Source organism: Scyliorhinus torazame, chromosome 14, assembly GCF_047496885.1.
Source record: "Scyliorhinus torazame isolate Kashiwa2021f chromosome 14, sScyTor2.1, whole genome shotgun sequence".
NCBI lineage: Eukaryota > Metazoa > Chordata > Chondrichthyes > Carcharhiniformes > Scyliorhinidae > Scyliorhinus > Scyliorhinus torazame.
The window spans coordinates 8,517,155-8,805,512 of record NC_092720.1 but is presented as its reverse complement, the minus strand read 5'-3'; the positions used below and the strand labels follow the sequence as shown (position 1 = coordinate 8,805,512).

At 49.3% G+C, this 288,358-nt stretch overlaps 3 protein-coding genes across 4 annotated transcripts; 2 read left to right on the top strand and 1 right to left on the bottom strand.

Annotated features, from left to right (window-relative positions):
* Positions 1-74,779: 74,779 nt before the first annotated feature.
* On the top strand, positions 74,780-189,520 carry slc7a14a (solute carrier family 7 member 14a). The gene is made up of 8 exons (XM_072473657.1): positions 74,780-74,984; positions 113,467-113,960; positions 145,112-145,348; positions 146,817-147,034; positions 163,427-163,573; positions 168,803-169,011; positions 174,043-174,920; positions 186,905-189,520. Exons 2-8 carry the CDS (start codon positions 113,657-113,659, stop codon positions 187,234-187,236), a joined length of 2,325 nt encoding a protein of 774 aa, XP_072329758.1. The 5' UTR covers positions 74,780-74,984; positions 113,467-113,656; the 3' UTR covers positions 187,237-189,520.
* Positions 189,521-208,875: 19,355 nt separating this feature from the next.
* LOC140389508 (claudin-11-like) lies at positions 208,876-254,284 on the bottom strand. The gene is made up of 3 exons (XM_072473655.1): positions 253,809-254,284; positions 215,978-216,142; positions 208,876-213,800 (listed from the first exon to the last, which is right to left on the bottom strand). The coding sequence occupies exons 1-3, from the start codon at positions 254,032-254,034 to the stop codon at positions 213,556-213,558; spliced, it is 636 nt and encodes a 211-aa protein (XP_072329756.1). The 5' UTR covers positions 254,035-254,284; the 3' UTR covers positions 208,876-213,555.
* Positions 254,285-259,773: 5,489 nt separating this feature from the next.
* Positions 259,774-287,891, top strand: LOC140389249 (EEF1A lysine methyltransferase 3-like). Of its 2 annotated transcripts, none has more exons than XM_072473428.1 (4): positions 259,774-259,869; positions 260,037-260,274; positions 283,638-283,749; positions 287,386-287,891. In XM_072473428.1, the coding sequence occupies exons 2-4, from the start codon at positions 260,107-260,109 to the stop codon at positions 287,796-287,798; spliced, it is 693 nt and encodes a 230-aa protein (XP_072329529.1). In that variant the 5' UTR covers positions 259,774-259,869; positions 260,037-260,106; the 3' UTR covers positions 287,799-287,891. The 2 variants fall into 2 exon arrangements, with proteins under 2 accessions (XP_072329529.1, XP_072329528.1); XM_072473427.1 differs by having other exon boundaries at positions 259,774-259,941.
* The last annotated feature ends 467 nt before the right edge of the window (positions 287,892-288,358 follow it).

Genomic DNA, 288,358 nt, shown 5'->3' with positions numbered 1-288,358 from the left:
TCGGGGGGGCTCGGAGGTGTACCGCCCTCGATAGAAGGCCTCAAACACTCGATTGACTTTTTTTGGTTCAGCTATCAGTCTGCCTCTGCTGTCCTTTACCTGTGCTATCTCCCTCATGGCTGCCTGCTGTCTCAGCTGGTGAGTGGGTAGGCGGCCAGACTTCTCTCCGTGTTCGGAAAAGGTCCCCCGTGTCTGGAGGAGTTGGTGCTTAAAGTCCATTTGTAGCTTTTTCCTCTCCACCAGAAATTCCACAGTCATGGCCTTGGAGTACTTTCTGTCGATCTGCAGGATGGGGTCGATCAGTTGCTGCCTGGTTGCCCTCTCTTCCCTGTTTCTACGAGTCTTGCAGGCTATAATTTCTCCCCTGATCAGTCTTCAGTGCCTCCCAGAAGGTGGAGGGTGGGAGATATTTTCTCCAATAGTTTCCCTGTTACTGACGTGAGACTCACTGGTCTCTAGTTCCTTGGCTTATCTCTGCAACCTTTCTTAAGTAGTTGAACCACGTTAGCTGGTCTCCAGTCCTCTGGCACCTCCCGCCTATCAAGAGAGGAATTAAAAATTTGGGTGAATGCCCTGCAATCTCCTCCCTCGCCTCCCGCAGCATCCTTAGACACAATTCATCCGGACCTGGAGATTTGTCCACTTTTAAGTCCACCAACCCCTCCAATACCTTGTCACTCCCTATGTCAATTTGCTCAAGAACCCCAGAGTCTCTCTACCTGAGTTCCATACCTATATCCCCATTCTCTTGGGCGAACAGATGTAATAATAATCTTTATTAGTGTCTCAAATAGGCTTACATTAACATTGCAATGAAGTTACTGCGAAAATCGTGAAGTATCCATTCAACACCCGACCAATGTCCTCTGTCTCCACCCACAGATTACCCTCTTGCTACCTAATGGGCCCTACTCTTTCCCTGCTTATCCTCTTTCCATTGATATACTCATCAAATATCTTGGGATATTCCCTACCCTTATCTGCCAGATCTTTCTCATATCCCCTCTTTGCTCTCCGAATTGCTTTCGTAAGCTCCATCCTGCACCTTCTGTACTCCATTAATGCCTCCGCTGATTTACTCCCCTTGTACTTGCTAAAAGCCTCTTTTTTCCTTCACATCGAATCCTGAATGTCTCTGGTTATCCATGGTTCTCTGGGCTTGTTACTCCTTCCTATCACCCAACAGGGAACATGTTGGGCCTATATCCTCACCATTTCCTTTTTGAACGCCCCCCACTGCCCTTCTGTAGATTTCCGCACAAGTAACCCTTCTCAGTCTACCTCGGTCAGATCCTGCCTTATTTTACGAAAATCTGCTCTCCCCCAATCCAGAAAAATCCTTTTTTTGCAACTTGTCTATTTCATTGTCCATAACAAGCTTAAATTGAACCATGTTGTGGTCGCTATCACTGAAATGCCCCTCCCTCCGTCCCCAGAATTAGGGCCAGCACTGTGCTGTCCCTTGTTGGACTCTACATATTAAACTAAAACGTTCTCCTGTATACATTTTAAGAACTCCACTCCATCTAAACCCTTAACACTATGACTATCCCAATTAATGTTGGGAAAGTGGAAATCACCTAATATAATTACCCTATTATTGTTTTTACATACCTCTGCAAATTGCGTATATATTTGCTGCCCAATTTCCAGCTAACTATCTGGGTGTCTACAATATACATCCAGCAATGTGGCTGTTACTTTTTTATTCCTAAGCTCTACCTCACGTTGATGATCACAGCAGCGCCAATCTGATTTCCTGGCTACACAATCCCCTATTATTTCCTCGGGTGGATGTAGCTGTCACAAGGGGGCATAGCTATAAGATTCAGGGTGGGAGATATAGGAGGGATGTCCGAGGTAGGTTCTTTACTCAGAGAGTGGTTGGGATGTGGAGTGGACTGCCTGCTGTGATAGTGGAGTCGGACACTTTAGGAACTTTCATGCGGTTATTGGATAGGCACATGGAGCACACCAGAATGACAATGCTCGGCACAACATCGAGGGCCGAAGGGCCTGTTCTGCGCTGTACTGTTCTATGTTCTATGACTATTGTTGTTCCTCTCTTCCTCCCCTCCTGTACAGACTGGCTGCTTGTGGTGCTAGCAGCTTGGCTCTGTCTGCACTCCCTGGAGCAACCAACCATCAACCTCCAAAATGGAACACCGATTTGTGAGCGGGACCCCAGGGACTCCTGAACAACCTGCCTGTTTCTCTTGGACTGTCTGGTGGTCACCCATTTGTTTCTCTCCTCAAGTCAAACAAAGCAAATACATGAGCAAGAGCAGCATAGGGCGTCGTGAATAGTGTCCTTACAGGGAACAGATCAGTCCGAGGGGGAGTCGTTGAGGAGTCTTGTAGCTGTGGGGAAGAAGCTGTTTCTATGTCTGGATGTGCGATTCTTCAGACTTCTGTACCTTCTGCCTGATGGGAGGGTCTGGAAGAAGGCAATGCCTGGGTGGGAGGGGTCTCTAATAATGAATGTGGGGATGGCAAGCTTTGGGCTGAGTTCACCACACTCTGCAGTTTCCTGCGACCTTGGACCGAGCAGTTGCCATACCAAGCTGTGATGCAGCCGGATAGGATGCTCTCTATGGCACATCTGTAGAAGTTTGTGAGAGTCGATGCAGACATGGAGAATTTCTTTAGCTTCCGTAGGAAGTAGAGACGTTGTTGGGCTTTCTTGACTTTCCATCAACGTGAGTGGACCAGGACAGACTGTTGGTGATGGTGACCCCCAGGAACTTGAAGCTATCGACCATCTCCACTTCGGAGCCATTGATGCAGACGGGAGTGTGTGTCGAGCTGCGCTTCCTGAAGTCGATGATCAGTTCCTTGGTCTTTCCAATATTTAGAGAGGTTGTTTTCGGTACACCATGCAACCAAGTGATGTATCTCCCTCCTGTAGTCTGATTCGTCGTTGTTTGAGATGCGGCCCACCACAGTCGTATCATCCGCAAACTGAAAGATTGATTGGAGTTGCAATGTTGCCACACAGTCATGTGTGTATAGGGAGTACAGTAGAGCACTGAGCACACATCCTTGCGGGGCCCCGGTGTTGAGGACTATTGTGGAGGATCCAGCTGCACAGGGAGGGGTCAAGTCCAAGATTGCAGAGTTTGGTTATTAGTCTTGTCGGGATAATGGTGCTGAAGGCGGAGCTATAGTCTATGAACAGCAGTCTAACGTAGGTGTCCTTGTTGTCGAGGTGTTCGAGTGTTGATTGTAGAGCCAGGGAGATAGTGTCTGCTGTGGACCGGTTGCAGTGATAGGCAAACTGCAGTGGATCGAGACCGTCTGGGAGGCTGGCGTTGATCCATCTCATGACTAGCCGCTCAAAGCATTTCATGATAACAGACGTCAGGGTCGGTAGACGTTGAGGCAGGCTACCTTGTTCTTCTTTGGTACTGGTATTATGGTGGTCTTCTTGAAGGAGGTGGGGACCTCAGAGCGGAGGAGTGAGGTGGTGAAGATATCTGCGAGTACACTCGCCAGCTGGTCTGTGCAGACTCTGGGTGCTCGCCCAGGGACTCCGTCGTGGCCTGTCGCTATCCCTGGATTCACTTTCAAGAAGGCAGCTCTTACCTCTGAGGCTGTAATTGTTAGACGTTTTGGTTGCTGTGATGTGAAGAGTCTAAAGTTCTGTTCCTTTATCACAAACACACATTTATTTCCTTCCAACAGCCTTTGCACAAATCTCTCACTATACATCACCTGACAGAGGCCACCTGAAGCCCCTTTACATATCAGTGTCAATTAATGGATACTTAACATAAATGAGACAACTAATTGCAATGTCTCTTAACCCATTACTTAACAGTAATAGTGGGTATGGATGTGTCCAGGGTGTTGGGGCGGGTGGCACTGATGCATTGGCTGACTGCTCAAAGCGGGCATAGAGTTTGTTCAGTTCATCGGGTAGGGATGCTCCAGCCCCAGATATTCCGCCTGGCCTTGCTTTATAGCCTGTGATCTTGTGTAGGCCCTGCCATAGTCGTCATGGCTTAGTGTCGTTGGCCTGGGACTCTAGTCTGGGACCGTTCTAGACTCCCCAAGCAGGGGATACATTTAATGCACAAAAATGGCACAGAATGAGTTAATAATATCCCCAATTTTGTATCAGTTTTAATACAATAAAAGGACCTCAGTAATCCAGATGCCTGGACCAATGCTCCAGATATATGAGAGTAAGAAGTCTTACAACACCAGGTTAAAGTCCAACAGGTTTGTTTCGATGTCACTAGCTTTCGGAGCGCTGCTCCTTCCTCAGGTGAATGAGCTCCTTCCTCAGATATATGAGTTCAAATCCCACACTGGAAGCTGGAGTATTTACATTCAATTAATTAATTAAATTAGTAATGGTGACCATAAAGTTAACCAATTGTCATAAAGACCCATCTAATGTTCTTTAAGGAGGGAAGTCTGCCAACCTTACCCGGTCTGTCCTGTTGTGCAAACGCAGTGGAATGTGGTTGACTGTTAACTGCTCTGTGAAAAGACCGAAGCAAGCCATTGATTTCTATTCAAGAAAGCAGCTCACCAACACCTTCTCGAGAAAGGAAATAAAAGACTCAAATTTCATAGGACACGTACTTCCCCAAAGGGGTTTACAGGCAACGAAATACCCCTGAAGTGTAGACACTGTTGTAATGTAGGAAATGGAGCAGCTAATTTATACACAGCAAGCTCCCACAAAAAGCAAAGTTATTAAAGATTAAGTTAATTTTTGTGATGTTGATTGAGGAATAAATATTGGCCAAGTCACTGGGGAGAAATTCTCTCTTCTTTGAACTCATGTCATGCTCGATATATCCACCTGCGTGGGGCCTCAATTGAACATCACATCCACAAGACACCGGCCGGCAATCTCCGACCCTGCGCGAATCCCGCCCCGCCTCCCGACTTCCCTATTTTCCGGCGTCGTTTTTCGGGCGCCGGCGGGATTGCCGCCACACCGGTCGGGGGCCGTTGACAGCGGGGCCCGATGGGCCGACAAGTTTTGCCCAGTCCCGCCGGCGTGGATTACTCACCTCACACATGGCGGGTAAGTGTGCGGCGGCCATCCTGGAGGGGGGGTGGGGGGGGAGGGCGGGGGAATCCAACCCCCGGGGGGAGGCCCACGGTGGCCTGGCCCGCGATTGGGGCCTACTGATCTGCGGGCGGGCTGGTTCCGTGGGGGCACTTCTTCCTTTGGCGCGGGCCCCTGTAGGGCTCCACCATTTTGCCCGGCGGCTGGCGTGGAGAAGGAGACCCCCGCACATGCGCAGAGATACGCCGGCCATTCCACGCATGCGCGGACTCACGCGGGCCGTTCGACGCCGGCTGGAGCCGCGGGAACTACTCCGGCAGCAATCTAGCCCCCTAGAAAGGGGAGAATTCCTCACTTTCGGGGGCCGTTGACGCCGGAGTAATTGCCGCCGGTTTTCCCGCCGGCCTGGGGACATAGCCCCATTTTTAGAGCATCCCGCCCACCTCCTCTGAACATGCAGCAGTCCCACACTACTGAACATGCAGCAGTCCCACACTACTGAACATGCAGCAGTCCCACACTACTGCAGTGGGTGCGGTGGTCTGGATTTTTGTGATCAAGCCTCGGGAAGGAATTTCAACTCACGACCTTTGGACTCGGAGAAGAAACTGTTGTCCAATGAACAACAGTTGACAAGTCAAGGGGAATTTTCCATCCATCTCTGAAAGATCGATCCAATTGGTTCCAGTCCCCCACTCAATCCCCATAACCCAGAAAACTATTTCCTTTCAGGTTTAAAACCTTTTGAAAGTTCCTATTGAATCTGCTTCCACCGCCCTTTCAGACAGCACCTTCCAGATCAAAACAACTCCGGCAAAAAAAATCCTCATTTTCTCTCTGGTTCTTTGGCTAATTATCTTTAAATCTGTGTCGTTGTGGCCACTGACCCTCCTGCCACTGGAAACAGTTCCTCCTTATTTACTCTACCAAAATACTTCATGATTTTGAGCACCTTTATTAAATCTCCCCAAAACCTTCAGCTCTCTGCTGAGAATAATCCCAACTTCTCGAGTCTCTCCACGTTAATTGAAGGCCTCTCACCCCTGCTAACATTCTAATATGTATCTGAGACTTGCAGTTTTCTAAAGCGTGGCAACAGTATTGTGGACACAATACTCCAGCTGGAACCTAGCCAACGCTCCGTAGCTGGCGACTGACCTACAATGTCAGCTTCACGATGAGGCAGTAAGTGGAAAATCTTTCCCGACAAGCCTTTGTTTATGTCCTGGACGGAATGTCACAGGCCAGGTTTTTTGACCCTTTCCTGGGATATCGGGGTCGCGGGCGAGGCCAACATATTTTGCCCATCCCTGATTGTTCCTGAACCGAAAAGGTCAGCCATTTTAGAGAGCGGTTCAGCGACAACCACGTCGCTGTGGGTCTGGAGTCGTGTGTTAGGACAGACCCGGGGTAAGGACGGCAGAGTCCCAGGTGGGTTTTTCATGGTCACCGTTACTGAGAACTCAACCTCCCCAAGATTTTTGTAATTGATTGAATTTAAATTTCAGCAGCTGCCTGGATCTCTGGATCATTCATCCATTTCCCATTACACCACTATTCCCCCATTAGTCAACAGCCAATGCAAACAGTCCACTCGACATTCTCAGCATCAGACTTTCTAAATGGATCCTCATTCACATGTACCTAGTTTTGATTTTTGTAATTGATGTTGGACGAATTAAGTGCTTAGCAGTTAAATGCCGTGTAATATTTTTATAACAAAACTAATAGCCTTATGTTCCTAAAAATTTTCAACAAGAAGCTTAATCTCCTTTTATTTGTAGCATTTTCCAGAACGCAAACAAAGTGTTTAATGAGTTCCATTTTTCTATTTAGAAATGTAGGTCTATTTCCTGAACCTTTATTTGAACTTGATGCTTTAATCTCTCATCATTCATTAACAACAACACCTCAGGCCTTGTTTGCAAATCCTTGTTTCCGTCGTACAACACTTTTGTGTAACACTAAATGGAGGATAGAATTTACTTAATCCACCACCTTAAACATTCACCCCCTCCACCACCGACGCTCAGTGTCAGCCGCGTGCACCATCTACAAGCTGCACTGCACCGAGGCTCCTTCGGCAGCACCTTCCAAACCCTGGACTTCCACCACCTAGAGAAGAGCAGGGGGAGAAGCCCCATGGGAACACCACCGCCCACACGTTCCCCTCGACGTCACACGCCATCTTGACTTGGAAATGTATTGACAGTTCCTCCGTCATCACTGGCTTCAATTTCTACCGAATGATACTGTGGGTGTGGGCCATTTGTCCCTTCAAGATGCTCTGCCGTTCAACAAGGCAATGATTTTGGTCTCAACTCTCCCTTCCTGCCTGTCCCCATAACCCTTGACCCCCTTGCCTATCAAAAATCCATTTAACTCAGCCTTGAATAAGATCAATGACCCAGCCTTGGCCACTCCCCGGGGAAGAGAAGAGACCCGCTAAGAGGAAGAAATTATCCTTATCTGTCTCATAAACAGAATACCTCTTATTCTTAAACAGTGTTGTTTTTATTCATTCACGGGATGTGGGCGTCGCAGGCTGAGTCAGCAATTATAGCCCATCCCCAGTTGCCCCGTGAACTGGGTGTTTGGCTCGGCCATTTCAGAGGGCAGTTCAGAGTCAATCATATTGCTGTGGGTCTGGAGTTACATGGAGGCCAGACCGGGTAAGGATGGCAGATTTCCTTTCGTAGAGGACATTAGTGAACCAGATGGGTTTTTACAACAATCGACAATGGTTTCACGGTCATTATCAGACTTTTCAGTCCAGATTGTTTTTTTACTACTTCAAATTTCACCATCGACCTTGGCGGTATTCGAACCCATGTCCCCAGAGCTTTATCCTGGGGCTCTGGATTATTAGTCCAGTCACAATACCACTACTCCCTTCAACCTTATTATTTTTTACCTCTTCCCACCTCTGCGTTTGTCTGTCTTGTGTGTGTGGGTACGGGGTGGGGAAATTAAAGGGAATAGTAGGTTAGCTTGTATTCACTGCATATTTCATCATTATTCTTGTTATAAATAAACAATAATTGTGTCTCAGCTTACAAACCTGGTGACTGTAATTATTGGGCAGCCAAGGGCCAAAGACTTTGGGTATTTTTATAAGAATTATTGGTTAATTCACTTGTGTTGTGACTCTGGGGCCGGTGGGGCTGGAATTGACTGTTCACATGCCCAGGGTGGTACCACAATGGGTTGGGGGGTGGGGAGTGGGGGAGTGTTGTCCAGGGCGCACGGCTCCACTGAGAATCATCTGTAATGAGGAGACATGTCGGGGCTGTGGAAAGATACAATTAATCCCTATCCAACAAATCTGGCGATGTTCTTATTTTGGAGTTCTCCCATTGGAAGCAAGCCCATGGGGATGAATGCCTATTTATGATCCTATTCAGTATTTTGTGTTATTTTGTTCAGAACAAACACGACGGAAATGGTTTCCAACATTACCATGGCAACAATCTACTCCCACAAGGCCAGTCAGGACATGTTGGCGTTCCTTGGGCTTTGAGCCTAGTATTCAGTCATTCCAGATGATTCTTGCCAAAGTTCTGAGTGTATTTCACCAGAAAACAACCACATGCCCACCCCAGCCACCAAAATGTTGTACAATGAATGAAGGGAAACCTAAGGCAGAGCTCCAGGTTTGAATGCTACCCCAGGACTTGATCTCCAGGGAATGTGTGTTCATAACGTGGCCAAATGAGTTGAGTGTCAACCTGCAAATCCTTCCAAAGACGCCAATGGCTGGCGGTAAGAGCGGGAGAGACTCCTGGTCAGCCACACTTGATGTGGACTCGCACCCCTCAAGCTGTAAGCCTCTGGTGACAGACTCTCCCTGCTCCGGGAATTACTAGCTATGGAAGCAGATGAACGTCTGCCTTTAGGTGTGAGAATTGGAATGGAATAAGGGGCGAGATTCTCCGACCCCCCGCCGAGTCGGAGAATCGCCGGGGGCTGGCGTGAATCCCGCCCCCGCCGGTTGCCGAAGTTTCCGGCACCGGATATTCGGCGGGGGCGGGAATCACGGCGCGCCGGTTGGCGCCCCCCCCCCGCGATTCTCCGGCCCGGATGGGCCGAAGTCCCGCCGATAAAATGCCTGTCCTGCCGGCGTAGATTAAACCACCTACCTTACCCGCGGGACAAGGCGGCGCGGGCGGGCTCCGGGGTCCTGGGGGGGGGCGCGGGGCGATCTGGCCCCGGAGGGTGCCCCCATGGTGGCCTGGCCCGCGATCGAGTGCCGTGGGGGCACTCTTTCCCTTCCGCCGTCGCCACGGTCTCCACCATGGCGGAGGCGGAAGAGACTCCCTCCACTGCGCATGCGCGGGAATGCCGTCAGCGGCCGCTAACGCTCCCGCGCATGCGCCGCCCGGAGATGTCATTTCCGCGCCAGCTGGCGGGGCACCAAAGGCCTTTTCCGCCAGCTGGCGGGGCGGAAATTCGTCCGGCGCGGGCCTAGCCCCTTAAGGTTGGGTCTCAGCCCGCCAAGTTGCGGAGCATTCCGCACCTTTGGGGCGGCGCGATGCCCGACTGATTTGCGCCGTTTTGGGCGCCAGTTGGCGGACATCGCGCCGATACCGGAGAATTTCGCCCAAGGTCACAGTGACAGCAATGACTCACTCAGTAGCTCTTACACCTCTCAGGCAGAGGTCTGTGTGTTTGATTCCGACTCCTGAGCCTTGGCCATGCAATCCAGGCAGAGTGCACAAGGTGAATGCTGCACTTTCGGAAGTGTCACCTTCAGTTCATAACTAAGGCCTCATCTTCCCTTGAAGTGGAAGTCGAAGGTACTTACTCGGAAGAAGTGCTAAAGAGTTCTTCCCGGCGTTCTGGCCAGTATTACTTCCTCAACCAACATCACGGAAAACATGATCATCTCGTCATTATCCGGCTGTTATTTCTGGGATCTTGCTGTGTGTAAATTGGCTGCCGTATTTCCTCCATTGCAACGTTGGTTTCATTTCAAATTGGTTGTAAAGCATATCTGACACCCCGTGGCCATGAAGGTGCTATAGAAATGCAGGTTTTACTTGATGATTGATATTTTAAAACCTCAGAACTGAAGGAAAAGTTTTAAACTGGCATTTCTATAAAGTTCATTCCATTTAGTTTTGTTCGGGAAAATTCGGCAGGTTGTGAACCCACTGCGAAGAGATGGCTTGTTTGCTGTGACTTTAATTAAATCCACACTGACTCTTTACTGATGAGATATTGGGACTTTGAATTCACAGCAGTGCCGAACAGACGAGGAGAGGACGAGGTTTCAAAACTACAAACTCTGAGCTGACAGAGCGATGGTTAAAAGCATTGGGCGCGATTCTCGGTTTCTGAGGCTAAGGGCTGGATTCTCCGAGTTTGAGGCTATGTCCAGAGCATGTGTCTAGTCTTCCGACCAAAAAATCAACGCTGCCCCCGCACAGATGCTCCGCCCGGTGGGGGGGCTAGCAACCGCACCACGTAAAGCCCCGGCCTTTACCTGCAGATACAGACGGCGAATTGCCAGGTCCCTGGCTGCGCACGTGCACAGCGGCGGCCAGAGGCGGTCGCCCGCGGACCTGGCCTGCCAGATAGTGTCCCCCTGTAACCGCCCTCGCCACCCCTGGACCACCCCCCACCAGTCCTCCCACTGAAGCCCCCCTGGCCAGCGGAACGGCTCTCCCGTTCCCCCTGACTGTGGAGGCGCTGTACACAGTCCGCAGCCGCCACACGAGGTCTCTGGAAACTGTGAGCACACATGACCGACGCCGTCGGGAAGTCGGCCTATCGGGGGCGCAGCAACGGGGGAGGGCCTCAGGTGACGTCCTGAGCCCGTCCCAACGGTGTGCGGCTTCCTCTGCGAGTACGCCGTTTTCGAGGGGGCAGAGCGTCTGTAGAACGGCGCTGCCCCCCGATGTTGGCATCAAAACGGATTCTCTGGCCAATCGCCAAACCCGATTCCAGCGTTGGCAATCGGGCAATGCAGCCCTAAGTGTCGACGCCAACGCAGGATTCGGGGACTTTGACAACAGCAAAACGGGCGCCGCACCTGGACCGATTCCACGACCATTGAGGGTCTCGCACCGGGGCCGCGTGGAACACAATCGATTCCAATGAGAAACGGGGCCGGATTCGCCGGGTCCGTGATTGACACTCGGGAGGCTGACAAGCTGCAGCCGCCACACACACATTACACTCCCCACACACACTCATCCCAGCCACACACACACATTACACTCCCCACACACACTCACCCCAGCCGCACACGCACATTACACTCCCCACACACACTCATCCCAGCCGCACACACACATTACACTCCCCACGCACACTCACCCCAGCCGCACACACACATTACACTCCCCACACACACTCCTCCCAGCCGCACACCCACATTACACTCCCGACGCACACTCATCCCGGCCGCACACCCACATTACACTCCCCACGCACACTCATCCCAGCCGCACACACACATTACACTCCCCACACACACTCATCCCAGCCGCACACACACATTACACTCCCCACACACACTCATCCCAGCCGCACACACACATTACACTCCCCACACACACTCATCCCAGCCGCACACACACATTACACTCCCCACACACACTCATCCCAGCCGCACACACACACTACACTCCCCACGCACACTCCTCCCAGCCGCACACACACATTACACTCCCCACACACACTCATCCCAGCCACACACACACATTACACTCCCCACACACACTCATCCCAGCCGCACACACACATTACACTCCCCACACACACTCATCCCAGCCGCACACACACATTACACTCCCCACACACACTCATCCCAGCCGCGCACCCACATTACACTCCCCACGCACACTCATCCCAGCCGCACACACACATTACACTCCCCACACACACTCATCCCAGCCGCACGCACACATTACACTCCCCACACACACTCATCCCAGCCGCACACACACATTACACTCCCCACACACACTCATCCCAGCCGCACGCACACATTACACTCCCCACACACACTCATCCCAGCCGCGCACCCACATTACACTCCCCACGCACACTCATCCCAGCCGCGCACCCACATTACACTCCCCACGCACACTCCTCCCAGCCGCACACACACATTACACTCCCCACGCAGACTCATCCCAGCCGCACACCCACATTACACTCCCCACACACACTCATCCCAGCCGCACACACACATTACACTCCCCACACACACTCATCCCAGCCGCACACACACATTACACTCCCCACACACACTCATCCCAGCCGCACACACACATTACACTCCCCACACACACTCATCCCAGCCGCACGCACACATTACACTCCCCACACACACTCATCCCAGCCGCACACACACATTACACTCCCCACACACACTCATCCCAGCCGCACGCACACATTACACTCCCCACACACACTCATCCCAGCCGCACACCCACATTACACTCCCCACACACACTCATCCCAGCCGCACACACACATTACACTCCCCACACACACTCATCCCAGTCGCACGCACACATTACACTCCCCACACACACTCATCCCAGCCGCACACACACATTACACTCCCCACACACACTCATCCCAGCCGCACACACACATTACACTCCCCACACACACTCATCCCAGCCACACACACATTACACTCCTCACACACACTCATCCCAGCCGCACGCACACATTACACTCCCCACACACACTCATCCCAGCCGCACACACACATTACACTCCCCACACACACTCACCCCAGCCGCACACACATTACACTCCCCACACACACTCATCCCAGCCGCACACACACATTACACTCCCCACACACACTCATCCCAGCCGCACACACACATTACACTCCCCACACACACTCACCCCAGCCGCACACACATTACACTCCCCACACACACTCATCCCAGCCGCACACACACATTACACTCCCCACGCACACTCATCCCAGCCGCGCACCCACATTACACTCCCCACGCACACTCATCCCAGCCACACACCCACATTACACTCCCCACACACACTCATCCCAGCCACACACCCACATTACACTCCCCACACACACTCATCCCAGCCGCACACACACATTACACTCCCCACACACACTCATCCCAGCCGCACACACACATTACACTCCCCACACACACTCATCCCAGCCGCACACCCACATTACACTCCCCACGCACACTCATCCCAGCCGCGCATCCACATTACACTCCCCACACACACTCATCCCAGCCGCACACACACATTACACTCCCCACACACACTCATCCCAGCCGCACACACACATTACACTCCCCACACACACTCATCCCAGCCACATACCAACATTACACTCCCCACACACACTCATCCCAGCCACACACCCACATTACACTCCCCACACACACTCACCCCAGCCACACACACACATTACACTCCCCACACACACTCATCCCAGCCGCACACACACATTACACTCCCCACACACACTCATCCCAGCCGCACACACACATTACACTCCCCACACACACTCATCCCAGCCGCACACACACATTACACTCCCCACGCACACTCATCCCAGCCGCACACACACATTACACTCCCCACACACACTCATCCCAGCCGCACACACACATTACACTCCCCACGCACACTCATCCCAGCCGCACACACACATTACACTCCCCACACACACTCATCCCAGCCGCACACACACATTACCCTCCCCACACACACTCATCCCAGCCGCACACACACATTACACTCCCCACACACACTCATCCCAGCCACACCCACATTACACTCCCCACACACACTCATCCCAGCCGCACACACACATTATACTCCCCACACACACTCATCCCAGCCACACACACACATTACACTCCCCACACACACTCATTCCAGCCGCACACACACATTACACTCCCCACACACACTCATCCCAGCCGCACACACATTACACTCCCCACACACACTCATCCCAGCCGCACACACACATTACACTCCCCACACACACTCATCCCAGCCGCAGACACATTACACACCCCACACACGCTCATCCCAGCCGCACACACACATTACACTCCCCGCACACACTCATCCCAGCCGCACACACACATTACACTCCCCACGCACACTCATCCCAGCCGCACACCCACATTACACTCCCCACACACACTCATCCCAGCCGCACACACACATTACACTCCCCACACACACTCATCCCAGCCGCACACACACATTACACTCCCCACACACACTCATCCCAGCCGCACACACACATTACACTCCCCACGCACACTCATCCCAGCCGCACACCCACATTACACTCCCCACACACACTCATCCCAGCCGCACACACACATTACACTCCCCACACACACTCATCCCAGCCGCACACACACATTACACTCCCCACACACACTCATCCCAGCCGCACACACACATTACACTCCCCACACACACTCATCGCAGCCACACACACACATTACATTCCCCACACACACTCATCCCAGCCGCACACACACATTACACTCCCCACGCACACTCATCCCAGCCGCACACACACATTACACTCCCCACGCACACTCATCCCAGCCGCACACACATTACACTCCCCACGCACACTCATCCCAGCCGCACACACACATTACACTCCCCACGCACACTCATCCCAGCCGCACACACACATTAAACTCCCCACGCACACTCATCCCAGCCGCACACACACATTAAACTCCCCACGCACACTCATCCCAGCCGCACACACACATTAAACTCCCCACACACACTCATCCCAGCCGCACACACACATTACATTCCCCACACACACTCATCCCAGCCGCACACACACATTACACTCCCCACACACACTCATCCCAACCGCACACACACATTACACTCCCCACACAAACTCAACCCAGCCGCACACACACATTACACTCCCCACACACACTCATCCCAGCCGCGCACCCACATTACACTCCCCACACACACTCATCCCAGCCACACAGACACATTACACTCCCCACACACACTCATCCCAGCCACACACACACATTACACTCCCCACGCATACTCATCCCAGCCGCACACCAACATTACACTCCCCGCACACACTCATCCCAGCCGCACACACACATTACACTCCCCACACACACTCATCACAGCCACACACCATTACACTCCCCACGCATACTCATCCCAGCCGCACACCCACATTACACTCCCCGCACACACTCATCCCAGCCGCACACCCACATTACACTCCCCACACACACTCATCCCAGCCACACACCCACATTACACTCCCCACACACACTCATCCCAGCCACACACACACATTACACTTCCCACGCACACTCATCCCAGCCGCACACACACATTACACTCCCCACGCATACTCATCCCAGCCACACACCGACATTACACTCCCCACGCACACTCATCCCAGCCGCACACCCACATTACTCTCCCCGCACACACTCATCCCAGCCGCACACACACATTACACTCCCCACGCACACTCATCCCAGCCGCACACCCACATTACACTCCCCATGCACACTCATCCCAGCCGCACACACATTACACTCCCCACACACACTCATCCCAGCCGCACACACACATTACACTCACCGGACACACTCATCCCAGCCACACACACACATTACACTTCCCACACACACTCATCCCAGCCGCACACACACATTACACTCCCCACACACACTCATCCCAGCCACAAACACACATTACACTCCCCACACACACTCATCCCAGCCGCACACACCCACATTACACTCCCCACGCACACTCATCCCAGCCGCACACACATTACACTCCCCACACACACTCATCCCAGCCGCACACACACATTACACTCCCCACACACACTCATCCCAGCCGCACACACACATTACACTCCCCGCACACACTCATCCCAGCCGCACACACACATTACTCTCCCCACACACACTCATCCCAGCCGCACACACACATTACACTCCCCACACACACTCATCCCAGCCACACACACACATTACACACCCCACACACACTCATCCCAGCCGCACACACACATTACACTCCCCACACACACTCATTCCAGCCACACACACACATTACACTCCCCACACACACTCATTCCAGCCGCACACACATTACACTCCCCACACACACGCATCCCAGCCGCACACACACATTACACTCCCCACACACACTCATCCCAGCCGCACACACACATTACCCTCCCCACACACACTCATCCCAGCCGCACACACACATTACACTCCCCACGCACACTCATCCCAGCCGCACACACACATTACACTCCCCACACACACTCATCCCAGCCGCACACACACATTACACTCCCCACACACACTCACCCCAGCCGCACACACACATTACACTCCCCACGCACACTCATCCCAGCCGCACACACACATTACCCTCCCCACACACACTCATCCCAGCCGCGCACACACATTACACTCCCCACGCACACTCATCCCAGCCGCACACACACATTACACTCCCCACACACACTCATCCCAGCCGCACACACACATTACCCTCCCCACACACACTCATCCCAGCCGCACACACACATTACACTCCCCACACACACTCATCGCAGCCACACCCACATTACACTCCCCACACACACTCATCCCAGCCGCACACACACATTACACTCCCCACACACACTCATCCCAGCCACACACACACATTACACTCCCCACACACACTCATCCCAGCCGCACACACACATTACACTCCCCACACACACTCATCCCAGCCGCACACACACATTACACTCCCCACACACACTCATCCCAGCCGCACACACACATTACACTCCCCACACACACTCATCCCAGCCACACCCACATTACACTCCCCACACACACTCATCTCAGTCGCACACACACATTACACTCCCCACACACACTCATCCCAGCCGCACACACACATTACACTCCCCACACACACTCATCCCAGCCGCACACACACATTACACTCCCCACACACACTCACCCCAGCCGCACACACACATTACACTCCCCACGCACACTCATCCCAGCCGCACACACACATTACCCTCCCCACACACACTCATCCCAGCCGCGCACACACATTACACTCCCCACGCACACTCATCCCAGCCGCACACACACATTACACTCCCCACACACACTCATCCCAGCCGCACACACACATTACCCTCCCCACACACACTCATCCCAGCCGCACACACACATTACACTCCCCACACACACTCATCGCAGCCACACCCACATTACACTCCCCACACACACTCATCCCAGCCGCACACACACATTACACTCCCCACACACACTCATCCCAGCCACACACACACATTACACTCCCCACACACACTCATCCCAGCCGCACACACACATTACACTCCCCACACACACTCATCCCAGCCGCACACACACATTACACTCCCCACACACACTCATCCCAGCCACACACACACATTACACTCCCCACACACACTCATCCCAGCCACACCCACATTACACTCCCCACACACACTCATCTCAGTCGCACACACACATTACACTCCCCACACACACTCATCCCAGCCGCACACACACATTACACTCCCCACACACACTCATCCCAGCCACACACACACATTACACTCCCCACACACACTCATCCCAGCCGCACACACACATTACACTCCCCGCACACACTCATCCCAGCCGCACACACATTACACTCCCCACACACACTCATCCCAGCCGCACACACACATTACACTCCCCACACACACTCATCCCAGCCGCACACACATTACACACCCCACACACACTCATCCCAGCCGCACACACACATTACACTCCCCGCACACACTCATCCCAGCCGCACACACACATTACACTCCCCACGCACACTCATCCCAGCCGCACACCCACATTACACTCCCCACACACACTCATCCCAGCCGCACACACACATTACACTCCCCACACACACTCATCCCAGCCGCACACACACATTACACTCCCCACACACACTCATCCCAGCCGCACACACACATTACACTCCCCACGCACACTCATCCCAGCCGCACATCCACATTACACACCCCACACACACTCATCCCAGCCGCACACACACATTACACTCCCCACACACACTCATCCCAGCCGCACACACACATTACACTCCCCACACACACTCATCCCAGCCGCACACACACATTACACTCCCCACACACACTCATCCCAGCCGCACACACACATTACATTCCCCACACACACTCATCCCAGCCGCACACACACATTACACTCCCCACGCACACTCATCCCAGCCGCACACACACATTACACTCCCCACGCACACTCATCCCAGCCGCACACACACATTACACTCCCCACGCACACTCATCCCAGCCGCACACCCACATTACACTCCCCACGCACACTCATCCCAGCCGCACACACATTAAACTCCCCACGCACACTCATCCCAGCCGCACACACACATTAAACTCCCCACACACACACATCCCAGCCGCACACACATTACATTCCCCACACACACTCATCCCAGCCGCACACACACATTGCACTCCCCACACACACTCATCCCAACCGCACACACACATTACACTCCCCACACACACTCATCCCAGCCGCACACACACATTACACTCCCCACACACACTCATCCCAGCCGCGCACCCACATTACACTCCCCACACACACTCATCCCAGCCACACAGACACATTACACTCCCCACACACACTCATCCCAGCCACACACACACATTACACTCCCCACGCATACTCATCCCAGCCGCACACCCACATTACACTCCCCGCACACACTCATCCCAGCCGCACACACACATTACACTCCCCACACACACTCATCACAGCCACACACCATTACACTCCCCACGCATACTCATCCCAGCCGCACACCCACATTACACTCCCCGCACACACTCATCCCAGCTGCACACCCACATTACACTCCCCACACACACTCATCCCAGCCACACACCCACATTACACTCCCCACACACACTCATCCCAGCCACACACACACATTACACTTCCCACGCACACTCATCCCAGCCGCACACACACATTACACTCCCCACGCATACTCATCCCAGCCGCACACCGACATTACACTCCCCACGCACACTCATCCCAGCCGCACACCCAGATTACACTCCCCGCACACACTCATCCCAGCCGCACACACACATTACACTCCCCACGCACACTCATCCCAGCCGCACACCCACATTACACTCCCCATGCACACTCATCCCAGCCGCACACACATTACACTCCCCACACACACTCATCCCAGCCGCACACACACATTACACTCCCCGCACACACTCATCCCAGCCACACACACACATTACACTTCCCACACACACTCAGCCCAGCCGCACACACACATTACACTCCCCACACACACTCATCCCAGCCACACACACACATTACACTCCCCACACACACTCATCCCAGCCGCACACACCCACATTACACTCCCCACGCACACTCATCCCAGCCGCACACACATTACACTCCCCACACACACTCATCCCAGCCGCACACACACATTACACTCCCCACACACACTCATCCCAGCCGCACACACACATTACACTCCCCGCACACACTCATCCCAGCCGCACACACACATTACACTCCCCACACACACTCATCCCAGCCGCACACACACATTACACTCCCCACACACACTCATCCCAGCCACACACACACATTACACACCCCACACACACTCATCCCAGCCGCACACACACATTACACTCCCCACACACACTCATTCCAGCCACACACACACATTACACTCCCCACACACACTCATTCCAGCCGCACACACATTACACTCCCCACACACACGCATCCCAGCCGCACACACACATTACACTCCCCACACACACCCATCCCAGCCGCACACACACATTACACTCCCCACACACACTCATCCCAGCCGCACACACACATTACACTCCCCACACACACTCATCCCAGCCACACACACATTACACTCCCCACGCACACTCATCCCAGCCGCACACCCACATTACACTCCCCACGCACACTCATCCCAGCCGCACACACACATTACACTCCCCACACACACTCATCCCAGCCGCACACACACATTACACTCCCCACGCACACTCATCCCAGCCGCACACCCACATTACACTCCCCACGCACACTCATCCCAGCCGCACACACACATTACACTCCCCACACACACTCATCCCAGCCACACACACATTACACTCCCCACGCACACTCATCCCAGCCGCACACCCACATTACACTCCCCACACACACTCATCCCAGCCGCGCACCCACATTACACTCCCCACACACACTCATCCCAGCCGCACACACACATTACACTCCCCACGCACACTCATCCCAGCCGCACACCCACATTACACTCCCCACGCACACTCATCCCAGCCGCACACACACATTACACTCCCCACCCACACTCATCCCAGCCGCGCACCCACATTACACTCCCCACACACACTCATCCCAGCCGCATACACACATTACACTCCCCACACACACTCATCCCAGCCGCGCCCCCACATTACACTCCCCACACACACTCATCCCAGCCGCACACACACATTACACTCCCCACGCACACTCATCCCAGCCGCGCACACACATTACACTCCCCACAGACACTCATCCCAGCCGCACACACACATTACACTCCCCACACACACTCAGCCCAGCCGCACACACACATTACACTCCCCGCACACACTCATCCCAGCCGCGCACCCACATTACACTCCCCGCACACACTCACCCCAGCCGCACACACACATTACACTCCCCACACACACTCATCCCAGCCACACACACACATTACACTCCCCACACAAACTCACCCCAGCCACACACACACATTACACTCCCCACACACACTCATTCCAGCCGCACACACACATTACACTCCCCACACACACTCATCCCAGCTGCACACACACATTACACTCCCCACACACACTCATCCCAGCCGCACACACACATTACACTCCCCACACACACTCATCCCAACCGCACACCCCATTACACTCCCCACACACACTCATCCCAGCCACACACACACATTACACTCCCCACACACACTCACCCCAGCTGCACACACACATTACACTCCCCACACACACTCATCCCAACCGCACACACACATTACACTCCCCACACACACTCATCCCAGCCGCACACACACATTACACTCCCCACACACACTCATCCCAGCCGCACACACACATTTCACTCCCCACACACACTCATCCCAGCCGCACACACACATTACACTCCCCACACACACTCATCCCAGCTGCACACACATTACACTCCCCACACACACTCATCCCAGCCGCACACACACATTACAGTCCCCACACACACTCATCCCAGCCGCACACACATTACACTCCCCACACACACTCATCCCAGCCGCACACACACATTTCACTCCCCGCGCACACTCATCCCAGCCGCACACACACATTACACTCCCCACGCACACTCATCCCAGCCACACACACACATTACACTCCCCACACACACTCATCCCAGCCACACACACACATTACACTCCCCACACACACTCACCCCAGCTGCACACACACATTACACTCCCCACACACACTCATCCCAGCCGCACACACACATTACACTCCCCACACACACTCATCCCAGCCGCGCACACACACATTACATTCCCCACACACACTCATCCCAGCCGCACACACACATTACACTCCCCACACACACTCATCCCAGCCGCACACACACATTACACTCCCCACACACACTCATCCCAGCCGCACACACACATTGCACTCCCCACACACACTCATCCCAGCCACACACACACATTACACTCCCCACACACACTCATCCCAGCTGCACACACATTACACTCCCCACACACACTCATCCCAGCCGCGCACACACACATTACACTCCCCACACACACTCATCCCAGCCGCACACACACATTACACTCCCCACACACACTCATCCCAGCCGCGCACACACACATTACACTCCCCACACACACTCATCCCAGCCGCACACACACATTACACTCCCCACGCACACTCATCCCAGCCGCACACACACATTACACTCCCCACACACACTCATCCCAGCCGCACACACACATTACACTCCCCACACACACTCATCCCAGCCGCACACACACATTACACTCCCCACACACACTCATCCCAGCCGCACACACACATTACACTCCCCACACACACTCATCCCAGCCGCACACACACATTACACTCCCCACACACACTCATCCCAGCCGCACACACACATTACACTCCCCACACACACTCATCCCAGCCGCACACACACATTACACTCCCCACACACACTCATCCCAGCCGCACACACACATTACACTCCCCACACACACTCATCCCAGCCGCACACACACATTACACTCCCCACACACACTCATCCCAGCCGCACACACACATTACACTCCCCCCACACAATCATCCCAGACCCACACACACATTACACTCCCCACACACACTCATCCCAGCCGCACGCACACATTACACTCCCCACACACACTCATCCCAGCCGCACACACACATTACACTCCCCCCACACACTCATCCCAGCCAACAAGGTGGCACTTGTTGTGCTGCAGCTGATGGGTCATCTGGGGCCAGAGGGCACCCAGGGGGGTTCCCTGGGGGGGGCACCTTTATGACCCGTGGCATTAAGTTCACAGTGGGCTGTTAGCGATGCACAGCTGCCTTGCCGGCTGCGGCAATGGTGCTCCGTGCCCATCCACCCCGACCCCCCAGCCCACCTCCTGGCCCCCCCCCCCCACTACTCCCCCGTCCCTGGCAGAAGCCCCCGGCCAGCGGCACAACTGTCAGCAAACTATGGTGATGTTGGACATTTAAAAAAGTACAAGTGAACCTCGTCGGCAGGAATTGGCCCATCAGTGAGGAGAATTGCTGTGGCTCCGGAGAATACCGAGTCGGGCCCGCTAATGATGTGCAAACGGAGTTTACTCTACGTGCGTTCCGGAACGCATTGGCACGGCTGTTGAGGTGATGCAGAATTGCGATTTGGCATTAAATTGGCACCCGCTGCGATTTCGGCATCCAAACCGATTCTCTGCCCAATCGCGTTTTGCGATTTCGGCATCAGCCAACGGTGAATCCCGCCCATCAGACACAGAAAACCTTCTCCCAACTAACTCAGTCCTTCTATTCCCAGATACTGTCTGTTTTGCCCCCCACGAGACCCACGGGAGTTACCCGATTAATGTCCCTGTGAGCCTCGGGGTGTATGAGCTCCCCCGCCGAGGGGGGGGGGGGGGGGGGGGGGGGGAGTCCTATCAGGAAGCTTGTTAATTCCACAGGATAGAATCCGGCCCAGGTCGGAGCCGGGGTTCCGGAACAGTCCCGGCTGGGACTTGGAATGTTGCTTGTTTTTACTATTTCCTAAACCAGGGGTTGGAAATAAACCTCGTTTGTCTCTCCTTTCCGGTCTCCCCCTCAACTACCATACTGTCCTAACATGGAAGCTTCCAATTCCGGAATAAGGCAATAGCTCTCACAATTCCACTCAAACTTTCTCTGAAATGGAAAGTTTCTCTCATTCACCCATCACCGCCTGTACTCGCTAAGCCACACTATCTCCTGCTCCAGCAATATCTCCATTTTTAAACTCTCAAATCCCTCCAATGCTTTGCTCCTCCCTATCTCTGTAATCTCCACCAGACCCACAACCCTCTGAGATCTCTGCACTCCTCCAATTCTGGCATCTTGCTCATACTCAAGTTCCAACATTGTGGCCATTCCTTCAGCTGCCCTAAGCTCTGGGTCTCCCTCCCTCAACTGCTCCACCCCTCTCCCTTCCTTAAGGCACTCCTTACAACCTATGCCTGTGGCCAGAACCTGTCCTAGTATTGCCTCATGTGGTTCACTATCTTTTTTTGTCTGATAGTCACTATTGTGAGGCACCTGGGGACACATGCTATACAAAGCGTCATATAATGCAAGTTGTTATTGCAATTACAACACTACCAAGCTTCTGTCAATCAGGGATTCCACATGTTCCTCTATCTGACCCAGTCTTAGTTTATCCCGGTTTTTGCATATGTACAGCAGCCCCTATTTGGTGTCCCTTCCACAAGACAAAAGAAGGACTATCGCCCCTTTCATAACCTCAGCATTTCCCAACGCACTTTATAGCCAATGAAGTACTAGTGTAGGAAATACAGCAGCCAATTGGCGCACAGCAAGCTCCCACAAGCAGCAATTGGATAATGAACCAGTTAATCTGTTTTTATTGATCTGGTGCCCAGGGGACAATTGCCCTCTTTTCCTCCTTTGTACTGTTATGATGGCATCGTTTACATCCCCCCGGAGAGTGCAGCTGGAGTTCCGGGGAGGGATTTTCATTCCCTTCCCACCGGTGGAATTTTCCAGTCCTACTATGTCAATGTGGATCATTTCCCATACCCCGCGAGCCTCCTCTCGACGCGAGCAGACATTGACGACGAGATCTAACTTCGACTCCAATGTGCCATTGCAGTCTTCGGATGCCTGAAGAAAGAGCGTTTGAAACACCGAGACCTCAAACCCAGCATCAAGCTCATGGTCTACAGAGCAGCCGTGGTCCCCGGCCTCCTTTCTGCATCAGAAACACGGACAATGTACAGCAGACACGCCAAACCCTGTAGCGATATCACCAGCGCTGCCTCCGCAGAATCCTGCAAATCCACTGGCATGTTAGGCCTATCAACGGGAGGGTCCTCTCCCTGGCCCATATCCCCAGTATCGAGGCACTGGTCCAGTCGACCAACTGCGATGGGCGGGCCCCATTGTCCTCATGCTCGACACAAGAGTCCCAACACAAGTGCTCTATTCCGCGCTCCGCAACAACAGGCAATCACAAGGAGGGCAGAGAAAACGCTACAAGGCCACTCCGAAAGCTTCCCTAAATAAACGCAACACCCCCATCGACAGGTGAGAATCACTTGCTTTCGAACGCACAGACTGGAGGAGAAGCATCTGTGAAGGCACCAATCACCTCGAACATCACAGGGTGGCGCACGGGAAGGTCAGGTGTAAACAGCGGAAGGAGAGCGCAGAATCCAGAGCGTCCCACCCACCCACCTCATCAAACACCACCTGCCAAACCTGTGGCGGAGTCTACGGATCCAGGATTGGGCTGTTCAGCCATTGCAGGACCTACCTCCCCGGAGTGGAAGCAAGGCGTCCTCGACACTGAGGGACTGCCCAGGACGGGGGAGAGAAAATCATCATTAGATTTCCAGTTGTCCAGATTTCAATTTTATTCAAATTTCACCATCGGCAGTGGTGAGATTGGAACCCACGTACCCAGAGAATGACCCTGGACCTCTGGATTAATAGTCCAGCGACACTACATTTTCTCCACTGCCTCCCCTCTTACAGCAGTGTTTTACACCTTCAAAACTGGTTGTAAAGTATATCGCGATGTCGTGAGGTTGTGAAAGGTTAATGAAATGTATAACTTTCTTTATTATTCCTAACAACACAGGAAGTGGTTGCTTTGTGCAATCAGTGCGTGGTTCAGATAGTCATGATCTGCAGACACACACATAATGACATACAGGCAAGCACAGACAAGCAGCTAATGGACACAGAGGACACTCAGGGGTGGGATCTGACTATAAAAGACACGAGGCACTCACACTCCACCTCTTTCCACTGATGAACATCTAGAGAGTCAGTCAAGGGTGTTGTTACAATCCCACACCTCCACCACGCGGCTAAGGGCTAGTCTGGTTCAGTCAGACAGAGTAACCACACTTAAGTTAGCAGAGAGTCGAACTCACAGAGAACTGTGCTAACTGTGCTATTAGTTCAATAAACCTGATTGAACTAACTTCAAGGTCTGGAGTATCTTTTTGATCTAAGCTGCATCCAGTTGCAGCCAGTGTTAGACCAGTGTGCCTAACACGACACAGATTGGCTGTAATTTCAGAGTGTGCTGTTTATTTGGTATCTGTGTTTTTTCAGAGGGGCAGACGTGATTCTATTGAAGTGTTTTTTATAACTCACAGTCTGGATTCATTTCCAGCCCTTCGATATTAGCTCCAAGTGCTCCTATTGCTGTCTGTGAAACATCTGACTGCTGTGCTCACAAAGCAGAGTTGTCTGTAAATGCTGAGGACCTCCGAGTCCCGGGCACAGGAGTTCTTTAGAATCACAACAGCAGAAAAATAACCTTGCGCATGCATTTTCTTGGAGACACATTGCTGATTCTGGGATCTTGCTCTGTCCAAATTTGCTTCCACGTCCCGACAACAGGTGACTACTTTTCAAAAGGGCTACATTGGCTGTAAAGCACTTTCAGACATCCAGAGGTTGTGACAGGTGCTATAGTAATGCAAATTATTTTTCCCTTCCTGGGGTGTAGTCAGATGGCAGCTGAATGTTCAGCATCAGTGCCCATGAACCTGGCACTTCCTGAGCTGCTGCGATTGGAATGCTTTGAGCTTCACTGTGTTTCTACAGCAAACACGCTCTGCATTTTAACGAACTGCCTGAGGAAGACAGACAGTCTGCAGGAACACACGGTGTTAAAATCAAATCCCTCCAGGAAGCTGGTAAAATGTCAACACGGCATCTGTGTCTGCAAATCACATTCCAGAGTTGGGAAGAGGTGTTCTGGGAGCTACAGCTGCAGAGTGCACACTCACAAGTACACACTCATTCATCCGTGCACACTCACAAGTGCACACTCACTCATCCGTGTACACTCACAAGTACACACTCACTCAACCCCGCACACTCACAAGCACACACTCATCCACTCACCTGTGCACACTCACACGCACATACACTCAACTGTGCACACTCACAAGCACACACTCACTCACCCATGCACAATCACGAGCACACACTCACTCAACTATGCTTACTCACAAGCACACACTCATTCACTCACCCATGCACACTCACAAGCACATACTCACTCACCCGTGCACACTCACAAGCACACCTCTACACACTCACAAGCACACACTCACTCACCCATATGCACTCATAAGCACACACTCACTCAACTGTGCACACTCACAAGCATACACATTCAACTGTGCACACTCACAAGCACACACTCACTCATTCACCCATGCACACTCACAAGCACATATTCACTCACCCATGCACGCTCACAAGCACACACTCACTCACCCATGCACACTCACAAGCACACACATTCACCCATGCACACTCACAAGCACATATTCACTCACCCATGCACACTCACAAGCACACACTCACTCACCCATGCACACTCACAAGCACACACTCACTCACCTGTGCACACTCACAAGCACACAGATTCACCCATGCACACTCACAAGTACACACACTTACCCATACACACTCACAAACACGCACTTACCTGCACAAACTAACAAGCACACATTTGCCCTTACACACTCACAAATACACCCATGCACTCTAACACACTCATGCTCACTTGTGCACACTCACAAACACATACTTACCTGCACACACTAACAAGCATACACTTACCCACGCACACTCATAAGCGCACACACGCTTACCCATGCACTCTAACGTGCTCATGCTCAGCTGTGCACACTCGTAAACACACCCACCCACCCATGCACACTCACAAGCACATATTCACTCACCCATGCACGCTCACAAGCACACACTCACTCACCCATGCACACTCACAAGCACACACATTCACCCATGCACACTCACAAGCACATATTCACTCACCCATGCACACTCACAAGCACACACTCACTCACCCATGCACACTCACAAGCACACACTCACTCACCTGTGCACACTCACAAGCACACAGATTCACCCATGCACACTCACAAGTACACACACTTACCCATACACACTCACAAACATGCACTTACCTGCACAAACTAACAAGCACACATTTGCCCTTACACACTCACAAATACACCCATGCACTCTAACACACTCATGCTCACTTGTGCACACTCACAAACACATACTTACCTGCACACACTAACAAGCATACACTTACCCACGCACACTCATAAGCGCACACACGCTTACCCATGCACTCTAACGTGCTCATGCTCAGCTGTGCACACTCGTAAACACACCCACCCACCATGCACACTCACAATCACACAGACACACACATATCCACATCCACAAACACACATGCACCTGTGCACACTTAAAAACACACACTCACAAGTGCACACAGACTCACCTGTGCACACTCACACCTGCACACTCACATGCTCATGTTCCACTGTGCACACTGCCAAGCATGCACATATCTTGCACACTCACAAACACACATACATCTGTGCACACTCCCATGCGCACACACACACACCCATGCAAACTCAGAAACACACACACACACTCACCCAGGCACACTCACAAAGACATACACATTCACTTCAGTACACACACACTCACTCATGCACACTCACAACTACACACTCACCCTTGCGCACTCATAAATGCACCTCAAGCATGCACACTCACAAACACACCCACACCCACGCACACTCACACGCACACTCACAATCAACCGTACACACTCACAACTGCACAGGCTCATCCATGCATACTCACAAGCACACACTTACCTGCACAAACTAACACACACATTTATCCATACACACTCACAAACACACCCATGTTCACCCATGAACTCTTAACACACTCATGTTCACTTGTGCACACTCACAAACACACAGACACGCACACATATCCACAAACACACACGCACCTGTGTGCACTCACAAGCACACACACGCAAGCACACATACACTCACCCCTGTACACTCACAATTATACCCTCGCTTACCCGTGTAACTCACATGCTTGTGCTCACCTGTGTACACACACAAATACACAGACACTCACCCATGCACACTCACAATCACACACATCCACACGCACACACAGCTGTGTACACTCACAAGAACACACACACACACACACTCATGCACATGCAGAAGCACACTCACACACAACTAGAACCATAGAATTGCTACAGTGCAGAAGGAGGCCAGTCAGCCCATTGTGTCTACACCGACCCTCTGAAAGAGCACCCTACCGAGGTCCATTGCCCCGTCCCATCCCATAACACTACCTAACCTTTTTGGAGACCAAGTGGGAATTTATCATGGCCAACCCATCTAACCTGCACATCTTTGGACTGCGGGAGGAAAGCGGAGCACCCGGAGGAAACCCACGCACACACGGGGAGGACGTGCAGACTCCGCACAATCACCCAGGTTCGGAACTGAACCCGGGTTCCTGACATCGCGAGGCAGCAGCGCTAACCACTGTGCCACCGTGCCACGCAGAACCATGCCCTGAATGGTCCGGCTTCAATTTTAACCTCCCCAAATAATTTCTGTACTTTCTCAGGTTTGTGCATCTGCTTTACTGTTGGAGGAAGGCCAGGTGGCGGAATCAAACTGATTGCATCATTTGTCCATCATGTTCCTAATCTTTTAATAGCAGCTGAATTGAGGAAGCTTCAGAAACGAGGATGGTGTGTGAACCTGCAGCCGGCTCAGAGAGAACCAGCGGTTGTCCTTTTCAGCTGAATGCCCTCCTCCCTGTCACTACTTTTATCTAAAGGTCAATAATTCTTTTGGAGTTATATTTCAACGTGGAAGGAGTACGATTCCATCGTTAACGAAGCCAGGCTCCTGGCAGTGAACAGCAAAGCCGGAGCTCATTATACTCCAACTGTTGTGAGGCGTGACTCAGCGTTAGATGCAGGAGTACTTCCGTCCACATTTGCAGCGTTCAGCTACCTGACTCCGGCCTGCGCACTGGCCTTCAGGAACTGGCTCAGAATTCCAGGTCGCTGCGGAAGTCCGGCATTGCTGAACAGCACCACGAAGCCTGCTGGCATCTGCACTCCAGGAATAAGCCCCCCCCCCGATTGAAAATGCAGAATTTATAAAACAGGAGAAGGCCACTTGGTTCATTGTATAATTGCATCTCATTCGTCCCAATCTGCTTGTCTTTCCTCCAAAGCCACGTTCCTTTGTATGTATTCATATCGTATTTCCTTTGAAAGTTACTCTTGAGTCAGCTTTCACTACCTTTTCAGACAGGGCATCTTTGCTCATCATAATTCACTGAGTGACGACAATCTCTTCAGCTCCCCTCTTGTTTCTTTGGTAACCGCCTTAAATCTGCGTCCTCTGCTTACTGACTACCATGCTGGCGGGAATAATTTCTGCCCATGCACCCGCTCAGAATCCCTCATGATTTTGAACAGTTTTATTAAATCTTCCCTTTAACCCGCCCTCCTCCAAGGAGAACAATTACAGCTCCTCCAATTTCCCCACGTGAATTGAATTTGCTCATCCCTGGTCCCAATTTGGTAAATCTCCTCTGCACCTTCTCCAAGACCTTGATATCGTTCCTCATTTGTGGGTCCAGGATTGGAAACAGGAAACTCCTGCTGAGGCCTTACCAGTGATGTATAAGCATGTAGAATAGTTTCCCTGCTGTTGTACTCTGTACCTATTTTTTTTTAACAGAGGCAGAGGTAATAATGGGGAACACAGAGATGGCGGAGGCACTGAACCAATATTTTGCCTCTGTCTTCATGGTAGAAGACAATAGAAATTTCCCCAAAACTTGCAATAAACATCACGAGGGAGACAGTATTGAATAAACTGATGGATAAAGGGCAGATAAGTCTCCAGGACCTGATGGCCTGCACCTTAGGGAATTAAGGGAGTTGGCAGCAGAGATAGTGGATGCATTGGTTATATTTCAGAATTCCCTAGATTCTGGAAGGGTCCCGATAGATTGGAAACATGCTAACGTGACGCCAATATTCAAAAATGAAGAAAGGCAAAAAATAGAAAACTATAGACCGGTCACCTTGACCTCTGTGGTGGGGAAGTTACTGGAATCAATCACTAAGGAGGAGATGACTGAACATTTGGAAAGTCAAAGCTCAATCCACCATTGTCAGCATGGTTTTACGAAGAGCAAGTCATGCTTCACAAACCTGCTGGAGTTCTTTGAGGACATAACCAGCAAGGTGGATAATGGGGAACCTGTGGATGTGATATATCTAGACTTCCAGAAGGTGTTTGATAAGGTGCAACATAAAAGATTGATCCAGAAGGTGAGATTGCAGGGGATTGGGCGTCGAGTACTAGAGTGGACTGAGGATTGGCTGACTGGCAGAAAGCAGAGGGTCAGGATAAATGGGTCCTTCTCTGGTTGGTGAACTGTAAGTAGCGGGGTGCCACAGGGGTCAGTCCTTGGACCACAACTATTTACAATTTATATAAATGATCTGCAAACAGGGACAGAGTGTAACATAGCAAATAGAACATAGAGTGCAGAAGGTGGCCATTCGGCCCATCGAGTCTGCACCGACCCACTTAAGCCCTCACTTCAACCCTATACCCGTAACCCAATAACCCCATCTAACCTTTTTGATCACTAAGGGCAATTTATCATGGCCAATCCACCTAACCTGCACATCTTTGGACTGTGGGAGGAAACCGGAGCACCCGGAGGAGACCCACGCAGACACGGGGAGAACGTGCAGACTCCGCACAGACAGTGACCCAGCGGGGAATCGAACCTGGGACCCTGGCGCTGTGAAGCCACAGTGCTATCCACTTGTGCTACTGTGCTGCCCTACTTGCGGGTGATACTAAAATAGGTGGGAAAGCAGAGCAGATAAACATTTTACAGGCGGATATAGATAACTATGCCAAAGTTTTGCAGATAGAGTGGGTGAGGTTATCCATTCTGGGGCGAAATTCTCCCGAAACGGCGCGATGTCCGCCGACTGGCGCCCAAAACGGCGCCAATCAGACGGGCATCGCGCCGCCCCAAAGGTGCGGAATGCTCCGCATCTTTGGGGGCTGAGCCCCAACATTGAGGGGCTAGGCCGACGCCGGAGGAATTTCCGCCCCGCCAGCTGGCGGAAACGGCCTTTGGTGCCCCGCCAGCTGGCGCGGAAATGACATCCCAGGGTGGCGCATGCGCGGGAGCGTCAGCGGCCGCTGACAGTTTCCCGCGCATGCGCAGTGGAGGGAGTCTCTTCCGCCTCCGCCATGATGGAGACCGTGGCGGAGGCGGGAGGGAAAGAGTGCCCCCACGGCACAGGCCCGCCCGCGGATCGGTGGGCCCCGATTGCGGGCCGGGCCACCGTGGGGGCACCCCCCGGGGTCAGATCGCCCCGCGCCCCCCCCAGGACCCCGGAGCCTGCCCACGCCGCCTTGTCCCGCCATTCAAAAGGTGGTTTAATCCACGCCGGCGGGACAGGCAATTTATCGGCGGGACTTCGGCCCATCCGGGCCGGAGAATCCAGCGGGGGGGCCCGCCAACCGGCGCGGCCCGATTCCCGCCCCCGCCGAATATCCGGTGCCGGAGACTTCGGCAACCGGCGGGGGCGGGATTCACGGCAGCCCCCGGTGATTCTCCGACCCGGCGGGGGGTCGGAGAATGTCGCCCCAGGTCGAAAAAGTAAAAATACAAATTATTATCTAAATGGAAAGTAGATTCAAAATGTGTCTGGACAGAGGGACCTGGGCGTCTTTGTTCATCAATCGCAGAAAGTCAATCTGCAGATACAGCGTGTAATTAAAAAGGCAAAGGGGATGTTAGTGTTTATTGCAAAAGGACTGGAGTATAAAAGTTGGGAAGTGTTGTTGCAATTGTATAGGGTGTTGTTGAGACCACATCTGGAGTATTGTGTCCAGTTTGGGTCTCCTTATTTGGGGAAGGATGTGGTGGCATTGGAGGCAGTTCAGAGGAGGGTCACCAGATTGATTCCGAGGGTGAGGGGGTTGACGTCTGAGGGGAGATTAAGCAGTTTGGGCTTATACTCGCTGGAGTTTAGAAGGATGAGAAGGGATTTGATTGAGGTGTATAAAATACAAAAAGGGGTTGATAAAATAAACATAGACCGAATGGTAGGGGCTGTTTAGCACAGGGATAAATTGCTGGCTTTGAAAGCAGACCAAGGCAGAGCAGCAGAACGGTTCAATTCCCGGAACAGGTGCCGGAATGTGGCAACTAGGGGCTTTTCACAGTAACTTCATTTGAAGCCTACTTGTGACAATAAGTGATTTTCATTTTTCATGTTCCCCCTTGTGGGGCAATCTAGAACGAGAGGTCACGGATACAGGTTGAGAGGCGGTAGATTTAGAACCGAGATGAGGAGGAACTACTTCTCGCAGAAGTAGTGAATTTGTGGAACTCGCTGCCCCATAGTGCGGTGGAATCGGAGTCATTAAGTTGTTTCAATAAAGCGATAGATATATTTTTGTTTAAAAATGGGTTAAAGGCAACAGGTGGGGAGGTGGATGTGAGACCAGGAAGAGATCAGCCAGGATCTGATTTAATGGTGGAGCAGGTTCGAAGGGCTGAATTGCTATACTTCTGCTCCTAGTTCCCATCTTCCTGTCCAAATGTAATGACAAGAAAGGGATGAAGCATAACTCAGGCTCATACTCCGCAGCTCGGTGTCCAGTTCTGCCTCGATTACCGCAGTGCTCGCTGACCTAACTCCTTGTCTGGAAGCACTTTGATTTTATAATTCTCATCCACATGACCAAATCCCTTTCTGGCATTGATTCCTCCCTTTTTCTGTAACCTCCTCCACCCCTACAACCTCCCGGATCGCTGCACTCTTCCAATTTTGGCCTTTTGCACCTTCACGATTTAATCACTTCACCTTTCCGTCAGTTATCAGGACCCTAAACCTCTGGAATCCCCTCCCTAAACATCTCCGACTCTTTACCTCTCCCTCTCCTCCATTGACACTCTTTACAACCAACCTCTCTAACTATGCCTCTCGTCACCTGGCCTAACATTTCCTGATTTGGCTAAGGGTAATTTTTAACAAATTACGTGGCTATGAATTGCTCCTTGGGACATTTTTTTCTGTTTCAAATGCTCGATATTGTTGCTGTTCTGGACAATGTTTTCTTTTGTTTGCTTGCAACAGGTCAGTGAGAAATAATAACAGCTCTGATCGGCCCTGATATTCCTAAATATTTGTCTCCGATATCGCAACCTGACTTGGACAGGAAGGAGTGCTACCACAGGGAAATGGCAGGAGGCAGGGAAAATCCCTGTCATTGTGAATTGCAAATTTGAAGCCCTGTACTAGAATTTCAGCATTCTCATTGCGTTCCCAGAAATCAGAGGGACATAGATAAGCTGCAGTGCTGGGCTGAGAGGTGGCAAATGGAGTTTAATGCAGAAAAGTGTGAGGTGATTCATTTTGGAAGGAATAACAGGAAGACAGAGTACTGGGCTAATGGTAAGATTCTTGGCAGTGTGGATGAGCAGAGAGATCTCGGTGTCCATGTACATAGATCCCTGAAAGTTGCCACTCAGGTTGAGAGGGTTGTTAAGAAGGCGTACGGTGTGTTAGCTTTTATTGGTAGAGGGATTGAGTTTCGGAGCCATGAGGTCATGTTGCAGCTGTACAAAACTCTGGTGCGGCCGCATTTGGAGTATTGCGTGCAATTCTGGTTGCCGCATTATAGGAAGGATGTGGAAGCATTGGAAAGGGTGCAGAGGAGATTTACCAGAATGTTGCCTGGTATGGAGGGAAGATCTTATGAGGAAAGGCTGAGGGACTTGAGGCTGTTTTCGTTGGAGAGAAGAAAGTTAAGAGGTGACTTAATTGAGGCTTACAAGATGATCAGAGGATTGGATAGGGTGGACAGTGAGAGCCTTTTTCCTCGGATGGTGATGTCTAGCACGAGGGGTCATAGCTTTAAATTGAGGGGAGATAGATATAGGACAGATGTCAGAGGTAGGTTCTTTACTCAGAGAGTAGTAAGGGCATGGAATGCCCTGCCTGCAACAGTAGTGGACTCGCCAACACTAAGGGCATTCAAATGGTCATTGGATAGACATATGGACGATAAGGGAATAGTGTAGATGGGCTTTAGAGTGGTTTCACAGGTCGGCGCAACATCGAGGGCCGAAGGGCCTGTACTGCGCTGTAATGTTCTATGTTCTATCAGTCTTTCTGAGAATAGGGGGTGAATGTGCGGTGATCGTTGGGGTATACTCAGATAGGACAATTATGCATCAAAGCTGGTTGGAGCTAAGTGGTCTTGCCTGGTGGGGATGTGAACATCATTGGCTAAGGCAGAATGTTTTGCTCTTTATGTAGCACAGTAAGTGACGATGGTGGGAGAGCAACGAGTGAGGGAACTGATCAACCCCTGGAGGTCAGCCCCTGGAGGATGCAGTATCTCTTACTCACTGAGGGATGGGACCAGATTTCACGAGGTGTGGGACAAAGGAGCAAGGACAGGTCTTAGACTTAAAAGTGGCAGGATTCCAGGAGCAAGGACATTGGTAGGTCAGCTCGAAGACCCTGGCGGTGGCTAAAGATCCAGAAAAAAGATCCAGGACCTCGTTCAATTGACAGGAAGCACCCTGGGTTTCAGAAGCCTCATGGTGAAAGAGAGAGAGAGAGAGAGATCATGGAGAGAGAGACAGAGAGAGAGAGATGATGGAGAAAGAGAGAGGTCGTGGAGAAAGAGAGAGATCATGGAGAGAGAGAGAGATAGAGAGAGAGACAGAGAGAGAGATCATGAAGAGAGAGACAAGAGAGACAGAGATCATGGAGAGCGAGAGATAGATAGAGAGAGAGAGAGAGATCATGGAGAAAGAGAGAGAGATCATGAAGAGAGAGACAGAGAGAGACAGAGAGCGATCATGGAGAGAGAGAGAGAAATCATGGAAAGAGAGAGAGATCATGGAGAGAGAGAGATAGAGAGAGACAGAGAGAGAGAGAGATCACGGAGAGAGAGACAGAGAGAGCGATCATAGTGAGAGAGATCATAGAGAGAGAGATCATGAAGAGAGAGAGAGCGAGAGTGATCATGGAGAGAGAGATCATGGAGAGAGCGAGAGAGAGCGAGAGAGATCATGGAGAGAGCGAGAGAGAGAAAGAGAGCGATCATGGAGAGAGCGAGAGAGAGCGAGCAGGACTGCAGCTGGAGTGGGAGCAACAGGTTCGCTACCCGCCGCGATTCGCTACCCCCAACTGGAGGAATTACCAATGTTGTGTTTCATACGAACATAAGAACTAGGAGCAGGAGTAGGCCATCTGGCCCCTCGAGCCTGCCCCGCCATTTAATGAGATCATGGCTGATCTTTGTGGACTCAGCTCCACTCTCCGGCCCGAACACCATAACCCTTAATCCCTTTATTCTTCAAAAAACTACCTATCTTTATCTTAAAAACGTTTAAAGAAGGAGCCTCTACTGCTTCACTGGGCAAGGAATTCCAGAGATTCACAACCCTTTGGGCGAAGAAGTTCCTCCTACACTCCGTCCTAAATCTACTTCCCCTTATTTTGAGGCTATGCCCCCTAGTTCTGCTTTCCCCGACCAGTGGAAACAACCTGCCCGCATCTATCCTATCTATTCCCTGCATATAATTTTATATGTTTCAATAAGAACCCCCCGCATCCTTCTAAACTCCAATGAGTACAGTCCCAGTCTACTCAACCTCTCGTCATAATCTAATCCCCTCAACTCTGGGATCAACTTGATCAACTGGGATCAACTGGATTCACTTCTGGTTTCAAAAATTGTGAAAGAAGTTCCGTGGCTACTGAGGGAGAGGGAGGGAGAGGAGGTAGGACCTGAGAGACATGGCCTTGGGCGACCGGACGTGCCACTGGCAGGGCTGGCTGGGGGTGGGGAAAGGTCTGCCAGGCCTGGGGGAGGTGGGGGGGTTGTGCAGCAAGAAGGGGGCAATGGGGGAGTGACAGGGGGTGAGCAGGGGATGTGCAGTGAGGTCGGGGTGACTCCGCACGGGACCAGGGCGCCAAGGAACGGACCGCCTTTGCTGCTGTCGGCAAGGTAGCCACCTTGCTGCGTACCCCACTGACAACCCACCATGGCCCATGGTTGCCGAGGGTGACACCGGCCATATGGGTGCACCACCCCACCACCTCCGCATTCCACCCCCACCCTCCACCCGACCAACGTGCCCTCCTTACCCGGCAGTCACCCGCTGGCGAGGCAGCATATTGCCCACCCAAGAACAATGCCCACAGCATCCTCCATAGGAGAGCCCACACAGCGTACCACTGGCATGGGTACCGCTAGCCAACCACACCCTTGGCAGCAGGGATGGGCACCAGGTCCAGGCGGCCCCCCACGGTGCCCGGCACTGACAGGGCCAGTGGTGCGGAGGGGAGAGTGACAGGTAGAATGGCCGGGGGGGGTGGGGGTGGGTGTGCGGAGGGTCTGCAGTGCAAGTTGGGGCCACCGTGCAGCCCAGTGGATCTGGTTGGCCATGGGGTTACGCACCATGCTAACATATCTGCCTTCCCCCACTGCAGACAATGGACTTCAAAACCAGCAATGGCGGCCTTCATCCCAGTCGCTGCAGTCCTGGGGGGTGCCCTGCGGCTGTACGAGCTGACGTTGCTCGAGGAGGAGGGGAAGCTGCAGCAACGGAGCGGGCCCCAGAGGAACATGAGGCAGCCGGTGAGGAAGGAGAGCCAGCTGCCCAACAGGACGAGGAGAGGAGGCGCAAGGGAGGCGCAACATGAGGCCTCGTGTGTAGATTATCATAGAATTTACAGCGCAGATGGAGGCCATTCGGCCCATCGAGTCTGCACCGGCTCTTGGAAAGAGCACCCTACCCAAGGTCAACACCGCCACCCCATCCCCATAACCCAGTAACCCCACTAAGAGCAATTTTGGACACTAAGGGCAATTTATCATGGCCAATCCACCTAACCTGCACATCTTTGGACTGTGGGAGGAAACCGGAGCACCCGGAGGAAACCCACGCAGACACGGGGAGGATGTGCAGACTCCGCACAGACAGTGACCCAAGCCGGGAATCGAACCTGGGACCCTGGAGCTGTGAAGCAATTGTGCTATCCACAATGCTACCGTGCTGGCTTGGTGTACTGGCAGCGCCTATCATTCGAGGACCTGCCAGACTGGGCATGCCGTCGAAGAATCTGTCTGAGCAGGGGGACAGTGCGACACATCTGCCAGATCACAGCGCACGGCACACCGCGAGGGAATGGGGGAGGACACCCGCTCCTAGTGGCTGACAAGTGCGACGGACGCCCTGAACCTCTACGGAAGGGCTGCTCTCAGGTGCCGAGTGTGGGCCTGCCCGGCATCTCACAGATCTGGGTGCACAGGTGCATCCCCGCCGTCACGGAGGCCCCGTATGCCCCGTCGCGACAATATTCAATGTGAACTGAGATCAGCAGGATGCCCGGGCAGCAGGGTTCACCTTCATCCGAGTCCAGGGGGTGATCGGTGGGATGCATGTCGCCCGCTGAGCACCCATGACAAGCCGCTGTACACAAACCAAAAGGGGTTCCACTTGATGACCATGAGCTGCACATCGTGCACGTCTGCGCCCGATACCCACGCAGTGGGCACCACGCCTTCATCCTGGCACACTCCACAGTTCGTCAACTCTTTGAGGTATACCCCTGGGTGAAGGATTGGATTCTGGGTGACAGGGGTTATCTGCTGTGGTCCTGGCTGATGACTGCTATCCGAAGGCCACAGATCGAAGCAGAGACACACAACAACGATGCCCATGCAGCGACCAGGGGTGTGATCGAACGGCGATTCGACACCCTGAAGATGCGGTTCACGCGCTGGACCGCTCTGGAGGGGCCCTCCAGTATGAAGTGTCTCCCGCATTGTGCTGGCCTGCTGAGTCCTCCACAACATTGCGCAGCAGAGGGGTGTGGGATGAGGAGGAGGATGAAGCCCATGCCTCGTCCGATGAGGAGGATGCACGGGAGGGCGAGGATGGGCAGGGCATGGGGCCCGGGCAGGCACAGGGGGCAGCACAAAGTGTGCGCCATGGCCAACATGCATGCGACACTCAAATCGCCTCCAGGTTCACCGACAAGGAGGCCTGATCAACGGCACGGACATCCCAGCCCACCCTGACACCGCATCCCCTCCCCAACCTCCCCCACCCTGATACTCCCCCAAACCCCTCCCCACCTTAACACCGCATCCCCTCCCCAACCTCCCCCACCCTGATACTCCCCCAACCCCTCCCCACCCTGACACCGCATACCCTCCCCAACCTCCCCCACCCTGATACTCCCCCCAACCCCTCCCCACCCTGACACCGCATCCCCTCCCCAACCTCCCCCACCCTGATACTCCCCCAACCCCTCCCCACCCTGACACCGCATCCCCTCCCCAACCTCCCCCACCCTGATACTCCACCAACCCCTCCCCACCCTGACACCCTCCCTCCCCAACCTCCCCCACCCTGATACTCCCCCCAACCCCTCCCCACCCTGACACCGCATCCCCTCCGCAACCTCCCCCACCCTGATACTCCCCCAACCCCTCCCCACCCTGACACCCTCCCTCCCCAACCTCCCCCACCCTGATACTCCCCCCAACCCCTCCCCACCCTGACACCGCATCCCCTCCCCAACCTCCCCCACCCTGATACTCCCCCCAACCCCTCCCCACCCTGACACCGCATCCCCTCCCCAACCTCCCCCACCCTGATACTCCCCCAACCCCTCCCCACCCTGACACACTCCCTCCCCAACCTCCCCCACCCTGATACTCCCCCCAACCCCTCCCCACCCTGACACCCTCCCTCCCCAACCTCCCCCACCCTGATACTCCCCCCAACCCCTCCCCACCCTGACACCGCATCCCCTCCCCAACATCCCCCACCCTGATACTCCCCCAACCGCTCCCCACCTTGAAACCCTCCCGCCCCAACCTCCCCCACCCTGATACTCCCCCCAACCCCTCCCCACCCTGACACCCTCCCTCCCCAACCTCCCCCACCCTGATACTCCCCCCAACCCCTCCCCACCCTGACACCGCATCCCCTCCCCAACCTCCCCCACCCTGATACTCCCCCAACCGCTCCCTACCCTGACACCCTCCCTCCCCAACCTCCCCCACCCTGATACTCCCCCCAACCCCTCCCCACCCTGACACCGCATCCCCTCCCCAACCTCCCCCACCCTGATACTCCCCCAACCCCTCCCCACCCTGACACCGCATCCCCTCCCCAACCTCCCCCGCCCTGATACTCCCCCAACCCCTCCCCACCCTGACACCCTCCCTTCCCAACGTCCCCCACCCTGATTCTCCCCCCAACCCCTCCCCACCCTGACACCGCATCCCCTCCCCAATCTCCCCCACCCTGATACTCCCCCCAACCCCTCCCCACCCTGACCCCCCCCCCCTACCCGCCGCCGACCATCCCCTCTCTGCGCCCCCGACTCCACCCTTGCAGCCTCCTAAGAGAATCCTATCTGCCTCGTTACGTGGTAGTAACAGCGGGTCTGGTCCACGGGACGGAGGAGGATGACCACCCGCTCTGCGATGAGCTGTGGTGACAATGTCTGACGCCTGCCCACGGGAGCACTTCCCACCGTCCACCTGGGTGATCCCTGTCTGTGACCTTACCATTCCATCGCTGGGTGGGGGGGGGGGTGGGGATGGTGAGGAGGCCGCAGGTATGGGGATGGGCTGGAGGGGGTTCGTGGGGGGGGGGCAATGGGGTGATGAGCGCTGGCAGGACTGAGGTCCATGGCCCAAGCCAACCCCAGCCCTGCCCCCAGCGCCCCACCTGTCAGCTCAGCCTATCCCTCACCCCGCCTGACAGAGCAGCGAGGCTGTGTTAAATGTTATTAACAGGTTTTTATTATGCAACAGTGAACATTTTTGTACAGGTTTATTCCCTCGCCCGCAACACTATCCTGTGTGCTGCACCCGTGCCAAATTAAGTGGTGTCTACCTTTCTGGCCTTACAGGCCCTAACACTGTGTTTAGGTGGATCCTCAGGCAGTACAGCAGGAGTGGAGGCGGCCTGCTGTGATTCCCACCCTGTGACCTGGGTCCCCGTTGGCGGGCATCTTCTGGGACGACCGGGATGGGCCCGGCTGCTGCTCGGGCTGTTGCCACCCTGTTCCACCCGCTGCCCACCAGAACCGCCAGGGAAAGGAGGGGGTCCGAGATGCTGCGGTGTTCCGTCCCTTCCTCAGCGGGACGGGCCCCGTCACCTCCTCGTCCCTCGGCGTGCCCGATCGGACGGGGGTGCGAGTGGAGGAAACCCCTTAAATTCCCCTGCTACCTGCTGCTGCCAATCCTGGAGGCCCGCTCTGGTCTCGGACAGGGTCTGCACACTCACGGCCATGGAGCACAGCGAGTGGACCACCTCGGTCTGGGACTGCGCCGCCACCCTGTGGGTCTGTGCCACGTCAGGGACCATCTCCCTCTGGGACTGGCCCCCCTCATTCTGTGTCTGAGCCACGCTGGCCAGTGCCTGGGCAATGCCACCGACATTCCCAGCCACGGCCCGCTGTGACCGGGCCAAGCTGAGGAGCGCCGCTGCCATGTCCAGCTGGCTCCGGCCCGTGGTTGCAAGTGAGACAGCTACGCTGCCCTGGGCCTCGGACCCCGCCTGCACAGTATGCCCAGGCCTTGGACATGCTGATCCATCGCCCCCTGTGCGTCCACCGCAGACGCCGCCAGTGTGGCGTTGGCCTGGGTGGCACACGTGTTCGGCACCGCCTCCTGCTCCTGCACGAGGCTGGATTCCTCCAACTGCTCCTGCAGGTACTGGATACTCGCCGACAACCCCTCATGTAGTCCCTGGCTCTGTGACTGCATCTCCACAATCGATGGGACTGTTTGTTCCAGAAGCCCGAAAGTCATCAGGAATGCAGCCAGTTGCTCGGGTCGGCCCCTCCTCCGACCGTCCGGCCCCTCGGGAGGTCCTACCTCCACCTGCTGTGCCGGATTAGCTGTGTGGTGAGCACCAGATAGTGTCCCAGGAGCCTTTTCACTTATGTGCCCAACCGAGGTGAGTGTCTCTGGGATGGTGGAGGGTGTTGGAGTCAGCTGTGACGGGAGGTCAGTGTCCTCCGCCGACTGAGCTCCAGGGTTTCCCGGTCCCCTGTGGAGGGCTGGTGTCCAAGCTGCTCTCCCCGTCAGTGCTCACGGGGTTGGGGGGGGGGGGGGGGGGGGGGGGTGCCTCCGGCTGTGGCACTGGCTGGGGGCGGGGACGCCAGATGGATCCGCCCCATCTCCAGCAAGTCCTGTAAGACACAAGACAAGACTCATGGGCCGTAGGGAACGGAATATGTACGATAGCTACTCTAACTATTTGATTCTGTTAGTAGGTTTGATATTTGGCTTTCTTTTTGAGATCCGGATTTATTTTCTGTTGTGGATCATTGGGTGGAACCTTTTTCTTAATGTTGGATAGACCCCTGTCAGACGCTGTAGCGCAAACGCTAATCCGACACTCCAGCAGCAATGTATTGTCAGAGATGCCATTGTGTGGATAAGGCATTAAAAGCTCAGCCAGTCCTTTCAAGTGGATCTTAAAGATCCCACAGCCACTATTTTAACAAACAGCAGGAAGTTCTCCAATTGTCTGGGCCAATTTTAATCTGACAGCCAACATCAGTACAAAAAAACATCCTATGAGGTGATTATCTCATTACTGTTTGCGGGATCTTGCTGCGCACAAATTAGCTGCTGTGTTTTCCACATTTAAACGGTGGATACAGATCAAAGAGTATTTAATTGGTCATTAAAGACTCACAGATAGATTAAGATCAATAACGAGACAGTTTAAAGAACCTTTATTTCTTTCTTCCACCCACCTCTCTGCTCTAGCCCATGTGTCACCCTGGCTGTGCACTGAGAGAGTGCTGACAGCTTCAGATCGCATGGGGCCCCATCCTGTTCCTCCAGAAACCCGAATGATGGCTGACGGCACTGCGCTATTTGGGAAGGTTCCTTTATTCATTTCGAATGTTGACCAACTCACCGTCGGCACATGTGAAGCCAGGGTCTCTGTTTCAGTGACAAAGCAACGTAGGTGTCACTGAGAAGAATTGCCGAGGGATGGTCTCGGATTCAGCATTGTGCGTCAATCAGCATGACCACGGAGATCGGAAACTTGCCCCGACAGAAGTGTCTTGGACCAGTGAAATTCCCAGGACTGCAGGAAACAGTGAAGAGGATAGTCACAGACTTCAGGAGGACATAGTCTGGTAAAATGGGCAGACACCTGGCAGATGAAATCTTGCACAGCATGTATCTTTTGGAAGGAAGAACGGGGACTGCCGATATAACAAAATGGTACAATTTCAAGGGGACATGGGAACAGAGAGGCCTGGTAGTGTACATGCACAAATCTTTGAGGATGGCAGGGCAAGTTAAAAAGGCTTTTCAGTAGGCATGTGAGATTCTTGGCTTTATTAATAGAGGAATAGAGTGCAAAGAACGGTATGCTAAACATTTCAGTGGTTAGCACTGTCGGTTCACAGCTCCTGGGTCCCAGGTTCGATTCCCGGCTTGGGTCACTGTCTGTGCGGAGTCTGCGTGTTCTCCCCGTGTCTGCGTGGGTGTCCTCTGGGTGCTCCGGTTTCCTCCCACAAGTCCCGAAAGACGTGCTGTTAGGTGAATTGGACATTCTGAATTCTCCCTCCGTGTACCTGAACAGGCGCTGGAGTGTGGCGACTAGGGGCTTTTGACAGTAACTTCATTGCAGTGTTAATGTAAGCCTACTTGTGACAATAATGACTATTATTATTACAAAACACTGACCAGGCCCCAGTTGGCGTATTTTGCTTAATTCTGGGTGTCACACTGTTAGAAGGATCTCAAGGAGAGGCTGGATAGACTGGGACTTTTTTCCCTGGAGCGTAGGAGGCTTAGGGGTGATCTTATAGAGGTCTATAAAATAATGAGGGGCATAGATAAGGTAGATAGTCAACATCTTTTCACAAAGGTAGGGGAGTCTAGAACTAGAGGGCATAGGTTTAAGGTGAGAGGGGAAAGATTCAGTAGGGCCCAGAGGGGCAATTTCTTCACTCAGAGGGTAGTGAGTGTCTGGAATGTGCTGCCAGAGGTAGTAGTAGAGGCGGGTACAATTGTGTCTTTTAAAAAGCATTTAGATAGTTACATGGGTATAGAGGGTTATGGGCCAAGTGCGGACAACTGGTACTAGCTTAATGGTAAAAACTGGGCGGCATGGACTGGTTGGGCCGAAGGGCCTGTTTCCATGCTGTAAACTTCTATGATTCTATGATATAAGAGTGGATGCAGAAGGAACTTACTAGAATGCCCCCAAACAGTCCTGGGAAAATAGAAGAGCAGCTCAGACAAATCACAGAGAAGTGTTAAACTAATAGGGTAGAGGAATTCAACTTTCCCATTATTAATTGGGATAGGCAAAGTGTGAAAGGCTTAGAGGAGGCCAACGTCTGAAAGTGCAACCAGCAGCGCTTCTTGAGGCAGCACGTCAACAAGAGAGGGGGGTGGTACTTGACCTAATTTTAGGGAATGAGACCGGGCAGGTGGCAGCGGTGTCAGTGGGGGGGCATTTGGGTGACAGTACCATAACTCGATAAGATTTAAGGTAGTGATTGAAAAGGACAAAGATGGACTGGAAACAAAGGGCGGGATTCTCCCGTACTTGGTGCGATGGCCTGACGCCAGCGCCAAGAACGGAGCGAACCCACTCCGGCGTCGGGCCACCCGGAAGTTGCAGAATCCCCCGCATTTCCGGGGGCTAGGCCGGCGGCGGAGGGGTTCGTGCCGCGGCAACCGGTGCCGAACGGCCGCCGTGGTCTCGCGCATGCGCAGGACCGCCAGCATGTTTTCGTGCCCGCGCAGGGGGGGTTTCTTCTCCGCTCCGACTATGGCGGAGCCCAACAGAGGCCGGCGCGGCAGGAATGAGTGCCCCCACGTCACAGGCCCGCCCGCAGATCGGTGGGCCCCGATCGCGGGCCAGGCCACCGCGGGGTCCGGACCCCCAGCGGCCCCCCCCCCCGAGGACTCCACTAGCCGGCCTCCCAGCCAGGTCCCGCCGTGTGGGACCATGTCCATTTCACACCGGCGGGACTGGCCGAAAACGGACGGCCGGTCGGCCCGTCGGGGCCCGGAGAATACCCGTCCCCAGTCGAAAACCGGAGAATTCGGCAGCCGGCTCGGAACGGCGGGGCGGGGTTCGCGCCGCCCCCTGGCGATTCTCCGACCCGGCGGGGGGGTCGGAGAATCCCGCCCAAGGTTTCTGAACCAGGGGAAGGCCGAGGATTTGACAGGATCTGGCCAAAGACAACTGGGAGCAGCTCCTTGTTGGACGATCCACATCCGAGCAGTGGGAGTCATTCTAACTGGAAATAGAGACAGTACAGGGCCAATACATTCCCATAAAGGTTAAGGTTGGGAAGAACGGAGCGAGAGAACCCTGGATTTCAAAGGAAATACAGCACTGGATAAGGAAAAAAGGGCGACTTCTGGTAGATTCAGGGCCTGAAAAGAGTGGATGCGCTGGAGGAGTATAAAAAGTGCATGGAGGTAATTAAAAAGAAATTAGGCGAAGGAGGAGGGGGGTGGAAAGATAGATGTGAATGGGGGTGCGGGGGAGTATGATTAGTATGTTCATCATACCATACAAGATTACAAGTGCTGGAAAATGGGATTAGAATAGATAGTTATTTGATGGCCAACACTGACACGATGGGCCAACGGCCTCATTCTGTGCTGTAAAGTTCTATGGCACCAGGGACGAAAGACTTCAGGTGTGTAAGCAGTTTGGAGAAGATAGGATTGTTCCCCTCGAGCAGGGATGGTTATTGGGAGCATTTTATAGAGATGTTCAAAGTCATGAAATGTTTTGATAGAGTAAATAAAGAGAAATTGATTCTAGTGGTAAGATGTTTCATAACCAGACAAACACAGATTTAAGATGGTTGGCGGAACAACATGAGTTACAGTGTTTTTCTCCAAGAGATTTTATGATCTGGAACGCACTGCCTCAAAGACTGGCTGAAGCAGGTTCAATAATAACTTTCAGCAGAGAATCAGAGACATTTGCAGGGCTAAGGGGAAAGTGAGATTAATTGGATGGCTCTTTCAACGAGGTAGCACGAGACAGATGGGCTGAATGACCTCCTTCTCTGTTGTAATGATTCAAATTACTTGATGTGTTCACGACTGCAGCCAATTTACGTTGGGTAAGGGCAATCGAGTCATGGTTAAAGGACGATTAATGGAGTTAAGGTACAAATTAGCCACGATCAAATAGAACGGTGGGCCGGGCTCGAGGAGTCATGGCGGCCTTGTCCTGTTCCTGTGGCAGGAGAGGCTAATTTGTAAAAGCTGAAACACTGATTGACCTCCCGAGAGCACCGGGGAACCCCAAACATTCTCAGAAAGTCAACACCCCTTAGCCACCTTAGGATTGGGGAATCTTTAAAAAAATATGTGGAGTACCCAACGATTTTTTCCAATGAAGGGACAATCTAGTGTGGCCAATCCACCTACCCTGCACATCTTTGCGTTGTGGGGGTGAGACCCACGCAGACATGGGGAGAATGTGCAAACTCCACAAGTATCGTCTTGCATCATTGACTTTGTCCACAGATATGTTCCTGAAACCTACCTCTTCATTCACCCGAGGAAGGAGCAGCGCTCCGAAAGCTAGTGATTCGAAACAAACCTGTTGGACTTAAACCTGGCGTTGTAAGACCTCTTACTGTGCTCACCCCAGTCCAACGCCAGCATCTCCACATCAAAACTCCACAAGGGCAGTGACCCGGGGCCGGGATTGAACCCGGGTCCTCGGCGTCATGAGGCAACAGTGCTAACCACTGCGCCACCGTGCTGCCCTTAAATTGGATAATCTGAAAGATCCTCTTAATAACAAAATATTTATGTCTTACCTTTGTCACTTCTAATGGAAGGAGTGATGCTGGTCAACTAATTCTCATATTGGGTACACGCACCTCTCTTTCACACACACACACGCACACGCACACACACACATATGCCTCACCCACGCACTGCAAGGACCCTTCCTGTTGATTCTCTTAGTTCCTATTTCTTTTATTTTATCTCTATTGTTTTTGGTCCATGGATTGTCAATGGAGCCATACCTATAAGTTGAGCAGAGGAAGTGTGTCAAAATATTACACTGTGTTATAAAGTGTTGAATCTTTGGAAGAAGAACCCAGACTCTGTGGCACACAAGAGGTTGGAGTGGCTTGTTTCAATTGGTCGGCTGGTGGACAATGGATTGGCCAGGGACAGTGTTCTGCTCGGCAACTGACCAGCGATTGATTCCTGTCAGGTGGGGTCACTGGGCCCTCAAGGTGGAAGCAGTTCTCTCCCTGCTCTGCTTCTTACTGTCTGAAGGCAGACGTTCCTGGAGCCTGAAATAAGAAGCAGTCTCTCTCTCCCTCTCTCTCTCTCAAATGCTGGCTGCTGCAATTCTCTGTGAGTCTACAGTGAAAATCATTACAGCAGAAATAAAAGATATCATCCATCTAAAAGCTTGGACAGATGAGGAAACTAACTGGAAGATGTCCAAATGAAACAAAAAGACTCTTATCCTTAACTTTCATCATAGCTTTAACCCCCTCTCTCCCCTCTGTGTTTGTTTGTCTGCGGGTGTGTGCGCGAGCATCCGTTGAGTGAGTGAGTGTGAGGGTGCAAATGTGCGGGGGTATATAGGTTGGGTTGAGTTGAAAGGAGGGCGAGGTTTAGAGATTAGCTTTGACAAAGGGCCACCTGGACTCGAAACGTTCGCTTTTTTCTCTCCCTACAGATGCTGCCAGACCTGCTGAGATTTTCCAGCATTTTCTCCTTGGGCTGGAATTGGTGTTGTACATAGAACATAGAACATACAGTGCAGAAGGAGGCCATTTAGCCCATCGAGTCTGCACCGACCCACTTAAGCCGTCACTTCCACCCTATCCCCGCAATCCAATAACCCCTCCTAACCTTTTTGGTCACAAAGGGCAATTTATCACGGCCAATCCACCTAACCAGCACATCTTTGGACTGTGGGAGGAAACCGGAGCACCCGGAGGAAACCCACGCAGACACGGGGAGAACGTGCAGACTCCGCACAGACAGTGAGCCAAGCCGGGAATCGAACCCGGGACCCTGGCGCTGTGAAGCCACAGTGCTAACCACTGTGCTACCGTGCTGCCCACGGTAGGGTGGCTGTAGCACATACACACACTCACCCCTCCCCCTCTTACACACCCCTCCCCCTCTTACACACACACTCCCTTCCCCCTCTTACACACCCCTCCCCCTCTTACACACACACTCCCCTCCCCCTCTTACACACCCCTCCCCCTCTTACACACTCCCTCCCTCTCTTCCACACACACCTCTCCCCGTACACACCCCTCTCCCTCTCTTACACACTCACCCCTCCCTCTCTTACACACTCACCCCTCCCCCTTACACACTCACCCCTCCCCCTTACACACTCACCCCACCCCTCGTACACACTCACCCTCTTTCTCATATTGCACGGCCCGCTTTGACTTCCATTCCAACACCTGCTCTGAGGCCCGCTCATGTCCCCCTCTCCGAGGCCCACTCTTCACATCACCCTGTCGTCCACCTCACCCTGATGTGAGATTTGAATTTCTTGCTGTGCCCAGCTCGACAAGCAGCTCTACAGAATATTACAACTTTTACAAATCAGTCTGTCCTGCCGCGGATCCTCTGGGAGGTTCCCGCAGACCCCAGTTTGGGATCCCCTCCAATAGGATACTTGGGAGAAACCTCAGGGAGTCATGGAAAATTGGATTGGATTTGTTTCTTGTCACGTGTACCGAGGTACAGTGAAAAGTATTTTTCTGCGAGAAGCTCAACAGATCATTAAGTACATGGGAAGAAAAGGGAATAAAAGAAAATACATAATAGGGCAACACAACATATACAATGTAACTACATAAGCACTGGCATCGGATGAAGCATACAGGGTGTAGTGTTAATGAGGTCAGTCCATAAGAGGGTCATTTAGGAGTCTGGTGACAGTGGGGAAGAAGCTGTTTTTGAGTCTGTTCGTGCGTGTTCTCAGACTTCTGTATCTCCTGCCCGATGGAAGAAGTTGGAAGAGTGGGTAAGCCGGGTGGGAGGGATCTTTGATTATGCTGCCCGCTTTCCCCAGGCAGCAGGAGGTGTAGATGGAGTCAATGGATGGGAGGCAGGTTTGTGTGATGGACTGGGCTGTGTTCACGACTCTCTGAAGTTTCTTGCGGTCCTGGGCCGAGCAGTGCCATACCAGGCTGTGATGCAGCCTGATAGGATGCTTTCTGTGGTGCATCTGTAAAAGTTGGTAAGAATCAATGTGGACATGCCGAATTCCCTTAGTTTCCTGAGGAAGTATAGGCGCTGTTGGGCTTTCTTGGTGGTAGCGTCGACGTGGGTGGACCAGGACAGATTTTTGGAGATGTGCATCCCTAGGAATTTGAAACTGCTAACCATCTCCACCTCGGCCCCGTTGATGCTGACAGGGGTGTGTACAGTACTTTGCTTCCTGAAGTCAATGACCAGCTCTTTAGTTTTGCTGGCATTGAGGGAGAGATTATTGTCGCTACACCACTCCACTAGGTTCTCTATCTCCCACCTGTATTCTGACTCGTCGTTATTCGAGATCCGGCCCACTATGGTCGTATCATCAGCAAACTTGTAGATGGAGTTGGAACCAAGTTTTGCCACGCAGTCATGTGTGTACTGGGAGTAGAGTAGGGGGCTAAGTACGCAGCCTTGCGGGGCGCCGGTGTTGAGGACTATTGTGGAGGAGGTGTTGTTGTTCATTCTTACTGATTGTAGGAGAGTGTAGATCTTACACCGCTGGGTTGAAGGTGAGGAGCTCACAAAGTTCAGTGGATGACCTTTCTTCCACATCCCCACCTGAATACCAAACTATCTGGAATTGTACAGGGGGCTGGGGTGGGAGAGGCATCAGGTGACCTGCCGACCCTTGGGTCTATTGAGGTCCTAAATGGCCAACTAACAAGGAATGAAATTGAGAGTAATTTAACAGTGCTTCCAGACCCAGAACAGGCAGAATGGGGGCCAAATTACCTCCTCTTGTGCTGTATGGTTCTAATGTCATGGAAATATCAAAATCTTTGCCTGACATGGTCTGTTCCTAAATTGAGGGCCGGCCCCACCTCATCCTCATTGGGAGAGGAAATTATTTGTTTTTTTATTTGTTCTTGTGATGTGAGCGTCACTGGGCTGGGCCAGCGTTTGTTGCCCATCCTGAGTGAATTGCTGGGCCATTTCAGTGGGGGGCAGCTAAGAGTCAATGTGTGGGGGTCTGGAGTCACATACGTAGCCCAGACCGGGTAAGGAGGGCAAATTTCCTTCCCACCATTAGATTTTTAATTCCAGATTTTATTGAATTCAAATTTCACCATCTGCCATGGTGGGGTTTGAACCGGGACCCCAGAGCTTTATCCTGTGTCCCTGGATTGCTAACCCTGTGACTATACCGCTGCACCACCGCGTCCCCGTGTCTCCCGCTCCCGATCACCTCTCAGAGACGAAGGATGCAGCACAGACATCTTAGATTGTTGGCTAAGGACAAGTTGATATTTGGCCACCCTCAATCAGTCACAAATAGCCTGCCAACATTCTCTGTTAAGCCACCACATACAAAGCTGTTTGGGATATGATAATATAGCGATGGCGTTACTGGAATTGTGCACCTTGCCACCATGACGGTGGGAGAATTTAACGTCATTAAAAGTGACCATGAAGCTGTTGGACTTTTGTTCAATCCCAACTGGTTCACTAATCACAGAATGATTGCATACGGATGAAGGCCATTGTGTCCCCATTGGATCTAAGAGCTGTTTAGTGAGCCGCACTCCTTTGCCTTTTCCCCGTGGCCCTTCAATTCTTCTCCTGGTTTTTATCCAATTTCCTTTTGAAAGTCACAATTGAATCTGACTCCACTGCACTCTAAGGCCGTGCATTTCAGATCCGTACCACTCGCTGTGTAAAAAGAAATGTTGCCACTTTGTTCTCTTGCCAGTCACCTCAACTCAGTGCTCTCTGTTTCTTGATCTATCCACCAACAGGGACAATTTTTCTCTATCTACTCTATTCAGACCCCTCATGATTTTGAATGCCTCTATGAAATCTACTCTCAAGCTTCTCTTCTCCAAGCAGAGCAATCTCCGCTTCCCCAAACTATGAGCGCCAATGTGCCCATGTTCCAGATTGGCACTTCCAAGGGCCAAGGCCTGGGGGCACATGCTCATGAAAGGAGAGGTGAGGTGGGGGGGGGGGGGTGGAGTGGTTTGAGGGGGCCAAAGAAGGTTTGGAAGGATGTAGAGGGGAGGGGGGGGGGCATAAAACCAGGGGGTCCTGAAAGGGAGGGTGGGTTTAGAGATCGGGGCTGCCTTTCACAAATGTGCAACGATCTGTGAGGAGCCGGTTCTGCTGTCGAACTCAGCTCGCCAGTGTAGGAACCCTTTCTGTGTGTGGCCTTAATGGAGAGAAACTCCCCAAGGATCACACAAACGGCCAAGTGTGGTTGAATAGTGGTGTCAATATCGGCACTGCAGCCACCGAGAAACACCCGACAAACGTGTCCAGAAGCAGACTTGGAAATTCTTCCGGTGAATTGCACCTAATCTCTCTTCCTGAAATCTCTCATTTCTGGACAATAAATTTTTTCTGCATCTCCTTCAATGCCTTCGTATCCTCTGGAATTGAACATAACATTCCAGTTGAGGCCGGACCAATGTTTTATAAAGGTTCATCATAACTTGCTTTTGTGTTCTGTGTATAAGAGCCAGAATCTCAAGATGCCTTATTTTAATTTGATTTATTATCACATGGACCAAAGTACAGTGAGAAGTATTGTTTTGCGTACAGTCTAGACAGATCGTTCCATATGTGAAAAAACATAGGACATACATAAATATACAATGCAAATACATAGGCATCGGGTCAAGCATACGCAGTGTAGTACTACTCAGTAGACAAGATGTGTGAAGAACAAAGAACAAAGAAAAGTACAGCACAGGAACAGGCCCTTCGGCCCTCCAAGCCTGCGCCGACCATGCTGCCCGTCTAAACTAAAATCTTCTACACTTCCTGGGTCCGTATCCCTCTATTCCCATCCTATTCATGTATTTGTCAAGATGCCCCTTAAACGTCACTATCTTCCCTGCTTCCACCACCTCCTCCGGTAGCGAGTTCCACTACCCTCTGTGTAAAAAACTTACCCCGTACAGTTCCTCTAAATCTTGCCCCTCACACCTTAAACCTATGCCTCCTAGTGATTGACCCCTCTACCCTGGGAAAAAGTCTCTGACTATCCACTCTGTCTATGCCCCTCATAATTTTGTAGACCTCTATCAGGTCACCCCTCAACCTCCTTCGTTCCAGTGAGAACAAATCAAGTTGATTCAACCTCTCCTCATAGCTAATGCCCTACATACCAGGCAACATCCTGGTAAATCTCTTCTGCACCCTCTCTAAAGCCTCCACATCCTTCTGGTAGTGTGGCGACCAGAATTGAACACTATACTCCAAGTGTGGCCTAACTAAGGTTCTATACAGCTGCAATATGACTTGCCAATTCTTATACTCAATGCCCCGGCCAATGAAGGCAAGCATGCCGTAAGCCTTCTTGACTACCTTCTCCACCTGTGTTGCCCCTTTCAGTGACCTGTGGACCTGTACTCCTAGATCTCTTTGACTTTCAATACCCTTGAGGGTTCTACCATTCACTGTATATTACCGACTTGCATTAGACCTTCCAAAATGCATTACCTCACATTTGTCCGGATTAAACTCCATCTGCCATCTCTCCGCCCAAGTCTCCAGACAATCTAAATCCTGCTGTATCCTCTGACAGTCCTCATTGCGAATCGCTATTCCACCAACCTTTATGTCATCCGCAAACTTACTAATCAGACCAGTTACATTTTCCTCCAAATCATTTATATATACTACAAAGAGTAAAGGTCCCAGCACTGATCCCTGCGGAACACCACTAGTCACAGCCCTCCAATCAGAAAAGCACCCTTCCATTGCTACTCTCTGCCTTCTATGACCTAGCCAGTTCTGTATCCATCTTGCCAACTCACCTCTGATCACGTGTGACTTCACCTTTTTTACCAGTCTGCCATGAGGGACCTTGTCAAAGGCCTTACTGAAGTCCATATAGACAACATCCACTGCCCTACCTGCATCAATCATATTTTTGACCTCCTCGAAAAACTCTATCAAGTTAGTGAGACACGACCTCCCCTTCACAAAACTGTGCTGCCTCTCACTAATACGTCCATTTGCTTCCAAATGGGAGTAAATCCTGTCACGAAGAATTCTCTCCAGTAATTTCCCTACCACTGACGTAAGGCTCACTGGCCTGTAGTTCCCTGGATTATCCTTGTTACCCTTCTTAAACAAAGGAACAACATTGGCTATTCTCCAGTCAGAGATCAGTTCAGTTCATAAGAGGGTCATTCACGAGTCTGGAAACTGCGGGAATGAAGCTGTTTTTTGAATATTTTAGTGCGTGTTCTCGGATGTTTATATCTCCTGCCATGGAAGAAGTTGGAAGAGAGAATAATCTGGGTGGGAGGGGTCTTTGATTATGCTGCCCCCTTTCCCCAGGCAGCGGGAGGTGTAGATAGAGTCAATGGATGGGAGGCAGATTTGTGTGATGGACTTGTCTGTGTTTGTGACTCTCTGAAGTTTCTTACGGTCTTGGGCCGAGCAGTTGCCATACCAGGCTGTGATGCAGCCAGATAGGATGCTTTCTATGGTGCATCTGTAAAAGTTGGTAAGAGTTAATGTGGTTTCCTGAGGAAGTATAGGCACTGTTGTGTTTTCTTGGTGGTAGCGTCAACATGTGTGGACGAAGACAGGTTGTTGGTGATGTGCACATCTAGGAATTTGAAACTGCTAACCATCTCCACCTCAGCCACATTGATGCTGACAGGGGTGTGTACAGTACTTTGCTTCCTGAAGTCAATGACCAGCTCTTTAGTTTTGCTGGCATTGAGGGAGAGATTGTTGTCGCTACACCACTCCACTAGGTTCTCTATCTCCCTCCTGTGCTCTGACTGATCATTGTTTGAGATCTGACCCACTATGGCCATATCATCAGCAAACTTGGAGATGGAGTTGCAGCCAATTTTGCAACACAGTCGTGTGTGTATAGGGAATATAGTAGGGCAGCCTCTGTGTACCAGAACAGGCGCCGGAATGTGGCGACTCGGGGCTTTTCAAAGTAACTTCATTGCAATGTAAGCCTACTTATGACAATAAAGATTAGTATTATTAGTAGTGGTAGGGGGCTAACTATGCACCCTTGTGGGGCCCCGGTATTGAGGACTATCGTGGAGGAGGTGTTGTTGTTTATCCTTACTGATTGTGGTCTGTGGGTCAGGACGTTGAGGATCCAGTTGCAGTGGGAGGAGTCAAGTCATATTTTTTGAAGTTTGGATATGAGTTTGGCTGCGATTATGGTGTTGAAGGCAGAGCTGTAGTCAATGAATAGGAGTCTGACGTAGGAGTCCTTGTTGTCGAGGTGCTCCAATGGTGAGTGTAGGGCGAGGGAAATGGTGTCTGCTGTGGACCGGTTGTGGTGGTCTGCGAATTGCTGTGGGTCAAGGCATTCTGTGGGTATGGAGTTGGTGTGTCTGATGACCAACCTCTTGCAAGGTCCGGGTCTCTCCGTCCCCCGTGGTCTCCGAGGGTCATCTGGTGACCAACCAAGCACTTCATGATGATGGATGTCAAGGCCACCGGATGGTAGTCGTTGAGGCGTGTTGCCTGGTTCTTCTTTACTGCTTATTAACTGCTTTCTCAAACTGATCTGCCACTTTCTATGATTGACGCCCAGGTCCCTGCATGCCCTTTTGAATTGTAAACTTTATTTTATACGAACATAAGAACTAGGAGCAGGAGTCGGCCATCTGGCCCCTCGAGCCTGCTCCGCCATTCAATGAGATCATGGCTGATCTTTTCTGGACTCAGCTCCACTTTCTGGCCTGAACCCTTAATCCCTTTATTCTTCAAAAAACTATCTATCTTTATCTTAAACACATTCAATGAAGGAGCCTCTACTGCTTCACTGGGCAAGGAATTCCATAGATGCATTGCCTCTCCTCATTATTCATACCCTAATGCCCGTTTAGGGAAGGAAACCTACTGCCCTGACCCAGTCTGGTCCTCCATGTGACTCCAGTCCCAAGGTTGGCATGTGACTGTCCTCTGAAGTAACTCAGCAAGTCACTCAGTTTCATCACAGTGCTGAAAGAAAAGGCCCAAGTTCCCCTTCCTAGGACAGACCAGGAGGGGCAATTAATGCCGGGGCCCAGCACATCTCGACAGTGTTGAATCATTGGAAGGGAAATCAGGGGCGGGATTCTCCACTCCCACGCCGAAGTGGCCGCGCCGTGGTGAACGCCGTCAAGGTTCACGACGGCGCGAAACGGCCCCGGTCCCGACCGATTCAGGCCCTGACAATGGGCTAGGATCGGGGCCGCGTCATCTACACGCGCCAGGCCTTGTCGCCCGCGTAAAGGCGGCGCCGCATAGGTGACGCGGCCGGTGCCGCATAATTGGCGTCATCCGCGCATGCGTGGTTGCCGTCCGCTCTAAGTCCGCCCTGCAAGAAGATGGCGGACGGATCTTGCGGGGCCGCGGAAGGAAGGGGGTCCTCCTTCAGAGAGGACGGCCCGACGATTGGTGGGCACCAATCGCGGGCCATGCCACATTTGAGGTACCCCCCGGTGCAGGATCCCCCCCACCCCCCGCACGCCCCCCCCCCCCAGCGTTCACGCACCGCTCACGACAGCAGCAACCAGGGACGAAATTCTCCTACCCGCCCCGCCACATTTCTGCGCCGACCGGCCGGCGGGAGTCTCCGTAACGCCAGCCGGTCAATGGGGTTTCCCATTGTGTGGCAGCCCCACGCCGTCGGGAAACCCCCGGGCGCCGGCAGAACGGAGACTCCCGCCGGCGGAGAGTGACGCCCCAGGTGTGGACGGCGCCGGGGGGAACCCGCCGTTTTAGCCTGGCCGCTCGGCCCATCCGGGCCTGAGAATAGCGGGGGTGCCGGAGAATCGCCATTTTGAGTGTCTCCGGCGATTCTCCGGCCTGCGGCCCGCGGAACTCGACGGGGCCGTTCCCGCCGCTTGGGTGAATCGCGGGAGGGCATCGGACCGGCGTCCCGGGGAATTTTGGCAGCCCAGGCAATTCTCCCAACCGGCGCGGGAGTGGAGAATCTCGCCCAAGAGATTTGACAATGAGGGGATAGGAAGCTTTGCCAACCGCATGTTCCATTATTTTAACCCACAATTCTGATCAAGGTTGTGGAGAATGAAATAAGTAGATTAATAGCTCAGGAGAAGACGGAATCTTAGGAAGTGCCTTCTAAGCCTCTCCTTTATGGCACCAGCCAATTTTCATTTATTTAAGTGCTTTTGGACAGATTCCATCTGCCCCTCTAGCTGTGAGTAGTTTTAGTTGTCAGTCATTATGACATTATTGTCCTCTCCACTTGAGCTCAATGAGGAACCATTGACATTTTGGCAATGACGATCGTTGATTAACATTTCTGTCTAAATATTTACAGCTTCATCAATATCTCCTTCTGTCATTACAAAATCTGCTAGCTCAGTGACACACACTGATGACAACAGTTGCTGACTATACCTCAGTGGATGGCACTATTGCCAGTGAATCAGAAGGTTGAGGGGTCAGGCCCCAATCCAGAGATTTAAGTACATAATGTAGGCTGTCATTGGTGGTATGGTACTGAAGGAGCACTGCTCTTCAGATGGCCACCTTCTCCGACCGTTGGGATTCCCTCTTCCTGCTGGCATTCCCTCATTCCGCCCATTTGGTGGGATTCTCCGATTTTGAGGCTTTGTTTGGAGAATGTGTCTAGTTCTGCGATGGAAAACCCGGCGCGGCCTCAGCACCGATTCTCTGCCCCAGTGAAGGGCTGGCAGCCATGCCACGTAAAACGCACGGCCTTCACAAAATAAACGGCTGGAGAATTGCCGGGTTATTGGCCGCGCGTGCGCCCAGCAACGACCTGCAGCGGCCGTGACATAGAACGTGGCACCGGCCGCGAACGGACACAGTCCGCAGCCGCCACGCCAGGTTCACGAAAACTGAGAGCACAAGTGAACTGCGCCATTGTGAACTTGGCCCAGCGGGGGCGGAGCTTCGGGGAGGGCCTTCCGGTAATATCCTGAGGCCATCCCACCGGCGTGCGGCGTACTCCCCCCCCCCCCCCCGATGATGCCATGTTGGAGGGGGCGGAGCATCCGAAAACAGGCGCCGGCCCCGAATCGGTCGTAAAAAAGAAGGTTCCCGATGGCCGTTACGTGGTTAGAACCACAACGTCGGGAACTCGAACAGTTTTGCGGGGAGAATTGTGGGGGGGGGGGGGGAGACCCTCAGTCAAAAGTCCCCTAGCCACTGCGTGTAGGTCGCGCGCGAGCGATTCCCGAGTGGTTCTCTGGGGACCGGTGAATCGCTTCAACGGAGCTGGCTCCGATTTCCTCATAAACGGCCATTCTCCGCCCCTGCGCCGAACGCAATTTCAGTGCGGGTCTGCGGAAAATCCAGCCCCAGGCATTATGGCCCAGTGGCAGTGAAGGAATGGCTGATATATTTCCAAGTCGGGGTGGTGTGTGCCTTGGAGGAGAACCTCCAGGAGCCTTGCTGAATTGCTGCAGTGCATCTTGTAGATGGTACACACGGCTGCTACTATGGATCGGTGGTGGAGGGGGTTAGGTTTTGTGGAAGGGGGAGCAATCAAGCGGGCCGCTTTGTCCTGGATGGTGTTGATCATCTTGAGTGTTGTTGGAGAGCATTCCATTGCACTCCTGACTTGTGCCTTGTAGATGGTGGACAGGCTTTGGGAGGTCAGGAGGTTAGTTACTCACTGAAGAATTCCAAGCCTTTGGCCTGCTTCTGTAGCCAGGTATTTATATGGCTAGTCCAGTTCAGTTTCTGGTCAATGGTAACCCCCAGAATGTTTTAAGTACAAAATAAAATTAAATAGCCAAATGGTATTTTGACCGTAATCTCAAATAGTGTTTGAATTCAATAGTGAAGAATTGTTCTTTCAGTTGTTCAGAGCCTTGCCCCACCCCCCCGCCCGCTAGCTGGAGTAACCATGGTTGGGTCTGGGCACAGCGTCTCGGGAGGGATATATCGGCCTTGGAGGGAGCAGTGCAGCTTCACCTGAACAATATTGAGGTTAAATATTGTGAGGGCAGGTTCCAGAGGTCTGGCCGCACGTCTCCAGGAGGTACATTCTTGGTGATAGGCTAGAAGGAGAGGAGGCCTCTGTAGAATTATCACAGGGCACACAGCAGATACATGAACCATTATGACAAGAAGGGAAGGATTTGCATTTGGACCTTGTATTAACCTCGGGACCTGGCAAAGTGGTTCACAGCCAATGAAGTACCTTTTGTCATGTGATCACCATTGTAACTCAAGGAATGTGACATTGCAGCACTCCCTCAGTACTGACCCTCTGACAGTGCGGCACTCCCTCAGTACTGACCCTCTGACAGTGCGGCACTCCCTCAGTACTGACCCTCTGACAGTGCAGCACTCCCTCAGTACTGACCCTCTGACAGTGCAGCACTCCCTCAGTACTGACCCTCTGACAGTGCGGCACTCCCTCAATTTTGACCCACTGATAGTGCGGCACTCCCTCAGTACTGACCCTCTGACAGTGCAGCGCTCCCTCAGTACTGACCCTCTGACAGTGCAGCACTCCCTCAGTACTGACCCTCTGACAGTGCGGCACTCCCTCAGTACTGACCCTCTGACAGTGCGGCACTCCCTCAGTACTGACCCTCTGACAGTGCAGCACTCCCTCAGTACTGACCCTCTGACAGTGTGGCACTCCCCCAATTTTGACCCTCTGATCGTGCGGCACTCCCTCAGTACTGACCCTCAGACAGTGCAGCACTCCCTCAGTACTGACCCTCTTACAGTGCAGTGCTCCCTCAGTACTGACCCTCTGACAGTGCAGCACTCCCTCAGTACTGACCCTCTGACAGTGCAGCACTCCCTCAGTACTGACCCTCTGACAGTGCGGCACTCGCTCAATTTTGACCCTCTGATAGTGTGGCACTCCCTCAGTACTGACCCTCTGACAGTGCTGCACTCCTTCAGTACTGAACCCCTGACAGTGCAGCGCTCCCTCAGTACTGATCCTCTGACAGTGCAGCAGTCCCTCAGTACTGACCCTCTGACAGTGCAGCACTCCCTCAGTACTGATCCTCTGACAGTGCAATGCTCCCTCAGTACTGACCCTCTGACAGTGCGGCGCTCCCTCAGTACTGACCCTCTGACAGTGCAGCGCTCCCTCAGTATTGACCCTCTGACAGTGCAGCACTCCCTCAGTACTGACCCTCTGACAGTGCGGCACTCCCTCAGTACTGACCCTCTGACATTTCAGCACTCTCTCTGATTGGAACAGCCTGACAGTGTCTTGCTCACTTAGTGCTGTCATTTGAACAATGCGGAAGTCCTGGATTGTCAGGCTAGATTTCGGTCTCAAGGCTGTGAAATTGCCCTTGAGCCTGTGGCCTATTGATACAGAATCAAAAATTATTTTAACATCGGTTAGGCCACTGCCATGTCCATAAGACATGAAAGAGATCAGAAACTGTTTAAATCAAACCTTACTTTCTGCTTATAAGAATTTTGCTGCTTGGACTGAAAACATGGCTGCTACAGGTCACAAGATTTACTAGTTGGCTACAATTTTGGAAACTTCCAACAGTAATTACAGGACAAAGTTCAACCCTCTTCCTGGTGAAATCTTACATGGTAGCACGGTGGTTAGCACTGTTGCTTCACAGCTCCAGGGTCCCAGGTTCGATTCCCGGCTTGGTTCACTGTCTGTGCGGAGTCTGCATGTTCTCCCCGTGTCTGCGTGGGTTTCCTCTGGGTGCTCCGGTTTCTTCCCACAGTCCAAAGATGTGCAGGTTAGGTGGATTGGCCATGATAAATTGCCCTTAGTGTTGGGTGGGGTTACTGGGTTATGGGGATAGGGTGCTCTTTCAAAGAGGCGGTGCAGACTCGGTGGGCCGAATGACCTCCTACTGAACTGTAAATTTATGATTCTATACACCTGTCATTGTTTGGAGCCATTATAGTCGATGAACCAATCGTCTATCTCCCAGCCTGGACTTATAACTAAGAAGTCTTACAACACCAGGTTAAAGTCCAACAGGTTTGTTTTGATGTCACTAGCTTTCGGAGCGCTGCTCCTGTTGTGATGGGAGACAAGGAAATAGCTGAGGAACTAAATAAGTACTTTGCGTCAGTCTTCACAGTAGAAAACATGAGTAATATCCCAACAATTCAGGAGAGTCAGAGGGCAGAGTTGAATATGGTAGCCATCACAAAGGAGAAAGTGCTAGAGAAACTAAAAGGTCTAAAAATTGATAAATCTCCGGGCCCAGATGGGCTACATCCTAGAGTTCTAAAGGAGATAGCTGAAGAAATAGTGGAGGCGTTAGTTATGATCTTTCAAAAGTCACTGGAGTCAGGGAAAGTCCCAGAGCATTGGAAAATCGCTGTTGTAACCCCCCTGTTCAAGAAGGGAACAAGGAAAAAGATGGAAAATTATAGGCCAATTAGCCTAACCTCGGTTGTTGGCAAGATTCTAGAATCCATTGTTAAGGATGAGATTTCTAAATTCTTGGAAGTGCAGGGTCGGATTAGGACAAGTCAGCATGGATTTAGTAAGGGGAGGTCATGCCTGACAAACCTGTTAGAGTTCTTTGAAGAGATAACAAATAGGTTAGACCAAGGAGAGCCAATGGATGTTATCTATCTTGACTTCCAAAAGGCCTTTGAAAGGTACCTCATGGGAGACTGCTGAGTAAAATAAGGGCCCATGGTATTCGAGGCAAGGTACTAACATGGATTGACGATTGGCTGTCAGGCAGAAGGCAAAGAGTTGGGATAAAAGGTTCTTTTTCGGAATGGCAACCGGTGACGAGTGGTGTCCTGCAGGGTTCAGTGTTAGGTCCACAGCTGTTCTCCTTATATATTTACGATCTAGATGACGGGACTGGGGGCATTCTGGCTAAGTTTGCCGATGATACAAAGATAGGTGGAGGGGCAGGTAGTATGGAGGAGGTGGGGAGGCTGCAGAAAGATTTAGACAGTTTAGGAGAGTGGTCCAAGAAATGGCTGATGAAATTCAACGTGGGCAAGTGCGAGGTCTTGCACTTTGGAAAAAAGAATAGAGGCATGGACTGTTTTCTAAACGGTGACAAAATTCATAATGCTGAAGTGCAAAGGGACCTGGGAGTCCTACTCCAGGATTCTCTAAAGGTAAACTTGCAGGTTGAGTCCATAATTAAGAAAGCAAATGCAATGTTGTCATTTATCTCAAGAGGCTTGGAATATAAAAGCAGGGATGTACTTCTGAAGCTTTATAAAGCATTAGTTAGGCCCCATTTAGAATACTGTGAGCAATTTTGGGCCCCACACCTCAAGAAGGACATACTGGCACTGGAGCGGGTCCAGCGGAGATTCACACGGATGATCCCAGGAATGGTAGGCCTAACATACGATGAACGTCTGAGGATCCTGGGATTATATTCATTGGAGTTTAGGAGGTTGAGGGGAGATCTAATAGAAACTTACAAGATAATGAATGGCTTAGATAGGGTGGATGTAGGGAAGTTGTTTCCATTAGCAGGGGAGACTAGGACCCGGGGGGCACAGCCTTAGAATAAAAGGGAGTCACTTTAGAACAGAGATGAGGAGAAATTTCTTCAGCCAGAGAGTGGTGGGTCTGTGGAATTCATTGCCACAGAGGGCGGTGGAGGCCGGGACGTTGAGTGTCTTTAAGACAGAAATTGATAAATTCTTGATTTCTCGAGGAATTAAGGGCTATGGAGAGAGAGCGGGTAAATGGAGTTGAAATCAGCCATGATTGAATGGTGGAGTGGACTCGATGGGCCGAATGGCCTTACTTCTGCTCCTATGTCTTATGGTCTTATGGACTTTAACCTGGTGTTGTAAGACTTCTTACTGTGCTCACCCCAGTCCAATGCCGGCATCTCCACATTATAACTAAGAGACAGGCATTGAAACTCATTAAAACTGCAGAGTTGCTAATAGCCACCATCTAGTTCCTAAAATGAACAATGGATTTTGATCAAAAACTGATTGTTAACTTGAAAATGACTCATTAGTGGGAAACACGACCTGGCCTCAGCTCCTTTGGCCTTTGGAAAGTTTTAACATTAGATGGCTGGACTTCCAGGGCAGTCTGGTTTTAACAGCAAGCTGTGAACACCAAAGCTAGACTCCAGGTTGACAACAAATCTTCCTCAAGTCTAAGCCTTCTCGAAGCCTGGCTGTCTGCCATTGCCTGTAGACCAGACTATGTCTCTGTATACCAAGCCCACCTTGCGGCATCAACACTAAGTTTGAAGGAATTTGGCAACTCCTACTTCCAGCTCGCTGAACCTGCCTGAACGTTAACCCCACTGTGAAGGAATCCTCACAGGACACTGGTATTCACGTGAATTAATATAACGTAGTACAGTGGTTTGCACTGTTGTTTCACACCGTCAGGGACCTGGGTTTGATTCCCGCTTGGGTGACTGTCTGTGCGGAGTCTGCACGTTCTCCCCATGTCTGCGTGGGTTTCCTCCGGGTGCTCCGGTTTCCTTGGGTGCCCCGAAAGACGTGCTTGTTAGGTGAATTGGACATTCTGAATTCTCCCTCAGTGTACCCAAACAGGCGCCGGAATGTGGCGACTCGGGGAATTTCACAGTGACTTCATTGCAGTGATAATGTAAGCCTACTTGTGACACTAATAATGATTTTATTGTTATTTTCCCCCGTTCTGAATCATTCCTCATTATAAAACTCTTTTACTCCCTATCTCCTTTGTGTGTGCTCCTGTTTGTATATGTACTTCTGATGGCCCTCCCCCAGTTTGAAGTTCTCAATAAATAACACCCCTGGGGCAGTATTCTCTGGTTCCCAAGCCGCGTACTTCTCTCGCCATCGGCTGGTGGTGGGATTCTATCTTCCCGCTGTAGCCACCTGGGATGGCCACTTCCAGAATACAAAATGGACATTTGCAAAGATTGCAGGGAAAAATGGACAATGTTAAGAAAGCAAGCAGGCACAGAGCCTGTCTGCATATTGGCGCCGCAGCTCCCAGACAAGACTGAAACTGTAGGCCCTTGAGCATATGGACGGCCCATCTCCAGGAACAAAGGAAGATACTTAAGTAACCGACCTGGCTCCAGACCTCGCGGCGCCAGTTCCCCAAACTGAAAGAATAAAACAAAGCCAGGCCAACGGCCACCTAGGACACTCCCAGCCATCAGGGCACCCACGCCTTTATTGGTCAGGATCAATGCGAATGATCAGGAAATGGCCCAATTGATTGGGGCCAAGTTCAAGGCCCGCCCAAAAGCGCGCGAAGCCCCTTCAGGTATAAGAAGAAGGTCCCAAGAGAGAATCGCTCTCTTGGACTCGGCTCTCACAGCGGAGAGATCCGTCCACCAGCTGCACCAGAAGCAAGTAAGTCCAAGGTCAACACTCGCAACCAGACGGACGACCTTAGCTGTTCTCCTGTACCACTTCGACCCCAGCAGCCTCAGACCCGAACAACGGCTATTGTTCCTCTGACTGAGTGGGCTCCCGAAGCTATTATGAGTAGATATTACTGTGCGTGTAAATAAATAGTATTGACTTTGAACTAACTAACTGGTGTACCGACTCTTTGACCAGTATTCGGGTTTGAACCTTGTGGCGGTATCGAAAGATAACTGGTGACTCTCAAGCAAACATAATTAGGATTAAGGAAGGCGACCATATTGACCGCCATATTCAGAGCCAACCAAAGAGATCAACACCGCCACTTGTCAATGAAATTTCCCATCGATGCCGCCCCACACCTCCGGGGAACCCGCTGACGGGGGTGCGCTGCGGCAGGAACAGCGAATCTCAATGACCGGAGAATTCTGGAGTTTGCTGCAATTCAATTTAAATTTGACTTCAGAAACACAAGGTCTGGGCAAACATGTCACATTCGATTGTAAAAATGAGAACAGCTCTGCTTACAGACAGGCAGTGAGACAAATAAAAGAGTTCAGTTTGCACCTCTCCCTGTTTGTAACAACGCACTTAAAATATGCCGGGCATGTCTGCCCACCGTTCTACCAAAAGGATATAGAGGCACGAGGAAGAGAGCAGAGAATATTCACAAGGATACCAGAAATATGTGGATATATGTGTGTACGACACACTGATGGGACTCACCAAGGCTCCTTAGTTTCTTCAAAACCCACAACCACTACCACCCTGAAGGATAAGGGCAATGATACATGGGAACATCATCACTTGGAAACTCTCCTGCAAGTCACTCACTATCCTGACCGGAGGAAACGCACGCAGACACGGGGAGAACGTGCAGACTTCACACATACAGTGACCCAAGCCGGGAATCGAACCTGGGACCCTGGCGCTGTGAAGCACCAGTGCTACCCACTGTGCCACCGTGCCACCTGAAATGTTAGTCCAGCCAGCGAAGTCCACATCCTGTGAATTAATTTTTCAAAATGTAATGAATGACCTAATCTTTAAAATTCTGACAGGTTTAGATGGAGTGGATACAGAGAGAATGTTTCCTCTTATTTCTTCTCAGGCAGCACGGTGGCACAGTGGTTAGCACAGTTGCTTCACAGCTCCAGGGTCCCAGGTTCAATTCTCGGCAGAGGGTTGCGATAGTATAGGTGAGAATAGATGGGAGGAGTCTGAAGTGGAGCAAACAAATCAGCATGAACTGGTTGGGTTAAAAGGCCTGTTTCTATGATGTAAATGTTGTGAATCCGCACATGATCCTATCAAGCCCTGACCCTAACAGTAACCCTAACCATATCAAATCCTGTATAATCCGATCAAACCCTGTGAATCCTATCAAACCCTGTGTAATCCTATCAAACCCTGTGTAATCCTATCAAACCCTGTGTAATCCTATCAAACCCTGTGTATCCTATCAAACCCTGTGTAATCCTATCAAACTCTGTGTAATCCTATAAAAGCCTGTGTAATCCTATCAAACCCTGTGTAATCCTATCAAACCCCATGTAACCCTATCAAACCCCATGTAACCCTATCAAACCTCATGTAACCCTATCAAACCCTGTGTATCCTATCAAACCCTGTGTATCCTATCAAACCCTGCGTAACGCTATCAAACCCTGTGTAATCCTATCAAACCCCGTGTAACCCTATCAAACCCTGTGTAATCCTATTAAACCCTGTGTAATCCTATCAAACTCTGTGTAACCCTATCAAACCCAGTGTCATCCTATCAAACCCTGTGTAACCCTATCAAACCCTGTGTAATCCTATCAAACCATGTGTAACCCTCTCAAACCCTGTGTATCCTATCAAACCCTGTGTAATCCTATCAAACCCTGTGTATCCTATCAAACCCTGTGTAATCCTATCAAACCCTGTGTACTCCTATAAAAGCCTGTGTAATCCGATCAAACCCTGTGTAATCCTATCAAACCCTGTGTAATCCTATCAAACCCTGTGTAATCCTATCAAACCCTGTGTAACCCTATCAAACCCCATGTAACCCTATCAAACCTCATGTAACCCTATCAAACCCTGTGTAATCCTATCAAACCCTGTGTATCCTATCAAACCCTGCGTAACGCTATCAAACCCTGTGTGACCCTATCAAACCCTGTGTAATCCTATCAAACCCTGTGTATCCTATCAAACCCTGTGTATCCTATCAAACCCTGTGTAATCCTATCAAACCCTGTGTATCCTATCAAACCCTGTGTAATCCTATCAAACCCTGTGTATCCTATCTAACCCTGTGTAATCCTATCAAACCCTGTGTATCCTATCAAACCCTGTGTATCCTATCAAACCCTGTGTAACCCTATCAAACCCTGTGTAATCCTATCAAACCCTGCGTAACCCTATCAAACCCTGTGTAATCCTATCAAACCCTGTGTATCCTATCAAACCCTGTGTAACCCTATCAAACCCTGTGTAATCCTATCAAACCCTGTGTAACCCTATCAAACCCTGTGTCATCCTATCAAACCCTGTGTAATCCTATCAAACCCTGTGTAATCCTATCAAACCCTGTGTATCCTATCAAACCCTGTGTAATCCTATCAAACCCTGTGTATCCTATCAAACACTGTGTAATCCTATCAAACCATGTGTAACCCTATCAAACCCTGTGTAATCCTATCAAACCCTGTGTATCCTATCAAACCCTGTGTAATCCTATCAAACCCTGTGTAATCCTATCAAACCCTGTGTAATCCTATCAAACCCTGTGTAACCCTATCAAACTCTGTGTAACCCTATCAAACCCTGTGTAATCCTATCAAACCCTGTGTAATCCTATCAAACCCTGTGTAATCCTATCAAACCCCGTGTAACCCTATCAAACCCTGTGTAATCCTATCAAACCCTGTGTAACCCTATCAAACCCTGTGTAATCCTATCAAACCCCGTGTAACCCTATCAAACCCTGTGTAATCCTATCAAACCCTGATAATCCTATCAAACCCTGTGTAATCCTATCAAACCCTGTGTAATCCTATCAAACCCTGATAATCCTATCAAACCCTGTGTAATCCTATCAAACCCTGATAATCCTATCAAACCCCGTGTAATCCTATCAAACCCTGATAATCCTATCAAACCCTGTGTATCCTATCAAACCCTGTGTAATCCTATCAAACCCTGTGTAACCCTATCAAACCCTGATAATCCTATCAAACCCCGTGTAATCCTATCAAACCCTGTGTATCCTATCAAACCCTGTGTAATCCTATCAAACCCCGTGTAATCCTATCAAACCCTGATAATCCTATCAAACCCTGTGTAATCCTATCAAACCCTGATAATCCTATCAAACCCCGTGTAATCCTATCAAACCCTGTGTATCCTATCAAACCCTGTGTAATCCTATCAAACCCTGTGTATCCTATCAAACCCTGTGTAATCCTATCAAACCCTGTGTAACCCTCTCAAACCCTGTGTATCCTATCAAACCCTGTGTAATCCTGTCAAACCCTGATAACCCTATCAAACCCTGTGTAATCCTATCAAACCCTGTGTAATCCTGTCAAACCCTGATAACCCTATCAAACCCTGCGTAACCCTATCAAACCCTGTGTATCCTATCAAACCCTGTGTAATCCTATCAAACCCTGCGTAACCCTATCAAACCCTGTGTAATCCTATCAAACCCTGTGTAATCCTATCAAACCCTGTGTATCCTATCAAACCCTGTGTATCCTATCAAACCCTGTGTAATCCTATCAAACCCTGTGTAATCCTATCAAACCCTGTGTATCCTATCAAACCCTGTGTATCCTATCAAACCCTGTGTAATCCTGTCAAACCCTGATAATCCTATCAAACCCTGAGCGGCTGAAAACAGGCGGCCACTCGGCCCATCGTAGGCCGGAGAATCGCCGGTGGAGGGGGCCGCCGCTAACGGCCCATTACCGGCACGATTCCCGCCCTGACCAAATCCCCGGCGCCGGAGAATTCGGCAGCCGACGGGAGCGGGATTCACGCCCCTCCCAACGGCGATTTTCTGACCCGGCGGGGGGTCGGAGAATCCCGCCCCCTGTGTCCAAAGATTCAGGTGGGGTTACAGGGATGGGATTTGGGGGTGGGCCTAGCTAGGGTGCTCTTTCCAAGGGCCGGTGCAGTCACGATGGGCCGAATAGCTTCCTTCTGCATTGTAGGGATTCTATGATCCTATTTATTTGTTAAAATCAAAGTTGAGGCCGTCCCTTTAAATTATGACAGTGGTGTTGAAAATTTAGAAATTGCAATTAAAAGGTAATATTTCATAGGTTCAGATACTTGGGGATTCAGGGAGCGAGGGAATGGACGGGGCTCCATAAGTGGAACTTAACGAAGCTGGTGGAGGAGGCCAGAGAGGATCTTAAGAGGTGGGATGCACTGCACATAACGTTGGCGGGGAGGGTCCAAGTGGTGAAAATGAATATTCTGCCGAGGTTCTTGTTTATCTTTCAGGCTCTCCCGATCTTTATACCAAAAGCCTTTTTCGGAAAGTGGACACAATCATCTCTGACTTTGTATGGGCGGGGAAGGTGCCGAGGGTGGGGAGGACCCTGCTACAGAGGCAGCGGGGGGGGGTTGGCATTGCCAAACTTGCTTCATTATTATTGGGCGGCGAATGTGGACAAGGTGCGGTGGTGGTGGGAAGGAGAAGGGGCAAAGTGGGTTAGGATGGAGGAGGAATTGTAAGGGGTCTAGTTTGAGGGCTATGATGATGGCAGCATTGCCAATGGCTCCGAGTAGGTATTCAGGGAGCCCAGTGGTGCAGTCCACGGTGAAGATATGGAATCAGCTGAGGAGACATTTTAGGGTGGAAGGGATGTCGGTGCTAAACCCGCTGTGCGAGAATCATGGGTTTGAGCTGGGGGGGGATGGAAAGTGTATACAGGAGGTGGAGGGAAGTGGGGCTGGTCAAGGTGAGGGATTTGCATTTGGAGGAAGAGGGTAGAGCTGCCGAGGGGGAGTGAGTTCAGGTAATTTTTGGGAAGAATGTTTCCCGGGATGTTTATTTGCTGTAACCTACTTTGATACAAGTTTGAATAAAATGCGTTAAAAAAAAGTTACGGTTTCACTCCATGCTGCAGAATGGACTTGCCAGCTGGGTATCCGTGAAGCAAGCTTAAGGAGGATATATGGAATCAGTGCTCAGGTCTCTCCACGTCTGGTCCTTAACCATGCTGGTGGTGGGGTTGGAGATGGTGGTTGGTTCACACCATGGATCTGGGCAGAAGATGAGAGCAGGTTGAGAGTACAGTACAGGAAACCTCGCAATGCCAAAATAGGTCCCCATTCCTGCACTCCCTGAGGAATCTTTTAGCATATACATCATTGTTCCCAAACTGCACGGATTATTCTTCACATCCCACCAGTTCAAAGATCAACTATTCACTATTTACTCTCTTTCAACCCCCTTCTCATCCATTTGGCTACATTAATAGAATTACAGAGTAGAGAAGAAGGCCATTCTGCCCATTGAGCTTCTGCAAGCTCTTTGGACAAGCTATCCCATTAGATCTGCTCCCTTGGCTTTGGAAAGATTTCCTTTTCAGGAAATTCTCCAATTGCCTTTGTGAAACTTCCCGTTTAATCTGCTTCCACCATCCTTTCAGGCAGCACCTTCCAGATCACAGCAGCTTACTACATTAAAAACATTATCTTCATCTTCCCCTCTCGTCCTTTTGCTCATCCGTTTCACAATCACGTCACACAACGTTTGGTATGTAGTCTCTCGTTGGGCGCCCGGCCCAATATATTCTAAAACTCCTTTCCGTCCAATGTTCATTTCATTCTCTTTATCTCTCTTCACTCTGTGATTTCCTGAAAAAATATCCTGTACATTCATCCATTTTGACTAAGGGGTTGAGGGAGTGAGCGGTCTTGGAGTGCATGTCCACAGGTCCGTGAAGGTGGCAGGACAGAAGGAGGAGGTGGTCAAGAAAGCATTTGGAATGCTTTCCTATATTGGGTGAGGTATTGAATACAAAGCAGGAATGTAATGATGGAATTGTAAAAAACAGCTGGAGTTTTGTGTACAGTTCTTGAAAATTGCAGCTATGAAGAGAGATTGGATAGGCTGAGGTTGTTTTCCTCAGAACAGAAGAGGCTAAGGGGTGACCTAATTGAGATGTACAAAATTATGAGGAGCCGAGAGAGGTAGACGTGAAAAACCTGTCAATATGATCATGGCTGATCCTCGAACTCAATGCCACATTCCTGCTTTCTCCCCATACCCTTTGACCCCATTAAAATGTATCCATCTCTTTCTTGAATACATTCGGTGACTTGGCCTCCACAGCTTCCTGTGGTCGAGAATTCCACAGGTCACCACCTTTTGAATGGAGAAACTGTTCCTCATTCCAGTCCTAATCTCGTATGCTTTTAAAAAAATAAATTTAGAGGACCTAATTCATTTTTTTCCAATTAAGGGGCAATTTAGTGTGGCCAATCCACCTAACCTGCACATCTTTGGGTTGTGGAGGTGAAACCCACGCAAACACGGGGAGAATGTGCAAACTCCACAACAGACAGTGACCCGGGGCCGGGATCGAACCTGGGACTTTGGCGCCGTGAGACAGAAGGGCTAACCACTGCACCACCATTCTGCCCCTAATCCCGTATCCTGACTCTGTGTCCCCGGTTCTAGATTCTCCAACCAAGGAAAACATCCTCCCTGCATCTAGCCTCCCCTCAACATTCTGAATTCCAGTGAATACAGGTCCAATAGAACCAATCTCTCCTCATGGGACAGTTCCACCAACTCGGTATCAGCCTAGTGAACCTCCTTGTTTTTCCCTCTATGACAAGTATATTCCTTTCTTAGGTAGGGAGACCAAAATTGCACGCAATATTCCAGGAGTGGTCTCATCAAGTCCCTGTGTAACTGCAATAAGACAACCCTGCTTCTGAACTCAAATCTTGCAATGAAGGCTAACATACCATTTACCTTCCTAATTTCGTGCTGCACCTGTCTCTACACTTTCATTCACTGATATACAAGCATGTCCAGATCCCTTTGTACATCCACACTTTCCAAAACAACACCATTTAAATAATATTCTTAATTTCTGTTTTTCACACCAAAGCGTATAATTTCACAGTTAGCCATATTGTCCTGCATTTGCCATGTGTTTCCCACTCACTCAACTTGTCCAACCCACGTCGAAGCCTCCCTGCATCCCCCTCACAACTCACAATTCCAGTTTTGTGTCATTAGCAAAATTGGAGATGTTGCATTTGGTTCCCTCATCCGGGTCATTTATATATATCGAGAACAGCTGGGGCCCAAGTACTGATCTCTGTAGTACCTCACCAGTCACTGCCTACACCTCGAAAAAAGATCCATTTATTCCCACTCTCTGTTTCATGGCTGTCAACCAATTCTCAATCCATGCCAATACTTTGGCCTCTGTTCCATGTGTATTAATTTTGTACACTAACCTCTTATGAGGAACCTTATCAAAAGCCTTCTGAAAGTCCAAATACACCACATCCCCTGGTTCTCCCTTATCTATTCTACTAATGAGATCCTCAAAAAACTCCAGTCAATTTTAAGCATAATTTGCCTTTCATAAACCCATACTGGCCTTGCCCAATCCAGTTAATGCTTTCCAAATGTTCTGTTATCATGGCTTTCTAGATTCTAGCATCTTCCCCGCTACTGATATCAGCCTAACTATTTTTAAATTCTCCCTTTTTTCTCTCGCTCGCTTTTTAAATAGTGGGGTTACATTTGTCACCCTCCAATCTGTAAGAACAGCTCCTGAGTCTATAGACCACCAGTCCATCCAATATTTCCAGAGTCACTCCCTTTACTCCTCTGGGATGAAGGTTATCAGGACCTGGTGATTTGACAGCCTTTATCCTCATTAATTCCCCCAGCACCATTTTCTTACTAATATTAATTTCCTTCAATTCTGCCCTCTCACTAGACCCTCGGTTTCCTAACATTTGTGGGTGATTATTTGTGCCTTCATTTGGAGGAGAAGCTAGGCACGGAGATGGGGGAGGATTCTGGATCAAAGCTCTGCACAGGGTGAATCCTACCTCTTCATGCGCAGGGTTGAGCCTGACACAACTAAAGGTGGTGCACATGCTGCACCTAACTGGGACACGCATGAGCGGGTTCTTCCTGGAGGTGGAGGATAGGTGCGAGTGGTGTCAGGGGGGTCCGGCCAACCACACCCACATATGATGGTTCTGCCCCAAATTCAGCAGGTTCTGGAACATCTTCTTCAAGGCCATGTCCCGAGTGCTGGGGGCAAAGATGGAGCCATGCCCTTAAGTGGTGGTATTTGGGATGTCGTAGCATCCAGAGCTCTTTATGGGGAGCAGGGCCGATGCCCTGGCCTTCGCCTCGCTGATTGTCCGGCTGAGACTTCTGCTTGGATGGCGGTCGGCAGCACCACCTGGAGCTTCAGACTGGCTCTCCAACCTAGCGGGGTTCCTAAAGCTAGAAAAAGTAAAATGTGCAATTTGGGGATCAGGTGAAGGATTCCACCACACGTGGAAACAATTCACCAGCCTCTTCGAAGACCTGTTCATGACCAACACCTGGGGGGGGGGGGGGGGAGCAAGGGAGGGAGAAGGGAATGGGAGGGGGTAGGGAGGAACAACCAGAGAAGGGGTGGGGGAGGGGAAACAAGACAGGGTGGGGGGCTGGGGAAGCGAGGAAGCACCTTCCCCACAGTGAGGAAAAGGGGAAATCTGCCCTCAACTCGAGGGGTGCGGGTGCCCGCATACGGATATGCCAAATAAAATGTAAACTGTATGTAGTCTAATGAAATGCATAGAAGTAAAAGAGATCAGAAAATGAAGCCAACCGTCTATATTTATACAAACGCCAGTGAACGCAATGTAAATAGACTAACTGTTTTTTTTGTAGTATTTCTGTTTTATCTCGTTAATTTATTCCATGTGTGTTTTTTTGTTTTTCCAATGTTCTCTGTATATGGTGGTGTCACCAATGCAGGCTTTGACCACTTGTATAGCAAAGTGATGTAAATTAATTATAACCTTGATTAGGAGGGATGCAATATGAAGCAAAGATTCACCTAATAAATGAAAAACTCCAATAAAAACGTTAAAAGAAAAATTGTGCCCTCTTTTGTGAAGATGTGCTCAATTCTTATGTCCTGATTAGAATTTCCCTGAGCAGTGACTGTAAATTGTCTTCATTAATCTTTTTCTCTTCACATATAAATGGAAGCTTCTACGGTCAGTTTATATGCTTCCTTCAATTTTACTCTCATGCTCTGTTTTCCCCTATTGATCATTTTTATGTCCGGGATCTCTGAGTCCAGAATACATCAATCACTATTAGTTGCTACACAGATTAGCAAGACGATGAAACAACAAAGCATTGGATTTTGGTTCTAGAGGGATAGAATTGAAAAGTAGGCAAGTAAGGCAAAGCCTGTATCAAACCTTGCCACACCACACTTAGAATATTGGGTGAAGTTCTTACTGCCATATTATAAAAAGATCCAGAGGCACTGGTGAAGGTGCAGAAGACTATGTCGGTGTACAAATTGGGAAATGGGGAGTTTTGGGTAGTCAGTTGGGGTGGGGTACAGGTGATCAGTGGGTAGAGATAGGTGGTCAGCGGGAGGATAATCAGAGAGGTGGTGGGTGTAGTTGGGCGGTCCAGTGGGGAGATGGGGATGTAATTGGCAGTCCACAGGGGAGATCTGGGTCGGTCAGTATTCTAGTTACCCAAGGGCTAGAAGAGGTTTTAGTTCTTCGAAGTTTTCCTGGGTAACTATTTCTGTCCGACAGTTGGAGCCATCTGAAATTTCTGATTTAAATTGGAGTATCCGATGGTTCCAAGTACAGAGTAATTGCCCATAAAAGTTTGAACTTCCCAGGCAATTACAGGGCAATCCTTCTGTGTGAACCTCTATAAGGTTCCCCAGCACATTTTTGGGTACCCACCAGATACAACACCCTGGAGATTGGATGTTATGACCAATGTTTCCTCTTGTGTGAAAGAGCGGAACCAGAGGTCATCATGTTATCTTATAAGATGTCACCAATAATCCCTTTGAACACTCTTTAATAACAATAATCTTTATTGTCAGAAGTAGGCTTACATTAACAATGAAGTTACAGTGAAAAGCCCCTAGTCGCCACATTCCGATGCCTGTTGTGGGAGAATTCAGAATGTCCAGTTCACCTAATACTGCGGGAGGAAACCGGAGCACCCGGAGGAAACCCACGCAGACACGGGGAGAACGTGCTGACTCCGCACAGTGACCCAAGCCGGGAATCGAACCTGGGATCCTGGAGCTGTGAAGCAACTTTACGTTCGCTTGACAATTTATTTATCTATCTTGGTGTCATTGGCGAATTTAGCTACTAAATATTTGGCCTCCTCATGCAAATCATTAAAATGGGTGATAAGTAGTTGATGCCTCAGCGCCCATCCCTCTGGCACTCCACTTATTCCATCTTTCCAACCCCAAAATGAACCATTTATCCCAACTGTCTGCTTCCTGTGAGCCAACCAATCCTTCAGCCATGTTAACATGTTACCGCCTACACCACACCAGCTCTTACTGGGTGTAGTAAGCTCTGATGTGGCACCTTATCAAATGCCTTTTGGAAATCCAAGTACGCAGCATCTGCCAATTTCCCTTAACCACCTTGCTCGTTACTTCCTGAAATAACTCCAATAAATTAGTTTAACATGATTTCCCTTCTCAAAACCATGTTGATTCTGCCTAATCCCATTATAATTTTCTCAGAATTCTGCTGTAGCCTCCTCAGTAATGGATTCGAGCAATTTCCCCATTACAGATGTTCGAGTCTCTATTCAGACAGGGGATCAGCAGACCGGCGCATCCCAGGTAACTAAATAGGAGGCAGCCAATATTTGCACAGAACCATAATAGACAAAAACATTGATCTGTACTCGTGTGGAGACGCACATACGCAGGCACAAGACACAAGCAATCGCCCTCCTTATTCTCACCAGTCCAATCCACTAGCTTAGATCAGTACTGTGGAAAAGCAACTGTTTACTGAGGGCAGCCTATCAATGTATAAAAGCAAACACCAGCTGAAATCAAAACCATCGATTTCAGTTTAATTTCAGCCAGTTTGTTTTGAGCGCACGCTGCCGAGTTGTTGTGGGTGGGTTGCGGGAGACTCTGAGTTGACAAGGCTGCACCTTCCTCTCTCAACCTGTGGGTTGGGTGGCCGCTCTTTGACGCAGAACTGCTATTTAAATAATGAATTGGGGTAGAGTCACGTGAAGTCTGATTCTGAATAATTCAGCGGTTTTGTTTGGAGAATTCACACCGCTTCCTTCAACAATCAAAGCCAGCCCGGAGCGCTCCAGAAATGCTTCTGTCTGCTGCAATAATCCTGGGCTAATCACTTCGGGGTGAGTGGGGTTTTATTTATTTCCTCCCCCACCAACACCATTGTCCTTTTGCAATTATTTCGCGGATTGTGCCTGGGGCGGAGCTCTCTCTGTTTCCTTCATTAAATAAAACAGACCTGGGTTATTGCAGGATGTGGATGTGGGGTTTGTGAGGGGCCGGGCTCTGGTTCCATCGGGACAGAACCTGTTTGCATTTACCTGCCGCCCTGCCATCCATCACGTAGATTTTCTCTGCATGGAGTGGAAGGGACTGCAAAGGGGCCAGTCAGTGCCACAGTAACTGCCGTCATGCCAGATTGCAGCTTTCAGCAACATTTCACAAAGGATTCTTCAAATGTTGGAAAGAATTGAGATACAATGGCGTTAAGAAAGCAGGTTGAAATATCTAGGGCTTTGCATTCCGCCAGGCCGACATAATATCGCTTAAGTTTGCAGTAACATCAGGGTAGCTCACAGTGCTTCCCCCCCGTCACTGGTCAGGACATTGGGGAGATGTAGGTGGTCACTCCTGAAGCCCAATTTCCCTGGGAAGGGGCTACCACTCTCAGCCTTCCTTCAGAAGGGACAGTCTTCGGCTGCGTTTAGACTTAGCCTGCCCCCCTCCCCTCCCCTCCCTCCCTCCACTCGTTCAGGGATGGGGCTTTCGTGTGAGGAAGGACTGCGGAAACTCGGCACAGTAACCCTGCTGGTTCGCGAGTTAACTCCCGGGCTGCTTGCTTCCTCCCTCTCTCCTCAGCTACCAAAGCGCTTTCCCTGGTCCTGAAATCAAGTCGGGCAAGAAATTGTTGGGGGGAGGGGGAGAGAGAGAGAGAGAGCAGCCCCCCCCCCCCCCCCCCATACCCAGAAATGGGGAAGGGAGGTTCAATTTAATTTGGATGCATTTGCCTTTTAAGTCTTCAGATATTTTTTTTTTCGCCTGAGTACATGTTTGGTTGGGTTATACTGCAGTCTATCCAGAGTGATGAATGTTTCTGCTGTGAGTCTCCCCGGGTTCTTCAGCAAACTGTCTTATGTACTATATTCAATAATCACTCTCGCTGCCATTCTACATCTTTCTCAATTGAACCACATCCTGTGTTCCCAGGAAGAACCTTTTTCTCCTTACGTGTTAAACAGTCTCTGAATGCTTGAAGATTGATTCTGCTAAGCTCCCCAAGGATTGAACTGTGGGGCTGCCTCTGGTATTGAACTCTGCTTTGGACTAATTTCACTCCTAAAACCTTCCCATGTAGCTATTTCATATCAAGCCAAAATTTATAACAATATGTGTATTTCCTTGCACATAAAGTTACAAATTTATACACAGAATATCTACAAAGAATAACAATGGACCAGGTCAGTAATTAGGTCAGTACAGTGGCTCAATCTCATAGAGAGCTCATATATCCCCTCTCCTTTTCCATTTTCGATTCTCTGTTAGACACAGACAACTATCCGGCTTACAAATGGAGGTGGCATTCAATGTAACATTTGAATTATAGGCTTGGAATAGGCTAATGACTAGGTTTTGCTTGTATCTTCCCAGCCCAATTGCCTCTTCACATTGTTCCTGAATACGAATCAAAATAAGATCACTCCTATTCTAACAGAATCTCTCCTGCCCGCCACACTGACCATGTCTCAATAATGTTCCCTTGATGCTGCATTGAGTCTGGATCAGGATTAGTTCCAATCTGTTGTGGTTTTCTGTACAAGTTACATTTTAAAATGACCCTCTCCAGATCCTACTCATTTCTATCAACCACCTCAGACGCACCATCTCTCTTATCTATAAGAATTACTCAGCTACCATGTGGGCATCTAAAGCTTAGTTCTGGGCAACATGTTTTATCCTTGTTTTTAAAAAAAATTTTGTGTACCCAATTCATTTTTTCCAATTAAGGGCAATTGACCGTGGCCAATCCACCTACCCTGAACATCTTTGGGTTGTGGGGGCGAAACCCACGCAAACATGGGGAGAATGTGCAAACCCCACATGGACAGTGACCTAGAGCCGGGACCAAACCCGGGTCCTCAGCGCCGTGAGGCAGCAGTGCTAACCACTGCCCTAAGTTTTATTCTTGTGAATCATTGTGTGTATATTGCTGCTCTGTCCAAAATGCTACCTCCCCCTCCCCAAGCTGCTTTTCCATGATCAATGTGCAATCATCCAGAATGTCATTGCCATCTCAGTCAGGTTAACTTTACTAAACTGACGCTTCGTTATTTCAGAAAGTTGGCCCACAAATCACAAACCTTTATTAACCTCCTCAAACCAATTCACATCGTCATTTGTGTGGATGAATTATGTCATTTTCATAATTAGAGCTATAACTCGTGATTAAATGGACTAAGTATTGATAGTTTTGTTGTACAATACTGGCAAGGCTGTTATAGTTTTCCATCCCTTCTTGCACTAAGAAGGCAGAGCTGCTTCGTTGCTTGCACTACTGCAGTCCTCTGCTGATGATGCTCCCAAGGAATGGTGCCCAATGCACACTGCTGACACAGTGCAGCATTGATGGGCAGGTTTAATATTGATACTAATGGTGAGAGCACCAATCAGGTAAACGGCTGTGACTTGGATGGTCAAAAGCTGCCTTGATATCAACTCTGATCTCTGCTCTGACATGCAGCTGTCGCTTCATGTCTGCAACAAGGCTGTGAAGAAACCTGAAGCCAAATGGTCCGGGTGGAGCTCAAACTGAGCATCGCTGAGCAAATTATTGTTGGGTTAATGTTGCTGGCTGGCAGTATTGATGACTCCTTTGAACGTTTTATTAATGATTGGTCTGCTGCTTATGGGACTATCATTAGTTGAGTTAGACTTGTGAATAGGACAAACCTGGGTGATTTTTGTGGGTTTTATGCCCCTGTCATTGTTTGTCCAGAAGAGCAGTTAGCTCTGGCATCCAGCGGTTCATTATTAAAGTTGGCAAGCTGTCAGACCACATTTGACAACAACCATTGTGACCCCAATCTCCATGAGCCAGTTCCATAGTACCTATCAAATAATTCAAATTGTGCCACCAAAGCAGGTTAAAGTTGTTAGACGCACAGAGGCCATGGTCCAGCTGAACGGTGTCAAGGCTGTAAATAGTTATTACTCCTTTTCCCATGCCCCTAAACCTCTTGTTTCTTTGCTGTCTTACACTTTGCCAACCAGGTCACTGAAGATGGCCAATGATAGAGTTGCAATGATTTCTCTACTGAAGTGTATTGAGTGCCTGAAGTGCAGATAGAGGCCATTTGGTATCGACACTGGTTCATTGAAACGCTATTCAATGAGTCCTACACCACGTTCTTTCCCACAGAGCCCCGATGAGTTTTTCTTTTTAAACATTCAATTCATTCATGCCTGCAACTGATGTGTTTTTTCATTCATTCACCTGATGTTTGTGTCACTGACAAGGCCAGCGTTTATTACTTATCTCTAATTGCCCTCAAGTAGGCGCTGAGGAGTCACGTACATTGACGTACATTGTCTATCAGTACACCAATTCAAATGCATCCATGACCTCCCCCCCCCCCCACCACCTCTGTAATATGCTTCTCCAAGATCTCTGTGTTCCTTCAATTGTGCTTCTCTTTTGTTTTTCATTGGTGGCAGTACCTTCAGCTGCCCAGGTTTTATGCTCTGAAATTCACTGCCTAAACCTCCACACCACTCTCTTCATCTCTAAGATGCTCTTTAAACCCTATCTCTTTTACTAATCGTTTTTCAAATCACCTCTTCTATTGTCAATCTTTGTCTCGCTACACTACTTTGAAATGCTTTGGCATCTCCTGGCCATTAAAGACTAACTTTTAAATGTATTCATCCATGTGAAGTGGGCGTCTCTGGCTGGACCTGTATTTATTGCCCATTCCTAATTACTCTTGAACTGAGTGGCTTGTTGGGCCATTTCAGAGAGACCATAAGACCACAAGACATAGGAGCGGAAGTAAGGCCATTCGGCCCATCGAGTCCACTCCACCATTCAATCATGGCTGATTTCAACTCCATTTACCCGCTCTCTCTCCATAGCCCTTAATTCCTCGAGAAATCAAGAAGACGTTTAAGAGTCAAACACATTGCTGTGGGGCACGAGTCACATGTAGGCCAGACCAGGTAAGAATAGCACATTTCCTACCCGAAAGGACATCAGCGAATCAGATGGCTTTTTATGACAATTGACACAGTTTAATAGCCAACATTAGACTTTTAGATTTTTATTGAATTCAAATCTCACTTGGTGATATTTGATGCCTGGTGCCTGGATCACCACTCCACTGCCTCCCCTCATTAAAGGCATATCAGAAATGCAAGCGGTTAAACTCTCAACATTTTTGTATGAAATCTCCTTTCCTGCTCTTTTAAGTTAACTTGGATCACCTTTCTGATGTGTTGGGTGCTCTGGATCCGTGGAACACATACAGGCCACCAACACTTAAAATAGTTCAACACACTATTTTATTAAGCTAGAAACTGTTGAACATACTTTCACTGTGGATTAACACGATGTTAGATTAAACTAAAGACCTATGCCTGTCCTAACCAGTTCATGCACTCAGCACATGGTGAAGATCTGTGCTGTAAGCTGTAAGCTCTGTCCTTGTAGGAGGCTGTATCCCGAATGAGCGGGAACTCTGTACCCCCTGTCTTTATAGTGAGTGTGCCTAACTGGTGATTGGCTGCGGTGTTGTGTGTGTTGATTGGTCTTGCTGTGTGTCCATCAGTGTGTGTGTCTGCACCATGATATACTGGTGTATATTATGACATGTCCCCTTTTATAAAAGAATGTAAGTGTGTGGCAATAAATAATGTATGGTGACAATGTTCCTAACTACGTGTGGGGTGCGAAGACATATTTACAGGACTACGTACATGAGAACTAAGCTATTTAGATGGGAAGGTGCCTGGTGCAGAGAAGCAGTATACAACAAGAATAACGAGATCAACACTATATACAAACCAGGGAAACGATCAAACAAAGCAACAAAACAATTCAGAGAGTCAATAAGTCCGCAAAGTTCATAAATTAAGTCTCTGAGGTGGGCGACGAATTCTGGTTGACCGCCTCAAGGGTGGGTCGAGAGCCGCCGGTTCAGGAGCGGGCTGGACTGCGCCAAAGTCAGAGGGAGGCAGAGTGACAGGGAGCTCTGCAAAGTCCGTGGCAGGGTCAGCAGGCGGGCGAGGCGACACTGGAGGATCACGTGGCGAGCGTGGAATGAGACGAAAGGTGCGTCGATTGCGGCGCAGAATAGAGCCATCCGGTAGACGAACCAGGAACGAGCGGGGGGCCACCTGCCGAAGGACAACAGCGGTCGCAGACCAGCCCCCATCTGGAAGATGGACATGGACGTTGTCATCTGGAGCCAGAGCAGGGAGATCAGCTGCACAGGAGTCTTGAGCCGCCTTGTGCTGTGCACGAGACAGCTGCATTCGGCGAAGGACCGGAACGTGGTCGAGGTCTGGGACATGGATGGACGGCACCGTCGTCCTCAGGGTACGACCCATGAGTAACTGGGCTGGCGACAGGCCAGTGGACAGCGGGGCGGAGCGATAGGCCAGCAAGGCAAGGTGGAAATCAGACCCAGCATCAGCAGCCTTGCATAGGAGCCGTTTGACTATATGTACTCCCTTCTCCGCTTTGCCGTTGGATTGGGGGTACAGGGGACTGGATGTCACATGGGCAAAATTGTACCGCCTGGCAAAGCTGGACCATTCTTGGCTGGCGAAGCAGGGGCCATTGTCCGACATAACCGTGAGCGGGATGCCGTGTCGAGCAAAGGTTTCTTTACATGCACGAATGACTGCAGACGAGGTGAGGTCGTGCAACCGTATCACCTCCGGGTAATTCGAAAAGTAGTCCACGATCAGGACATAGTCTCTACCCTGCGCGTGGAACAGGTCAATGCCCACCTTGGTCCATGGTGACGTGACCAACTCATGGGGCTGCAGGGTCTCACGTAGTTGGGCCGGCTTGAAGCGCTGAGAAGTGGGGCAGTTGAGCACTGTGTTGGCGATGTCCTCATTAATGCCGGGCCAGTACACTGCCTCTTGGGCCCGTCGGCGGCACTTTTCCACGCCAAGGTGGCCCTCGTGTTGTTGTTCCAGGACGAGCTGGCGCATGCTTTGCGGGATGACAATGCGGTCCAGTTTTAGAAGAACCCTGTCTACTACCGCCAGATCATCTCTGACATTATAGAATTGAGGGCATTGGCCCTTGAGCCACCCGTCCGTTAGGTGGCGCATGACATGACACGCTGTAGCAAGGAGTCAGCCACCGTCTCGCGGCGAATTTGGAAGAGGCGTTCATCTGAGGCAGGTAGATTGGAGGCCGCGAATGCCACATGGGCGTCAACCTGGCAGACAAATTCCGCTGGGTCACATGGAGTGTTGACTGCCCTGGAGAGAGCGTCAGCAATGATGAGGCCTTTGCCTGGGGTGTATACCAGCTGGAAGTCGTATCGCCGGAGCTTGAGAAGAATACGCTGGAGGCGAGGCGTCATGTCGTTCAAGTCTTTCTGTATTATATTGACCAGCGGGAGATGGTCGGTCTCGATGGTGAATTCAGGAAGTCCGTAGACATAATCGTGAAACTTAACAACACCGGTCAGAAGGCCCAGGCACTCCTTTTCTAGCTGCGCGTAGTGCAGCTCCGTGGGGGTCACCGCACGTGACGCATATACAATGGGGGCTCATGATGAGGCCTCATCACATTGAAGGAGCACTGCCCCAATGCCGGATTGACTGGCATCGGTTGAAATTGTGGTCTCCTTTGCTGGACCAAAGAAAGCTAAGACCGGGGCCATGGTCAGTTTGGTTTTGAGTTTTCTCCATTCGCGCTCGTGGGCAGGGAGCCATTGGAAGTCTGTTGTCTTTCTGACCAGAGCGTTGTATGAGAGGCGAGGTTAGGGATGAATTTCCCTAAAATATTGACCATGCCCAGAAATCGGACGACCACCTTCTTGTCCTCTGGTGTTTTCATAGCTGTGATGGCAGCTACCTTGTCCGCATCCGGCCGCACACCCAATTAGGAGATGTGGTCCCCGAGGAACTTGAGTTCCGTCTGACCAAAAGAGCATTTGGCCCTGTTGAGGCGGAGGCCATGCTCATGTATACGTCTGAATACGCGCTGGAGGCGACTAACATGCTCCTGCGGGGTGGTGGACCAAACGATTGTGTCATCGACATAGACGCGAACACCTTCAATACCTTCCATCATTTGTCCCATAATCCTATGGAACACTTCTGATGCAGAGATGATCCCAAACGGCATCCTGTTGTAACAATATCTTCCAAAGGGGGTGTTAAATGTGCAGAGTTTCCTGCTGGATTTATCGAGCTGGATTTGCCAGAATCCTTTTGAGGCGTCGAGTTTGGTGAAGAGCTTGGCGCGAGCCATCTCACGTGTGAGCTCTTCGCGTTTGGGAATTGGATAATGCTCCCTCATGATATTGCGATTTAGATCCTTGGGATCAACGCAAATTCTCAATTCGCCGGAAGGCTTTTTTACACATACCATGGAACTGACCCAGTCGGTCGGTTCTGTGACTTTGGAAATCACTCCTTGGTTCTGGAGGTCCTGTAGCTGCTGCTTGAGGCGGTCCTTAAGGGGTGCTGGGACCCTGCGAGGTGCGTGCACCACAGGCGTGGCATTCGGTTTTCATAGAATCTTGTAGGTGTACGGGAGCGTGCCCATGCCCTCGAAGACGTTGTGGTACTGGTTGAAAATGGCGTCGAACTGCGCCCTGAAGTCGGTGTCCTGAAAGGCAGACGCGTCAGCAGGAGAGAGAGAGCGAACTCTCTGAACTAGGTTCAACAGCTTGCATGCCTGCGTGCCAAGCAGGGAGTCTTTCGAGGAGCCCACAATTTCAAAGGGAAGGATGGCTTTGCGTGACCTGTGCATCACTTCAAGTTGGCATGAGCCGCTGGCAGCAATGGCATTGCCATTATTATCTAATAGCTGGCAGGCTGATGGCAGGATGGTTGGTTTGACACAAAGGCTTTGGAGGTCAGACTGCGCAATGAGATTGGCGGAGGCACCGGTGTCCAGGCGGAATCGTATTTGGGACCGGTTGACCGTAAGGGTGGCACACCACTCATCGTCTGGATCGATGCTGTATACCGACAGCGGCTGGATTCTTTGCTTCGGGGACACCCTGTTTTTTTGTAACGATACCGACTCGAAAAGGCGCCTTCGGGTCCTCGGTGTCAATACCGGGTAGCAGGTCCGAATCGGGCTCCGTGACCGTGGGTTGAATGGCCCGGACATTCCTGCAGGGCTGGCTGGAGCTACGAGAGTTGGCAGGCTGAGCTGATCTGCATAAAGCAGCATAGTGGCCAAGTTTGATAATCGCAGGCATCGTCGGGATTTGGCAGGACATTGCCGCTTTAAGTGGGCGGAGCCACAGTTGCCGCACGTAGTAGCGTCAGTACGTTCGCTGCGCCCCCGCGCATGCGCAGTGCGGTCGGACGTGGTGCGCGCCTGCGCAGTACGTTCGTCGACGTCGCCGTCCCCTCGTAAGCGCGCAAAATGACCGCCCTCCTCCAGGCTGAAGCCCTGGAGTTGCTCGATTGCTTGGACCCGTTCTGCCTCGTGGGGACCTTGCCGTGCCGTTTCAGCCGCTTGGATGTGGGAATGCCGACTAGTGGCGTGTTCATGTAGCACGCAGGTCTCAATGGTAATCGCTAGGGTGAGCTGCTTTACCTTGAGGAGCTGCTGGCGTAGGGGGTCCGACTGAACACCGAAAATGATCTGGTCGCGTATCATGGAGGCGGAGGTGGGCCCGTAATTACAGGAATGCGCAAGGATGCGGAGGTGGGTGAGAAAGGACTGGAAAGGTTCATCCTTACCCTGCAAACGCTGTTGGAATACATCGCGCTCGAAACTTTCATTCACTTCGATGTCGCAGTGACTGTCAAACTTAAGGAGGACCGTCGTGAATTTTGATTTATCTTCACCATCAGCAAAGGTGAGAGAATTGAAAATGTGGATGGCATGTTCCCCGGCCATGGATAGGAAGAGAGCAATCTTCCTGGTGTCTGAGGCAGCTTCCCAGTCTGTGCCTTCAAGGTGGAGCTGGAAGCGTTGTTTGAATATCTTCCAGTTGGCCCCAAGGTTACCGGGGATGCGGAGCGGCGGCGGCGGGAGGGCGCTGTCCATTTTGCAGGATGACGGTATGCTAGTGGAAGGCAGATCACTTGCAGGTAGATCTAAGAAGTTCTAACATCGCTCAACTCCTGGTACCATGTTGTGTTGGGTGCTCTGCATCCATGGAACACATACAGGCCACCAACACTTAAAATAGTGCAACACTATTTTATTAAGTTAGAAACTGTTGAACATACTATCACTGTGGATTAACACGATGTTAGATTAAACTAAAGACCTATGCCTGTCCTAACCAGCCTATGCACTCAGCACATGGTGAAGATCTGTGCTGTAAGCTGTAAGCTCTGTCCTTCTGAGAGGCTGCATCCCGAATGAGCGGGAACTCTGGTGCCCCCTGTCTTTATAGTGAGTGTGCTCTAACTGGTGATTGGCTGCGGTGTTGTGTGTGTTGATTGGTCTTGCTGTGTGTCCATCAGTGTGTGTGTCTGCACCATGATATACTGGTGTATATTATGACACTTTCCATTAAAAAAACAGCAGTTGGCCTAATTTATTTATATATAGTATGCTTGTGAACTTCCAGTAGGGAGCTGCCCTCATAGTAATTGTGGAGCAGAGTTAGGACTTAAGCATTGCCATTCCAATTCTCTGACATCGTCACCCATGAGGGCAACTTTCACCAAGAGACAAGACGGCCAGAGCCAACCCTTTCTCATTAATTGTGCCTCTCTCTGTCCGATTCTGTTTAGTTATAATCCGGGACATTCTCTTTTGTGGGGCGGATGGGAGGTGGTGCTTGTTGGGGTTAAATTTCCATCATCACTTACAATTTTCAAGGCTTCTTTTGCACATCATTCCAGTGACTCCCCATGGTGCTGAAACCTCTGCAGTTAACAATTTGGTGCAGTAGTGAGTCGGACTCCAGCTATCTAATCCATCGGACTGTTCCCCCTCTTCAACTCTGACGAAGAGTTACACTGACTCAGAACATTAACTCTGCCTCTTTCTCCACAGGTGATGCCAAACCTGCTGAGCTTATCCAGCGTTTTCTGCTTTTGTTTCAGATTTCCAGCATCCGCAGTATTTTGCTTTTATGTTACAAAAATGTATCTGGCCATTTGTCTCTCAGTGCTGAGTGCGGTATCTGGCTTTGTGCAAACTGATTGCTACATCTCCTAAATTACAACAGTAACTGTACTAAGTATTTCATTGATTGTCAATCTTGAGGTCTTCAAAAGGTATTTTATAAAAGTAAGTCTGCCTTGAATGTATTTCTTTCCCCTGTGTAGCAGATAATCCAACTGAGACACAAAGCAAAACACCTCATTCAAAACACCAAACATGATTGGAAATTGAAAAGCACATGCTGTGTACTATCTCCGCTCTATCATGAAGTAGGAGGATAGACAAACAGTGAGCAATAGCTGGTAAATCAACAAGATCGGCCATAGTTACACACTTGACTGAAGGTTCTAGCTTGTACTGTGGTTTCCAAATGTGTCAACAGCTGTTGAGATCTGACCCAACAGGACATCCTTCAAGGCGATCTGCACAGTAGGTGTCAGGTGATTATTTCACTGTTTATGGCAACAAAACTAAGCTTGACGTTGACCTCACCTAGTGGCCCAAAATGTATTTTCCACCAGGAGTTAGTGAACAGCAATCCAGCGGATGAGAAGAGGGCATCGTGGCAGGTTAAGGCCTTTAAGTGGGCATTTAAAGGCCTCAATTGACCTCCAGGTGGGAAAGCCACCTTTAGGACTTCCTGTCCTGGTCTTGATCAGAGGGAGGTGGGAGGGCAGTGGAATCTACACCTCGTACCCTTCGGTCTTCACCACCTCAGAGATTGCACGGGGATGGGAGCATTGAATTCTGCCCCATTATTCTTTCAGGTGCCATTATGTGCAGTATGTCCAGTAAATCACTCTGTAAACAATGTGGTTAACCTCATATCAGCAATGACCCTGTTTCAAAAGGAGCAAGATGTGACTGCACTCCATACTGAATTCACCATGGGGCTGAATTGGAATGGGAGCTACTGTCTTCAGTATGATTAATATGGCCGCTGATTGTAGATGAATGGTGGCACAGTGGTTAGCACTGCTGCCTCACAGCTCCAGGGTCCCAGGTTCGATTCCCGGCTTGGGTCACTGTCTGTGCGGAGTCTGCACGTTCTCCCCGTGTCTGCGTGGGTTTCCTCCGGGTGCTCCGGTTTCCTCCCACAGTCCAAAGATGTGCAGGTAAGGTGCAGATTGACCGTGATAAATTGCCCTTAGTGTCCAAAAGGTTAGGTGGAGTTACGGGGATAGGGTGGAGGCTCTTTACAAGGGCTGGTGCAGACTCGATTGACCAAATGGCCTCCTCCTGCACTGTAAATTCTAAATTCTATGAAGTATTTTCAGCAATTGCTCTGTTATATTTACCCGTGGAACTATCAGAAACAGAATTATCTGCTACTTTGTCAGTGTACATGTTATTTGCAGTGGGGCAGGTTTTAAACTCCCTGTTTGAGTGTGATAGCAGCGTTCCAGGCCAGCCACCTTTTATGGAAAAGATTCATATATTTTCCATATAAGGTTTAGCACAATGGAAGGGCTGGTTTAGCACAGTGGGCTAAGCAGCTGGCTTGTAACGCAGAACAAGACCAGCAGCGCAGGTTCAATTCCCGTACCAGCCTCCCCAAACAGGCGCCGGAATGTGGTGACTAGGGGCTTTTCACAGTAACTTCATTGAAGCCTACTTGTGACAATAGGCGATTATTGTTATTACAGCCAATTCACATTTCAAAATGGCAAAAGGCAGGCAATCAACACACTGAGGAAGCAAGTTTAAAAACCATCCCCAATGTTTCCCAGATGGTTACTGAGAGTTAAATTGATTTAGGAAGAGTAGCAACGCAGGAACATAGGAATTAGGAGCAGAAGCCGGCAATTCGGGGGCAGCACGGTAGCATTGTGGATAGCACAATTGCTTCACAGCTCCAGGGTCCGAGGTTCGATTCCGGCTTGGGTCACTGTCTGTGCGGAGTCTGCACATCCTCCCCGTGTCTGCGTGGGTTTCCTCAGGGTGCTCCGGTTTCCTCCCGCAGTCCAAAGATGTGCAGGTTAGGTGGATTGGCCATGATAAATTGCCCTTAGTGTCCAAAATTGCCCTTAGTGTTGGGTGGGGTTACTGCGTTATGGGGATAGGGTGGAGGTGTTGACCTTGGGTAGGGTGCTCTTTCCAAGAGCTGGTGCGGACTCGATGGGCCGAATGGCCTCCTTCTGCACTGTAAATTCTACGAATTCAGCCCTTCGAGCCGGCTCCACCATTCAATGAGATCATGGCTGATCTCTTCCTGGTCCTGGTCTCAAATCAACCTCCCCACCTGTTCCCCATATCAATTGAACCCATTTTTTAAAATCAGAAATATATCTGCCTCCTTGAAATTTGTTAATGATTCAGACTCCACCACACTATTGGACGGCAAGTTCCACAAATTCACCACCCGCTGCGAGAAGTAGTTCCTCCTCATCTCAGTTGTAAATCAACCGCCTCCCAACCTATAACTGTGACCTATGAATAAAAGTACCAAGGGAATAAGTGAACTTTCGATAGAGTGAGGAAAGGATTTACCTGAATGGTACGAGGGACTGTGTTCCCTCTGAGATACAGACGTTCACAACAATTCAGCAATGTTGAATATATTGCACAGTGAAATAAGCAGATCTCATAAAACAACAAGAGGTTTGAGGGAAAATTGACCAGTTATATGACCAGACAACCATATAAATGAGACAGTTCCGAAAGAGGCCATTCAGCCCATCATGTCTATGTTGGTCAAGAAAAGAGGAAAATGAAATTAGCTACTCATTTTAACCCCATTTTGCTGGTCTGTAGCGTTTGCAGGAAAAATGGAGATTGTCCCTCTTAGAGCAGAGTTAAGGGGCGGGATTCTCCGCGAACTGTCGGGTTGGGAAACTCCGGCGCAAAGGAGCGGCGTGAACCACTCTGGCGTCGGGCCACCCCGAAGGTGTGGAATCCTTCACACCTTCAGGGGCTAGGCCAGAACCAGACTGGTTTGTGCCACGCCTGCCGGAGCGGAAGGGGCTTGGCGCCACGCCAACTGGCAACGAAGGGCCTCCGCCGGCCAGCGCGAGTTGGCGCATGTGCGAGTTGGCACATGCGCGGGAGCGCCAACGTGTGCTGCCGTCATCCCAGCGGATGCACGGGGGGTGGGGGGGGCGTTCATCACCGCCCCGGCCATCGCGGACTGTTACACCAGCTGGCGCGGAGGAATAGAGTGCTCCCACGACACAGGCCCGCCCGCGGATCGGTGCGCTTCGATCGCGGGCCAGGCCACCATGGGGGCAGCCCCCGGGACCAGATCCCCCCGCTTCCCCTCTAGGACCCCGGAGGCCACATGCGGAGCCAGGTCCCGCCGGTAAATACCTGTCGTAACATACGCCGGCGGGACCGGCCGAAAACGGGCGGCCACTTGGCCCATCGTGGGCCGGAGAATCGCCGGGGGGGGGCCGCTAGCGGCCGCTAACCAGCGCAGTGCGATTCCCGCCGCTGCCAAATCCCCGGCGCTGGTGAATTAGGCAGCCAGCGGGGACGGGATTCACGCCGCCCCCCCCCGGCGATTCTCCGACCCGGAGGGGTGGTCGGAGAATCCCGCCCAAGAGCTTATTTAATTGTAGGACACAAAATGATAAGAAGTTTTGATCAATTAAATAAGGAGGAACTGTTTCCAGCATCTCGAGAACCTGAGGGGAAAGAGGAGGAGAATTGTTTGACACAGTGTGTGTTGTTATGTTCCAGAATGCGATGTTTGAAAGGCTGTGAGAAACAGATTATACAGAAACTTTTCAAAGGAAATCTGATAAATACTTGAAACCAAAATTTCGCCGGGCCATGGAAAAAGAAAAGAGAAAGCGAGACATATTTGATTGGCCGATCAAACATCCAGCAGAGATGGGCTCCTGTTTGATTTTATAAAGAAGATGGGAAGTAGGAGAGGTGATTAAAGGTGCCTAAAAACTGATAGTGTTGGAAGTGCTCAACAGGCCTGGCAGTATCTGAGAAAAGAGATGCAAAGTTAATGTTTCGAGTTGAATGTGACATCTTCAGAGAGAAACGGAGGGCTTGATGTCACTGAAAGGGGGCGGACGAGGAAGCTCAAAAGGGAATGACGGGGATAGAGTAGAGGGCGCGCAAGATTGAATGGCAAATATGTAATTGAACAAAAGGCAAAGGGAGTAGTCATGGTTGCAGTACAGACACAAAGTATTTGTCTAGAGTGTGTGTGAATGGCAGAATAATGAACAGCATTGTCTGAGCGCAAACATTTGTAAAACTAGATTCAGACTGGCCTTCTGGATTCAACACTGATTCACATTTTGAACTCTGTCCCACATTTTGATTTTTTGTTGCCATATGCCAGTCTGCATGGGCATAAAGTGAAAAGCTTCAGCAACAAGCAATATTAAAGGTAAGGGCTTTTTCTCTTTTGTGGGAGTGGATGAATTAGCAAAGGTCTCTCCAGGACATGCAAGGGTAGTTCAGATGTCCCCTGTCAGGGACTCCTCCGATTCCCCAATATGGGTGAGACCTCCAGAGCTCTGTTTCCCCCATTTACTTGACCGCTGATAGTGTGGGCAAGGACCTCCTGTTGCAGGCACCTGGTCAACTCTTAACTGTGGCTAAGAGAGTGAACCAGAGCCATAACATTTTAAAATTATAAGACGGTACGGAAATGTCGATTTGTTCTCGGAGTGATATTATAAGAAATACGGCTTGGTTATTTTATAAACAAACTTTATTAAAACAAAAGAAAACAATATTTGAACTTTTACTTCAGCTCTAACACTAACAGATTACATGTAGTTTCTTAGCCTTAACACACTAATTCCCATTAAAAATCACTTTAAATACCCATGCACTTTCATGACCCTCACACAAACAGGCTAAGGCAATACTTGTATTTACGAAGCAATTTTTCTTCTGTTAAAGACATTTTTTCAGAACCCTTGACCAAAGCGTGCCTCAGTGTCAACTTTCATGACCTCTCTGGTCAATTTCCACAGTTCTGCATTCTTTCTCTCTCTCTCTAGGCTCTGCCCAGCACCTCAAACAAAGGTTCTCCCCTGAGATGGCCAGACATGAATCCATTCGCGTTATCTTGGCTGTCTGATTTCCCACTCCTGTTTCTACAACAGAGCAGAGCAATTCCACTTATATGCAACTAACCTTCCATTGACTGACAAATAGGGCATCAGATTCTGTGATGGGCTAATGGCTGGTCAAACAAGGTTGTCCCGAATGACATTGGATCTTGAGTAGATCACCCTAGCTGAACCGGGGCATCCTGTGTATTCCCACTATCAAGGTTAAGTCTGAAGGAGACAAGGTAACTCAGGCTATGGGCGTATCCCTCTGATTCTGATGCTAGCGGTCATTTTCTTCAGTCTGTTTAACCTCTAAATTGCCTGCTACATCTTGGGACCCCATTTCTGTACCCAAATTCATAATATTTCCCTATCATGATACTCATTAGATGGCCTCCTGTTAGTCCAACAGCAGTTTGTCAATGAGTTTTGGCAGTTAAACCTAGAATCGAACTTCAGCCAGCACTTTCCTGGGGGGTGAGCTGTTAGACCCACTCAATTAATTGAAATACATTTCCCAGAGGTTTGTCAATAGAATAATGTCTGAGAAATTTAGTTAGTCAGGTCATTGGTAGAAGTAGCAACTGTTTGATAAATTGCTTATAAGTCACTGACATTAACCTCCCCCCCCCATCCCCTCACCTTTAGTATCCTCACATGTTATGCTCCTCGTGCTCAATGTGGGAGTTCAGGGACGCGGCCGATGCCCCTGACTCCTTCATGTGCGGGAAGTGTGTCCAGCTGCAGCTCCTGTTAGACCACATGACGGCTCTGGAGCTGCGGATGGACTCACCTTGGAGCATCTGCAATGCTGAGCACGTTCAGTGAGTTGGTCACACCGCAGATTAGGTTTGGTGAGGGAGACAGGGAATGGGTGACCAAAAGGCAGAGAAAGAGCAGGAAGGCAGTGCAGGTGTCCCCTGCGGTCACCTCCCTCCAAAACAGCTATACCATTTTGGATACAGTTGGGGGAGATGACTCAGCAGGGGAAGGCAGTAGTAGCCAGGCTCATGGCACCGTGGCTGGCTCTGCTACACAGAAGGGCGGGAACAATACTGGCAGGGCTATAGTCATAGGGGATTCAATCGTAAGGGGAGTAGTCAGGCGTTTCTGTGGTCGTAAACGAGACTCCCGAATGGTACGTTGCCTCCCGGATGCACGGGTCAGGAATGTCTCAGATCGGCTGCAGGACATACTGAAGGGGGAGGGTGAACAGCCAGTTGTCGTGGTGCATATAGGCACCAACGATATAGGTAAAAAATGGGATGAGGTCCTACAATCAGAATTTAGGGAGTTAGGAGATAAGTTTAAAAAGTAAGACCTCAAAGGTAGTAATCTCAGGATTGCTACCAGTGCCACGAGACAGTCAGAGTAGAAATTCAAGAATAGTCAGAATGAATATGTGGCTTGAGAGATGGTGCAGGAGGGAGGGATTCAGATTTTTGGGACATTGGAAACGGTTCTGGGGGCGGTGGGACCATTACAAATCGGATGGTCTACACCTGGGCAGGACTAGAACCAATGTCCGAGGGGGTGCTTTTGCTAACACTGTTGGGGAGGTTTTAAACTAATGTGGCAGGGGGGTGGGAACCAGATTAGGAAGTTCGAGGTCAGTAAAGAGGCAGCAACTAAAGCCAGTACTAGATAATAAACTCAAAGTGTCTAAGGGGAAGAGTAGACAGGGAAGAGATGATGAACGCAAAGGGACAGGTGGTCTGAGGTGCATTTGTTTCAATGCGAGAAGTGTAGCAGGTAAGGCAGATGAACTTAGGGATTGGATTAGTACCTGGGAATGTGATGTTATTGGTATTACTGAGACTTGGTTGAGGGAAGGGCAAGACTGGCAACTAAATATCCCAGGGTATAGATGCTTCAGGAGGGATAGAGAGGGAGGTAAAAGGGGTGGAGGAGTTGGATTACTGGTCAGAGATGATATCACAGCTGTGATTAAGGAGAGCACGATGGAGGATTCGAGCACTGAGGCAATATGGGTAGAGCTAAGAAATAGGAAGGGTGCACTAACATTGTTGGGACTTTACTACAGGCCTCCCAAAAGCGAGCGTGAAGTAGAGGTACAAATATGTAGACAGATTATAGAAATATGTAGGAGCAAGAGGGTGGTCGTGATGGGAGATTTTAACTTCCCCAATATTGAATGGGACTCATGTAGTGTTGGAGGCGTAGATGGAGCAGAATTTGTAAGGAGCATCCAGGCGAGTTTTTTAAAGCAGTATGTAAATAGTCTAACTCGGGAAGGGCCCATACTGGACCTGGTATTGGGGAATGATCCCGGCCAGGTGGTTGAAGTTTCAGTCGGTGATTACTTTGGGAATAGCAATCACAATTCCTAAGTTTTAGAATACTCATGGACAAAGACGAAAGTGGTCCTAAAGGAAGAGTGCTAAATTGGGGAAAGGCCAAGTATAACAAAATTCAGCAGGAGCTAGGGAATGTGGATTGGGAGCAGCTGTTTAAGGGTAAATCCACATTTGAAATGTGGGAGTCTTTTAAGGAAAGGTTGATTAGAGTGCAGGACAGACATGTCCCCGTGAAAATGAGGGACAGAAATGGCAAGATTAGGGAACCATGGATGACCGGTGGAATTGTGAGACTAGCTAAGATGAAAAATGCATACATAAGATCTAGGCGACTTAAAACTGATGAAGCTTTGGAGGAATATCGGGAAAGTAGGACAAATCTCAAACACGCAATAAAGAGGGCTAAAAGGGGTCATGAAATATCTTTGGCTAACAGGGTTAAGGAAAATCCCAAAGCCTTTTATTCGTATATAAGGAGCAAGAGGGTAACTAGAGAAAGGATTGGCCCACTCAAAGACAAAAGAGGGAATTTATGCGTGGAGTCAGAGGAAATGGGTGAGATTCTTAATGAGTATTTTGCATCAGTATTCACCAAGGAGAGGGACATGACGGATGTTGAGGCTAGGGATGGATGTTTAAATACTCTAGGTCAAGTCGGCATAAGGAAGGGGGAAGTTTTGGGTATTCTAAAAGGCATTAAGGTGGACAAGTCCCCAGGTCCGGATGGGATCTATCCCAGGTTACTGAGGGAAGCGAGGGACAAAATAGCTGGGGCCTTAACAGATAACTTTGCAGCATCCTTGAGCACGGGTGAGGTCCCGGAGAACTGGAGAATTGCTAATGTTGTCCCTTTGTTTAAGAAGGGTAGCAGGGATAATCCAGGGAATTCTTGATCTGTGAGCTTGACGTCAATGGTAGGCAAACTGTTGGAGAAGATACTGAGGGAGAGGATCTATTCACATTTGGACGAAAATAGACTTATCAGTGATAGGCAGCATGGTTTTGTGCAGGGAAGGTCATGTCTTACAAACCTAATAGAATTCTTTGAGGAAGTGACAAAGTTAATTGATGAGGGAAGGGCTGTAGATGTCATATACATGGACTTCAGAAAGGCGTTTGATAAAGTTTCCCATGGCAGATTGATGGAAAAAGTGAAGTCGTATGGGGTTCAGGATGTACTAGCTAGATGGAGAAAGAACTGGCTGGGCAACAGGAGACAGAGAGTAGTGGTGGAAGGGAGTGTCTCAAATTGGAAAGAGGTGTCTAGTGGTGTTCCACAGGGCTCCGTGCTCGGACCACTGTTGTTTGTGATATACATAAATGATCTGGACGAAGGTATAGGTAGTCTGATTAGCAAGTTTGCAGATGATACTAAGATTGGTGGAGTTGCAGATAGCGAGGAGGACTGTCAGAGAATGCAGCAAAATATAGATAGATTGGCGAGTTGGGCAGGGAAATGGCAGATGGAGTTCAATCCAGGCAAATGCGAGGTGATGCATTTTGGAAGATCTAATTCAAGAGCGGACTGTACGGTCAATGGAAGAGTCCTGGGGAAAATTGATGTACAGAGAGATCTGGGAGTCCAGGTCCATTGTACCCTGAAGGTGGCATCGCAGGTCGATAAGAGTGGTCAAGAAGGCATACAGCATGCTTGCCTTCATCGGACGGGGTATTGTGTACAAGAGTCAGCAGGTCATGTTACAGTTGTATAGGACTTTGGTTAGGCCACATTTGGAATACTGCGTGCAGTTTTGGTCGCCACATTACCAGAAGGATGTGGATGATTTAGAGAGGGTGCAGAGGAGGTACACCAGGATGTTGCCTGGTATGGAGGGTGCTAGCTATGAAGAAATGTTGAGTAGATTAGGATTGTTTTCATTGGAAAGACGGAGGTTGAGAGGGGACCTGATTGAGGTCTACAAAATCATGAGAGGTATGGACAGGGTGAATAGCAACAAGCTTTTTCCAAGAGTGGGGATGTCAATTACAAGGGGTCACGATTTCAAGGTGAGAGGGGGAAAGTTTAAGGGAGATGTGCGTGGAAAGTGTTTTACGCAGAGGGTGGTGGGTGCCTGGAATGCTTTGCCAGTGGAGGTGGTAGAGGCGGGCACGATAGCATCATTTAAGATGCATCTAGACAGATATATGAATGGGCGGGGAACAGAAGGAAGTTGATCCTTGGAAAATAGAAGACAGGTTTAGATAAAGGATCTGGATCGGCGCAGGCTGGGAGGGCCGAAGGCTCTGTTCCTGTGCTGTAATTTTCTTTGTTCTTGTTCTTTGTTCACATTTGCGTATTGATTTTCAAGAGTACTTTTCAAAGGGTAAATATTGTTTACTTATTTAATTAACATGATTGGATTGTTCACATTTTTTTTAAAATGGCATGGTTGAATACTTCCAGCCACTTTGATTAATTTTCTGATTCTTCCTTCTTAAACAGCCCATGCACCCTCTCCGTTCTCTCCTCTCTCCCTGTCAACCTCTCCACACCTCTCTTCGTCTTTAGAAGTATATATTTTTTTACTGTGGTTCCAAATATGGATTGAATATAAAGAGTGGGCCTAATTTTGTTTTGCCTTCATGTCAGGTATGACTAATCTAATCTTTTGAGAATTGATAGATATTTATATTTGTTCATGGGATGTGGGGGTCACAGGCTGTGCCAGCATTTATTGCCCATCAGTAATTGTCCTTGAGGGGGAAGTTAAGAGTCGGCCACATTGCTGTGGGTCTGGAGTCACATGTAGGCCAGACCGGGTAAGGATGACAGATTTCCTTCCCTGAAGGACATTAGTGCACCAGATGGGATTTTCCGACAATCGACAATAGTTAGCATAAGACTTTTAATTCCAGATGTTTTTTTAATTGAATTCAAATTTCACCGTCTGCAGTGGCAGGGTTTGAACCTGGGTCCCCAGAGCTCTCCTCTGGGTATTGTTTACTAATCCAGTGACAATTCCACTGTGCCACCCCCTCCCCGAGTGTCAGGAAAGGTTTTCTCAATGGGTTAAAAAGGCGAGGAAGTGATGCTTCAGTTGTATAAAGTTTTGATCCCGCACTCTGCACTTTCCCAAAACCTTAAATCTGTTTCCCCTTGTCCCTTTGCCATCAGTCAATGGGAAGAGTTTTTCTTTGTCTACCCTATTTAACCTTGTCATCATCTTGTCACGCTCTATAAAATCTACCCAAACTCTCCTTTGTTCCAAGTGCATCAACTCCATTTTCTCCAATTTAAACGGAAAAATTCCCCATCGCTGGAACCATTCTGATAAATCTCCTCTGCTTCCTCTCGAGGACACTCACATACTTCCTAAAGTGTGGTGACCAGGACTGGATGTAATTTTCTAGTTGTGGGAGAACTAGAGCTTTGTGAAAGTTCAACATAATCTTTCTGCTTTGGTACTCGATAGGTCTACTTATAAACCCAAGATCCCATGTGCTTTGCTAATTATCCGTTTACCCTGTCCTGCTGCCTTCAAAGATCTATGCACAGGAGGACTCGCTGATTTCTGTCCCCGGGCTAATTTCAAGATTGTTAACCAGCTTTTTATGTGCTGTTTCATCAGACACTTTCTTAAAATCCATATAGACAACATCCACTGCATTCTCTGTTATTTCATCAAAAAATTCAAATAGATACGCCAAACATGACCTGCTTTTACCAATCTGGCTCTCCGGTGATGAGGAAACTTTGGGAAGTCAGGAGGTGAGCCATTCACTGTCCTGCTTTCTAAAACAGTTCTGAATGTAGCAACTTAATCATGAATGAGGTTTTATAAGACCCAGGGCACAGATGGTGTGAGGGTTGTCAAACACGCCACCTATTAGTAGCCAAATCCTCAGTTGTCCAATGTTATCTCAAATGATTATATCCAGTTGATTAATTCTGACATTCAGGCTCCCAAAGTACCTGTGGCTTTGTGCTGATGCTGCACCTTTTCTGGGCCGCAATCCCTTTGGCTGAAGATGAAACACACAGGACATTTGTTGCTATTGACTTTTCTGAGATGTCTTTTCTTATTGAATCATAGAATTTACAGTGCAGAAGGAGGCCATTTGGCCCATCGAGTCTGCACAGGCCCTTGGAAAGAACACCCCACTGAAGCCCTCACATCCCTATCCCCGTAACCCAGTACCCCCTCCTAACCTGTTTAGACACTATGGGCAATTAATCACGTCCAATCCACCTAACCTGCACATCTTTGGACTGTGGGAGGAAACCAGAGCACCCGGAGGAAACCCACGCACACACGGGGAGGATGTGCAGATTCTCCCCGTGCAGATATGTTTTTATTCTTTTGCTTCACTCCTTCTCATTTCTTCAGTGCTTTCCGAGATGGTATTAAGACCCACAGACCAAGCCTGAGGTTCGCCCCTGGTCTGTGAAGATTCAACAATTCCCAGGAAGACTCAACAAGCCACCTGCAATAGAAAACGTAAAGGTCATCCAGGGTTCATATTCCTGGTCACTATCCATTGGCTTGTCGTGGATGGTGCTCAGCATTCATTGTCCACCCCTAATTTCCTTCGGAAATGCAATTAAATGGCCTAGAAGCCATTGAGTTGCAGCCAAGAAGGTGGGTCCACACCACCTTCTCAAGGGCAATCAGGAATGAGCAATAAATAATGGCTTTGACAGCAACATCCCATCAATGAGTAAAACAAATGTAGATTTGATCACAATAAGAACTTTAGTCACTTAAGGATGGTCTGCGGTGACTCCACTGAAAGCTCAGACAAGGTCAGAAACCTTAATGACTCCCATAAGTGACACATGTAGAAATGCAGAAAGGCATGGTAGCACAGTGGTTAGCACAGTTGCTTCGCAGCTCCAGGATCCCAGGTTCAATTCCCAGCTTGGGTCACTGTCTGTGCGAAGTCTGCACGTTCTCCCCGGGTCTGCGTGGGTTTCCTCCGGGTGCTCCGGTTTCGTCCCACAGTCCAAATATGTGCGGGTTAGGTGGATTGGCCGTGATAAATTGCCCTCAGTGTCCAAAAAGGTTAGGTGGGGTTACTGGATTATGGGGATAGGGTGGAAGTGTGGGCTTAAGGAGGGTGCTCTTTACAAGGGCCGAAGCAGACTCAATGGGCCGAATAGCCTCCTTCTGCACTGTAGATTCTATGATTCAATGATTTCATGTGCATGCAAATGCAGAAATGAGTACACAGTAGCATTGTGGATAGCACAATTGCTTCACAGCTCCAGGGTCCCAGGTTCGATTCCGGCTTGGGTCACTGTCTGTGCGGAGTCTGCACATCCTCCCCGTGTCTGCGCGGGTTTCCTCCGGGTGCTCCGGTTTCCTCCCACAGTCCAAAGATGTGCAGGTTAGGTGGATTGGCCATGATAAATTGCCCTTAGTGTCCAAAATTTAATTTAATTTAATTTTTCAAAATTGCCCTTAGTGTTGGGTGGGGTTACTGGGTTATGGGGATAGGGTGGAAGTGTGGACCTTGGGTAGGGTGCTCTTTCCAAGAGCCAGTGCAGACTCGATGGGCCGAATGGCCTCCTACTGCACTGTAAATTCTATGAAACTTCTATACATAAACATATGCAATGCACATAAATGAACATATGCTCATTCACATAACAATATTCTTAACTAAATGTTTCTGTTTCCTTAAGTTTTCTGGAGAAGTTGCAGACTTGAGCAATGGATCCAACACACATTTATCAAAGGTCCACCTGTAAGGAATGTAGAGAGAACTATTGTATGTACCTCTGCCCAGGCAGCTGGGTGCAGCTCAGAGTGTGAATGAGATAGAAAGAAGGAAAAGTAATTTTCATTTATATTGCCCTCAGGACATTCCAGAATGCTTTGCTGCTGCAGAATTGCTCTGTGAAGTGCAGTCAATGTTACAATGTAGGAAGCACATAGCTAGTTTCCAACAACATCTTCCCACAGCAGCAATAAGGTAAATGACCAGGTAATTAGTTCTTTGGTAATATTGGCAAGGATATTGGTGGACGTGGGTCAGTAAGGGTAGTACCCTGCTCGTCTTAATATAGTATTATGGGATGGGTTACATCCATCTGTGCAGGCTTAATCATCGAATCACCAAATAATACTCCAAAACGAGGCCATTCAGTCCACCACGCTTCTGCTGGCTGTGAAAGATCAATCCAATTCCTCTTGTTTCCCCACTCTATCCCCAATGTTCTGCAAATCTTTCCTTGCAAATATTTATTCAATTACCTTTTGAACATTACTATTGAATCTGCTTCCACCACCCTTTCAGCTAGCGCCTTCCAGACCATAACAGGACCGTTGAATAATAACTTCTCCTCCCTTGTGGCTATTTTGCCATTTTATTTTCAAATTTACATCCTTTGGTTAATGGCCCTGACTGCGGTGGGAACCTTTGTTCTGAGAAATGGAATGAGGCATAACGGCGGACAGCGCTAACCCTGCCCCGGTGAGATCTCGCCCGCCTACCACCCGGCCCTGAAACCTTGCTTCTTTTAAAAACCACAAAAGTAATGGAATTCATATTCCAACTCCCTCATTGGAAATTCAAGATGTTACAACTACAAATCTCAAGCTAAACCTCTTGGCACGGAACCTAAAAATATAGCCAGGAATAGCCACAGAAGTGGAAATCCCTTCTGCCACAACACTTCTCGACTTACGTCATCTCAACACCCACCAGTAATGTGCGCTGTCAGGCTTCATGTTGGGCTGAATCGTTCTGCTTGTGAGGCCTGTTTTACACTGCTCGGCTTCACTAGGGATATATCAAAAGAGGTTGTGTTTGTGATTAGCTGTATATCATTACCATTGATCTCCACAATACAATGAAGCTGCGATCGGCTTTAATTGAGTTTCATTATTTTGCGCTGCAGGGCAGGAGGGTGATCCCGGTGCGACACCGCATTCCCTCCTTCCCACGTCCTTCCCAGCCCCAAATGCCCATCCAGGTGCCAGCGGCGGCTTACCGGGTGACGTGCTTGTTTCTGAGTCAGAGGGTTCTGGGTTCAAGCTGTGTGTGTGTGTGCCGGCTGGCAGCTACATTACAACTGCAATTACCCTTCAAAAAATACTTCATTAGCTGTAAAGCATTTTGGGATTTGCTCAGGGTTGCGAAAGCTGCTATATCAATGCACCACCACGACCAGTGGTGGTGGCTGGAATACATTAATCTGCCGTACAGTTAAAAACTGCGAGAATGATGGTGCGGCATCAACAGATTTGAGCCAAATCTCAGCGGTAGCTCTTGCCTCTCAGTTAGAAGGTCTTTTGTTCAAATCCCACCCGAGAGTTTTCAGGCGAGGCAGTGCCGTAGACGTATTGCCACCTGTCTGATAAGCCAGAGACCCAGGGTAATGCTCTGGGGGTATTGGGTTCGAATCGCACCATGGCAGATGGTGAAATTTGAATTCAATAAAAAAAAAATAGAAGTCTAATTGTCGTAAAAGCCCACCTGGTTCCCTAATGGATAGGGAATTTGCCATCCTTACCTGTGATTTCAGATCTGCAGCAATGAGATAGATTCTTAACTACCCTCTGAAATGGCCGCGCAAGCCACTCAGTTCACGGGAAATTAGGGAAGGTCAGTAAATGCTGGCCTTCCTGGTGAATCCCACAAAATATTTTTTTAAATTGCAGGAAATAAATTGCAATAAATTCCTGTCATTCACTGCTCACCACCTTGTATTTTGCCGCTGTTTGGGTCAAAGGGTTTGAGCAGCGAAAATGGACCACCAGAGTGAACGTGGGATGGCCACAATTACAGAGCAACTGGACAGGGCTCTGGTCAGATTGCTCCTCGAGGACTGGAGCCAGTTCTATTCGTTAAGAAATAAAAGCAAGATGCAAGTACTGGAGGCAGTGTAGAGAAAAGCCAGGAGGATAATTCCCAGGTTCAAGGTTTGGAGTCATGAGGACCTTTTGGAGAAACTTGGGTTTTTCAGCCTTGAAAGGAATCATCTGAGAGGTGAGTAGGAGTATAGAGAAAGTTTAACCCGGAATATTACTTTTAATTTAAACACCTAGAGTAGAGGTGGGGGAATGGATGCAAGGTCAAAATTGGTTATTTTTTGATGTGGTTCAACTCGCAGTGATTCATGCATGAAATGATCTTGTGGGTTTATTTAGAAGGAAAGGAGATATTTTGGAAAAAATGAGATTCAGCAGTGAGGAGACCAGAAGATGTCCCTGTTTGGATGAATTCACAGATTATCATAGAATTTACAGTGCAGAAGGAGGCCATTCGGCCCATCGAGACTGCACCGGCTCTTGGAAAGAGCACCCTACCCAAGGTCAACACCTCCACCCTATACCCATAACCCAGTAACCCCACCCAACACTAAGGGCAATTTTGGACACTAAGAGCAATTTATCATGGCCAATCCACCTAACCTGCACATCTTTGGACTGCGGGAGGAAACCGGAGCGCCCGGAGGAAACCCACGCACACACGGGGAGGATGTGCAGACTCCGCACAGACAGTGACCCAAGCCGGAATCGAACCTGGGACCCTGGAGCTGTGAAGCAATTGTGCTATCCACAATGCTACCGTGCTTCCTCCCTCACACTGACTCATGAGTTGTGCTGTTGTCCAAATCCGCCTTTCACATCGCGATTGATCAACGATGACTTGTGGCCCAACTATCAAAAAATCCAAATCGGGCTTCTGTCATCCTTCACGCTATTCCAATCATTTTACCCCTCTGGCATTGTTTAATTGTGATGACTTGTCCACTTTGGTTCCCTTCCAATGTCTTCTCCTTCCATCTGTGAAGGGACTTTGCATTATGGATGAGCTGAAGTATTGTTTTTAATCGTTATCGAGCTCAGAACTGCTAATGTAATCTGAGAGCAAGGCTTAAATGATAGCATGATTCAATTTTAGCCTGTGTCATATTGCACCCTCTCTGGTTCAGAGGACCAATGACATCACAGCTCACTGCTGATCTGACTGTTTCCATGTCAGAGTTCCATTAAGTAGGTCAAAGTCCATGAGGTGTCCTGTATTCCCCTGTTCACCTTATCCACCAGAGATCTGTTGGTCCTGTAGATTCTGAATAATATTCCTTTGGTACTGCGATCCATTTTAACATGCTCCAAGTGGATACTTGCTGTTCTTTCTTGCAATGACAGAGTGAACAGAAATTTGTTATTTCCCATTCTGTCTTCCTCTCCTAACAGTGTTCAGACCTCCGAGGGTTGACTATCACTCGTGCTGACTTCCCAAAATACATTATATTCTTCATGGGTGGATATGACAATTTGTGGAGTACAGAAGGTGATTGGAATTTCAATGCCGTTACAGATCAGCTTCTAAGAGATTGACTTGTTGAGTGGCAGGATAAGAAAATATATGAGGGGAGATTCTCTCGGACTGCCAGTGAGTGACAGGAATTCCGATGGCTCAATGAATCGGGTGTCAGGCAAAAAATAGGTTTCACGGCGGTCATGAAACCGGTTGGGAATTTCCCATCCGCTCCGTCCCGCCAACCGGCCCTGATGAGGTTCCCAGCGGTCCCCACGAGGTACCCACCCAGACCCAGCGGGAACATGCAAATAGCTCATTAGATCTGATTTGAATCTCATTTATGGGCAGGGCGCCTGATTCACCTGACTCCTGAGATGCGGCCGTCCAGGCGTGAGTTGGTGCAAGACCTGAGAAACGGGCACCGGGCAGCTTGCACTCTCAGGGATGGCAAGGGGGTGATTATCCTCCCTACAGTTGTCTCTGTGTGCCGGGGGGAGGGGGTGGTGGTGGGAGTGGTCCTGCATGGGAGGAGGGTACGAGGCATTGGTGCTGAGCTGGAAGGGCTCAGGTCAGGGACGGGGGTCATTTGATTCGTCTTCCCATCTACTGCCGTTCAACCCTTTAAACTGTCCAAGGATCTGTGAGATGAAGGTAAACATATTCCCTTTAATGTGGTGGAAACCTTGAAAGTTTTTTCACAGTTAACTTCATTGCCCTTTAACCTTTTCAAGCCGGTTTGCATGCCTAGAAGCCAAAAAGCTTGGAACTCCGTTGTTTCCATTCAGTTTCATGGACCTTTGCCTTTTAAGTGCCTTTTGATTGATAAGTCCATGCAGTTTCAAAGGGAAGATTATGGTTGTTTATTTATATAGCTCTACAATGGTTCATTAACTCTCAAGTGCTTCCTCTTTTGAGCATATGTTTTTCGAATCATAGTTTTTTTTAAACAGGCTGTCTCTTTCTTCTTCAGAGCTTCCAATAAAGAACAGGTTGGTTCTCGATCTAATTGCTGCCCCCACATCCGCTCTTACTAGGATGAGAAGGTCCAACCTAGGAAGATGGAAATGACATCCATCCCGGGAAAGGCTCCCATTCCTGAGCCCCTCCAGCCCAGCACAAGCCCCCCCACAACACTCCCCTCGAATGAAGGACTCACCTCGGCACCCTGGAGGCAATTGTAGGGAGGGTACTCACCCCCTTGCATCTCCTCGGGATGCCAGGTTGGCACTGCGAAGGGATGGGGCCTGAGAGTGAATTGGGGGAGAGCTGAAGAGTGGGGTGATGAGGGATAGGAGATCGGGGGGGCTGAAGGGGATCTGGGGGGTTTGAAGGGAAGGAATGGTGTGGTAAAAGGGGCGATTGAGGGGGAGGCTACAGTGAGGGAATGGGGGAGTGCTGGTCCCTTGCCAGTGATTAGGGTTGGGGGGGGATTGCCAGTGATTAGGGTGGGGGTGAGGGCTTGCCAGTGATTAGGGTGGGGGGATTGCCAGTGATCCGGGGAGGCTGCAGCAGTAATCTGAGATTGGGTCACCCTTTAAAAATGGCATCCAGATCTCTAAGGAGCAGAACCTGTCAGAGAGATTAGCTCCCGTCCCTTGCAGGTCCAGCGAGAACCCTGATGTGCCACTGAATGGCACGGAAAACACAATCCTTGGTAAGAAAAATGTCTAAGTGCCATTGAATGACAGATCAGGTTCACTCCGCGCCTACAGGAAACACTCAGGTTTTCCCGCTGGTGGGAGTGCTTAATCTTCATTCAGGAGAATCGCGCCCATGATGGACCTAACCGGACTACAGTCCGACCAACGTTGACCACCTTAAGCGAGAGAGTGCATAAACCTAGGTGGAGATTTACATGCTCCACTGGGACGGGGCCCTGGGGATCGAGCAGATCAGCCAAAAGTCCATTGCAATTCAGTAGGTCAGATAATCCCAGCGACATAGGGGGCAGGAAATTCCCACCCCGCGTCTCACCCAAATCAGTAAGATGTTCGCTGGTGATCAGTAGCAGGACTCCAGGTTAACTTTGACCCTCTTTAGCCCAGAAACCAGTTATGCATCCCTTAAGGTGAAGTCAGGATAGAGGTCGTATAAATCGAATGGTGCAACTGTGAAGTTGGAATACGAAAGTGACTTGGAGGTTTCTGTACACAGATCTGATGGCGGTCGGTGGTAATGTAGTAATCCAGAGGCCCAGGCTAATGCTCTGGGGACATGGGTTCAAATCCCACCACAGCAGCTGGTGGAATTTTAAATTCAATTACTAAACCTGGAATTTAAAAAAATACCTCGGGCGAAATTCTCTGTAATCGGCGCGATGTCCGCCGACCAGCGCCAAAAACGGCGCAAATCAGTCTGGCATCGCGCCGCCCCAAAGGTGCGGAATCCTCCGCATCTTGACCGGCCGAGCCCTAACCTTGAGGGGCTAGGCCCGCGCCGGACTGATTTCCGCCCTGCCAACTGGCGGGAAAGGCCTTTCGTGCCCCGCCAGCTGGCGCGGAAATGACATTGCCGGGTGGCGCATGCGCAGGAGCGTCAGCGGCCGCTCACGGCATCCCCGCACATGCGCAGTGGAGGGGGTCTCTTCCGCCTCCGCCATGGTGGAGACCGTGGTGAAGGCGGAAGGAAAAGAGTGCCCCCACGGCACAGGCCCGTCCGTGGATCGGTGGGCCCCGATCGCGGGCCAGGCCACCGTGGGGGCACCCCCCGGGGCCAGATTGCCCCGCGCTCCCCCCAGGACCACGGAGCCTGCCCGTGCCGCCTTGTCCCGCCGGTAAGAGAGGTGGTTTAATCAGGCATTCTAGCAGCGGGACTTCGGCCCATCCGGGCCGGAGAATCGCCGGGGGGGGGGGGGGCCCGCCAACCGGCGCGGCGCGATTCCCGCCCCCGCCGAATCTCTGGTGGCGGAGAATTCGGGACACGGCAGGGGCGGGATTCACGCCAGCCCCCGGCGATTCTCCGACCCGGTGTGGGGGTCGGAGAATCACGTCCCTCGTCTCAGTAATGGTGGCCCTGAAACCATTATCAATTGCCATAAAAACCTATCTGACTTACTAATGCCCTTTAGGGAAGGAAATCTGCCATCCTTACCTGGTCTGACATACATGTAACTCCAGAACCACAGCAATGGGGATGACTGTTAACTGCCCTCTGATATCCACGATCCAGCCGCTGGAATTGAATCACTACATTAAACTTCAATACGGAATGAAAATGGATTGACTACCCAGCATCAACCTCAGTGTCGGAAACGACAGCGGTAAATCTAGCCCTCGACCCTGCAATGACCTCCTTACTAACATCGGGGGACTTGCGCCAAAATCATGAGATCTGTCCAACAGGCCAGTCAAGCGAAAACCTGACATAGTCATACTCACAGAATCATGCCTTACACACAAGGTCCCAGACACCACGATCACCAGTCCTGGCTATGTCCTATCTCACCGGCAGGACAGACCCAGCGGAGGTGGCGGCTCAGTGATATACCGTCGGGAGGAAGTTGTCCTGCGAGCCCTCAACATTGTGACTCATGGAGTCTCATTGCATCAGGCCAAACATCAAGAGGCACGGTGGGAATGATCTTCACAGCAAGAAAAGTGCAGAGAGCAGCAACAACCTCTATTGTTGGCTTTATTTGACCTCACAAAGGCCTTCAACTCTATCGACCGCGAGGGATTGTGGAGCATCCTCCTGGAATGTGGCTGCCCACAGAAATCCATCACCATTCTCCTCCGCCTCCGCTGCGGTGAAATGCAAGCCATGATCCTGACCAACCCACCTGCTGCAGGTCAATATGAATGCTAACTGGAGTTAAGCAAGGCTGTATCATCGCACAAATGCTCTTTTTCATCTCTCTCGCCACAACACTCCACCTCATCTCCATGAAACTCCCCACTACAGGGGAGCTACTCTATAGAATGCACCAGAAACTATTCAATCTATGTAACATCCAGCCCAGAAGGTACTAATTTCCATCTACCGCCTTCCATCGACTGATGGATCATAGATTATCATAGAATTTACAGTGTAGAAGGAGGCCATTCGGCCCATCGAGTCTGCACCGGCTCTTGGAAAGAGCACCCTACCCAAGCCCACACCTCCACCCTATCCCCATAACCCAGTAACCTCACCCAACACTAAGGGCAATTTTGGACACTAAGGGCAATTTATCATGGCCAATCCACCTAACCTGCACATCTTTGGACTGTGGGAGGAAACCGGAACACCCGGAGGAAACCCACGCACACACGGGGAGGATGTGCAGACTCCGCACATACAGTGACCCAAGCCGGGAAATCGAACCTGGGACCCTGGAGCTGTGAAGCAATTGTGCTAACCACTATGCTACCGTGCTGCCCTACTTTGATGGAACACCACTTTGGCACTGGCACAGAATGTACTCTGGCTGGGGGACTTCAATACCCATCATCAAGAGTAGCTTGGCAGCACCACTACTGACTGTGCTGGCCGGGTCCGAGACTGATAGCTGCAGAAGGTGGCGAGGGAGCAAACAATCGGGGAAAACCAACCCGACCTCACCAACCTGCCTGCCACAGATGCATCTGTCCATGACTGTCCCGGTAGGAGTGACTACTGCACAGCCCTTGTGGTGGGGAAAATGCTGGAGTCAATTATTAAGGGTGAAATCACTGAGCAGTTGGAAAATGGGGACAGGATCCATCCAAGTTAGCATGGATTCACTAAAGGGAAATCATTCTTGACAAATCTTCTGGAATTTTTTGAGGATGTGACCAGTAGAGTGGACAGGGGTGAACCAGTGGATGTGGTGTATCTGGACTTTCAAAAGGCTTTTGACAAGGTCCCACACAAGAGATTAGAGAGCAAAATTAAAGCTCATGGTATTGGGGGTAATGTATTGACGTGGATAGAGAACTGGTTTGCAGACAGGAAGCAGAGTGTGGGAATAAACTCCTTTTCGGAGTGGCAGGCAGTGACTACTGGGGTACCGCAGGGTTCAGTGCTGGGACCCCGGCTGTTCACAATATACATTAATGATTTGAACGACGGAATTCCATGCCATATCTCCAAATTTGCAGACGACACTAAGCTGGGCGGCAGTGTGTGCTGTGAGGGGGATGCAGAGAGGCTGCAGGGTGACTTGGACAGGCTGGCTGAGTGGGCAAATACTTGGCAAAAATGTGGGGAAATGTGGGGTTATCCACTTTGGTGGCAAAAACAGGAAGGCTGTTTATTATCTGATTGGTGGCAGTTGAGAAAAAGGCGAAGCGCAACGAGACCTGAGGGTCACGGTGGAATAGTCGCTGAAGGTGGGCGTGCAGGTACAGCAGGCGGCGAGGAAAGCTAATGCCATGCTGGCCTTCATAGCGAGAGGATTTGAGTACAGGAGTAGGGATGCCTTGCTGCAATTACACAGGGCCTTGGTGAGGCCACACCTTGAGTATTGTGTGTAGTTTTGGTCTCCTAGTTTGAGGAAGGACATTCTTGCTATTGAGGGTGTCCAGCGAAGGTTCACCAGACTGATTCCTGGGATGGCAGCACTGACATATGAAGAAAGACTGGATCGACCGGGCTTGTACTCACTGGAGTTTAGAAGAATGAGAGGGGATCTCAGAGAAACATATAAAATCCTGATGGGACTGGGCAGGGTAGATGCTGGAAGAATGTTCCCGATTTTGGGGACGTCCAGAACTAGGGGTCACAGCCTCAGAATAAGGGGTAAGCCATTCGGGACTGAGATGAGGAAGAACTTCTTCTCTCAGAGAATTGTGACCGTGTGGAATTCTCTCCCATGGAAAGCTGTTGGGGCCGGTTCACTGGATATATTCCAGAGGGAGCCGGGCGTGGCCCTTGAGGCTAAAGGGATCAAGGGGTCTGGAGAGAAAGCGGGAGTGGGATACTGAATTTGCATGATCAGCCATGATCATATTGAGTGTTGGTGCAGGCTCGAAGGGCCGAATGGCCCACTCCTGCTCCTATTTTCTACATTTCTATGTTGAGATGAAATCTTGTCTTCACACTGAGCCTTCCCTGCATCGTGTTGTGTCGCACTACCACTGTGCTGAGTGGGATGAGTTTCAAACAGATCGAACAACTCAAAACTGGGCAGCCAGAGAATTGGACCCAAATAAAATTGCTAACCTCATGGTCTGAGATACCCCACTCTACCATCAGCCAGGAGATGAACCCAGTTCAATGAAGAGTGCAGGATAGACTGTCAGAATCAGTATCAGGCAAAAATGAGGCGTCATCCCGGGAAAGCTACACCACCAGTCTACTTGCAGCGAGACAGCAAAAAACACATGCAGGAGACGGAGCTAATGATCCCACAACCAACGGATCAGATCTAAGCTCTGCAGTCCTGAGGCACCCAAACATGAGGGGTGGTGGACAAGTAAACAACTAACTGGAAGAAGAGGCTCCACATATATCGCCATCCTCAAAGATGTGGAAGCCCAGCATATCAACGCTAAAGACAAGGCTGAAGCACTTGCAGCCATAAGTGCCAAGCAGATTATCCACCTTGGCCTCCTTTACCGTTCCTTCACTGTCGTTAGGTCAAAATCCTGGAACTCCCTCCCTAACAGCACTGTGGGTGTACCTACACCACATGTACTGCAGCGGTTCAAGAAGGCAGCTCACCGCCACCCTCTCAAAGACAATTAGGGATGGGCAATAAATGTTGGCAATGCCAGTGAAACCCAGATCCCTTGAATTGATAATTTAAAAAAGGTCCCTGGAATCATGGATGCCAGTCTTCAGTCAATTTGATTCACTGCACTTTATATCAAGAAATGGCTAAAAGCCTGGAGAACATTCCAGCGAGAGTATCAGAGCCTGGTACTCAAGTCCTAGCTATGCGCCTAGCCAAGCTCTCCCACTGCAGCTACACCACTGACATCTATCTGGCAATGTGGCAAATTGTCCAGGTATGTCTTGCCCACCAAAAGCAGGACAAATCCAACCTGACCAATCATTGTCCCATTAGTCGATTCTCCTTCATCAGTAAAGCGATGGACAGTGTCGTCAACAGTGCTATCAAGCATCACTTACTCAGCAATAACCTGCTCACTGGCGCTCAGTTTGGCTTCCCCTAGCGTCATTCAGCTCCCGTTCCTATTATAGCCTAGGTTCAAACATGGACCGAAGAGCTGAACTAGAGATGAGGTGAGATTGCCCTTGACACTGGGGCAGCATTTTAACAAGTGCAGCATCAAGGACCCCAGCAAAACTGGAGTCAATGGGAATTGCGGGGAAAGTTCCTCGTGGACTGGAGTCACACTTCGCACAATGGAAGATGGCTGCGCTTGTTGGCGGTCAATCATCTCAGTCCTGGGACATCACTGCAGGAGTTCCTCAGGGTAGAGTACCTAGGCACAGCCCTCTTCAGCTGGTTCATCAATAATCATCCCTCTATCATAGGGTCAGGTGTTGGGATGTTCACTGGTGGTTGCCCAATGTTCAGCAGCATTCAGGACTCCTCAGATACTGAAGCATTGTGTGTACAAAAGCAGCAAGGTCCGGACAACATTCAGGTTTGGGTTCATAAGTGTCAATAAAAATTCACACCACACAAAAGTGCCAGGCAATGACTATCTCCATGAAGAGACAATCTAACCATCGCCCCTTGATATTCAATGGCATTACCATCCTGGAAACCCCCACTATCACCATCTTGCAGTTACCAGTGACCAGGAACTGAACAGGACCAGCCATGCAAATACTGTGGCTACAAGAGCAGGTCAGAGGTTGGGAATCCTGCAGTGAGTAACTCCCCTCCTGACTCCCCAAATCCTGTTCACAATCTACAAGGCACAAATCAGAGTGTTATGGACTAACCCCCCCGCCCCCCACCTCCCCTGCCCCCCTCCATCACCACCACCACCACCACTTGCCTGAATGAGTGCTGCTCCAATAAAACTCAAGAAGCTCAACACCATATAGGACAAAGCAGCCCGTTTGATTGACACCCCACCCACCAACCTAAACATTCAATCCCTCCATCACCAGTGCACAGCGGCAGCACATGTGTATTATCCACAATATGCACTGCAGCAACTTACCAAGGCTCATTTGACAGCATCTTTCAAACCCCTGACCACTACCATCTAGAAGGACGAGGGCTATGGATACCTGGGGACACTACCACCTGCAAGTTCTCCTCCACGTCACCCCATCCTGACTTGGTTCCTTCACCATCACTGGGAGGCATTCTGGAACTCCCTCCCTAACAGCACTGTGGGTGTACCTACACCATATGGACTCCAGCAGTTCAAGAAGACAGCTCGGCATCAGCTTCTCAAGGGCAATTGAGGACGGGCTGGTCTAGCCAGTAATGCCCACACCCTGTCAACAAATAAGAAACAAAACGTTGTAAATCTGTTAAAAAATGTATTAATTTTAGAAGCAAAGGTACAGAGTACATAAATATGGACATCACGGTAGCACAAGTGGATAGCACTGTGGCTTCACAGCGCCAGGGTCTCGGGTTCGATTCCCCGCTGGGTCACTGTCTGTGCGGAGTTTGCACATCCTCCCCGTGTGTGCATGGGTTTCCTCCGGGTGCACCGGTTTCCTCCCACAGTCCAAAGACGTGCAGGTCAGGTGGATTGGCCATGAGAAATTGCCCTTAGTGACCAAAAAAGGTTTGGAGGGGTTATTGGGTTATGGAGATAGGGTGGAAGTGAGGGCTTAAGTGGGTCGGTGCAGACTCGATGGGCCGAATGGCCTCCTTATGTTCTATGTTCAAGGAAGTTGTGGTAAATATTTCTAAATCACTGGTTAGGTCCAGGTTGGAATAGTGCTTTTCTCTCAGTGTTACACTTCAGGAAAGACATAAATATCATGGAGAGTTTGTAAAGGAGATTTATTACAAAGGTAGCTGAATGCAAACTTCAATTATGTGGAGAGGCTGAAGAGAGCCGAATCGTTCTCTCTCTCGAGCAAGGGAGGTTAAAGAGAGATTTAATTGAGATTTTTGAAATCATAAATGGTCTGGTAGAGTAGACAGGGGAAAACCAGGGCGGTTGCTAACCGGAGAACACAGACTAATGCTAATTGGCAAAATAAGCAGACGGGAGATGAGGAAAAATGTTTTAAGCAGAGAATATTTATCATTGGGAAGGTGCAGCCTGGACAGGAGGTGGAAGCAGATTCGAGAGTAACTTTCAAAAGGGAATTGGATAAATCCTTGAAAACAAAAAGTTTGGAGGGTTGTGGGAAAAGGCAAGGGAGTGGACGGCTCTCTCGAAGAGCTGGCAGAGGCGTGTAATGGGCCAAATAGCCCCCTTTGTGCTGTGTTTCAATGATTCAGTAAATCTGATCATTCTTGTGGAGACTGTCCCTGAACACCCAGGGAACTACCCTGGCAGGCTGTTGAACGAATACTTCACAGCTGCCTTCACTCCACAGAATGAGGAGGCAGATATTAGGGGCTGTTTAGCACAGGGCTAAATCGCTGGCTTTGAAAGCAGACCAAGGCAGGCCAGCAGCACGGTTCGATTCCCGTAACAGCCTCCCCGAACAGGCACCGGAATGTGGTGACTAGGGGCTTTTCACAGTAACTTCATTTGAAGCCTACTTGTGACAATAAGCGATTTTCGTTTCATATGGAACTCGGGGAGAGAGAGACTGTGAGGATCTTGAGCAAATTGTCATCGGGAGTGATTGGGGGGTGTTGGCAGGTTAAAAAGTGGACAAATCTCCAGGTCCAGATGAATTATGTCCCAGGATGCTGTGGGAGGTGAGGGAGGAGATTGGAGGGGCTCTAACCTAAATGTTTAATTCTGGCCACGGGGGCGGTGCCAGAGGACTGGAGAACAGCTAATGTGGTTGGAGAACAGCTAATGTGGTCCCACTATTAATGGAAGGTTGTAGAGATAAGCCTGGGAACTACAGACCAGTGAATCTCATGTCAGTGGTAGGGAAAGTATTGGAGAAAATTCTGAAGGAAGAATCTATCTCCACTTGGAGAGGCAAGGTTTGGTCAGGAATAGTCATCATCCCTTTGTCAGAGGGAGGTCAGTCCGAACAAATTTGCTTGAATTTTTTGAGAATGTGACCAGGTGTGTAGATGAGGGTGGTGCAATTGATGTAGTTTACATGGATTTCAGCAAAGCCTTTTGGCAAGATCCCAGATGGGTGACTTATAAAGAAGGTAAATGCCCCTGGGATACAGGGGAACCTGATAAGGTGGATTCAAAATTGGCTTATTTGTAGGAAAAAGAGGGTGATGACAGACGGCTGCGTTCGTGACTGGAAGCCAGTGACCGGTGGCGTTCCACAGGGATCTGTGCCGGGCCCCCTATTATTTTTAATTTACACAAACAACATAAATGATTATATGGGGGGTAGGATCAATAAGTTTATGAATGACACAAAGATTGGCCAGGTGATTAACAGTGAGGTTGAGGGTCTTGGGTTACAGAAGATACAGACGGGATGGTCAAATGGGCAGGTTAGTGGCAGATAGAATTTAATTCTGAAAATTGTGAAGTGATCCACTTTGGAAGGAGTAATTTAACAAGGACGTATTCAATGAATGGCTTGACACTGGGAAGTTCTGAAGAATATAGAGACCTTGGTGTTTTTGTCCATAGATCTCTGAAGACAAAAGGGCAGGTAAATAGGGGCAGCGCGATGGCACAGGGGCTGCACAGTGGTTAGCACTGCTGCCTCACAGCACTAGGGATCCGGGTTCGATTCCGACCTCGGGTGGCTGTGTGGTTTGTACTTTCTCCCCGTGTCTGTGTTGCATGAATAGGGCGGGGATTGGGCCCAGGTGGGGTGGTCTTTCAAAGGATTGGAGCAGACTCGATCGGCTGACTGGCTTCCTTCTGCACTGTCGGAATTCTAGGATTCTTTGAACAAAGGCATATGGGATACTTGCCTTTACCAATCAAGACATAGATTACAAATACAAGGAAGTCATTTGGCGTTGTATACAACTTTGGTGAGGCCACAGCTGGAGCACTGTGTGCAATTCTGGTCGCCACATTATAGGAAGGATGTGATTGCACTGGAGGGGGTGCAGAGGAGAATCACCAAGATGTTGCCTGGGATGGAACATTTAAGTTATCAAGTGAGATTGAATAGGCGTGGGTGGTTTTCGCTGGAGCAGAGAAGACTGAGGGGCGGTCTGATCGAGGTGGACAAGGTTATGAGGGGCATGGACAGGGTGGATAGGGAGCAGCTGTTCCCCTTAGTTGAAGGGTCAGTTACGAGGGGGACACAAGTTCAAGGTGAGGGACAGGAGGTTTAGGGGGGGATGTGAGGAAAAACCTTTTCACCCAGAGTGTGGTGAGGGTCTGGAACGCAGTGCCAGGCAGGGTGGTGGAGGCGGGTTGCCTCACATCCTCTAAACAGTATCTGGATGAGCACTTGGCACGTTGTAACATTCAAGGCTATGTGACAAGTGCTGGCAAATGGGATTAGGTAGGCAGGGCGGAAGTCTTTCATATATTGGTGCAGATTTGATCGGCCGAAGGATCTCTTCTGCACTGTACCATTCTGGTTTAGCACAATGGCTGGTTTAGCACAGTGGACTAAACAGCTGGCTTGTAATGCAGAACAAGGCCAGCAGCGCGGGTTCAATTCCCGTACCAGCCTCCCCGAACAGGTGCCGGAATGTGGCGACTAGGGGCTTTTCACAGTAACTTCATTGAAGCCGACTTGTGACAATAAGTTATTATTACGTGATTCTGTGAACACTTTCTGAAGAATTCTATCTTTATCATTTCAGATTCATCGAGTTTCCCGGACATCATTCACCCAGACATCAGAACAATGTTCTTAAAGGCTTAAATGATCCTCCTGTGAATGGCTGTGATCTTTCTTGTTGCCATTTGGATTCTCCGCTGAAGAACGTTGAATCCCAGTTCTAAGACCCTTCGCATCAGCAGAAGTACGCCCCCCCCCCACCCTTTGCTGCGATGAGTGGATTCCTCTCATACCTGGACCCTCGACGGGTTCACTGGGGAGCCACATGGATGGCATTGAACTCGCGGATTCTTCGCACCAAGCCTGTGGAATCGATGCTCGAAGATTCCACTCATCAAGGATCGGGTCACTCTAAACTGGCCCAGGTACTCACCACTGTCGACCTGGTGTCTCTCGGAGTTGGCAGCTGTGTGGGGACTGGCATGTATGTGGTGTCAGGTCTGGTGGCCAAGGAGATGGCAGGACCTGGTGTGATTGTATCGTTTATCATCGCAGCAGTGGCCTCCATCTTATCCGGTAAGCGAGTGAAGACTAATTATTTATGTGTCCTTCCCTAATTTCAAATGGTGGATTGACTGACTGGAATGATACTGAGCCCTGGAGATCAGGAAGATCCGCGGTTCGAGTCCTGATTTGTGCTTGTTTGATTTCAGCTGGAGGCAGTTTACAGGAACATAGATCATAGAATTTACAGTGCAGAAGGAGGCCATTCAGCCCATCGAGTCTGCACCGGCTCTTTGGAAAGAGCACCCTACCCAAGCCCACACCTCCACCCTATCTCCATAACCCAGTAACCCCACCCGGCACTAAGGGCAATTTTGGACACTAAGGGGCAATTTATCATGGCCAATCCACCTAACCTGCACATCTTTGGACTGTGGGAGGAAACCGGAGCAACCGGAGGAAACCCACACAGACACGGGGAGAACGTGCAGACTCCGCACAGACAGTGACCCAAGCCGGGAATCGAACCTGGAGCTGTGAAGCAATTGTGCTAACCACTGTGCTACCGTGCTGTCCCGAACAGGAGGAGCCATTCAGCCCCACCACCCTGTTCCACTGTTTAAACCGATCACCGTGGACCTGTACGTTCAACTCCATTTGCCTGCCATAACTCATTCTTTAATATCCTGAGTGAACAAAAATCTTTCAATCTCAATTTTGAAATTTTAATTGATCCTGATATCCACAGGCTTTTGGCGGAGTGATTTCCAAATTTCCATTCACTTTTGAGTGAGGGGGGGTCATGTGGTTGGGAGGGGACGAGCTAAATTTATTAAAATGTATGTAAAAGCATGAAAGTGAGGTCCTTTCTGTGGGGCGGGGAAAATCGTGAAACGAGATCTTGCCGGCGAGAATCACATCGTTGTTCCCACTGACGGCGGATGCAGGCACAAAATCTCCCCCAGCAGGTGGAAGTTGAGACAGAATCGTACACTCAAGGTCTTCACTGCTGAACCGGCATCTGCTGTGCTGAATGGGTTATGGTCACTGCTCTCTGGGAGTTCATTTTATTGGTGGTTAATCCCGTTAATTATAAAGATCTCAGTTTGATGTACAGGAATGAGTTTCCCCTGGAGTTACAGTGATGGAATGGGAATAATCCCAGGACAATTCATTTATCCCTCCCCTGATCCCAGCCACTGGACCTTATTGCTGCTAGCCTCCAACCTTGTCTGCTGTCCAAACGTTATCAGATCTGAAAGTCGACCACCATATCCTGTTCACCCATTCACCCTGCCTCACATTGGATTCTGGTCTGCAAACATCTCAGTTTTTACATTTAATTCTCCTATTTAAATCCCCCCATGACCTTACCACTCCCGGTCTCAGTAATCTCATCCAGCCCTGCAACTCTCTAAATTCCCTGTACACCTCCTTACCTTTTCTGCGTCCCCTATGTTCATCACTCCACTATCATGTCTTCATGAGTCCCAATTTTATCCCGTTGTCTAGTCCAGAGACATCAATGTTCTCTTTCGGTGCTCTCAAATCCCGATTGGATTACTGATTCACGTTAAAGTTAAATAGCCCTGTTCTATGTGGAAATGGACCCCTTGCTATGTGAAGTGGTGACTCAGTAACACGTCGGCACCCTCCCCAGCCCACTCTCTTTATTTCATTCAGATTATTTTAACCTGAAAGAGAGAGCCATTCTCTTCCAAGACAAAAGTTACTTGCATCGAATGGAATCTCATAGAACATGACACTGAATGCTTGTTCTTAATCTGATCCACACTACTACACAATGCCAATCTGTCATTGCTCACCCTGTCTAATTAATGTGTTTGTAACATATCCAGTCTAGAAAGCTGAATTATTAATATGAGTCATCTGTTCCTTATCCTAAAAGGGTTGCTCTTGGTTTTCATTGCCGTGTAACATTGTGCCCCTGCTGGGCAGGTATTCAGTGGCGTGAAGGGGGGGGGGGGAGGGGGGGTGGAGATATAAACTAAGGAGGGTGCCAACACCACCTCCTTCCCGCCCACCAATGGGCTCACCCCCCATAATACGGTAGGTGGGTGGGGGCCAAAATCGGCAGCCCACCTGTCATACTAAAATAAATAATCGAGGGTTAGTTGAGTTTGTTAACAAGCCAATTGACCTCGATAGTACTCGTCCATGCCATAACACTGGCGGGGTGGGCAGTCAGGAGTGAGCAAGCTGCTTTTCAAAAATCTTTTTCAAAGGACGGGAAGGAGGGATGTACTAACTTCAGTGGGGGGAGGGGGTGCGGTGGGGGGGGGTGCCGTTAATGTATTAGTGAGTGCCTCCTAATCACCGGCCCGCACCCACTCCTTGAACCACTGGCAGGCAATTTAGCCTATGCAATGTTCTCCGCACGCACGGATGGCGAGGTCTTTGTAGTTGAAGTGCTCAGAGAACATATGGCTTTGTAAACGAACAAAACTGTGTATTAATTAACTGACTCATTATGATGTAAGATTGCAGTTGGATATTACGGCTAAATACAATTAACTACGGTTAACTCTTATTAATCACTGTCGATTCAGGAGCTGCTCGATGTGCGACTGTGCTCTGTGCTTGTTGTCCAGATTCTGTCTCTGTCTGTTGTCCAGGAGATTACCTCATATCTCCATGAGGCCTGTCTTCCAGTGACCTACTTCTGTCACTACGCCACCTGTGGTCAGATGCTAGAATCTCAGTTTATGCATTCGGCAGCTATCCCAACTTATAGTTTGGTTATTAAATCAGACACAAATGGTATTCTACATATCATTACAGCCGACCCGTAAAACATTATGGCTGTGGGGTAGTTGTTGTTGAGTGAATCAGCTTTCCATTAACTTTGCGTCTGTTGTGGATTGAACAGGTAGTTTTAATAATAATAATAGCTTATTGTCACAAGTATGCTTCAATGAAGTTACTGTGAATTTTCAAAGTGAATTGGATATCTAATTGAAGGGGACATTTTTCAGGCTACAAGAGGCAGTGGGATTGGTTGGATTGCTCTTTCAAAGACCCATCACAGGAATGATGGGCTGAATGAGTCGTGTTTTTAAAGGTTCTTTATAACTTCCTTGTTTTTAAACTCTATTTCTCAATTTATAATTGAAGGTCCTGTTTGAACTGCTTTCTAAACCTGCTCTACCACCTTCCGTCATTTGGGCCCATATAACCCCAGGTTCCTCTGCCCCCGTAGTCCCTTTAGAATTGTATCCTTTATTTTATATTGCAGGTACTCATCTTCCCATCAAAATCTCTCACTTCAGGGGCGAAATTCTCCCCCAATGGCGCGATGTCCACCGACTGGCGCCAAAAACGGGGCCAATCAGACGGGCATCGCGCCGGCCCAAAGGTGCGGAATGCTCCGCATCTTTGGGGGCCGAGCCCCAACATTGAGGGGCTAGGCCGGTGCCGGAGGGATTTCCGCCCCGCCAGCTGGCGGGAATGGCGTTTGTTGCCCCGCCAGCTGGCGCGGAAATGCGGCGCATGCGCGGGAGCGTCAGCGGCCGCCGACAGTTTCCCGCGCATGCGCAGTGGGGAGAGTCACTTCCTCCTCCGCCATGGTGGAGGCCGTGGCGGAGGCGGAAGGGAAAGAGTGCCCCCACGGCACAGGCCCGCCCGCGGATCGGTGGGCCCCGATCGCGGGCCAGGCCACCGTGGGGGCACCCCCCCCGGGTCAGATCGCCCCGCGCCCCCCCCCAGGACCCCGGAGCCCGCCCACACCGCCTGGTCCTGCCGGTAAATACCAGCTTTGATTTATGCCGGCGGGCAGGCAATTTCTGGGCGGGACTTCGGCCCATGCGGGCCGGAGAATTGAGCGGGGGGTCCCGCCAACCGGCGCGGCCCGATTCCCGCCCCCGCCCAATCTCCGGTACCGGAGACTTCGGCGGGGGCGGGGGCGGGATTCATGGCGGCCAACGGCCATTCTCCGACCCGGCGGGGGGTCGGAGAATGACGCCCCATGCCTCTCGGCAGTGTCTGTCTATTCCAGCAGCCTGCCCAGGTTCCCTCGACATCTATCAAGATTCTCCCACACTTCACAATACTTGAATGTGCAGTTCAATTTTCAGAAGAAACATTTCACCAACACACATGACGTTGGATGGCAGATTGACCCTGGTGCAGGACCTTGCCTTCTTCGTTTAGCCCCTTCAAAGGGCAGTGCAGAGGGAGTGCTGCACTGTCAGATCACTAGTTGGGGAAGGCGAGTGTGGTGCTGCTGAAATTCAAAGAGCAAATTAGCCAGTTATTCATCTCCTTTACTGTTTGTCAGATCTTACTGAGCAGCAATTGGCTGCTGTATTTGCAACACTGATTGCGCATGTCGGGTAATTAATTGACGGTTGCTGCTCTTTGCGATGTTCTGAGATGGTGACTGAGCGACTGTATAAATTGCTGACTGCCTTATCGAGCAAACACATAGTCACACGGCCCAGAGGAAAAAAGAAACAACCTGTATTTCTATCGCACCTTTCATGATCTGATGATATTGCAAATGAAATAATTTTGAAGTGCGATGTCAGAGACATGGCAGCCAATTTGTGCACAGCAAGATCCCGCATACAGCAAGGTGATGATGGCCAGATCCTGTGTTTTTCTTCATTAATTATGGCGCCATAAATATTGGCCCAGATCACAGGAATAGTAAACAATGTTGCCCAGGAACTTGCCTCCCAGATGTTTGGGATATTTTGCATGTAAATTTGAGAGATGGAGGGCGGGATTTAACAGAATGGCTTCTGGGTGTGATCCTCTGGCTGCGTTGCAGCCGGAAGGCAGCGTGGTGCGGCCTGCAGGTGCTGGGAGATCCCTCTTCCTGGATCTATCCGGCTCGACATGCCTCCTGAGATTTAAAGCGACCTCGCGAGACATCACAATCTAAATCCTGCCCATTGTGGGCGGGATCACTATTTTGCAAATCTGCATATTAGCTAATCTCACTGTAATATGCATCCCCACGATCTGCCCAAGGCATTGGGATCTGACCCCCCTTTCCTTGGAGATCTAGGGCGAGCGTGGTTTAATGCTGACCTCCACAAAGGAGACCAGCTGGAACGGTACTTGTGGGGATTGGAGAACCCCAGGTGCTTTCCCTGTGGACAGGGTGGTACCCTAGCCCTGCTGGTGCCACCTGGGCAGCCTGTGACACTGGCAGTGCCAAGGTGTCCAGGTGGCATTTTTCCAGCGACGGGGATCGGGCCCGGGGGTGCCTTGCATGGCTGCGGTGCGGTGCAGAGGTGTTTTGGGGCTTTGTGGGGGTTCGGGTATCGTATCGGGAGGTCCAGAGATCGGGGCGCCGAGAGATCGGCTCGCCGTTTTGGAATAACCTCGTCTGGGTGTTCCTCGCTGAGGCCCTGAATAGGACCAGAGTCCCGATAGATAGTGTGGTGTTTCTCTGCTTTGTGAGCGCTGGGACACACCGTGCTTATTTCAGACTTTTCCCATTTGGCTCGATCAGTGTCATTTGTGGCTTTTGTATTCGGGAGTTTTTTCCTGGGTCTGTCAGTGGGTTTCCCACCGCTATCTAACCACACTTAGTCACTTTTTTGGGCCATTGGGAGTTTCTCACCTATTTAGCCCGCACTTAGAATTATTTTCATCACCGGGGAGCTGAATTCACTGACCAAACCGGCCCCTCAGAGATCGGGCCACCATTTTGAAATGGTGCCTGAATCTCGAAGTGGGCTTGAGGGTATCCCACGTCCCCCACCCACAAGCAATGTCACCCCTCCCCCACAAACATGGGCACGACCCCCCCCCCCCCCCCCCACCCCCAAGTGATGACACCGCGCTATGGGGTCGCTGAGGGCCCCGCTTTTCAGGCCCTCCTGCATCATTGGAACCCTGGAACCGGGGCACCCTAGTACTGCCACCCTGGCACTCTGTCAGTGCTGCTGCTGGCTTTGGAGAGCTACCTGGCAGTGTCAAGGTGCCTGGATGTCGGGGCAGGACCAGAGTGTTCACCCTGCCCAGTCCCTGACCACCCAGGGGCCGCCGATGGCCCGGGAGTGCCCCTGAGTGCAGTCTGAGTTTCTGTGGACCAGTGATGAATGTGCAGTGCAGTTTCAACAGAGCAGTTGATGTTTACCTCCCTGTAATATTTGATGAGTTTGTGTAGAACAGGACCTGAAATCGTAAAAAGAAAAAAGAAATAGGCTGATGCAGCTAGCAACGGGGCTGTTCTGAGAGTTAAATGATCGCGATCACACTGAATCATTCTGAACTTTGCGTCCATCAGTCTCTGTTCATCCTCCTTCTTTAACAGATGGCGTCTCTCTGTGTGTGCGTCCATCTTAATTCCTGTCTACTGACTCAATATTGCCATGGTAACCCTTGCGCGCGCACACAATTCTCTCTCTCCAGAGGTCTTTCTCTGAGCTCTAAGCTCCAACCCTCTGTTATCCCATCACATCTTTGGCTGTCTCTCTCTCTCTCTCTGTGTGAACGATGTGAGACCAGTCGATGGCCCTCGGAACGTTTAGCTACAAAATCGTTACTTCCTGGAAAGCCACACTGCTGCCTTCTCCTACTCGCACCCATTCTTTCCCAGGAACTCAGACGAGGAAACTCCACACCTTCCTCCGCCTTCTCTTCCTCATAAACCCCTTCTTCCTTGCAGACTTAGCAAAACCCAGCTCGGAGTCACCAGATTCCCACTTGCTCCTCTGCTACCCTGTATTACCTCGAGGGATCTCCAACAGGGTTTGGTTTGGCCTCTCTACATTAGGAAAACCCCTCAAGGAAATTTTTAGGGACACTTTTAGCCAACTGGCCACCTACTTGCATTTCAAAGAAGAACTGGTGACAGTTGACAGCGATTAACTCTGATCATAGTTTTATACCTGGCACCTTGCCCCAGTTCAGATAGCAACAATGAAATAGGCATTGAATTGAGAGAGAGAAGCTGTGATACCTCCTGTACCATGATCTACAGGACCCTGAGAACAGGTTCCAGCAGGACAACATAGAATCATCAGGAAAACACCCAGCAAGATCTCCTTGTTATGTATCGGGATCTCACCAAACCTATTTCTCACCATTCACTTTCCAGGATTTTGATGGATGAATTGCTATGATTCTGATTCTAATCGGGTGAAACTGTTTTCATGGGCAGCAAGGTTGGTATCCCGAGGTCACAGATTTGAGGTAATTTTGGACAAGAGGGGAATATTCTATGATATGAGTTTAGATCCACAAAGGGGGGTGGAAACAGTTTGAATGGTAACTTTCAAAAAGAGAATTGGATAAATACTTCAAGGAAAAAAAGTTGCAGAACTGTAGAAATAGGGGCGATGAGTGTGCTTCAGTGAACCTTTTTTTGGAAGAACTTGTCAAGCACATTGGGCTGAATGGACATAGGTCCCTGGGGAGGTCTCCCTATCACAGGGATACGGGGGGGGGGGCTCCCTCTATTACATGGATCCGGGGGGGGGGTTCTCCCTATTACGGGGATCCATGGGGGGGGGGGGGGGTTCTGCCTATTACAGGGATCCAGGGGGTGGGGGGGGGATTCCCCCTATCACAGGGGTCCCTGGAGGGGGGGTCTCCCTATTACAGGAGTCTCTGGGGGAGGGGTCTCCCTATCACAAGGGTACCCTGGGGAGTCTCCCTATTACAGGGATCCGGGTTTTTTTTCCCTGTTATAGGGATCCGGGGGGGGGTGGAACTCCCCCTATTACAGGGGTCCCGGGCGGGTCACGTTACCCCGGTACTTGAGGGTGGGGGGGTGGCACTCAGGCAATCCAGGGGTGGGGGGGAAGGTGCAGCGGATTTGCAGTGCAGGAGGGGGATGCCAGCTGTGGGACTCCTCGACTTGGCCGTCCATTCAAGATGGCGGCCCGATATCGGGATTCCCCCGAAAATCCGCTCATATTCTTCGCCATGCATATACTTGAACAGCGTGGACACTGAATTGCATCCTGCTCTAAGACCACAAGGGCATTGTAAAACTAGCGCAATTCAGCTCCGGCGTGAGAACTGGATTCTCCGCCGACGGGATGTTCCATTTTGCCGGTAGCCCGGGGGTTTCCCAACGGCGTGGGGCTGCCCGCCAATGGGAAACCCCATTGACTGGCTGGCGTAATGGAGCATCCCGCTGGCGGGGTGAAACAGAAATGTGGCGGGGCGGAGAATCCAGCCCATGGTTTCCCAGACGGAGAATCTTGGCCCGTATGTTTTCCAGAAGCAGTTAGATATAGTTCTCGGGGCTAAGGGGATCAAAGGATATCTGTCACCCCCAGCACAGACAGTGACCCAAGCCGGGAATCGAACCTGGGACCCTGGAGCTGTGAAGCTAACAGTGCTAACCACTGTGCCACCGTGGTGCCCGGGATCTTTTATGTTTACCCGGGAGGGCAGGGCAGGGCAGGCCGTTTCAGGTGAATGGTAACATTCGCAAGATGCAAAGGAACCCATTGAGCCCAATTGGAAGCGAGTGATCCTTCATCCCGAGGGGCTGTTTGAGAAGGACAGGGAGGAATCAAATAGATATGTATTAGTTAGAGTTTTACAGGTGCAGAGGTTTAGAGCGTCTGGAAAGGTGGTGCAGGAGGGAGGGCTTTAGATTCCTCGGACACTGGGACAAGCTCTGGGGGAGGTGGCTGAGTCAGGACTGAGTTCCTTGCACGACATTTTTCCCCTGCTGTTTGTAGAGCTTCAACCAAACTTAGAAGGGGCGTGGAAACGAAGAGAGAATAGAAGGGAAGGATACCAGGATGCACAAAATACTGGGAGTGACAGATAGAATGAGAATAGAGAATGGTAAGTTAAGAGTGAAGTTGGAATAAGGGAGAAAGTAATGACGTCTAAATCAGAGTTACTGTGCATGTATGTGAATGGGTGATGCAGTGAATAAGACTGGGGAGTTACAGGCGCAGACTGCACTGTGGAAATATTATGTTGTGGTGATAACAGAAACGACTGTATTTCGGTACATGTGTCAATAAATCAAATTAGATCAAATCAACCTGGACTGGGTGTTAAATATTCCTGGGTACAAGGAAAGTTAGGAAAGGAGGAGGGGTGGCAGTATTGGTTCGGGAGAACATTGCAATGTTGGAGAAAGAGGATGTCCCTGAGGATTCGAGGACAGAATCTATCTGGCTAGAGGAACAAAAAGGCCGCAATCACATTGGTCAGTGTAATCTAGAGACTGCCAGCTAGTGGGAAGGATGTAGAGCAAATCTGGAGTGAAGTTACAGAGAGATGCAAAAATTATTGAGTAGCTATAATGGGGGACTTTCATTCCCCGAATGTAGTCGCAGATTAAGCGTGGAGAGGGGCAAGTATTCCTACATTCTGTTCATGAAAATCTTCTACAGCAGTGAATCCAACAAGAAAGGGGGCAATGTTGCACCTAGTTTTTGGAAATGAAGTGGAGCAAGCAAATCATGTGTCAGTGGGGTAACATTTAAGATACAGTGATCATTGTACCGTAAAGATTCGGATGATGGTAGAAAAGGAAAGTGGACAATCCAGAATAAAAATAATTAACTGGGGAAGAGCCATCTTCAATGGGTTGGTGGCAAAGCTATACCTGAACAATGGGCTAACCTTCAAAACGAAATGGTCCGGACGCAGTCAAGATGTATTCCCTCAAAAGGGAAATGTAGGACAAGCTAATCTGGAGCTCCCTGGATGAAAAAGGAGATAGAAATTAATGTAAGGAAGAAAAAGTGTGCTTATGACAGGTGTCAGGTAGAGAACATGATTGAGAACCAGGAGGAATACAGAAGGTTCTGAGGGGAGGTGAAAAGGTCATTAGAGAAGAGAAGAGGGAGTATGAGAAAAGACTGGCAGCCAACATAAAGGAGAATACTAACGTCTTCAATAGGCATCTAAATAGTAAAGAGGTGGTAAAAGGAGGAGAGTGACTGATTCGCCACCTTAAAGGGGATTTACACGTGGAGGAGGGGGGCATGGCTGAGGTGATAAATGAATATTTTGCATCTGTCTTTACCAAGGAGGTAGATGCTACCCAGGCTATTCTGATAGACGAGGAAACTGTCCCCAAAAGGGGTTCAAAATTGTTCAGGAGAAAGTGTTGAATAGACTGTCGGTTCTGAAAGTTGACAAGACACCGCAACCAAATGAGATACATCCAAGAGTATTGAAGGAAGAGGGAATGGAAACCGCAGGGGTGCTGGCCCGATCTCTCAGTCTACCCTCGACTCAGGGGAGGTGCCAGACGACTGGAGAATTGCTAAGGTCATGCCTTTGCACAAAACGATTGTAAGGGTAAGGCACAGCAATTACAGACCAGTCAGTTTAAATTCAGTGGCAGAGATGCTTCTAGAATCAATTACTCAGGATCGAATTAGGTAGTCACGAACAAAAACGTGTGCTGATTATAAAGTGCCGACATGGATTTCTTAAGGGAAAATCATGTTTAACTAACTTACTGTAGCTTTTAGAAGAGATAACAGATAGGATTGATGAGGATAATGCTGTTTATGTGGACTTCAAAAGACACTCGGTACAGTGCCACATAACAGACTTGTGAGAAGAATCATAACTCATGGAATAAAGGGAACAGTAGCAACCCAGATACAACATTTCATGCTGACAGGAAGCAATTAGTAGTGATTAATGAATATTTCTCAGGTTGGAAGGAGGTTCTAGTGGGGTTCCACAGGGATTAGTATTGGGATCTTTGCTGTTCCTGATATATATTAATATTCTGGATCATGGTGTGCAGGGGACAATTCCAAAGTTTGCAGATAATCGAAACTTGGAAGCATTGTAAACTCTGAAGAGGGCAGCGTAGAACTTCAAAAGCACACAGACAAATTGGGGAGTGGGCCGACATGGGGCAGATGAAGTTCAATGTGGAAAAGTGATGCATTTTGGTCGGAAGAACATGGAGAAACAATATAAAATGTGCAAGGGTACGGGGAAGAGGCAGGCGAATGGCTCTAAGTCATGATGTTCCTTTGGAGAGCTGGTGCAGACACGATGGGCCAAATGCCTCCTTCTGCACTGTCACAATTCTATGATTCTGAGAGGGAATTCCAGAACTGAACTTAGACAGCTGCCGGCACAGTTTTCAGCTAGAGGCCTGAAGGAAACCAGGAGCGGGCCTGCAACGCACTGCCAACAAGGGTGGAGGATGCGGAAATGATCAAACATTTTGCAAGGATATTGGATGGACACTTGGGGAAAATAAAGGTTCTGGGCTACAGGGGTAGACAGGAGAATGGGACTGAGTGAATTGCTCGACAGGAAGCTGGCAAAGACTTGGGCCAAACAGCCCTTGACTCTATGTCTGCCATGCTTGCCCTCAGAACAGTCACTGCACTTTTTGAAGGAGAGCTGATAAGTTCTTCCCTGTGTCTAGGACCCAATATTAATCCTCAAACAACAGCAGAGATGGGCAGCACGGTAGCACAAGTGGCTAGCACTGTGGCTTCACAGCGCCAGGGTCCCAGTTTCAATTCCCCACTGGGTCCACTGTCTGTGCGGAGTCTGCACGTTCTCCCCGTGTCTGCGTGGGTTTCCTCCGGGTGCTCCGGTTTCCTCCCACAGTCCAAAGACGTGCAGGTTAGGTAGATTGGCCATGATAAATTGCCCTTAGTGACCAAAAAGGTTAGGAGGGGTTACTGGGTTACGGAGATAGGGTGGAGGTCGGTGCAGACTCGATGGGCCGAATGGCCTCCTTCTGCACTGTATGTTCTGTGTTCTATGATCTGGCCATTTATCACACTGCTGTTAGTTGGATTTTTCTGGGCACTAATTGGCTTTTCCATTTCACGTATCATGATCTAGGAAGTAATTTGCTCCTGAGGTTAAGGATGACACTATAGGAATTTAAATTCTTTCTTGCTGCAAGACTCCTTTGCAGCATTGTGACTGCTTAAGAAAGAGACAGAAATCTAATTTGGAAAAGTGAGCACTATAGCACTCTTGTAATTGCACAATGACATGTGTAAGATTAATAGAAAGAAATGCAGTGAGATTATCAATAATACAAGGGAGGAGAACGGCTTCATCGGACTGATAAGCCAACCACTTAGGAGCACACAAGCGTGATCGTTTTTACAATCACATTTATTTGATGCACTGAGGATCCTAATGTAATTTTTGCCGTCAGTAGATGGCTTGTATTGGTGGCTCACAGCCAGCTGTGAGACTGATCAAGCATGGAGGGGCAAGGGCAATATCTCTGGGGAGTTTGATTACAAATTAGATAGGATTACATTGGATCCACAGAACAGAAACGGATCTTCGGCCCAAGTGTTCAATGCCAGCATTTATGCTTCGCACTAGTCTGCTCCTACCCTCTTTATCTCCGAATATCCTTCTATTCCTTTTTCCCCTCATGTGTTTATCCAGCTTCCCCCTATTCACTTCAACCAATCCCCCTGGAAATGATCTCCACATCCTCACCACTCTTTGGGGAAAGAATTTCATCCAGAATTCCCTATTGGGTTTATTAATGCCTATCTTACATGCACAGTCAAATCCAGTGGATGGCTTGCCTACCGCCTACCAACCTGCCCTGCCCCACCACCATTGTACCAGCAGCAAGGGTGACATCGGGCATCCCATTCAGGAGTGGGCCATGCTCTTAAGTGGGGAATTAATGCCCACTTAAATTTAGTCCTCACTCTGTCTTTTTCCCAACTCTGCAAATTAATCCTCTTCCTGTTCATTATTGAACAGACACATTCCAGTATGTATCGAATGTAGTGGCAGCAATAGTTCTGTGGGTTGCAATCTCAGCGTTGGGCCAGAAGTTACAGAAAGACTTGAGCACAAATATCAAGGTTGACAGTGCGGTGCTGAGGGAGTGCTGCGCTATTGGGCATGCCTTCTTTCGGATGAGGCACCACTTTGAGCTTCAATATGCCCTCTCAGAGACATCTATCAGGTCAATATTTCAAAGAAGAACTGGGGCTTCCTCCTTGATTCTTGGATGAATATTTGTCCATCATACAACACATAAACAGAGGGAGAGGGTCTGGTCATTGCCACATCACTGTTTGTGGGAGCTTGCTGTGCGGAAATTTGGCTGCCCTGTTTCTGACATTAGGTCAGTGAAAGTCCCGTTGGGCCGTGAATGACGTTTTCAAAATGGACATCTTTCTTCATTGGAATTTTTAAGACAAATAAATGTGAAATTTCGAACTTCTTAATGGTTTAAAACATGACAGTGAGATGTGAGCAGGGTTAACAGAGCTTAGAGGAAGCAAGGTGACGGATCAATGCACTGCCCCAGAAATCAGAGAAATTAATCGTTCAGTCATAACATAGGATAGAAAATGATGCAAAAAGCTCATGTTCGATTATGGTTCTGACAAGGATATAGGAGATTGATTTGTGATTTTTTTTCATGGGAAAGTTAGTTGGAGGGCAGAGACCACAGTAAAAAGCAGCAAAGAACAGTAGATTAGATAAGCTAGATCAATAATTGGGATGCCTTAGAATCTCTGCAGTGTAGAAGGAGGACATTCGGTCCATCGAGTCTGCACCAGGTCTTGCTCCGATAGAGCACCCTACCTAGGCCCAATCCCCTGCCCCACCCCATTAACCCCACCTAACCTTTTGGGCAATATTAGCGTGGCCAATCCACCTAACCTGCACATCTTTGGACTGTGGGAGGAAACCAGAGCACCCGGAGGAAACCCACGCAGACACGGAGAGAAAGTGAAAACGCCACATAGACAGTCACCCGAGGTCGGAATTGAACTCTGGTCCCTGGTGCTGTGAGGCAGTAGTGCTAACCACTGTGCCACCATGCCACCCCTGTTGGGAGTGAATGAGAACAAGGAGTTGGCAAACACAACAGAATGGAATTACAACAAATGTGCAGTGCAGCGGCCGATTATTCCTCCAACTCAAATTACTTTTACCCTCCCCCATTTTGCCATGTTCCTGGCTTTTGTGTTTTTCATAGATTATTTCAATTTCATACAATTTACAGTGCAGAAGGAGGCCATTCGGCCCATCGAGTCTGCACCGGCTCTTGGAAAGAGCACCCTACCCAAGCTCACACCTCCACCCTATCCCCATAACCCAGTAACCCCACCCAACAGTAAGGGCAATTTTGGACACAAAGGCAATTTAGCATGGCCAATCCACCTAACCTGCACATCTTTGGACTGTGGGAGGAAACCGGAGCACCCGGAGGAAACCCACGCACACACTGGGAGGACCTGCAGACTCTGCACAGACAGTGACCCAAGCCGGAATCGAACCTGGCACCCTGGAGCTGTGAAGCAATTGTGCTATCCACTATGCTACCGTGCTGCCCTAAATTATCATAGAATTTACAGTGCAGAAGGAGGCTATTCGGCCCATCGAGTCTGCACCGGCTCTTGGAAAGAGCACCCTACCCAAGGTCCACACGTCCACCCTATCCCCATAACCCAGTAACCCCACCCAACACTAAGGGCAATTTTGGACTCTAAGGGCAATTTATCATGGCCAATCCACTGTGTTTTTGTTTCTGTGTTTTTCTTCTGATAAATCCAAGATTGCACCACACAGTAAATTTTCTTCGACAAAGTTTGCCAATATCTGACACAGAGTTTACCGCCACGATACTGACAATTTCACTTTTGAAACTTCCAAAAAATTGACATGTCACACGCTGTTTTCTGGAGTCAAGTGGCAAAATTGACGGACTTCTCTTTTCACTGAATGTTCTGCAGGGTAAACTTTACTTCTGCTTGCCAACAGCTCAAGGCAGGTGCCCAGCACCTTCTTGCTTTTGGAAGAATCCCTGTGCTCTGCGGATGACGCATGCGTTGTGGGCGAGGCGTTTTCAGAACCCCAAAATGTATCATGGAGTTCAACCAACCTCTCCCTTTCATGGATTTGTTGCTTTTCCGAGCCTAGGTGTGGGATTACAATTATGGACACGTGGGTTTTTAAACACAAAACATTTTTTATTCCATGAACTCAACTTAACATCTCAAATAAACATTGGATCTCTTAACACCCCTTACTTCAAAGATAACTCAGAAAATATTGCAACAGTAAATAACTCCTTAAAATGTTCCTTCAAACTTCCAAGAGACTTAACACTTTTAAACAGAATCACATCAGGTTAAAGGATATATATATTTTCTGTAGAAGGGCAGAGATATATTAGCTTGGGTGACTTCAGCTCCAGCACCTTGCTTTCTTCCTGCAAACTGCAAAACTAAACTGCAAAACAAAACTGCAAAATGGCTGACCTGACCTCAGCCCCACCCACTCTCTGACATCACTGTTTTCTTAAAGGTACATTGCTTAAACATCCATGTCTTAAAGGTACCCTCACATGACACATGACAGTGCTGGGTGATGGAGTGATTTGCCGCTAGCAAGCACTCCTTCATTATGTATCGTGCCTGTTAGAGCTAAGGGGGTGGCTCTACAGTTATTTGATATCCAACCGTTCAAATGGGGCTCTTTTCACGAGAAAAGGGAAGACTGAGAGGCAAAATTATGAAGGGGTTCAATTGGGTAGACACAGAGAAGATGTGGGAGAAACCAAAGCGAGTTGTCATAAATATAAGACACTGATGAATGAATTTAACAGGGATTTCAGGAAAAAAACACCTCTAACCAGAGAGTAGTGAGAATGTGGAACTCACTATCACAGGGAGTGCTTGAGGTGAATAGTGTAGATACATTCAGAGGGAAATGGGATAAGAACATGTAGGAGCAATAGATAGAACAATATGCTGGTGAGGTGGGATGGAAAGAGGTGAGAGGAGGTTCTTATGGAGCAGAAGGACTGGCATAAACCGGTTGGGTCAATTGGTCTGTCTTGTGAATTCTCCGTAATTCTTTGTAAAATGGGTTAGCAGAGGGACTGCAGTGTTTCGGCTGGGGTTCAGGTTGTTAATAGTATCTGCTGCATTCCAGTCTGACGCTCACTCAACAATCCAGTGGGTTTATTCTATTGGCATCTGCAGCATGAAACGTAACATGAAAACTCCGGTATCAATAACATATGGATTCACTTCAATGAACTGAGTGTCAAAACAAGCATTTAAAGCAAACACGTTGCATCATGGCAGCATCTTTCATGGCCTTAGGACATCCCAAAGTGCTTCACACCCAATTAAGGACTTTTGAAGGAAGCGTCATCACTATTGGAAAAGCAGCATTCAATTGGTGCACTGCAAGATCCCACAAACGGCAATGTGAGGCGCGATTTACCGGCTGCGACCCGCCGGAATTGGGACGGGGCACAGCCGGTAGCTCCTACAGGAAGGCCTTTTCCTGGAATTCTCTCTCTCGGATTGGCAGATCAGGTGCCTGTCATGTGGCAGAGCTGACCCGATGGGCCTTTTCTGCACTTCATGTCACTGTGATTCTGTCATCTCACCCAGAAAGGACTCTTTTTTTCATTAGATCACGCCCGACATAATTGATCAGGGAATTTGTTTTTTGTGATGTTGTTGAGGGTTTAAAAAAAAAAATTTAGAGTATCCAATTCATTTTTTCTAATTAAGGGGCAATTTAGCGTGGCCAATCCACCTACTCTGCACATCTTTGGGCTCTGGGGGTGAATCCCACGCAAACACGGGGAGAATGTGCAAACTCCACACGGACAGTGACCCAGAGCCGGAATCCAACCTGGGACCTCGGCGCCGTGAGGCAGCAGCGCTAACCACTGTGCCGCCGTGCAGCCCTGTTGTTGAGGGTTAAATATGACCAGGACACCTGCTCATCTTCGAAATAGTGCCATGGTATCATTCACATCAACCGAGGTGACCCACAGGGTCTTGGTTTAATATCTCATATGAAATGCAACAGCCCTTCAGTGTTGACACTGGGTATATCGGCCCACATTCTCTGGAATGAGGACTGAAATACATGACCTCTTGTCTCAGAGGCGTGGGTATTACCCACTGAGCCGCACTTAACTGGTGAAGCTTTGTACAATGTTGGCCTCCTTGCCCCCAAAAATATATACTTGTATTTAAGAGGATGCAACAAAGGTTCACTAGATTGATCCCTGGGATCAAAAGGCTGTCATACGAGGAGAGATCAAGTGAGAATTTTCTGGAGTTTAGAAGAATCCTATTGAAATGGGTAAAATTCGTAGAGGCTGTTTCCCCTGACTGGTGAATCTAGAACAAGGGTTTTAATCTCAGGATAGGTGGACAGCTATTTCGGACTGAGACGAGGAGAAATCTCTTCACTCACGAGGATTGTGAATTCTTGACCTTGGAGGATGACAGATGCTTAGTCGTAGAGTATATTCAAGGCCAAGATTGATTGACATTTGGGCACTCAGGGTGTCTCGGGATGTGAGGATAATAATAATAATCACTTATTGTCACAAGTAGGCTTCAATGAAGTTACTGTGAAAAGCCCCAAGCATAAGGTGGAGATGTGAAGCTGATGTAAAAGTTAAGCCATGGTCTGCTAGAATGATGCACTGTGCGCGAGGGGCTATATGGACTGCTCCTGCTGAATATGTTCTTGTGACTCGCTCCTCAATAAAAACCCCCAAAATAAGGTCAGTCACTGTGAAATAATAATATAATCTTTTTGTTGTCACAAGTAGGCTTACATCAACACTGCAATGAAGTTACTGTGAAAAGCCCCTAGTGGCCATATTTAGGCGCCTGTTCGGGTACACAGAGGGAGAATTCAGAATTCTCAGCTGGTACGGGAATTGAACCCGCGCTGCTGGCCTTGTTCTGCATCGCAAACCAGCTGTAACAATCATTTGATGAGACTCAGACTCTGAGAAGGAATGACTACCGGCTACTTGTCTGAGGGAACAAGAAGATCCTCGCAGATGTCACCCTGGCATTGACCAAGTTTATGTTTCACACTGGAGGATAGAGCTAGTATCCCCCCATCGTGTTTGCCTTCTCCTTTCCAAAATTTTGATGAGTACGAACATCCCTTTCGAACCTGCTCCAGATGTGTTCATTATTTATGGTGAGCAGAGATAGTTGCGGGTAATATTTCTGCCCTGCATGGATTGGTTTATGCATCCTAAAACTATTCACAAGTCTTTACAAACTCAAGACAAAGTGCTGGGGGAAGAGTTTTACCCAGTTTAGGATGAGGAGGCCAAGGGAGGCGGACCCCATGATTTCATTCTTCTTTATCACTCTTCATGATGTGTGACATTGGTCAAGCTGGTTTTCCTTGCCCATCCACAGTTGCCCCTTGAAAATCATAGAATCATAGAATTTATAGTGCAGAAGGAGGCCATTCGGCCCATCGGGTCTGCACCGGCCATCGGAAAGAGCACCACACTTAAGCTAAAACCCATGCCTCCACCCTATCCCCGTAACCCAGTAACCGCACCTAACCTTTTTAGACACTAAGGGTAATTTATCATGACCAATCCACTTGACCTGCACATCTTTGGACTGTGGGAGGAAACCGGAGCACCCGGAGGAAACCCACGCAGACACGGGGAGAACGTGCAGACTCCGCGCAGACAGTGACCCAAGCCGGGAATCGAACCTGGCATCCTGGAGCTGTGAAGCTACGGTGCTAACCACTGTGTTACCGTGTCAGTGATGGGCTCTTGAACTGCTTCAATCCCGTGTGGTGAAGGTGCTTCTACAGGCATACATGAAGGCCCCGATCTGAACTCACCACATCTGACAAAAGGAGGGTGTCAGTCAAAATGAGGTTAACAGCTCACCCCGTTCACTTTCCTCAACAGGTGAGTGGGCTTTCTTCAATATCCAGCGGGTCTGATGATGCCATCTAACTGCCTCCTGAATGTCTTAAAAATACAGATTTTAGTTTCTGACACTGAATCAGCGCTTCACCCTGAGTGCATCTAATTCCACACACTCGTGTAGCTGTGGCTGACACAGTTCTGTTGCTACAACACCCTCGGGACGAAATGTTGATGCCCAATATAGCTCAGAGTAAAACAGTTCATCTGTCCAAACATCAGTGACGCAATCTTCAGAGATTAAAACCATCCACCTCTGCATTCCTGTTCCAAATAAAAACACAGAAAGAGACAGACAGGCCCCTTTACCCGTCTTGGTGGAATTCGCTTGATTTGCACAACGCATTTTTATTGAGCACTCTGCCTAATTAAATTAAACTAAATAGCACCATGCAGGCAGCTTACCGGCCTGGAGTCCAATTTCTCCTTCTGAAGGATTTTACTTTTTGCTCACTCACTAGAACCGAAGATTTTTTCGGAACAGGTCCAACAGCATTTGGACAGGGAATTATCCTTCTGAACAAACAGGAATTCGATACGGTTACATAATGCACAATAAGATCTGATGCATTAAACAACCGTACAGTTACACAGTAATTAGCCATGTTCCATTCACTAAATATTAATTTCATATGCAGTCAGTAATCTTCACCCTACTGAGCAAACTGCAACTTCACAGTAATCAAGTAATCCTTGCCCTGCTGAAATAAATAGTGACTCCATACAGTTACACGGTGAATAATTGTTATCTTGCTGAATGAACAATCATATTGCATATTTATGCCTCTGTCCTGGTTTTCATTGTAAAAGACTTTGGGTGGTATTTTTCATTCTGGAGACTAAGTTAGGTGGCAGATGGGAATGTCAGCGTGATTCCTGCTGGGTGGCGTGGTGGATTTGAGCCTCTGATTTTCTGCTTTCCAGCTCATTAATTATATACCAGCAAGGAGCTCATTGAACCTCGTGGTGGGGTGTGCTGGGATTCACCGGCCATGGCATGATCCTGCCCCACATTAAAACGGCCCTCTCGCTGCAGGCCAGGAGTGAGCTGAACATTTATATTAACGTGCCGACCAAACGTACAAAACCCTCTGTTCCACAGTTCAGCGGGGCGTCACTGGGGATTCTCCTCCAGGCAGTTCAGCAAAGGTGGGCGGAACCTCTTCCCTTGGGATGGGGGCAAGAGGCCCCCTACCTGACTACTCTGGCCCAGGAGGAGGACGTCAGTGCCCATGGGCAACAATAAAAGACCGTCCTGCCTGGAAGTGAATGAATGATCTTATACACTCTGCCAGGGTAAGTGAACCTTCTCCTCATTTCAAACTGACACTCTCAAACGAGCATCAGTCAGTTTGAGGGTTAGAGCACACACTAGCAACAGATGGGAGCTCAGCACTGAATGTAATAACAATTATTATAATCTTTTTTAGTGTCACAAGTAGGCTTACATTAACAGTGCAATGATGTTACTGTGAAAGTCCCCCTTCTGCCAGCCACTTTAACACCACCATCTCATATTCCATCTCATTACCACAGTGGGGCTGTTTAGCGCAGGGCTAAATCGCTGGCTTTGAAGGAGACCAAGGCAGGCCAACAGGTTCAATTCCTGTACCAGCCTCCCCGAACAGGCGTGGGAATGTGGTGACTAGGGGCTTTTCACAGTAACTTCATTTGAAGGCTACTTGTGACAAAAAGCAATTTTCATTTCGTTTCATTTAATTTCATGTACAATCCTGCAGAAAAAGCATCTTAATCTCTTACTGGGAGGGCTCAGCACAGAGAGCTGGCATGCATGCTTCTGAACTGCCCTTTCATCTGTCGTGTTCACAATCTATCTGCCTTTATGCAGGACAAGATTGCCTCTAATTGAAGGGAGAGAACATGGGCGGCACGGAAGCACAGTGGTTAGCACTGTTGCTTCACAGCTCCAGGGTCCCAGGTTCGGTTCCCGGCTTGGGTCACTGTCTGTGCGGAGTCTGCACGTTCTCCCCGTGTCTGCGTGGGTTTCCTCCGAGTGCTCCGGTTTCCTCCCACAAATCCCCCAAAATGTGCTGTTAGGTCATTTGGACATTCAGAAATCTCCCTCTGTGTACCCGAACAGGTGCCGGAGTGTGGCGACTAGGGGCTTTTCACAGTAACTTCATTGCAGTGTTAAAGTAAGCCTACATGTGACAATAAAGATTATTATAATAAAGAAGAGCAGAGGGCGTACCCCATAGCTGAGGGTGCTCTCCTCCCATGAGGAGCAGGCGGCAAAGCTGCTGGCGATGACCAGAGATTTCCCCTGAGCGGAAAGTCCGATCAAGCTCCCCGAACAAGCTGGTGACGCTCCATCCAGTTTACATTGATAACATACTGACAATGACTGTGAGCGATCTATAGTGTAGGAGCCTACCTAGTGAGAGAATCATAGAATCCCTACAGTGCAGAAGGAGCTAATTTGGCCCATCGAGTCTGCACCGACCCTATGAAAGTGGGACTAATCCCACTCCCCCCATCCTATCCCCGTAACCCCAGCTAACCTTTTTGGAAATGAAGGGGCAATTTAGCACGGCCAATCCACCTAACCTGCACATCTTTGGACTGTGGGAGGAAACCGGAGGAAACCCACGCAGACACAGGGAGAACGTACAAACTCCACACAGTCACCCAAGACTGGAATTGAACCCGAGTTTCTAGTGCTGAGAGGCAGCAGTGCTAACAGCTGGGCCACTGTGTCATAGAATTTTATCATAGAATTTACAGTGCAGAAGGAGGCCATTCGGCCCATCGAGTCTGCACCGGCTCTTGGAAAGAGCACCCTACCCAAGGTCAACACCGCCACCCTATCCCCATAACCCAGTAACCCCACCCAACACTAAGGGCAATTTTGGACACTAAGGGCAATTTATCATGGCCAATCCACCTAACCTGCACATCTTTGGACTGTGGGAGGAAACCGGGGCACCCGGAGGAAACCCACGCACACACGGGGAGGATGTGCAGACTCCGCACAGACAGTGACCCAAGCTGGAATCGAACCTGGGACCCTGGAGCTGTGAAGCAATTGTGCTATCCACAATGCTACCGTGCTGCCCTACCGTGTCGCCCTGTGCTACCGTGCCACCACTAGTCAACCATTAATTATCTTTTTTTTATTCAAGCCACCAGCATTAAAAAGTGGAGAAAGACCTCCAGCTAATGCCCCAGCCCCCAGACCATTTCAGATGAGGTGACAGAACAACCATTGGACGAAGACCAGTTACTGCATTCACCAACAGCCCCCACCAGTGCAGACATGCACCTCGGTGAGCCCTACATTTAAAGTAGACTTGGGTCACGGTCTGGTGATGACCTCAAGGACCCGTGTCCATAGCAGGCAGAGGCAGCGTCAGCTAAGGTCTCTGACGCTCGGGGGACTGCTGCAGACCAGGCCCCTGCTCAACTTGGGTCCGATGATGAGCCTCTGTAATTGTCGCTGAAAGAAATGGAGATGTGGAGACAGGTGGGAGAACACCAGACAGATTTGTCAGAGGTCGTTGACAGGCTGCAATGAAGGATGGAGAAATCTGTCTATGCTTGTGATACCTCTATGCCTGCTGTGGATGTCGGAGATACACTAGACGTAACGGTAGAGTTATGAAATTTTAAAAGTTTTGAATGCAGAATGGTGGTACGGTTGTCCATTTAGTTTACATAACCTTCACTACTGTAAGTATATGCTGCATTTATCCCTCTCTAAGTTCAAGTATCGAATGGCAAATCAACATATTGCACGGTCCCACATTCACTCGAGGGCTTGAAATGAACCCCCCCCAATTATCTCCCGTCTAGTCCCACAGTTCCATTAATTATCACTCAATCTCATCATAGTCAGTTGCCTTTTGTTTCACATCAACCACACGAACAAAGGTTCTTCCCATATTAAACTGATGGCTTGACAATACACCTGTAACCTTTGCATCTGAGGCACACATTATGTGACCTCCTGAGAATTGTTAATCAAAGTTAGTGATTACCCTGATGTTGCCGCATTGAATTCGGTTCTTTGCAGATGTGAAAAGTATTTTTGTGACCCCTGTTGTGGACTTTTCACCCAGGTGCACTTTGTTTTATGATTATGAGGTTTAATTGTTGAGCACCTTTCATGCCTCGCTGCAGCATTATTTTGCCTCTGCTTTTACGACTGAATATTACTCGCTAATTCAGACTGTTCCCACCCCTGACGCTGAGCAATGGAAATTGGTTCCATTCGACATTTGAAATGTCTGCTGAACAGGAATGAGTGTGTGATGTCAGAGGCTGTCCAATTACCCACGAGTTTATTTTTTTCCTGAATGACTGTCCAGCATCACTGCAGAGAATCACTCTGTGAAATCGCAGAACGCCAATCATTTGGAATCCCTTCGAGGATTGTGCACCAAGTGACTTAGGGTTCATAGAGGGGGCTGAACCCTGTGGAACGGACAATGTAGAGCAGTGTCATGGTTTGGAAGCAATGCTCTGGCACATCTCCTGAGTGATCAGCAGGATCTATTATGAGAAGAAATTATCATTGACTACTGTGACCGGGCCATGTCTCTCCCAGAGGCTAAGATGATGCACAATGTAATGAGTAATGAGTGTCTGTCAATAGTCACACCATGGTCCTGCTGAACCACCCTGTGAGGACAATACTAACATAATTCCTTGATTTGTGTCCATGCTGTCGTGTGACAGATCACTGAGCCCTGATGTCGGAAGGCATCTTAAGGCTCAGTATCAAGATGCGGCCTCTGCAATAATCATGCATTAGTGCTGTCCTGATGTAGCTCCATTTTGCGATGGCCAAGCGTGAATCATTGACAAATATTTTCCCCCTGAGAGCTGGCATGAGTGCATCTATGTGTGCAATAGCATTTCAGCGTCTTGAAGGATGCCATGGACACTGATTTGTTGATGCCATGATTGAAAGCACTGTGTTTTTTGCGTAAGGATATGCAATGTCTTCTTTATGTGTCTCGCCTGAATCTCGCCCTCTTCAAATTCATCCCTTTGAATGTCCTCCTCCTCTGCGGAGATGTCTAGTTTCTCCATTTCTCCCGATGGCACAACCATCCCTTTTTGCAGCACTAGGTTGTGTAGGACACGTCACACATTGATAATGCGCGCGTTGGAAACTGCGCATGTGTAGAACGTTGGGAACCGCACATGTGCAGTGCGTGTTGGGAACTGCGCATGTGCAGTACGTGTTGGGAACTGCACATGTGCAGTGTGCGTTGGGAACTGCGCATGTGCAGTGCGCGTTGGGAACTGCACATGTGCAGTGTGCGTTGGGAACTGCGCATGTGCAGTGCGTGTTGGGAACTGCACATGTGCAGTGTGCGTTGGGAACTGCGCATGTGCAGTGCGCGTTGGGAACTGCGCATGTGCAGTGCGTGTTGGGAACTGCACATGTGTAGAATGTTGGGAACTACGCATGTGCAGTGCGCATTGGGAACTGCGCATGTGTAGAACGTTGGGAACTGCGCATGTGCAGTGCGTGTTGGGAACTGTGCATGTGCAGTGCATGTTGGGAACTGTGCATGTGCAGTGCATGTTGGGAACTGTGCATGTGTAGAACGTTGGGAACTGCACATGTGCAGTGCGTGTTGGGAACTGCACATGTGCAGTGTGCGTTGGGAACTGTGCATGTGCAGTGCGCGTTGGGAACTGTGCATGTGCAGTGCATGTTGGGAACTGCACATGTGCAGAATGTTGGGAACTGCGCATGTGCAGTGCGCGTTGGGAACTGTGCAATGTCCGGGAGCTTTGTGGGATTTCCACTCATGACATCACGTCGGCATTCGAAAAAAAGTGCGGGTTTCAGAATTTTTCAGTTTTCGGAATTTCGGATAAGGGATGCTAACCCTGTAATTTAAGATTGTCAGTTGGGCTCACAGAGTGGCTCACTTATGTGTGCTGGAAGGGGCCTGTCCTTTGTAGACAGAAAGAGCATGTCCACATATTATGCCTTTTTGAACTAAAAGCAAGCTTGGGAACAGCCATTCCCTGGTTCATTCCCCATGGCAATACCTTAACCAACCAGAGTCAACCTGCCTGGTTTGAATTTAAACAAAGTTTAGCAGTTTACTCTTTCCTGGAGCATTCTTCATGACAATGCCTCTACAATCACAGTCCACTTGCCAATGAATCAGCACTCTCTTCTCATGAAGTATACATTGTTGTTCATTGTACTATTGGTTTCCTTGTTTTACCTGCTCTGATGGGTGCAAGATGAAAAACTTTCATGGGAAGGTGGGGATCTGTCTGGGATCTCCCAGTCCTCCATGCACAGGTGCATCCGTGGGGTAACGGAGGCCCTATATGCCCGGACGGCACAATACATCAACCTAAATATGGACCAAATCCCCCAGGTTGCCGGGGCAGTGGGTTTCGCTGCCATCGCTCGGATGCCCCAGGTCCAGGGGGTGATCGACGGGACGCATGTCTCCCTGCGGACACCGTTGCACGAGGGTGTGCCCTTCGCAAACCCAGAAGGGATTTCACTGCCTCAGTGTGCAGTTGGTGTGTGACCACTGGCTGCACATTGTGCATGTTTGCACCCGATACCCGGCAGCGTGCATGACGCCTTCATGTGGCACACTCAACGGTTCCTGACACCTTCAAGACACTCCTTTGAGGGAGGGGTTGGCTTCTGCGAGACTGGGGTTATCAGCTGCATCCGTTTGGCATGGCAGCAGCCTCCTGTTAGTGGTGAACACTGCTCATATAGCTGTTGCACAGTAGCAGCATGAAACAACTGTTGCTCAATTTTACCTGACCCTTCCAGGGTAGACTGGGCACTTTTCAGGACTGTACAGTTTCTTACAGCTGTAACCTGATGGGTGTCTGTGAAGGCACCAGCAAAGCCCGATGGTTAAAAGGCTAAGGTTATATCAGCATTGTGGAAGCAACAGAACCTGCTACGGTTTGCAGTAAAAAAACAGGATGTGCAGCCATGGAGTGGACAGTGATTGAAGACAGACCCCTGTGAGTGGAAATGCTCAGAGAAACACGGCTTCCTGAGCAGTCGTGACCTAAAGTGCCTGTCCTGGGAGTACGTGACTGAGAGCACAATCAATGCCAGCTCGAGCTGGATGAAAAGAAGGGAGAAGGAACATGGGGAGCGACAATCTGCAAGAACAGCCACCGTGAAGCAACTCCCTGGGACTGAGATTCAGAGAGGAAATCAGAATCCACCCAGAGGGAGACAGATAACCTCACCTCTTAACGGGTGTTACTGAGGTCCAAGCTGTGCGTTCTGACATCTTTGTAGAACAGAGTTTTCATACTTTGTGTAATAAAGCTTTTGATACCCTTTATCGTGGAATATTGATAGTTTTTGGTAACCTGGTAAGGTACAATAAAGGAGATTGTGTTGACCTGAGACTTAAGCATGACCTCAAACAACGAGGAACATTCCATTCAACCAGATGGCGTAGGGATTACTCCCCCAGGCTGTGTTGGGGCCAGTTCTCTTAATGCAGCGGCACGGTGGCAAATGGTGGATAGCACAATTGCTTCACAGCTCTAGGGTCCCAGGTTCGATTCCGGCTTGGGTCACTGTCTGTGCGGAGTCTGCACATCCTCCCCGTGTGTGCGTGGGTTTCCTCCGAGTGCTCCGGTTTCCTCCCACAGTCCAAAGATGTGCAGGTTAGGTGGATTGGCCATGATAAATTGCCCTTAGTGTCCAAAATTGCCCATAGTGTTGGGTGGGGTTACTGGGTTATGGGGATAGGGTGGAAGCGTTGACGTTGGGTAGGGTGCTCTTTCCAAGAGCCGGTGCAGACTCGATGGGCCGAATGGCCTCCTTCTGCACTGTAAATTCTATGATAATCTATGACAGCCAACATCATCTTCTGCTCCTTCAGGTAGGCTTATGTGTTCCAACAGTCAACAGCCCCGAGAAGATATGATGGAGCTTCCAGAAGGCAAACTGGAAGGACAGGTTACAGTCAAACCTTTGAGCGCAGCGTCTCAAAAACTGGGCACTTATAATTTTTTAAAAGGCCGATCTGGAAAAACCGCCCCACACAGGACGTCAACACAAATTCCATCTGGACAAATGAATGGGAATCACTGGACATTACAGACAGGGACATGGTCTCAAACCCAACCCAACAACTGCCTGGTTTCTGAGCAAAGAGTGGTCCACCCTGACCAGGTCAGGACCGGTCACTGACAGGTGGAGCATGAGTGTCCATGTCCATGTGCCTGTGGGAGAGAAATCTATTCACCACATCATAGACGAATGTCCATAAGACCATAAGACCTAGGAGTGGAAGTAAGGCCATTCGGCCCATCGAGTCCACTCCACCATTCACAGTCCAATCCACAGGCTCAGGGATTTTTTACATTTATTTTTTAAATTTAATTTTTTAATAAATTTAGAGTACCCAATTATTTTTTTCCAGTTAAGGGCCAATTTGTAACGTGGTCAACTCACTTATCCTGCACATCTTTGGGTTGGGGGTGTTGGTGGTGAAACCCACGTAGACACGGGGAGAATGTGCAAACTCCACAGGACAGTGACCCAGTGCCGGGATTCGAACCCGGGTCTTCAGCGCCGTGAGGCAGCAATGCTAACCACTGTGCCACCGTGCTCCCCCCTCACCCACACATTCAAGGATAGTCTACCTGCACCAAACAAAGCAGGACTGGAAAAAGCTGCTTGGCTTAGGGACTAGGCACTCACTAAATAAATGAATAAATTTGAGTAAGTAACAAGTATTGTGGATAAAGGTAAATCTGTAGATGTGGCCTTCATTAAGGTGTAAGATCAAAGGTATTATACAAAACAAGAGCTCCTGGTGATTAGCCGGGGCTCAACAAATTTACAATCCAGATAAAAGAGTTGGATGAAGGGGCTGAATGTATGGATGCTAAATTTACTTTTGACACAGATACACAGCAAAGTAAATGAGAGGAAGACTTAAGGGGTGTAAGGACCCTCCCTGTTGATACCCTTATTTTCGCTTTCATTTTTTGGCAATATCATTTTGTTCCTTGGATGTTTCATGGACATATACATATATATTTACGTCGACTGGGGAAGAAAGGAACTCAAAAGTCATAAAACAGAACACTTACTAACTTTTGAACAGTAGAACTCAGATTATTTTGGCACCCGAGAGATCGGTGGGACTCGGTTCGATTGGTTGGTTGGTGCCCAATGTATTGGCTAAAAGGTCGCATTCTGCCCAGTAACAGGCGGTGATTGGGTGCTGTCTGAGTGGGCTGATTGTCAGAGAGCCAGGGAAGTCACTCAGAGGAATGAGCTGCTCTCTCTATCTCCCTCGTGTTCTCTCCAGAAAAGCTGCTGTATTTCTGAAACTGCGGAGACCTGAATGAATCTACAGTGAAAACCGTTACAGGCTGCAATCAGACATCTCGAACTGAAAGCCTAAATTGAAGGAAGGTCTGCTAGAAACAACCATCTCCAACAAAGACTCTTGGGCGAAATTCTCCGACCCCCCGCCAGGTCGGAGAATCGCCGGGGGCTGGCGTGAATCCCGCCCCCGCCGGTTGCCGAATTCTCCGGCACCGGAGATTCGTTGGGGGCGGGAATCGCGCCGGTTGGCGGGCAACCCCCCCCCCGGCGATTCTCCGGCCCGGATGGGCTGAAGTCCCGCCGCTAAAATGCCTGTCCCGCCGCCGTAGATGAAACCACCTACCTTACCGGCGGGACAAGGCGGCGCGGGCGGGCTCCGGGGTCCTGGGGGGGGCGCGGGGCGATCTGGCCCCGGGGGGTGCCCCCGCGGTGGCCTGGCCTGTGATCGGGGCCCACCGATCCGCGGGCGGGCCTGTGCTGTGGGGGCACTCTTTCCCTTCTGCCTTCGCCACGGTCTCCACCATGGCGGAGGTGGAAAAGACTCCCTCCACTGCGCATGCGCGGGAAACTGTCAGCGGCCGCTGACGCTCCCGCGCATGCGCCACCCGGAGATGTCATTTCCGCGCCAGCTGGCGGGGCACCAAAGGCCTTTCCGCCAGCTGGCGGGGCAGAAATTCGTCCGGCGCCGACCTAGCCCCTTAAGGTTAGGGATCAGCCCCCAAAGATGCGGAGCATTCCGCACCTTTGGGGCGGCGCGATGCCCGACTGATTTGCGCCGTTTTGGGCGCCAGTCGGCGGACATCGCGCCGTTTCCGGAGAATTTCGCCCCTTATCTTTTTACTTTAATGATTATTCTACACCCCTCTTCTCCCCTCTGTACTTGTCTTTCTTGTGTGTGCAGAGGGTGGGGTGAGTTTAAGTTGGGGGGGGGGGTCAGGTTTTAGATAAATTTAATCTGTTGTTTTTGCTGCATATTTAATTATAGTTACTGTTATTAATAAACCTAATTGTTTTTCAATTTATAACCTGGTGGTGCCGGTTTCCTGTCAGGCGGGCCTGTGCCGTGGGGGCACTCTTTTCCTTCCGCCTTCGCCACGGCCTCCACCATGGCGGAGGTGGAAGAGACTCTCCCCACTGCAATGGTGCCCCGCGCCAGCTGGCAGGGCACCAAAGGCCTTTTCCGCCAGCTGGCAGGGTGGAAATCATTTTGGCGCGGGCCTAGCCCCTCAAGGTTAGGGATTGGCCCCCCAAGAGGCGGAGGATTCCGCACCTTTGGGGCGGCGCGATGCCGGACTGATTAGCGCCGTTTTTGGCACCGGTCGGCGGACAACGCGCCGTTTCCGGAGAGAGCTGACATATGGGGCGCGATTCTCCGAGCCCAGCGCCGCCCCGACGCCGGCGCGCGATTCTCCGAGGTGCGGAGAATCAGCGCCATTTGTGCCGGCGAGTTTGGCGCGGCGCCAGTCACAGGTTGCTGTCCGCGGCGGGGCTGCCGATTCTCCGGCCCGGATGGGCCGAGCGGCTGCACAGAAACAGCAGAGTCCTGCTGGCGCCGTTCACCCCTGCTCGCAGCCGGCGGGAACTCTGTGCGAACGGTCGGGGGGCGGCCTGTGGGGTGGGGAAAAGCGCTCCTTCACCGGGGTGGGGGGGGGTGGGGGATCTCCGATGGGGTCTGACCCGCGGTCGTGGCCCACCGATCGGCGGGCTGGCTTCTCCCCCCCCCCGGGCCTACTTTGTTGCGCGGCCAGCCCCTGAACCCGCCATATTTCGTCGGCGCCAGCGCTGAAGTCACCCGCGCATGCGCGGGTTGGCGTGATGCCCATTTGGCGCCGGGAAGGGAGGCGTGAACCGCTCCAGCGTCGTGCTGGCCCCCTGTGGGCTGCCCTGTGGGCAGCACGGTAGCACAGTGGTTAGCACTGTGGCTTCACAGCTCCAGGGTCCCAGGTTCGATTCCCGGCTTGGGTCACTGTCTGTGCGGAGTCTGCACGTTCTCCCCGTGTCTGCGTGGGTTTCCTCCCACAGTCCAACGATGTGCAGGAGTAGGTGGATTGGCCGTGATAAATTGCCCGTCGTGTCCAAAGAAAATAAGGTTCGGTGGGGTTACGGGAATAGGAGGAAGTGTGGGGATAGGGTGGGGGTGTGGGCTTAGGTGGGGTGCTCTTTCCAAGGGCCGGTGCAAACTTGATGGGCCGAATGGCCTCCTTCTGCACTGTAAACGCGACGGCGTTCACGATGGCGCGAACATTTAGTCTCCATTTCGGAGAATCGCGCCCATGGGGTAAAATATGGGAAAGTGTGAACTCGTCCACTTTGGCAGGAAGAATAGAAAAACAGAAATACAGTTAAATGGAAAAAGCTTGCAGGACTGTGGGACAGAGAAATTTGGGTCTCACGGTACGTGAATCACAAGAGGTTAGTATGCAGCTGCAGCAAGCGGTTAGGAAGGCAAATGGAGGATTATAATCTATTGCAAGGGGAAAGGAATATTTGAGACCACATCTGGATCACTGTGCACAGTTTCCATCTCCTTACTTGAGAAAGGGTACAATAGCATTATAAACAGTCGAGAGAAGGTTCATTCAGGTGATGCCCATGATGAAGGGCTATCCTCCGAGGAAAGGTTAGAAAGGTGAGGCCTGTATCCATTGGAGTTTGGGAGATTGAGACGTGATCTTATTGAAACATATAAGATCCTGAGGGGACTGTGACAGGATGGATGCGGAGAGAATGTTTCTCCCTGTGGGAGAGATTATATGTAAGGGTCCCCTATTTCAGATGGAGATGAGGAGAATGTTTTTCTCACAGAGAGTTGGTGGTTTATGGAATTCTTTACCCCAGAGAGCAGTGGAGGCTGGGTCACTGAATATTTTTAAAGCTGAGTTTAAAAAAAGATTTAGAGTACCCAATTATTTTTTTCCAATTAAGGGGCAATTTAGCGTGGCCAATCCACCTAATCTGCAAATTTTTGGGTTGTGGGGATGAAATCTCGGCAGATTAAATGGGTGGGTAGAGGCTGGGTTGAGTGCACATGGGCAGTAGGAGGGGAGTAAATGACTTTATAGAATTCAGGATAGGGAAGTTTGGACATAGTAGATGGAGCAGTTTAAAATCAACTTTTTGCATCTTTCTTCCTTCAATCTTACATTTAATTTGAAGGTTACAGAAATGTCGACAACTCTGCCATTTTATGAAAGTATTTGCTCTTTACTCTTCCAGGTGTGTGCTATGCTGAGTTTGGAGTGCGAGTGCCGAAAACTACCGGCTCGGCCTACACCTACAGTTACGTGACGGTGGGGGAGTTTGTGGCATTCTTCATCGGGTGGAACCTGATTCTGGAGTATCTGATTGGCACAGCGGCTGGTGCCAGTGCTCTGAGCAGCATGTTTGACTCGTTGGCCAACCACACCATCAGCCATTGGATAGTGGACTATGTTGGCACTTTAAATGGACTAGGTAGGTCAGTACAATCACTGCTGGAGTTAAGCAATAAAAAGCGTTTGTTCTTGACTTTGATGGAAGCACTGGTTCTATGATCCTTGGCATTAGTTTTCTGTAAATTTAATTTTGAACTGTTTGCTTACAAGAACTTACACACAATTTGCTGAACATACAACACAGAAAAGGTCAGTCAACCTAACAAGTCCATATTGCAGTTTTGTTCCTCATGAGCTTCCACCTACATCCAGCATCTCACCATATTGGCATATTCCTCAATTCCTTTATCCAGCTTCCTCCTCAATGTATCCGTGCTATTCACCTGAACTACTGCCACTGGTAACATTCCGACCAAACTCTGGGGAAGCAACTTCCTCCTGAATTCCTTTTTGGATTTCTTAGTGACTCTCATATAATGATGGCCTGTCAGTTTTGAATGCCCAACATGAGGAAATACCTTCTCTCTGTCTATCCCATCAAACTTTTTCCCAAATTTAAAGACCTCTATCAGCTCACCCCTTGGTGTTCTCTTTTCGCGAGCAAAGAACCTCATTCATATCACAGCTTTCCTGATAAGATGTCAGAAAGCCTGTCACAACTAAATAAGTACTTTTTTGGAAGTGAATGAAATGAAAATCGCTTATTGTCACAAGTAGGCTTCAAATGAAGTTACTATGAAAAGCCCCTAGACGCCACATTCCGGCACCTGTTCGGGGAGGCTGGTACGGGGATTGAATCGCTGGCCTGTCTTGGTTTGCTTTCAAAGCCAGCGATTTAGCCCGGTGTGCTAAGTGCAGTTACTGTTGTATTGTTGGAAATGTGGCAGCCAATTTGGGGACAAAAGTGCCCATAAATACCGGTGAGAAACAGCATCAGGTAATTTACTTTAGTGATGTTAGTTGAGGGATGAATATTGACCAGGACACCCATGGAGACTCCCACACATTTATTTTCAATAGTTCCATAGGATTATTAATAAACACCCAAGAGTTTAGGTATGACCTTGGTTTAACGCTTTGTCCAATTGGCTATAGCTATCTCTTTGCTACCCCTCAAAGATCTTAGGTTGGATATTGGATGGATTTCCTTGACACTTTTCCCCCATCGCCCCATGTATACGTTGCCCTATTGACTTTTACTATTTTCACTCTGGTTGTGTTTGAGTTAAGTTGGAATAGTGTTCCTATTAGTGTTCCTATTAGTGGTTTGGACCCATACCTGTTAGGGAGAACTCCAGTAAGTTTGTTCATTTAACGTTGGAGTTTTATAGCAGGAGCGACATATTTGGCTAAAATAGATTTGAACTCTAGTCCCTGAGTAAACCATCATCTGGTTTCAGTCGGATGTTTCCTACGAAATGAGTTTTGGCCTTGTAGAGCCCCAAGCCTCGCTGAAAGACAAATTGATTCGGGCCAGTTGAAATGGCAGCTTGTTTTTCTTTAAGGTAACACTTGTGACTGAGTGGCCCTGCTTTCTATTTGTACAGGGAAAGGGGAAGAGTCCTATCCTGACCTCCTGGCACTGTTCATCGCTGTCATTGTGACAGCCATCGTGTCCCTGGGGGTGAAAAACTCTGTGGGGTTCAACAACGTGCTGAACATCATCAACTTGGCTGCCTGGGTCTTCATCATGTTCTCAGGCCTCTTCTTCATCAACAGCTCCAATTGGGATGAAGGGAGGTTTCTACCTTTCGGATGGTCTGGGGTGAGTAACGATCCCTGGAGTTCACTGATGATCAATCCTATTTGGACGAAATGGGGATGGAATTAGTCTTTACCAGGAGCAGAAATGGTTAAGAGTGAATTGACCATCCTATTTGAACCACAATTGATTTTCCTTTCCATCAAAGTCAATGGAAAAGTATCTCTGGGTGCAAGGTGAAACAAGATAAACTATTCCTGGTTCTGCGACCAGTGAAGGCTGATTTCATCCCCAAAACATTTTCTAGAATCTGCACCCCCACCGATGGTTTGGTGAGTAAATGTTGCCTTTCTTAATGACTATTATTTATACAAGGATACATTTTATATTGGCTCAGATTTAGTGTTCACTAGCAAAGTAATCATGCCCAACAAAGACCTCAATAAAATCTGCCCACAACAATCGAGTAATCTGTAGCATCAATTTACCTTTCCTGAAATTAATTTAATTCCAGCCACTGGGGATCTCCAGTGTCCAGCAACAGGACAGCCAATGACATTGCAGAATTCTCACAGGCAGCAAGCCAGGAAGTAAAAAGCACTGATTATCCTTCACTCTGTCCTCATTTATAGTGAATGCTAAAAAGATTGGAGCATATATGTCGGGTTAAGGTAGAAGCTAAAGTACCGAAACGTTTTTCAAAATATGTTTGGTTATTTTCAAAATATATGGGCTGGGATTCCCCGACCTCGCGCCGGGTCGGAGAATCCTCGGGGGACTCGAGAATCGCGCCCCGCCGCCCCGACGCCGGCTTCCCGATTCTCCCCCGCCGATTCTCGGGCGCCCGCGAGATTCCTGGCGTTGAAAGCAACCCCACCGGCGATTCTCCGGGCCCCGACGGGCCGAGTGGCCACCGAGTTCGGTCGAGTCCCTCTGGCGTGGGTGACTCTGGTCCCACACGGCGGGACCTGGAAGGTGTGTCTGCGGAGGACGTCCTGGACGGGGGGCAGGGGGATCTGACCCCGGGGGGGGGGGGGGCATGGTGGCCTGGGGGGGGCCCATGGTGGCCTGGCCCGCGATCGGGGCCTACTGATCGGCGGGCGGGCTGGTGGGGGCCTGTGTTCCTCCGTGCCGGGCCCCTGTAGGGCTCCGCCATATTGCCCAGGGGCCGGCGAGGATAAGGGAACCCCCGCGCATGCGACGAATCATGCCGGCCATTCTGTGCATGCGCGGAAATAGGCCGGCCGTAGCGCACATGCGCAAACTCGCGCCGGCCGTTCTGCGCTGTCTGGAGCTGCGGGGACCACTCCGGCGCTGACCTAGCCCCCCTAGGAAGGGGAGCAATCCCCCATTATCGGGGACCGTTGATGCCGGAGTGGTTGGCGCCGCTTTTCATGCCGGTGTGGGGACATAGCCCCATCATTGGAGAATTTCGCCCATGGAAGTTTTAAAGTTATAATGCAAAAGTCAGCCATTCCCGGAATATAGGCGAGAATGTTATTGTCACACCAAGTGCCCTACTGGCAGGATTGGAAGTACGCAGGATTTCTGCTCCTAGGCGGGATGGCTGGTTATCGGGATAACAGTGCCCCCCGCCCCACGCCCACAGCATGGCAGTGCCTTCCTGCAATTTCTCCGCCCGGCCATCCAGAAACAGTGGGAGGCCCCGTTTCTCAATGATGGTCGCTGGGAGGCCCTCCTTGCCTGATCGTGGTACCTGAGTAGAGGTCACAGCAGAGATCAGGAGCGCTGGAGTCCACAAGCGAAACTGCTCCAGTGCAGGAATGGGATCAAAAGCTTCCTGCACTCCACCTCAGCTGTGGATGTAAGGGTTGCAGCAAATCACAGTGCTGGGACATTTTCATGCCAATAAAGTGGGAGGGATCTATTCATTCTATGGATATTATAGATCATGTGTAAATATACGGTTTGGATCACTTTATTCAGGTGTGTTCAAACATGGTGATGCTGGGAGCTGTACCCACTGAGGGATGGATTGAAGGGCATGGCACTTTACTGATGATCAATAACAGGTGAAGTGGGCCAATGGAAGCACTATGGTAGGAATTCTCGGCTGTTGGGATTATTTTTTCCCGCTGGCAGCAAACCCCCACCCGCAGGATCCTGGCGTCATGGGGTATCTTCAATAGAAAATCTCATTGATAAGCAGCAGGAAGAGTACCTCGCTGCCAGTGAACAGTGCGATGTTGAAGAACACACGGCGGGGTCAGGAGAATCCCATTCCATCTGTTTTCTGACCTCTGGCCTTGGACAGAGTATCATCACCGAGTCTCTTGACGTGCGCAGACTTCTGTTTTGTAGTTTGAGGGTTTGGACCTGGCTGTGACAAGCTCGAATGTCGTGTTCATCCCTCTATTATCCATCAGATGTGACTGTCTAAATAACGTCGACAGCTGAGCCAGTCTATCTATTTCAGCTGACTGCACAGAGTTATCAGCACGATATTGCCAGCATTTGGAGCAGATGTCACTGAGTCATGTGCAACTTTCCTCCAAATAGAAGTGTGTGACGCTTTAACAAAACCACACATAGGGGCTTGCTCGTGCCAAGGGCCTGCACTATTTTTCTTTCTCGGAGCCAGGAGTCCGGGAATGTTGGTTGGTCTGGAAGGACAGTGCTGGATTTGCTGCCGCTTCCACCGTGATGTTAATTGAGGATGAAGAGATCTTTCAGGGCCGCACTCTGTTGGAACTGGATTTGAATGAGGGTGTTACAGGGAGGTCTGGTGGGTTCCTCTATCACACTGATATCTACAGCTCTGGCCACACCCCAGGATCAGCAGATTCTTTCCCTTCTTCCTCATTTGAGATCCATCTCCCTGTTTGGAAATTTCTCACCTCTTCAGCTCTATGAAGTTGTGTAGGGCACAGGAGGCCACCACAATCCTGAAAACTATCTGGGCCACATACTACTGTGCTCCACCTGAGGGATCATGGCAGCACGACCTCATCTTCAGCAGTCCAATAGTCTGTTCCATTGATGCTCTTGTTGAGGCTTATACCTCTCCTCTTCTGGGCATCATGTGCCATAAGACATAGGAGCAGATGTGGGCCACTCGGCCCATCGAGTCTGGTCCGCCATTCAATGAGATCATGGCTGATCTGATACAGTCCTCAACTCCACTTTTCCTCCTCATCCCCATAACCCTCGATTCCTTACTGATTAAATATTTGTCTATCTCAGCCTCGAACAACCGTAGCCAGCCCCCACAGCTTTCTGCGGTAAACAATTCCACAGATTCACCACCCTTTGAGAGAAGAAATTCCTCCTCATCTCTGTCTTAAATGGGTGACCCCTTACTCTGAGATTACGCCCTCTGGTCCGAGACTCTCCCACACGGGAGAATTGACCCTGTCAAGCCCCCCCCCCCTGAGAATCTGATATGTCTCAATAAGGTGGTCTCTCATTCTTCTAAACTCCAATGAGTACTGACCCAACCTACTCAACCTCTCCTCATAAGAAAATTCCTCCATACCTGGGATTAACCTAACAAACCTTCTCTGTATTGCTCACAATGCCAGTACATCTATCCTTAGAAAAGGGGACCATGTTTTCTATGGCTATCTGTGGATATCCCTTATTACCCAGGAACCATCCTGAGAGTTGCTCAGCGGGAGCACACAGCAGTGCACCTGAGTGCGTGAGGATGTAAGAGTCCTGGGAAGTGAGCACACACACACAGAGGATTTGTTTGTGGTGGTCACATCCAGCTGCACATTGAGGGCGTCATTGTCCGACCCCCCCGCCGGGGTCCTGGGGGGGGGGGGCGCGGGGCGATCTGACCCCGGGGGGTGCCCCCACGGTGGCCTGGCCCGCGATCGGGGCCCACCGATCCGCGGGCGGGCCTGTGCCGTGGGGGCACTCTTTCCCTTCCGCCTCCGCTACGGCCTCCATCATGGCGGAGGCGGAAGAGACTCTCCCCACTGCGCATGCGTGGGAAACTTTCAGCGGCCGCTGACGCTCCCGCGCATGCGCCGCATTTCCGCGCCAGCTGGCGGGGAAACAAACGCCATTTCCGCCAGCTGGCGGGGCGGAAATCCCCCGGCGTTGGCCTAGCCCCTCAATGTTGGGGCTTGGCTGCCAAAGATGTGGAGCATTCCGCACCTTTGGGCCGGCGCGATGCCCGTCTGATTGGCGCCGTCTTTGGCGCCAGTCGGCGGACATCGCGCCGTTGGGGGAGCATTTCGCCCTGAGTGTGTGAAAATCCTTTTGGTTCTTGAAGGGTCCCGATGATCCAGGGGAGATTGTAGCACAATATGTGCACAATATATTTCACCTTGTACATTTGGAATTCCCGCAATGGGAATGAATTCTCAAAGCACTGGTCTTCATGGTCTGTGGTGATTCTCACAAATTCATTGGGCAGGATTCTCCAATCTCACCCATGGCCGCCTCACTGCCAGAGAGAATGAAGAATTTGTCGTTCAGAGCCGAACTACATTCCTTTCAGCAGGGCATCCCACACACAGTGAGGACGGACGTTTTTGGTGATTATTTCTACTGCACTCGGCATTGGTGACTGTCCTGATGCCATAAGGAGTGTCTGACTGTGAGATGCCACAAATGTCCCCGGTGGAGTCCAGGAGGAATCCGGTTGTGTCGAAATTCAATGCTGCAGTGACTTCTGAACTTCCCGGTCCATGGGAACGCCGGTCAGTCTGAACGCCCCGGTCCATGGGAACGCCGTTACTCTGAACTTCCCGGTCCATGGGAACGCCGTTACTCTGAACTTCCCGGTCCATGGGAACGCCGATCACTCTGAACTTCCCGGCCCATGGGAACGCCGATCACTCTGAACTTCCCGGCCCATGGGAACGCCGATCACTCTGAACTTCCCGGCCCATGGGAACGCCGATCACTCTGAACTTCCCGGTCCATGGGAATGCCGGTGTCTCTGAACTTCCCGGTCCATGGGAACGCCGTTACTCTGAACTTCCCGGTCCATGGGAACGCCGGTCTCTCTGAACTTCCCAGTCCATGGAAACGCCGTTACTTTGAACTTCCCGGTCCATGGGAACGCCGATCTCTCTGAACTTCCCGGTCCATGGGAACGCCGTTACTCTGAACTTCCCGGTCCATGGGAACGCCGATCACTCTGAACTTCCCGGTCCATGGGAACGCCGTTACTCTGAACTTCCCGGTCGATGGGAACGCCGTTACTCTGAACTTCCCGGTCGATGGGAACGCCGATCACTCTGAACTTCCCGGTCCATGGGAACGCCGTTACTCTGAACTTCCCGGTCCATGGGAACGCCGTTACTCTGAACTTCCCAGTCCATGGAAACGCCGGTCTCTCTGAACTTCCCGGTCCATGGGAACGCCGGTCAGTCTGAACTTCCCGGTCCATGGGAACGCCGTTGCTCTGAACTTCCCAGTCCATGGAAACGCCGTTACTTTGAACTTCCCGGTCCATGGGAACGCCGGTCTCTCTGAACTTCCCGGTCCATGGGAACGCCGTTACTCTGAACTTCCCGGTCGATGGGAACGCCGTTACTCTGAACTTCCCGGTCGATGGGAACGCCGATCACTCTGAACTTCCCGGTCCATGGGAACGCCGTTACTCTGAACTTCCCTGTCCATGGGAACGCCGTTACTCTGAACTTCCCGGTCCATGGGAACGCCGTTACTCTGAACTTCCCGGTCCATGGGAACGCCGTTACTCTGAACTTCCCGGTCGATGGGAACGCCGATCACTCTGAACTTCCCGGTCCATGGGAACGCCGTTACTCTGAACTTCCCGGTCGATGGGAACGCCGATCACTCTGAACTTCCCGGTCCATGGGAACGCCGGTCTCTCTGAACTTCCCGGTCGATGGGAACGCCGTTACTCTGAACTTCCCGGTCGATGGGAACGCCGGTCTCTCTGAACTTCCCGGTCGATGGGAACGCCGTTACTCTGAACTTCCCAGTCCATGGGAACGCCGATCACTCTGAACTTCCCGGCCCATGGGAACGCCGGTCTCTCTGAACTTCCCGGTCGATGGGAACGCCGTTACTTTGAACTTCCCGGTCCATGGGAACGCCGATCACTCTGAACTTCCCGGTCCATGGGAATGCCAGTGTCTCTGAACTTCCCGGTCCATGGGAACGCCGTTACTCTGAACTTCCCAGTCCATGGGAACGCCGTTACTCTGAACTTCCCGGTCCATGGGAACGCCGGTCTCTCTGAACTTCCCGGTCCATGGGAACGCCGTCACTCTGAACTTCCCGGTCGATGGGAACGCCGTTACTCTGAACTTCCCAGTCCATGGGAACGCCGTTACTCTGAACTTCCCGGTCCATGGGAACGCCGATCACTCTGAACTTCCCAGTCCATGGGAACGCCGATCACTCTGAACTTCCCGGTCGATGGGAACGCCGTTACTTTGAACTTCCCAGTCGATGGGAACGCCGATCACTCTGAACTTCCCGGTCGATGGGAACGCCGATCACTCTGAACTTCCCAGTCCATGGGAACGCCGATCACTCTGAACTTCCCAGTCCATGGGAACGCCGGTGTCTCTGAACTTCCCAGTCCATGGGAACGCCGGTCTCTCTGAACTTCCCAGTCCATGGGAACGCTGTCACTCTGAACTTCCCGGTCCATGGGAACGCCGGTCTCTCTGAACTTCCCGGTCCATGGGAACTCTGTCACTCTGAACTTCCCGGTCCATGGGAACACCGTTACTCTGAACTTCCCGGTCCATGGGAACGCCGTTACTCTGAACTTCCCGGTCCATGGGAACGCCGGTCTCTCTGAACTTCCCGGTCCATGGGTCGCCGGTCTCTCTGAACTTCCCGGTCCATGGAAAGACCCCTCACTCTGACACATCTAATGTAGATGAACAACAGAATCCTTTGACATCCTCATCCAGCTCCATCATTGGCTTTCTGATATTTGTAGCTAGTTACCCCACCAGTTGTACATTCAATTACACGTCAATGCTCGGCATCTCACAGGCCCAGGGTTGACATGATTCTGAGCTGCCTGATCCTCTGCTGGTGCCCCCGCTGGCATTCTGGCCATTTTTTCACCTGGCCCTAATCCACTGCTTACCAATTCCCATCCGGATGCACCAGAGTGAACTTGACACAATTTGTGTTTCTGAGGTGAACTGTGGACACAAGGTAGACAAAGATCTAGTCAACAGTCTTTATGGCCCTCTGTCCTTCCCTGACAAACTGTGGCCATGGGGATCCCTATAATTTGCATCAGTTACACCCTGGTGTTCACCCACCACACTGTGAACATCTCTATCTCCGGCCTGTATCCCAGACACTTCTTTGTGTTTTTGCAGCTATGTCCCTGGATGCTTATAGAATTTACAGTGCAGAAGAAGGCCATTCAGCCCATCGAGTCTGCACCAGCTCTTGGAAAGAGCACCCTACCCAACCGCACACCTCCACCCTATTCCCATAACCCAGTTACCCCACCCAACACTACGGGAAATTTTGGACACTAAGGGCAATTTAGTTTGGCCAGTCCCACATTGGATAATCCCACATTGACCCTGGAACTGGAAGTGTTCAGCCGCATGGTCCCTCAGCCTTTGACCCTCTCTCCATCAGCCATTACTCTAACTCCATCACCCTTTTCCTGCCTTCACTGTCATTCTGGACCTTCCCACATCACCTTTGATCTTTCATCCACCATTATCAAACTTCCCTTGACCTACCCTTTACTACCCTCAGGATCTCAACAGATCTTCCATCTAGAACCCCGGATCTTTCCCCCAATCATATTTTGCCCCCTGCCTGTAGGGTATTGAAAATCCCTATGTAGTCCAGCCTCCTCCCTCTGCCCCCCGAGCCCTGTTAGGCCCATCATGAAGCAACCCTCCCTCACCATGCCCCAATCGCCATGCACTGCCGTAACCCACACTCAATGCACCAATGCCTCCACTCCCATCGCCCAACAAATCTCTTGAAAAAAGAAGCAAAGCCCTTGTTGCCTGCAGCGCACCACCTTCAACCAATAGTGAATCAGAAAGCTTGTGTTTCTCCTTTGATGCAGAATTAATTGCAAAGGTGCCATTTTTAATCTGGCAAAATGGCATTTCAATGAGTAAGCAAAACATGATCACGCAATAAAAAGTTTTTCGCCAGTTACTGTCATGAAACTAAATCTGCCTTCAATCTGCTACAACTTTAGTTCCCTTATTTCATCTCACCATCAGGAAGCTGACATTTTGCTTCCAAGACAATTAAGTGCACTCAAATGTTTCAAATCCACACAGGGGGCGTGATTCTCTGGTATCGGCGCGATGTCCGCTGACCGGCGCCAAAAACGGCGCAAATCAGTCCGACATCGCACCGTCCCAAAGGTGCGGAATCCTCCGCATCTTGGGGGGCCGAGCCCTAACCTTGAGGGGCTAGGCCCGCGCCGGACTGATTTCCGCCCCGCCAGCTGGCGGAAAAGGCCTTTGGTGCCCGCCAGCTGGCACGGAAATGACATTGCCGGGCGGCGCATGCGCGGGAGCGTTAGCGGTCGCTCACGGCATCCCCGCGCATGCGTGGTGGAGGGAGTCTCTTCCGCCTCCGCCATGGTGGAGACTGTGGCGAAGGCGGAAGGAAAAGAGTGCCCCCACGGCACAGGCCCGCCCGCGGATCGGTGGGCCCCGATCGCGGGCCAGGCCACCGTGGGGGCACCCCCCGGGGCCAGATCGCCCCGCGCCCCCCCCCCAGGACCCTGCCCGCGCCGCCTTGTCCCGCCGGTAAGAGAGGTGGTTTAATCCACGCCGGCGGGACAGACACCCCGCCGGGTCGGAGAATCGCCGGGGGCTGGCGTGAATCCTACCCCCGCCGTTTGCCGAAGTCTCCGGCACAGGAGATTCGGCGGGGGCTGGAATCGCGCCGCGCCGGTTGGCGGGCCCCCCCGCGCGATTCTCCGGCCCGGATGGGCTGAAGTCCCGCCGCTAAAATGCCCGTCCCGCCGGCGTAGGTTAAACCACCTACCTTATGGGCGGGACAAGGCGGCGCGGGCAGGCTCCGGGGTCCTGGGGGGGGGCGCGGGGCGATCTGGCCCCGGGGGGTGCCCTCACGGTGGCCTGGCCCGCGATCGGGGCCCACCAATCCGCGGGCGGGCCTGTGCCGTGGGGGCACTCTTTCCCTTCCGCCTTCGCCACGGTCTCCACCATGGCGGAGGCAGAAGAGACTCTCTCCATAGCGCATGCGCAGGAATGCCGTCAGCGGCCGCTAACGCTCCCGCGCATGCGCTGCCCGGCAATGTCATTTCCGCGCCAGCTGGCGGGGCACCAAAGGCCTTTTCCGACAGCTGGCGGGGCAGAAATTCGTCCGGTGCCGACCTAGCCCCTTAACGTTGGGGCTCGGCCCCCAAAGATGCGGAGCATTCCGCACCTTTGGGGCGGCGCGATGCCCGACTGATTTGCGCCGTTTTGGACGCCAGTCGGCGGACATCGCGCCGTTTCCGGAGAATTTCGCCCCTCATTTTAAAAAATTAATTTGCGAGTTGTGGGAGTCACTGCCTTGGCCAGACATAATTACCCATCCCTAGTTGCCCTTCCCAAAGTGGTGGTGAGCTGCCTTCTTGAACCTCTGCAGTCCCTGTGGTGTAGCTACACCCACAGCTCTGTAAGGGAGGGAGTTCCTGGATTTTGAACCAGCAACAGTGAAGGAGCGACGATATATTTCCAAGTCGGGGTGGTGAGTGACTCCAGGTGGTGGGGTTCCTGGTATCTGCTGCTCTTTTCCTTCTAGATGGTAGTCATCATGGGTTTGGAAGGTGATGTCTAGTCCAAGGGACCTTGGTGAGTTCCTGTAGTGCACCTTGTAGATGGTAGACACGGCTGCCACTGTTCATCGGTGGTGGAGGGAGCGAATGTTTGTGGATGGGATAGCAATTAAGCGGCCTGCTTTGTCCTGGATGGTGTTGAGCTTCCTGAGTGTTGTTGGAGCTACACTCATCCCATAAAACTCTTGACTTGTGCCTTTCAGATGGTGGACAGGCTTTGCGGAGTCAGGAGGTGACTAACTCGCCACATGATTCCTAGCCTTTGTCCTGCTCTTGTAGTCACAGTATTTATATGGCTAGTCCAGTTCATTTTCTGGTAAATGATATCCCCCAGGATGTTGATAGTGGGGGATTCAGTGATGGTAGATCCTCTCTTGTTGGAGATGGTCATTGCCTGGCACTTGTTTGGTAACTTGCCACTTGTCTTCCCAAGCTTGGGTACTGTCCAGGTCTTCCTACATTTGAACATGAACTGCTTCAGTATCTGAGGAATCAGAAATGATGCTGAACATTGTGCAGTCATCTGCAAATATCCCCAATTCTGACCTTATGATGGAAGGAAGGTCATTGATGAAGCAGCTGAAGATGGCCGGGCCTAGGACACTACCCTGAGGAACTCCTGCAGTTATGTCCTGGAGCTGAGATGATTTATCACCAACCACCACAACCATCTTCCTTTGTGCCGGGTATGACTCCAACCAGCTGAGAGATTTCCTCCTGATTCCCTTTGACTCCAGTTTTGCTGGGATCCCTTGATGCCATACTGGGTCAAATGCTGCCTTGATGTCGAGGGCAGTCACTCTCACCTCACCTCTGGCATTCAGCTCTTCTGTCCATGTTTGAACCAAGGTTGTAATGAGGTCAGGAGCTGAGTGACCCTGGCACAACCCAAACTCAGTGAGCAGGTTATTGATTCTCGCCGGCGGGACAGGCATTCCAGCAGCGGGACTTCGGCCCATCACAGGGCGGGCCTGTGCCGTGGGGGCACTCTTTTCCTTCCGCCTTCGCCACGGTCTCCACCGTGGCGGAGGCGGAAGAGACTCCCTCCACCGCAGTTACAATGCAGTTTGATAGCACTGTTGATGACTCCTTCCATCACTCTGCTGATGAGCGAGAGTAGACTTGTGGACTGTAATTAGCTGGTTTGGATTGTCCTGTTTTGTGTGTACTGGACATACCAGAGCAATTTTCCACATTGCCGAAGAGATGTAAGTGTGGAACAGCTTGGCTATGGGAGCGGAAAATTCTGGAGCACACGACTTCAGTACTATTACCAGAATATTATCAGGGCTCATATCCTTTGCAGTATCCAGTTCTTTCAGCCGTTGCTTGATATCACGTGGGGTGAATCGTATTGGTTGAAGACTGACGTCTGTGATGCTGGGACCTCCGGAGGAGACCGAGATGGATCATCCACTCGGCACTTCTGGCTGAAGATTGTTGCGAATGCCTCAGCATTGACTTTTGCACAGATGTTTTGGGCTGCTCCATCAATAAACATGGGAACATTTGTGGAGCCTCCTCCTCCAGTGAGTTGTTTAATTGTCCACCAACATTCACAGCTGGATGTGGCAGGACTGCAGAGATTAGATCTGATCCATTGGTTTGTGGGATGTTTAGTCCTGTGTTGTCGCTTCACCAGGTCAACACCTCATGTTTCGGTATACCTGGTGTTGCTCCTGGCAAGCTCTCCTGCACTCTTCATTGAACCAGGGTTGATCCCCTGGCTGGGTGGTAATGGGGGAGTGGGGGATAGGCCGGGCCATGATGTTGCAGATTGTGGTTGAGTACATTCTGCTGCTGTTGATGGCCCACAGTGCCTCATGGGTGCCCAGTCTTGAGTTGCTGGATCTGTTCTGAATCAATCCCATTTAGCACGGTGGTAGTGCCACACAACATGACTGAGGGTATTCTCAATGTGAAGACAGGAATTCGTCTCCACAAGGACTGTGTGGTGGTCACTTGTACCGATACTGTCATGGGCAGATGCATCTGCAGGAGGCAGGTTGGTGGGGATGGGGTCAAGTATGTTTTTCCCTCTTGTTGGTTCCCTCACCGCCTGTCACAATCCCAGTCGAGCAGCTCTGTCCTTTAGGACCCGGCCAGCTCAATCTGTGGTGGTTCTACTGAGCCACCCTTGGTGGTAGACATTGAAGTTCTCCACCTAGAGCATGTTCTGCACCCTTGCCACCCTCAGTGCTTCCCCCAAGTGGTGCTCAACATGGAGAAGTTCTGATCCATCAGCTGAGGGGGGGATGGTACATCCAAAAAAGGTGTAACTGTCTCAAGGGTTTTTACAGAGACAATAATATCGTAGAAATGAAAGTTCACATTAATTCAAGCAATTTCTAACATTTTTATATCTGAGGCCCTCAATAGTACACCTTGTGACTGTGGAGGAGATCATTGGCAGTAAATTCTGGATTTTCCTGTTCTATTGTGCAAACTCCAGAAGCTGCCTATAGTTTATGGCTAATGACAATAATGTCAGAGCAACTGCAAAATCTGGGTTATTATTTTTCTCTGTTCCACCATCAGGAGATGATTTGGCCACTGCAGATACTGTGTCAGTGTTGTGTTCCTTTGCATAAACCTGAAATTGAATTATTTTAAGTGGTTTTCTGGCAGAGTTTCAATAGCAGTCATTGTCATTTAGTCCACAGCATTACATCAGAGTTCTTAAAATGGAACCCACTTGTTTATGACAATATGGATACTCAGCTTATTGGCTTGGCTATTTTCCAAAAATGTCCTTACCTTGGACTGCAGTCCAGCCGCTTCCCTGGTTGTTCCTCGTCACTCGGTTCCCAGCTTTGAGCTGATGTTTGGTTCTGTGCGAAGCGATTGACGAGTCCCAGGTGTTGGAAGAGCATAACGGCGCCTCTTGTAGAAGATTGGCCCAAATGGTTCCCTTGCTGTAAGCAGCCAGGCAAACAAAAAACATTATGGCCAAAATGCTCCATCGTCCTTCACAACTGGGATTTTCCGGTGCCTCTGAAAGTGAAGGGAGTTTTGACTGGAACGCCAGTGGCTGGATTCTCCTTCGGGGGGATACCCCAATTTCCCGACGGCGTGATGGGGGGGGGGGGGTGGTGGTGTTCCCACAATGGGAATCCCATTGGCCGGCTGCTGGGATGGAGAATCTCGTCCCAAATGTTCAGTTCTTGCTCACAACGGGTCCTGCCAGCGGCGGGATTCTCCGACCCCCCGCCGGGACGGAGAATCGCCGGGGGCTGGCGTGAATCCCGCCCCCCGCCGGTTGCCGAATGCTCCGGCACCGGATATTCGGCGGGGGTGGGAATTGCGCCGCGCCAGTTGGCCGGCCCCCCCCCACCCCAGAGTGGGTAATAGGCACTCTGTCCTCTTTGTAGCATTGGAGCGAGGTGTGAGTAATCCTGTGACTGCATCAGATGTTGGAGATAGAGACCCCACCCCTCCACATTCTGAATTGCAGGTAAGTGCAGGTCTTTGGAAAACCTTAAAAGACCAGCACTGAGCCTGCTCCTGATCACTGTCAGCACCGGCGTTGCAATGAGAGCTGTCACTGAAAGGAACACCGCAGTATTAAAAGCAATTACAATGCTGGAAGCTGGAAGAACATGTCATGGGGCCCAGTCAGATTTAAAACAGTGATCAGTAAATCTGGGAACTGTGAGCTGCTCTCTGGGTTTGATTTTTAGATTCACATCCCAATGTGTCAAGTACCTCTCAAACTGTAATCTCACATTGAATTCATTTAGTGAAACAACAATGTGATGAAATATCACACAAATCTTTTTCTGAGGGAATAAATTCTCACATTTTTATAAAATATATATAGCTTTCCACAGTGCTGTTTCCTAAATTTAAAAATCTGAACAAAGAGAACCTTAAAATAGCTAAAGGTGTGTCCGCCTGTGACCCCAGAACGAAAGAAGCCACTTTGCAGTTTGGGGAATCTCACACCTTGTTATATTTTGGGAGCTACGACACATCACCTCGGGCTTGCACAGCCCATTTCAATTAGAACTATACAAAGGCCATCTGCATTCACTAACCCTGGCTGACCAGGAGGAGATAGATTGTCCGCTAAGACAAAGGCTCCACAACCTTACTTTTAATTTACCTGAGGAAGGAGCAGCGCTCCGAAAGCTAGTGATATCGAAACAAACCTGTTGGACTTTAACCTGGTGTTGTAAGACTTCTTACTGTGCTCACCCCAGTCCAACGCCGGCATCTCCACATCATCAATTCCTACTGGCCGAGACAGTTGACAGTCTTCAGATCCTAAACGATGGATACACATACTTTGTCAAATGTCAGTGGAGAAGTAGGGGATCATGTGACATGGGCCTCTGGCTTGTGGAACAAACAATATTGCCTTGCTGAACTGCATAGGTCAGTCTGCTGTTTACAATCTAACTAGAAACCTCACAGAAAAGGAGCTCTGCCCAGGGGTGAATACCTGGCCCCATCAACACTGCGTCTGCTGGAAATTCTGGACTATCGCTTCCAAGACTGATGCATCTCTGTATGCGTATGTCATCGTGTGAAGTCAACACCACCAAAATAGTGAATTATACAGCATCAGTTTTCAACCATTTATAAATTTATTCTTTCATGTAGGTGTTACTGGCAAGGTTGGCATTTGTTGCCAATCCCTATTTCCCTTGGCTAAGACCATTTCAGAGGGCAGTTATGAGTGACCAACATAGCTGTGGGTCAGGAGCCATGTGTAGGCCATGTCCCAAAGGACATTAATGAACCAGATGGGTTTTTACAACAAATGATAATAGTTTCATGGTCACCATCAATGATATTAGCTTTCAATTCTAGATTCATTGATTGAATTTGGATTCCGACAGCTGCAATGGTGGGATTTGAACGCATGTCCCCAGTGCATTGGTCTGGGTCTCAGGATTGCTAGTTCCGTGACATGACTACAACACCACAGTCTGCAGCTGAAATTCGTGACGGGATTCCTCATTGGACTTTGATTCCAGACTCTGGAACTCACATGAACCAATATTTATTTTCTCTGCACTTGCTGTATTGTAAAACCTTTTATTTATCCCTGTCTTTACTGTCGGAGTGTGAAAACCACGTTGTGACCCTTCTCCCATGTTTTTAAAAAATAAATTTAGAGCACCCAATTCATTTTTTCCAATTAAGGGGCAATTTAGCGAGGCCAATCCACCTAGCCTGCACATCTTTGGGTTGTGGGGGCGAAACCCACGCAAACACGGGGAGAATGTGCAAACTCCTCACGGACAGTGACCCAGAGCCGGGATCAAACCTGGGACCTCAGCGCCGTGAGGCAGCAGTGCTAACCACTGTGCCACCATGCTGCCTAATGCTGGCCTCTTTCAAAGAGCCAGCAGAGGAATGAGGGGCTGAATAGAAACATACATAGAAAATAGAAGCAGGAGGAGGCCATTCGGCCCTTCGAGCCTGCCCCGCCATTCATTACAATCATGGCTGATCATCGAGTTCAATACCCTGATCCCACCTTCACCCCCATATCCCTTGACCCCTTGAGCCCCAAGAGCTATATCTGATTCCTTCTTGAAATTACACAATGCTTTCACCTGAACTACTTTTTGTGGTAGTGAATTCTACAGATTCACTGCTCTCTGGGTGAAGAAATTGCTCCTCACTTCAGCCCTAAAAGGTTTTACCCCTTATCCTCAAACTATGACCCTCTAGTTCTGGACTCCCCCCCACCATCGGGAACATTCTTTCTGAATCTACCCTTCAGAAAAAGACCCATTTATTCCAACGTTTTGCTTCCTGTCAGCAAACTGGCTTTCTATCCATCTCAAGACACTCCCCGCAACCCCATGCGCTTTAGCTTTACATAGTAATGTGCTATGTGAGACCTTGTTGAAAGTCTTCTGAAAGTCTAAATAAATCACATCCACCAGGTCTCCCTGGTTAACTCGACTAATTACATCTTCACAGAATTCCAGTAGATTTGTCAAGCATGATTTCCCCTTCATAAATCCATGCTGACTTTGTCTAGCCCCATCGGTACTGTAAGATTTCATGATTTTATTCTATGAAAGTAAGTCTTTCATTGATACAATATCTTCCATGAATTCATGATATCCCAACGCAGTTTGCGGCCAATAAAGCACTTTGAAGGGTTAGTTGTAATTCTCGAGCAGGAAGCATTGCCCCCAATATTGGCAGAGCAAGATCCCCAAAGAGCAATGTGATAAAGACAAAGCTTCTGACAATCCCGAAGGCTGACAGATGCATACTGACCAGGACACGAATGAGAACTCCCCTGCTGCCCTTGAAATCATGCCATTCACCGGACAGTTTTAATGGGCGAGAATCTCTGGCCTCCCCCAGGTGTGTTTCTCAGTGGTGGAAGTTGGCTGCTATTGGTCAATGGCTGGATCTTCTAGCCCCGTCACCGTCAATGTGATTTCCCATTGAATCCACCCCACACCGTCCAGCAACCCAAAACGGGGGTGCGCCATTAGCAGGACAGGTAGATCCCACTGGCCTGACCAGCCAAAAGACCTTGTCTAATAGCTCAACCAATGGATGGCAGCTGCTCAGAACTGCACAGGATGACGGTGCTACCCACTGAGCCTCAGCTGGCATATTTAATCAATCTGAATGAATGGGTTCAAACAGGATTTTCTCAGTACCTGAATTTATAAAATGTGTCCTTTCCCCTGATGACCCTTTATTTTGCAACTTGCTGATTACAGGTCCTGCAGGGGGCTGCAACGTGTTTCTATGCATTCATCGGCTTCGACATCATCGCCACAACGGGAGAGGAAGCAAAGAGTCCAAACACTTCCATCCCATACGCTATCACTGCTTCCCTGGTGATCTGCTTGACTGCATACGTGTCTGTGAGTGATAAACAAAATCTTTGATGGTGAAATGTAATCCCTGTCCTAGTATCTCCATGTGTGACTCACTGCCAAATTAAGGCACCATATGAACACTAGTTATTGTTGTTATAGCTGTGTAAATATATCAGCATAATCTTCATATGCCCTTTGTTCCTGGAGGTTTATGAATCGAGACACACTTTCATTTTAAAATTACATGCCTTTCGCCTACCGGTTGGTAAATGTAGAGTCGAGCTAATCTACTCAAGGTCAGTCCAAGTTCTGGCCTGCAATGAATGACTTGATCTTGTAACAAATATTGCACTGTGTTTGACCTAAGCACATCTGGATACTGTCTCTTCCTCTGACTATGATCCATTGGGAATGTGCATAGGCAGCAGGATTGGGATCAGCTGCACTGTCTCTCCATGCTATAGTTTCTGACCCGCTAGGATAGCCCGGGGGTTTCCAGAAATTGAGGGTTAATCCCGAGGGCACATCTGCAAATGACAGCCAGGAAAAATATCATCAGAACTTTAAACGCAACTGTGAATTTTTACATCTTCTTTGAACATTTGCAACTCTTTCAATATTGGAGATGGGGAGAAATGCATTTTTCTTTTGCTAAAATTCAAGATTTTATAACTAATATTTATGTCCCTTTTCCAATTGCCCATGGGAAGACTGCTCCTCGTGAATGGACCAATTACTGTGCTGGGTTGGGTGGTTCGCGGTGGGAGGTCATGTGATGACACCTCCAGGAATCCATCCAACTCCAGTATTTGGGAACTCCAGTCCATGGCCAAACTACCTGCCCAAATTCATCAAGTCTCAAACATGAAGAACATAACAGAATGCTGTAGCCCAGGAGGAGTCAGGAGAGGAAAGGTGACTCCTTTTGTCGAGCTACTCGACAACTGGGCCCAGGCCTCTGGTGCAAGATAAGATTAAATGGACTAATGGAGATGAGACAAAATAGGAAGTAACAGCAAACTTGGGGATATGGCGTGAAGAAGAAAAAGCAGGAGGATAAAAGAGCTCCTCAAAGCTAATGTCCTGCTGTGAAGAATTATTTGAGAACCCAAATATTTGCTGGGAACATCAAGTGGAAAATTAAGTCTAGGATCGTCCCCTCTCTTGTATGCACGGGCTTAAAAAAATCTCCTGGATTCATTTTGAGAATTCCGTTCCTGTTAAACCTTTCACACTATGACTACCCAGGGTGAATGTTGGGGAAGTTGAAATCCCCAATATCACTACCCTGTTATTTTTACACTTCTCTGAAATTTGCCCACATATTTGGGGCGAAATTCTCTCGAAACGGCGTGATGTCCGCCGACTGGCGCCCAAATGGCGCCAATCAGACGGGCATCGCGCTGCCCCAAAGGTGCGGAATCCTCCGCATCTTTGGGGGCCGAGCCCCAACATTGAGTGGCGAGGCCGACGCCGGAGGAAATTCCGCCCCGCCAGCTGGCGGAAACGGCCTTTGTTGCCCCGCCAGCTGGCGCGGAAATGACATCTCGGGGCGCGCATGCGCGGGAGCGTCAGCAGCCGCTGACAGTTTCCCGCGCATGCACAGTGGAGGGAGTCTCTTCCGCCTCCGCCATGGTGGAGACCGTGGTGGAGGCGGAAAGGAAAGAGTGCCCCCACAGCACAGGTCCGCCCGCGGATCGGTGGGCCCCGATCGCGGGCCAGGCCACCGTGGGGACACCCCCCGGGGTCAGATCACCCCGCGCCCCTCCCCAGGACCCCGGAGCCCGCCCGCGCCGCCTTGTCCCGCCGGTAAATATGTGCTTTAATTTACGCCGGCGGGACAGGCAATTTATCGGCGGGACTTCGGCCCATCTGGGCCGGAGAATCGAGCGGGGGGGCCCGCCAACCGGCGCGGCCCGATTCCCGCCCCCGCCGAATCTCCGGTGCCGGAGACTTCGGCAACCGGCAGGGGCGGGATTCACGGCGGCCAACGGCCATTCTCCGACCCGGCGGGGGGTCGGAGAATGACGCCCCAGCTCTTCTATTTCTCTCGGACTGTTTGGGGGCCTATAGAACACTCCCAGCAATGCGATTGCTCCTTTTTGGGTTTTAAGTTCTACCCATTCGGCTTCATTGAAGAACCTTCTCAGATGTCATCCGTCCTTACTGCTGATGAAAATTGCGACAACCCTTCCTCTTTTATCTCCTTCCCTGTCTTGTCTGAAGATTCATCCAAGGAAGTGTATCCTTCCTGAGGTGAGGTGTTCAGATTGCAGTGGACCTGAATCTGCGTGGCTTTTGTATTCACAACATTACGGAGTCTGTTACTGCACAAATGATTTGGAAGTGCTTTTCTTTATTGGTGAGGGAGCTTGTTGAGGTTAGGCCAATGGGTGGAAGCTTCTGCACACACGCTGCATTCAGTTTCTCTCTCATGTAAACTTGTTTAATGGTTCTCCGTGGAAAACCAAATGCACCGACACCCCGTCCAGCCCCCACACCTGGTTCTATAATCTTCCCATTCTTGATGCAAATCAGGAGCCAGCATCCCTCCGCCCAACTTTCTTCCACCCCTCCTCCTCAGGCAATCATTTTGAGGGGTTTCTTGCAGCAAGTGTTAGATGGCAGTGGTTCCTGTTAACACTTTGTCCATCCCTAGCTCTGGCTAGATGCCGCATTCCTGTGTCAATTCCTCTTCGACCCACACCCTGCGAACCCATTCCTGCCCATGTCATTATCATTATCATAGAATTTACAGTGCAGAAGGAGGCCATTCAGCCCATCGAGTCTGCACCAGCTCTTGGAAAGAGCACCCCACCCAAGGTCAACACCGCCACCCTATCCCCATAACCCAGTAACCCCACCCAACACTAAGGGCAATTTTGGACACTAAGGGCAATTTATCATGGCCAATCCATCTAACCTGCACATCTTTGGACTGTGGGAGGAAACCGGAGCACCCGGAGGAAACCCACGAACACACGGGGAGGATGTGCAGACTCCGCACAGACAGTGACCCAAGCCGGAATCGAACCTGGGACCCTGGAACTGTGAAGCAATTGTGCTATCCACAAGGCTACCGTGCTGCCCCTCCTTGAGTGGTAGCTCCTTACTTTGGCTGCACAGAATACAAGTATGTTTCTCATGAACAAAGTGGCTCAGAGGTGGACTTACACATTTTTTGGGGGGCCCCGCACTCTCCTTGTTGACCACTTCTTCACAGGCTCGCATCCCGACGTTAAGTTGCCGACCTGACCTTCTTTCCAATTCCATTTCTCCGCTAAGGCGAGCGAACGTGAACCAGGATTGAACTTGGGATCTTGCTAGGATGTGTGTTGTGTTTGTTCAATGTGGTACTCACTGAGCCTTTGATATTACCCACACCATTCCCAGAATATCCATGGGCAGGATTCTGACGCCAACATTGGGGCATGAGATGGGTGGAACATAGCTCCCGACGCCGAAATCGTGGCAGGCGCCGGTTTGACGGCGAATCGTGACGCTCCGCCTCCTCGAAAGCCGCATCAATGCGACGCACACCGCGCGTAGTTGCAACACCGGGTCCACCCACGACTCTCCACCTCCAAGGGGCTGAGTTTCCATGTGTGCTCTCACAAATCGTAAACCTGGCGTGGTGGCTGCTGAGAGAGAGAGAGAGGGTGTATGGACAGTGTCCGGCACAGCCATACTCTGTTGGCTGGGGGGGCTTCTGCCAGGGCTGGGGGGAGTAGTAGGGGATGGCCAGGAGGTGGGCTGTGGGATCGGGGTGGACAGGTACGCAACACCATTACCGCAGCCAGCAAGGCAACCACGTGGCTGCTGATAACCCGCTTTAAACATGGTGCCCAGCATCGTACAGATGACCCCTCCCGGGGCACCCCCCTGGGTGCCCTCTGGGCCCAGCCGACCCATCAGCTATACGGGCGCTCCAGCACAACCTGTCCCATCTTTTCGGCCCCGATCAGTGTGTGCGTATGGAAGGGGGTGTATAGACTAAGGCGGCTGCAGCTTATCAGCCCTGTGAGTGTCCTTCACGGACCCAGCGATTCCCGCACTGTTTTTCGTGGGTTTCGATGGTGTTCCACGCGGCACCGCTGCTAGCACCTCACCGGTAGCGGAATCGGTTCCGGTTGTGATGCCAATATTTCTGACGTGAAGGTCCAGGGATTCTCTGTTGGCGTCAAGACTTAGAGTCAGAAAGGGACAATCCGGCCCCTTGTCTCTCGGTAGTTGAACACCCCACCCAACCTGAAGCATGATTAGTGAAGGAAGAAACCGAGGCAGACAAGTGAATAACACAGCTAATATCTGGCCGGGAGCTTCCCTGACTGTTCCTGTTAAATGTTCCATTACATTATTTCAGCATTCACGCTGCACTTTACAGCAATATGCTCCAATTGAACTGTTGCCAAACGTCCCTCTAGCAATATGCAAGCAGATGGGATAGAATGACAGGCAAGCAATGGTAACAGAGATGTCTGAATATAGATCTAACGTCAAACCATTAACTAGATTGGGTTAAACTTGCATTAAATATACATATTGTAATTAGCAATTTAAAATGAGTCAAGCAAACTCATTTATTCAAACATTAAGACTAAGGTGAGAAGTTAAATGATATGTTGTATTATATGTTAGCAGACCAGACGGTTGACACGGGATCATAAATTGATGTCTTTCTGCAGAAACAGCATTTAGAGACATAGGGAGTTGACTATGCCCTCTGGAATGGAGGGATAGGGTTGGGCAATAAATTCTGGCCCAGCCAGCAACGCATAAATCCCACAAAATTAATTTTTTTAAAGTGTGTTTTAGGAATATGGGTAGAAGGTAAATAGGTGGTGATGGAACCGATATACAGCTAGCATAGGTCTAATAGCCTGGTCCTTCCACTTTTGATAACTTATCAGATTCTTGGTAAGCAAGGTCATCCGGAGTAGGCGGAGTACAGATTTGTAGTTGCCATCAGATCAGCCATGTTCTTATTAAAGGATGGAGCAGGATCAAGGGGCTGAATGGCCTCCTCCTGCTCTTTGTTCCTATGCTGTGCTGTACATTCTATGTAATTCTCTGTACTACAGGCCTGTCACAAACAGGCTGGTCCACTGACATCCATCTCCTCATTGCCAGATGTTAAATGAGGGCCTCCGGTGCTTTTTAGGTATCACTTGGCTGTGCTGGCTCAGGCCCTGCTTGCAACATCTAACTCTATGTATGTTAGCAAGTATTAATCGTAACGTATTACTGAGATTATGTGTGTCTTTCCTTTACCAGGTCAGTATTATCCTGACGCTGATGGTGCCTTACTACGCCATCGACACAGAATCTCCACTGATGGAGATGTTTGTACTGCATGGATTCCACGCAGCCAAGTACATTGTCGCTATTGGTTCAGTGGCGGGGCTGACGGTCAGTCTGCTTGGCTCCCTCTTCCCGATGCCCAGGGTGATTTACGCCATGGCCGATGATGGTCTACTCTTCAGGTCGGTGGTGTCTCCTCACACTCCAGTCTCCATTTCTTATGGTCGAAGGGATTGTAACAGTAAAGTTTTAAGAGTTCCCACAGTTGCGGATAAGAAGAGAACTGTTGTCCTTCGCTCTGCCACACCAGCTCTGTCTGAGCTTCCTCTGATATTACCACAGAAAATCTCATTGGGCCCAATCGTCCAATGCCTAGTTTTCTGGAAACTCTGCCGCACTGTGTGGCAGGTAGCCATGTCATGATGGGAATATCTCAGGTGCCCATTGGTGCAGAGTCCATAAAGTACGTTAAAATGGGTGCAACAGAGGGACTGGGATTGGTCTATTTAATTCACATCGGGAAATCACCTGATAGGTTAAATGTTTCCATACTTGTATTCTTCTATAAGTAAATGTGTACCTGAGATCCGGCTGTAAATTGGAGTTCAGCTCAGTAACTGAAGGCAATGTAGAAGAATTCCCAAACATTTGCATATTCACTATTATGACAGTGAGAGGTGTAAGTAATCTTACAATCTAGCGGCCAATGTACCTCCATTAAGTGAATCAACCTTTAATTCAAATTGAACAAAATGGATGCAATTCAACATGGAAAGTCAGACATCTTTACATCTTGGGCCTGTATTTTGAGAACGTAAACTTCAGCTCAACAAAAACCCTTCCGCCACTATCCTAATTTGCAATAAGTCCTGTCTTTTAAAATTTTCTCTGATGGGGTGTGGGTGTCTCTGACAAGTCCATCCTGAATTGCCCCTGAACTGAGTGTCTCGCTCGGCCATTTCAGAGGACAGTTAAGAGTCAACCACATTGCTGTGGGTCTGGAGTCACATGTAAGCCAGACCGGGTAAGGACGGCAGATTTCCTTCCCTAAAGGGCATTAATGAATCAGATGGTTCATTTTTGACAACAATCGATGATAGTTTCATGATCACTATTATTGAGACTAACTTTCAATTATAGATTTTATTTGTGTTTAAATTGCACCAGTTGCAAGGGTGGGATTTGAACTCATAATCCCAGAACATTAGCCTGGTTCTATGGATTACTAATCATTGCTGCTACGCCGCCCATCATCCACTGTGTTCACTGACCTGGATTCTCTCCCATCGCAGCAGCACTTTAGAGCTGTACAGTGTACAGTGCAGAAAACAGCCATTCAGCCCAACTCCAGTATATCTGGGGACCAAAAGTGTCCACAGTATTCCAGATGTGGTATAACTAGTGCCTTGTATAGTTTTAGCAGGTCTTCCCCATTTTTATTACTCCATTCCCTTTGAAATAAAGTGCATCATTCGATTTGCCGACCCAATTACCTGCTGAACTTGCATTCTAGCTTTTGGTGATTTATGCACAAGGACTCCCAAATCCCTCGATGCTGTATTTTTCTGCCGTCTTTTCCGTTTAAACACTATTTAGCTCCTTTATTCTTTCGACCAAAGTGCATAACTTCCCATTTTCCTACATTATGGGCGGGATTCTCCGGCCTCCCAGCCACATGCTTTCGGCGGTGGAAAGCGGTGGGCTGTTCGCTCAAAGCGGGATTCTCTGCACTCACAGCTGTCAATGGGATTTTCCGTTGAAGCCACCCCACACCACCAAGAAACCCGTGGGCAGGGGGTGCCCTGCCAGCACCGCCAGCTAAAGGCCGGAGATTTCCGGCCTATATTCCATCTGCCAAGTTTTTGTCCACTCACCTGACCTGTCTGTATCCCTCTGAGACTCTGTGTCATCCTCGCCACTTACCTTCCCACCACCTTTTATGCCACCTGCAAACTTGACATTGGTGCATTCACTTCCTTTACCAAGTCATTAATATATATTATACATAACTGTGGCCCCAGCACGGATCCCTGTGGCACTCCACTAGTTACAGGCTGCCACCCTGAAAATGCTCCTCTTATCCCAACTTTCTGTCTCTGACTAAGCCAATCCTCTATCCATGCTAATATACTGCTCCCAATGCCATGGATTTTAGTCAGTAGCTTTTTGTGTGGTACCTTGGATTTGGATTTGTTTATTGTCACGTGTACTGAGGTACAGTGAAATGTATTGTTTTGCGTACAGTCCAGACAGATCATTCCATACATGAAAAAATATATATAGGGCAAGCATAAATACACAATGTAAATAGATAGACACAGGCATCAGGTGAAGTATACAGGAGTGTAGCACTACTCAGTAGAGAAGATGTGGAAATCCAAGTATATTACATCTACGGGTTTCCCTTCATCTACCCTGCTCGTTTCCACCTCAAAGAATTCTAATAAATTTGGCAAGCATGATTTCCCCTTTGTGAAGCCATGCTGATGCTTATCGATTATATTATGCATTTCTAAATGCTCTGCTTTTCTATCCTACATAATGGACTCTTAACATTTTTCCAATGCAGAAGTTAAGCTAACTGACCTATAGTTACATGTTTTTTTGTCTCTCTCCTTTTTGAAATAAAGGTGTTGCATTGACACTATGACAGTTTTCCAATCCTCTGGGACTTTTCCAGAATTAAAGGATTCTTGGATGATTGACTGCGGGATCCATTATCCCTACAGCTACTTCCTTTAATATCCTGGGAAGCAACCAATTAGGTCCCGGGGCAGATTAGCCATTCACCCCTTTATTTTCCCAAGTACCTTTCCCTAGCGATTGTTTTCGTCTTTATTTCCTGACCATCTCCTGCCCCTTTATTATTTATTTTCATAATGTTATTAATGTCTTCCACCGTGTAGACTGACACAAAGTATTTGTTTAACTCCTCTGCCGTTTCCTGGTTTCCTATTATTATTTTCCTCAGTCTCTTTCTCTAAGGGACCTCTATAGGCTCTCACTTCCTTTTTATATATTTAAAGAAACTCTTGCTGTCCATTTTAATATTACTTGCTAGTTTACTATCATAGTTTATCTTCCTCCTCTCTATTATTTTTTTCGGTAATATTTTGTTGATTTTTTAAACTTTCATAATCCTCTGGCGTGCCACTAATCCTTTCTTTCGACCTCAATATGTTTTTTCTTTCAGTCTAATTCATAGAATTTCATAGAATTTACAATGCAGATGGAGGCCATTCGGCCCATCGAGTCTATGCTCGCCTTCACTTCCTTGGTTAACCGTGGTCGATTTATCCCTTTCCGAGAATCCTTCTTCAAGGGTTTCACTGAGTAGGCCAACATTTATTGCCCATCCCTCACTGCCCTTGAGAAGGTGGTGGTGAGCTGCCTTCTTGAACTGCTGAAGACCGTATGGTGTAGGTACACCCACAGTGCTGTTACGGAGGGAGTTCAGGATTTTGACCCAGAGACAGTGAAGGAACAGTGATATATTTCCCAAGTCAGGGTGGTGAGTGACTTGGAGGGGAAGCTCCAGGTGGTGGGGTTCCCAGGTATCTGCTGCCCTTGTCCTTCTAGAAGGTAGTGGTTGTGTGTTTCTCTGCCCAACCCCTCATTTAATATGTTCCTTAATGCTTATCCCTTTGACCATGCTTTTGGGCCTAATATTTCCCTATGTGACTCAGTGTCAAACAATGTTTGATGAAGTTCCTGTGAAGCACCTTAAGACATTTTGGGCTGCATTCTCCGGTCCCCCAGCCTGTTTCTTGGCGGTGTGCCTTTCGCTGGCGGCGGGATTCTCTTTTCCCGCTGCTTGTCAATGGGATTTCCCATTGAAACTATTCCACATTGCCGGGAAATCCATGAGCAAGGGTGCGCTGCCAGCGGGAAAAAAGAATTCCAACAGCCGGAGAATTCCGGCCTTTATTACAATAACCAGTAATATGTTGAGGGGCTGTTTAGCACAGGGCTAAATCGCTGGCTTTGAAAGCAGACCAAGGCAGGCCAGCAGCACGGTTCAATTCCCGTACCAGCCTCCCCAAACAGGCGCCGGAATGTGACGAATAGGGGCTTTTCACAGGAACTTCATTTGAAGCCTACTTGTGACAATAAGCGATTTTCATTTCATTTCATTTATATACAATCATATGGTGCAGCGGAGATGAATAACATATGATCCTTTAAAGGGAAACTAGAAGGGTTATGAGGAGGGTGAAAGAAGGTTCATATAGAACATATAACATAGAACATTACAGCGCAGTACAGGCCCTTCGGCCCTCGATGTTGCGCCGACCTGTGAAACCACTCTAAAGCCCATCAACATTATTCCCTTATCGTCCATATGTCTATCCAATGACCATGTGAATGCCCTTAGTGTTGGCGAGTCCACTACTGTTGCAGGCAGGGCATTCCACACCCTTACTACTCTCTGAGTAAAGAACCTACCTCTGACATCTGTCTTATATCTATCTCCCCTCAATTTAAAGCTATGTCCCCTTGTGCTAGACATCACCATCCGAGGAAAAAGGCTCTCACTGTCCACCCTATCCAATCCTCTGATCATCTTGTATGCCTCAATTAAGTCACCTCTTAACCTTCTTCTCTCTAACGAAAACAGCCTCAAGTCCCTCAGCCTTTCCTCATAAGATCTTCCCTCCATACCAGGCAACATTCTGGTAAATCTCCTCTGCACCCTTTCCAATGCTTCCACATCCTTCCTATAATGCGGCGACCAGAATTGCACGCAATACTCCAAATGCGGCCGCACCAGAGTTTTGTACAGCTGCAACATGACCTCATGGCTCCGAAACTCAATCCCTCTACCAATAAAAGCTAACACACCGTACGCCTTCTTAACAACCTTCTCAACCCGGGTGGCAACTTTCAGGGATCTATGTACATGGACACCGAGATCTCTCTGCTCATCCACACTGCCAAGAATCTTACCATTAGCCCAGTACTCTGTCTTCCTGTTATTCCTTCCAAGATGAATCGCCCTAACACTTTTCTGCATTAAACTCCATTTGCCACCTCTCAGCCCAGCACTGCAGCTTATCTATGTCCCTCTGTAACTTGGAACATCCTTCCGCACTGTCCACAACTGGAACATAAACACCAGCATAGACTGAATGGGATGAATGGCCTGTTTCAAAACTGGAAATTTTATGTAAATGTATGACTGTGCTGTAATGTTTATGATTCTGGTTGTCTAGGTTTTTTGCCCACGTCAGTAACTACACGGAGACCCCAGTTGTGGCCTGCATTGTTTCAGGATTCCTGGCCGGCCTTCTTGCCTTGCTGGTCAGCTTACGGGATCTTATTGAAATGATGTCCATCGGAACTCTCCTGGCCTACACCCTAGTGTCAGTGTGTGTCCTGCTTCTGCGCTACCAGCCCGAGAGTGACATTGACGGCTTTGTCAAATTCTTATCAGAGGAAGGCACAAAGAAGAAGGAAGGAGTACTGGCTGAGTGTGAGAAAGAGGCTGGCTCCCCTATGAGTGAGGGGGAAGACTACACTGACCTTGGCAAGAACACATGTGGAGCTAAGAACCTGCCATCTTTGGGAGACAATGAGATGCTGATTGGGAAACCAGATAAGTCCACTTATAGCGTGAACCATCCCAACTATGGCACCGTGGATATGAGCACAGGGATAGAGGCAGATGAATCCGAGAACATCTACTTAATAAAGCTCAAGAAGCTGATTGGACCTCGGTACTACACCATGAGGATTCGGCTTGGCCTGCCCGGCAAGATGGATCGTCCCACCACTGTCACTGGACGCACGGTCACCACCTGCGTGATGCTGCTCTTTGTCTTGATGTTTGTCTTCTGCTCCTTTGCCATTTTTGGGGAGGAGTACGTCTATGATCAGAGCTGGTGGGCCATCCTCCTGATAATCCTGATGGCACTGCTGATCTGCTCTCTGGTCTTTGTGATCCTACAGCAGCCCGAGAACCCCAAGAAGTTGCCGTACATGGCGCCCTGCGTCCCATTTGTGCCTGCGTTTGCCATGTTGGTAAACATGTACCTCATGTTGAAGCTCTCCAGTATAACTTGGATCCGCTTTGCAGTCTGGTGTTTTGTAGGTAAGCGTGATTAAATACTTTGGAGTATATCACTGATGTTGGAATTGGGTTAAATATTCTATTTTTACCGTTGAATAAAATTCAGCAGCGCTGGCTAGGAATCATTTAGTGTCAACCAAGCAGAAATATCATTGTGCTTGTTGTTTGAAATTTAAACAAATTTACACTGATAGCTCAGAACAATTATATTTCTGCTTGTTCCTGGAACAGTGGACGATTAATAACCTGCTCCCTCATGGACCTTTGGCTGTTACTAGCTCAGAAAGATGGGTTTCTCTCTGTTACATCCTAAATACAATTTCTGGGTCGTCCTCAGCTCGGTCCCTTGTGAGGGTTGGCCAGGAAAAGAATGAGAAGGGAGGTTCGGAGACATTTCTTTACATTGTGGCTTGTTCGGGTTTGGTTCAGAAAGTAAGATCATTAGATTATTTGAAGCAGAAATCTTGGTGAGCCCGCAGTGAGGTGAGTTTTGGATTGCCACAGGAAAGAGTTGGGGCAGACACAATGGGCCATGTGGTCACATTCTGTTCTGGAAGCTCTGAAAATTTACTGAACCCTTGGTTCTTGACAAAGGAAAATGAACAAAATGTGACATAAATGTTCCATTCTCAGCTGCAGAGGCCACGAGGAATGTTTGTGTGGCAAACACAAATACTACATTAGTGCAGAGTGAGTGGTCATCTGATGTTTAAGCTACTGCACTTTCTTAGGGAGGAGAAGAAGGGACAGGCAACTGGCCCAAAATCTAACATGGGAGTGACCAATGTCAGCACTGGCTGTAAAATGTGAATCTTTTATGGCTGGTCAGTGGGTGTAAAATGATCACAGTGTGAGATACTTTCATTGGCTAATATCCCATTGCTTAAAGTGATCTATCAAAACATCACAGAATCACAGAACTGTTCCGGTGCGGAAGGGGACCATTCTTCCCATCATTTCTGCACTGGCTCTCCGAATGGGCATAATGACTTAGTGCCTTTTCCCTGCCTTTTTCCCATACTCCTGCACATTGCTTCTATTCAAATCAACATCTGAATGCCTCGATGGAACCTGCCTCCAGCACATTCCCAGGCCGTGCGTTCCAGACCATAACCACCAGCTATGTGGAAAAGTATTTTCTCACATCACATTTGCTTCTTTTACAAATCACTTTAAATCTTTGCCCTCTCATTCTCGATCCGTTTACAATTGGGAGCAGTTTCTTCCCTTCTACTCTTTCCAGCCCCCTCGTGATTTTGAACATCTCTATCAAATCTCCCCTTAGACTTCTTCTCTCCAAGGAGAACAGTCCCAACCTCTCCAATCTACCCTCACCTGGAGTTTCTCATCCCTGGAACCATCCTTGTAAAACCTCTTCTGCGCTCTCTCCAATGTGTTCACATCCTTCCAATAGTGTGTTGCCCAGAACTGTGCACAATATTCCAGCTGAATATTCAAGTGTTTTGTATAAGTTCAGCGTGACCTCCTTGTTCTTGCATTCTGTGCCCCTATTAATAAAGCCCAAAATACAATATAATTTATCAACTGCTCTCTCCACCTATCCTGCCACCTTCAGTGATCCATGCACACATACACCCAGGTCCCTCTGCTCCTCCACCCCCTTAAGAATTGCACTACTTATTTTATATTGTCTCTTCATGTTCTTCCAATCAAAATGCATCACCTCACACTTCTCCGCATTGAACTACATTTGCCACCCATCTGCCCACTTCCAACTTGTCCTTTTGAAGTTCTCCGCTGTCCTCCACTCAGTTTACAATATTTCCAAGTTTCTTATCATCCGCTAACTTTGAAATTGCCTCCATATCAGGAAAAGCAAGGGCCCCAAAACCGACCCCCGGGAAACCCCATTATAAACCTTCCTTCGAGCCCGAAACTTATCCAAAATGACTGTTACTCTTTGATTCCTATTACTGAACCAACTTTGTGTCCATTCTAACTCAATATTGGGTTCATCCATTTTGAAGTATCCATGGAAGCTGCCTAAAACATGCATTGGGCTGCTTACACATGGCACGAAAGTGTCTGAGGTCAGATTTAAGCCCGTCAGGGCAATTCTGCAGGGATGATTCACTGTCCTGCTGTGCTTGACATTCTGCAGTGAACAAAGTACGTTTAACAGGAAAAAATCAGTCACCTTTGCTATGCAGTCAGGAAGAGCAGGAATGTTCCCTCAGCGCCAGATAATTCACTCCCCTCTATTTAGACTCCACCTGTAAACCTCCACCCTGGAGGAGCAGCATGCCCAAATAATGTTAATGAGGTCTGAGGCCAATTGGGCAGGCTTGGGCCCTCAGGATTGGAGTGTGGTCTCTGTCTTTGTCAGTCCTATACAGAAACCACGGGCGGAATTCTCTGACCCACGCCGGGTTTGAGAATCGGCGCCGCGCAAATCGTGCCACTCCGCCCCGACGCGGGGACGCAATTCTCCGCAGTGCAGAGAATCGGCAGGCGCGGCACCGGTTGTGTTATCCGCCGACTCACTGGCCCGGACCAGCACGGGCCGGCGTGCCGATTCTCTGGCCCGGATGGGCCGAGCGGCTGTCAACAAAAAGGCGAGTCCTGCCGCTGCCGTTCTAACATCCACTGAGCCAGCGGGACCTCGGCACTGAAGTGTCCGGGGGCGGCCTGTGGCGGGGGGGGGGGGGTCCGACCCCAGGGGGGGGCCTCCGTAGCGGCCTTGCCCGCGATCATTGCCCACCAATCAGCGGGCCGGCCTCTCTGCCCCCCCCCCCCCCCCCCCCCCCCCTCCCCCCGGCCTGCTTGCCTCCACGCCGGCTCCTGTAGCCCTGCGCCATTTGGCATCGGGGCCACTGCGGGGAAGAAGGCCACTGCGCATGCGGCGTGGGCCGCTCCAGCACCGTGCTAGCCCCCTGTGGGCTGCTGAATGGGGTCCCGGAACAGGCCCCGATGCCAGAGTAAAACACTCCCGTTTTTACTCCAACGTCGGCACTTAGCCGCCCGTTGGGAGAGTCCCGCCCAAGTTTCCTAGGGAGAGTGTTCTATCCACAGCGTGGAATTTTCTTGGACACAAAAATCTGCATCCAAAGAATGAAAGACATGATGGTTTGTGTGATGTCACATAGTGCAAAGCTATGGGGGGGATCGCAAGGAGGGAATTTTCTGTTTTTGGCAGGGAAAAGGGCCAGAGAGGGCGGAGAATTCAACAGGGTCCCAAAACAGCTTTTACACTGGCGGGATTTCCTGTTGAAATTGTCCCTGCCCTTCCCTCACAGTAACTTCATTGAAGCCTACTTGGAACAATAAGTGATTATTATTATTATTATTAATGGAGTTCCTGCCATGAAAGGTCAGGAACGCCATCAGCATAGCCACTAAGCTGGCCTCTCAGCTGTATCGTCCCCCAAGTGGGGCATTCCTCCTGCTTACAGCATGTCTTCACAAACAGGGACCTGGTTAACAGAATGCGCCAGGAACTCACAGGTAAGTACTGCCCCCAGGGGCACTGGGTCCTTGCCTAGGTAGTCCCCTGACAATGCCCTGCCTTCTCTGCCAGCATGACATCATGGAACCCGCCCTTTACTTAAAAATATGGCTGGGGAACCTGGCAAGGCAGCTGGCACCCATAGTGTTTGTCCAAGATTCTTCCTTTGCTCTGTAACCTCATACAAAATAAAGCAATGTAGCATCGTACACAACTTACTACAGACCTTCATTTGCACATTGTTTCTTCCTCATTGTGTTCACATTGCACCATGGCCTCACCCCACACCCATCTAGGTAATGTCCTCCAGCTTGACAAGCGGTTGAGATCTCCGCGTTCCTCCAATTCAGGCCTCTTAAGCATCCCCAGTTTTAATTACTCCTCCACTGGCAGCCGTGCCTTCAGCTGAGCTCTCAGCTCTGGGATTACCTTCCTAAACTCTCTTCCTCTTTTTCCTCCTCAAGACACTCAGCAAAACTTGCCTCTTTGACCAATCCATGGGCTACATGTCCTAATATCACCTTATCTGGCTCTGCATTAAATTTCACTCCAGTAAGCGCTTTGGGAAGGTCCACCGCACAAAGGCGCTGCATAAATGCAAATTGCTGTCGTCCTTCTTTCTCACCGAGAAGGCAAAAATGGCAAAGTATTGACTTTGTTCCATTATGCTAACACACCTCTTTGCACCCTACTGTGAAAGGAGACCGAGGTTGGCAGAAATCAAAGATGGATCTTATTCTCAAAAGGTAACAGAAAGGTGCCCCAGATGCACAGTTTTGATGATGGGCCGGACTTTGGTTGATTATTCTCCTTGCACCTTCGAACACAAGGTGCTATGTTGTTTGTTCCCTGTGTGTCCTCACAATTCCAACAGATCCACCCGGCTTGCACTCACTGAAGGTCCAAGGTCCATATTGCCAGGGACTTTAATTCCTGAAAAGAAGGACAACTAGGAAGTAGCGATCAGAGGAAAATCTTTAGACCCTGAGAAAGTTAAGAGGAAATTTCACAAGAGTATTTCAAAATGAGGAGTGATTTTGAGAGAGGAACTACAGAGTATTATTCCCAGAGGTGGGAGGCTCAGTACCAGGGGACACAAATCCAAGGTAATTTGCAAAAGAACTAGAGAGAATCTGAGAGGGAAAAAAAAAATGATGAGTTGCTTTTATCTGGAATGCAGATCAAATAGTAACTTGAGGAGGCAAAGCTTTGAGGTTAGGGTTAAGGTAAGGGTTAGAGTCAGGGAGTGGGGTGCATTGGATAAGTCGTTCAAAAGAGCCAGCACAGTCTCCTTCTGTTCTGTATCATAGAATCGTAGAATTTACCATGCTGAAGGAGGCCATTCGGCCCATCGAGTCAGCACCGGTCCTTGGAAAGAGCACCCTACCCAAGCCCACACCTCCACCCTATTCCCGTAACCCCACTTGACCTTTTTGGACACTAAAGGCAAATTAGCATGGCCAATCCACCTAACCCGCACATCTTTGGATGGTGGGAGGCAACCGGAGCACCAGGAGGAAACCCACGCAGACACGGGGAGAAGTTCAGACTCCGCACAGACAGTGACCCAAGCCGGGAATCGAACCCAGGACCCTGGAGCTGTGAAGCAACTGTGCTGACCACTATGCTACCGTGCTCGGGATTGATTCTAGAAAGTGGGTTTTACATATCAACAGGTTGTGGAAGAATGGAGGACTGCTGAGGAAGTCAACAGCTGATGGAAGGAAAGAAGATTGGAATTGATGTCACCACAGATTGAAGAAGAATTTCAGCAAGTGGTACAATATATTTGGAGGTTAGAGAGAGGAAAGTGCAAAAAGGCAGCAGCAATTATGGCATCAATCAAACAGAGAAAGATATAGAGAACTGCAATTGAGATAGACAAGTCAAAGCCTAAAGGCAAGAGAAGGATTAGTTATCACGGAAAGCTTTCTCTTGTCCCATACATAAACCTCAACAGAGGTGTAAGAAAGGGTTCAGAACATGACAACAGTCATTAATTCCCAGACTGACTAAAACCATGTGGAGTTGAAATTCACAAATTGTTCAATTCATCATACAACAATGTATTATTCAGATTTTTACCGTCCAACTAATGCCTGATTTTCCTCCATATTTAGCACTCGTATATAAGCGAAACAAAGAACTTGCAATTTTTTAGCACCTTTAGTGACAACTCGACATTCCTTTGCCATCAATAATTTACCTCTGAAGTGTATTTATTGTTGCAATGTAGGATAGGTAACAATTTGTGCCCAGCAAGAGTGGGCGAGTGGGACCAATTGGGTGGTGCATCCTGACTGGGCTAGATATGTGCGCAACGATTCTGCGAGTGTAGCTGGCTTCAGAGTGGAGATAGTGAAGGCTGCAGAAAATTGTGGCAACAACAATCCCTTCATGAGCCTCAGAAGCCATTGACTCACCATGAGACCTGGTTAGCAAGGCAAAAGACTTGGAAGATCGCCAATAAGGCTGGCAAGCATTACCCAATCATTTCCATATTGGCAATTGAAATGTTTGGAGAATGATAATTCAGCTGTCGTCTTATTGAATGGCAAAGCAGGCATGAGAAGCTTAATGGCCTACTGCTGCCCCTCTTCTAATGCTCCTTATAGAATCATACAGCACAGGCCATTCAGCCCATCACCCCATTCTGTTTTTTTGAATGAACTATTCAATTAGCCCTGTTCCCAATTGGTGGCACAGTGGTTAGCACTGCTGCCTCACAGCAAAAGGGACCCACGTTCAATTCCAGCCTTGGGTGACTGTGTGGAGTTTTCACCCTCTCCCCGTGTCTGCGTGGATTTCCTCCGGGTTCTCCGGTTTCCTTCCACAGTCCAAAGATTGGATTGGATTGGATTTGTTTATTGTCACGTGTACCGAGGTACAGTGAAAAGTATTTTTCTGCGAGCAGCTCATTAAGTACATGAGAAGAAAAGGGAATAAAAGAAAATACATAATAGGGCAACACAACATATGCAATGTAACTACATAAGCACTGGCATTGGATGAAGCATACAGGGTGTAGTGTTAATGAGGTCAGTGAGGTACCCTCAATAATGATGCTTAGAGATTAAACTGTAAAGAAGGCTTTATTAGGCTAATAACTATGCTACAGATTTGGACGAGAGCTGACTGCTATACAGACCATGAGGCAGGCCTTTATGTATGGCTCCCAGATGGGCGGAGCCAGAGGCGGAGTCCCCAGGGTTCCAAGCCTGGTCTTAAAGGGGACATCACCTTACATGATGATAAGGCAGTAACCGTTCATCACATTCACCCCCTGTTTAAAAAGGAGTCCGGCGGGGGTGAAGTGCCATCATAGGTCCATCCGTCTCGGCGGCCGGATCGTCCTCCTCGATCTCCTCAGTTCGGGCGGTGGTGCGGCGGGCACGGACGTCCCGGTTGAGGGCACATCCGGGAGCACAGCGGTCGGAGCTTCGGTCCGGGTCGGGGCAGAGGAACTAGGCAGGGCCGGGGGTAGCGGAGCCAGCGCCGGCGGGGTGTGTAAAGGGGGGGCGCAAGGGGGGCGCACGGTAGGAGCTCACCAACGGGTGGTAGGGCCGGAAGGGGGTGTGTTGTAGGGGGCGACGGGTCCTGCAGGGGAGCGGCGCGGGAAGGGGCGTCTGTGGTGGAGGATCCAGCGGGCGCCAGATCCCGGAGGGAAACCATATCTTGCCTGCCGTCGGAGTACTCCACGTAGGCGTAACTGGGGTTGGCGTGGAGCAGTCGGACCTTTTCAACTAGGGGGTCCGTTTTATGGCTCCTCGCGTGCCTCCGGAGAAGAACAGGTCCCGGAGCCGTCAGCCAAGGTGGAAGCGAGACCCCGGAAGTAGACTTCCTGGGGAAGAGAAACAATCGCTCATGAGGGGTCTCATTTGTGGCCGTGCAGAGGAGTGACCTAATGGAGTGTAGGGCATCGGGTAGGACCTCCTGCCAGCGGGTGGTTGGGAGATTTCTCGACCGCAGGGCCAGAAGGACAGCCTTCCACACGGTCGCGATCTCCCTCTCCACCTGCCCGTTTCCCCGTGGGTTATAGCTGGTCGTTCTGCTCGAGGCGATGCCTTTGCTGAGCAGATACTGACGCAGTTCATCGCTCATGAACGATGTACCCCGGTCGCTGTGGATATAAGCAGGGAAACCGAACAGGGTGAAGATGCTGTGCAGTGCCTTAATCACCGTGGCTGAGGTCATGTCGGTGCAGGGAATGGCGAATGGGAAACGGGAGAACTCATCGATCACGGTGAGGAAATAGGCATGACGGTTGGTGGACGGGAGGGGCCCCTTGAAGTCCATGCTCAGTCGCTCAAAGGGGCCCGAGGCCTTCACGAGCCGAACCTTGTCTGGCAGATAGAAGTGCGGTTTGCACTCCGCACAGACCTGGCAGGCCCTGACCATGGCCTTGACCTCCTTGGTTGAGTAAGGTAGGTTGCAGGACTTGATGAAATGGACGAGCCGGGTAACCCCCGGGTGGCAGAGGTCATTGTGGATGGCTTGCAGGCGGTCCTCCTGCGCGTTGGCGCATGTGCCGCGGGACAGGGCATCTGGGGGCTCGTTGAGCTCCCCTGGACGATACGTGATATCGTACGAGTAGGTGGAGAGTTCGATCCTCCACCTCAAAATTTTATCGTTTTTTATTTTGCCCCGTTGCGTGTTATCGAACATACAGGCGAGCGACCGTTGGTCGGTGACGAGGGTAAACCTCCTACCGGCGAGGTAGTGTCTCCAGCACCGCACAGCCTCCACAATGGCTTGTGCCTCCTTTTCGACTGCAGAGTGTCGAATCTCGGAGGCGGTGAGGGTTCGGGAGAAGAACGCTACTGGTCTGCCTCCTTGATTGAGGGTAGCAGCCAGGGCGATGTCTGATGCATCGCTCTCTACCTGGAAAGGGATGGTTTCGTCCACCGCGTGCATGGCGGCCTTGATGATGTCGGCCTTGATGCGGTTGAAGGCCAATTGAGCCTCAGCCGAGAGGGGAAAAATGGTGGTCTTTAGGAGTGGGCGGGCTTTGTCCGCATACTTGGGGACCCACTGGGCGTAATAGGAGAAAAGCCCCAAGCACCGTTTGAGGGCCTTGAGGCTGCGGGGGAGAGGGAGTTCCTTAAGGGGGCGCATGCGGTCGGGGTCGGGACCTAGGACCCCGTCTTCCACGACATAGCCGAGGATGGCCAGCCGGGTGGTGTGGACAACGCATTTGCCCTCGTTATAGGTCAGGTTAAGGGCTCGGGCGGTCTGGAGGAACATTTTGAGGTTAGCGTCATGGTCCTGCTGATCATGGCCGCAGATGGTGACATTGTCCAAGTACGGGTATGTAGCCCGCAAACCGTACTGGTCCACCATTTGGTCCATCGCCCTTTGAAAGACGGAGACCCCATTTGTGACACCAAAGGGGACCCTGAGGAAGTGGAAGAGCCGGCCGGCTGCTTCGAAGGCAGTATAGGGGCGGTCTTTTGGTCGGATGGGGAGCTGGTGGTAGGCAGATTTGAGGTCGACCGTGGTAAAGACTCGGTATTGGGCGATCCGATTTACCATTTCCGCGATGCGAGGAAGGGGGTACGCATCAAGCTGCGTGAATCGGTTTATGGTCTGGCTATAATCCACGACCATCCGTTTCCTCTCCCCGGACCGGACTACCACCACTTGTGCTCTCCAAGGGCTGTTGCTAGCCTCGATGACCCCCTCTCCCTGGACCTCTGACTTGATAAAAGCCATATCTTGGGCACTGTAGCGCCGGCTCCTGGTGGCGACGGGCTTACAGTCGGGAGTGAGGTTAGCGAATAGCGAGGGGGGTGCGACTTTCAGTGTCGCAAGGCAGCACACCGTGAGGGGGGGCAAGGGTCCGCCGAACTTCAGTGTCAGGCTTCGGTGGCTGCACTGGAAATCCAGTCCGAGCAGCAGGGGGCACAGAGGTGAGGGAGGATATGAAATTTGAAACGGGTGTATTTGGCACCCTGGATCGAAAGATCCGCAATACAGTACCCCGTGATTTGTACCGAGTGGGACCCAGATGCGAGGGCTATGGTTTGGGATGTGGGATGGGTGCCTAGGGAGCAGTGCCTTACCGTTTCAGGGTGGATAAAGCTCTCCGTGCTCCCGGAGTCGAAGAGGCATGCAGTGTCGTGCCCGTTGACCTGGACCTGCATCATGGAGTTCTGCAGGTGTTTTGGCCGAGTTTGATCGAGGGTGATCGCACCCAGTCGCGGGTAGTCGGAGTCGTAAAATGGCCGCTGCCGTTGGTCGCAAGTGTCGGGTCGAGAAGATGGCCGCCGACCAGATGGCCGCTCCCATGATTCGCACGAGGCTGATGACGCGTCAGAAGAGGACGTGTCGGGTCGGTGCGCAGCAGCATTGCGAGGCCTGCGGGCCTGAGAGCCTGATTTTCGGGCCGGCTGTTCTTTGTTTTCCTGGCCCCTGGGTCTGGCCAGGCAGACCCTCGCAAAGTGCCCTTTCTTCCCGCAGTCGCTGCAGATCGCGGAGCGGGCTGGGCAGCGTGGGCGTGGGTGCTGGCCCTGCCCGCAGAAGTAGCAAGGTGTGCCCCCATGGTGAGCGGGTCGCCGCGTGGCGCAGGCCTGTAATACGGGCGAGTCTGAGGAAGTCCGGGGGGGGCTGGCAGAATCCGCGGGGTACGTACCCAAGTTATGTCGGGCCACCTCCAGCGAGGAGGCGAGCGTTAGCGTCTCCTGGAGGTCTATTGCCCCGTTTTCGAGCAGTCGCTGCCGGATGTAGGTCGAGCGGATGCCGGACACGAAAGAATCTCTGATGTGCAGGTTCATATGGACTTCCCCTGTCACATCCTGATGGTCACAGTCCCTGGCCAGCGCGGTGAGTTTCTCAACAAACTCGTCGAGCGATTCCCCCGAGCGCTGCCGGCAGGTAGAGAGCAGATGCCGGGCGTGCACCTCATTGACGGGTTTGACAAACCGCTTGTGGAGCAACTCAATCGCTTCCTCATAAATCGTCGCCTTTTCGAGCGTGGCGGAGATTCTGTGACTCACCCGGGCGTGGAGTAGACGCAGCTTGCATGGCCCCAGGATGGGAGTCTCTGCGGAGTCCAGGTAGGCCTCGAAGCACTGCAGCCAGTATTTAAAAATTTCCTTTGCCTCCGGCGTTCGTGCTTCCAGATTGAGCTTCTCTGGTTTTAGGCCTGCGTCCATCCTGAATCTAGTTTAGCCTAATAAATTGAGGTACCCTCAATAATGATGCTTAGAGATTAAACTGTAAAGAAGGCTTTATTAGGCTAATAACTATGCTACAGACTTGGACGAGAGCTGACTGCTATACAGACCATGAGGCAGGCCTTTATGTATGGCTCCCAGATGGGCGGAGCCAGAGGCGGAGTCCCCAGGGTTCCAAGCCTGGTCTTAAAGGGGACATCACCTTACATGATGATAAGGCAGTAACAGTTCATCACAGTCAGTCCATAAGAGGGTCACTTAGGAGTCTGGTGACAGTGGGGAAGAAGCTATTTTTGAGTCTGTTTGTGCGTGTTCTCAGACTTCTGTATCTCCTGCCCGATGGAAGAAGTTGGAAGAGTGAGTAAGCCGGGTGGGAGGGATCTTTGATTATACTGCCTGCTTTCCCCAGGCAGCGGGAGGTGTAGATGGAGTCAATGGATGGGAGGCAGGTTTGTGTGATGGACTGGGCAGTGTTCACGACTCTCTGAAGTTTCTTGCGGTCCTGGGCCGAGCAGTTGCCATACCAGGCTGTGATGCAGCCTGGTAGGATGCTTTCTATGGTGCATCTGTAAAAGTTGGTAAGAGTCAATGTGAACATGCCAAATTTCCTTAGTTTCCTGAGGAAGTATAGGCGCTGTTGTGCTTTCTTGGTGGTAGCGTCGACGTGGGTGGACCAGGATAGATTTTTGGAGATGTGCACCCCTAGGAATTTGAAACTGCTAACCATCTCCACCTCGGCCCCGTTGATGCTGACAGGGGTGTGTACAGTACTTTGCTTCCTGAAGTCAATGACCAGCTCTTTAGTTTTGCTGGCATTGAGGGAGAGATTGTTGTCGCTACACCACTCCACTAGGTTCTCTATCTCCTTCCTGTATTCGGACTCGTCGTTATTTGAGATCCGGCCCACTATGGTCGTATCGTCAGCAAACGTGTAGATGGAGTTGGAACCAAATTTTGCCACGCAGTCGTGTGTGTACAGGGAGTAGAGTAGGGGGCTAAGTACGCAGCCTTGCGGGGCGCCGGTGTTGAGGACTATTGTGGAGGAGGTGTTGTTGTTCATTCTTACTGATGTGCAGGTTAGGAGGATTGGCCATGCTAAATTGCCCCTTAGTGTCCAGGGATGCACAGGTTAGGTTACGGGGATGGGGTGGGGGAATGAGCCCAGGTACAGTGCTCTTTCAGAGGGTCGATGCAGACTCAATGGGCCAAATGACCTCCTTCTGCACTGTAGCAATGCGATTCAATGGTTCTTTAGCCCTAAACATTTTAATGTGTCAAGTATCCAATTCTCTGCTGAATGTTATGATGGAATCTGCTTCTGGCTGCTCATGGTTTTCCATGTCTGTTTGTATCCCCACCACCAGGTTTACTCATTTATTTTGGATACGGAATTTGGAATAGCAGTTTGGAAATTGGAGCCAGGCAGGAAGCCCTGAGCCAGAGCACGTACCAGCGCTATGATGTGGACGACAGCTTCACGGTGGACGAGAGCTTTGCCTACCCTGAGGAGGAGGGCAGCCAACGCCGGGAGGAGTGGCCGCCAGCAGAACAGACCGGGTACCAGTCCCAGCAGGCAATGCCTGACATTGTGGGCAATCACAGGACCTACAATAGCAAAGCCAGAAGCAAAGGGAAGTATGTTGGGAAATCCGAGGCACTGATTGCAAACGATGAGCTAGATTATTCCCCCGAGTAAAGGATACTGACCCTCACACCCTTGGGCTAGAATCTTGGATATGATCTCTTTTATATAAAAAAAATGCAGTCTTGTGACATGAAAAGGCAATATGTAGTTTGTTTTTTCAAACTTCTGTCCCTTGGCTTATTAAAGGGGTGTCACTTTCATGAATAAATGTTTGGCAAACTTTTATTCTTCAGGGAGGATCAGAATTGTCCATGATGCAGTTACCATGGTGTCATAGGTAAACAAGTTAATAAGGTGATTTCCTGTGACTCATATCGTCATGGTGTTTTGTGTGTGTGCAAGCGTGCAAAAGAATTTGCCAGATATTTATTGTAGTGCCCCTTTAATCAGTAACTCGAGCCAAAGCACCTTTCTTTTTTGGTAAGGATATACTCTGCCCAAATTATAACCCACTCTTCCAGAGCCATTTGACACATTATAATGAGGCGTGATTGCGAATATTTTAGGATGACACTAAATTTAATATGAGAGCGGAGTGAAGTAAAAGTCAAGTTGACTTATATTTTGCTATAACCGAGAGCAATGTGAACAGGGAGCGTTGTGAGAGATATTCTTATACACTCATGACTTGGATGGCTAAGGTTTCAAATTAAGACATGATAATAGGCATGTGATACAATAGTGAGCTTTCTAGGTCACGGATTTTCCAGACTGAATTCTTAGTTGGTGCTGAGGGAAGTAATTGTAACCAGTTTGATGACACCCAGGATAGAGCCGACCCCTGGTTAGACCAAATAAATAAATGCATAAGGTCCCTGCTGGCTAGCCCATTGACCCCTTCCTATGCATGCTTGTAATGGAGGGACTTGGTTGTGATGCTCTTCAGTGTCCAGTCACTGAATGAGAGAAGAGGACGAATGGAACCATAACCCAGCATGAGCATCCAGAGAGGAGAAATATGAAGACCACATTGAGAAAGTGCAGACACATTTGGTACATGCAAAGATTAGGGGTCAATGACACTGGAATTCACATCTTTCACTGATTTCTTTTTTGGAACCGACCATTACGGTTTATTTCATAAACAAACAAAGCTTCACGATAGTGAGACTTACTGTGCTGTTCCTCATGGTTGCACAGGCACACCCTTCAAAATGCTTTATTACTGTCAGCAAACGTTACACAGCTTACATTATGAGGGGCTTGTTTCCAATAAAGTTTACACGGAATGTTTTAAAAAAACATTCCCTTAGAACACATACCCAGGAGGTTTAATTATTTTACTTCCTTTCTGTTTCATACTTTATCCAATTAATGATCATGCGAATTTTTCAAAGACCCTTAAATTGCACTATTTGTTTGGCAAAATAAAGTTCACGTACAAAACTGTTACAAACAGCTGTATCCAAACTTCGGTTATACAAGAGAGGTTCCCTCAATTGAGCTGCCCTGAAGAAAAAGGTTCATTCTGTAATCCTTGACTTAAAAAATGCCAATTCTTGGAACCCCAAAGGGAACATTATTCGGATCCATTCTTCTTCTCACTGGGAAATGTATTTTTAACTCCAAAGGCATTGCTTCAGTTGAGGTGGTGGCAGGTGCTAAGCATGACAAAGAATAGAAGCATGAAGTTCAGCAAAAGGATATTTAGCTGAATTTTGCTTGTTTGACAGCAAATAATGCTTTCAACTGGACTATCAAGCTTGGACTATCCCTCATTTTGATAAGGAGCAGTGATCCTTAAAATTATGGTTTGAAATTACAGGATTGCATGTTAACTGATACCCCGAGTGTCCTTAACATGGCTCTGAGATTTGCTTTGAATATTGAAGCTGGATTGGCTGACAATATCTACTGAAAGCAGGCAATCCTTATTGACGATAGTTCAATGATGTTCATTGGTGGTGAGTGGTGTCGTTGGGATGAATTGCAGGTTATTCAAATATTTATAGTGAGAAAAGGGGTAGTGATTGAAAAAAGTGTCCCCCTCTCAAACACACATTAGGAATGTGGAGCGATTTAGTAAAAGATACCTCTGTTTTAATTTACTATTTGCATATTGCCTTGCCCTTTCTACAGGAGTAAACTATCATGTGCTAAAATAATGTATTGCGAAGATAAATATGCTTCGAAAAGGGGCATGTCAGGTCTGAACCCCTGGCTCACTTTTGCTTCTTGCATCTGAATGTACATTATTGTGGTCTCAAAGCATTGACTTTAATCAGAGTTGAAACCATTAGCAGGTATTACCTACTGTTTGAACTCCCATTCATGAATCAACTTACTAGAATGCATGTCTGTGCAGTGTCTTTCCAATAAATATTTGAAATATGTTCCTTGTTATTGTGATGGATGTATATATTTCCCTGTGTTTTTTCAAAATCTGTGCCCATTTTGTAATGTTCTAACTGCATGCAATGTCTGGCACTAAGGACAACAGAAACAAACACCCGCTTTCTATATTGTCATTGTGGCATTTTTATTCCATTTTTGGATGTCAGTGTTTATTGTCCATCTTCTTGTTGCCCCGAGAAGGTGGTTGTGGGCTGCATTCTTCAACCGTTGATAGACATTTGGTTAAACCGAGTGTCTTCCGGGGCCACGTCAAAGGCAGTTCATGTTTATCCATGCTGTTCTGAAGTCACACATAAGCCCGGACTGGGGAAGGACTTCCTCGCCTAAAGAACTTTAGTGAACCAGTCAAGTTTGTTCCGACAATCCAGCAGGTTCATTCTCACCTTTACTGACACCAGCTTTTTATTTCCAGGTTATATTTTAACTGAATTCTCAAACTGCCATGGTGGGATTTGAACTCACATTCTCTGCATTAGTAGTATTGTGATATGACCACTGTAGGAGGGTACCCACTGTTTCTCCCCATGTGACCAGGCAGAGAAGGATAGAGGATTCAAGTTACTGTAAAATATAATCAGTAGTTGTAATGGACTATGAGGTCACAACAGTAAACATACCCAGAACCTTTATCCTCATGATTTCGCATTCTTGAAAATAGCTGGCAAAATGTAGAGGCCCACATTATAAGACAGACATCCAAAACTTAACAGTGCTTTGGGTGAATGATTCACTCTGATTGTTGGGTGTGATGGTGTCCTTAATGAATCCATAATGTTTTTTCTTTTTAGTTTTTCCTCATTCCAAGTACAATTTATGTTTCTTGGTACAAATATCAGTGTTTAACTTTCTGGAAAATCTTAGTTGACCTGGAAGTTTTCTTCTGCGTTTCGGGCCGCACTAACCTAGGAGTGGGAGAAGTGTTTTATAATTACCGTCCCTGAACTTCCTGGCTCTAATTTTAAGATTATGCTCCTCGCTTTGGACTCTCCCACCAGAGGAGATAGTTTCTCTGTGTCAACCCCATGAAATCCCATTTTAGTTTCTCAGTTAGATTGCCCTCAACAGCCTAAATTCAAGGAAATACAAGCCGGCTCTCTGTAACCTCCCTTTTAACCTCAGTATCATTCTGGTGCATCTGCACTGCATCCCCTCCAAGGCCAATATAGCTCCCTGGTGTGCAACCCCCCCAAATGACTGCAGGTGATCCAAATAGGATCTGAATAAGCTTCAGTACTGCAGCATCACTGCCTGAGATACGAAACTCTGCATGGTGTTTGGTTTTGACTGCATTTTAAAGAAAATAGCACACTTGGGAAAAACACCTCGAGCTTTTCGAACCCTTGGAAAGAGGGGAAGGGAGAAGAAAACAAAGAAATATAGAAAATAGGAGCAGGTGGAGGGCATTCGGCCCTTTCAGCCTATTCTGCTACTCATTATTGTCACGGCTGATCACCCAGATCGATAGCCTGCTCCTGCCTCCCTCCCATATCTCCTGATCCCATTCGCCAGAAGTGTTATACCTAGCTGCTTCTTGAAGACATACACTATTTTGGCCTCAACTGCTTTCTGTGGTTGTGAATTCCACAGGCTCACCTCTCTCTGGGTGAAGAAACTTCTCATCATCTCTGTCCTAAATGGTCTACCCCATATCCTCAGACTGTGACCCCTGGTTCTGGACACCCCCCCCCACCATCAGGAACATCCTTCCTGCATCTACCTTGTCTAGTCCTGTTAGAATTTTATAGGTCTTGGCCCCTAAAGGTCCAGGTCGGAGAATCGCCGGGGGCTGGAGTGAATGCCGCCCCCGCCGTGTCCCGAATTCTCCGCCACCAGGGATTCGGCGGGGGCGGGAATCGCGCCGCGCCGGTCAGCGGGAATCGCGCCGGTCGGCGGGCCCACCCCCCGCGATTCTCCGGCCCGCGATGGGCCAAAGTCCCGCCGCTGTCAACCCTCGCCCGCCAGCGTGTTAAACCACCTACCTTACCGGTGGGACAAGGCGGCGCGGGCAGGCTCCGGGGTCCTGGGGGGTGGGGGGGGGCGTGGGGCGATCTGGCCCCGGGGGATGCCCCCACGGTGGCCTGGCCCGCGATCGGGGCCCACCGATCCGCGGGCGGGCCTGTGCGGTGGGGGCACTCTTTTTCTTCCGTCTTCGCCATGGTCTCCACCATGGCGGAGACGGAAGAGACCCCCTCCCCTACGGATGCGCGGAGGTTGCCGTGTGCGGCCGCTGACGCTCCCGCGCATGCGTCGCCTGTCGAAGACCTTTCGGCCCCGGCTGGCGTGGCGCCAAAGGCTTTTCCCGCCAGCCGGCGGAGCGGAAACCACTCCGGCGCGGGCCGAGCCCCTCACGGTGAGGGCTTGGCCCCTAAAGGTTCGGAGAATTCCGCACCTTTGGGGCGGCCCGACACCGGAGTGGTTCCCGCCACTCCATCCCACCGGAACCCCCCCGCCCCACCGGGTAGGGAAGAATCCCGCCCCAGATATCAAAGCAGCAAATAGGGAATTATATTTATTATGGAAAAAGTGCTCAGAAAACTCTGGAAAGGTGGAAGAAACATGTGTTACTTTGCTGGGAATGACATCCTCCTATGAGTGATGCAATAATAAATATTTAAACTATGTTGGGCAGGATGGTGACTCAGTCGTTAGCACTGCTGCCTCACAGCGCGAGGGACCCGGGTTCAATTCCGGGCCCGGGTGACTCTCTGTGCGGAGCCTGCACGTTCTCCACGTGTGTGCGTGGGTTTCCTCCGGGTGCTCCGGTTTCCTCCCACAGTCCAACGATGTGCAAACTGGGCAAATTGGCCGTGATAAATTGCTCTTTGGCGTCCACGGATGCGCAGGTTAGAGGGCAGGTGGACGGGAGAGTGGGTGTGGATAGGGTGCTCCTTCGGAGAGTCGGTGCTGTCTCAATGGGCTGAATGGCCTCCTTCTACAATATAAGGATTCTTTGAATTTCCATCATTGGGAAGCATATATTGCCAGTGGGAGTGGCTTAAACAGTTTGCTTGAAGCAAGTGAAAATCTTTGGCCACCATTTCCCAGCATGTTCTATCTGTCCATATTTCTCAACTACTGACTGAACCAGGATTCAGGTCGGGTCATTTCTGGACAATTCAGCAGCAGCAGATGGAGAATTTTTCTCTTTCCTCAGTCAGTGAATCTTTCTGGGTTTTTTTTTAGGTTTGGGGTACGGGAAAGGCTGCCACGTATTGCCCATCCACCGTTGCTCTTTCATGATGCACTTCAGAGGGCAGTTCAGGGTAAACCTTGTTGGTCTGGTCCTGGAGTTACAAACAGGCCCAGACCAGGTAAAGACAGTAGATATCCTTCCCTCAGGGATATTAGTGAACAAGTTCTGGACGAGCCCTTTGATGTTGTTTCAGTGGGGTGTAAGGTAGCACAGTGGTTAGCACTGTTGCTTCACAGTGCCAGGGTCCCAGGTTTGATTCCCGGCTTGGGTCACTGTCTGTGCGGAGTCTGCACGTTCTCCCCGTGTATGCGTGGGTTTCCTCCGGGTGCTCCGGTTTCCTCCTACAGTTCAAAGATGTGCAGGTTAGGTGGATTGCCCATGTCCAAAAGGTTAAGGTGGGGTTACTGGGTTCTGGGGATAGGGTGGGGGAGTATGCTTGGGTGCTCCTTCCAAGGGCCGGTGCTGACTCGATGGGCCGAATGGCCTCCTTCTGCACTGTAAATTCTATGATTAAATGATAAATTGCCCTTAGTGTCCAAAAAGATTATGGGGTTACTAGGTTGTTGGAATAGGATGGAGGCGTGGGCTTGGGTAGGGTGCTCTTTCCAAGGGTCGGTGCAGACTCGATGGGCCGAATGGCCTCTTCCTGCACTGTAAATTCTATGATTCTAAGTTGGCCTTTTATGACAATTGGACAGCTTCATGGTCACTTTTACTGATATCAGATATTTTTTGAAATAAAATTACCCTGCTTGAATTTCAGATGACCAATCTTGTGTCATAACTTCACTACCATATCCTATACTGGGGACCGGTTTAGCTCAGTAGGCTGGACAGCTGCTTTGTGACCCTAAGCGAGGTCTGCAGCAAGGGTTTAATTCAAGGCCCCGCCATCTCAAACTTGCCCCTTGCCTGAGACGTGGTGAACGGCAGGTTAAATCACCACCAGTCAGCTCTCTCCCTCAAAGAGGAAAGCAGCCTTTGGTCATCAGGGACTATGGAGACTTTACCTTTACATACCCTGAATATATATCGTACATGACAGGAAATTCAGAAATGTAGTGGGAAGGATAGTAACAGACTTCAGAAGGACATGGGCAGATATGTGATGGATAAAACTCAGTGTCAAGAAGCGCAATTTTGGTTGGAAAAATTGGGAGGAGCAAATTAAAATAAAAGATGCCATTTTAAACAGAATGCTGGAATGAGAGACCTGGCGTGTATGCACAAGAATATTTGAAGGTGGCTGGACAGTCTTGTTTGAACCTCTTCTTAAAAAAGCAAATGGGATCCTTGGCTTCATGAATAGGAAAAATAGAGTCCATTGGAAAGGAAGTTACGTTAAACCTTTGAAAACACTGTTTACGCTCTCGCTGAAGTGCCCAATTTTGGGCATCATTCCAAAGGAAGAATGTCAAAGTCATAGAGGGGGGGGCAGAGGAGATTTAGAATAGATCGAGGGATGAGAGACTTCAGTTATGTTGAGAGACTGGAGAAGCAGGAGATGTTCTCCTTACAGCAGAATAGATTAAGTGGAGATTTAATAGAGGTGGTCAGAATTATGAAGGGTTTTGAGAGAATAAATCAGGACTAACAGTTTCCAGTGGCAGAAGGTTCAGAGGGCACGGATTTAAGGTGATTGACAAAAGAACCAGTGACAATTAAGGAAAACCTTTCTCCTGTGCTCAGTTGTTGTGATTTGAAATGTGTTGGGTGAAAGGGAGGGAGGTGGAAGCAGATGGAAGTTGTGGTTTCAAGTCTCACTCTAGAGACTATGGGCATTGTCTTTCCGACGGAACATTAAACTGAAGCCCTTCTGCCCTTTCGAATAGATGTAGAGCATTCCAAGATACTGTTTAAACAGGATGGTTTCCCCTTGGCGAACATTTTTCCCTTTAATTGAAAAAACAGCTTGCAAGTCTCTGCCAGTAGGAACCACTGGGCCACATGCCATTGCCTCCTGCCAGCTGTCCATGCCAAACGTAGATGGTCAGTGCCATCAAGTCTGCCTAGCCACAGAGACTGCCAATGTTGCTTCTACATTTCTGAAACGCATACACCCGTGCCCTAGATACTGACAGTAGCTCACATTTGAAATCAGAAAGTTCAGTTCATTGTTTTTTGAAGAACTGCATGGAGAGATTTGCCCTGGTCCTGCTTAACCTGCATTAAAAATAAAAATTCATCTCAAAGTGATCTCGCCGCGATTGCAAAACGTCTTTGAATCATAGAATGATATTGGAGGAGGCCATTCGGCCCATCGGGCCAGTGCCAGAAGTTTGGAAGAGTTGTCCAATTAGCTCCACTCCTTTGTCCTTTCCCCATAGCCCGGAAAACGCTCCCTTTCAAAGTTACTACTGAATCTATTTCCACGTCCCTTTCCAAAACTAGATTGCAAATGAAAGACATGTCAACTGCTTGAGCCCAATGTCCAGAGCTTTGAATATATATTTCTTCCCTGTTGAGGGTTTGGAGACGTTTCTTCCCTCTGGTGTCGAGCATTTTGAATTGTTTATGTCACATCTTTGTGGAGTGTTACTGTCAAGATTATTCCTTGTAAGGTATAGTTCCTCTGCGCGCATTGATACACTTACTAGTGTCTCAAGGTACAGATTTTTGAAAGAGCAAAGTTTTCACTTACGTGGATGTCTTGACAAAGAAAGGTGTTACACGAGAAGTTAACAGTGTTTCTGACAATGAGAGGAAATCTCCCCAACCGTCACCCAATATGAAGGCTGATGTATATTGATTCGTTTTATTAACAACACCAGTCATCAGAATTAATTTTACAGAAAATCAGGACATCAGAATATAGATGAATGCACAAATCTGGGGCGGGATTCTCCGACCCCCCGCCGGGTCGGAGAATCGCCGGGGGGGATGGGGGGCGGCGTGAATCCCGCCCCCGCTGGCCGGCAAATTCTCCGGCACCGAAAATTCGGCTTGGGCGGGAAACGCGCTGCGCCGGTCGGTGGGCTCCCCCCCCGCCCCCGGCGATTCTCCGGCCCGCAATGGGCCGAAGCCCCGCTGCTGCCATGCCAGTCCCGCCGGCGTGAATCAAACCACGTCCCTTACCGGCGGGACTGGCGGTGCGGGCGGGCTCTGGGATCCTGGGGGGGGGGGCGGGGCGATCTGGCCCCGGGGGGTGCCCCCACGGTGGCCTGGCCCGCGATCGGGGCCCACTGATCCGCGGGCGGGCCTGTGCTGTGGGGACACTCTTTTCCCTCCGCCTCGGCCAAAGGCCTTTCCTGCCAGCCACCGGCGCGCCAACCACTCCGGCGCGGGCCTAGCCCCTCAAGGTGAGGGCTTGGCCCCTAAAGGTGTGGAGAAATCCGCACCTTTGGGGCGGCCCGACGCCAGAGTGGTTCCCATCACTCCATCCCGTCGGGACCCACCCCGCCCCGCCGGGTAGGAGAGAATCCGGCCCTGAAACCAGGTACATTAATCCCCAATGATTTTAACTGAAAATCAGTCAGTGGGGAAAACAAAACTCAGGCCCTGAGATTGTGTGAAATCAAAAATGCCAGTCAATGAATCCCGAGATTGCAGAAGGAGGGCATTCAGCTCATCTAGTCTGTACCGACCCTCTGAAAAAGCATCCTGCCCCGGCCCATTCCCCCGGCTGAGCTGCGCAACCTCATAACCTAACCTACACATCATGGGCACTAAGGGGCAATTTATCTTGGCCAATCCACCTAACCTGGACTGGGGAAGGAAACCGGAGCACCCGGAGGAAAGTCACGCAGACACGGGAAGAACACGCAAACTCCAAACAGTAATCGGAAGTCGGAATCGAACTCATGTCCATGACGCTGTGAGGCAACAGTGCTAAACACTGTGCCACCATGTTTGAATGACGTCCCTTTTATTTTTATTTCAGACTAGGAAGTCGGGATTCCCTTATATCGCCTGATGTGCAATTTCAGGGGCTTGATTCAATCTACCTTTAACATGCAGCACCATATTGTATGCCAAATTGATGTAGCGATATGAAATGTGTAGAAAGTGCTCAACATGAAGTGCATTTGCAATTAAAATATGTTCCATTGTCTAGTTCAAATTAACACCTAAAATCAAAAAACATTTGGGTCCATGAACAAAAAGAAAACCAGAAAGTGGGTGAAAGAGAGAAATCCATTTTATATTTACTTCAACCTTTTCATTCATTAGTGAGCAGAGAAAAATACGCAATTGGCAGGCTGTCTGGTGTCCAGGTACTTTGAAGGAATCTTGTCTATTATGATATGTTCTGCTATTTGTATCGAGAAGCAGGGAGGAGTGTGATGTCCAGTCATCATTATCATTCTACTTGTACTGTATCCATGTCCTATCATTGATTTTTGATGCTGTTGTATGCACCTTATTTCACCTTGAAAGAAAAATTAATACACAGTGATATATTGACAGAATCGGATATATGTTGTTTTGCTGGCATACGGTACTTGCATATTGTTAATTGAATACTGTACTAGCTAGCCCCTTGTTAGGAGTTATTGTGATGGGGAAAATACACTTGAAGGTTGTATTTTTGTTATTCTTTGACATGAACACAAGGACACAAGAGATGGGATCAGGAGGTGACCATTCAGCCTAGGAATAAAAACAACTAGCTCGAAGATAGAATATTAAAAAGAATATTTGAATATACCTTTAATGGCTGTATGCCTCCAGGTTATGTAAATTTTAGTGCAGGGATTGAGATTCGAGATGTGTTTTTGGGATCAGATATTTATTGATCATTGCTCCCCCAATGTTTCAGTTTGTCAGGGCACCATCCAGTGTGGTGCTGAGCCTTGCACCCACTCGGAAAGGTCTCAGTTTAATTCTTTTGTCTGCTTTAGCTGATCTTAGCCACGATCCGCAGCAGAGTGCTTCCGTTTTCTTGGGTTAGGGAGAGCAAGCAATCCACTCACTTCTCATTGAAGGTGTGAAAATGTCAAGCGTGAGAATGAAGTTATCCCCATGTGAGCACCATGTTCATGTCTGAGGAATCCCCAAGGTACTGGAGGCTAGACAGTGCCCATTCCCTCTCAGCATTTATTTTCATTAGTTCTTGGGATATGGGCATCATTGGCAACACCAGCATTTATTGTCCAACTGCCCTTGAGAAGATGATGGTAGGCCCCTTCCTGAACCATTGTTAGGCTCCTTCCTGAACCATTGTTGTCTGTACGATGAAGGCAGTAGAGTTCCAGGATTTTGTTTGCAAATCTAATATATTTCCAAGTTTTAGGATGGTGTGATTGACCTGGAGAATTGGAAGTGCTGTTGTTCTCATCTGCCTGCAGCCCTTACCTCCCAGGTGATGAGGATGGGGGGATTTGCGAAGCTCGGAAGGGTGGGAGTGGAGGGGGTGAATGGAGGAGAGGAGGTTGAGGAAAACTAGGGGAGGGGAGGGGATCCCCTTTGACATAGAAGAAAGGTAGGAGCAATAGTAGCCTTGCAATGCGCTTGCAGCTGATGTACCTGAACATGCTTCGTGAGCAGGATTGATTATAATCACACCATTTCTCTTCCAATATTTGCTCAATCTTCTATACTGCATGTCAGCTGTTTGTTAATGTTGACCAATGTATTGTTTCCATGTCGTTTGTGAGTGAGTGGTTCGGAGCCTAATGCCCTGGAATGTCAGCGATAGTGGGTGTTCCACAGTGGCTGCCTGTAAACGTCTCATCATATCTTTTTGATCTAGTCCAAGGGTCAGCTACATGAAACAGTGACTCCAGGTTTCTGCTTAAAATAGGTGGGATTTACTTCTCCATTAAACCTCGAATTACGCACGAATTTAATGCCGTCGAGCGCAAAGCTCCACAGTGCTGTAACTTCTCAAAGAAGGGTATGGAGACCTCTTCACTGAATGCAATGGATGAGTCTTCACAATAGGCCTGTGAGGTTGGATGCTAAATTCTGTTACTTCGCATTTACCATCAAGTTTCAGTCAATGTTTCTCACTGCTTGTTGATAGTTTCAGCACAGGCCCTATCCATGTACTGTTCAATCCTGTAAATTGCCCTCTTGTTTTAACTCTGTAGTCTGAGTTGAAGTGTAGTACTGTTGAGTTTTTTTTTCCAGGAATGAATTTGGTTGATTTTTCTGTATATTTTGAATTTCTGCTATGGAATTGCTGTATATTTGTTACCAAGTATGTATACTGTGATTTTGTTTTGGTGTGTTTTGTCTCCTTGCTGCTCTTGTACCAAAACCATGCAGAAAAAAAACTTTATTGCAGAAACATCCAACGAAGTGACTCATTTATTGATTTTTTTTGTCACATTCATGCTGAACTCTGCAAGATAAATACTGAGATTTGCAAGCAAAAGGGTCTCGTATTATCTTGTCTGCATAAACATGTGTCTATATATATATTATAAAAGGATCATTTAATATATTTGGATATCAAATATATTTGTATAATATTATATATATCTCTATATCTATCCATATATAATTTATATGAAATAGATATTAACCTGGCAGTTAATCATACGAACAGGAAAAGGCCCCTCAAGTCCTTCAAGTCTGTTTCACCATTCAATTAGACGATAGCTGACATGTACCTCAACTCCATTTACCCACTTTTTCTACATAATCTCTCGATAGACTTACACAGCAAAAAGCCAGAAATCTCAGTCTTGAAAGTTTTCATTGATCCCAATATCCAGCACGCACAGGCAGCATGGTAGCATAGTGGTTAGCACAGTTGCTTCACAGCTCTAGGGTCCCAGGTTCGATTCCCGGCTTGGGTCACTGTCTGTACGTTCTCCCCGTGTGTGCGTGGGTTTCCTCCCACAGTCCAAAGATGTGCAGGTTAGGTGGATTGACAATGCTAAATTGCCCTTAGTGTTCAAAAAAAGGTTGGGTGGGGTTACTAGGTTAGGGGGATAGGGTGGAGGTGTGAGCTTGGGTGGGGTGCTCTTTCCAAGGGATGGTGCAGACTCAATGGGCTCCTTCTGCACTGTAAATTCTATGATTCCATGATCCAAGCCTTTTGGGGAGAGGATTCTAGATTTTCACTATTTTTTGTGTGAGGAAGTGCTTCCTGATTTTACTGCAAAATAGCTGAGCTCTAATTTTACGATTATTTTCTCGTTTTCTGGTGAGTGGGAATAGTTCTGTATCAACCCTGTTGAATTTCATTACCGTTTTAAATACTTTGCTTCGATCACGCTTCAACCTTCTAAATTTGAGGGAACACACGCCGGACCTTCACACATCATCCAACCTCTGATTTAAACCGCTAATGCATTAGGACTCTTTCCAATGCCAATATATCCTTCCTAAGACACAATGCTCAGAACTGAACAGTTATTCCAGGTTTAGTCTGACTAGGGACCTGGATAGCTAATGCACCAATTACTCACTTTTGAATTCCAACACACACAAACAAGAGTACTTACCTATGTCAACAATCATTATAAAATTGACTGCAGAGATCAGTGAAGCTGAGCTGTTAATGAAACAATGTTACACTGGGGAGCAGGAGTTCTGTTATTCAAGTCGCTGTCTGTGTTCTCAGCCAGCACACAGATATTGGCCATCATTCAATTAGCCTTTTTGGAGTTGCGAAAACTTGTTTATTTGTTGATTTAATTTTATTTTAATGCACAATAATTGAAGAGTTATCCAGGTGATGCCTTGGCGCAGCCTGGAGCATTTACTGCGCTTCATAATCCCTCACCATAAACATCCATGTGTGCATGAAACACCTGAGCCTGGAATTTCATCCTTGAGGGGGTTGGGGAAGTTAGGAAAATTCTTGGCTTGGCACCTCTGCCTTGGGAGAAAGTGCCTGCCAAGGTGAGATCTTCATTGCTGGGAACCAGATTTTAACTGGAATTGGACCAGTTGTTCCGGGAAGAGAGCGGAAGCAGCCACAGGGGTGGCTGGGTGTGGAGGTGGGCTGTTCAAACGGTCTGCCTCTGTGCTGTGGGACTTTGTCCCAATGACAGAAAAACACAAAAGCCCACCAGTCCTCACCACTCACATCCCCTCACACTCCAAAAGCTCCTCCTTCCCCACCAATGCCACCCACACCCTCAGGCCCCTCATGCATCCTATGCAAATTTCTGGAACTTCCATACCGATTGATCCACTGTACACTTTAAAGGACTAATGAACATCACAGTGTGAAGTGGAATATATATTTGATATATTTCTCAATGGGAAGAAAATGTCTGGAGTGAAAGTCAATCATCCAGGCCCTTTGAAGCTTTAGAAACCACAAACAAGAGCACTTACCTATGTCAACAAATATTGTAAAATTGACTGCAGAGAACAAAGAGCCTGAGCTATTAATGAAACAATGTTACGCTAGGGAGCAGGAGTTCTGTTACTCAAGTAGCTGTCTGTGTTCTCAGACACTTTATATAATGAGGCTTGGCATAAGTGGCCTGAGGGAGTGAATAAGGGGCATAAACTGGCAGAGAGGGCATGAGGAAGACCTTTTGAACTTACCTTTTAAAATGTTTCCTCATGCACACTAGGTTTACTGACTCCTCTAACGGGCTATGAACCACGACTCTTCAAAAACCTGGCTCGATTCCAAAAAGAATTGCAGAGGAGTAGGGATACCTATCTCCGTAATGGAGACGGCCAGTTGGGAATGTGGGTTTCTGACAGGAAACAGACTGCATCTTTTGAAGGCACTCCCGAAAATCACACAGCGCGGGAATGTGGTTCTGAATCCTGGAATCGGGACCCACCCGCCATGTTTAGAGGACTCCTGAGTCAACCCAACTTGGTGAAAGTCTTGTTCTGATGTCTTCATTTGTGCTGAAGAAGTTATGTTTCATGGCCATAGGATCAGAATGCCATTGTGCATCAGTGCACTGCTCGCAGGTTTCCAGTAGCGGTTATAATGGAATCTGGGACCGACTGACAAGCTTTTTCTTGGGCCCCAGTAGGTTTGAAGGTTACTTTGATTGGAACCAGCATTAACTGAAATTATATCAATTTACAGAATCAACAGTTTACATTTATACATCACTTTAATGGAGGAAAATTTACCAAGATGCTACACAGTTGCAGCATCATAGTATTTGACTCTGAAACAAAATGACATTAAGACAAGGTGCATATTAAAGGAATAGAAACGTAAATGCAAAGTTAATGTGGGATAGTTTGCACCAATTACATTGTGATCCCTTGGTGTGAATCAGTAAACAGCCACTCTTGTTTCACAGACATAGTTTTTTCAGTTTAAAAGTGATGGTGGTAAATAGATTTCTTCCTTAAAAACCATTTTCTCTGTAATTGACCCTCAATTTCCACCCTGCCTTGTGTTGGGGGACAGTCCCATGTGTCCTCTGTACCCTCTGTTACCTTCATCATTCTTCACCCATGTATCGACGGGCAGTGAGTGTTTATTTGAATTAAATACAAAATCTGGAATTAATGATCCAATGATGACCATGAAACCATTGTCGATTGTCATAAAAACCCATCTGGTTCACTAAAGTCCTTTAGGGAAGGAAATCTGCCGTCCTTACCTGGTCTGGCCGACATGTGACTCCAGACCCACAGCAATGTGGTTGACGCTTTAAAAAAAATGCCACTCAGTTCGAGGGAGATTAGGGATGGGCAATAAATGCTGGCCTTGCCTGCGACGCCCACATCCCAAGGACGAATAAAAAAATCAAATAAATTCAGCAATAGGGAGAGGAATGTGAGAGACATGCTGCTCGAATTTTCCAATTTCTGCATTTATGTTTGAGCTCTGTTCAGTCCTTTCTCATAATGCTTCCATTAACACTTCCGTGGGCGATAGTGATTTGAGGATTATTGGCCTGTGCCACTTGATGGGCATTACTATCCAGTGAGGAATTGAGCAAAAACCTTGCATTGCGATGATAAGACCATGATGAAGACATCCTGTCTGATTGGAGACAGTTTTGGGAAAGATACCTTTTCTTCCCATTTGTTAGAGGGGAAAGACTAATCAATTTGTGTTTTTCTAATATGATCATATGATGTTGTCATGTCGGATTTTACACAATTGTGTATTGTTTCTTTAAATCAATAAAAATGTCTCAGATTGGCTCTGTGGGTTGTAATCTCACCTCAGATTGAGAAACCTGTGGGTTCAATAATATAATATATTCATCTTTAGTGTCACAAGTAGGCTTACATTAACACTGCAATGAAGTTACTGTGAAAAGCCCCTAGTCGCTATGTTCCGGTGCCTGTTCGTGTTCGGAATGTCCAAATATCTTAACAGCACATCTTTCGGGACTTGTGGGAGGAAACCAAAGCACCCGTAGGAAACCCACGCAGACACGGGGAGAATGTGCAGACAGTGACCTAAGCTGGGAATCGAACCTGGGACCCTGGCGCTGTGAAGCAACAGTGCTAACCACAGTGTTACCGGCCCACTTAACGACTTGAACACAAAATCCAGGTTGACATTGCTAGTGCCAGTACTGAGAGAGTGCTGCACAGTTGGAGATGCTATCTTTCAGATAAGCAATTAAACGTTTGCTCACTCCACCATCAGCACACTATGGCTGCAGTGTGTTCCACCAACAGGATGTACCACAGCAGTTTACTTCGCCAGCCCCTCCCAAGTCCATAATCTCTACTCCCAGAGGAACAAGTACGGCAGGCTCATGGGAACACCATCACACGCAAACACCTCTCCAATTCGCACATTGTGATGGCCTGGAAATGTATTAGGGCAATATCTTGAAACTCCCTCCCATAATAGGACGTATGGGTGTAGCTACACCAGGTGGACTGCAGCAGTTAGAGAATTCACCTGAAGAAGGAGCTGTGCTCCGAAAGCGAATGATTCAAAACAAACCTGCTGGACTTTCACCTGGTGCTGTAAGACTTCTTACTGCAGTTAGAGAAGGCAGCTCACCACCAACATCTCAAGGGAAATTAAGGATGAGCAATAAATGCCAACCTTGCCAGTGATGCCCACACCCCATAAATGATAATTGGATTGGATTGGATTTGTTTATTGTCACGTGTACCGAGGTACAGTGAAAAGTATTTTTCTGCGAGCAGCTCAACAGATCATTAAGTGCATGAAAAGAAAAGGAAATAAAAACAAAATATATAATAGGGCAACACAAGGTACACAATGTAACTACATAACACCGGCATCGGGTGAATCATACAGGGGTGTAGTGTTAATGAGGTCAGTCCATAAGAGGGTCATTTAGGAGTCTGGTAACAGCGGGGAAGAAGCTGTTTTTGAGTCTGATCGTGCGTGTTCTCAGACTTCTGTATCTCCTGCCCGATGGAAGAAGTTGGAAGAGTGAGTAAGCCGGGTGGGAGGGGTCTTTGATTATGCTGCCCGCTTTTCCCAGGCAGCGGGAGGTGTAGATGGAGTCAGTGGGTGGGAGGCAGGTTCGTGTGATGGACTGGGCTGTGTTCGTGACACTCTGAAGTTTGTTGCGGTCCTGGGCCGAGCACGGTAGCATTGTGGATAGCACAATTGCTTCACAGCTCCAAGGTCCCAGGTTCAATTCCGGCTTGGGTCACTGTCTGTGCGGAGTCTGCACATCCTCCCCGTGTGTGCGTGGGTTTCCTCCGGGTGCTCCGGTTTCCTCCCACAGTCCAAAGATGTGCAGGTTAGGTGGATTGGCCATTCTAAATTGCCCTTAGTGTCCAAAATTGCCCTTAATGTTGGGTGGGGTTACTGGGTTATGGGGATAGGGTGGAGGTGTGGATGTTGGGTAGGGTGCTCTTTCCAAGAGCCGGTGCAGACTCGATGGGCTGAATGGCCTCCTTCTGCACTGTAAATTCTATGAAATCTATGAAATTGCCATACCAGGCTGTGATACAGCAAGATAGGATGCTATTCCATGGCTCTGACCTTTGAAGTGGACACAAAATTTCACACTGCCACTAATTGAAGAAGAGCAGGAGAGTTCTCCATGGCGGACTGACCAACATGTATCCCTCAAACAACAATGCAAAATCCAGCCAACTTGCAACTATTTCATTGCTGCTTGTGGTTCATTTCCCTCATGGAAATGGCTCTCACGTTTGCCAATGTAATAACATGGACTACATTTCTAAATCTTTATTGAGCGTGCAGTAGTTTGGGACATCCTGATGGACAATAATTTTCAATATAATCAAAAAGATATTCCAGAGAGGTTCTAGCAAACATCCATGAAGAAATGGGGTGGCAGTTAGCAGTTCAATCTTTTGTTCTTTAAGAATCCCGTACCACCGCTTTTCTCCACAAGCTGCTTTCCTTCGCACTATTCTGCACCTGTTCAGTATTTAAGACACCACTAAAGCCTTTCCGTTCAAGTCACTCTTGTTTCGTCAGGAACGCAACAGCCAAATTATGAATGACCCACAAACAGCAATGAGATGAATGACCAGATAGTTGATGTGTTGTTGGTTAAGGGACACGTATTGCCCATGCTCCAGGTTAAAAGTCCTCACTTTTTTATTGAAATAGTGCCATTGGATCTTTGCTATCTAACCGAGTGGGTAAGCGGGGCCTTAATTTTATGTTTCCTCCGAAAAATGGGAATTCTGACAGTGCAGCGCTCCCTCAGTATCGTACTGGGAATGTCAGCCTACATTATGGGCTCAAATTCCCAAAGGGGAATTGAACTCACAAACTTCTGGAATGACAGATCAATATTTTCTGCATTGAGCAAAAGTTGTTTAATAGCAAACTCTTGAACTCATTTGAACATTGGCCTCTGCCGACAATGGTAGAATGCTGATTGGCAGTGGCTGGTTGAAGAATTTTGATCTGTAATAATCTGTAGCAGAATCTGGGAGAAGAAAAATGGCTTCCCCCAGGGGAGGTAAGGAGAAATATATTAACACAGCCAACCGTTACAATCTAGAATGTGCCGCCTGAAAGAGCGGTGGAAGTGGATACAATAATAATAATAATAATCACTTATTGTCACAAGTAGGCTTCAACGAAGTTACTGTGAAAAGCCCCTAGTCGTCGCATTCCGGCACCTGTTCGGGGAGACCGGTACAGGAATTGAATCCGCGCTGCTGGCCTTGTTCTGCATTACAAGCCAGCTGTTTAGGCCACTGTGCTAAACCAGCCCATATGACTAACTTCTAAAAGTGAGCAGGACAAATACTTGAAAGGGGAAACTTTGCAGGGGTCTGGGGAAAGATTAGGTAAAGTGGGGCTATTTGGGTGACATTTGCAAGAAGCCAGCGTATGCAGAACAGGCTGAATGGTCAGATTTCTCGCTGCACCATTTTCTGATTCTAACTGAAGAACACATTCTTGTCATTTTGGAAGTTGAAGCATGTCTGCCTTCATCAATGAAGGTGCTTGCCATTTCTAAAATCGCCAATGAAAATCGCACAGTCCAGTGACCCTAATCTGCTCCAGTCTCCATCTCCACGAGCTTGGACCATACATGGGACAAGTAAGTTATAGAATGCATAATACTCTAAAGTTCTACATTATATATTTCTGTTTTACATTACAATTTAATTGGAAATTGTGTTTGTCAATTTGGAATGAACGGATGACATTGTTTTTGTAGTTCTTCACTCAGAGCAATGTGTTCATTCCCTGGGCGTCACTGGCAGCAACATAATCGCCTTGAGTGGATTGAATAATAGCATTCATTTCACAGCTAGCGAGCACGCCTGGGAATCAGTAATGAAAGAAGCAGCTGATACAGAATGTAGTTGTAATTACATTTCCTTCTTTATAAGTGATCGAATAAGCACCTCGAGTTGTGAAAATGAACTAATTGGCGTCGCTGTTTTAACAAGCTCAAAGTAAAGGATTATGGGGAATAGAGCAAGTGCATGACCATTCACTGCTTTTATATGCAGTTAGTTGGGGAACATTTGAAGATCTCACTGTAACTACAAGACACAGAGTGGCAATCTACTTTTATCTATTTGAAAGCTGTGTTAGACATTTAATGGACCTTAATAAGGTAGGGTAATAAAAGATTTAAGAACCCTTATCCATTACTGTTTTAACACTGACTATTCCAACACAATCTAGTTTGGTATCGTACTTTATACCCTCTCTAAACTTGGCATTATCCAAAACACTGCTGACTGTGACCTTACTAATGCTAAGTCCATTCACCCTGTGCTCACTAACCTACACTGGTTCCTGGTTTAGCAGCACCTTAATTGTAATATTCTCATCCTTGTTTGCAAATCCCACCATAGTCTCGTCCCCACTCTATCTCGGTAACCTCCTCCAGCCCCTACAATCCTCCAACATATCTGCACTCCTCTAATTCTGGTTTCTTGAGCACACCAATTTTAATTGCTCCACCTTTGGCTTTCAGTTGCCTGGGTCCTGAATTCTAGATTCCTGTGTAAATCTCCCTCCCTACATCTCTTTTCTCGGGTTTCTGACCCCGAGGCGAGTATCAGTGGCATATTTATATGGTGTGAAATAAGGTCATTTAAAGAATTAGATCCATCCTTTTTACAGGACAATGTAGAATGAACATTGTTTTGGACCTCCTTTTATTCATTTTTCATTGCAGGATTTCAGGTTTCTAGGGAGTCTGTAACAGTGGCGGCACAGTAGCACAGTAGTTAGCACTGTTGCTTCACAGCGCCAGGGTCCCAGGTTCGATTCCCGGCTTGGGTCACTGTCTGTGTGGAGTCTGCACGTTCTCCCTATGTCTGCGTGGGTTTCCTCCGGGTGCTCTGGTTTCCTCCCACTAGCCCCGAAAGACGCGCGTGTTAGGTAATTTGGACATTCTGAATTCTCCCTCTGTGTCACCCGAACAGGTGCCGGAATGTGACAACTAGAGGTTTTTCACAGTAACTTCATTTCACTGTTAATGTAAGCTATTTGTGACAATAAAGATTATTAATTGGTGAACCTTGGAATTTCCAAAATTAGAAGATTGCAACATTCAGCCACAGGAAAAAGCCTCACAACACACTGGTTTGTTTGGAATCACTAGCTTTCGGAGCGCAGCTCCTTCACCAGGGGCGACATTCTCCGACCCCCCGCCGGGTCGGAGAATCGCCGGGGGCTGGCGTGAATCCCGCCCCCGCCGTTTGCCGAAGTCTCCGGCACCGGATATTCGGCGGGGGCGGGAATTGCGCCGCGCCGGTTGGCGGGCCCCCCCGCTCGATTCTCCGGCATGGATGGGCCGAAGTCCCGCCGATAAATTGCCTGTCCCGCCGGCGTAAATTAAATCACCTACCTTACCCGCAGGACAAGGCGGCGCGGGTGGGCTCCGGGGTCCTGGGGGGGGCGCGGGGCGATCTGGCCCCGGGGGGTGCCCCCACGGTGGCCTGGCCTGCGATCGGGGCCCACCGATCCGCGGGCGGGCCTGTGCCGTGGGGGCACTCTTTCCCTTCCGCCTCCGCCACGGTCTCCACCATGGCGGAGGTGGAAGAGACACCCTCCACTGCGCATGCGTGGGAAACTGTCAGCGGCCGTTGACGCTCCCGCGCATGCGCCGCCCGGAGATGTCATTTCCGCGCCAGCTGGCGGGGCACCAAAGGCCGTTTCCGCCAGCTGGCGGGGCGGAAATTCCTCCGGCGTCGGCCTAGCCCCTCAATGTTGGGGCTCAGCCCCCAAAGATGTGGAGCATTCCGCACCTTTGGGGCGGCGCGATGCCCGTCTGATTGGTGCCGTTTTGGGCGCCAGTCGGCGGACATCGCGCCGTTTCCGGAGAATTTCGACCCAGGTGATGAAGGAGCTGCGCTTACCTGGTGTTGTAAGACCTCTTACTGTGCCCACCCCAGTCCAAAGCCGGCATCTCCACCTCATGGTGATCACTACCATCGACCCCGCAAACCGCCGACTCAAAGTGGACAGGATCTCCAAGAAGATCGCGCATATAGACACTCACCTGATGAAGGTGCTGCGCTCCGAAAGCTATTGATTCGAAACAAACCTGTTGGACTTTAACCTGGTGTTGTAAGACTTCTAACTATGCCCAGCCCAGTCCAATGACATTTCTATTGCCCCCACTACTGAAATGCCCCTTCTGTTTGGTAGGGAAGTCAATCTCAAAAGGGTTAACGAATAACTAGCACCTGGGTCATGTCATATCACCCCTCAAACCCAACATCTCTTCATCACTCAAATTTTATTCCTGAGATGATTGTTTCGAGGACACTGGCCATTTTTGCCACCATCCGTTTCATACCGAAACCTCCGAGCAGTTCTCCACCACATAATTACACAGAGCTGAGTAACTGATTGATATTTTTTTATTATATAATCATACATCCAATGAGCAGATTATATGTGAAAAGAAGATTTGACTATTTTACATTTTCAATACATCACATGGAATGTGATATCTTTAAAAGCATTCTGTTCACAGCAGATAGTCTTGCCAAGAATCTCAGTGTCGCATAATGCAAACTTTATGGATCACCTTTCGAGACAATTACATTTCTACTATAAAGAACAATTGATCATCTTTCAGCATTGGTTGATCCAGTCATAACGAACTGTAAACCAGTAAAGCTCTCCTTTCCCTCGAACTATCACAACAAGGTCTCATTCATCTGTCATCAACATGGTCACTCTGTGTTTTCATTTCTGTACAATACTTTTGGCACCAACAGTAATTCCAGAGATTATCACTTTTCGACTCCCACTCTCTTCTCGCCCAATGAAGTAGGTATGTTTTTTTAAAAAAAGCATTTATGGGACGTGGACATTGCTGACTGGGCCCAGCATTTATTGCCCATCCCTAGTTTCCCTCGAGGAGGTGGTGATGAGCTGCCTTCTTGAACCACAGCAGTCCGTGTGGTGCAGATACACCCACAGTGCTGTTCGGGAGAAAGTTGACCCAATGACAGTGATGGAATGGCGATATGTTTCCAAGTCGGAGTGGTGAGTGGCTTGGAGTGGACTCCAGTTGGTGCTGTTGCCAGGTATGTATTGCCCTTGTCCTTCTAGACGGTAAGGGTCATGGGTTTGGAAGGTGCTTCCTAAAGAACCTTGGTGAGTTCCTGCAGTGCATCTTGTAGATGGTACACACGGCTGCCACTGTGCATTGGTGTTGGGGGGAGTGAATGTTTGAGGATGGGGTACCAATAAATCAAGCTGCTTTGTCCTGGATGCTGCCAAGTTTATTCAGTCTTATTGGAGCTGCACCCATCCAGGAAAGTGGAGAGTATTCCATCCACTCCTGACTGCTGCCCTGTGGACAATGGTAGACATGTTTGGGCAGTCAGGAGGTGAGTTACTCACCGTACGATTCATAACCTCTGACCTACTCTTGTAGTCAATGTATTTATATGGCTAGTCCAGTTCAGTTTCTGGTCACTGGTAACTCCCAGGATGTTGCTAGTGGGGAATTCAGTGATGGTCATGTCATTGAATGTCAAGGGGTGACGGTTACATTCTCTCCTGTTGGAAATGGTCATTGCCTGGAACTAGTGTGGCGCAAACGTTACTTGCCACTTGTCAGCTTGAGCCTGAATATTGTCCAGGTCTTACTGCATTTAGCACTGTTTCAGTCTCTGAGGAGTTGCGAATTGTGCTGAGTATTGTGCAGTTATCAGCGAACATCCCCACTTCTGACCTGATGATGGGAGGAAGGTCATTAATGAAGCAGCTGAAGATAATTTGGCCTAGGACACTACCCTGAAGAACTCCTGCAGTGATGTCCTAGAACTTAAATGATTGACCTCCAACCACCACAGCCAGCTTTCTCTGTTCCAGGTATAACTCCAACTAATGGAGAGTTTTCCCCTGATTACCATTGACTCCTGTTTTTCATAGAATTTACAGTGCAGAAGGAGGCCATTCGGCCCATCGAGTCTGCACCGGCTCTTGGAAAGAGCACCCTACCCAAGGTCAACACCTCCACCCTATCCCCATAACCCAGTAACCCCAGCCAACACTAAGGGCAATTTTGTGCACTAAGGGCAATTTATCATGGCCAATCCACCTAACCTGCACATCTTTGGACTGTGGGAGGAAACCGGAGCATCCGGAGGAAACCCACGCACACACGGGGAGGATGTGCAGACTCCGCACAGACAGTGACCCAAGCCGGAATCGAACCTGGGACCCTGGAGCTGTGAAGCAATTGTGCTAATCACTATGCTACCGTGCTGCCCTTTTGCTAGGGCTCCTTGATGCCATACTCAGTCAAATATTGCCTTGATGTCAAGGGCAGTCACTCTCACCTCACCTCTGGTATTCAGCTCTTTTGACCATTTTGATCCAAGGCTGTAAAGAAGCAAGGAGCTGAGTGACCCCGGCAGAAACTGAGCATCAGTGAGCGCGTTATTGTGAAGCAAGTGCTGCCTGGTAGCACTGTTGATAACCCACTTCCATTACTTTACTCTTAATCAGGAGTTGGCTGATGGGGTGGTAATTGGCCGGGTTGGTTTTCTCCTGTTTCTTGTATCGAGAACATAGCTGGGCAACTTTCAACACTGCTGGGTAGATGCCAATGTTGTAGCTACACTGGAACAGCTGGTTGGGGCATGGCAAGTTCTGGAGAATAAGTCTTCAGGACTATTGCCGGAATATTGTTTGGGGCCCATCGTCTTTGCAGTATCCCCTGCCTTCAGCCATTTTTTGATATCATGTGAGTGAATCGAATGCTGAAGACTGACATCTGTGATGCATGGGATCTCAGGGGGAAGCCAAGATTGATCATCCGCTTGACATTTCTGGCTGAAGTATATTATGACATCTTCAACCTTGTCTTTTGCATGGATGTGTTGGGCTCCTCCATCACTGAAGATGATGGGAATATTTGAGCCTCATCCTCCAGTGGAGCAATCTCCTTGGAAAAGTGATATTTCGAAACATTTCAAAACAAAATTTAAGGGCAATTTAGCGTGGCCAATCCTACACATCTTTATGTTGTGAGGGTGAGATCCACGCAGGCATGGGGAGAATGTGGAAACTCCACACAGACAGTGACCCAGGGCCAGGATCGAACCCAGGTCCTCCATGCCGTGAGGCAGCAGTGCTAACCACTGCGCTAGTATTTCTAAACCTGGTTGGGAACAAGATTAAAGATCACCTTGTCTGATGATTCTTTTACGGTGTTGGAAGAAGGCTGGTATGAGGTTAGAGGACTGTGGATAATTGTACCTGGAAATGTGAATGGAATTCAAGCTTTATTTACTTATTCTCATTTTAAATTCCTGTGTCCACATTTCTAATGAAAATTACATATATGTGCAGCAGGCTATATAGTCCATATTCCCTTGTTCACAAAAGGAGACCATTCAGCCCATCTTCCTTGTGATGCGACTTTGAAAATGTATTCAGTTAGCCTTAGTCCCTTACTCTTTCCCCAGAATTCTGCATTTGTTTTCCTATTCAAGTATTTATCCAATTCTATTTTGTAAGTTATAACTAGATCTGCTTCCACCAGGTAGAGCATTCCAGATCTTCAGTATTCACTGTTAAGAAACAATCAATCTCATTTTTCCGTTATTTACTTTGCCAATTATTTTAAGTCTACATCATCTGATTACTTACCTTCCTGCTTTTGTAAGCAGTGACCCTTATTTTAAATACTTTATCGTTTTCAATGTCTCAATTATATCTCCCTTAACCCACCCGTTCATTGGCTAGCAAATCCAGCTTCTTCCGTCTCTCCAGATAACTGATGTCCCTCATCTCCTGCTAACATCTCCAGGCCCTCTCCTAAGCCTTGACATCCTTTCTAAAGTTTGGGGCTCAGGATCGAACACATTATTCCAGACAAGGCCTAGCCAATGATTGCTACGTCCAATTTTCTTTTATATATATGTGTGAAAATGCATCAGATATGAAAAGAAATGACTCATCTTTCTGTTAAACAGTAAAGGTATCTATTAAAAAGTCCCAAACCTGGTCAACCATAAATGTTGTCACCATGGACAGCTTCGCCCTTAAAGTTCTGCGAAATTTCAGCGAATCACGACCTTCTCAAGGACAATGAAGGATGGAAAATAAATGGCCTTGCAAGCAGCACTTACATCCAATGAAAGAATAAAATAAAATATATTACAGCCAAAGTATATTCAGGACCAGTGCAACCACTAGGCAAACTAGGCAGTCGCTTAGAGCAGCAAAGTCTGGGGGCGGATGGTGGTGAGGCAAAAAACTGAATGAACTATTCATGAAACGACATTGTCCTCCCCATGTAACTTTTTCAAAGAACTCAGTTATGCTTTGTATCAGTTCTATTTGGCTACCTTTTCTATTCCTAACTTCCTAGAATATATTCACCAATCTTTTAAATTGGGCACTCTAGCAGTTTGGGGGTTAAGCTTCCAGCCACTGCTTCCTCTTCACACGAGACCATCAATTCTCATTGTTCCTTTGCTCTGTTCTGGTGTTCCATGGTAATTAAAAATTATGTGCAAATTAGCCAATACACAACATAAGTACAGGGCATGTCACCCACAGGGAACGAACACGACATAAAGATCATCAGAATATTTTCAGATTTTTAATTTAAGGGTTGAAGATTAGTCCTGATTTTAATGGCAATCAGTAGACAACATAACCCATGAGTCACTGACCCGTACTCTGCCATATGCTCTGCTTTAATCGGTAACCAATCGAGGACTAGTTACCTTTGTTTAGTCTCAAACTCGTAACCCAACACATCTAAGCAGATCCAGATTGGCTGTCGTTCCTGCAGATTTGATTGGACCTTAATTTTGTCATTTATTTTTCTCACTGAGGAAAAGTGGATAAGTTTCATAATTTAACATGATTCATGAGAAGATCAACAACAAAAATCACAAATGAGAGTTTCTTTTTCTGTCCAGAAACGAAGAAGAACTTCAATTTGCATTCCCCTTCAAGTCAGCAGAGAGTGTATTTTAATGTGGGCATTTGCCATGGGTTTTACCAGTCCCTTGATGCAAGATCTGTCGGGGGGGGGGGGGGGTTCTCCTTAGACGTGTGCACTCTTGGCATGTGTCTGGCTCGTTGTGGAGGAGGTGCCTTGCGAAGCATAATAATACCGGTTTTCCTGGTGCTGCGATGAGGCACCGATACAGCAGGTGATTGCTGCTCCCCCGAGCAGGCAGAGCATGGTGCCAATCCAACCCAGGAAGAGCGAGTAGCCAAAATTGAAGAGGCGTGCTTCCTGGTGAACTCCCACCGGGAACCAGATTGTGGCAATGGCAGCGCAGAGTGCTGTAAGATACAAACACAAGAAAGAACTTACGCTCACATTGCATCTTTCACTGCTTCTTTTAGATGGTTATTTATAAATCAATCTCTGCACAACTGACACCAGTAAAAAGTCTGACACCAGGTTAAAGTCCAACAGGTTTATTTGGAATCACGAGCTATCGGAGCGCAGCATCAGACTCACCTAAGGAAGGAGCAGCGCTCCGAAAGCTAGTGATTCGAAACAAACCTGTTGGACTTTAACCTGGTGTCGGAAGACTTCTTACTGTGCTCACCCCAGTCCAACACCGGCATCTCCACATCATCAACTGACTCCCAGCACGGGATTTTCTGCCCCCCTCGTGGTGTGTTTTGCGACGCTGGAAGAGACCTGCCATTGGTCCATGGTCGGATCGTCTGTCAATGGGGTTTCCCATTGTTTGCACCCTCTGAGGGGAACACCTGGTTCACGTCAATGTCTAAGGTGAAGATTCAGCGGACTTATCGGGTGCGCTTGGCAGTGTGTCGAGAATCACCCTGCTATTCAATGGCAATTTATCAATTTGTTCAGCCTCGGAGTGTTTCTCTCCACTGAGACAGCATTGGAGAGATTTGCTGCCGGTGAGCTGACCCTCGGGCGAGCTGACCCTCGGGGCAGATATGCAGCCCCAATCCCTCCCCCACCCCCCGGCCCGCCCCCGACTTTGTGGCCCATTCAACCCCCTAACTTTGTCGAGGGCCCTGGGAACAATCCTTCACCCCCTTTTCATTGGGCATGGTCCCTGCCCGGTGTCGAGCATTGGCAGTGTCAAACTGGCACCTAGGAAACCTGCCACTGACATTCTGGCACAGTGGATTGCCCCTGGAACCATCTCAGTGCCACCAGGTACCCTGGCAGTGCCACACTGGCATTGCCAGGGTGTCAGGCTGGAAGTGTCATGTGCAGGGGGAGTGCCGTGATACCATCCCGCCCTGTCCTGCCACCCAGGGGTCTCCAATGGCCTGTGAAACCCCCTCACGGTGCCGTTAAGCTTGGTGTGTAGACCAGTACTAAATGGCACCCTGGCAAGAATTTGTAGGCACGGCCATTGAATCCTGGGCTTCCGCACCTTTGGGACTGCGCGACGCCGGAGTGGTTCCCGCCACTCCATTACGCCGGAACTCCCCGCCCCGCCGGGTAGGGGAGAATCCCGCCCCAGGTTTTCCAAATTACTCTTTTAAACAAAGCTTACGCTCTACTTTTAACAATGAATGCAGTCCAGGATTTTCCAACAACCCTTTAGGATTTCTTTGTCTTGACCGCTGTACAAACTTTTCACAATTCCTTTAACTTTCAAATCCCAGGCTGTGTTAAAATGGCATCAGATGTTTATTTTTCATTTGAAGGCTACAGTCCCACTCTAAATCTGGTTACTGCAATTTTCTCTAAGTTAGAACACTTTTTGTTTACTCTTTCTTGAATTCTTCTGAACAATACCTTGGTCTTTGTTCATTCAACTCCAGTCATCTTAAACATTCTTTCTGACCCAATTCCCTGGTTATCTGGACTGTAACTGGTACTCTAGGAAGTCTGCCTCTTTGCAGCCCCTGTCCTGTCCAGTCTTTCCTCTGGCAAAGTTAAGAGATGTTCACAAAGTCCTGTCACCAACTGCCCACACATTCAACTAAAATTAAAATTAAAAAGCTTCCCTACCTTATAAGGCCCCAGCTTCTAAGCAACACCCAAATGCTGATGCCTTTTATTTATTCTCTACGTCATTTCTGTGTCTAAGCACAATAGAAACACACTTGGAACTTAACCAACCCCCACACATACAAACAGCATAAATCTAACTACAGGTTTTACCTTAAAAGGCACAGAAAGGTTAAATTAAACCCACCTGAAGTTATATCCTATTTCTAATGTTTACCAGTAGAAATGCAAATCTCTTAAAGCTACATTGTTTTCCAAACATTGACACCGGACCATAGTGAATCAGTCAGTTATTTTACAATGAGCTTCTTTTCCAATTAAAAATTCCGACAAATCATTACTACAATGTTTAGCGACAAAGAGCAAGTCAACCATCCAGTTGCTTTTCTCCTTTGGACAGAAATGTCTCCTCTTTTAATCATTAATGATTGGGGTGTGAGAAGTTTCACACCAGCACTGTCTACTGAATGCTGATTTGTATCTTCACGCTTCACGTCCTGGTACTCACCCAACAATATGTGGAGAATGGCGCCCAGCAAGGATCGCTTATACTTGGAAGAATTGGCTTCGGTTCCGAGGCGCATGCACGGTAACGCTGTAAGTATGAGGAGAGTTGCTGGAAGTCCCAAGATTGAGGCAGTGATCATCAGGGCTCGGCTGGTCTGCAGGTAGGCTGCGGGAGGGAAAAAAGAGCCATTATTGAACCATCTATTTCAGAAGTAGTGATTCCAGACTAACAAAGATGACTATTTTAGTCCGCTAATGATTTGAAGAGCGGCTGAGGAAGTTGAATTTATTCTTAAGTGTGAATGAGATAATAATGGGCTTAATTAGAGACTTTTACAGTGCCAAAGATTGGCCGTCTTCAGCTCTCTGAAAAGCTGCAAGGCAACATGATGTTAACAATGGTTATGGGATTTTCAGCTTTATAAACAGAGCCATAGAGTACAAAAAAATAATGACATTATCTCTTTATAAATCAGTGGTTTGGGCTCAGCTGGATAGTGTGCCAATTCTGGACTGCACACTTTCAGAAGGATGCCCAGGCTTTGGCGAGGGTGCAGAGGAGATTTGCCACAATGGTTCCAAAATAAGGGGCTTTAAAAAGAAATTGATGGGCTGTTGGCGTTGCTGGCTTGGCCAGCATTTATTGCCCATCCCTAAATGTCCTTGAGCTGAGTGTCTTGCTGGACTATTTCAGAGGACAGTCAACCACACTGCTGTGGGTCTGGAGTCACCAGGTAAGGGCATCAGACTGCTTTCCCTCAAGGGCACTAAACGGGTTGTTACAACAATCGAGAATGGTTTCATGACCATTATTGAGTTCAAATTTAACCATCTGACCTGGTGGGATTGAAATCCCCAGAGCATTGCATTGTGTCTCTGGATTATGAGTCCAGTGACAATAGCACTGCCTTTCCCCAGAGAGAATAGAGAAGCTCGGAGTGTTCTCCTGGGAGCAGAGAAGGTCAAGCAACAAAGATAGAAAATAGGGGTAGTCGATTCCACTGGTAGGAGGAATGGTGCCCAAAATGCATGGGTGATTGGCAAAATATTCATCAGGACAGTGAGGAGATTTTGTTAATGCAGCTAATTGTTATGATCTGGAATGCAATGCTTGAACGTGGTGGTGCAAGCAGGTAAACGAGTAACTTTAGAAGGGAACTGGCTATGTTCTTGAAAAAATAAATTTGCTCAATTATTAGGAAAAAGCAGGGGAGTGGGACTAATAGGATAGTACTTTCAAAGTGCCTGCACAGACTTTTCCTTCTGTGCTATATCATTCTGTGATTCTATTTTTTTTCCATTCGTCCCACAGAATACCGGCAGTGCAGAAGCAGGCCACCCAGCCGATCGAGGCTGCACTGACCCTCTGAAAGAGCACCCTACCGAGGCCCACACCCCCTGTCCTTTTCCCGTAACCCCACCCAACCTGCACATTTCTGGACACTAAGGGGTAATTTTGCACGGCCAATCCACCTAACTTGCACATCTTTGGAATGTGGTCCGGAGGAAACCGGAGCACCCGGAGGAAACCCACGCAGACATGGGGGGAAAGTAGAAACTCTACACAGACAGTCACCCGAGGACAGAATTGAACCCGGGTCCCAGGTGCTGTGAAGCAGCAGTGCTAACCACTGTGCTGCCCTATTCTCGTGAACTTTTCACATCTTTAAATCTCAGAGTATTTTCTTTGTCAAAGATTTATCTACTTTCCTTTTAAAGTCTGGATTTTGAATTAATCACTGTTTGTTTGTTGGGCGTTCAGAGAGCAGTTAAGAGTCCACCAGGTTAGTGTGAGCTGGAGTCACATATAGGTTTGATTGAGATAAGGATGGTTGGTGTTCTTCCCTAAAGGGACATTGTTGAGTGGGTTGGGTTTATACAACAGCTTCTTTCTTGGTCCAGAATCTGCTATGAGAAAGGTCAGCAAGAGAGGGAGGTGGAGAAGCAGAAGGCTTTCAGGGGGAAACTCCAGAGCATGGGACTTGGCAGCTGAAAGGCACAGCCAAAAATGGTTGGGTGAAGAAAAGTGGTGAAACACGCCAGGTCAAAGTTCTGGCAAGTTCAGCGGTTGTTGGCAGAGATGGAGGGTTGGGCGGGGTGAGGGGGTGCAGTTGGTGGTTGGGGATGCTGCTGTGCAATGGTGCTGAGGTTAGGCGTCACCCCACAGCCTCTCTCCCCACAGCTGTAGTAAGCTTTTGTGCATTTGAACGAGCAACACATCCCGAGTTTTTACTCAATCCAGCAGCTTTTATGACAAAATAGCAAAGAGCCACAAAATATTTGCGGCAAAATTAATAGCTTTATTACAATTGTAATTCTTTAAATACTCAACCCATGCCACTCCATCCGTCCCGCCACATTCCTCTCCTGCCACGCTTGTGAAAAGAGATTGGGCGGGATTCTCCGTCCCACCACACCTGTTTACTGGCCCCCTCCATCCCAGGAGCCGGCCAATGGGGTTTCCCATCGTGGCCACCCCCACACCATCGGGAAATCCGTGGGCATGAGTGCGCTGCCGGCGAAGGGGAGGATCCCGCCATGGGAGAATCCTGCCCATTGGATTTGAGCGCTTTACCTCTACGTGTAAAAATAGCCTAATCTGCCAAGGTCTGACAATTCCAGCTCAGACAAGAATAATGGTTACCCGACTACTGCAGTGAGTGGGTTTGGGAGGCGGTTTAAACCACAGTTGTGGCTCTGGACTCCAGAAAGAATCAGCTCCTTCAATGCAAAAGAGGAGCAACATACAAGAGAAAGAGTGAAATTCATCTCTCAAACTACTGAGCATTTGTACAGCTGGATTCTTCCAGCCACCATGGTCATTGATGAACCTGGTGGAGGCAGGCTCAAGTCAGGCATTCAACAGTGAACCAGATGGTTATCTGAAAAGAAACAAATTATCGTGTTACGGGAGAAGAGAAGAGAATGGCACTCAGTGAAATGCTTCTTCGGAGAGCTGTTGGAAGCGCAATGGACGAAAGGCCACATTCTCAGCTGTTACAGTCCTGTGATTCTGTGAATTTATGAATGAAAAGCGTTTCACCAGCCAGAGACTGAGTTCTGCTTAACTCGATTTGATGCAAGAGTTTGAGGATTGTCAGTCTCGCCCTACGTGTGCAGAAGGGAGTTATTCGAGGCCAGGAAAGGAAATCCCGGGAATTATCTGACTCATCCAGTGCCAGCATGTTTCCCGATAAGTCATTGGACAGGATGTGACTATTGAAGATCCAGAATTGAAAACCTGCATGTGATTGTGTGGCATATAATCACGGACTTGGCATTTATATTGAGGGGGCGATTTAGTGAGGAGCTTCAAAGGCAAGGTGAGATGTTGAAAGAACTTTGGATCAATGGATTGGTGTTTGATCGTGGGTCAGACGTACACTTTTCACAATTTGAGACAGGTTAATAAGACCATTAAGAAAATTCATGAAGAACTCATGGCTATATGTAGAAGATAGAATTGAAAATGCAGAAGTAATGATCAACTTTTATTGAAACGTGTTTGAGCCACACAGATTACTGAGTGTAATTCTGATTTGTGTATTATGAAAAGGATACAGAGGCATTGGAGAAGGAGTAAATGTGATTTGCAAAAATAATATCCGAACTATGAGGTTATAAATATCAAGAAAGTGTGAACAGGTAATTATTCTCTTGAACAGAGAACACTGAGGGGTAACCTAACTGAGATCTTAAACATTCTGATCAGAGAGGACAAAGAAAGAGAGTGCTTCCACAATGGAGAAAAACAAAATTAGGAGCTTTCAGTATACGATAGTCACAAAGAAATCAGATCGGAAATTCACAAGAAATATTTTTACGCAAGGCATAGTTAGAATGTCAAACTTGCCACCAGAGAATTAATCATAGATTCATAATTATAGCGCAAAAGGAGGCCATTAGGCCTGCTGTATCCATATCGACTTTCTGTAAGAGATGTTCAATTAGTCTCGCTATATGTTACAGCCTGTGGGCCATGGAAGAAACCATTGTCTTCCAATTCTACGACCAGAAAATGGTGGGTAGCGAGCCATGGAAACCGACTGAGTTGGGGGGGGGGGGCGTGGTGTGTGTGTGTGTGGGGGTGGGGGGGGGGGGGGGGGGGGATACCAGGCCAGTCAGTCAAATGCTGAGCTTTCGCACTCTTTTATACAGTGGCACGCACATTCCTCTCACACACAGGGACACTGGGTCACACACTGTCCTTTCACACTCTGGGACACTGAGTCACACACTGTCCTTTCACACTCTGGGACACTGGGTCACACACTGTCCTTTCACACTCTGGGACACTGGGTCACACACTGTCCTTTCACACTCTGGGACACTGGGTCACACACTGTCCTTTCACACTCTGGGACACTGAGTCACACACTGTCCTTTCACACTCTGGGACACTGGGTCACACACTGTCCTTTCACACTCTGGGACACTGGGTCACACACTGTCCTTTCACACTCTGGGACAGTGGGTCACACACTGTCCTTTCACACTCTGGGACAGTGGGTCACACACTGTCCTTTCACTCTCTGGGACAGTGAGTCACACACTGTCCTTTCACACTCTGGGACACTGGAGCACACACTGTCCTTTCACACTCTGGGACAGTGGGTCACGCTCTGTCCTTTCACACTCTGGGACAGTGGGCCACACACTGTCCTGTCACACTCTGGGACAGTGGGTCACGCTCTGTCCTTTCACACTCTGGAACACTGGGTCACATACTGTCCTTTCACACTCTGGGACAGTGGGTCACACACTGTCCTTTCACACTCTGGGACACTGGGGCTCACACTGTCCTTTCACACACTGGGACAGTGGGTCACACACTGTCCTTTCACACTCTGGGACAGTGGGTCACACACTGTCCTTTCACACTCTGGGACACTGGGTCACGCACTGTCCTTTTTCACTCTGGGACACTGGGTCACACACTGTCCTTTTACACTCTGGGACAGTGGGTCACACACTGTCCTTTCACACTCTGGGACAGGGGGTCACACACTGTCCTTTCTCACTCTGGGACAGTGGGTCACACACTGTCCTTTTGCACTCTGGGACAGTGGGTCACGCTCTGTCCTATCACACTCTGGAACACTGGGTCACACACTGTCCTTTCACACTCTGGGACAGTGGGTCACACACTGTCCTTTCACACTCTGGGACACTGGGTCACATACTGTCCTTTCACACTCTGGGACAGTGGGTCACACACTGTCCTTTCACACTCTGGGACACTGGGGCTCACACTGTCCTTTCACACACTGGGACAGTGGGTCACACACTGTCCTTTCACACTCTGGGACAGTGGGTCACACACTGTCCTTTCACACTCTGGGACACTGGGTCACGCACTGTCCTTTTTCACTCTGGGACACTGGGTCACACACTGTCCTTTTACACTCTGGGACAGTGGGTCACACACTGTCCTTTCACACTCTGGGACAGGGGGTCACACACTGTCCTTTCTCACTCTGGGACAGTGGGTCACACACTGTCCTTTTGCACTCTGGGACAGTGGGTCACGCTCTGTCCTTTCACACTCTGGAACACTGGGTCACACACTGTCCTTTCACACTCTGGGACAGTGGGTCACACACTGTCCTTTCACACTCTGGGACACTGGGGCTCACACTGTCCTTTCACACACTGGGACAGTGGGTCACACACTGTCCTTTCACACTCTGGGACAGTGGGTCACGCACTGTCCTTTCACACTCTGGGACACTGGGTCACGCACTGTCCTTTTTCACTCTGGGACACTGGGTCACACACTGTCCTTTTACACTCTGGGACAGTGGGTCACACACTGTCCTTTCACACTCTGGGACAGGGGGTCACACACTGTCCTTTCTCACTCTGGGACAGTGGGTCACACACTGTCCTTTTGCACTCTAGGACACTGGGTCACACACTGTCCTTTCACACTCTGGGACAGTGAGTCACACACTGTCCTTTCACACTCTGGGACACTGGGTCACACACTGTCCTTTCACACTCTGGGACACTGGGTCACACACTGTCCTTTCACACTCTGGGACACTGGGTCACACACTGTCCTTTTACACTCTGGGACAGTGGGTCACACACTGTCCTTTCACACTCTGGGACAGGGGGTCACACACTGTCCTTTCTCACTCTGGGACAGTGGGTCACACACTGTCCTTTTGCACTCTAGGACACTGGGTCACACACTGTCCTTTCACACTCTGGGACAGTGAGTCACACACTGTCCTTTCACACTCTGGGACACTGGGTCACACACTGTCCTTTCACACTCTGGGACAGTGGGTCACACACTGTCCTTTCACACTCTGGGACAGTGAGTCACACACTGTCCTTTCACACTCTGGGACACTGGGTCACACACTGTCCTTTCACACTCTGGGACAGTGGGTCACACACTGTCCTTTCACACTCTGGGACAGTGAGTCACACACTGTCCTTTCACACTCTGGGACAGTGGGTCACACACTGTCCTTTCACACTCTGGGACAGTGAGTCACACACTGTCCTTTCACACTCTGGGACAGTGAGTCACACACTGTCCTTTCACACTCTGGGACAGTGAGTCACACACTGTCCTTTCACACTCTGGGACAGTGGGTCACACACTGTCCTTTCACACTCTGGGACACTGGGTCACACACTGTCCTTTCACACTCTGGGACAGTGAGTCACACACTGTCCTTTCACACTCTGGGACACTGGGCCACACACTGTCCTTTCACACTCTGGGCCACTGGGCCACACACTGTCCTTTCACACTCTGGGACAGTGAGTCACACACTGTCCTTTCACACTCTGGGACAGTGAGTCACACACTGACCTTTCACACTCTGGGACACTGGGCCACACACTGTCCTTTCACACTCTGGGACAGTGGGTCACACGCTGTCCTTTCACACTCTGGGACAGTGAGTCACACACTGTCCTTTCACACTCTGGGACAGTGGGTCACACACTGTCCTTTCACACTCTGGGACAGGGGGCACACACTGTCCTTTCACACTCTGGGACAGTGGGTCACACACTGTCCTTTCACACTCTGTGACACTGGGTCACACACTGTCCTTTCACACACTGGGACAGTGAGTCACACACTGTCCTTTCACACTCTGGGACAGGGGGACACACACTGTCCTTTCACACGCTGTGACACTGGGTCACACACTGTCCTTTCACACACTGGGACAGTGAGTCACACACTGTCCTTTCACACTCTGGGAGAGTGGGTCACACACTGTCCTTTCACACTCTGGGACACTGTGTCACACACTGTCCTTTCACACTCTGGGACACTGGGTCACACACTGTCCTTTCACACTCTGGGACAGTGGGTCACACACTGTCCTTTCACTCTCTGGGACACTGAGTCACACACTGTCCTTTCACCCTCTGGGACAGTGGGTCACACACTGTCCTTTCACACTCTGGGACAGTGGGTCACACACTGTCCTTTCACACTCTGGGACAGTGGGTCACACACTGTCCTTTCACTCTCTGGGACACTGAGTCACACACTGTCCTTTCACACTCTGGGACAGTGGGTCACACACTGTCCTTTCACACTCTGGGACACTGGGTCACACACTGTCCTTTCACACTCTGGGACAGTGGGTCACACACTGTCCTTTCACTCTCTGGGACACTGAGTCACACACTGTCCTTTCACACTCTGGGACACTGAGTCACACACTGTCCTTTCACACTCTGTGACAGTGGTTCACACACTGTCCTTTCACACTCTGGGACACTGAACCACACACACTGTCCTTTCACACTCTGGGACAGTGGGTCACACACTGTCCTTTCACACTCTGGGGCAGTGGGTCACACGCTGTCCTTTCACACTCTGGGACAGTGGGTCACACACTGTCCTTTCACACTCTGGGACAGTGGGTCACACACTGTCCTTTCACACTCTGGGACAGTGGGTCACACGCTGTCCTTTCACACTCTGGGACAGTGGGTCACACACTGTCCTTTCACACTCTGGGACACGGGGTCACACACTGTCCTTTCACACTCTGGGACAGTGGGTCACACGCTGTCCTTTCACACTCTGGGACACTGGGTCACACACTGTCCTTTCACACTCAGTGACACTGGGTCACACACTGTCCTTTCACACTCTGGGACAGTGGGTCACATACTGTCCTTTCACACTCTGGGATAGTGGGTCACACACTGTCCTTTCACACTCTGTGACACTGGGTCACACACTGTCCTTTCACACTCTGGGACACTGGGTCACACACTGTCCTTTCACACTCTGTGAAACTGGGTCACACACTGTCCTTTCACACTCTGGGTCAGTGGGTCACACACTGTCCTTTCACACACTGGGACAGTGGGTCACACGCTGTCCTTTCACTCTCTGGGACACTGAGTCACACACTGTCCTTTCACACTCTGGGACAGTGGGTCACACACTGTCCTTTCACACTCTGCGACACTGGGTCACACACTGTCCTTTCACTCTCTGGGACAGTGGGTCACACACTGTCCTTTCACACTCTGGGACACTGGGTCACACACTGTCATTTCACACTCTGGGACAGTGAGTCACACACTGTCCTTTCACACTCTGGGGCAGTGGGTCACATACTGTCCTTTCACACTCTGGGACAGTGAGTCACACACTGTCCTTTCACACTCTGGGACAGTGGGTCACATACTGTCCTTTCACACTCTGGGACAGTGAGTCACACACTGTCATTTCACACTCTGGGACAGTGAGTCACACACTGTCCTTTCACACTCTGGGACACTGGGTCACACACTGTCCTTTCACACTCTGGGACAGGGGGGTCACTCACTGTCCTTTCACACTCTGGGACAGTGAGTCACACACTGTCCTTTCACAATCTGGGACAGTGGGTTGCCCACTGTCCTTTCACAATCTGGGACAGTGGGTCGCACACTGTCCTTTCACACTCTGGGACACTGGGTCACACACTGTCCTTTCACACTCTGGGACAGGGGGGTCACTCACTGTCCTTTCACACTCTGGGACAGTGAGTCACACACTGTCCTTTCACACTCTGGGACAGTGGGTCACACACTGTCCTTTCACACTCTGGGACAGTGAGTCACACACTGTCCTTTCACACTCTGGGACAGTGGGTCACATACTGTCCTTTCACACTCTGGGACAGTGAGTCACACACTGTCATTTCACACTCTGGGACAGTGAGTCACACACTGTCCTTTCACACTCTGGGACACTGGGTCACACACTGTCCTTTCACACTCTGGGACAGGGGGGTCACTCACTGTCCTTTCACACTCTGGGACAGTGAGTCACACACTGTCCTTTCACAATCTGGGACAGTGGGTCGCACACTGTCCTTTCACACTCTGGGACAGTGGGTCGCACACTGTCCTTTCACACTCTGGGACACTGGGTCACACACTGTCCTTTCACACTCTGGGACAGGGGGGTCACTCACTGTCCTTTCACACTCTGGGACAGTGAGTCACACACTGTCCTTTCACACTCTGGGACAGTGGGTCACACACTGTCCTTTCACACTCTGGGACAGTGGGTCACACACTGTCCTTTCACACTCTGGGACAGTGGGTCACACACTGTCCTTTCACACTCTGGGACAGTGGGTCACGCACTGTCATTTCACACTCTGGGACAGTGGGCCACACACTGTCTTTTCACACTCTGGGACACTGAGTCACACACTGTCCTTTCACACTCTGGGACAGTGGGTCACACACTGTCTTTTCACACTCTGGGACACTGAGTCACATTGTCAATTCACACTCTGGGATAATGCGGCAGATACTTGAAAACAATCAGCTGTGTTTATAAAATTCTCTTCATCTTCCCCCAACTCCAATCCCCAATTCAATTTTGCATTACCTTGAATCTGTGTCCTCTGATTATCAACATGTTGCCAGTGGCAACAATTTCTGCTCGTTACTCTATCAAATCCTTTTATGATTTTGTGAATCTCTTTTAAATCTCCCCTTAATCCTCTCTGTTCTAAGTGGAATCGTCCCAGTTACCCCAATCTTTCTCAGATCAACCTGGTAATCTCATTGCCTGGAAAGGCTCGCTTGTTAATGCCAGTGTTGTTTAGCCAAAATTATTGATTATTCACAGGCGATATCAACACTGTTATTAAATGCTTATTGCTGTAGCCTAAACTATTGGGGTGGGGGGGGAAAACTCCCAAATAAAAATCAGGGGGAACTGCCCTGGTTCACACCCCAGCCATTTCATAGCCAGGAGGATCTGAATTGGCTCAGACTGGCCTCCTGCCCCATCTGGGGAGCATTCCTACCTCTGAAATGGCACCACAGGGACCAGGGGCTTCTGCTGGGTTCACCCCAATCAAAAGACAATTGTTGGTGGATCTTGACATGAATGTAAGTGAGGACTGGAGCACCGATGTGAGCAATCTGGCTGTCCTGGAAGGGGATGGATATCGGGGCTGAGTGGACAAGGCTGAGGAAGAGGGGATGCACAAGGCTGGAGGTTACAGCGTCAACGGTCAGTCCAACTCAATGGGTGCGTTTTCCTGGCCACGTTACACCCGGAGCCGATCCTGCTATTCACATTCCTTACTGATACCAAAATGGAAGGTGGTGTCGGTCCCGTAGCGGCTGCCCTTGCGTTGCTGGTGGAAGTCCATGTAGCCCGTTGCCAGAGAAGGCAGCAGCGACAACCTATCCCATGTGCAGGGGCCTGCCGCACACCCTGAAGACCCACCTGCCCATCAGGCCGAGGAGGAACCCACAGGGGGATGCCAGCAACGGCCCATGGTGCACAGGCATCATCAGTCTTTCGATCCCCGTTTCGGCGTGGGCTTGCTCCGGGTGCTCCGGTTTCCTCCCCCAAGTCCCGAAAGACGTATTTGTTTGGTGAATTGGACATTCTGAATTTTCCCTCTGTGTAACAGGTGCCAGCGACTGGGGGATTTTCACTTCATTGCAGTGTTAAGTTAAGCCTACTTGTGACAATAATAAAGGTTATGATGAAGGTTATTCTGAGTGTACGGACAGCCTTTGCCGCAGGACAGGCAACAGGTCAGGTACGTCCAGAGGACCAGGGAGGCCCTTTTCTTCACCAGACTCTCAAAGGATGAGGCTCACCCCCCACCCCCCATTTTTCCTCCCAAACCCCCATTCTTCCTTCCCCCTCCAATCCTCCCCACCCCCTTCCCAATCCCTCCTCCCTCCCCAATGCCCCCATTCCTTCCTTCACCTCCACCCCATCTCCCCATTTCCCTCCTTCCTCCACAATTCCCCCCCCCCACCCTCTTCCCCCATTTCTTTTATTCCCTCTATCCTCCCCCCTCACCCCCACCCCCCCTCCTCCATTTCCCTCATTCTCCCATTCCCCACCCACCCCACCCCGTCCCCTCAGCCACCAGCCTCAGCAATGGTCCTCAGTGACTGGTCCATGCCTCGGAAATGTCCACAAGCATCTGGGACAGTAACTGGGACATGGTGTCGAGGCCCTCGGCCATGGTCGGTGTCATGATATTCAAACACACACATCATGATAGACACACCAACAGACAAATCAGAACACACAACACCACAACCAATGACAGAAAGATATAAAAGCACAGACACGACCCCCGGTGGTCAGTATTAGCTGCAGAGGGGAACCAGGACACATCTGTTGCCAAACACACTTAGGGAGACAGCACGTGCAGAGTATCCAGAACGAACTGTATTATAAGAGTTATAATAAAATAGAGTTGTACCACATACAACTGTGTTGGCTCATCTGTGCACCAGAGCACCCAACACCACATGGTACAGGAGTGGATCGATACCTGCCGGCATACCTCAGTGTACACAGACAACCAGCAGTGCCCAGGCATGATGTACGAGCTCCCGGTTCCGCAGCCGCTCCAGTGCCACGGCGACCTCCGCGAAAACTGGCGGCGATTCCGGCAAATGTTCGAATTGTTCCTGGTGGCAGCTGAACTCCAAGACCTGGATGATAGGAAAAAAATTGAATTTCTCCTCACCATCGCCGGTGCAAGGGCAAGAGAAATATACAGAAGGTTCAGGTTCTTCAGGAGGCAGCAAAGGTACGATTACCAGGCAGTCCTGGGCAAATTCTCCAAGTACTGTGAAGAAAACGCAATCCAATCGGCAAATAAAGGTAAGAAAAGCTGCAGTGCTCACCTCGTGGCTGGGATCCCGGAGCCCGAATTCCCAGAGGCCGAAATCCCGGGCCTGAGAGAAGGCTGGGTCGAGGTCGGCGGCCATCTTGCTAAAGGTATCACGCTAGCACAGTTGCGCGAGCAGTGCGCAGAACCGGAAGTTTCGTTTGCGCATGCGCGAGATGCTGCGCATGCGCAGTCAAGAAAACGGCCATCGGTAAAGGAACAGCGATCTGAGCATGCGCAGTCGCTTCCTACGTGCTACATACCGAGCGTCAGGATGTCAGAGGCCCCAGACTGCACCAATTTAAAAGGGAAACGTCCCAAATCCAATTTAAAAGGGAAACGTCCCAAATCAAAAAAACAAAAATCTGTTAAAGCTGTAAAACAACCTTCCCTCACCTGGAATGACAGCACAGTGCCGCAAATTGACCCAGGAGATAAATTTGACCTCCGAAGAACCCTCCGACAAGCAGTTACCTACGCACAAGCCGATGATTCCGACCTTGAATACTTCGATGACGATCTTTACAGTGTTTCCGGACCTCGCGAGCCCAATGATAGCTCCGTGGTCCTATATGACTATGACTCGGACGAACCTTTCGTGTTGCACATTGGCGGCCCCCACATTGAATCCGACGCAGATGCAGATTCATTTTTCGGATTTGAGGATCTTCAATCCAGCAGATATGACGTTCCAACTTATCAGTATCGGATGATGCTGCAGCCTGACATTAACAGACAGGGAGCGGTGCAAGCACACGGAGAGTGCCCTGCTGCCACACAGAGCGTGGTCCACGTCCCGCTCAACGTTCCCGACTCTATGAAAGAAGACATGCAAGACTCCAGAGTGCAGTCCTCGCATGAACCAGAAGTGACTCCAGTGTCACAAGCTTCCACAGCAAGCTCGTGGACAGACTCCACAATTGCAGAAATGCAAGACTCCAGAGCGCAGTCCTTGCACGAACAAGAAGTGACTCCAGTGTCACAAGCCTCCACAGAGAGCTCGTGGACAGCCTCCACGATAGAAGCAACGCAAGACTCCAGAGCGCAGTCCTTGCACGAACAAGAAGTGACTCCAGTGTCACAAGCCTCCACAGAGAGCTCGTGGACAGCCTCCACGATAGAAGCAACGCAAGACTCCAGAGCGCAGTCCTTGCACGAACAAGAAGTGACTCCAGTGTCACAAGCCTCCACAGAGAGCTCGTGGACGGACTCCACGATGGAAGGAATGCAAGACTCCAGAGCGCAGTCCTTGCAGGAACAAGACCATGAGGGTCTAGCAACCTCTCCTGACCAACCAGCGGCAGACGATGCAAGTCTGCCATGCTCACGTGAACAGCAAGAAGGCTATAACAGCCTACCATGCTCCACTACACAGCAGCATGAACATGACGGTCTCTCATGCTACAATGAAGGGCACAGCGCTGAAGACTGTTCAAGCCCAACTGAAGACAAGCCAAAGGAATCGCCTCGTCCAAGCCCGAAGAAAAAAGGTTTATGCGCTGACATTCAGGATCATTATAGCCGAACAGAGATTAATAATGCTGCACGGCCACAGAAGGATGCTGAGGATTTGCTAACGAAATTAATTGAATGTTTAACTTGCAAGGAGCAGACTGAGAATTGCCAGTGTTTTAGTACGGATCGAAAAAATGGACAAGACATTGATCCTCAGGTAATGGAAATAACACAACCTGAATCATATCTACAGCAGGGACAAATGTCTCCCTTCAACACAACACCGCAAAATCCCAACTTCGGAGACCAGCAGTTAGTCAGTAATGACTCTTCAAACCTTGAGGGGAACATTAATTGCATTGAACCTATACACGCTCCACTGATTATTGAGCAGAACATTGGAGCAAGAATCCTGAGGACACCGACATCGAGTAGCCAGATAACGAATTTAAAACCCACAGCAGTTTCAAGTGAACCAAGTGTGCTTTCCACTAATGGTGAAGATGCAGATAAGGTCGACCCGATTATCCATTGTACCACACTAACCCCAGTGATTAAGCAGTTATGTATGGGGAGTATAATGTGGGCAATTGAGAACAGTAAAAGAGAGACTGTGACCATGCCAGTCCCAGCAAAATCAGACCCAGAGACCATGAAGGCATGTACATTAGACAAAGATACATATGAGGCACCTGAGAAGAAAAGTGAAACGGAATGTTCTTTGGAAAATAGTACAATGTCGATAGAAACATTGGATCCTATATTCGAGACCATACCTATGGGAGAATTTGGGGGTAATAAACAAGGTTCTGCAATGTCTGGGGGAAGATTTAAAATTCCAAAGAAGAAAAGCCCAAATGAAGGACAACGGCAAGACAATGACAGTCCACCGACATGGTGTGCACCACCAGATGAAAACTCTGACAATTTACCCAACCCTAGTGAACAGCAAGCTGCTAATGAGGATCTATCCACGGGATGTGAGACGAGTGACGACAGCATCCCACTTCCCATGCAAAAGGTGCAAGGTGACGGACCTCGCCTAGTGCGTACCGAGGCACTCGACGATCACGGTGGGACCACTGACGACTGCGGTGGCGGCGCACCGCTTCCACCCTCGATGGCTCGACCCTCTCCACTGGTTGGTGCATTCCTGCATGTTCCGACTCCAGAAGTGCAGCTTCAGGGAATCTCGGCTGCCTCCAGTGAACCTGTTGGGACTCCGGACGGGGGGCATCGACGGAAGGCAGACCGGACTCCAGATGGGGAGCAGCCAAGCGCCGACTCTGATTCGCGCACGCCAGACCTTGCTCCGGACGGGCGGTGTCGCGGCCTCGGTGATGGCACGCTCAGGGTGACGGCGGATGCCACGGCGACAGGGAATGGATCGCGTGGCAGTCCCACTGGGTCGGCAGTGGCAACCAGCACCGGCGGTCCAAGATGGACACACCAATTCGCGCCATCGCCAGACGTTGATGCGAGCAACAATTCTCTCTCCAAGGCGACATGCTTCGACGTTTCTCTGCGGAGTCGCCCTTCCGGCACAGCAGGTGGCCGGAACCAGCGTACACGGTCTCGGCCAACTTCCACATCTGGCACAGTCATCGCCTTGCATGATATTAGTGATGGTGCTACTTCGATGGCAACGACCCATCGGCTACAAGATGCCGTCCACCACAAACATAAAAAGAAAAAGACTCCACCTTGTTCCTGGCATGCAGGGCGGATGGATTGGTGCGTAGGCGCAATCAGCGAGCTTTGCGCCGCCTTCCACGCTCGCAACTGAACCGTACGCACACGCCGGATCCTCCACTGGTTCCCAAGGATGACTTCGTGGAGATGCCACGGATCATGCCCCTTCCATCGCCACCAGAACCAAATCTCCACAGCTGAACCGGCTTGAGGACCAGCCCATTCTTGAGGCGGTCACCCATTAGACTGGACTTATAACGCTGTTCATACGTTCAAAAAGTCAAACACTTCTGTATTATAACCTGTTGTTGTTTATTGTTCCAGATATCGTCTGACCAGACCAATGTTCAAGTTTTTTTTTCTCTCGCATCCAAGTTTTGTTATGGTACAACCTTGTTAGTGTGACGCACCCGACATCGCCCCATGTAAATAGTTACGTCATATACACACGCTGTACACAACACACACACACACTCTTCGATGCACTCACGACACAATTATATTTATAACCACGTAGGCACATATCTTTGTAAAAAGGGGGGATGTCATGATATTCAAACACACACATCATGATAGACACACCAACAGACAAATCAGAACACACAACACCACAACCAATGACAGAAAGATATAAAAGCACAGACACGACCCCCGGTGGTCAGTATTAGCTGCAGAGGAGAACCAGGAGACATCTGTTGCCAAACACACTTAGGGAGACAGCACGTGCAGAGTATCCAGAACGAACTGTATTATAAGAGTTATAATAAAATAGAGTTGTACCACATACAACTGTGTTGGCTCATCTGTGCACCAGAGCACCCAACACCACAGTCGGCACAGACTGAGCCATGCATTGGGCAGCACTCAGTCATAGATGTTGTGCTCCGGCTTCCCACTGTGGTCACCACCCCATCAGTGTTGGCCTCAGTGCTACGCATTGCCAGCACCATCTTCTACGCCTGCAGGCTATGTGACTCCTCCAATCGGCTGTGCGCTCGCTGGATTGTCGCCGACATCCCTTCCGGAATGTCAAGGCTCTGTCCTATCATCTGCACCAACTCTGGGAGAACCTGATACAGAAGCTCGGCAGCTGGAGCTGAGTCCCAGACCTCCGACTGCTGTCTCCCCTGAACGATCCTGCCTCCACCTGGCGTGCATTAGCAACTGTATGGCGCTGCGTCCCAGATTGTGTCCCAGAGGCCTGTCCACTAATGTTAACCACCGAGCTGTGTGTCTGCACTGATGGAAGGTGGGGGTGAAGACTGTGATGCCTTTTAATGGTGCTCTCCTCAGAGCTCACCTTCGAGGTACTCTCTTGGGGGACAGGGCGAAGAATGACTCCAGATGGCCCGGCCCCATCAGATGGAGACCCTGCGAGGCAATGGACATGTGGCCAGTGAGAGGGAAGGATCAATTTGTCTGACATAAACTATTCATTTGAGAGAGGTCATCTGCGTGAAGGGGCAGTGGATGCTCGCCTCTCTGGGACAGGCCAACCTCACTGTCAGGGACTGCTCTCTCCTCGGTCAACCCCAGGATTTCCTGGGCACCCATCTGGGGCTGGTTTAGCACACTGGGCTAAATCGCTGTCTTTTCAAGCAGACCAAGGCAGGCCAGCAGAACGGTTCAATTCCCGTACCAGCCTCCCCGAACAGGCGCCGGAATGTGGCGACTAGGGGTTTTTCACAGCAACTTCGTTTGAAGCCTACTTGTGACAATAAGCGATTTTCATTCATTTCATGTGAGGACTCAGACCTCTGGGACTCCCCTCTCCTCCACCCTCCCTCTCCTCCAGCCCCCTCTCCTCCACACCCCCCCCTACCCTCTCCCACCCCCCACCCCAATCTTGGCTCATGCCTAATTTTTATGGGCTATCTTCTCCTGCAGGAAGAACGAGAGGGCTTTGTGAGCCGCACGCTTGGTGGATCAGGAGGCTCTGTAGCAGGTGGCATGTGTGGGCACCGCACCTGGACATGAAGGTGTTGCCAGTGGGTTCTGAGGAAAAAGCACGAGGATCGGATGTTCAGAGGGTGCGAGGTGTCAGCCAGTGATTTGTGGGGGGTGGTAGGGGGGAAGGTTCTGAGAATCTGAGGGGTGGCAGATGGAACTGATGCCAGGAGAAAGGTGGTAATTTACCCTTGCAGCTCGCTGGAGGTCATTGGTCTTCTTCCGACATTGTCTTCCTGGTCAAGCTGCCCAAATTGACAGCTGCTGCCTCTGACTACAAGGTGGCATTGCTGATCCTGTAGCTGGTCCTCCTGCGACCCCCTTGGGGAAACAGGATGCCTGGTCTCACTTGATCGGCGTTGGGAAGCCTGGCCAGGTCGGCATTCTCAAAGCGAGGAGAAGGTGTGCACGCTGCCATGTGTCAACTGGGAGTGAGTGGCGAGGGAGCGTTTAAAAGCAGCTCCCTCTTAATAGCGAAGAGATGCTGAGGCATGTTTGGCGAATGAGACGGTGAGACAGCCGGTTATGGTGAGAAGCTCGCGGGGCCCCATTTTCGACACTAAGAGCCATTAAATCACGCCCTCAGTCAGTTTTTAGGAGAATTTCACCTCCTGTGTTGGAGGCAAAGATTGGTGTCAAGAAGAATTGGAACAGGCCTTGAAATGAAATGAATGAAATGAAAATCGCTTATTGTTACAAGTAGGCTTCAAACGAAGTTACTGTGAAAAGCCCCTAGTCACCACATTCCGGCGCCTGTTCGGGGAGGCCGGTACGGGAATTGAACCGTGCTGCTGGCCTGCCTTGAATGAAAATGAAAAATGAAAATCGCTTATTGTCACAAGTAGGCTTCAATGAAGTTACTGTGACAAGCCCCTAGTCGCCACATTCCAGCGCCTGTTCACCTTGGTCTGCTTTCAAAGCCAGCGATTTAGCCCTGTGCTAAACCAGCCCCTGGGCTGTAACCTCCAGCCTTGTGCTTCCCGTCTTCCTCAGCCTTGTCCACTCAGCCCCGATGCCCGGCCCCTTCCAGGACAGCCAGATTGCTCACATCGGTGCTCCAGTCCTCACTTACATTCATGTCAAGATCCATCAACAATTGCCTTTTGACTGGGGCGAACCCAGCAGAAGGCCAGCCTTCATCAAAGTATTATACTTAATGTTGGAGGGAGGGGCTGTGCAACGGTTGTGACGGAGTGCAGCTCAGCCCTTTCAGTCCTCCCTCTGTTTCACCCTGCTCTCAATGAAAGGAACATTATGTTTAATGCCTGAACTGAGAATTGTGTTGGGAAGGTTATGGTGGGAGGAGGGGCTGTTTAGCACAGGGCTAAATCGCTGGCTTTGAAAGCCGACCAAGGCAGGCCAGCAGCACGGTTCAATTCCCGTAACAGCCTCCCCGAACAGGCGCCGGAATGTGGCGACTAGGGGCTTTTCACAGTAACTTCATTTGAAGCCTACTTGTGACAATAAGCGATTTTCATTTCATTTCATTTCAGGAGGAAGGAAAATACATTTGTATCTTGCTTTTCATTGCGATCTACGGCATTCCAACGCACTTTAAAGGCAATGAATTCCTTTTGTTATAGTGTTGGCAAAGAGCGAGAGAGAGCAGAAGCGTGAGAGAGAGGCAGAAAACTAAAGGGAGAGAGAGACAGAAAAGCAGAGATGGAGGGGGCGAGAAAAGGGGGAGGGACGTGGAATCATGGGAGATGAAAAGAAAGAGACAGAGGATCAAAGAACCAAGACAGAGAGACAGTGAAAAGAGGAGAAAGGCAGTCTCTCTGACAGGCAGACAGGTGGGGAACATGTTTTGGCCACACAGCGTAATGTAAAAACCAGTGACAATAGTAAAGGAAACTTGATCTTCACATTGGTAATGTCTAGTTTGCACTGACAGCTGATATAATGGCCTTGCTTAAAGGGACATTGTGTTTGCCAAACTATTGGGGGTAGGATTGTCCAGCATTTTCACCAGTTCATGCCAGTAACATGTCACAATGACTTAATTGTTTACTGGTAATCAAACAAGGAAGAATTGAAAAGACTTGCCAACCATTCTTTTGTTTTGTCGAGGGTTTATCCCTTTAAGCTGTTTCTGCTGTCCTAATTTCCTGCATTTGTACAGTGTAGAAACCAGCTGCTACCAGGCTTTCATCATTAAACAGCAGCAGCTGCAAAAACATTGAATTCAGCCACAATGCTCACTCACACGGTGCCATCATTACCTTGAACCACAGATATAACCCTTGGAATAATAACTGGCAACTGCAACAAATCAAAGGATTCTGAGTCATTATTTTAGCGAGATGGAATTGTGGTTGGAAATGTCGAAAGCAGCAATGGGGCTTCCCACGTGTCACCTGAACAGCATTGTGTTTTTCAGCAACAAACAAAATTGAGGTCACAGAGCGAGAGTCACTGGGTGAGTCATCGTTCAGTGAGTAGGAGAGCCGTGGGTTCAATTCCTACTCCGGTGATTTGAGCCCATGATCCAGACTGACACCCCCAGGTCGGTATTGAAAGAATGCTGCACTGTCAGAGGCCTTTCAGTTGAGATATTAAACCAAGGTCCAACATGCCACTTAATGGGCGGCACGGTACCACAGTGGTTAGCATTGTTGTTTGACAGCGTCAGGGTCCCAGGTTCGATTCCCGGCTTGGGTCACTGTGTGGAGTCTGCACGTTCTCCCCGTGTCTGCGTGGGTATCCTCCGGGTGCTCCGGTTTCCTCCCACAAGTCCCGAAAGACGTGCTTGTTAAGTAATTTGGACATTCTGAATTCTCCCTCTGTGTACCCGAACAGGTGCCGGAATGTGGCGACTAGGGGATTTTCACAGTAACTTCATTGCATTGTTAATGTCAGTCTACTTGTGACAATAATAAAGATTATTATTTTTAGGTGAATGTAAAAAAAAAAATCCCATGTCACTATTTCATTGAAGAGCAGGGAAGTTCCCCAATATTTAGAATGTTGTTATTTACTGCAAGGGGAACGGAATATAAAAATAAGAAAAATTTGCTACAATTGTACAAGACGTTGGTGAGACCACATTTTAAAAAGTTAATGCGGGCGAAGTTGGCGTTGCTGGATAAGCCAACATTTGCTGTCCATTCTTCATTACCCTTGAGAAGGTGGTGGTGGTGAGCTGCTTTCTTGGACTGTTGCAGTCCAGGTGGTGTAGGTACATCCACAGTATTCCAGGATTTTGACCCAGTGAAAGTGAAGGAACAACGATATATTTCCAAGTCAATTTGGTGAGTGGTTTAAAGAGTGTGGTGACTCAAGGCAATACCAGTGAGGCCTCCGGTATAATGAACAAGGGTTCATTAGTAACCAGTACAGGTAAATTATACGCAGGCACAGAGTCATCAAACAGGTCTTCACTCTGTGGCTCCAGGGTCCACTCTGCTGGGGCCCCGCTCCCAGGGCCCTGCGCATTTCCCCCATTGGTCAGAATTGCTGCATGCCCGCTCGATAGGCCCTGAGCTGGTCACATGGACCGCAAGGGCTCGAGCTTCAAAGTAGCCACATCCCTCCCCCTTTGAGCCCCTCAATAACATATTTATAGAAAAGGTTATGTACAGTTACTATAGACAATGAGAAGGTTGAGTAACAAAGAGGAGAGAGTCCATAACAGTTGATCACAATGTCAATCTGTTGCGGAATTTTCTGGGTCTCTTAGTCCACCAACAAGCTCCTCCAACTCTGAGACAGCACCATTGTTGTCTTTGGCAGATTGTCTCTGAGGTGTGACCACTACAGCAGGGCCATTCCCTTCACCAGCTCACTCCTGGATTGTCAACGGGGCCACCTCAGAACTCCTAGATTCCCTCGGTTCAGGCTCGCCTGCGCGAGCTTTGGTGCTGGCTGCTGGCTCCTAACTGTGGTGTTGGGTGCTCTGGTGCACAGATGAGCCAACACAGTTGTATGTGGTACAACTCTATTTTATTTTAACTCTTATTATACAGTTCGTTCTGGATACTCTGCACGTGCTGTCTCCCTGAGTGTGTTTGGTAGCAGATCTGTCCTGGTCCTCCTCTGCAGCTAATACTGACCACCGGGGGTCGTGTCTGTGCTTTTATATCTTTCTGTCATTGGTTGTGGTGTTGTGTGTTCTGATTTGTCTGTTGGTGTGTCTATCATGATGTGTGTGTTTGAATATCATGACATCCCCCTTTTTTACAAAGATATGTGCCTACGTGGTTATAAATATAATTGTGTCGTGAGTGCATCTAAGAGTGTGTGTGTGTGTTGTGTACAGCGTGTGTATATGACGTAACTATTTACATGGGGCGATGTCGGGTGCGTCACACTAACAAGGTTGTACCATAACAAAACATGGATGCGAGAGAAAAAAAAACTTGAACAGTGGTCCGGTCAGACGATATCTGGAACAATAAACAACAACAGGTTATAATACAGAAGTGTTTGACTTTTTGAACGTATGAACAGCGTTATAAGTCCAGCCTAATGGGTGACCGCCTCAAGAATGGGCTGGTCCTCAAGCCGGTTCAGCTGTGGAGATTTGTGGTCACACTGGTTCACCTTGGACTGTTGGAGGTGATGCTGTTGCCGAAGGCTCTACTTTTCCATTTGTTGTACTTCGTGCAGTGCTTGGTTTTTTCATTCGTGCAAATATAACATTCAACATCTTTGTTAGTGTTGCCCTGGCTGTGGTTTGGTTCTGGTGGCGATGGAAGGGGCATGATCCGTGGCATCTCCACGAAGTCATCCTTGGGAACCAGTGGAGGATCCGGCGTGTGCGTACGGTTCAGTTGCGAGCGTGGAAGGCGGCGCAAAGCTCGCTGATTGCGCCTACGCACCAATCCATCCGCCCTGCATGCCAGGAACAAGGTGGAGTCTTTTTACTTTTTATGTTTGTGGTGGACGGCATCTTGTAGCCGATGGGTCGTTGCCATCGAAGTAGCACCATCACTAATATCATGCAAGGCGATGACTGTGCCAGATGTGGAAGTTGGCCGAGACCGTGCACGCTGGTTCCGGCCACCTGCTGTGCCGGAAGGGCGACTCCGCAGAGAAACGTCGAAGCATGTCGCCTTGGAGAGAGAATTGTTGCTCGCATCAACGTCTGGCGATGGCGCGAATTGGTGTGTCCATCTTGGACCGCCTGTGCTGGTTGCCACTGCCGACCCAGTGGGACTGCCACGCGATCCATTCCCTGTCGCCGTGGCATCCGCCGTCACCCTGAGCGTGCCATCACCGAGGCCGCGACACCGCCCGTCCAGAGCAAGGTCTGGCGTGCGCGAATCAGAGTCGGCGCTTGGCTGCTCCCCATCTGGAGTCCGGTCTGCCTTCCGTCGATGCCCCCCGTCCGGAGTCCCAACAGGTTCACTGGAGGCAGCCGAGATTCCCTGAAGCTGCACTTCTGGAGTCGGAACATGCAGGAATGCACCAACCAGTGGAGAGGCTCGAGCCATCGAGGGTGGAAGCGGTGCGCCGCCACCGCAGTCGTCAGTGGTCCCACCGTGATCGTCGAGTGCCTCGGTACGCACTAGGCGAGGTCTGTCACCTTGCACCTTTTGCATGGGAAGTGGGATGCTGTCGTCACTCGTCTCACATCCCGTGGATAGATCCTCATTAGCAGCTTGCTGTTCACTAGGGTTGGGTAAATTGTCAGAGTTTTCATCTGGTGGTGCACACCATGTCGGTGGACTGTCATTGTCTTGCCGTTGTCCTTCATTTGGGCTTTTCTTCTTTGGAATTTTAAATCTTCCCCCAGACATTGCAGAACCTTGTTTATTATCCCCAAATTCTCCCATATGTATGGTCTCGAATATAGGATCCAATGTTTCTATCGACATTGTACTATTTTCCAAAGAACATTCCGTTTCACTTTTCTTCTCAGGTACCTCATATGTATCTTTGTCTAATGTACATGCCTTCATGGTCTCTGGGTCTGATTTTGCTGGGACTGGCATGGTCACAGTCTCTCTTTTACTGTTCTCAATTGCCCACATTATACTCCCCATACATAACTGCTTAATCACTGGGGTTAGTGTGGTACAATGGATAATCGGGTCGACCTTATCTGCATCTTCACCATTAGTGGAAAGCACACTTGGTTCACTTGAAACTGCTGTGGGTTTTAAATTCGTTATCTGGCTACTCGATGTCGGTGTCCTCAGGATTCTTGCTCCAATGTTCTGCTCATTTATCAGTGGAGTGTGTATAGGTTCAATGCAATTAATGTTCCCCTCAAGGTTTGAAGAGTCATTACTGACTAACTGCTGGTCTTCGAAGTTGGGACTTTGCGGCGTTGTGTTGAAGGGAGACATTTGTCCCTGCCGTAGATATGATTCAGGTTGTGTTATTTCCATTAACTGAGGATCAATGTCTTGTCCATTTTTTCGATCCGTACTAAAACACTGGCAATTCTCAGTCTGCTCCTTGCAAGTTAAACATTCAATTAATTTCGTTAGCAAATCCTCAGCATCCTTCTGTGGCCGTGCAGCATTATTCATCTCTGTTCGGCTATAATGATCCTGAAGGTCAGCGCATAAACCTTTTTTCTTCGGGCTTGGACGAGGCGATTCCTTTGGCTTGTCTTCAGTTGGGCTTGAACAGTCTTCAGCGCTGTGCCCTTCATTGTAGCATGAGAGACCATCATGGTCATGCTGCTGTGTAGTGGAGCATGGTAGGCTGTTATAGCCTTCTTGCTGTTCACGTGAGCATGGCAGACTTGCATCGTCTGCCGCTGGTTGGTCAGGAGAGGTTGCTAGACCCTCATGGTCGTGTTCTTGCAAGGACTGCACTCTGGAGTCTTGCGTTGCTTCTATCGTGGAGGCTGTCCATGAGCTCCCTGTGGAGGCTTGTGACTCTGGAGTCACTTCTTGTTCATGCAAGGACTGCGCTCTGGAGTCTTGCGTTGCTTCTATCGTGGAGGCTGTCCACGAGCTCTCTGTGGAGGCTTGTGACACTGGAGTCACTTCTTGTTCGTGCAAGGACTGCGCTCTGGAGTCTTGCGTTTCTGCAATTGTGGAGTCTGTCCACGAGCTTGCTGTGGAGGCTTGTGACACTGGAGTCACTTCTGGTTCATGCGAGGACTGCGCTCTGGAGTCTTGCATGTCTTCTTTCATAGAGTCGGGAACGTTGAGCGGGACGTGGACCACGCTCTGTGTGGCAGCAGGGCGCTCTCCGTGTGCTTGCAGCGCTCCCTGTCTGTTAATGTCAGGCTGCAGCATCATCCGGTACTGATAAGTTGGGACGTCATATCTGCTGGATTGAAGATCCTCAAATCCGAAAAATGAATCCGCATCTGCGTCGGATTCAATGTGGGGGCCGCCAATGTGCAACACGAAAGGTTCGTCCGAGTCATAGTCGTATAGGACCACGGAGCTATCATTGGGCTCGCGAGGTCCGGAAACACTGTAAAGATCATCATCGAAGTATTCGAGGTCGGAATCATCGGCTTGTGCGTAGGTAACTGCTTGTCGGAGGGTTCTTCGGAGGTCAAATTCATCTCCTGGGTCAATTTGCGGCAATGTGCTGTCATTCCAGGTGAGGGAAGGTTGTTTCACAGCTTTAACAGATTTTTGTTTTTTTGATTTGGGACGTTTCCCTTTTAAATTGGATTTGGGACATTTCCCCTTTAAATTGGTGCGGTCTGGGGCCTCTGACATCCTGACGCTCGGTATGTAGCACGTAGGAAGCGACTGCGCATGCTCAGATCGCTGTTCCTTTACCGATGGCTGTTTTCTTGACTGCGCATGCGCAGCATCTCGCGCATGCGCAAACGAAACTTCCGGTTCTGCGCACTGCTCGCGCAACTGTGCTAGCGTGATACCTTTAGCAAGATGGCCGCCGACCTCGACCCAGCCCTCTCTCAGGCCCGGGATTTCGGCCTCTGGGAATTCGGGCTCCGGGATCCCAGCCACGAGGTGAGTACCGCCGCTTTTCTTACCTTTACTTGCCGATTGGATTGCGTTTTCTTCACAGTACTTGGAGAATTTGTCCAGGACTGCCTGGTAATCGTACCTTTGCTGCCTCCTGAAGAACCTGAACCTTGTGAATATTTCTCTTGCCCTTGCACCGGCGATGGTGAGGAGAAATTCAATTTTTTCGCTATCATCCAGGTCTTTGAGTTCAGCTGCCACCAGGAACAATTCGAACATTTGCCGGGATCGCCGCCAGTTTTCGCGGAGATCGCCGTAGCACTGGAGCGGCTGCGGAACCGGGAGCTCTATCATTTTGCCTGGGCACTGCTGGTTGTCTCTGTACACTGAGGTATGCCGGCAGGTATCGATCCACTCCTGTACCATGTGGTGTTGGGTTCTCTGGTGCACAGATGAGCCAACACAGTTGTATGTGGTACAACTCTATTTTATTTTAACTCTTATTATACAGTTCGTTCTGGATACTCTGCACGTGCTGTCTCCCTGAGTGTGTCGTGTAGCAGGTCTGTCCTGGTCCTCCTCTGCAGCTAATACTGACCACCGGGGGTCGTGTCTGTGCTTTTATATCTTTCTGTCATTGGTTGTGGTGTTGTGTGTTCTGATTTGTCTGTTGGTGTGTCTATCATGATGTGTGTGTTTGAATATCATGACACTACTGTTCCGGGTTTGGAGTTGTGGCCCACGCCGTCTTATGTGGTCAACGTGCTTCTGAACTGTCCTGTGTTCAAATCCAGCACGTACCAGACTGGGCCTGACTTGGAGCGCGAGAGGGGAAGGATAATTGCAAACGGCAGTTCAGAAAATGTCATGGGACCAACCATAGCAGCTGACTGGTGAGTATGAATTGAGTAATTTCAATCTTTTAAACTAATTAATTGCTTAATACTAAGGTGGGGGTTATAAAATTAAAAAAAGGTGTACAGAGTAATACTGTATAATTATAATGCAAGGGTTTGGTAAGAAACAAGGGCTGGGATTCTCCCGCAATTGGCGGGGTGGGCCATACCGGCGGCAAGCGCGGCGCGAATACCTCCGGCCTCGAGCCACCCGGAAGTTGCGGAATCCTCCGCAATTCCGGGGGCTAGGCTGGCGCTGGAGTGGAGGGCGCTGCACCAACCAGCGCCGAAGGGCCTCCGCTAGTTGGCGCATGCGTAGGACTGCCAGCGTGTTCTGGAGCATTCGCAGAATCGCCGCCGTGTTTCCTGTGCATGTGCGGGGGGTTCTCTTCTCCGCGCCGGCCATGGCGGAGCCCTACAGAGGCCGGCGCGGAGGGAAAGAGTGCCCACACGGCACAGGTCCGCCCGCAGATCGGTGGGCCCCGATCGCGGGCCAGGCCACCGTGGGGACCCCCCCCCCCCCTCCCGGGGCCGGATCCCCCCGCGCCGCCCCCCCCCGAGGACCCCTCTAGATGGCCGACAAGCCAGGTCCCGCCGGGATGGACCATGTCCATTTCCGCTGGCGGGACTGGCCGAAAATGGGCGACCGCTCAGCCCATCGGGGCCTGGAGTATTGCCCGGGGGGGGCCGTTGCCAAAGGCCCCCGACCGGCACGACGCTATGCGGGATTCACACCGCACCCCCGGCGATTCTCCGGCCCAGCGGGGGGTCGGAGAATCCCGCCCAAGGTTCCTGGCAGAGTAAACAAGGCCCCTAGCTAACTTAAATTTTTGTTTAGCTTAATCAAGAGGGACAGCATGGCAGGATAGTTCGGACCTGTGATATGCTTCTCCTGCACAAAGCACAATGTGGGAAATGAGGGACGCTTCCAGCATCTCGAGTGACCATGTCAGCAGAACGTTTGTCCAAATGCGGTTTCTAGCGACCCGGAGTTCAGAGCTGGAGCTGCGGGCGGACTCACTGTGGAGTATCCACGATGCTGAGGAAGTCATGGATAGCACATTTAGCGAGCTGGTCACACCGCAGGTGAGGTTTGCATCCGCAAAAAGGGAATGGGTGACCATCAGGAACCGTAAAAGACTGAGGAAGGTAATGTAGGAGCCCCTGTGGTCATCCACCTCGCAAACAGAAATGCCGCTTTGGACACTGATGGTCTCTCAGGGGAAAGCAGCAGTAGCCAAGTTCACAGCTCCGGGGGTGCCACTGCTGCTCAGATCGGTGGAAGAAAGATGAGTGACAGGGCTATCGTGAATGAAATGAAAATGAAATGAAAATCGCTTGTTGTCACAAGTAGGCTTCAAATGAAGTTACTGTGAAAAGCCCCTAGTCGCCACATTCCGGCGCCTGTTCGGGGAGGCTGGTACGGGAATTGAGCCGTGCTGCTGGCCTGTCTTGGTCTGCTTTCAAAGCCAGCGATTTAGCCCTGTGCTAAACCAGCCCCGATAGTGATGGACAATTCAATAGAGAGGGGCACAGACAGACGCTTCTGTGACCGCAGACGTGAATCGAGGATGATATTTTGCCTCCCTGGTGTCAGGATCTTGGATTTCACGGAGCGGCTGATGTGTTCTCTGCCAACTCCTCCGACAGCAGGAAAGGAAACCAATCATCCTAAAATGTCTGGCACAGGATCTTTCTGCTGTTTGAAAGAGGAGCAAAGAGAGAGGATGGAAAGAAACTGTAGCTAATATAAAGGGGAATCCAAATACACAAATAAAAGGTAAAACAGAATGTGGCTTCTCCATTGCCCTCATCTATGATTAGAATTCCTGACCAGGCAGAGAATGGAGCTATATTGACAGCTCCTCACATCAAAAAGAGCGAAGTGGGTTCACTTTCTCCTATTCACAACAGAAAGCACTTAGCTGCTTTTGATGTGATGAGGAGTTTTCAATCATATAAAGAGTATTTAGAAACACTGTGGTTTGCATCTAAGTTGGCTACCTGAGATGCATTCAAGGGTGAAGGGAAAGATACATAAACAATCCACCAAGCACCTGCCTCTGGAATAATAAGACTCAATTACTGGCTAGTGAAATTTATTGCTGCGTGAAATTGAATGAGAGTTTTGTATTTCAACGCCTGTCAGGGGATTTGAAGCCCTATCAAGTGCACTTTGCTTTTGAAGAAGCTCCTGATACTTGTAAAGCCGCTACAGGCAACACTTTTGTCTGAGGCAGCAGTTGTGAGGGAAGGGTAAAAGAAAATGCAGTGATTTTTCACTGTACTGCCTGGACTGCTCTTAAGCTTTTAGACAGGGCTAACTGATGGGGTCTATAATGGGGGCTCTGATGGGGGTGACTGATGGGGGTATCTGATGGGGGGGTTTGATGGTAGGGTCTGATGGGGGTAACTGATGGGAGTGCCTGATTGGGGGGACTGATGGGTGGTCTGAGGGAATGGTATAACGGGAGTGACTGATGGGGGAACTGATGGGGAGTCTGATGGTGAGTCTGATGGGGGTTTGAGGGGGGGGCCCATGAGGCGGTCTGATGGGAATATATGATGGGGGCGACTGATGGGGTTTTCTGATGGGGGGGGTTCGGTGGGGGTATCGATGGGAGGCGGCAGGTCAGTCATCCTCATACATGCTTGCTGTGAAGGGTGGGTGACCCATAAGTCCCATGGGGATGCCCCTCCTTGTCAGCAGTGCAGGCAATCCTAGCTGTGTGGGAGGAGGGTCGCCCCAGGCCTCAGGATTGGGCTGCCTTCTCAAAATGGCCGCCCAATATCAGGATCCCGACAGAATCCAATGAGCTCTCCACAATGCATCTTTTTGCATTGTCTGGGTGCCACTCCCAATGCCAGTGAAGCCCAGTCCTGGTTCGCAGCTGGTGGTAGCTCTTCGTGTCCAGAACAGAGAATCAAGGCCAGGAGGTAATTCAAACATTTGAAGTATTTAAAATTAATGAAGTGGAAGTACTGGATGGCTGCCTTTTGTCAGATGGGATAAATTCAGAGTTAGTGGGATTCTCCACTCCCACGCTGAAGTGGGCGCACCGTCGTGAACGCCGTCGAGGTTCACGACGGCGCGGAATGGCCCCGGTCCCGACCGATTCAGGCCCTGACAATGGGCCAGTATCGAGGCCGCGTCCTCCACACGCGCCAGGCCTTGTCGCCCGCGTAAAAGCGGCGCCGAATAGATGACGCGGCCGGCGCCTCATAATGGACGTCATCCGCGCATGCGTGGTTGCCGTCCTGTCCAAATCCGCCCCGCAAGAAGATGGGGGACGGATCTTGCGGGGCCGTGGAAGGAAGGAGGTCCGACGATCGGTGGGCACCGATCACGGGCCACCCCACATTCCAGGTGAAGCCCGGTGCAGGATCCCCCCTCGCCCCCCCACAGGCCGCCCCCCCAGCGTTCACGCACCGCCCACGACTGCAGCGACCAGGTGTGGACGGCGCCGGGGGAAACCCGCGGTTTTGGCCTGGCCGCTCGGCCCATCCGGGCCTCAGAATCGCTGGGGTGCTGGAGAATCGACATTTTGGGTAACTCGACTGGCCCGTTCCCACCGCTCGGGAGAATCGCGGGAGGGCGTCGGACCGGCGTCCCCGGAAATTTTGGCGGCCCAGGCGATTCTCCCAACCGGCGTGGGAGTGGAGAATCGCGCCCTGTGAGTGAAGTGAGAGTGGAAATTGCAGGAGCACTGGCCAAAATCTTCCAGATATCCCGAGTCTCAGGGGTGATGCCAATCCAACGGAAGAATTGCAAATGTTACACCCTTGTTCACAAAGGATGTAGAGGTGAACCCAACAATTACAGGCCAGTGAGATCCTTGGTGATGGATAATTCAGGACAAGATTAACACAGGTTCACTCTGTCAAAACTGGCAGTTGGATTTGGGGTTTTGATGCACTTTGGCCTCGCACTTTGGGCAGGGAGCAGTTTGGGCCAATCTGGGATGGGTGGGGACGAGGCTCACCTGGAGCATTGGGCATAAGCCAGTGTGTAAGGAGGAAAACAGAATTGTGTAGGCAAGTTAATTTTAATTGAGTCAACATCCTGGAACCCCCCTGCCTAACAGCACGGCGGTGTGCCTACACCACAGGGACTGCAGCGATTCAAGAAGGCAGCTCACCAGTATTTTCTCAAGGACAATTAGGATGGGTAATAAATGCTGGCCATGCCCACACCTATGAATGAATAACAGCAAAGTAAATTTTTGAAAATGAACGGTACGTTCTAAAAATGTCTGGTTTTCAGACAACTGAGCACAGATTTGTTAGGGGAAAGTCATGTTTAACTAACTTGCTGGAATGTTTTGCTCAGGCAACAGAGAGGATTGTTGAAGGTAATACTGTTGGCGTGGAGGATGTGCATTTCTACAAGGCATTTGAATAAGTGCCGCACAACAGACTTGTGGGAAATGTTATAGTTCATGGAGCAAAAAGGTCAGAGGCAGCATGGATGTGAAATTGGCCGAATGACAGGAAACAGAAATTGTGGTTGATGCGTGTGTTTTGAACCGGAGGAAGGTTTTTGGTGGAGTTCCCCAGGAATTGGCATCGGGTTCCATGCCCTTCCTGATATATACTAATAACCTAAAACTTGGTGTACAGGGCACAGTTCCAAAACCTGCAGATGATACAAAACTTGGAAGCATTGTGAGGAGAGTGTAAAACTTCAAAAGGTTGTAGACATGTTGCTGGAATGGACTGTCAATTAATAGATGGAATCTGATGCAGACACATGTGAAGTGATTAATTTTGGGCGTAGAATGCGGAGACAATATCAAATAAGGGGTACAATTCTAATGAGGTTGCAGGAGCCGGAAGATATGGGTATGTGTGTGTGTGTGGATTGATCATTGAAGGTGGCAAGAAAGCTGGATAATGCAGTTAATAATGCACACAAAATCCTCGGTTTCATTCGCAGCAGAGCGCTAAAGCAAGGAAGTTGTGCTAAACTTGTATAAAAGGCTGATTTCACCTCCAATAAAATATTGCACCGAGTTCTCGGACGATGTGGTGACATTGGAAAAGATTCATGAGAATGGTTTCAGCGATGAGGAACTGCAATTATGAAAGGGGAGGCAGTGGTGTGGTGGTATTGTCACTGGACTAGTAATCCAGAGACCCAGGGTAATCCTCTGCCAACCTGGATTCAAATCCCACCATGTTAGATGCTGAAATTTGAATTCACTAAAAATCTGGAATTAAAAGTCAAATGATGAACATTGTCAATTATCATAAAAAACCCACTTGTTCACTAATGTCCTTCAGGGAAGGGAACCTGTCGTCCTTACCCAGTCTGGCCTACACGTGGCTCCAGATCCACAGCAATGTGGTTGACTCTTAAATGCCCTCGGAAATGCAGTGGCAACCACTCAGTTTAAGGGCAATTGGGAATGGGCGTTAAATGCTGGCCCAGGCAATGACGTCCACATCCCATGAATGAATAAAAGAAATAGTCTGGAAGGGTTAGGACTGTTTTCCTTGGAGAAGAGAAGTTTGAGAGAAGATTTGCGAGAGGTATTCCAAATCACCATGGGTTTGGTGGCAGGATCGGGAACCAGAGTGCAGATGTAAGGTCATCGAGCGAGGAAGGAAATGCGACGCAGAAAGTAGTTGAGCCCAAAACATTGTGTGGGGGGGGGGGATTCTCCGTTAGTGGGACCCTCCGCTTCGCCGACAGCGCACTCATGACCGCAGGTTTCCCGATGGCGTGGGGGTGGCCACAATGGGAAACTCCATTGGCTGGCCACGGAGGATCCCGCTGCCGGCGGAGGCGCGCAGCACCAGAAAATGGGAGGGACGGGATGGAGAATCGTGCCCTGTATATTTTCATGAAGCAGTTAAATATAGCACGTTCGGCGAAGGGGGTCAAAGGATATGGGGAGAAGGCGGGATCAGGCTATTGAGTTGGATGATCAGCCATGATCATAATGATTGTGGTTCAAAGGGCCGAATGGCCTCCTCCTGTTCCTATTTTCTATATTTCCACGTTACTCAAATATTTTTCTTACGCCGAGTGGTTAGGATCTAGAATGCCCTGCATGAGTGCGTTGTGGAGGCAGGTTCACTTGAGGCTGTCAAGAGGCAATTGGATTGTTATCTGAAAAGAAAGAATGTGCAGGGTAATGGGGAGAAAGCGGTGGTGGGGGTGAGGGGGGGGGGGGGGGGGCAGGGAGGGGGGGGGGGTGAGAAATTACTCCCCAGGAGAGCTGCCGCAAACAGGACAGGTTGAATGGCCCCCTTCTGTGCTCTACCCACTCTGAGAAGAGCCTCTTCCATGGATTCAGAGGAAGTTTTTGCGATTAAGGATTGCAAGAGTTAAGAAAGATTGTCTCTGAAAAGCCTCTTTCTGAAAGAAAAACCGCTTTGGATTTTCTGCTGACTGAAGGTTTGAAGTGCGTTAGAGATGGCACCAGTGTTGTGAAAACACATTTATGACCAGCAGGAAAGAACAAGGCGAACTCTCTTCTGAATGTCGGAACACACAAGAGCTTCTGTAAATTTTGAAACAGAATTAATTATAAATCATTTTCAAAAATGTTCATGCGTTAAGGTTTGATTCAGTTCGAGCCCTTGCTGTCATCAAGGTCCTGGATTGCACATCACCAAGGCAACAGAAACCAACAACAGAAAAGAGCTAAAACTGATGAGGGAGCCCAGGGTCCATGTCTGGACTTCACTAAGCTCATGATTGGGTCAGGTAAGGGTGTGGAAGATACACGATTGGGTGGATTTTCCTGTCATCCCAGCCTTGCCTATAGCATAGAATCATAGAATCCTTACAGCGCAGACGGAGGCCATTCGACTCATCGAGTCTGCACTGACCCTTCGAACGACCACACTACCTGGGCCCAATCCCCCGCCCTATTCCTGTAATCCTACCCTAAGGGGCAATTTATCATGGCCAATCCACCTAACCGGCTCATCTTTGGACTGTGGGAGGAAACCGGAGCACCCGGAGGAAACCCACGCAGACACGGGGAGAACGTGCAGACTCCACACAGAGAGTTACCCAATGTCAGAATTGAACCAGGCCGGGGCAGCACGGTGGGGCAGTGGTTAGCACTGCTGCCTCACGGCGCCGAGGTCCCAGGTTCGATCCCGGATCTGGGTCACTGTCCGTGTGGAGTTTGCACATTCTCCCCGTGTTTGCGTGGGTTTCGCCCCCACAACCCAAAAATGTGCAGGTAGGTGGATTGGCCGCGCTAAATTGCCCCTTAATTGGACAAAAATGAATTGGGTACTCTAAATCCAAACAAAAAGAGAGAGAATTGAGCCAGGTCCCTGGCGCTGTGAGGCAGCAGTGCTAAGCACTGTGCCATCCTGCCGCCCTAGTGCCACCATGCCGTGCCTAGACGATCCCAGCAGATTTTGGACATTCTCAGTGCGATAGCACCAGGAGGGGCTGTGATCTGAACTGATATAAATACATCTGTAAGAAGGAGGAAAGAGGAAAGTGGCAAGTCTACCACCCAAAGGTCAACAATGGGTAATGTAATTCTCATTTGTACTTTGTAAACTTCTGTTCAAATACTGGGTGCATTAAGTTCCAATTTATGTTGAAATAAATCATAACAGCTATCAATATGATGTCAGCTTTGAGCGATCGAACAGATAGCTCAAAGGGATTATAAATAATTTCTTACAGCAGCGAGCAATCCAGCAGCTGACTAATGGTTATCGATACATCTTGTTGCAAATGGGCTCTGAGGACTGTTGTGGTCAGCTGCCCAGCTAGTTAAGGAAGGAAACGTTTCAGTGTAGGTCACCTTGATCTTGATAACCTTTCCCTCCATAGACCTCCGCTCGGGAATTTTCACAGGAGGTGCACAAGATGTGAAGTCGGTGACTGCATTTATTCAAATATTCATCCGTTTTCCTTAACTGTATCCTTAGAGAGCATGGACAGTAAGGTTTGCCGAAGTCCTTAATTGTTCTTGGGGAAAAAGGCGTTTGCAAAGGAAGGACGCTGAAGTGTGTGAAGTTGTTATGAACTCTTTGAGCTCAGTCGCTATTGGGCATGATGCCCTGCTCAGAAATAATCAATTATCCATTTAAAATTTTCTCAAAGCATGTCAACCTTTGCACGTTTCTTTGGTTCTGGAGACTGTACCAGTGAGATCATCAACTGGGGGACACTGGTATCTTGTGAGCAATTCTTTGCAACAAAATAAGTTGCCAACATTGAACTTTGTAGTATATGGGTCCCAAGCGATTACACCGTAATCTAGGTCTGGTCAGACTACTGTTTGGTGCATTTGTACCTTCACTACAGTTGAAAAGTCATGAAAATTCTGTTTCACCAACCCAGCATCAGGAATGTGGATTGACTTTGAATATTCTACTATGGATGTGGTCTCCAAAGTTATGGCATTCTTGAGTAACATTAAGGGGGAGAATCATATACTGTGTAGTTAGGTACTGATGGACATCGGTTAATGCTGATTCGACTCATGTTACATTTCGCTCTGTTAAATTTAATTCCCCAGGTATTGGCCCATTTGGCAAAATTATTCAGGTACCCTGAAGGGAAAGGTCTCTGTTGCTTCAGTAATAGGCGCATAGACATACAAACATTTAATCAAGGAGCAGGAGTAGTTCATTCAGCCCATCAAGCCAAATAGGATCATGGCTGACCACGCAATCACCTGCAAGGAATCAGAGGCGGGATTCTCCGACCCCATGCGCGGTCGGAGAATCGGCGGCCGGCCGCACGAATCGCGCCACGCCGCCCTGACGCCGGCACGCGATACTCTTCAGAGCGGAGAATCTGTGCCACTGATGCCAGCGTGGTTGGCGCGGCGCCGGTCACGGGCCGCTCTACGTGGCCGGCCCACCGATTCTCCGGCCCGGGTGGACCGAGCGTCCGTAAGAAAAGAGTCGAGTCCCGCCGGTGCCGTTCTAACCTGCTCTGGGCCGGCGGGACCTCAGCGTGTAAGGGTCAGGTGGTGGCCTTTAGAGGGGGAGGGGGGGGGTCCGCCCCTGGGGGGGGCCTCCGATGTGGCCTGCGATCGGGGCCCACCAATCGGCGGGCCGGCCTCTGTGGCTGGGGGCCTCCTTTCCTACGTGCCGGCCCCTGTAGTCCTGCGTCATGTTGCATCGGGACCGGCGCGTTGAAGTAGGCCACTGCGCAAGCGCGCATTGGCACTGATGCCACTGCGCATGTCCTCATTGGCGCCGGCGCAACTGCGCATGCGCGGATCCCGCGGCGCACAGTTCGCGTCGGGGTCTGCAGCTGGAGCGGCGCGAACCGCTCCAGCGCCGTGCTGGCCCCCTGGAGGGGCCAGAATTAGTCGTGGGAGCGGCCCGTTCACGCCGTCGTAAAACGCAACGGCATTTACGATGGCGTGGACACTCTGCCGCGGGATTGGAGAATCCCGCCCCTGATCTGGCTTGCTATTTCAGCCTGAATGTCATTTATAAAAACGAGAAACACGTGTGCGTCTGTACCTTGGGGCACGTGATTAAAGATTGGTTTCCAGTTTGGGGCTTCCCATTTGCTGTGACTCTTGTTGCAGTTTGGTAATAAATGTTCTTGTCCATTGCTTGGTATTTCCTCAGACTTCATGAATAGCTTCACATGTGGCGCCCATCCTTGGCAAAATCTAGAATAGCTCGATAGTCACAGTTATAGGTCAGATTGTTAATGGCAAGGCCGATTCAGTTGAGTTGGCTTTACGAAAAACATGCTGCTCTTCAATGTGGACATGTTGCCCTTCAAGGTGTCTCATCAGGTAACCTACTCGCCATATTGTGGCAGTTCATTAAAGATGGCAGAACTGAATCTTGCTCAGCTGGTTGCTCAGATGATTCAACCCAGAGAAGTGTGAGGTGAGCCATTTGGGAAGGTCAAACAAGGCAAAGGATTACTCAATAAATGATAGGACACTGAGAGGTGTAGAAGACGTGAGGGACCTCGGAGTGAACGTCCACAGATTCCTGAATGCAGCAATACTACAGGTTGATAAAGTGGTTAAGAAGGCAAATGGAAACATTTCCTTTCCTGGCCGAGGAATAGAACATAAGAGCAGGGAGGTTATGGTGGACCTGTCATTACTTAGGCCACAGCTTGAGTACTGTGTTCAGCTCTGGACGCCACAGGACTGAAAGGATTTAATTGCACTGGAGAGGACAGGGAGGAAATTTATAAGAATGTTGCCAGGACTGGAAAATTTTAGTTATTAGGAAAGATTGGACAGACTGCGGTGTTCTCCTTGGAATTGTGAGGAGGCTGAGGGGAGGTTTGATTGAGATGTACTAAATTGTGAGGGGCCTGGATAGAGTGGGTGGAAGAACCTGTTTCTTTTAGCAGAAAGGTCAGTGGCATAGTGGACCCAGATTTAAAGTGATTGGTATAAGGATTAAAGAGGAGGTGAGGATTTATGTTTTTGACCCAGAGGGCGCTAGGGGCCTGGAACTTTCCACCTGAGAGGGTGACACCAGCAGAAACCCTCAGCTCAATAAAAGCCTGTCTGGATATGCGGCTGAAATCCTGTGTCCTCCAAGGATATGGAGCCAATGCTGACAAATGGGATTGAGCTGGGTGGTTAGATTTTCAGATCGCACAACCACAAGACATAGTGGCCTCTTTCGAAGCTGTAAACATTTCTACATTTTCTGAATGTCCTAAATATATGAAAAGGGGTAATGTGCAGGAATGTGGGGAGAGGGCAGGGCAGTGGCAAGATGTGAATTGCTCCTTCGGAGAGCTAGCATGGAGATGATGGGCCACATGGCATTCATCTGTGCTGTAACGATTCTACGATTGCATGTTTCGAAGGTAGATATCATTGAGGATGGGGAGTCACTGAGTAGAGGGAATGGAGCAAGAAAGATGTGATGGATATCTAATTGAGGATAAAAACTAGAGTCGGAAAAAAACAAGGGTTTCAAAGAAGGGGCAAGAGAGCAGGAACAAGTAGAAATGTTCGAAGGAGAAGAGGGTGCCGTGGGCAGCACGGTAGCATAGTGGTTAGCACAATTGCTTCACAGCTCCAGGGTCCCAGGTTCGATTCCCGGCTTGGGTCACTGTCTGTGCGGAGTCTGCACATCCTCCCCGTGTGTGCGTGGGTTTCCTCCGGGTGCTCCGGTTTCCTCCCACAGTCCAAAGATGTGCAGGTTAGATGGATTGGCCATGCTAAATTGCCCGTAGTGTCCAAAATTGTCCTTAAGTGTTGGGTGGGGTTACTGGGTTCTGGGGATAGGGTGGGAATGTGGGCTTGTGTATGGTGCTCTTTCCAAGAGCCGGTGCAGACTCAATGGGCCAAATGGTCTCCTTCTGCACTGTAAAGTCTATGTCTATGTCTTAGTAGAAACAGAGACTAATGTGTCATTTGGTGATGCCCTTCCTATTGCCAAATATCAAGTTGCCACTTTAATTCAGATTATTCCAATAGTTTGCATTTTTTACTCAAATCTGTTTGTGCTTCGGAATCATTTCACAGTCAGTAAAGATAAACCTCAGGGAGCAGTGATAACTACACAGCCATACATTCACCCATGGATCTAACGCTTCACGTGAAAAGTCAAAGTAAAAAAACAGATGTTGGGGGCACAACATGAAATTAAAGTTGGAACGAAATGAAGGAGAAACCAAAGGGGGGAGGAAGGCGACAAAGTATGAATGACTCAAACGACAAAAGGGAAGACTAGATGAAAGGGTAGAAAGAAATGGAGACAGAGAGTGGGAGAATTATTTAGTTTAAATGCAGAAATAAACGTGAACGGATTCAGGCTGAAAAATTGAAACGCACTGGGGAATTAGCCAAAAAAATAAAATGGGAGGGGGTACGGGAACATTAGACTAAAAGTGATGGAGAAGTTACCTGGCATTTTCAGGATGTCGGACAGCGTCTTGCAGTGATAGGTGCCAGTTGATCGGTAGCATTCGGTCCACAGTCCCTGCAGTTTCAATTCATCAAAGAGACGGCAATCGCTCACTCCTGTTGAACAGCTTTGAACCCATTCCTTGGTACCAGTGGCAATCAGAATAGCAATCCAGCCCAGGGAGCATAGCACGAAGCCCAGCAAATGCAGACACACAGACGACATCCTGTCTTCAACCGATCAATTCACCAGCACAGAAATGTGGAAATATTTCAGACAGGTTCTGCTTCTCCTGTGAAATATTCTCCCCAAACGCAAAGAGCTTGGCACCACTTCTCAGAGCCCTCAGGAAACACAAGGCACCCAAAATAAAATCTGTGCGTGTTTCCAAGATAAAACCCCTTCTTTCGTTGACCGTTTCCTTGCTGGGACAAGAATCTTTGAGCAGTGCACACACACAGACTGTGAGGCTCAATCCCAAAACCAAACTGGAAGAAACTCTCAGCTCAAACTCTACAAGCCAATCAAGACGGAAGAAATCATCTGGGAGTGGAGATTGGGCAGCCAATCAGTAAAGAGAAAGGAAAATTTAGTATTTTTTTCTGCTAACGTCTGTTTCCAGTTATTGGGCACAAGTGCACTAACTGGAATCACGGAGATTTTAGTTAATACCGAATAATCTACAGAATCTGATTATACTGTAAGAAAGAATTAACTTGCACTTAGATAAGTTTAACATCTTCTGGTTGTCCCACAGCTGTTTAGAATCAAAGTACTTTTAAGGCATAGTTGAAATATTGGTCACAGGGCAGCCAATTTGAGCACAGCAAGATTCCACCGGCAGTAATGTATGTTTCAGTGAACTGATACTATTTTCATGATTCTGTTGAGCTTTAAACATCGGCCCACGACACTGGGGAGAGTCCCCCTTGTTTTTTTTAAAAACCGTGCCCGGGGCATCTTTTACATCGACCAAATAGGGCAGATGGGGCCTCAATTGAACTTCTCCTCCAAGGGATGGCGGATCTGACAGTGCAGCACTCCCATTGTACTTCAGTGGGGGTCCCAAGCTAGATTTTGTGCTCCAGCCTCTTGAGTGGAACTTGAACCCACAATTTTCTGACTGAAACATAAGGACAAAGGTCAATATGGAGGGGTCAAATGTCAGCTGTGGCTCGTGAAATGTCAAATGTCGGACTGAGGGCGGGAAGGCCGCTGTGTGGGTGGTCTGTCCTTCAGACTGGATGTTAAGAGCCCACCTCGCTCCTCAGGTGCATGTTATAGATTCCATGGTGCTCGTGGAAGATCAGGGCGAGTTCTCGCTGCTGTTATGGCCAACAACAAAATAACAACCCAACGCCAACAATGGCAAATTAGTCAACTTTACAACTCGCAGGGCTGAGTGATTCGCACTGCTGCCTCACGGCGCCGAGGTCCCAGGTTCGATCCCGCCTCTGGGTCACTGTCCGTGTGGAGTTTGCACATTCTCCCCGTGGATTTCGCGGGTTTCGCCCCCACAACACAAAGATGTGCAGGATAGGTGGATTGAACACGCTAAATTGCCCCTTTATTGGAAAAAATGAATTGGGTCCTCTAAAATTATTTTAAAAAGACTTTACAACTCACTATGGTATATGGGATCTTTCCATGTATTTTCCCTGACATCAAAGTAATTTATTGTATGTGTGACCGACAAACATTTTTGCGATGTGGTACAGTAATGCATGTCAAAAATGTTTATTTGTAATTGGTTTAACTTCAGTCTGTCGTCATGTAAAAACCATCAGTAAACAGACTCCTAAGGATCCTTTGTGATGTAGATCGTCAGCACTCAGTAATCTGGAGATGGAAAGGGAGAATTTGTTGCTCATCTTGTCTTCCGAAGGCTTTTGTTACCCCCTAGTGCTGTATCCTTGTATTACACCATCAAGGCACATAATAATACTCCTTGTACTGCCTGCCAATGGCTTTCTGCCGAAGGAGGAGTTCTCACACTGATATATCTAATACTGCCGATCTGTTGCATGTGATAAAGAGACTCAGTGTCCGTGAAATGGCGCAGCTAGAATCTTCTCACCGTTATTCCAGGATTGCTTATCCTGGTTGGACATTTTTGACCTCTTTGGAAAATTATGGGGGAGCGGGAAGGAAAGTGCAGTTGAGTCAATCAGTCATAATCATACTGAATGGTGGAACAGCACAGTGGTTAGCACTACTGCATCACAGCGATCCGGGGTCTGCACGTTTTCCCCGTGTCTGCGTGGGTTTCCTCCGGGTGCTCCGGTTTCCTCCCACAAGACCCAAAAGACTTGCTGTTAGGTGAATTGGACATCCTAAATTCTCCCTCCGTGTACCCAAACAGGCGCCGGAATGTGGCGACTAGGAGATTTTCACAATAACTTCATTGCAGTGTTAATGTGAGCTTACCTGTGACACTAATAAAGATTATTATTATTAGATTGGAGGGGCCAAATAGTTCACTCTGGCTCCTATAACCTCTTGTCTCTTACTACCCCATCCCTGGGCAACTGACACAATCATTTTGACAACACACTATCATCCCACATCAATTGGAATCGCAAACAGTCAAATAGACTTTCTTCCTCGCCTTCAATATTTCTTAAATAATAAACAATCAATGACATTCAAAGAAAATTAAAGGCATTTGATTTGTTTTTACTGTCCTGTTGATCTTATTCCCAGGTTGCTTGAAGCAGTGTCCTGGTAATTAATCATTAATTTTTGTTTTATAAATTTAGAGCAGCCAATTATTTTTCTTTTCCAATTAAGGGGCAATTTGGCGTGGCCAATCCACCTAACCCGCACATCTTTGAGTTGTGGGGGTGAAACCCATGCAGTCTCAAGGCCAATGTTCAAAGGCTTTTGAATGTTATTATGATGCCCTCAGAAAGAGAGGAGGTGGAGGTGGTGGTAGCGATGGATGCGGAGAAAGCTTTTGATCGGGTGGAGTGGAATTACCTGTTGGAGGCGCTGGGAAGGTTTGGGTTTGGTGAGGGCTATGTTGACTGGGTTCGGTTGTCTATCAGGCACCAGTCGCGAGTGTGCGTACGAACCGGCTGAGGTTGAGGTATTTTAAACTACACCGAGGGACGAGACAAGGGTGCCCCCTCTCCCTGTTACTGTTTGCTCTGGCCATAGAGCCATTGGCCATGGCATTAAGAGCCTCTAGGAACTGGAAAGGGCTGGTTCGGGGTGGGGGTGGGGGGGGGGGGGTGGGGGGGGGGGGGGGGTGGAGCACTGGATCTCGCTTTACGCAGATGAGCTGCTCTTGTATATTTCAGACCCGTTGGAGGGGATGGGGGAAGTAATGCGAATCCTGGTGGAATTTGGCAATTTTTCGGGGGGTAAATTGAAAATGGGGAAAAGCGAGATGTTCGCGATCCAGGCAAGAGGACAGGAGAAGAGACTGGGAGAGCTGCCGCTCAGAATGGTAGGGAAGAGCTTTCGATATCTGGGAATCCAGGTGGCCCGGGAATGGGAATGGCGGTCCCCCCCAGATTTATGTTTGTCTTTCAGTGCCTCCCCATCTTCATCCCGAAGGCCTTTTTGAAGCGGGTGAATAAGGTAATTTCGGTCTTTGTGTGGGTGGGTAAAACCCCATGAGTGACGAAAGTGTTGCTGGAGCGCAGTCGGGGGGAGGTTGGGTTGGCGCTGCCGAACTTCTGCAATTACTACTGGGTGGCTAATATAGCCATGATCAGGAAGTAGGTATTGGGGGAGGGGTCGGCATGGGAGCGGATGGAGGCGGCGTCATGCAAAGATACGAGTTTGGGAGCACTGATAACGACGCCTCTTCCGTTCTCGCCGGCCCGATACTCCACAAGTCCGGTGGTGGTGGCGGCTCTGAGAATCTGGGGGCAGTGGAGGAGATATAAGAGAGTGGAGGGAGCATCGGCTTGGACCCAGATTTATAATAATCATCGGTTTGTACCGGGTAGGCTGGATGGTGGGTTCTGGAGTTGGCAAAGGACAGGAATTAGAAGGATGGGGGATCTATTTATAGATGGGAGCTTCCCCAGCTTGTAAGCCTTGGAGGATAAATTTGAATTGCCAGCAGGGAATGGTTTTAGGTATTTGCAGGTGCGAGACTTCCTGGGAAAGCAGGTTCTGGCCTTTCCGCTGCTGCCGCCACGGGGGATACAGGATAGAGTAGTTTCCAGTACCTGGGTGGGAGAGGGAAGGTATCGGATATTTACCAGGAGCTTTCGGAGGCGGAGGAAATTCCGGTGGAGGAGCTTAAGGGCAAGTGGGAGGACGAGTTAGGAGGCGAGATAGAGGCGGGGCTATGGGCAGATGCCCTAAGCAGGGTTAATACCTCCTCATCATGTACCAGGCTAAGCCTGATACAATTTAAGGTAGTCCACCGGGCACACATGACAGTGGCTAGGATGAGCAAGTTTTTCGGGGTAGAGGATAGGTGTGCGAGGTGCGCGGGAAGCCCAGCAAATCATGTCCACATGTTTTGGGCACGCCCGAAGCTGAGAGGGTTTTGGCAGGGCTTTGCTAAGGCAATGTCCACGGTACAAAAACACGGATGGTGCCGAGTCCGGAGGTAGCGATCTTTGGAGTGTTGCAAGAGCCAGGAGTTCAGGGGGCGAAAGAGGCCGACATCTTGGCCTTTGCCTCCCTGGTAGCCCGGAGATGGATCTTGTTGATGTGGAGGGACTCGAAGCCCCAGAGTGTAGAGACCTGGGTTAGTGACGTGTCTGGGTTTCTCAGTCTTGAGAAGATAAAGTTCGCCTTAAGAGGGTCAATGGTCGGGTTCACCCGGAGGTGGCAGCCGTTCGTCGACTTTCTTGGGGAAAATTAAAATGTCAGCAGATGCAGTATTCGGGAAGGCGGGGGTGGGGGGGTGGGGGCGGGGGGGGGGGGGGGAGTGGGGGGGGGAGAGAGAGGGCCGGATTGTTGTTTTATGGTTGGGGGGGGGTGAAGATTGGGATGGGGGTGGAAATGTTTATTATACCATGTTTATGTCATTGTTATTGCTATTATTATAAAAAATTTCAAATACCTTAATAAAAATATTTTTAAAAAGAATTTGGATGAGACTCAGGGAGGCTCAGGAGTCATAATGGATCCAGGATTCAATATGTCTAATACCACGCAGATACCAACGAGGCAATATAATTCCGAACCACATGGTCAAAAAATGGATCACATAAGTGGGAATAATAATCAAATTGCATTGTGAATTGACACACTTAATCTGGAATACCATGTCCAATTCTGGTCATCGAAAAGTAAGAAAGCCGTTCCGATGCGGGCGAAACTGCAGAGACTGATCTTCAATGTAAGAGATGAATGTGGAAGTTCCAGCCAGAGATTGAGGCATCCATGTGATATTTATAAACTCAGAACATTGCTTGTAATAAAACTTCCACATTTTATCAACTGTGGTATCAGCCCAGAAACAGAAGTTCAAACTAAAAAGTGTATCGTCAGTGTGGACATCAGGACACTGCATTGAGAGAGAGATTCGAGAATGGCATAAATATCCAATTTAACAAAATAATCCTGAAGACTTTTATGAAAGAATTTGGATGCTGCAACTGGAAGATCTCCAAAGGTCTGGTTGGATGAATCAGTCCAACTGACTTGCTTTTCCTGCTATTGGCTCGTGGTGATAGTTATTTAGATTTGACAGGATCTACAGGTTGACAATTTGGAGTTGAATATGAGCAAATGTGAAGCAGTTTCGAAACCGCAAGGTCTAAAGATGAAATGGTTCATTATTAAACGTTCTTTCTGTTCGTGATTAATAAATGTTTTACGTGTTTCTTGCAACAGTTTCATTTACCTATAACAAAACGAGACGTCATGTTCAGACAAAATGTCCAAGTTTCTATGGAACAGTTATACTTCCCACAGCTGTCAGTGTTATAACTGTGTCAGCTCACTGCTCTTCTCTTCCCTGAGCCAATGTTCATTTTCAGAGTCACTTGGATAGTTGTGGAAGAGAAGCGACATCAAATCCATCAGTTGTTACTCCACCCGCTCGATATTCGTCTCTCTCTGCTTCAATACTGCTGAGGGTGGAGGGTATAACAGACGTCCCGTTGGACACAGACAATTTTAATTCAACAACTAAGACGAAATTCTACATTTTGCCAGGTTCCAAATTTTCCCAGACTCTGCTTCTTGTTCTGAAAAGAGAAAATGATGTTTACAAACCTTCTGATTGAAAAATCTCATTTTCCTTTACACAGAAAGAATCAAGTGAAGATACACGGCTGCCTCTGAGATTGGTCCACCAGAAACCGGGTAGAATCCAGCAAAATGTTCGAGCCGAAGATGATGAAACTGATGCAAAGAGTCTCTTTTCTGCGTATCCACGGCGATGATGATTTCAAAATTATAGACTACTACCAAACCTGTGGTTTTAAATTAGAAATCGGTGTGAATCCATCTTCTGAGCAGGGATTTGGATCTACAGTCTGGGAAGCTGTAAGTTCACCTCAGTTCCCTTTTGTCAAATGTGCAGTTCAACAGGAATCGGCTGGAAGCATTGATCATGTTTCTAATCTTCCAAAGTTGCATGTAACTGGAAGGGAATATGAGTTGGGTTTCACAGTAAACAATTCGCAACAGTTGCTTGAGGGTGCGGTGAGGTTGACTGGAATGAATCCATTGCGGGAGGTCAATAGATGCATGATCTTTCCTAGCTGTTGTTCATCGCAATATGAATACAATACGAATGCACGCTGCTCCGTCAACTGTGCAATTGGTGGAGAGACATAACGTGAGGCAATGGCTGGCGGTGTTGTTACTGGACTCATGTTACAGAGACCCAGGGTAAAAATGTAAAAGTCACCACAGTCCCAGAGGGTGCTCTCCCCTTTGAGAGCGAGCTGTCTAGTGTCGATTTACTTGAGCATCATCACACTTCAAGGAAGAGCAAGGTGGGTCCTTCATGGATAACCACGGTAGCGCCGGGTCCCGAGTTCGATTCTTGGCATGGGTCTCTGGCTGTGCGGAGTCTGCACGTTCTCCCTGTGTCTGGGTGGGTTTCCTCCCAGGTGCGCCGGTTTCCACCCACAAGTCAAAAAGACGAGCTTGTTAGGTGAATTGGTTATCCTGAATTCTCCCTCTGTGTACCCGAACAGGCGCCGGAATGTAGCGACGAGGGGCTTTTCACAGTAATTTTATTGCAGTGTTAATGTAAGCCTACTTGCGACACCAATAAAGATTATAATTATTAACCTCTGACGATCGGGGAATATAATCCCTGCTTTTGGTTCGCTCCGCATCACAAAGTAGCCCTTGTAACACCTGCCAGCTTTGAATGCTGAAGGTTTTAATGCATTTATAATCTTTCAGGTGAGACCATTCTGTCACTACCTGCCATGAGACCCAGTTTGACAATTTTCATGTTTAAAGTTCTTAACGACTGGACATTATAGCGGTGAAAACTCCTGAAACAGTACTGGAGAATGCTTGTTGACAACACAACGACTGTACAGATGAGCAAGTCCATTCAGCCCATCTTGATGCATCAATCCATAAAGGTTTCAACATCTTGACGAACAAGCTCCTCACATTAAGTTTACAATAACAATTCCCTCGTGTCTGCCAGCATCATCTTTTTCGATTCTCAATTTATTGCGAAACAATATTTTGTTTTAATTCCAAACGGAATATTACAAATCGCTACAAACTTCATTCAGAACACACCGACTAACACTCGGGAGTACATCTGAACATATGAAGTAAGAGGAAGAGTAGGCCACTGGGCAACAGAGCCTATCCTACCAGCCCCACACTCATGGTGGATCTGACTCTAACCCCCCCCACCTCGCCGCCCCCCCCCCCAACCTTTCACCCAATGCTTCTCAAGATTATGTCTACGTCTGTCTTGAAAATATTCAAAGACGCAGATTCCAGTCCCTCCATAGGTTCACTGCCTTCTGAGAGAACAAAATTCAAATAGGTGACCCTTTATTCTTAATCTGTGCCTACTAGCTCTGGATTGTCCCATAAGTGGAAAGATCCTCTTCACATCCACCCAATCACGATCCTTCAGGGTCTTCTCTGTTTCAATCAAGTTTCCTCTTCATATTTTAGACTCCAGCGGGTACAAGTCTTGCCTGTCTAGTAGTTCCTCGCACGACCTATTCCCGGTATCAGTTTAGCAAATGTCCTCTGAACTGCTTCTAATGCATTCACATCTTTCCTTCAATAAGGAGACCGATACTGTCCACAGGCCTTTTGTACTTCTTGCCCTAGGAAAGGCAGATCCCTACATCTCAGAGCGCTGTGATCGCTCCCATTCTGATAATATTCTACTTTTTATTCTTCCTGTCGAAATGGACAATTTCGCACCACATTTAGCAATCATACCATTTGTCCTTTCATCCAAGTGATTTGGGCAAATTGCAAAAACCTGAGGCAACAGCTCTGTTCCTGTGACACATTATGCACCGCATTTCGCCAACCAGAATAAGACCCATTTATGGATACCATTAATACCATGTCAGCTTTCTAATCTTCTGACATGCCAATAAGACACCCTCTACACTATGAGAGTTTATTTTACACAATAAATGTTAATGTGGCACCTAACAAATAACTTCTGAAAATCTAACCTCAGTATACCCGTTGGTTCCCCTTTATCCACAGCACATTTTACTCAAAGAACTCCAATAAATCGGTTCAGGAATGTTTCAAGGAACTGACGAGGTGTGAAGATGAGGGCAGTGTAGTTGAAGTAGTCTATATGGACCTCCGTAAGACGTTTAGCAAGATGCCACATGGAAAACTGATGAAGAAGGCATCCAGGACAATTTGGAAAGTTGAATCCAGAATTGGCGTAGTGACAGGAGGCAGAGATTAATGATCGAAGGTTGTTTTTGTGACCTGAAAACTGTTTCCAGTGGTGAACTGCAGGGATCGGTGCTGGGTTTCTTGCTGCTGGGAGTGTACATGAATAATCTGGACGTGAATGTGACGGTATGATCAGTACGTTTGCAGCAGGGTCAGACATGGGTGGTGGGTTAACTACCGAGCAGGAAAGCATTATTACAGAACAATGTAGGTGGGCTGGTCAGGTGGCCAGAACAGTGGCTAACGGAACTGAACGCTGAAAAGTGTGTGGACTAACAAGGCAATGGAATACATGATGGACAGTAGGGGGAAATACAGAGGACCAGAGAGGTCTTGGGGTGCATTTCTATAAGTTTCTGAAGACAGCAGGGCAGTGAGAGAGGTAAGGTCATCAAAAGGAATTTAGGATACTTGCCTTTATTAACTGAAACAAGAAGATTGTAATGGGGCTGTAAAAAATGCTCATGAGAACATAGCGAGAATACTACATGCAGTTCTGGTTGAGACACTATAGGAAGGATGTTATTTCACGAGAAAGGGTGCAGAGGATATTCACCAGGATGTTGCCTATACGGGAGCACTTCCTCTATGAAGAGAGGCTGGTTAGGCTGGGGTTGATTTCCTTAGTACAGAGAGGGATGAGGGGAGACCTGATTGAGGAATACAACATTATGAAGGACATTGGTAGGACAAATAGAAAGAAACATGTCCCCTTAGCTGAGGGGTCAATAGCCGGGGTGCGGGTGGGGTGGGGGGGAGGGTGCGGGGGGGGGGGGGGGGGGGGGGGGGTTCGGGGGGGGGGTGCGGGGGGGTGTATATTAAAGGTAATTAGCAGGGGATTTAGATGGAATTTTAGGAAAAATGTTTTCACCCAGAGGGAGTTGGAAGTTTGCAATTCACTGCCTGAAAAGGATGTCCCGAAGCGTGGTACATTGGCGAGACCATGCAGACGCTGCGACAACGAATGAACGGACATCGCGCGACAATCACCAGGCAGGAATGTTTCCTTCCAGTCGAGGAACACTTCAGCAGTCCAGGGCATTCAGCCTCTGATCTCCGGGTAAGCGTCCTCCAAGGCGGCCTTCAGGACGCGCGACAACGCAGAATCGCCGAGCAGAAGCTTAGAGCCAAGTTCTGCACACATGAGTGCGGCTTCAACCGGGACCTGGGATTCATGTCACATTACATTCATCCCCCACCATCTGGCCTGCGAAATCCTACCAACTGTCCTGGCTTGACACAATTCACACCTCTTTAACCTGGGGTTACCCCATCTCTGGATCTGTAAAGATTTAATCACCTGCTAATGCTCGCATTCCAAGCATTGTCTGGCATCTTTGAATCTGTCTATATATATGTTTCTGGAACATACCTCTTCATTCACCTGAGGAAGGAGCAGTGCTCCGAAAGCTAGTGACATCGAAACAAACCTGTTGGACTTTAACCTGGTGTTGTAAGACTTCTTACTGAAAAGGTGGTAGAGGAGGGAACAATACTAATATTTAAGAAGCATGTAGTTAAGTAATTTAAACGGCATAGCATACAAGGCTACAGACAAAGTGTTGCAAAATGTGATCAGAATAGATCGGTGCTTGATAGCCAGCATAGACTCAATGGGCCGAAGGGTCTCATACTATGCTGTAAAAATATATGATTCAATTACTCCGATTTCCATTTCATAATAATGTGGCGTCCCAGCTTTAATGCCTTCAATTTTTCGAAGTGTCCTGACATCTAATAAGCTAACAATAGCTTCCAACATTTTCCCTATGACTGATTTTAAATACTTCTTCTAATTTTTTGTTATTTACCACTTTAATGGTACCGTCCCCGAATCCAAGGAATTTTGCAAAATTAGTACCTGCACTATCTCATTTTCCACTGATTTAAAAAGCCAAGGATGAAATCCATCAGGATCTGGATATGTGTAAGTATTTCCCAAGTCTCTCCCTCCCTTCCTAATGTAAAACTAGATATCGGATGTTACTTGTATATTCTACAAAGAAGATTGATGCAAAATATCTCTTCAATTTAGTTTCCAGATTTTTATTTTCCATTATTAAGTCCGCAGACTAATTTCTGACAGGAGCGACGCTCCCTGTGTTAATTAACTTCTTAGATAAGTGTGGTAGTCACCACTGTTTGTATAATACGTATGTGAGAGATAATACAGTATGGTTCCTGTACTACAGGTACGGGGGTAGATCCCTGCCAGCTGGCTCCGCCCAGTAGGCGGAGTATAAATGTGCGTGCTCACTGAGTTGCAGCCATTTCGGCAGCAGCTGCAGGAGGCAACACATCTCTGCTTAATAAAGCCTCGATTACTCTCTACTCTCGTCTCGTCGTAATTGATAGTGCATCAATAAGTACGTATAGAATCTCTTTCAATCCATCTTTATATTTCCATCTAGCTTTCTCTTTTACCCTACCTTTTGCTCCTTCGTAAACATTTTGGCATTATTTTCTGTTCTTTATATTCTGTCGAATCTCTGACCTGTCCCCTGACCTTCTGCAGTTATATGCATTATTCTTCCCTTACGTTTGAGACTATATTCAGTCAGTTACTTACAGATGTTGGGTCCACCCCTCAGGCTGTTTCTTTCTCAATGGAATGTATACTGTCAATTCATAAATATCTCATTAATGGTGGCCACACCATCTGTATTGATCTAAACCTTCATCTCATTTGCCAGGTAACATAATCTCACCCTTCTTTCATTCCTACACAATTTCCCTTATTTAAGTTTAAAATATGAGCCTTCAATGCACTATTTTCTCCCTCACTGTGGGTGTAAAGTTCAGTGATATTATGTTACTGCTGCAGAGGGGCACCTTCACCATGAGGTTATCAATTAATCCTATCTTGTTGTACAATAGCACTTCAATTATAGCACGTTCCCTCATTGGCTCCAGAATGTGTTGTTGTTGAATACAATCCCAAGATAATTACCAATGTTTATTGTCATATTTTTCTGACACTGTCCCATTATTTATTATTTTATACTCTGTCTTACCAGAAAGTTACACTTGATGAACAAGCACATTTCTCCCACCACTGTCTTTTGCCTTTTTCATTTATCACCACAACAGACATTGCTTCACATTCAGGGGCGAAATTCTCCGGTATCGGCGCGCTGTCCGCCGACTGGCGCCCAAAACGGTGCAAATCAGTCGGGCATCGCACCGCCCCAAAGGTGCGGAATGCTCCGCACCTTGGGGGGGCCGAGCCCCAACCTTAAGGGGCTAGGCCCACGCCGGACGAATTTCCGCCCCGCCAGCTGACGGAAAAGGCCTTTGGTGCCCCGCTGGGGTGGAAATGACATCTCCGGGCGGTGCATGGGCGGGAGCGTTAGCGGCCGCTGACGGCATTCCTGCGCATGTGCAGTGGAGGGAGTCTCTTCCGCCTCCGCCATGGTGGAGACCGTGGCGAAGGCGGAAGGAAAAGAGTGCCCCCACGGCACAGGCCCGCCCGCGGATCGGTGGGCCCCGATCGCGGGCCAGGCTACTGTGGGGGCACCCCCCGGGGCCAGATCGCCCCGCGCCCCCCCCAGGACCCCGGAGCCCGCCTGCGCCACCTTGTCCCGCCGGTAAGGTAGGTGGTTTAATCTACGCCGGCGGGACAGGCATTTTAGCAGCGGGACTTCGGCCCATCCGGGGGGGGGCCCGCCAAGCGGCGCGGCACGATTCCCGCCCCCGCCGAATATCCCGTGCCGGAGAATTCGGCAACCGGCGGGGGCGGGATTCACGCCAGCCCCCGGCGATTCTCCGACCCGGCAGGGGGGTCGGAGAATCTCGCCCCAGATTCCTTGAACTTAATTCATCCCTCAATAATGCACTTACGCCATCATTAATCCCACCTTTACAAGCTTTTCTGTGCTTCCTACAAATCACCTATTCTTCAATGTAAAGCTCCTGGTACAGGACATCCTGCAGCCATTTGTCTCGAACAGTTATCAGTTGTACATATTTATTTTTAATTGTGCTATCACCTCATCTGTTTTGTTTTAATGCTACGTGTGACCGTATAGATCCAGAACCATGAGTATTAACATTTTATTATTTTTGTAACCTTTAGACTTGACTGCTTCTTACTCTTAGATTCTTTATCTTTATCCCTTCCCATATTAGGTAATTTGGACATTCTGAATTCTCCCTCAGTGTACCCGAACAGGCGCCGGAATGTGGCGACTAGGGGATTTTCACAGTAACTTCATTGCAGTGTTGATGTAAGCCTACCTGTGACAATAAAGATTATTATTATCCTGTCACCTTCTGTTTATCATTTCCAATATTATGACGCATGTCTCTTGCTTTATCTCCTCTCTTTGACTCGCCACATTTTCAAATTTATCGCCCTTTCTCCCACTATGTAATTTAAAAGCCTCTCTCCGTCCCTCATTATGTGGCTCACTGGAAACCGGCCCCAGCATGGTTCAGGTGGTGAAACACCCAAACTGTACTCGATAATCTCTGTGCTGTAACTCTTTCCCCATGTAATTGCCATGGGTCACAATGACTGGATCCTGCTTCCCTCTGCAAGTTCCCCGCCAGCCCTGAGAAGGTGCCCCAAACCCTGGCGCTGGGCAGACAACACGTCCTTCTGGATTCTCGCTTTTTTCTGCAGGGAAGTGTCATTCCCGTTCACCACACTGTCCCCTACCACCGCTACATTCCTGTTTGCAAACCACTCCCCCGACTTGCACCAAGGGGCAGTGGTTGTTTTCAGCATTCACTCTGCGGCCCCCACTCTCATCCAAACACGATGAAAGGTGTGTCGACGAGGGTCGTGCAGTTGATGGAGCTTACATGGATTTTAGCAATGCCTTTGACAAGGTCCCATATGGGAGAATAGTAAGATGGCAAATGCACATGGGACACAGAGTAACTTAATAAGGTCGATTCACGATTGGATTAGTTGTACGTGAGAGGGAGTGATGACTGAAGGCTGCTTTAGTCACTGGAAGCCAGTGTCCAGTGGAGTACCACAGGGATCTGTGCTGTGCCATTATTATTCATCGTTTATATAAAAGACATAGATGACAATGTCAGGGATAGGATCAGTAAGTTTGTGGATGACACCAAGATTGGCTGGGTGATTAACAGTGTGGTTAAGTGTCTCGGGTGACAGGAATATAGACACGATGGTCAAATGGGCAGATAACTGGCAGATGCCCCTATGAGGTGATACACCGTGGAAGGAGTAATTTGACAAGGAAGTATTCAATAAACGACCTGACACTGGGAGGTTCTGAGGACCAAAGGTGTAATGATATGTATATAGTCAGAATAGTGAAATGTTAATAATTGCATCTATGTGCAAATCAATTGCTAGAGGGCATTACTAATTCACTGCATAGATGACAGCCTCTCTAGGAATTCTGGGAGAAGCTGATGGAGAAGCTGAACAGAACATGGAGAGAGTAGAGTGAAAATAGATTTGAGATATGATGCACGATCAATTGCACAAAGACTTGAGTTGGATACAACTGAGGCTTTATTGCTCTAAGATGTGTGGCCTCCCACAGCAGCTGGCGAAATGGCTGCAGCATGGAGGACACACACATTTATACTCCGCCTACTGGGTGGAGCCAGCAGGCAGGGACTACCAATGTACCAGTAGTACAGGTCCTACCATACATCACCTAATAGAGGTGCAACAGTGGTTTACCACATTCACCCCCTGTTAAAATTGAGTCCGACGGGCGTGGCGGAGAAGTATATACAACAAATGGGTTTTACATTTACAAAATTTGAGAGAAACAAAATGTCTTTTGAAGTCCAGTGGACCAGTTAGAGGTTTAACCGGTCCGGGGCCTTGATGTTCCACTGGGAGCGACGTAGTGGTGGCGGCGATGCCGATGCTGTTCTGGTCTTCGGTGACTCCGGGAGCGTGCCAAAATCCTCTTCATCCTCGGGCGTGGGCAGGGGGAGGACGGATAGTCCTGGGGGGGTTAATGCTGGGAGCGCCGGGGGAGGGGAGGGTGGCGCCGGGCCGGAGGGGTGTGTGTGTGTGGAACCTGCTGGTGCCAGGTCCCTGAGGGAGACAGTATCCGGGCGGATGTCGGGGTACGCCATGTAGGCATACTGGGGGTTCGCATGGAGCAATTGCGCCCCCTCCACCAACGGGTCTGCCTTGTGGGGTCGGACGTGTCTACGGAGCAGGACGGGTCCTGGAGCTGCGAGCCAAGTCGGGAGCGACACACCGGATGTGGACTTCCTGGGGAAGGTAAAAAGACGTTCGTGGGGTGCGTTATTCGTAGCAGTGCACAGTAGTGACCGGATGGAGTGTAGTGCATCAGGGAGGACCTCCTGCCAGCGGGAGGTCGGGTGGTTCCTGGACTGTAGGGCCAGTTGGATGGCCCTCCATACCATCCCGTTCTCCCTCTCTACCTGTCCGTTTCCCCGGGGGTTGTAGCTTGTCGTCCTGCTGGAGGCGATACCCCTGCTGAGCAGGAACTGATGTAGCTCATCACTCATGAATGAGGATCCCCTGTCACTGTGGACGTAGGCGGGGAAGCTGAATAGTGCGAAGATTGTGTTGAGGGCTTTGATGACGGTGGCAGACGTCATGTCGGGGCATGGGATAGCGAAGTGGTATCTGGAGTACTCATCGACCACACTGAGAAAATACGTGTTACGGTCGGTGGAGGGGAGGGGCCCTCTGAAATCCACGCTGAGGCGCTCAAAGGGGCGGGAGGCCTTCACCAGGCACGCACGGTCCGGCCGGTAGAAGTGCGGCTTGCACTCCGCACAGACCTGGCAGTCCCTGGTGATTGTCCGTACTTCATCAACGGAGTAGAGCAGATTGTGGGCCTTTTTAAAATGGTACAACCGTGTGACTCCCGGGTGACAAAGGCTGTCGTGCAGGGCCCGGAGTCGGTCTACTTGTGCGTTGGCACATTTACCTCAGGATAGGGCGTCTGAGGGCTCGTTGAGCTTGCCGGGGCGATACAAAATCTCGCACTTGTAGGTGGAGAGCTCGATTCTCCACCTCAAGATCTTATCGTTCTTGATCTTGCCCCGCTGTGTGTTATTGAACATGAAGGCTACCGACCATTGGTCAGTGAGGAGAGTGAATCTCCTGCCGGCCAGGTAATGCCTCCAATGCCGCACAGCTTCAACGATAGCCTGGGCTTCTATTTCGACGGATGAGTGCCGAATTTCTGAGGCATGAAGGGTGCAGGAAAAGAATGCCACGGGTCTGCCTGCCTGAAGGAGGGTGGCGGCTAGGGCGACGTCTGATGCGTCGCTCTCAACTTGAAAGGGCAGTGTCTCGTCTACTGCGTGCATCCCGGCCTTGGCGATATCGGCCCTGATATGGGCGAAGGCATGTTGGGCCTCGGCCGTCAGGGGAAAATGGGTGGACTGTATGAGTGGGCGGGCCTTGTCCGCATAGTTTGGGACCCACTGGGCGTAGTATGAAAAGAACCCCAGACAGCGTTTGAGGGCCTTGGGGCAGTGGGGGAGGGGGAGCTCCATGAGGGGGCGCATGTGGTCGGGATCGGGCCGCAGAACTCCGTTCTGGACCACATAGCCGAGGATGGCTAAGCGGGTCATGCTAAACACGCACTTCTCCTTGTTGTAGGTGAGGTTTAGGAGACTGGCGGTGCGGAGGAATTTAGCAAGGTTGACATCGTGGTCCTGCTGGTCATGGCCACAGATGGTGACGTTGTCTAGGTACGGAAAGGTGGCCCGCAAACCGTACCGGTCGACCATTCGGTCCATCTCCCTTTGGAAGACCGAGACCCTGTTGGTGACGCCGAAAGGAACCTTGAGGAAGTGATAGAGGCGACCGTCTGCCTCGAAGGCAGTGTATGGATGGTCCGATTTACGAATGGGGAGCTGGTGGTAGGCAGATTTGAGGTCTACCGTTGAGAAGACCCATTACTGTGCAATCTGATTGACCATATCAGATATGCGTGGGAGGGGGTACACGGCGAGCTGCGTGTACTGATTGATGGTCTGGCTGTAGTCCACGACCATCCTGTGCTTCTCCCCAGTTTTAACTACTACAACTTGAGCTCTCCGGGGGCTGTTGCTGGCCTTCCCGAAGCAGCCGCTGGACCTCGGACCTGATGAAGATCCAGTCCTGGGTGCTGTACCGTCTGCTCCTGGTGGCGATGGGTTTGCAATCCGAGGTTAGATTTGCAAAGAGGGAAGGTGGATCGACCTTTGGGGTCGTGAGGCCGCACACAGTAAGGAGTGGTAGAGGCACGCCGAATTTCAGGGTTAGGCTCTGGAGGTTGCACTTGAAGTCCAGGCCGAGTAGTAGGGCAGTGCAGAGGTTAGGGAGGACATGGAGGCGGAAGCCGCTGAATTCTACGCCTTGGACCGTGAATGTGACCGTACAGTACCCTCGGATCGCCACGGAATGGGATCCGGGGGCCAGGGAGATTCTTGGTTGGCGGGGTGTACCGCGAGGGAGCAGCGCCTTACTGTATCCGGGTGGATGAAGCTTTCAGTACTCCCGGAGTCCACCAGGCAAGAGGTCGCGTGTCCATTGATTTTAACGCTGGTCGATGCGGTGGCCAGGTTGTGCGGACGAGACTGGTCGATGGTCACTGAGGTGAGTCGTGGTCGGTTGTCGCTGGTGTCGGATGATGGGGAGCCCGGGGGGCACAGGTCCTGGAACGCTGGCGGTGCCCATGTGCCGTGGGGGAGACAAGGTGGCGGTGCCTGAAGATCTTGAGGAGGACAAAATGGAGGCGCCCATGGGCCGCACGTGTTGTGCGGAGGGGATGATGGCGGCGCCCACTGGCCGTGCTTGGTCTGAGGGGGAGAAGATGGCGGCGCCCACTGGCTGCACGTGGTCTGAGGGGGAGAAGATGGCGGCGCCCACTGGCTGCACGTGGTCTGAGGGGGAGAAGATGGCGGCGCCCACTGGCCCGCGTGTGGTCTGGGGAGGTGAAGATGGCGGTGCCCATTGTCCGTGAATGAGGGGGTGGGGGCGATAGCGGCGACTGCACAGTCCTGGCACAGCGCGGCGAAGAGCCCCTTCTTACCACAAGCCTTACAAAGGGCAGCGCGGGCCGGGCAGCGTTGGCAGGAGTGTTTCTGCTGGCCGCAAAAGCAACATTGGGGACCTCCGGGTATGCTGGCTGGCTCGTAGCGCAGGTGTATTGGCTGGGGCAGCCGTTCGAGCGCTAGCTTCTTTGCCCCTGCTAGGTCACGCGTGGCCCCTTCTAACAGTCGCTGGCGTATGAGGTCTGACCCAAATCCCCATAAGGAGGTTTGAATGTTCCGTGGCCATCACGGCCTGACACTCACAGTCCCGGATGAGTGGGATTAGGTCCCGCCAGAAGTCTTCTATGGACTCACCAGGGAGTTGAGAGCGAGTGGCGAGTACGTGCCGGGCGAAGAGCGTGTTCATCTTCTGAGCGTAATTTTCTTTGAGAAGCGTCATAGTTTGGCGTGTCCTGGATCAGCGGAAAGACGTTGGAGCTCAACCTTGAGTACAAGATCTGTATTTTCTGAGCCTTCGAGACAGGGCTGGGCGCCGAGTTGCTGTGCGCCTCGAAACAAGCTAGCCAGTGCTGAAAGTCCTTTTTGGCGTCGCTTGATTGTGGATCCAGCTGCAGGCGATCCGGCTTGATATGGAGGTCCATCTTTTGAAAATCTTAGAGCAATAAATTGATGCACGATCAATTGCACAGAGACTTGAGTTGGATACAACTGAGGCTTTATTGCTCTAAGATGTGTGGCCTCCCACAGCAGGTTGCGAAATAGCTGCAGCATGGAGGACACACACATTTATACTCTGCCTACTGGGCGGAGCAAGCAGGCAGAGACTACCAACGTACCTGTACATCACCTAATAGAGGTGCAACAGTGGTTTACCACAAGATATATAGCACAAGGGCAAGTCATAGTGTAGTTAGTAGTTAGATAAACTATTGAATACTGTCGTACAGATTCAAATGCCTCAGCCTTGTTTTGTACATATGTTTATTATCTATAACTCAGTAGAGTGTGCAAACTTCATTTGATTAGTTGCGTAATAATGAATTACTTTGTTTCAATCTTTTGATTGGTATATTCTTTGTCAACACTACATCTAGTCATTCTGGAGGAAAAGACAAAGAATACAACATACTACCAGTCATGGTAATATAACAAAAAGAACCTTGCCTTGTTTGTCCGTAGATATCTGAAGGCGGAAGGGTACATTTTTAGGGTGGTGAAAAAGGAATATGCGACACTTTGCTTTATCAATCAAGGCATAGTTTACAAAATCAGTGAGGTCATGTTGGAGTTGAATAATCTTTGGTGAGGCCACTACTGAGGTACTGTGTGCAATTCTGATTGACATATTATAGGAAGGATGTGATTGCACTGGAGGGGCTGCAGAGGAGATTCACCAGGATGTTGCCCCGTGGGGATGGAACATTTCACTTATGAAGAGAGGTTGGATAGGTTTTAATTGTTTTCGCTGGAGAAAAGACTGAGGGGCGACATGATCGAGGTGTGCAAGATTAAGAGGAGCATGGACAGGACGGATAGGGAGCAGCTGTTCCCCTTAGTTGAACGGAAAGACATGGGGGGGCACAAGGTCAAAGTGAGGGGCAGAAGATTGAGGCAGATGTGAGGAAAAACATTTTTATCCAGAGAGTGGTGACGGTCTGGAATGCACTGCCTGGGAGGGTTGTAGAGGCAGATTGCTTCACACCCTTTACAAAGTACCTATATGAGCACTTGGCATGTCATAACATGCAATGCTATGAGACAAGTGCTGGCAAATGGGATTCGCTAGGTTGGTCAGGTGTTCCACATATGTAGGTAGAGACTCAATGGGCTAAACTTACCCATGGAGGAGCCCAGCACATATGTACAAAACAAGGCTGAGGCATTTGAAACAGTGTTCAGCCAGTGGTGATCCATGTCAGCCTCCTCCAGAGGTCCCCAGCATCACAAATGTCAGACTTCAGTTCATATGATTCACTCTATGCACTATGAAGAAAGGGCTGAAGACATTGAATACTGCAAAGGCACTGGGCCCTGACAATATCCCGGCAATAGTACTGAAGACTTGTGCTCCAGAACTTGCCTCACCCCGAGGCAAGCTGTTCCATTAGAGCTACAACACTGGCATCTACCCGGCAATGTGGAACATTGCCCATGTGTGTCCTGTACACAAGAAACAGGACAAATCCAACCCAGCCAATTACCGCCCTATAGTCTACTCTCCATCATCAGCAAAGTGATGGAAGGGGTCATCAACAGTGCGGCACTTACTCAGCAATAACCTGCTCACGGACGCTCAGTTTGGGTTGTGCCAGGGTCACTCAGCTCCTGACCTCATTACAGCCTTGGTTCAAACATGGACAAAATAGTTGAATTCCGGAGGTGAGGTGAGAGTGATTGCCCTTGACATCCAGGCAGCATTTGACCGAGTATGTTATCAACAAGCTCTGGCAAAACTCTCCGCTGCTTGGATCATACCTGGGACAAAGGAAGATGGTTGTGGTGGTTGGAGGGCAGTCATCGCTGCTCCAGGACATCACTGCATGTGTTCCTCAGGGTAATGTGCCAGGCCCAACCACTTTCAGCTGCTTCATCAATGACGTGCCTTCCATCAAAAGGTCAGAAGTGGGGATGTTTGCTGATGACTGCACAATGTTCAGCACCATTCGCGACTCCTCAGATACTGAAGCAGTCCATATCCAAATGTAGTAAGTGTCAAGTTACATTTGCACCACACAAGTGCCAGGCAATCACCATCTCCTACAAGAGAGGATCTAACCATTGCCCCGTGACATTCAATGGCATTACCATCGCTGAATTCCCCATAATCAGCATTCTGGGAGATACTATTGATCAGAAACTGAACTGGACTAGCCACATTAATACTGTGTTTACCAGGGCAGGTCAAAGGCTCGGAATCCTGCGGTGAGTAACTCCCTCCTGACCCTTCAAAGCCTGTTCACCAACTACAAGGCACAGGTCAGGAGTGCAATGGAATACTCTCCACTTGCCTGGATGAGTGCAGCTCCAACAACACACAAGAAGCTTGACGCCATCCAGGACATAGCAGCCCGCTTGATTGCTCCTCCTTCCACAAACATTCAAATCACCCGCCACCGATGCACATTGGCAGCCGTGTGTACCATCTACAAGATGCACTGCAGTAACTCACTGAGGTTTCTTCGACAGCACCGTTCCATCCCGCAACCTCTATCATCTAGACAGGCAAGAGCAGCAAATACCTGGGAACTCCACCACCTGGAGGTTCCCTTCCAAGCCACTCACCGCCCTGACTTGGAAATATATCGCCGTTCCTTCGCTGTTGCTGGGACAAAATTCTGGAACTCCCTCTCTAACAGCACAGTGGATGTACCTACACCTCAAGAACAAAGAACAAAGAAAAGTACAACACAGGAACGGACCCTTCGGCCATCCAAGCCTGCGCCGACCATGCTGCCCGACTAAACTAAAATCTTCTGCATTTCCGGGGTCTGTATCCCTCTATTCCCCTCCTATTCATGTACTTAACTGCAGTGGTTCAAGACGGCAGCTGACCACCACCTTCTGAAGGGCAATTAGGGATGGGAAATACTTGTTGACCTAACCAGCGACGCCCACGTCCCGTAAATGAGTAATGAAAAACAAATAAAAAAATAAAGGGCCTCTTCTGCACTGTGTCTTTCTGTGATTCTCTGAAAGAACCTCAACTTATTGCAGAATTGCAAAGCCTGAGGCTCCTGCACACTTTCCCTCTGGTTCCCCATCCGCCTCACTCACAGTCACACCCTCCTGTTACTGACCACCTACCAGTTCAGCAGATCCTATGCTAATTGGTATGACTTCCTACTTGTAAAAATCATCCAAGTAACCTTCCACACCCAGTACCTCTCCCATCACCTATGGCACCTTCCCATGCAATCGCAGAAGGTGTGACACCTGCCCTTTTACCTCTTCCATGCTGAACATCCCAGGCCCAAAACACTCATTCCAGGTTCAGCAGCGTTTCACTTGCACCTCTTCCAATTTGGTCTACTGCATTCGCTGCTCCCAATGTGGTCTCCTCTATATCGGAGAGACCAAACGCAGACTGGGTGATCGCTTTGCTGAGCATCTTCGGTCTGTGCGCATTCAGGACCCCGACCTTCCTGTTGCTTGCCATTTTAACACAAGACCCTGCTCCCATTCCCACATGTCTGTTCTTGCCTGCTGCAATGTTCCAGTGAAGCTCAACGTCTCATCTTCCGGTTAGGCACGCTACAGCCTTCCGGCCTGAACATCGAATTCAACAACTTCAGATGATCAGCTCTACCCCACCTTGACCCATTTATTTTCATCCCATTTCATTTTAACTGTCTTTTACCATTTCTCTCTTTCTTAATATATATTAACCCCCCCCCCCCCAATCGTATCAACCTTTCTGCTCTTTGCTTCCCCCTTCCCCTCCTCCCACATCTCCATCTGTCACAGTTCACCCTCTGATGTTAGTTCCTCTGCTGTTTGGCCTTTCACATATTTTGTTCTCTCTGGGACTGCCATTAACACTTTTTCCCCTTGGTTTCTGTGGACATTAGCACCCGGTTTCCCTGGGTTTCTGTGGCTATGACTCATCTTTCATTCTCACTCCACAGTATGAATATTTCCCACTTTCTCTGTCTGTTAGCTTTGACAAAGAGTCATCGGACTCGAAACGTTCGCTCTTTTCTCTCCCTACAGATGCTGCCAGACCTGCTGAGATTTTCCAGCATTTTCTCTTTTGTTTCAGGTAACCTTCCCCCTCCCTGGTGTTTGACAACGCAGCCGACAGTTCAGTTATTCTGAGCCAAACCCCTCGAGCCACAAACATCTGAGTTTATCCCCAGATCACACTGGCATCCAGGAGCCCCCACATGCTGCAGCTGTGATACATCACCTGACCTGCCATCCTTAATGTGTTTGAATCAGTTTCTTATTTGCAATGCTCAATAACGTATTTTCCTTTTTTATATATCTTTGATTAACCTAACCACCAATTGGTATTCTTTCTAACCTTTAACCTCGTCAAAAAGTAAAACGAGGCTTTCGTACATTCTAGAAGGATGGGAACAGTTGAAACCATTGAGGAGTACAAAGAAAGGAGGACAGTACTTAAGCAGGAAATCCGGAGGGCTAGGACGGGTAATGAAAAGTTCTTGGCAAGTAGGACTAAGGTGAATCCCAAAGCATTTTATTCATATGTAAAAAGCAAGCAGGTGGCCAGGGAAAGGATTGGACCACCTAAGGACAATCGGGGAAATATATGTGTTGAGCCAGAGGAAATGGGCGAGGTACTAAATTAATACTTTGCATTAGTGTTCACGAAAAAAAGGGTCTTTGTGGAAAATGATTCTTGGGTAGGGTGTGTGGACAGTCTGGATCATGTTAACATTGAAAAGGAGCAGGTATTGGGTCTTTTAAATGATATTAAGGTAGATAAGTCTCCTGGGCAGGATGGAATTTATCCCAGAATATTGAGGGACGCAAGGGAGTAAATTGCCTTGACTGACATCTTTGTATCATCATTGGCTACAGGTGAGATCTGAGAGGACTGGAGAAAAGCTAATGTGGTACCGCTATTTAAGAAAGGTAGCAGGGATAATCCTGGAAACTATAGACCGGTGAGCCTCACGTTGGTAGTAGGAGAGAGTTCTCAGGGACAGGATTTATACCCATTTGGAAACAAATGGACTCATTAGCGATAGACAGCATGATTTTGTGAAGGGAGGTCGTGCCTCACTAACTTGATCCAGTTTTCTGAGGAGGTAACAAAGATGATTGATGTGGAGAGGGCGGTGGATGTTGTTTACCTGGACTTCAGTAAAGCCTTTGACAAGGTGCCTCATGGCAGACTGGTACAAAAGGTGAAGTCATACGGGATCAGAAGTGAGGTGGTAAGGTGGATACAGAACTGACTTGGTCACAGAAGACAAAGTGTAGCAGTAGAAGGTTTTTTTTCTGAATGGAAGGTTGTTACTAATGGTGTTCCACAGGGATCTGAGCTGGAGCATCTGTTGTTTGCAGTATGCATAAATGATTTGGAGAAAAATGTAGCTGGTCTAATTAATAATAATAATCTTTATTGTCACAATTAGGCTTGCATTAACACTGCAATGAAGTTACTGTGAAAGGCCCCTAGTCGCCACATTCCAACGCCCGTTCGGGTACACGGAGAGAAAATTCAGAATGTTCACAGATGGCATCAAGGTTGGTGGAGTGGCACATAGTGTTGAGGATTGTCAGAGGCGACAGCAGGACTTAGATAGGTTGGAGACTTGGGCAGAAAAATGGCAAATGGAGTTTATTCCGGACCAATGTGAGGTAATGCATTTTGTTAGGTCTGACATAGAGGGGAAATATACCGTAAATGGCAAAACTCTTAGGAATATAGAAAGTCAGAGAGATGTTGGCATGCAGGTCCACAGATCTTTGAAGGTGGTAACACAAGTGGGCAAGGTAGTCAAGAAAGCATACGGAATGCTTGCCTTCATTGGATGGGGCATCGAGTATAAAAACTGGCAAGTCATGCTACAGTTGTATAGAACCTTGGTAATGCTGCACTTGGAACATTGTGCACAATTCTGGTCGCTACACTACCAGAAGGATGTGGAGGCTTTGGAGAGGGTGCATAGGAGGTTTACCAGGATGTTGCCTGGTCTGGAGGGTATTAGCTATGTGGAGAGACTGAATAGACTCGGACTGTTTTCATAAGAAAGACGGAGATTGAGGGGTGACCTGATAGAGGTCTACAAGATTATGAGGGGCATAGATAGAGTGGATGGGCAGGCACTCTTTCCCAGGGTGGAGGGGTCAGTCACCAGGGGGAGTAGGGCTGAGGTCCATTGGGCAAAGTTTAGAGGTGATGTGCGAGGCAGGTTTTTTTCACTGAGGTTGGTGAGTTCCTGTAACGCGTTGCCAGTGGAAACAGTTACATTAACGGCATTAAAAACACATCTTGACAAACACATGGATAGAACGGGTATAGAGGGATACGGCACTAGGAAGTGCTGAGGGTTTTGGCAAAGCTTGGTATCATGACCGGTACAGGCTTGGAGGGCTGAAGGGCATGTTCCTGTGCTGTATTATTCTTTGTTCTTTGTTTACCAATAAAATACACCTTAACCACTTTCAAGACGCTCAGTAAACATTGCCCCTCTACCCTGCAGATGAGAAAGAACATATTCCTACAGGGTATAAGGGCAAGAGCAACGGCGGACATGCTTCCCTTCCTCACCTAACTCTTTAATCACCTAACTTCAAGAATTGTGTTCACAGCCACAAGGGATGAATGGAGGAATTTAAGATATATTGCATTATATGTATTTGGTGCGGTAAGGGTTAAAAGCCTGCGCAACTGCATGTATGACTGCTGCAGTCACGTTTTTAAAAAAATCCTGGTTTGCAAGGTTTGGAACCACATTAAAAGCTTGTGTTAATTAACGTTTTCTTTGGGATTAAGGAGGGTTTCCTCTGGTGTTAATTAGATTTCAGCTTCTGAGATGAAGTCAAGGAGAAGCCAAGGCACCAGGCATTTTGCAGAAAAGCGGAGGTTAGTTGCAAGTTAGATGGAGCTCTGAGCAGATGTCAAACATTTGTCTCTCACCACAGTTGTGTTAAAGATATGCCTGTAGACAGATTAGCAGTCTTTCCGCGCAGTTCAGACTTGCCTGATTCGAAGGTGAGCTGAAACAAGCTTATGACGAAATACAGCCAGAGTTTCTGCATGGTTCTGACAGGACTCAAATCTTTTCTTTAAGCAGTGTCAGAAGATTCCTCTTTCTCAAAGAACATCTGTAAAGCAGGCATTTCTGAGTGGTAATTGTTTTAACAGTGAACTGAGAGCTGAGGGGCGGGATTCTCCGACTCTCCGTGCCAGAATCGCACCTGGCATAGGTGCACACAATAGCCGGTCATGCTGGAAATCTGGCGTGACGGTGCTTCCCCAATTCTCCATGGACCCGCTAGTCGCGTGCACACGGTCGCCGCGGCGCCGGTCGGGAACCGCAATTCTCCACGGGTGGGCAACCGGTCAGTCTCCTGCCAAGTTCTGCCGAGTCCCGCCGGTGTGGTTCCAACCTGGTACCACCCAGCAGCAGCTCGGACCCTCGGCCGCGGTGGACATTCTAGTGGGGGGGGGGGGCTCCACAGGGTTCAGGCCTGTGATCGGGGGTTCTGATCGGTGGGTGCCTGCGATATGTAGGTGGCCTACCTCCTTCTGCGCGGGCCTGTTGTCGGTCTCCGACATATTGCTCTGCGCCCGCGTGGAGATGGCAACCACGTGCACGCCCGGACCCGCGCTGGTTGTGCATGGCCACCTTTCAGCGCCGGAACAGCGCACAGCACTCCGATGCCGTGCTGGCCCCCCCTGAAGACCGCTGAATTGCTGGGCCAGGAATCCCGGCCAACATTGTTTTTGCTTTTTGTTTGAGTGGGAATAAAGATAGCAGTTAAGGATTATTGAAATCACCTTATTGATTAAGGGATCATTGTAAGTTATTTTCTGGTGTAATATTAAAGATGTTTTAACACTGTGTTGCTGTAAAATTTGTTTTAATCTATGCTATCCCTATCCCTATTTCATCATGAAACCACTCCTGGAGTGAGGTATACTTTCCTCACAGTTTTACAAAGTTAAAATAAAATCTTGAGGATTCTATTCAGTCCGCTGTCCACTGTTGGGGTCTTGACCAGGATTGGTAAAACATAGCCCATGCTATGTCGCACTGAAATGTCAGTTTATATCCTGCTGAAGGATTTTGGTCATCCCAGTTACAGAAACAGTGGTTTTGACTGTTTTCGCCAAGGAACTAAGTTCAATTATTCTTGCAATGGCGTTCTGAAAATGTACGTAAGGCTTTGGCCAATAAATTGCAGTTAAATGCAAAATACAAACAGGAGTGAGACTTTTACAAAAAGGATTAACACTCATTTACTTCTCCGTACTGCCAGTCTCATGGCTCTTCTCCACAGTGCGACCAGCACTGCCTCCATTGTTTCTTGCTGATTGTAACTGCATGCACTATACCTTCCTCACAAATTTCTCTGACATTCCTCCGTCTGTTTCACCTGTGTATTCCCAGAGATAACCTCTTTCCTGGTGTGCCAGAGTCTATTCAGATTGTTATTCTCTTTCACGCTCAACCCCATCAGGAAAACAGTATCACTGCTATCTAGAAGTATGCATGCTGTTATTTTTCAGACATACTGTAGCACATTTGACAAACTGTTTAAATGTCATTCGTCAGTATCCTGCACAGCTTCATATTTTGTCAGATTTATCCCCCGGTCAATCCATGTTGTCTCTTCCCTTGTATCATCAGTAAATTAGATCACGTTGTGTTGTGTTTCTGAGTCAGTTTATTTCCGCGAATGACAAACAGCTGTAGCTCGCGTTCTGTGCATTGAGTAACCCCACTCTGAATTTTGCCCTTGCATTCACGTATGATCTCCAACTGGGATGAATGGGAAAACTCGCCTCGTGTGTGGGCCACATGAATGGTCCTTCTTCATCTCAGTGGGCCGCAAGATTGAAATCAGGCTTGTTCACTAATCCTGCCCCCATGAATAAGATTAAACACAGAATATTTGTGCACTGCCTGACAAGTCAACTAGCTCTGCCTGGTGGCCACCCATTCCCTTCCTGCCTGGGGAGTATGAACCTGCATTGTGACCACCTCTCTACACCTGATTTCCACCATACTCTCTGCCTCGGGGGTTACTCCACAGTGTCTCGGGGTTCGGGAGATGCAGCTGGAGAAACTTCCTGCACACGAGCTGGTCCTGGGAACTGGAAGCTTTCCTGGTCTCACACATGGAACATTCAGAGTAAACCATGACTTGGAGTTCTCCTGCATGGTCTTGCACCTTAAACCAAAATAATCCTTTTTAATATCAAACAATATAAACCAGGGTCCTTCTTCACCATGCTTTGTTGTTGTAGAATATATTTCTTACAAACAATGAATCACAGAATGATATCTTAACAATTGTAACCAAAAGTAGTAGGGCTACCTACCCAACTGTACTCACAAACAGCTGTTTATCTTTCCTTAGGAGATATAAACATCCACTCAGCTCTTTTTTATCCTTTCAACCACCTGGTTCTGCTCTTAGATTCACATTTCTTTTATTTGCTATTTCTTTCCTTTACAAAGAATGCAATCATGTCGCCTATGGAAGAACCAGGTATCACTGATGGAAACCTCCGGGAGTCCACTTATAAAAGCATACGCCCAGTCAGCTGAAGTTGCTGTCTGTTTTACATTGAAATGTGGGCGAGTGCTGACCATCTCCCATCAAACGTTACAGCCAAATCAGGACCATTCCTGATGCCAGGTGAACTTGTAGGATCAATAGGAAAGTAGTATAGAAATGGTGAAGGATTGGAAAACAAAACGGGTCTGAGTGTCGTAATACATGAATCACAAAAAGGTTAATATGATGGCACAGCAAGAGGTTAGGAAGGCAGATGGAATGATCGAGTTTATTGCAAGGGAATTAGAAAATACAAGTGCGGATGTTTTGTTAATATCGCATGATTTGGATTTTTGGATTTTGTTTATTGTCACGTGTACCGAGGTACAGTGAAAAGTATTTTTCTGCGAGCAGCTCAACAGATCATTAAGTACATGAAAATAAAATAAAAGAAAAAGAAAATACATAATAGGGCAACACAAGGTACACAATGTAACTACATAACACCGGCATCGGGTGAAGCATACAGGGGTGTCGTGTTAATCAGGTCAGGCCATAAGAGGGTCGTTTAGGAGTCTGGCAACAGCGGGGAAGAAGCTGAGAAGCTGTTTTTGAATCTGTTTGTGCGTGCTCTCAGACTTTTGCATCTTCTGCCGGATGGAAGAAGCTGGAAGAGTGAGTAAGCCGGGTGGGAGGGATCTTTGATTATGCTGCCCGCTTTCCCCAGGCAGCGGGAGGTGTAGATGGAGTCAATGGATGGGAGGCAGGTTCGTGTGATGGACTGGGCTGTGTTCACGACGCTCTGACATTTCGTGTGGTCTTGTGCTGAGCAGTTGTCATACCAGGCTGTGATGCAGCCAGATAGGATGCTTTCTATGGTGCATCTGTCAAAGTTGGTAAGAGTCAATGCCGACATGCCAAAATTCCTTAGTTTCCTGAGGAAGTATAGGCACTGTTGTTATTTCTTGGTTGCAGCGTCGGCGTGGGTAGACCAGGACAGATTTTTGGAAATGTGTACCGCTCAGAATTTGAAGCTGCTAACCATCTCCACCTCAGCTTTGTTGATGCTGACAGGGGTGTGTACAGTACTTTGTTTCCTGAAGTCAAAGACTAGCTCTTTGGTTTTGCTGGCATTGAGGGAGAGATTGTTGTCGCTGCACCACTCCACGAGGTTCTCTATCTCCCTCCTGTATTCTGACTCGTCGTTATTCGAGATCCGGCCCTCTATGGTCAGATCTGGAGTAATGATAACAGTTTTGGTCTGCTTATTTGAGGAATGATAAAATAGACTCAGAAACAAATCAGGGACGCGACTGGTTCCACGGATGAGGGTGCTATGTTGTGAGGAAATGTTGGACAGGTAGGCCCGACATCCATTCGGGTTTTGAAGAATGAGAGATGATGTGAATGAAAATGCTGCGGGAAATTAGGTGGATGCTGGATGGATATTTCCCCTTATGGAAGAGTTTAGAACTAAAGGATATAGTTTCAAAATTAGTGGTGTCCTTTTTACAATCCTGATACACCGATCTATTCTCTCGCAGAGGATTGTGAGTTTTTGGAATACTTCCCCCGAGAGAATAGCGCACGCTGGGTAATTGAATATCTTAGTTTCTTAATTGACAAGGGTCAACCATATAGGGGGTAGACAGGAAAGTAGGTTTGAGACCACACCTGACCAGCAAAACTGTTCTAAATGGTGAAGCAGACTCGATCAACTGAATGGTTTACTGCTGCCCCTAATTTGCATGTTCACACGCTCACATGATGCTCTTTCACTGCTGCATTGTAACACAGAAATATGATTTTTCATGTTCTAGGCCCTTGGTCTGTGTCAGTACTTTGAGGAAGAGGGAATAAGATTTTCGGAGAAGAAAGTGATTGAACTTGGAGCGGGCACTGGAATTGTGAGCATCCTTGCTGCTCTTCTGGGTGAGTAAAAGACACCTGGGGCGTCATTCTCCGCCGGCGGGAGTCTCCGTTTTGCCGGCGCCCGGGGGGTTTCCCGACGGCGTGGGGCTGCCCCGCAATGGGAAACCCCATTGACCGGCCGGTGTTACGGAGACTCCCGCCGGCCGGTCGGAGCAGAAATGTGGCGGGGCGGGTAGGAGAATTTCGCCCCTGATGTACCAACAAGAGGAACAATAATTTTTGAAGTGTGAATGAAATGAATGAGCAACCCTCTGTGTGTGTGGTGCTTGTGCATTTTTCAATTCTTTCATGGGCTCTGGTTACCAGTGGCTAAAGCAGCATTTATCTCCCATCATGAATTGCCCTTGACAAACAAAAAAACTAAGAACAATACAAAGAACAGGCCCTTCGGCCCTCCACACCTATGCCAATGACATGTCTTATCTAGACCAACCAGCTGTATCCTCTGTACTCTGTCTGTTCATGTGACTACCCAGATGAGTCTTAAAGGTCGCTAACGTATCTGCATCAACCACCTCACTCGGCCGTGCATTCGGCCACCACCACCCTCTGTGTAAAAACCCCCCCCCCCACATCTCCACTGAACCTTTCCCCCCTCACCTTGAACCTGTGCCCCCTTGTAATTTTCAATTCTGCCCTGGGGAAATGCCTCCAACTGTTCACCCTCTCTATACCCCGAATAATTTTATAAACTTCTATCAGGTCACACGTCAGTCTCCGTCTCTCTAGGGAGAACAATCCGAGTTTATTTAGTCTCTCCTCTTAGCTAATACCCTCCATACCAGGCAACATCTTGGTAAACCCTTTCTGTACTCTCTCCAAAGCCTCCACGTCCTTCTGGTAATGTGGTGACCAGAATTGGACACAGTATTTCAAATATGGCCAAACCAACGTTCTACATAACGGTAACATAATTTTTGAGCTTTTATACTCGATACCCCGTCCTATGAAGGCAAGCATGTCATATGCTTTCTTTACCACTGTTTCCACTTGTGCTGCCACTATTAAGGATCTGTGGACCTGCACACCCAGTTCTCTCTGTGTCTCTATGCTCCAGAATTGAATCTACCAAAATGAATCATCTCGCATTTGTCCGGGTTAAACTCCATCTGCCATTTCTCTGCCCAATTTTGCAGCCTATCTATATCCTGTTATATTCTCTGACCATCTTCACCACTATCCGCAAATTCTGCAATCTTAGTATCATCCGCAAACTTGCTAATCAGACCAGCTACATTTTCTTCCAAGTCATTTATATATATTACAAAGAGCAGAGGTCCCAGTACTGATCCCTATGGAACACCACTAGTTACAGACCTCAATTCGGAAAAACACCCTTCCACTGCTACCCTCTGTCGTCTATGGCCAAACCAGTTCTGGATCAATCCAGCTAGTTCACCTCTGACCCCATGTGTTTTAATCTTTTGCACCAGCCCGCCATGAGGGACTTTATCAAATGCTTTACTAAAGTCCATGTACACAACATCCACAGCCCTTCCCTCATCAACGTGATTATGAACCGCTTTCTGGAGATGCTACAGTCCATGTGCAGTACAAACCCCACAGTGCTGTTAGGGAGAGAATTCCAGGTTTTTTTACACAGTGGCAGTGAAAGAACAGCGATATATTTCCAAATCAGGATTGTCTGTGGCTTAGAGGGGAACTTGCAGCTGGTGGAGCTCCCAGACATCTGTTGTGCTTCTCCTCCTCGCTGGTAGAGGTCTCAGTTGGAAAGTGCTGTCTAAGGAGGCTTAGTAAGTTGCTGCAGTACATCATGCAGATTCTATACAGCGCCGCCAGTGTAAACCACTGGTTGGAAGAAGTAAATGTTGATGATGTTGAATGATGGTGACTGGGTTGCCTATCCAGTCGGCTGCTTTGTCACAGAACCACAGTCTTGGTACAGTGTAGGAGGAGGCCCTTCATGAAGTGGCTCATGATGTTTGGGCCTAGCACACTGCCTTGCGCAACTGTTGCAATCATGCCCTGCGATTGACATCGTTGATCACAAACACCATGACCATCATTCTTTTTGCTCGGTATGACTAGATGTAATGTTATGTAATGTGTTATCAACTACTGCGGCTGAATTTTGCCTGCTAGGAATGTGGAGCACGAGTAATTTAAGATTATTAGCACAGAATCCTTAACAGCTTTTCTACATACAAATTATTAAAAAATAATCTTTATTATTGCCAATCAGCCTTGAACAAACTTAATCACCAAGCCTCTACAGCTCTCTGCGGTAGAGAATTCCGTAGATTCATTACGCTCTGAAAGAATAAATTCTTCCTAATCTTTGGCTTAAAAGGTCGACCCCTTCCTTTGAAATTAGACCCTCTGGTCCTAAAGTTTCCCACAGGGGAATCAGCTTCTCAGCATCTCCCCTGTCAAGCCATCAAGGATCATACATGTCCCAATAAGGTAACGTCTTCCATTCTGCTTAACTGCAATGATTACAGGCCCAACATACTCAACATCTCCTGATAAGAAACTACCTCCATATCCAGGATCAACCAAAAGAACCTTCCATGGACTGCCTCCAATGCCAGTATATCTTTGCTCTGGTAGGATACTATTTACCTGGTTGTTGCACCCTGAGAAGAATTCAGCAGCCTTGGAGGGGGCACAGTGCCAATGGAGGGGGCACAGTGCCAATCCAGCAGAATGCTACCAGATTTAAGATAGGTACATTATCAGGACAGATTGCAAAGAAGAGTCTCCAATACTTTGAACTTGTAAGGTTATAGGATGATAAAAGGGCTTCATATTGTCGACAAAGGGGAACTATTTTCATTGTTTGGAAATTCAGAACAAGGAATCACGCATTCAAATTCGAACCGAAAATGTCAGTGAAAAAAATCACGATGTATTATTTTCCCAACTAAAAGGTAATAGTAATCAGGAAATATCTCCCAAATATCTGTGATGCAGGGAGACAATTGAATGATTCAAAACTTCGATGGAATGATTTTTTATTTTGGGAGGGATATTGATCAAAACTGGGAAATAATGTGAAGATATGCATTAGATAGAATCTGTTGAGATGTGTGGTGATGTAATTATGAAAAATAATCACTAATTTCTTAGAGGGGTGGGTAAACATGTTTTGGGGTAATTTATTAAGAATACGCCCATGTGAACAGACATATATGGACATAAAGCTAGATGATATCAGAGCTGTTGAGTGATGTGTGTGTTCTAGCTGACAGCAAATGGGAAACAAAATCTGTATCACATGACATACTTCCTTTCTAGTGATGCCATGCTGCAACCCCGTAAATGCATATTAGAACAGAACCTGCTTTTCAGGCTGAGTAACTTGCCCTCTGCCTACATTGTTCCTTATTTCCAGAACTTAACTATCTCAAATGGGGGCATCAATACATGATTTTACAATATTACATTTAAAAGGATGAATCACCAGTACTTCTAACCTGCTGTCCCCTGTTACCGTGATTCTTTACCTCGAGTGCCCAGACCCGGAGAGTCACTGATTACTTGTGATGTTACTTCCAGAGAATGTTCGTAAAATGGGAAAAAGTAAATTATAGACATGGTGCTTGGGAATAAAGTTTACGATGTGCCCCCATTCACGGCGATAACGGACATAAGTCTCTCTTTTTCTCGTTTCAGGTGGCAATGTCACTATTACAGACAAACCGGAGCTGCTGAATCGAATAGAACGGAATGTGTCTTTCAACATCCCTTCTTCCTTCAAACCTCAGGTCAAAGTCCGTGCCCTCCGCTGGGGCCTCGACAACAGCCTGTTCCCCTCAGACTACGACTATATCCTCTGCTCGGACATTATGTATTTTCATGACAGTATTCCTTCAATTCTCGAGACTCTGCTGCACCTCAGCAACGAAAAGACAACCATTTATTTTGCCTCTAATTTGTCCTATGGCATGAATTTGACCAGACAGGGCCATGTGACCCTGTCTCAGTATTTTCAAACTGAGCTTGTTTGCAGATACAATGTCGAAGATGTTAACGTCTACAGAATGCGTCTCAATACTCCATCCACTCTGCAGCTCCACAATTCATAATGGAGAAGTTGGTTTGTTATACGATGGGATCATTCTAAAGCTGAATAATTTTCACTAAATATTTTTCATAGTTTGCATGTTGTAATTTCCTTTTCTCCCATTCTACATAAAGTCTTGCATAGCAACTTGAAGCAAGAATTATACTGTTCAGTAATTCATAATTAAATCCAACATGATTGTTTTCTCTCAGTAGATGCAGACATGGGGCAAAATTCTCCGTAATCGGCGCGATGTCCGCCGACTGGCGCCAAAAACTTCGCAAATCAGTCCGGCATCGCGCCGCCCAAAGTTTCGGAATCCTCCGCATCTTGACCGTCTGAGCCCTAACCTTGAGGGGCTAGGCCCGAGCTGGACTGATTTCCGCCCCGCTAGCTGGCAGGAAAGGCCTTTGGTGCCCCGCCAGCTGGCGCGGAAATGACATTGCCGGGCGGCGCATGCGCGGGAGCGTCAGCGGCCGCTCACGGCATCCCCGTGCAGGCGCAGTGGAGGGAGTCTCTTCCGCCTCCACCATGGTGGAGACCATGGTGAAGGCGGAAGGAAAAGAGTGCCCCCATGGCACA

Coding starts and splice junctions, on each gene's coding strand:
- LOC140389508 (XM_072473655.1), bottom strand. CDS start 254,034: ATGTCGTCTGTGTGTCTGCATTTGCTGGGCTTCGTGCTATGCTCCCTG. Junction 216,143..253,808: donor CGACATCCTGAAAATGCCAG/GTAACTTCTCCA, acceptor TCCCTCCCGCAG/CCTACCTGCAGACCAGCCGA. Junction 213,801..215,977: donor CATTCTCCACATATTGTTGG/GTGAGTACCAGG, acceptor TGTATCTTACAG/CACTCTGCGCTGCCATTGCC.
- LOC140389249 (XM_072473428.1), top strand. CDS start 260,107: ATGTTCGAGCCGAAGATGATGAAACTGATGCAAAGAGTCTCTTTTCTG. Junction 260,275..283,637: donor GATCTACAGTCTGGGAAGCT/GTAAGTTCACCT, acceptor TTCATGTTCTAG/GCCCTTGGTCTGTGTCAGTA. Junction 283,750..287,385: donor CATCCTTGCTGCTCTTCTGG/GTGAGTAAAAGA, acceptor TTCTCGTTTCAG/GTGGCAATGTCACTATTACA.
- slc7a14a (XM_072473657.1), top strand. CDS start 113,657: ATGAGTGGATTCCTCTCATACCTGGACCCTCGACGGGTTCACTGGGGA. Junction 145,349..146,816: donor TGGCACTTTAAATGGACTAG/GTAGGTCAGTAC, acceptor CTATTTGTACAG/GGAAAGGGGAAGAGTCCTAT. Junction 169,012..174,042: donor GATGATGGTCTACTCTTCAG/GTCGGTGGTGTC, acceptor CTGGTTGTCTAG/GTTTTTTGCCCACGTCAGTA.